The sequence below is a fragment of the Vespa velutina genome, chromosome 2, assembly GCF_912470025.1.
Source record: "Vespa velutina chromosome 2, iVesVel2.1, whole genome shotgun sequence".
NCBI classification, from domain to species: Eukaryota; Metazoa; Arthropoda; class Insecta; order Hymenoptera; family Vespidae; genus Vespa; species Vespa velutina.
The window spans coordinates 9,056,776-9,345,133 of record NC_062189.1 but is presented as its reverse complement, the minus strand read 5'-3'; the positions used below and the strand labels follow the sequence as shown (position 1 = coordinate 9,345,133).

Sequence of the window (288,358 nt, the reverse complement as noted above, 5' to 3'; positions counted from 1 at the left end):
AGATCAAACGCGCATCGACTCGATATATGTACATTTCAAATGTTTCGATTCGAAAATATATCGATCCATCGAACCATTTAATAGAAATTTGCAAAATACGAACGAACGATATTATTCCTACATTATAAAACTCTCATATTCGAAAGAGAGAATTCTTTTTATAGAGGGAGGGAAAGAGAGGAGATAGTGTATTCAGAAACGTATGTGGCATGATTTCGAGAGGATGCAGCTTTAAGAAGAATAAAAGAAAAACAATCCATCTTCAATCAAACCGTTTTGTTTTCCTACAATCGCATTCCATCGATTCCTTCTAGTTGCTCATTCGTCTCGTAATGATCGATTTTCTCATAACGAAATCTCGGATTATGTGTCCGTTTTTTCGAAGGAGAAAAGAAATAAAAAAAAATAGAAGATAAAACGAGCAAGATCACGGACAATCGGTATCTTCGTCGGCTACGGCTTCTTCCTCGCTCAAATCATTGGCTTAATGTTGATATCGTTCAAAAATTCTTTCAGGTGGCGGTTTTTTCGAAAAATCAACATTTTTAACTATTATAAAGTTGTTTGTTCATTACGATCAAGTGTACTAAACAATTAGAAGAACAGTTCATCTTTATTTATTTACCGAATTCATTTAGATTTTTCGAGAATATCAGTCAGAACTGCCAATTCTGTTTTAAATTAATGACGATCGATTGATCGATCGATCGATCGAATTTCGCGAAAGTTTGATACAATACGAACCGTATACCTACTAACCTATTTCGAAAATGCTTGAACAATCAGAATAAAAGAGATACAATATTGCGATACGAAGCTGTCTCTCATCGTGAATCTCTCATTATCCCTTAGACCTTCCATTTCTTTCGGACCTTCGCTTGAGAACGTCAAAGGAAGGCGAAACGATCGCGATCGGATATTTCGCTTTAAAAGTGAATATATTTTCTCATACAGAAAATCCTTCTTTTCGAGAACTTCATGATCGAACTTTCCCTTTTTCCTTTCTTAAATTTTTTTTTGGTTTCACATATCGTTTACGTGGAATAAAATCAAGATTTCTTTCTTTCGTTTGATATGTTCTCGACATATTCAAATTGAATATTCAATTCGAATTAATTGTACATGTCATTTCTTTTTTAATTTCTTTTGCATCAGCTCTTCTTTAACTCTGAAAAATTTTCTTTTCTCACTCTTTCTCTTGTTTCATTTTCATTAAAACCAATTTATTCTTCATCGAATAACAATCTTTAAAACGCGCGAAATTTATTTCATTTGGGGAAATTTAATCTGTCAAAAGTCTTCCACTCTTTCCCTAACTGTCCGTGCCGTTTACAGAAGAGGAAAAATTAAAAATGAAAGAATGAAATGGATGAAAGAAGAAAAGTTTTCAGTCGATAATTCGTGGACGCATAGACGTAATTATGTGAAACCGAAGAATGAGGATAAAGGAAAATAAAAAGAGTAGAACATTGAATCTTGAACGTCAATCTGCCAACGGTATAATGCATTTTGACGGCTAAAGAAGAGTCGAATAAAAAATAATCGTTTCTGCAAAAATTTTCATGAATTCACAATAAAAAAATGATAACTATTACTAACTATTCTTCCTTGATCGAAAGACGTATTATATGTCCGATTTATTATGAGACGACACGAATTTTATTAGAAAAGGCTCGAGTTGCAGGAAATATCGTTGGCAATGATAACGTTCGAAATTACATGTATATGGTGTCGATAAGGGAAGCTATGAGAACGATCGATATTTCGTACGCATATCTCACGTCGGCTTGTACATAACACACACGTATGTATATACACACATCACACACATACAATATATACACGTGTATATATATATGAAACAGATACTTCGTCGAGCGAATATGAAACTCGTTTCTACCGATAATTGGGCGAAAAGATAACGAAATAATATGTGATTAGTGATAATGAGAAAGAAAGAGGTAGAAAGTCTGGATGCGAGCGTGTGTATGCGTGCGTGTGCGGCTGAGCGAAAAAGTAACAAAGAGCCAATTCTTTTTGGAATAAAAAATGGTATAGACAGCTCTTACCCATTTTAGTTTTGTTTCTTAAATCTTTCTAAAAACTGCCGGTTACTACGGTGAGATATCTTTGTGTCGCGTAATCAATCGACCTCGATCGAACGTGGATTGAAGCGAGAACCGATCGAGATCGAAGGATCCTCGATCGCACATATTTGACGATCTACATTACGAAGGTCAAATTACGAATAACTACAATGTATACTGACATTCGATGAATTATCAATAACGTATTACGAACTTTGTTTTATAAAAGAAAGGGGAAAAGGAAAAAAAAAGATACGTCTCGTGTTCTGTCTGTTACTGTTCATTCACCCTCATCGATCCGATCAATTCCTTCTTCCCCTCGTAAGCATAAGATAACAAAATCTTATTCTTTTCTTTGTTGATCTATTTTTAAAAAGGCAAACAAACCGCTTGAATTAATTTTTACTTTACAAATAAAAGAAAAATAATAAGAAAAGAGATACAAGAGAGAAAGGGAGGATAGAAAGAAGAAAAGAAGAGATACAAAAGAAAAAGAGAGAAAGAGAGAAAGATAGAAAGATGAGAGAGAGGATAAACAGAGGAAAGGAAAAGATATGAGAGAGAGAGAGAGAGAGAGAGAGAGAGAGAGAGCTTGGTGCCTTTAATCTAAATCCTTATAGCGAAGAATAAAGACCAAATATATGGATTCAAACATTTGAACGAACGAGTACGATTATACATAGACATTAAGCGATCGATTTTCCTTTTTACATTGAAAAGCATCGGAAATATTAAAAAAGAGTTTATAGATCGGACTGTTGTACATTTACCTACCTAAAAATCTTTTATCTTTGGCACCTAAAAGTTATCTATAGACATCTACACAAGGATATAAGATATAAAAAAAAACCTCTCTTAAAAAAAGAGAAGAGGGAGAGACAAAGAAAGAGAGAGAGAAAGAGGGAGAAAGAGAGAAAGAGAGAAAGAGAGAGAGAGAGAGAGAGCCAATCAACCGAATAGACTTTATTGTAATGAATTCCAGAATTGCAAAAATGAACGGATGAACGCAATCTTCATAAAAGTGGCGTAGAACGTAGACTGAGAGAAGGCACTTTGCTCCGTGTTAACCTACTCTGAATTGTAAATTAAAATTGGCCATTTCCATTTGGAATCCTTATCATATCGATATATTGGATTAATTAATAATCAAATCCTCCGAGATTTTTTTTGTTTTCTTAAAGATTTCTGTTTAATGAAGGGTATTTGTCAACGACAGACTTTTCGTTCTATATCTGAACGAGCGTAGCACTATAATTTTTGTATCGTTATAAATGTTAAAACTGAAAGTCTTAATTTATAACATTCATTCGGCAAATCAGATGTCTTTATCAGAGGTTCGAAATTTTAAATCATTATTTAAAATTCTGAATTAAAAAACAAAAAAACGGCGAAAAATTTAAGTCTCTTGCAGAACAATAAATTGTTAGAATGCAATATTGACAGAAACTGAATGATATATATAACACTGAAAATCTTTTATAAAACCATTTAGTGATCAAAAAGGCAGAGAGAACATCTCGCCAAGCTATTGTTTATATTTTTGTCAATACCTGACTCACCTACAAATACAAACTTTTTCTTCTAAGAACCTTCGAAAATAGTCTTTACTGATCAGATAATTAGTATATTTTAAAAATCTTAATTTCATCTTTGCTATCCTTAGAGGAGATACTGCTTCCCGAGATGTCGATATGGCCTTTGAAGATCAATCTGTATATAGTATTTCATTAGTTCTTTTAAAATTCTTTGCATACAGGACTCAAGACTCGAAGTGTATATTCATAATTTTGCAACTCAGAATTCAAAACTCAGAACTTAGTACAAAATTATTACTTTTCGGAACTTTACGTATTTGTAATTTGTATAATTTATTGTTCACCGAGACCTTACGTCTCTCGATAATAAATTGTTAGTTAACGAAAAGAATTTGAATTTTTTTTGATAAAATTGTGCTTAGATCCCGTGTCCGTGAACATTTTGTCGGATATGAAACAGTAACAGTATCTCTTTACACGGCACAGTTGCGATTCTTTTCGAGTATATATGAAGGATTCCGTACCTCGAGGTTCTAATGTTAAAGCAGAATAGAGCAGAAAGACGTTTATGTAAAGACACGAGGATCAAAGGTATGTAAGTAGAGCTTCTAGTAATCTAATTCTTTGAAAGCGCTTATTACTGTGAGTAATCGCGGTTGTTCATCAACGAAAGTTCGACCGTCATTAACGAGAGATGTTGAGGCCGACTGCAACGGTAAATTTTCGTGACAGAGTATTTTTTTTCTTTAATGCATCTATACCACAGATATAGAAGTAAGTATATGATTAGCATTAACTCTCATGCGTTCCTTCCTTCTTCCTCCTTCCGTTTCTTTTCTTCTTTCATGTCCGATATATTCAATTAGAGGAAGCGAGAGAAAGAGAGAGAAAAAATAGCTTTCCTGGAGTGTACCTTAAAAGCACGTAAACTCATTATTCTCAATAAACGATGCATTCAAGAATTCCACCAAAGCACCTCATTCGAGTTTTGATAATGCCACCGTTCCTGTAATTTCACGAAATGCCCATTAAATGGGATCATCAAGTGCTTCCACTTTCAATACTTATCTTTTTAATATTTATATTACATCGGAATATCTTAGCCTATCGCATTTACGAAATCTATTCGTTTAATAATCGCCATGAACCTTAAAAAGAGCGAAACGAATTTACACGGATAATCAACTTGGAAATTCAGATATCAAAGGTTCGTTCTAATAAAGCGAACTTCCGATCTCTTGGAAGTCCGAAGAATACTGTGAAGTAACGAAATTGCCTCTTAAAGCGAAGAGAGTCCTTTAAGAAGATGCTCCGGTCTAAGTAAATTCAAAGCGACGATTTATCTCCCTCACGTTCATCCCTGCAATCTACCATTGGAACTGTGGTAACTGAAGACATTAACCATTTGTTCGCTTTATGAGACTCAATTAGAAGATAAACGAGAAAGAGTATATATGTATGTGCATGGAAGACAAAGAAAGGGTGGTTTTTCAGGTCATCTAATGGCAAGACTGTCGAGAATGGAATCCAATTTGATTTTGAAAAAATTTGATTTTATTTTGGAACTTCTAGAAAAACAAAGAGATATCCAAATCTAGATTTATTTGATTTTTTAATATGATAGTAATATATTTTTAATATGATAGTAATATATTTTTAATATGATAGTAAAATATAGTAATATATAACGAAAAAATCTATATTTTTTTCTAATTTTTCCTTAATCAAGAATAAACTTTCTCTAGCTATACGCGCACGCCTTTTTTCAACGTAATTTCCCGTAGAGAACTCGTTTATCCGTGCTCTGAGTATTAAAGTATCGATGAAAAAACAAGTGAGAGAATAAAAAGAAAAAAGAGAGAAAAAGAAAGACGAAAAAGAAGAAGAAAGAAAAATAGAACGAAAAAAAAGCGAGAATAACATTGGCAATTTTCGATTCACAAGTTTCCTTCTCTTTGTTGGTTTTCCATTTTGTCCAGTTGACATCTTGAAAGACGGTAAAAATCGTTCGTTCGACTGGCAGAAATGGACGTGAAATGAGACGTGATAGGATGCAAGGGAACAAGAGAATAGTGGATATGGAAAGTTTTCAAAGTAAATTTGGCCGAGCAAGGACAAAGAAGAATTTCATTTCGACTTTTAATCCAATCTTAGTCGTCGTCGAGAAAGAGTCCACGAGGTTTCTTCCTTGTTGACACCATATATTTGTTGCGTCTTACTTTCGGTTATTCAAAATCTTTCTCTCGCTCTCTTCCTTTTAACTCTCGTGCTTCTCTATCTGTAATTTTTTCTTCCAATATTCTTATTTCGACCATACCACTAGCTACTTTTATCCAAAACGTCGCTTTTTCCCAGACTCCAGTAATTCTCTTTTTTCGTTTTCTGTCAGTTTCTTCCTCTCTCTCTCTCTCTCCCTCTCTCTCTCCCTCTCTCTCTCTCTCTCTCTCTCTCTCTCTCTCTCTCTCTCTCTTTTCACCCAATATGACTGTGGACTTTCTTTCCGTGGTTTTTCTAGATTAAGAAAGACAAAAAGGCAGCAGAGAAGTTTTCCACCGGATACTGCCAACACATACGTTTCCTTTCCACTCTAACTACTACGTATAGCAAATTTCTGTTAAACGAACAAAGAAAGCGTTAAATTGAAATCGCTTCGAAGTTTTCTCACTGCTCTCTGACGTTCTCTGATTTTCTCGAAAACATGTTTGCTACGCTTCTATTATTCTAGTAAAAAGGATCGTTGGTAGTTTCATTAAAATAATTGATGTCCACGCTAAAAAGAAAGGAAGGACATGGAATCAACCTTCGATTGGACACGCGATTTGCTGGAGCGAATTCTAATGAGACTAAATGAGAGTACTAGAGGAGGAGGAGAAGGAAAAGGAGGAGGATATGATGGTGGAAAAGAGGGAGGAGGTGAGTCCGGCTTGTTTCGAAAGGCGAAAGCTGTTTACGGGCGATTCGATAATGGAACGGAATTATTCATGACCCCACTAGGCATTATTTCCAAGAACTATCCTCGTTAAATCGACATACCAGTTATCGGCACGGACTCAACTCTACTTTGCGACAAGACGAAATATTTCAGACTCTCTTTCTCGTTCACTCTCTCTTGCTATCACGCCTTCGAACTAGTTATAATGATAGAAAAGCAAGAAATCGTTGAAGAATATACGTTCCGACGGAATATTATATAAATTAAAAAATAACGAATACAAATGATTTTTAATATAGCATTAAGAGAATATATAATGAGAGTATGTTATAGGATAATTACGAGAGATTGACTAGAGTATCTTTTTACTTAAACTTAATCGAAGTTTGTGTATCATGATTATGGACTATTATACTATAATCATATAATTTAATAAGTTATCACGTATTATGAGGAAAATCGTAATTGAAATTTGAATTATTTGTCGATTTGGAAGGAGGTGCAAGGATCCTTATGGTATTTTATATAGCCGATAAAATGAAAGTTTCGTTTTGAACTATGACTGTAGCTACTTGCATGTTATGAGTTTTGACATAATTGAATAAAACGAGTACTTAGGACTACATTCACATCGACGGCTCCCATTGCACACCCTTCCGCTATCACTACTACCTTCGCCAACCATCTCTCTCTTTCTCTCTCTCTCTCTCTCTCTCTCTCTCTCTCTTTCCTTTCATGATCATTTCATGATTCTTTCATAACCCTTTATCGAACAAGTTATCATATGGTTACGATATTTAATCAGTGTCGTTCCTCTACAACGTCTCCGAATATTTCCCTCGATAGTGATTACTATCAGGGCGAACAGCATTAATTTCCTCTATCATCGAATTATGATGTGTCCATTGATAATAATGAGGATATTATCAACCCAACGATATTCGCAACAATCAAGATAAAGCGATGATTTTTAGCTCCCGAAAGTCCGATAATAATGGAAATTATTCATTGTCATTAATTTTTCGACCCATCTTTTTGTGTTATTTCTTAGGAAATAAAAATTCGAAAATTATCCGAACGTAGAATATTATAATAGTTTAATCATTTTAATATAATTTCAAAGTTTTGAACATAATTTAATTCTAGGAAATAGTTTTGATAACCACAGGTTTTAATATTGTATATCTTTTTGTACAGTTCGTATTTGAATTTTCTACAACTATTGAACGTTCTACTATTGAATTTTTGTACATGTTATATGACATGTAATTTTCTTATTACCCATTTCCAAATATGACAACATGTTTGTCAATTCCTAATTAAAACACGATGCAAACTCGATTACGAGTATAATAAAGCTTAAAAGGTCGCTTGGAATGCCTGTGGTATCAAGAAACTTACTTGAGCCCAGAATAAGGCTGACATATGTATATACGAAGTCTCCGTTAACCCAAAATATATCATGCTTACAGTTCATTAATATTAGACGGTACGTCTTCTCTGAAACAATAAATTCTTCTTTGCAACAAATCGAAACGGACCAATGGAAATGAAAATGAAATCGGATCTGAAGATAATTATCCTATACGAATAAAGTACAATTATACAACATTTGCTAATTGATAATATTATGAAATATCACAGTATATATTTTGTTCTGTCTGTGAAAGGATGAAATTCGGAGAGTCAAAGCCAGATTATTTTTTGCTAACTATTATACTCCCTCTTTCCCTCTCTCCCTCTCTTTCTCTCTCTCTCTCTCTCTCTCTCTCTCTCTCTCTCTCTCTTTCCTTCACTGCTTCCGTTTTTAATTGCTAAAAATATACTGTTTCAGGATAAGTTTTACTTAATAGTATGCTCCGTTCATGACTTTTAATAACTTTTCACATGTTTACAATTTATTGCACGTTTCCTCAAATATGATGACTATCATTGGCTTATTTACGATCGCTCATAATTAACGATTATATCTTTGTTATTTGCAGCCACGTTCATAAGTTACGAATTTCTTTTTTATACTTATTTTGCAGATTTAATTGCATAAAAAATTCTGCTATTTCCTAAAATAAGTATAAAATTTGGATACAGAAAATAGAAAAAATCTCGAAGATTGACGTGAGATGCTAAAAGTATAATGACCAAGGAGATAGTAAATGGAGAATGTATGATAACGCTGTTCGTAAAATACGTAACGACGACGTCGAAGCAATTATCATTTTTGCGCTCTTTCCTGAATTATCAAGAACAAAAGAGAACTGTTTGGAACGAACTATGGATAAGGTTTCTTTCATGGTCCCTACCGTCGATTATTATCGTCTAATTGCACCATTTTATCACTCTGCCCTATACGCCTTCTCCATATACATACAAAAGCATACTTATATACAAGTGTTCATGGGACATATGCGATATGGCTTTTTTCTGACCAAGAAAATCACTTGGAAAATTATGTTCCTAATTGCAGCGTTTTATCACCACCTAAGTGAGTTTGCGTACGTTTTCTGGATGTCTTTAGCTTTTTTGTTTCCCATTTCAAAAAATGGAAGAAAAGGGATCGACTTCATTGTCGTTCTTTTATTTCAGATAACTATGAATTAATACAATATCAAATCAATATAGAAAACTCGTCGTTCTCATTTAACTTCTTCTATTCGTTCCTATCACGAACAGAAATAAATATTATCAATCATTATCAACAAATTGCAATTCTATAAGATCGAAAGCTAATTAAAGTGTTTTCAGCTTTAAATGAGAGGGTATGTTTTATCACATTATATTTTTTGAATTAACTGCTTTTTTCTATTCTCTCTCTCTTTTTTTTCTCATTCATTTTTACTCATTAACTCTATAGTAAATGAGAATAAAGGAATGGAAGTTTGTAATAAGTGGCAAAGCTTTGTTCTGAAAAAACTATGATTACCAAAAGAACAGGATGTTCAATATTTTGATATGATAATAAAAAGAAAAAACATGGGACATGTATACATTTATCACATGATAACATTTGAAAAAAGAGATATAAAAAACTTTGGTCTAATTCATTCAAGATTTATTTTAATCAGAATGCGAACCTTATTTAGTCTCCAAAGAGAATATGATTCGTATAATTGAATGAGTGAGTAAAGATTTAGAAGTAATAGAACTTTTTTATACTTTTTGATAATTAGTTTTAGTTTTTAATTGAACTCATTTGAATTTTGGAGACTGTATGAGAAAAAATTTCTGTAGAAAACTATAGAAAAGGAGAAGACTTTTATCTATTTTTTAGCGAAACTAGAAAGAAAACATCTGTTTGATTTTGGTGGTATGTATATATATATATATATATATATATATATATATATATATATATATATATATATATGTATTTCGTTGGAATAATAATAGAAATAGATACAACAAATATAACAGTAATGATATTTATATACTAATTGTTACGTTCTGCATATAATTTTCTTCATTTTTCTTGCTAAAGTTTAAGAATGAGTAACCTTGGGACCCACTTAAAATAGGAAATAAACACATGCCTTTTACCATTCTCAAAACAAACTTTCGGTATCGTTTCGCGGCATTGTCAATTATCCCTACTTCTTAGATCCTTAGGCCACTCATGCACTTACTACCAGCTCCGGAGACATAAACAGTTTAGATTTTCAATTGTTTTTCTTCTAAACATGCACTTCTAGGAATTTCTCGAATTATGATGCCGTCTAGACCTTGCCTCTTGATGAAATAGACCTTTTGTTAAAATATGGACCAATCAGAATTCTAGTGATAAAATTATCATCCAATAGAAAACAAACATTTATCCTGGGCAAGTTTCGTAGATGGTCAGTTAAAATCTGTATTTTGTATTCAGTGAAGTTGACAATTAAGTAATAAATAAGTATATAGACTTATAAAATGTAAAGTTAGTAATCGAGTAATAATATTGTATTTTGTATTTTGTAAAATCGATAACCAAATATTAAGTCCGTATTTGACTTTTCGTAAAACCAATAATAAGTCCATATTTCGAATTTGATCAAGAATCTAATAAATTTATAAGACTTCATTCAAAAATTGGTGAGACTTGAATCAGCTGTATTTTTTTACAATGTATGTTCCTACTGAAAGTGTTCGACTTTATGGTTTCATCTGCGATTCATCTGTTTATCTCTCTTATACGCATTATTTCAAGAATCCCAAAAATTCTACGCTTCTGGTAATTAGTCCTTGTGGACTTGGAACGACTAGTACTCGTTAATCTCGTGAGTTAAGAAGGTGAGGAGGTGTATGGATGAAAGGAAAATACTCCTCTCGCTTGCGCCAAAGGAAGCTCCAGGGTGATACGTGCGGTTACTACGCGAATACCGCTCGGATACCGCACGGATGCTGTATTCGAGGTTTACTGCCGCGGGCGTTATAACGCCAACCGCAGCACCGACTACCGCTATGCCGCTTCCACAAAGTTTTGTTGTGCCAGAATGCGTGAAACAACTTCTTTTAATGGGAACAAAAAAAGACATTTTTCGATCGGTAAAAAAAAGTTCGACAGAGTTTCAGGATAACCTAAATGTAACAAATATTATCTTATTAATAACTAATTCATACACAAATAAAAATGTTGCTAATAAAAATGTTCCACTCTACCACTCATACTATTATTATTATTATATTATTATTTTATTATTATTATTCATTTTTTAATCTCAGTATTTATGATTAGATTACTGTACAAATCTTATCGAAGTATCAGTTAATCTTTGTAACATTTTCTATTGTAGTTATGTAATGTTTGTATTCAATAACTTCTTCCTAACTAATGTACGTTGTCTATTATGTATTGATTACCATGGCTTTCTGCAGCTTTAAATAGATATATTATAGTAGTTATAATATTTTCAAATTGTTATGACCCCAGTTTTAGGTACGACATTCGGCTTATTATGTGATATCATTTTGCCGATGATGATGGTCTTATTCCAATATATCTTTATATGTCGTTTTGTCCAGTATGGAAGCTGATGTGTGATTATAATATAGTTCGAACTATATTTACTAGTATTATATGTTTGATGGTCAATTGTTTATGTACAATTTGAGCGACCTGCTCATTATTATTGTATCTAACCGTTTGCATACCAGAAAGTTTTGACAAAACATGATCGAAAAATGCCAAGGAGCGCGATCGCGCTTCTTCGATTACACATCGAAAAAAGCCGAAGAACGCGATAGCGCTTGTCATGTTCAATGCTGTAAACAACAGGGTCGCGCTTTTCGTGTTTGTTTCTTTTATATCAAATTCAGTTATGCATGAAAAAAAATATATATATATTCTATTAATTTAGAATAGGTAACAACAAAATACAAATTGGTTTACTGATAGCGATGCAACGTACATGCGTCTGAAAGGCTGAGCGCGTTTTGACAAATTTCGGGTGGACCGTTAGTTGTCTGTTTCGGCCAAATGCCCTGAGTTTTTTCGACACAAAATCTGAAGAGCGCGAAAGTGGCTCGTGTTACGCAAACGGTTAATATATGTGATTATTTTATAGTCAGAAATAATATGTTGAATTGTTTCTTTTTCTAAATTATATCTACGAAGATCATTTTCTAATGAGTTGTTTTTTAAAATATGCTTTTGATAATTGCGTGTAACTTGATTTTGTATCGCAATCACATATCCTTCTGTTTCCACAAAAATTCAGCCATAGGAGAATCAGAAGTTCAACGCTTTTTTATCAAGATCTGGATTCTCTAGTTCATGGTAATGGGTTCCATGTATTTCCTTCTGGAAATAACTATATAATACCTCTGTACTTTCTTTGCAGTGACTTTTTTACAGACATTTTTTGTATTGTATTTTTTTTTGATCATATTTGTGTCCAGAAGTGTTATCTGTTCTTTTGTAGGTGTTAAGATGTCTGCGTTTCTTTGTATGCATTTTTTGATAAATTAGCGTTTGATTGTTCTTATATAGAAAATTTCGTTTTTACCTTTGTTGCGTTTCTTTATATTCTTTTGAGTTGTGCATATATAGGTATTTACAACTAATTTCTATTTGTATGTATCAAAAATTTGTTGTGTAGTTTCATTATTATTGATGTTATTTATATTGATTTTAACAATTTTTATTATGTATTTTGATTTTTTTCTATTAATATCCATATGATTTTCTAGTAATTTGTTGTTTATGGTATCGATTATTTGTTATACCCTTTTATGTATATTAGTTTCGATAGCAGATTTCTTTTAGTTCTATCAGTTTCTTTCCATAGAATTATGTTCGTTTCTAATTTAAGTATGATATCCTATATGATTGTTTTGTATTTCTTTATTGTTTTTACGTGTAGCGATGTGTTTTATGATGTTTTTTGGATTGTCTCTGTTTCGTGTTGTGCGTTTAGCCCTGATGTCGTATGCGTCTCTTACATGTTTGGTTCCGGTGTTATTTGGTTCGATGTATGATTTATAAAGTCATAAATTACATGCTGCATCTGTCAAGATTTCTTCGTTCCTTTTGGCTCATCCTTTTGGCTGTTATGTTAATCGTGTTCGGGATTCTGTAGTCGTTTTATTCTTTTACTATAGCTTCTTTTATTATTTGTAATTCTTTTGGTGATAGTCTTTTACTGTTTATAATTATACATTTCTGATTCATTAATCTTTGTCTAGTAATGTGTTCTATTAAGTGTGAATAAAATGTCATGAATAATCTATATAACTCCGGTCTGTATTCCGATATTATCGTCTCCATTTTTATTTGACATAGTAATAGTACATAATTTCTTTATTAATTTTATCTGTCCACATAATCGTCGCATTTTCTTTATTTCCTTGCTCTGGTGGTTATGGGTTGCTCCCACAAAACATCTAAGGTAAGATTTGTCTTGTTGGTATATATTATGTGTTCTGTTATGTCGGCTATTGCGTTTTCGGATGACCCGGCAATGTCCTGCCTGTTCATTGCCACCAATGTTTTGTCTGCTGTACTGCTCAACATTGATCTCAGACACACCTTGGCGATCCCCAGTCTGCGGCCTTTTCCGTTTTATCTCCATTTTATTTATGGGTTTGCCATTTGTTCACCTCTTACAACAAGCAGGGATTACTATAAGAAGAATTTTGACATACTTGTTACACGGGTTTATTATTATTATTATCATTGTTATCATTCTTATTATTATCATTATTATTATTATTATTATTATTATCATTACCATCACCAATATTTTTATCATTGTCATGATTATTATAATTATAAGAGAGACTATATAAATATATATATGTACACTTATATAAGGACACTCTTTCTTAAAACTGTTCACTATCCCTGGCTTTACAATGGTTTATGCCGATAAAGAATTTAAACGTAATTCTTGACCGATTCTGATGAATAAGATCTCATTTTGAAAGTAAAGGTTTAAAGGAGGAATTCTTTGTTTCAAATATCGACAAGATATGACGACAAATACGAAGTACTTCTTTCGATTTCATTTATTACTGTATTTTCTTGTCTTTCTGCTTTATAATTGTTTCAACAGTTTTAATATACGTATTTATTTTTATTTTGTTTTTATTTATATCGGCTTTGTTTTGATTCTTATTGATTTTCTTATTAATTTTGTGAAACTCTTCATTTGTATGAAATCGATATGAAGAAAAATGAGGATTCACTAATTATTCATTTATGCCAACATTATTGTTGTTGAAACAAATAAATGTAAAAAAAATTATTTGTTCCCAAGTGATTCCTAAAGATCGATCCACTTATTTTATTTTAAATATACAATTTGAAAAATCCAAAGACGAACAAAAGGATCTTAGTAAATAACTATTATTCAAATGCGTACTAACTTTCCAAAAGTAAAAGAAGGTCCAAATAAAACATTCTACACTTTTTATCCATACAAGAAAACAATTGCGTATAAGATTCTTATGACCGTCAATCCTAGCTTTCTAAATATTTACATGCCACCATTAATTTTACTATTATAATGTGGTATGTATATAACGTGCATGATACTTATTATTATTATAATTCATGTGAATTATTGTGATGACTTTATTATTATAATTACATTTTATATTATATTATTATATTACATATTATTATAGTAGCAGTAATAATAATAATAGTAATGTAAACTGGACTAGTCTTGCAGGAGAAACTACATACATAAAAATAATAGCACTGAGAGTTCTATCTCATATATAGTGTGGAAACGAATTTACATGTTTTTATCCTAAAATCTTGTGTTTGTCTTAAATTTATATCCTAGTTATTATACGTATTAATTATATTTTTTATTCTCTATGAATTTATCGTAAAATAAATGTGAACCAGAGCTATTTCTTAACACAGATTATTGCAAAATACTACAAAAGGATATAAAGAATATAAATACAAGAGTCTGAAAAGTATGAATTCTCAATATACTAACTAATATTTTAACCGACATTAAGTCGATTCTTAGATTATGCAGAGAGCGTATATCTACATAAGCTTATACACCGATATAGTGGGGACACTGTTTCCCTATTGCGGTTATAGTTCATATTTTGTCCATATCTGTCTCTCAAGTCACGCACACTTCAAATGAAAAGTGGTGAACAACTTCAGTCCTTCTAAAGTCTTAAGCATCATTATTCCCACTACTCCCTCTACTCCCACTACTTTCACTCTTGTAATAGAACCTTCAATAATGAATAAGAAAATATTTCACTTTCACTTCCTATATTTACAATATCTCAACACATACCCTCATACATTTAAATAAAAGTATTCATCTCTCGAAATCAAAATTCACATGTTCCATTTCAAAACATTTCTAATTTCCCTACTGAAATACTTGTTATGTTTGTAAGACATAATACTAATGATAAGCACGAATAAATGCATAAGCACTATCGTACCTTAAGCTGTGTAAATAGGTCACATAGCCATGTTGCGAAAAATGTTGTGGCAGCTCGCTTTGAAATACTGAAGAGTGAAATCTTTCAAAATTTAGTTATAGCTACTCTTTCAAGTATCTTCGGTACTATTCGTACCATCTACATATAGATAACTGTGTAATCATATTCTTTTTCTTATTTTTGTATTTATTTATTTATTTTTAATCATATTTTTTGGAAGCTGTAATCATTTGAAGTCTTTCAACAATCATAAAGAACATTTATGATTTGCAGTTTGTTAAACTTCAAAGCTCGATAACTCGATGAAATAACAATAAAAAGATGCATTGTAGGTACTATTGGATTCTTATTGATATTCTCTATAACTTTTGTTAGATTTAAAATATCAATTTTCATTTAAAACGATTATTACAGCAACTTTTATCAGAAAATAAAACCAATAAGATCGAAGACGTTTTGCCATATCGTTTAAAATGAAACACATTGTATAATTTCTATTTCTTTCTTCTTTAATGAAGAACAAATAGACAGTATATTTTGGGGAAGCGAACATTAATTAAATTTGATGAGCAATAAAAACTGAGTCATTCATGATTGTGCGAAATAATTTTCTGCAAGAATATGGAATTGCGAAGCAGATGTTGTTTGACTGAAATCGAACTATACACATATCGGAAGAAACCGGACGTCAAGCAGTTACCTTATTCGTGGTTACTTTGCATAGATTTGAAACAACGTTTATTTTACCCTACCGAATCAATCTTCGTAACACTGGACGTACGACAAATGTTTTATTCGACCTGTTATTCCAGCGTATCTGGCTTCGTAATGAAGGATAATTTAAATGCATTTAACTTCCTATGCAGAATTCTATTAAAACCCTCAACTCGGTCATTCTTGTTGCATCAATATATGCCTATCTTAAAAAGAAAAAGAGCTATTAACCTCTTTGAATTTTTTCCTTAAAATTTTTTTACATTTCCTCACAAGAAACTTTAAGACTACGGTAAAGTCAGAGAGAGTAGAAAAATCGATATTACTCGACTTAACGTAACGCGTATTGCAATACAACGTAAGTACCGTTCACGAAGTAAGCTAATAGACAAAGAACGTTTTGTCTCTCTTGAAAGTTTTTTGAACTTCTTATTTAAAACGAAATGCAATAACCAACAAGTCATTATGTGTTTCTTACTTGGAGTTCTATTAATTTCATGTCACGAAAGTTATAGATAAAGACGAGAAAAAGTTTTTCATTTGTAGTCAACTTGGTCGTTCGTTTATTTATTTTCGGTTACTTTGGCTAGACGATTGAAACTTTGTTATTAACATTTTAGGTATGGTTGAATTTTGCGCGGAGTTGTTTCTCTGTATAGCAGAGTTTGACGCGAATTACGCATAAACGATATAGCACTGCAATGTGTGACGGATAATGCTGTTCTCTACGCAAGCACATTGGAATGAAATTTTTTATAATTAAATTATAATTTTTCTTAAAGATATGGATGCATATAATTTAACTGTAATAATTTACTTTAATAATTAATAATATAATTGAGTGCAATATATTTTTAAGCAAGGTACGACATATAGACCAAGGTCACAATTTTCACACTCATAGCGGGATCTTTGTCTTACATCGTTCTTTGAACATATGATACAATTTCGTAACGCTTTTTTAAATTTTGTGGACTTACAGTATGATGGAAAATATTTTTCGATTAGTATGAAAAAGTGATCAAGAATAGATTTGTTACAACTAACTTTATTTTTCATATTACTAAATTTTTCAAAAATTTCTTTAAGTAATCTAAAGTGAAACGTTCGCATTGTTACTTTTTCTTCTTTTTGAAGCTTATATAAATAATACACGTTCCAGATTGTAACGTCAAGATGGAAAAAATATTTTTTATACCATTCGACACTTTTTTGGATTGATTGTACACTCGATATTACTTTGTTCTTATTGTCGATTGCATCCATATTGGCAGTGAAATCAACAATACAAGACGGTTTTTAAATAATCTCTCCGGTCCGATAGTTTATTTTTTTAGTATTTATATAATCCGCGGAGTGGCAAGTTTACAACATATATACCACTGGTTTCTCTTGCTACTTGAGAGCGAGCATATTGGGCGATGATCGGAAGCATATTTCACCCTTGTCTAGTTTTTCTTTTATTATAGGCATTTCTCTTCTTCGCGATTTTACAATGCTGCACGCGTTAGTTTGATTATCATGTAAATAACTGAATAGGGTCGGACTGATATACCAAACAATGTCAACAAACAATGTGTGCCCTTTTTCTATATATAAAAAATAGGCAAATAAAATAAACAAATGAAAAAGATCATTTAGTTCAAACGGTGAGTGTTGAACTAAATGATCTTGTAAATGAGTCAGTAGAATGAGTCACTATAGTGACACGTTGTAATGTAAGATGAAATCCACGAAAGCTACTATAGTGACGCATCGTACCTAAGAAGTTAACCAGAAGCGTAAATGCGCTTTGTCAATAATCCTTTTTATCCTTTTAACAGTGGAATTTTATTTGAAGGTGTGTATTTACTTGCGTAATTAAAATCAAGCGATGACGAATATACATGTCAAACAAAAAATAAATATATATACTGTAAATTTATATTGATTATAACATGAGAAATTCTACGAGTCAGATTATTTAAAGAAATAGTAATTTTATTTTTTAAAACTTCATTAATATAAAAAATATTATTAATACGGGTTTAAGAATATAATAATTTAAATTAAAAATATAATTTAAATAAAACAGGAAAAATTCACATATATGGGAAACGAGGAATAAATAGTAACGAAGAATAATAAGAAGTTTACTCAGTCCTTAGAGTATAATATTTTTGAAAACATGGTGCAACAGAAACGGATACATATATACTAATTAGACTGAAAGAGCACGACAATTTTCATAAAAAATGGTTTTAATTTTGTGCAATATTAATTCATTTGCATCGAATATAACAATATTTTCATACAAAATCAAAAAATTATTACCCATTTGATTTCTTCATTCTAATAAAAGAAATAAATTTTCTATTTTTACAAAAATATAAATTTTTATAGCAAAAGATTTCTTTTTCACATGACGATTACAATTATTATTACAAAAGTGATCCTCATGACGAGTATACTCGTCAAACACTGTTAAGGAGTTGAATAGCTCACCATACCATAATTTAATGGTGACACATTTAGGCGCCCTATAATCGTTCCTTAAAATAATATATGATAATCAAACGACGCAGAAGAGACAGTCAATCAAAGTCTTCTTATTCAAAGTCATCCCTATTTTTTAAAACCACCTACAGATTATTTATATTTAGAATTAATCAGTTTAAAATTGTATTATTAGTTTTCTCTAACGCAAAGTATGTTTTATCGATTGCTCTATTTTACTGCGTCATAGAGGTACTTTGTATATATATTTCATAGCAGCTCATATAAATTCCCAAAGTTTAATCAAAGAAATGTCGAAATTCGAGAGCAAACTCATGATGGATGCACTCTCTCACATTTAAATCTGTCATCTTTTTAAAGAACGGTATGTACGTATCTGGGTCGTAGTTTACAATCAGATTGTTAACAGAAGATCATCGTCCAGAACGACGAGGAGTATGCGTTTGTATCTATTCGATTGCTTTAACCACATAAACCTATTTGCGAACCTTCTCGAATTCTCGAATCCTCTCACAGGCTATACCTTCATTTTCGTGGCTTTTCGATTATTTGGGAAAATTAATTGGGTTATCTTTTATCAAACAAAGGACAAAGTAAAAAAAAGATGAACCTATATGTTCTTTCGAACATACTAATTTCTAGATTCTACACTCTATTTTACTATACCAAACTTTACTATTACTTTACTATTACTTTATCATTGCTTTATATTATTTAATATCAATCTACTTATTATTAAAAGTATGTTAAAAATTACGTTTTAGTATCTCTCAATATAGAAAAAATTAATTTTCCATTAATGTACTATTGCAAAGTAATATCGCCTATTTCTGCATCAAATCGACAGCAGCGATTATTAAGTTCTATTAAACTTCGGAATATCTTAAAGCTGTTCTCAAATTTTCAAGACTCAAATGAAGTTTTAAAGAGGTATTAAGACAACTTGGATTTTCATACAACACAACAATCTGCTGTACGAAATTTCTAGTTCCCTTTCCTTCTCTCGCAAACACGCATATATTTACACACATTCTTTCTTTCTCTCTCTCTCTCTCTCTCTCTCTCTCTTTCTCTCTCTCTTTCTCTCTTTCACTCCCTTCAATACTGAAATAACGCAAGAAATGTCTGATCAAGGTAAAAGAGAGAGTGAGAGTGTGGGTAAGTGTATAAAAGATATAGATTTTAGTTAAGAGCTGCGCATAGACTGCGAGGAAAGTTTCGAGCTTTAAATTAGTACGATATAAATCTATGGTTAAAGCGTCTCACCAGCATGTATTGTATAAAATGTTTTCAGCTTCGTTAAAGGCACATATTAAAACTCGCATGCTAATGAAGCGACCTTATTTTTTGCATTCCATAGTAAATCCTCTCATTTGTGATTTCTTTTTTATTTTACTCGTTACTCCAACTTCTCAAGTTTATTCATTTTCCTCTCGTCAGATTTAATTTTATTTTTCTAACTCATATTTACCCGATTCCGTGAAAGCATTTCTTTAAAGAAAGATAAAAAGAAAGAGAAAGACAAGAAAAGAGACGGATAAGCATACGACATAAATTCTGAATTTATAATAATTTAACTCACAGTACATCGTAATTCGTTCGTGTGTTAATAATAAATGTGATATAATTTTGATCCGTGTAAGACTTAGATACATACGTAAAACTTATCACCGCTCATTTGCTCTTTACCAGAACACTTGACTATCTATTAAAGCAGATAAAGCATGAAATAAACGTGAAATAAACGTAGAATAAACATGGAAAGGAGAAAACGGTAAAATTGCAAAGCGATACGAATTCCATTGACAACGAACAAAATATTGAAATATTGGGTAAAAAAGAATAGCTTAAGCGATGACATACTGGATGAAAATAAGCGATACTATCGGTGTTCTTTCTTTACGATTAAATACATCGATAATTTTTATTTCCATAGAAAAAAGCGTTAGTAACTCGGCTTCGTCGTTTCCTCGAATCCTTATCAAATTTTCAATAGCGCGACTAATGGGTTTTAGGATCTTTGAGAAAGGTTCTTTAAAAAGAAAAAAATAGGAAGACACTTTGAATTTCTCGTTGGTTACTACTCGAATGTAATTAGCGAAGTAAAGAAAAATGCAGCATTTCCTTTCATTGTGATAGTTCTTCGAATTTTTGAACAAAAAAAAAATAGAAATTGAACATCGATAGGTTCAATTTGTTTCGAATATATTTCAACCAAAACATCTATAATTATTTATGCACTTGATGATTTTGAAATATGGAAGATACTTTAAATTTTGGTCGTTCAAAATGGGAAGAATTAAACCAATTATTGCACGATAACTGTACCTTCACCATACATTTTGTCAATAAAATTGAATACTCTTTGTAAAAGTAAATGCTCCAGCTAATCGTTTATCTCAAGGTTCTCATTTCGAACGAAACTTACTTTTGTCAAGCACTGTACATATGTTGTACATCGTCCTCATGCTCATGTATATATACATACATACGAACATACGTGTATATACGAACATACGTACATACAAGATCCGGAGTCTGGACTATATTCGAAACCACTCTGCGATTCCAACGTACCACCGTACCGCCCGAACTAGTTTCGTATGCATGAATCGTTGACTCTCGAATAAATTGATTAAACTTAAAGTAAACGTACCTACACGTACAGGATGTGCCCGAACGTCCCGTGTTAACGGGTCACCGAGCGTTTATTTTTTGAGACTCAAACGGACGACAAGTACGGAATCGCTTGTTATCCTTTTCCTCTCTTCCTTTTCTTTTCATTTTTTTTATTCATTTCTTTCTTTACTCTTCAAGCGATTACCAAAACGAATGACAGTCTGGAAAATCAATAAACACATTTTCGTTATCGCGCAGGCGAATTATTGACAGAGAAAGAGAGGGACAGAGAGGGGCAGAGAGAAAGAGAGGAAGAGAGAGAGAGAGAGAGAAAGAGAAAGAGAAAGAGAGAGAGAGAGAGAGAGAGAGAGAAAGAGAGAAAGAGATAGTAAGAAGCATAGGAAAAAAAGGAGATTATTGATCAAACGTTAATCGGCTCTTCATCGGATAGCTTCTCATCTTTCATTCGTCTTTCTTTCAACATTTTACCATTTAATAACCACGTTGTCTGATTTATCACAGAGTAGATCGAAAAAGTAGGAAAATTCAGTAAGAGATGAAAAATATAAAAGAATCTATTGAATATAAGCAGCGTTTCCAGCGAGAAGTTGACGGAAGAAATGTGATAAGGAGAATTGATCGATAATTTCCATTTTTTCATTTTTTATCATTTATATGATGAAACACTACCTTGAGAAAAAGTTTATTTTCCAATAATATATTTTGAACATTGAATTAATTTTTTTATTATAATTAATGAAGAAAGATTAAGGATTAATTTTGCTCCCGATCAATGTATTAATCATTATCATTAATTCTAGAAAAGCTTTGATTCTCACAAAATCAATAAAAGTACGATTTTGAATGAGTCATTAATAGTATTGCTATTAATGTGATCTTTGTTTTCCTTGCTCGCGAGATCTTGGTCAGTTGAGCCGAGTATATGTAACCTGCTTTCTCCCACTGTATCTAATTGCCAATCACCTTCGCATAATGGTCCGAGAGCCAAAGCCACGGTGGTCTATCGATTACCATCGGTTTACGGTCACCATTAGAGTCGATTAACACGATTCTAGAGAGAGGTAGAGTGAACCAGGGAGATAAAGATAGAGAGAGATAAAGTTCTTTCCTAAAGTGTCCGATACTTTCCTTTTATTTACTTTTCTGCTTTACCTAAAATCGAAATTTATCATCCATTAGAAAAATAAATAAATAAATAAAATAAATAAACTCAAGGGCATAACGGAATATTTTATTTTTTACTATAAATTTAAATTAAAGAAATTAAATACAAGAAAAAAAATTAAACTTGATTAATAAAAAATATTTGGGAAAAATCCTTTTCGCGTGTTACAGGCATTACTGGATTAACGAGAGCCGGATTACGTGGTATTCCTTTTAGATCTCGTACTTAAATCTTAAAGGAAAGGTTCAATATAAAGCTCAGACTCGTTTCTACTCGTGCAAAAGTAAAGGTGGTGTTGGTAGTCGTAGTATCAGACGAACATAGGAGAAAGAGCGAAAATACAGCTCTACCAAGAAGCGATTCGCATTTGTTGTAAAATGTTTTGAAACAAGACTTAAATGTAAGTTTAGTCTTGTCCGGCGGTCTCACAAAACTGTATGCGTCCAAACTAAATTGAATTGCGTTGAGACTTGGGAGTATAAGTTACAAGCATGCATCCAACCAAAAGAAAAAAGAGAAATGAAAAAAGCATGTGGGGAGATATGGGGTAAGAGTAAAGTTTTACAATAAGACTAAATAATAGAATCCGTCATGTAAAGAAATAACGCATAAATCTTCCTTGTAGGAAAATATACGGCACCGTTCTCATGCATTAAAAATTTATAGTTTAATCGTATATGCGAGTGTAATCTACAAAATGTAAAAGAAAATGTTTTTAGCAGTGTTTGTGAAACGAAATCCTTCGCGAGATGTCACAAAAGAAAAAAAGAGTTGTCAATCTAACTCAAATAGTAATCGCGGAGCTCCAAATCCATTTCAATGAAAAGTAATCTACATTTTTATTTTTAATAAGAGGATAATGGAGAGAAAGAGAGAGAGAGAGAGAGAGAGAGGGGGATCTTTGGAATTCTTCGCAAATTATGATTCTCACGAAAAGTCAACATCGAGTTAAGTAGTTAACGCGTAAAAGGTGAATTTAGTTGGTTCAACAAGTTACATACTCCCTGGGCAAAGTGTTAAGATAGAACACAGTGATCTGTCTATATCAATTTTCACTTAACGTTATGTCATACAACACCCTGATGAGAGAGGGCCGTACGTACTTCTTTGGACATCGACATCAACAATAGAGAGACGAGTGCCACGTGTTGAACTTCCTGTTCTCTACTCATAACGAGCTATGAGAACATCTCGCAATATCTCTTCCTACCTTTTACATATATATATATACATAAGAAAAATATTTTAGATTAAGTAAATATTCGCTCTTTATTATGTTTTGAAATTTTCTACATGTATAATAAGTATTTCAAAGAACAATAAAAAAAAAGAAATTATAAAAAGAACATCAAGAATTCTCTTCTTTCTTTCCAGGGAATTCATAAAAGGTAGCAACATTTTCTTCTTAGTCTCTACTCGGCAGAGACTTGAACACTCGAAAACGTTATTTGCCTATCGGCCGTACCGTTCCTATCGAACACTTTTCACGCGGTCCATTCGCTACAGAACCCCTTCGGGACTCGTCTAACCCGACAAGAACCACAATGGTTACAGTTTCGCTCGTATAGTATCTATAGGATCCAAAAATAGAGAGAGAGAATTGCTTCGTTCGAAACGATCGATCCTCCAATAGAGGGAAAACGAAAACGAGAGATAGTGTCGGCAAGGTAACTCGATTCAGAATGCTCCCTCTTTTTCAGCTATCTTCTTGCAACTTTTATATATTTATCAGAAATAAAACGTTCATACAAGTAATTTCTTTAACATCTTAATCAAATTAATGTGAATTAGTTAAAATAACGAACGAAATAGGAAATCAAAAGCAGAATTGTTATCGAACAAAAGTTATTATTATAAAAGTTCGTAGCAAACCTCATACATATGGTAACAAACAAGCAATACATGAAATATGTAAATACATAATGGGAAAGTGGACAAGAATGAATTGTTAAAGTGTTCCTACTCGGTACAAGAATATTATTTTTAATATCTATTACTGACTATTGTCTATCAACAAAACCCGTTCATTTCCTTTTCGTTCGTCTGATTCATTCATTCATGCATGAAATAGAATAATCCCTCTTTATTCCGGGATCCATTATTCCCAATGCTTGCTCTCTTACACATGCATTTCCATATAAGCTTTTAGAACTCTAGCCGGCCAAAAGATTAGCGAAAGAAAAGACATGAAAATCTCCAAGTTTCGACAGGAATATCTTTTAAGTTTCAAGAGAAGAAACTTTCCATACCATCTTTCACTTTTTGTTATTTTTCTTTGTTTCTCGTTAGATTCTTCTCTTTTTTTCGTAACAAAACAAATTTTATTTAATATCTGTGCAATTAGTTACAAACTATTATATTTTATACATGAATAATTTAAATGGCAAAAGTTTAACCGGTACAAAATATAAAATCAATGTAGATTTGATTGAACAAAACAAGAAACGAGAAGGAAAAAAAAAATAAACGTCCGGCAGAAGAAGACAAATGATAAAAGGAATAGAAACGAATACTTTGAGTAATGTCCCACAGCGGCAGATTTTCTACGTTTTCCCTTCGTGTACGATGCGATATATCGAGAACATAAAGCACGTGCGATATATCACTTCCGCGCCGATAGAAACAACCTAGACGCATAGAACAGTACAAAGTTTCAGAACGTTAGGAAACATCAATCACCTCGAGAGAAACAAGGCGGACGCCCAGTGCTTTTGAGAAAAGTCCTCGAGTTTGCTCCTGTTGATGACGATGTGCTTCATGGATGAATGAGTTGTACAAATGATACGATTCAATGCATGTTGTTTCGTTGAACGTCAAAATCGTTGATTATACTACTTGTACCTTCAAAACTTTTATTGTACTCAACAGATTCTCTTGGAATTATTAATTCCAAGGTATATTATTCCATTGATATATTATTAATTCGTTTATAGAGTAAACTCTAGTTAATATTTTGAGATCATTTACGAACTATTAAATCCTATTACTTACACATCGATCCCTTTTCAGGTATAACCGTATCATGCCTAGATAGATAGGAGTAGGAAAGTCAGGAGAAATGAAAGAGAGAGAGAGAGAGAGAGAGAGAGAGAGAGAGAGAAAGAGAAAGACGCAGTCACGTAGCCGGCAGGTACATTATAGGTACCTTCGGGCGGTTTGGTGCGTGCTCGAATTAATTGCTTGGATCTCGATTAGCGTTCGGTTGGCTCGCCAAGATTAGCTGTACATGACTCACGAACCTTGATGCTTACCCAACGCATCGATATCTACGAGTAAATGATTCTTCCTCACGACACTCTTCCTTTCTTTCACGATATAGTTATAATATTTCGAAGAAACGATGATTTTTTCCAATCAGAAAAGAAAATAAGCAAAAGTTATCATAATAACTAAGTAATACGATTCAAGGCGTAACTCTGTATTGTCGAAATATAATCATTTGAAGCCTCGTAAAGGGACAATCGTATTTATATTATACATGGAAGAAAATAAAGAAAATATAAAGTTTTATGTTTATATTGCGCACCTGTGTTATTTCATCATTGCATCTAAGAATTATTACCCATTGAGAATGATAAAGAAAGAAAGATAAAAAGAAAAGGAAAATTCTCAATATTCGCATATCCAGCATCTCAGAAACAACATGGAATTACCTTAGGTATAGGCGAAAGTGGAGTTTACGAGCCAGAGAACTAGCGGGGATAGATCACACAAAGAAAAATAAACAAACGCGGTTATATCTCCTTGCGGCATCGTGTAACGTGCTTCGGCTGAGAGTGATCCAATGCATTTTTCACGAAATACTTGCTTCAAGGCAGTAGCCAATCTTTCGACGGTGAAATTTATCTCGAGAATCTATTCGCGTGAAACGAAATACCACCTTCCTTAAAGGATTACCGCGTAAAACTTCAGTAAGCTTTCTTTCCTCTTTCTCTTTTCCTCTCCTTCGTTCTATCGAGTTACTCGCTGTTGTTGTTCTATGGGATTAAAAAGTATTATCATATATCGTAATAACCGAATAACGATCTCGTCGTTATCTTCGATTATTCTGCAAAGTTACTGCCAAATTATGTTTGAGTTCACAGACATAGTTTTCCCGATATGACTCGTAATACTCGCTAAATGTTTACTTTTATTATCAGTTCGAGAAAAGAAAACAGAAAGAGAACAATTGATTATGGGACAACGCGAAAATTTTACCACCGAAAAACTACCAAAAGGTAACCTCCAATTTACAATTCTTATTAACGCATTCAATGCTGTAATTTATTCTCGATTTTGTCAATGGTTAAAAAAATACCGTTAATTATGTACTTATCACGTCAAGATTTAATTGAGCTTATCATTCATACGATAAAAAGCGAGAGTTGTCAATAAATTTTTATTTTCGATATCGTACTATTCAATTTTAATTTTTGTCTTTTTCTATTTTGAGTTTTAGATCGAAGATCAATACCTGAACGCATTAAGTGATATTCATCTATTCATCCAGTTTATATATTTATATGAATATTTTCTCGATAGAATAATCCAAAATTAAAAGGTAGCTCATATTTATTTTTATTCGAACAAACAATAAAATATTCAAGTTAAAATTCAATGCCATTCTCTTATAAAGCCGTAGCCCAAATATCATGTTCAATGGATAAAATAATTCAATAAATGGAACAACCCAGTGAGATAGCACGCTTAATATCATGATTTTAAAATAAAAATGTTATTTGTGTTTATTTATATATATTGTGACCATTCTATATATTGAAAAAGAGAAAGTTATTTATGTATATAACAAAAAAATATATTTTCAATAAATAAAACGATCATTTTTGTTGAAAACAAAACATCATTGTAACAATATTTTCAACATTTTTATATTAATTGATAACTATTGTATTAAAGTATAGCAGACTCAATTAATTTTATTTCAAAAGATGATATATTTGAAAGGATAATTATGTTTTAGTTATTATCCAATCCTATAGATCGTATGCAATAAGCACTACTCCTGCTTACAATCTAATTTTTTAAACCTATCATTATCGCAACATTATTTTCATTCATGTAGAAATAAAGTTCTGTAAATGTCGTTCTATCTATATTGACCCTACCAGTTCTTCGACGTAACACAAACAGCATTTATGTACCATTTTGATGAGCATCAATATTAAACGTTTAAGTATGCGGGACGATATTAAAGTTGGTTATCGTTGTCGATAACGATGCTATACATTAAAGAGAGAAAAGAAGAGAAAATACAAATTACCAAATAATATGATCAAAAACAATTAATAGGAAATTTCCCTATTGGATCAATCCATTAATAATATTAAAATGGAAGAAGCATTAAAAGCGGGATATTGTGATGGTTCTTCGAAAAATTCACAGATAATCGACTCTATCCTGCGATTTTATTTTTTATTTTACTAACCTTGCAGCAAATCATTAACGATAATCGCTCTTTCCATTGTCCCCTATATCCTCGAGGCTGCTCGTTGCAGCAGTAGCAGCAGCAGCAGGAGCTGCAAAGGCATTATAGATTTCAGCATATATTACGAAAGGAATGGTTGCTGATACACGAGAAGGAAGATAAAATAATTGGCTCGTAGCCAAAAGAGATTAAAGAATGCGTTGCGTCTTTTTTCCCCTCTTTTATTTTCCTTCCTTTCTTTCTTCACAATGTCTGGAGGCAGGTTTTTTATTTTAAAACAAGTTAACTCCTCCAGCCTTTTCTTTGAGCCAGGAACCATAAAAAAACTGCGATTTGTTAACGATGCACATGAAAAAGAATTCGAACTTCGCCATTCTTTTATATTTTTTCTTATCCTTCTGAAGTTTGAAGGAATTCTCTAGAATTTAAGTTTTTCAAGACAACCCTTTAACCTCATATTTCCTAAAAACTAAAGAAGATTGTAAAAGAAAGTGAAACAGATTCTTGATTTGCGTGATCAATAGAGTTGTCCGAAAAAGAAATTCTGCGGTTAAAAAAAGGCAAATAATACAGCGAGCATCTTGTATTTATCGTTGAAATGAGACTTCACACTGCCGGTACGTTCCGGAAAATTACTCACCGAAATAGAGGTATTAATATATAATCCTACTCTCGGATGGAAATTACTAAGTATATCTAGAAGTTATCCACGTGAGGAGAGCCTCGGATTCACCTGTGGTCTCAACGAATGAATTTTTGAAACACGTTGGTCATTTTTATTCTTTCCTTAGGTGAATTTTGGAGTTTTAGCGCATTTCGAACTCAACAAAATGTTCTCTTTTCTTTTTAACATCTATATTAATGTAGTTTCGTTATATTATTTTTCACCTTTCTTAGTTTTCTTACTTCGTATATGTAGTTCCTATATTTTTGTACCGATACTTCCATTGTTTTATGTCATTATAGTTCATCACGTCAGAGATACCAGAGACGCACGAAATTCAGTAATCGACTAATACGTTTAACGAGAAGAAAGAGAACAGAATTGGATGAAGTAAGCACGACAAATGTAATTCACATCACACGCGAGCTTTTATTCGAAGGTGTTCTTCAAAGAGAAAGCCTTGAAATAGGATAACAGCCAATGGAATGCCTTCTCCATTTCTTTCCTCAAGGAAAAATAACCACTCCCCGATCTTAACTGAGATCACGTACAGTTTATCCAGAGATTCTTGAAATACTTTACAAATATACTTAGTCAGTAGCAAAAAAGATATAGCAGCTATGATAGAACGTATCAAATATTACCTTTCTTCTTTCCTTTCTTCCTTTGATTCGCTTTTCTCATCTATGTTATGTTGTCGGACATATGATTTATGCGACGACGAAAGAGTATCGTTTTGTTCTTCAAAATATTCTCCAAAAAGTTAATTTCTTTTGATTTTTTTCCGAAGTATCAGAAATAGTTGCGAAACAAACGCGTATACAAAATGTATAGCATCTCGTTAATAAGAGGTGGAGATAACGAAATATTGAGATAAGTAGAAAGCATGAGAGAAAGAGAGAGAGAGAGAGAAGAAAGAAGGGAGAAAGAATTCAAAGCCAAAGGAAATTGGATGAAGCATGAAGCAATTACGATCTTGAAATCACAAAAATCTTGGAATAGATAATTTAATGGCAAAGTTATTATATTAAATATAAGATAATTTTATTTTATACGTTTCCCTTTTGGCACAAACATATTGATTTTGGTAAAAAATCTAGGAAGAAAGTATATCATGAAACAGACAGTATTTTTACGAAAGTTCTACACTTCGAGCCAAGGTTACGGATATCTTTGATTCTTCTCCAAACGTATCTCCTGATATGCTTTTATGTCATCGCCGGGTGACTTTTGTTTACGGAAGAAACAAGGTTTGAATAGTCGAAAGAAATTGAATTGAAGCCCTTTATAGGATCCCTGAACGATTTTGATCACCAATAGAAACATCTTTCTACTTGCTTTCTACACTGAAAATATTCATATATTGTTTGTTAAATCTTTTTCACGTATAGTAAATTTAACCCATTCCTTTAAAATTAAAAAGATTTTATAAAAGAAAAATGAATCACGATTGGTAGATATTTTCATAGAGTCGAAAAAATTGATTATGAATCAGAAATGTACGTAAAGAAAGAAAGAAAAAAGAACAGAAGAGATAGAAACCTGATAAAAATCTAAATATGTCTTTAGTTCTCATAGATTAGGGTCACTTGTGAATCGTACATTCTATCTCTCTTTTTTTTGCAGTCTCGCATGTGCAGACGAAGAGATGAAATGAAGTAAAACGGTAAGCACAAAAGGGTAAGGAGACTTCCAACGTTATGAATCTCTCTCTAATCCGGCATACATATATACGGTTTACGTAGAAGCAGACTGATTGCAATTTCGAAGTTCGAGCCGTGACTAGCACGAATCTTGCCTCTCTCATCCTACAGTTCGCGTGCACTTGTTTGAGCATTTGATCGCCACGCATACGTGCGTGCATACGAAACATCGAATGCGTGAGATAACTATGATAAGAATAAAAATGCAAGAAAACTGGTCTACTGGACGACATGGTTTTTTCTTAATAGGAACATTAGAAACACGGTCAACTCTGTTTTCTTTCTTTTCGAGTTTCATTATGTCCTGGAATACCAATTTTACTCTTTAGAATGAAACCTATAAGTCTGTAAATCGCAAATTATTTTACATATTTTTTGTACATTCATATTTCTACTTAAAAAGAAGTTTGCATAAGAATAATAAATGACATTCTCTTTCTGTCTCTTGCTCATTCTCTTGGTTGAACGGTAGCTAGAATCAACTCTGATTGCTACTACAAACCAGAATTACGAATACTCTCGAGAATTTCGCCTGACTCTCGCTTTGTTTCCCTCTATGTCTTTCTTTCTATCTCTCACTGCACTCATAGTAACGAATCTGTTGGACTCTATCGCACACATTAAAGAATTACATTTATTTAGAAAAGAAGATCGAAATTTGGAATTTTTTTCTCAAGAACGATATATCAAAATGAAACGAATATTTTTTTACTCAAAGGTACATGTATTGAGAACTTAAAAAAATCATCCAAAAATATCGAAAAATAAGAAAAATATGACTGCCGGTAAACAATAAATTTTTGTTCGAAACGTTTGGCGATGAATACTTTTCATATGTAACTATTTATTGAAAATCAAAAAACTAAACGGATTATTCAAGTTAACAACAAATACGATTAGTTGATAATCGTCGATTTTTAAAATTAAATTTGTTGTTACAATATGACGACGAATTGAAATTCAAGCATAAAAAATCATGAAAAAAGTTGTCATTTTCATGTAATTATCAAAAAATGAGGATCAATTTAAAAAGAAAAGTAAAATCTCTAAATTTTTCTCAACATATTTTATATAAATTTGAAAACAATCTATCGAACGATTTTCCAGATACGATGTCCATCGGCTTTGAAAATAGTGTTCTGAGAAAAACGTGTTTAAAATATCAAGTATGATTCTATTATTGCTAAGTGAAGAATTCTTAAGTTTATCTGTAATCTAGTACTTTTTCCTAATTATTTGCTTCGTTTCTCTTTACTTATTCAAAAGATAATAGTATTTTTCAAATAGCATTCGATGCACTTAATAAGATATTCACTATCAGATTACAAGTGATCTGAATTTTATAACTTCATAGATGAAATTTACAGATTTTAGCAAATGCAAAAAAAAAGATGAAAATAAAAAAATTTGTAGATAGATGCGGCTCCTTAACAGTTTTTAGTGTCTGATCTGCTTCCTTTTCTTCCTTCATGACTATCCGAAATACTCCCTACCTCTTATTTTCTTTATCGCATAATTGGATGGAATATCCCTTGGATTCAGGGTTAACCCCTTCTTGGATAAGACGGCAGTAGTCCAGCGATTTCGACGATAAGAACAAATGCTAGCTATGCATCTTTGCTTATCCCGCAGGAAAAGCACGTGCCAGGTGACCTTACGACCCCAAGGATAATTACACGAGCAAGAGGAAGCAAAAGAGTACATTGCTTGCTATTTCTTCCTCTTTCTATTTCTTCTTCTTACCCGTTCGTATTTCTTTGCACATAGTCAGTTCTCGTTTTTTCACTATTTTCACCAGCCAGTACGGAAATTGCATCGTCCTTTAACCGTGCACGCCAGACGAGATAACAATCGTTCCGACCGTAAGATCGTTGAGCAAGGATGGAAAAAGAAAAAGTATATATACCAAAGGCCGAAAATCGGCCGATGGTATTTAATACTTTCTCGATGATAGAGATACTTGTAAGTTTGTCATTATCGCAGTGAGTTCGAAAAATTAGCCTCTTCCACCATTTTTTATTTTTTTTCTTTTTCATTTTCTTCTTCCTCTTTATAACTTCCATGTCAGTGAAACAAAGTCAATTGTATCTCTCTTATCCACACCAGCCTGTCTTAAGCACATTCTGGATTAATTACATAGAGTTTAGTATATCACAAACTTTCGAGTAAAATAATTTCGCAACTCCATATTACACTTTCTATTATATAACGAAAGATCATTAAGGAAAGGGAGCGAAGGCACGCAAGACTCCTTTCGGGGCTAAAGAATATAGTCGAGCCGCGGGTTGTAAAGTCGGGTTTATATTACTTTCTCGCAGCTTGCCCGATATTCGAGAGCGTTCACGCGGAAGTTGTACACTTTATCGGCCCTCCATCCGAGACGAGTTCAAGCGTTTAAAGCGCAAACGTCGATGAAATAATGATGAACGTTCAATTTACCTACCAACCCATCTACCCTACTATTCTCCCTAGATCCGAGATTATTTTTTGCCTTTTTTGTTTCTTACAGATAATCCTTTCTTCTTATAGCTTACGAGCGACGAAAAAAAATATTGTTACCTATAAACAAAGTCAATTATTCTGGAGAATATAATAATACAGTTATAAAATCGATGATTTTTAAATTTTAATTTTTTCCAAACTCATATAGATACTCAACGTACGCGAGCATATTGTTAAAAAGACATTATTGTAATTAACCTTATTCTCATGGCATCCTCGATAACGTTTAATTAATATATAGTTGATCTATAATCGAAGCATCATGATTAGATGGATCTGTTTGATGGTAGTCGATGTAGCTCCAGAATACTGGAAATAATATAAGCCTCTGTGCTATAATTCACTCTCTCTCTCTCTCTCTCTCTCTCTCTCTCTCTCTCTTTCTCTCTCATCTTTCCTCTCATACACTCTCACTTTGTCGATGTATATCAAGAAGGACTAACGATCCTATATAGTCAGGTAAGTCAATTGCATGTTCAAATAAATTGAATCAAAGAAAAATGTACAAGAAGAATGAATACATCTACATACTTCTTTTATACCATTTGCAACCAGCGGTAAGGATAACTGAAATAACTCTCATTTTATCATATATATAAAAATTGCACGTCGAACGATTAATATTTCTCGATGTATGAGGAAAAGAAGGAGAGAAAATAAAAACAATAAGTTGCGAGATCCTTATGGGATCCTCTTCCGAGATTGTAAAGCATGCCTCTTACGTAAGCATTATTTATGTATCTCAAAGGCATCGCTGTGTTTCACAACGAAAACTCAGAGAATTACGAAGAGGAGTCAACGAAATGTGCTGGTAGAGAAGTAGCTACCGGTGCTATAGAAAAGCGAATGCTATAGCGGTGAAAACTCTTTTATGCAGAGTGGTTGGAGAACTCACCGGGAAAGCATCTACCACTCGTCCTTGGACGACAAAGATCTCCATCACTACTTTTCGTGATTTTCAAGAAAAAGAAAATGAGAGAGAGAGAGAGAGAGAGAAAGAGAGAGAGAGAGAGAGAGAAATAGAGAGAGAGAGAGAGAGAGAGAGAGAGAGAGAGAGAGAGAGAGAAAGAGAAAAAGAGAGAAACTTTTTGTTTCATAGGACATGGGTGCATGAAATTTACTGAACTAGAGAGGATAAGCCTTCGTTCTGAAGGATCAAACACGCTCCTGGTATTCCAGACGTTCCTTTTCCCGAATCTACCCAACTCGACGAAAGCGACCGATGTAAGCGTGCATTTCAAGCATGTAGTAACATCGTAAACTACATCATATTTTCTTTCTCCTTCTCCCCTTCTTTCTTTATCTAGTATCCTTCATGTTTGAATTTTATAAAAGAGTTAAGTACGCAAATACACACAAAAAATATTTGATACTTAACATTATATTTATTATACTATATATATGTAAATATATATATATATATATATATATATACTTAATGTCAAATATATACAAATATATGCTAATATACATATACTTAAGTGCCAAATGTTTATAAAAGTAAAAAAATCAGTAGAAAGATATATTTTTATTTCGCAAATTCACGATATAACTCGTTCGAATATTTGTGCCGACAAAACTTATTACATCTAGTATCGATTTTTGAGCACACTTTTTACTTGTCAAACGAACTAACACACCATTTCATAGAATACATATGGATATGCACATACAAACACATCGAAGATGTCGATCATCACCACGTTATTTCGCCTCGTGCTTTATCGGAAAAGTTTTAATTCGGTTATTCACCGCCGATAACAACATTCAATATTCGATCGGTATTGCCAATATTCATACTCGTAGTCATTGCGCTCCTTGCTTTTCACCGAGCAATATTCCTCCTCGAAGAAATCTGCTTTAAAGATTCTGCCTCTCGTTCGTCGAGATATAACCCACTAAACGCGATATATTCAATAAAAACGAAATAGCAGTCTCAAAAAATCATTCTCGACGTTTCACCATACTGAAAGAGAATGAAAAAATCCTTGGAGCTTTCGATGCTCTCGAAATTTTTATGATGTTGGTACATTCGATAATTATTCATAGCTTCCGATCACCTATAATATCGACATTCTGTTAAGTCACTTAGAATTATGTTAGTGGAACAAGAAAAGTGTTAAACTAAGAGAAGCGGCAGACTTTGAAATCTCCTTACAACTATATATAAAGTTTTTATCGATAAACCAACATTAATGGTGTCGTCATAACATATAGTATAAAATCAGAAAAAGATCATAAAAAGATATTAACGCATTTCATCTAGTTTATAACAATGACGTAGACAGGCATTATATATCTTTTAAAATAAATGTGTAGAACGAAAAGATGAATTTCGGTCGATCTACGTAGACATGTCAGGCGTTATCGGTGATTGTTGCCGTCGACTCTATCCACCTTTATCACCGATGGGTGAACTTAGAGAAATCGCTCGCTCTGGGGTATGTTCTACTTCAACTGTCAGAGAAATAAGAGAAGATGGAGATGGTCGAAAGGGCGAGAGACAAGACACCTCGACAACATCGAGCCATCTTATGTCGTTTATATAGAAGAGCCTTGAGTATTTACGTAAGCAAACGAAGGAAACATGGAAACGAGATAGAAGTTTGAAGAGAAAAAGTTTGAAAAGGAAATTGCTTCTTGTTCATAATATTTACATGATTTTGAAGATTCTCGTTGTTCGTTCAAATTGATATTTGTATTGAAAAAATGTTTTAATAAAAGTTGTATTCTCTTTGATGATTCTTTTTACACTTATGAGTTGAGTATTAAATTTCATAGTTCTTGAAAAATATTTTTCGATAAACACCTGGAATCCTTCTCTTGCATTATAAGGCAAACATTACTACAGAATTCACTTCTATTTAATTTTTTGTCAAGTAACTGATGCAAAATAAACATTCAATATTTTACCAAGAATTTTTTTAGGGAAACCAAGGTCGTGAGAAATGTAAGAATTGCTTACGTCACGTTTATTCACAATATATCAATATTCCGCATATTTCTTATCGAGTTCATAAAATATATCTTGAGTATGCTTATAAAAATAGATCTCTTGGCACGAACGTTTCTCGTGAAAAATAGACATGTAAACGACGGTACTCCGTGCCAATGAACTTTAACATTATCGGATCTTTATCTACTCAATTTAAAGGATCTTTTAAATGGAATAAAAATGCAAATTAAAATATTAAAAAGTTTCTTTCATTTTTTAGCGTATTCATTTAAGAAACAAGAGCAGATAACAAATGTTGAATAATAATTCAAGCCAGGTTTTCGAAAGCTATCGGAAAAAACCAGTATAATTCTCTAGGATGCATATAAAACTTTTATGAAGAAGACCAGCGACGAAAAATCTGAGCCAACTGATATTATCGATAAAGATTACAAGGAATAGAAAAAAGAACGGAGCAATATCTGTCGATAATGGAAGCTAGCAGCAATCAGTGTCCAATTTGTATCGGTAGTTTCTGAAAGCTATAAACAGTCTTGTATCTCAGTTCTGAGCATAAGAACGTGAGCAATGGTCTTTCGTTGGACAACTCAAGATCAACCATTAAAGAGATTTTCTTTCTATACATTTATAAGGATTTACGTCATTGATTCTCAAGACTACAATTTTTGTTCTATTTTGGGCATTATGAGCTCATTTGAAAGTTAAAAACGATCTATACATACAGATTATCATTTTCAATTTTAGGAAAATATTATTTTTTCTGTAAAAATCATGTTTAAGAATAGTTAATTTTCAAAAGTAATTTTTATGCAAATAAAAGCCTTTTTTGAAATTTTGAACTGATAATCTCATGTGAGAAATCTTTATTTTTGAATGAACCCTTGATCACCAAAATCGTACAAACAGGCCTTACGTCATTAATTCTCATGGTCACAATGTTCGTCCTATTTTGATAATGAAAAACTCATTCGAAAGATAAACATTTTTTACATAAGATTATCGCTTCATATTTTTAAATAAAATTCTACTTGTGTGTAAATTACTCTTGAAAATTACCTATTTATAGACATAATTTTTGCAAAGAAAAATCGGAAATATAATCTCATATAAAAAGCCTTTATCTTCTGAATAAGCTCTTGTGTACCAAAATCGGACAAAAATTTTGACCATGAAAATTCATGGCGTAAATCCTTGCAAAAGCATAAGAAGAGGATCCCCTTAAAAAGAAAATTATAAGAGGCTAATTGCAGAAGAAGGAATAGAAATACACTTGCTGGCTAGATTAATATCAATAAATTATATACGATTGTGATTCCAACTTCGATCTTTTTCATAGAAAGTACATTTCATGACTTCTGATCTTTCCTTTTCTTTCTTTAAAATTTTCTCTCTATTTTCTTCTCGTGCTCATTGCCTTACAAGAGTTCGAAGTTCGCGTGGAAAAGGCATTTCATAAGATTACTAGGGACAGTCTCTATATCGGACCTTTCTATTCGTATCATCCTTCTCATCGACTCGTTTTCCTCTCCTTCACTATCTATAATTTTCTTTCTCGTTCGCTCGAGTAAAGGACTGTGGTGATTCGATCGACGACGATGCGTTTGGATCGATGCTTGGATGCATTATTCATATATGCCGCTCTTCTTTTTTACTCTTTTTTCCTTCGTTTCACCGAAGCCCCTTTTCTTTACGGATCATTCGTTTAACCATCTCGATGTATTCTAACGAATGACTCCTTTTTTAGGTAACGAAACTCAGCTATAGACGAACAGTATCAGTTTTACATGATTCTTATGATGGTTTTATTATCAAAGTGAAAGAGAGATACAGAAAAGATATACGGATATTTTAAAGAAGAGATAAATTAGAAGATATTTCAGGTACGTAAGAAGAGTAATCAGTTTTCATTATATAAAACCAAAGGTAAAATCTATTCTTAATATTAAATTTTTGTTCATCGCGCTTTTGTAAGGAATCTGAATAAATAAATTAAATAATAAAAAGTAAATTTTATTTTGTCAATATATATGTTCGAGTTAATCACTTGCTTAAGACTGTTCTCGACACTTCTCTTCTTACAAAAATAAAAAAAAAAGGAAAAGTATTATTTAATCACGATGGGTGCCGAAATCGGCTGAATAAAGAATACAAAGCACCTGCAGTACATGCGTCATTGCTATATCGTTAAAAACTTGTTTGGCTCAAATATCCCGGTCGCGTTGAAAGTTCCTCTTTTCAATATATGTATTGTAGCTGTACGACAGAGTAAATGCACATTTATTCAAACTCATATGATTATATGTTTACATGATTAATCTTTGATAGGTAACACATATACTTTATTTATCATACGTCTGATGATACTATTTCGCGTCTAAACTGATATCAGATAAACTAGACTATCAGTATCCAGATGCATCTCAGTCATGCGATCTATTCGCTATTGTATCGGTAAGTACATTGTGCTCTAGGATTACAAGTGCGTTTGGTAATAACAAATAATCATATTGATCAGTACTCCACTTCACGGATTGCCGTAATTGTATCAAATATTTTTAATTCTAACGTTTCCAAAGACATTATAAGTGTATAATATATTGATATATGAAAAGTCAATTGCACAATGTCTGAAGTGTCTGATTAAAAAATGTCCTGTCATGAGAGAAGGCAAATCCATTGGTAATGATAATAAAAATTAAGAATTGACGCAAGTTTTTTTTGCGATTAGTGTAAACGCAGTCCATAGCTCCTCACATGTAATAGCGTATTACTGATAATTTCATATAAATGAGTTTTTACAGACTTCACATTCGCTTCTGAAATACCGTATTACTAAATATATAGAGTGGGCCAAAATAAAATGCCATTTGATGTCTTGCTCGGTAAGGTAGGATTCTGTACGGTTTCGATATAATCTATTACTTAAGGCTGTTCACATAATATCGCTTAAGACGTATATGATTTCAGCGACAGGTGTGGACAAAAAATGAACTAAAAGCGCGTTAGAAAAACCTATCCTTTCTCTCAATTCATTGTATCGGGTGTGTGTCTGTATAAATAAATACATTGTAGCTCTCACGGTTTTATCGTGCATGAATTGAAAAAGTGAGTTAACAATGAAACATCAGACAATGTATGATCGTCAATTTTTACAGAATGGCTAGTACAAAGTCAATACCGTAAGAGAAACGGAACGTACGATTTCTAGATAAACGTTGATGCTCTTTGCGTACTCTAATTACTTTTTTATACCTGTCTACAACGATTCGTCATAATAATAAACTAGTAATGATATTATTTATAAGAAACTAATAGATATATTTACGTCAAAAAGTATTATAATTCGCGCTTCGTTTATCTTGCTATATTGCTTAGTCTCGAGTATTCCTTTTAAATCTTTTTAGAAATTAACAAAGAAAGAAACTCGAGAAAATAGCTCGAGCGTTGCTTTTCGCTGCGCAACAACAAAGTTCCGATGAACCAAAGACAAAAATAAATTCGTGACATCCTGCATTACATAGGCTATTGATAATATTTATGGATCAATGGAGAGATAACATTATACATAGTAACGTAAAAAATGAAAATCATTTCTCCCATAGTATTTGTTATACATATAATCATAGTATAGAAAATATATGGAAAATATATATAAATATAATAATAATAGAAAATATATATAGAAAAATATATATAAAATGTAAATATATGTGAAAAAAAAATAATATGAAAAGGACAAACTCTTAAAGAAAAAGTTATTGCTTTGGTTTGGTCTAGGTAATTGTAGAATCCTTGACCTTTTTCGGAAGATTCAAAAACCATTAAGAGAGATAAACCATTAAGAGGGAAAATCAGATTAAGAGGCTGATTGTAAAACTTCCTTTACGAAGTTTTTCAAGGCGGATAAAATAATTAGAATCTTTTTTAATTTTGGTATTATTTTATCAATATTTTGAACTACACTTCGAAATTTTTTTAATGTGTTTCCGATGGAAATATCTAAGTTATAAGCTGCCGTCCGAAAGTTGTTATCGGAGTTGATTATCTGCATACAATGTGGAGGTCACAATTTCGACCTGAAAGCAAAATGGTATATTTCCTACATTACTAATATGTTTTCTAAAAATATAAACTACACTGCAACTGAAAATATTAAAAATTGAATGTTCTAAGAGTATTTTAAAAATGTTTCAATTTTCATCATTTTTTTGCAATTATTTTGCAATAAAAACACTTTAAATTATGATATCATCTTGAAAGCTTGTTCATGTCCTTCGTAATTAAATAAAGAAAAATCTCTTCTTTTTTATAACGATTGGTCAATAACTTTTTAACTTAAAGTGCACGCAAGTCGAAAAAAAGTCGTTTCAAGAAAAACGCGTTTGAAAAAAAAATTACCAAAAACTATTAATTTGAAATAGTAATCAATTACATAAAGTGTTTACCGGTTAGTTAGCAATGCCAGCACCATACAACAATCCTTCTTCTTCATAATTATTATTTAGAACTTGCACTTCCTCTTTTTTTTCTTTCCGAACTTTTTTAGTCTCCAAAGCGCTGCGTTTATTATGTCGGTTCACACGCTGCTCATACATTGTTGTGCGTAATTGAAGTTCCACGGGCCAACTATAATCTTCAACTCATTCATGACCATAGAAGTGCTGAATTTCCTTGTTGAATAAACCAACAGCTAAAAATGATTCTACTTCGATTATATTCAGTTCAGAATGCAAATGTTTTGGAGCCAAACGCCAAACTGTTAAGTTAAAACTTTTGTTTGCATTCAAACTTCGTTGAAACAATAGCAAAGCAAGGGATTTATAGTCGCATTTTCACTGGTAGCTTTATCAAGTTTTTTTACACTAGCATTTTCATTTTTGTCGACACTTTCTTTGTTGGTATATCGATTTCCATGGAATAAATAATCTCTTATATGGTCTACTGCATTGATCACTGATTTCATGGTTACCTTTTGGATAGCAAGACATTTACCTCTTGTAATTTTCAACACACGCGTATAAGATCAAAGCTAAACCGATGCTCCTACTACAATACAATCGAAATAATACCGACACTTGTGGTTTCTTCTACACAAATCCTCTATAGTGAGCATTTGTAAAAAAAAAACATCAGGTGTGATTTCCTTCCCCTCATAATATCTCATAGTACAGTGCTATTGAACCAGATAAGTAAATAAAAAACCATTTTGTGTGATCGCTTTGAAACTTTGAAAACATAATCTCCAATAGTTATACTAATAATTTATGCAATAAAAAAAATTCGATTTTTTGAATCATCTAATGTGGTTTTTTTCCTTAAGCGGAGCCTTAATCGTAATATGATTACGATTATATTTTCGTCATACATCAAAACAGCTTCTAAACTTATGACTAATATCATTTTGTAAGTTTGATTAAGATATAATTTATGTTTTGTTCATACCTGTTGCTGAAGTCACGCATGTTTTCAAGAAAATGTGATAAACAATTTTAAGGCTGTTTATCCAATATCGCTCAAGATGTGTTTAACTTCAGCAACGGGTGCCGGAAACAAATGAACTAAAACGCCTTACGAGAACCATGTATCTTCTCTCAATTCATCATATCGATGTATATTGCCGTATAAAATAAAACGTTTAAACGAATTTAGGAAGGAATTTGTGGATAAATCGCTAACTACCTCAGGATGCACAATTTTCATAAAAAAATATATGTATGGTTTTTCATCTTATATCGCGAAATTTTAATAGAAAAAGAATAAGCGTAGTCTATGCTGTATTTAAAAATTCGCGACTCTGTGTTTCAGCATGTAACGCTTTATAATATTTGTTCCGCACGATAGACTATGTGAAAACAAATGTTTAGCCGATAATATAATGGTATGTCATTGATAAAGTGTCGTGTTTGCTAATTGCGCCTATTCTCTTATAGGACTAATCCATTCTATACTACTTCGTCTATTGCTACTACTACTACTACTACTACTACTATTATTACTACTACTCTGATAATAATAATAATAATATTATAATATAATATAATATAATATAATATAATATAATATAATAATAATAATAAAAATGTACAATACTTAAATATTATTTATATATATCTAGAAATTATTGAATACATTTTATATTATAATAGAAAGACAATTAGCTTTGACCGATCATGAGATATGGAAACAATTGTATAACAACCATAAGGTAGTAAGACAAAGAGAAACGATAGCGGACGAAAATAAAAGAAATGTTTCATACTTTTTTTTTATATTTCGCGTTTATATTAGCTTTATTTAGCTTTTTTTATCTAACGATAGGCGATCATGTGTCTAATTATCAAGGATATGATTTGTTGAGAGTTTGCACGTCAATTCACCACATAAAATGATATATTTTTCCTTCTTTTATTGTCATAAATTACCGTGATCATATGTGTCATGATGTATATAATATAAGTATATTTTTTTGTTTTTTCTTATAACTGTTCTTATGATTATATTATTATATTGCATATTATTATTATAGTAACAGTAGTAGTATTAGTAATAATATGAAGTGAAATCCTACAAAGGAAACCATAATAAAATAGTACTGGGAAAAAAAATTTATGCTCCTGCATATAGTTTATCAGAAATTGCAATGATATATTTTCTTCTTCTATTCAGTTTCCGTTTAAATACTATCAAATTACAAGCAGCGTTTGCACTTCTGCGTAACGAAATTTCAGTATTCCTAACTCGTTCAAAACTGAGTTGTTGAATCGAGTTCATTTTTCTTTTATTGTGCCTTGAGTTCTCAACAACGTCAAGGCGTTCATTTTTCCGAATGAAGTTTCTGACGTTTACGAGAAACTGCGTTTGAGTATCAATATCACCGTTAATTAATGTAACAACGTAATCAACTCGCTTTAATTACGTATAACATTGTCGAGTCTATTTTGAGAAATCAAAAGTCTATTCATTATTTTTCGCTCGAAGTATGCGTGACTTTAGCGATAGGTATGGACAAAATATAAACTACAAATACAAGCGGGGAACGCTGTCCACATCATGCATCGATGTAGAAGCTTGTTTGGTTATTTCCCTCTCATGCGTATATAACAATTGGTTTCATGTGGGTAGAGTAAGTAATGTTAGTAGTTATGAACTCACACTTTTCAGTCTTTCATATGTTTTCTTGATGGCAGCATGCGTCTCGCAAAGATCCATGCTAGATATGATGTCGGTTATGAAACAAATGTATAAAAAATAATAAATATAATTGACACATATAATAAATATTATATAAATTTGCTATAAAAGATAAAATTTTTTCTTACAAGATTTTGTAAAAAATAATTAGTGAGTACTTATTATATTTATATATATATATATATATATATATATATATAATAAGTATATAATTATATTATATATATAAGTATATAATTATAATATATATATAATATATATTATTATATTATATATATAAGTATATAATTATATTATATATATAATATATATATTATTATAATAATAGTATTAATAATAATAATAATATAAAATGGTTCACTCCTACAGAAAAAACCATAACAAAATAGCTCTGGGAGAAAAATCTTGTAAATAATAGAAAATGAACTCATGTTTTGATCTTTATTAAAAATAATATATAACATATATATTCACTAATTATTAATATCGAAAAAATAATCGACAAATGTATATACTTTATATGTATTTACATTAACAAAATTATACTGCTGTTGTGTCCTATCTAGTACAGATCACCGCGAAATTCACTTTAGTTATCAATGAAGGAAATAAATATAAGAGATTGGATAGTAACACCTTACTAAATTATCAACAATACAGAATAAAGAGAAAATTAGTTCATTATTTTCGTTTACATCGATGCAATAAAATAAAACCACGGTAATATCATTTTAGCTTCGAACCTATAATTCCTTAATTACGAATCCAGACGCAATGAGCCATTGTATATATTGTTTATAGAAGCTTTATCTTTTTAGTCTATAAAATCTACAAGAAACTACAAATTTTCCCAAAATTTAATAGTATTTTAGAAACTCAAATCCATTGACATAAATGATTGGACAAGTATTTCCTTATTTTTACCATAGAATCATTTGGCCAAAACTCATTAGAATGATCCAGTGAGTTTTCGTAACTTTTCCATGCGAGCATCGTGAAACCTATTTCTTTGCGTTTGAAAATGTTCAAAAAATCTAAGCATCGGTTATTTACTCATATAACCAATCGGTACTTCACGGATATAAAACATACATCATTCAAGCGTGATATGAAAATCACGTGGGGATACGAACTTCTTTTTTGCCTCAAATTTCGAAGTGCAAGGCTTTTTCTTTGCGATAAATATTGAAAATATTTACGCCATTAACCCTTTCACGGGTGCCGTCTATATACGGCAGTCACTTGTTGGTTTACAGAGGCTGTCGCCAACAATATACAGCGCAGACTTTATTGTTGGATGGATAAAAAGGAGATTTTTATGTTATCCATTATGCACTCAGATGAATTCGTAAGTGTACCAAAACGTTCTATAAAAGAAGAAATAGTACGAAAACCAGCTTGTATACGTGATTATAATAATTTCATGGGAACAGTTGATAATACCGATATGATACTAAGCACAATCGCTTCAACACATAAAAGTACAAAATAGTATAAAAAATATTTCATGCACATGATAGATATGTAACGGGTGATAAGATGAAGTCCCTGTTTTAAAATAATTTATCATACTATAAAAGATTATTAAAAAATAATATGAAGTAAATACTATTAAAACAGAAATAATTCTCGATCAATTTTAATGAACGAGGTCTCATTTTAAAGACGAGGATTTAATTTACGGCGCGTTTTTGACGGAGTTTTGAAAAAGTTTTTTATTTCTGCATAAACTATTATTGAAGAAATACCATTTTTTAACACGATTTTGTTTAAAGAAAATAAAGCTTTTTCAAAAATTGGTAAAATATATGTCCTAGATTAAAAATGAAATCATATTCATCAAAATCTTTCAAAAATTATGTCTGTTCTCATTGATGCCCATTTCATAGTAAACCTTTATAAAAGCATTTATGAAAGCAGGGTTTTACCATTATAAAAGCAGGGTTAATGAATAGCCTTAATCTTTATTTACTGCATTTATGTAAGGAGTCCGAATGAATAAATCAAATAACGAAAATTAAATCTTTATTTCATTAATATATATGTTTGTGTTGATTGCTTACTTAAGACTCTCACCACTTCAACTCTTAAAAAAAAAAAGGAGAGAGAAAGAAAATATGTTGTTTGATCACGACGAACAATGAAATCGACCGAATAGGCGACGCGAAATATCGATTCGCACGTGCATTGCTTCTATATCGTTAAAAACTTGACCTTCTTGAGCATTCTAAAGAAGTTTTCTAGATGCATTACCTAGAAGCGTTTTGCCTAGTTTGCCTTGTCTTATATTCTCAAGTAGAAACTTCGACATTGTGTATTGGAAGAATTATACCTAAGACTTATCTTCGGAATAAGACGATGGAACATCTCTTGAGAATAAGAAAGTTTGAGAATTGACTGTGAATCTACTTGAAACATACATAAGAGAGACAGAGACGAGAGCTAATTTTACATTCATCTTCGTAGCAAATTATTCGCGCGAGAAATTCCTAACGAACGAGGGAGAAGGTTGTTCGATAACCAAAAACATTGTTGACGCACACGTGCGCGTCTCTTCGCGGCACTTCATCTTAAGGGTTATGTATCACCATTGGAAATATTTATCCGGAACATATTGGATGTTAACTAACAAAGCACATAGATAAAAACACATGGCTACTCTTATCTGGGCCTAGGGATTTTTAGTAAAGTATCTCGGTTTTGATAATATGTCAATTCGGCCAATAACGAAAGTAGACGCCTAAGCTTGATAAGCTAAGGATTATCTGGCTTCTAGCTTTGTAATATCCATTGTCATACTCTAATCACACGATCATTAGAACAAAGGAGGCACACACGGAATGTTTAAATATTCCAACGAACTATCCCCGACCAATGGGCATTTATTCTTTCCATTTCCATATTTCAAACTCCGCCCTTTACCAATCTCATTTTAGTCTGCGTGGATAGTTCTAAAGAGGTCAAAAGAACAGTCAAACCACATCTTTCAAACCCACATCTAAGCTCTCAAGCCTCCTTCAGAAGAAAAAAAAAAAGAGAAACGAACTCAACTGTTCATACAGTTTACTATCGAACGATACCGAAAATCGCATTAAATGTTCGATCGAAAGAAAGATAAACGCTTTTTTAATAGGTAGAACAAAAATAAAAGGTACAATAAATAAACTTATCGGATTGCGAATTTTGTTTGTTTTTAGAATTTTCTTATTCAAATATTTGTGACTAGAAAAGAAGTCAAATAGTGAAAATAAGAAGTAAAAGACACTACTCGCAGCTTCTTCGAATGCACTCTCGATCAGCAGATAAAAGCTTCTATTCGTCCTAGTTTTCTCTCCCTCCTCTCTTTATCTCTTTTTCTTTATTTTTCTTTTTGTTGCGAATTCGAACATTTAGTCTGAACTAAATAATCGGAACTAACTCAGAGTTTAGAGTTGAAGCTGGATTTCGAATTTGAAGTTCAAGCTTCTTGAAAATGGAAATGGAACTTCGACTAGTTTGATTCTTTATTCGAAATAAGACATATTAGGAAAAGCGATTTCGTTAGTTTCGATTTTATTGATTCAACGTGTTACGTCGAATTTGTGATTAGAACTAGAGAGGATTAATTATTAGATATATCGGAAAGTTCTGTCTGTTCTGATTACAAGTTTCAACAAATATACGCATATTCATTTGACGCATATTTGGCTCTCTCTTTTTATCACAGAATGTATACATACTAACCTAGCGAATGAACTATAACGAAGATGGTTCATGTTAGTATTAAATAAGACGTAATCGTGTACCCATGGCTATTGATAAAATTCATTTACGCCACTGTATTTTGTACGAATTCCAATAAGGAAGAAATGCTATAGAAACGTGTAGAAATTTATTGAAAGTGTTTGGTGAAGGTACAGTTTCTAATAAAATATGCAGAAGATGGTTCGAAAAATTTGAAATACGTGATTTCGACCTTTCTGATAAGCCACGCTCTGGACGACCATCTTTGATCGACGACGATATTGTCAAGATCATGTTAGAGTAAAATTGCGGAAAGGCTTGATTCATATCAACAAACCATTTCAGACCATATTCGGAAATTAGGATTGGTATGGAAATATTCGAGATGGATGCCACATGAGTTAAGTGAGAAGAATTTGAATGATCGAATCATCATATGCACATCTCTGCTTGCACGGAACAAAATCGAACCCTTCTTGGACCAGATGATAACTGGGGATGAAAAGTGAATTACCTACGAAAATATTGTAAGGAAAAAGGCATATTGTGAATCCGGAAAACCTGCCTTCTCCACCTCTAAACCGAAGTTGAGCCTGAATAAGAGAATGTTGTGTATATAGTGGGACATTCTAGGACCAATAGATTTTGAGTTGTTGAAGTCGAACGGAAAGCTAAAGTCGAAGAGGTACTGTCAGCAATTGGATAATTTAAAAACAGCACTCCAAGAAAAGAGGTCGGCGATATTCAATAGGAAGGACATCATATTGCTTCATGATAATGCCAAGGCACATACTGCTTTGGAGATTCGTCAGAAGCTCGCAGAGCTAGGCTGGCAAATTCTGTCGCATCCACCATACTCCTCGGACCTAATACCCTTCGATTATCACTTGTTTCTGTCTTTACAAAATTTTTTACAGGGCAAAAAATTCAAAAACGAAGAAGATATCAGACAAACACTGGTTCAATTTTTCGCCTCTAGGGATAAGGCATTTTTAAAAAATGGCCAAATTGTCATCACGTTAGCAAGAAATCATAAATAATGATGGCATTATATTATTCAATTATATTATTAAATAAAGTTTATTTAAGATATGAAAAATGTATTATTTTATTTTATTCTAAAAACTGAAAGAACTTTCCGATAGACCTAATATTTTATAAAATTTGTTACTGTTTGTTGAATGTAGTTATGATTAGGTAACTCGGTATACTTCTACGCGCATTATCAAAAATTCAAATAGTTATTAAAATAGTTATTCTGAAGAGCTAGCAAGAAGTCCCCCGGGATGACGCAAGGGCAAAAGGGGTACTCTGGAAGTCCATCCCATACGTACCTTTGACATTCTCATGATCCCTACTATTTGATCTTTACTCTTACGACACACTCTGTCATAATAATACGATTATCGTATATAGAGTTTATACTGAAAACAAAAATTTGTTTTCAATATATCTTACTCATTGTCTATGTCATTATTGTTATCTAATTAGTATATGTGACTTTCTTCGCAAATAGCATGATAGAACCAAAAATACGTGTGAGAGGAGACGTCTCCTTCCATTCTGACCAATTAGCATTTCTTGCTTAGAACTTTTTTCAAACTCTGCACAGTACTAGAAAATTTAGGATTAAAAAAGGACTTTGCACTGAGCAAAACCATTAATACTTGTTGCAATTCTGTAAATTATACATATATTCTCCACTTACAATATTTACATCTTGTAACATTAAACGTGACTCTAATACATTAGTAAAAACAAGTAAAAAAAAGATATTTTCAATTTTGAAGACAGTTCTCGTAGATACATACGTTAAATGGAGCAAACTTCGAACGAGTTGTCTACTGTAAACGTACAACTCCGGATACGAGCGATGTATAACTCTCGGCTTTATGGAAAAAGTTGTCCCGTAAGATTTTGAAGACGAAGAAAGTTGAGCGTTCCACAGATGCACCGTGACATTTACGTACAACTTAAGAAGATTTAAGAATCGAATCCACATGCAAGAAAACGTAAATAGGGTAAGAGTTTCGGATTTGAAGAAAGTTTGCTTGGAAAACGATAAGAGATAGAAGAGGAAATATATACGATAAAAAGAGGGAGAGGAAGAGAGAAGAGTGAAAAGTTGATGAGAAATCTAACGAATGAATATGAATTGATTTGTCACGTATCGGCTAATATTTTGAATCCTTACCTTCGATATATCGTTATATCCACGCGATAATTTATAGCGATGATTTGACAAGAACGCGTCTAAACGCACAAAGCGTTCCTCGTCAAGTTTCGCGATTAATTCGTAATTACGGTGTACCGACTGGCGTACGGATAAATGGAAAGCACATTATGTATATCGATTGACGTGCTTGCTTCGCCATTAATATTTAAAGGCTTTTGCATGGAGGTAAAATTCCTGAATGAAGATACGAGAGAGCATGATCGAACGACACGATGATAATCCAGAAGCTCTGCTTGTCACTGCAGATATCACCGAAGTTAGTATATAATCGAAGATGACTAGAACGTCGATAACCGGTAAACAACATTGTGGAAACATTGGTATTGGACGACAACGTAGTTGCGATAAGTGTTCTTCGGACAATCGATGAATGATCTGTTGTAAAATCGATCTCGACCAGAATAAATTTGAGATTGTTAAAGGATTTTTATAAAAAATGATAAAATTTCATATTTCGTTTCGCTAGAAAAATAATTTTTTATATTTTACTTTTAATTAATATTTCGTTCTGATTATTATCAACACATACGAGCAAAATATTTTTTTATTATTTCATCGTTTTTACATCGTAATAGTATCGATTAGAATAAGTATCGATTAAATAGAAAGGGACGACCGACAACTGAGGAATGGCTAAGAGAGTTATCACTAGTAGGATTTTATCATCGTGGAGACCGAGCAACATGGTACATGGCCGAGCGATAGGCGGCTGTCGATAATTGCAATAAGCTAATAGCAGTATACGTATATATGGGTTGCAATATAACATCGTTGAGTTTACAGCAAACAACATGTTGAGAAGTATTTCGATTTGTTCGTGGTGATCGTTGAAAACATTTCCGACAATAAAATTTTGAAAGACCTTATTTCTCGCATAATGTAATTTCAAAGATTATTGTTCTGCGATAATATATAAGAAATATCTTATTGAAATCATGTGCTCGTGTGCAAACAATTGCATTTCGATTGCGTATATGTATGTATTGGGTTGTCCGGAAATTTCGTGCCGATTTTTAGTACTTGATGTAATGACAAAAGAATAGTAGGAGTACGATCGAATTCGTGAGAATCTTGAGCGGCAGAAAGCTTTCTCTTATTTAAATTAAATAAACAAGAACGATGAATCGAGAACCTTCACTAGAATTCTCATTCTTCGAATAAAACGCACGTTTTCGTAAAATCTCGAGACTTATCTAGAAAAGACGACAGTAAATCCTGGACTCGATAACTTTCATTTTGAGAAAATGATATATCCTCGAAAAAAATTAATTTTATTGTGAAATTAAAACCCGATAAACCGAGATATCACTGAAAGGTGCTAATTGCAAAACGAATCTAATCAAGATCTTGGTATATATTTATTTATATTGTAAAAGATGAGAAATTGATGGTTAATATACTTGCGTAATGTTGCGTCGTGAAGGATGCAATTACGAAAGGACGCAAGTACTGTTAACTGAAGAACGCATGTGTGCGTCAACATGTAATATCTAAGAAATATATATATTTAATAAGACACACTTTATAATTCTACATGTTACCATTTGTAACGCTACATACCTCTATACGACACTGTACAAAATTATTATTTATTTTGTATAGTACATTTCAACATGTATAAGTACTTATTACAATATGTATACGTATATATTATTATATTATAAAGGTAAGCAGGTGAATTTAACTTGGGATAAGACTCTATAATAAGAACATAATTTCGACTTACTACGTAGTAGTTCCTCTCGTGAGGTTAAAACATCTAAAACCTGTCGTAAAGCAGTAGTATCGTTAATCAGATCAAAGATCAAAACAGAGCCAAAGGGAAAACAACGTAACGCCAATAGGCAAAGGGAAAGGACAGCGTATAGTCCGGCAAGCTCTGAAAGCACTTAAGAGTTAAGACTAATATAACGTGTTTCATGAGGGTCGCAAGAAACTTTCTCGATACGGGAAACGAGTTCTGGCTGGGATCTTCCGCTTGAAATCATCGAAATCTGGTTAGTAGTTGAATGCGGCAAGAAGCGATAGGAACTTAGAAACAAAACACATTTAAGTTTCCTTTCAAGTTTCTCGCAGATACGACCTACGCACAATGCTCTGCGGTCGGCCGCTCAGCACACAGAAACGTTACAATTATAGCGAAAATGTAAATAGAAATCGAAAGACAATTTGTAAAAAACCGCAAAGATCTTCTCAAAAAGAGAAATTTCAAAAATTTCCAAATCAAAAACATTACTCACTGTGATATTTAAAAAAGAACAATATAGCTTAAATTTAAATAAATCTGGAATAGTAGTAAAATAAGAAAAAATCTTTTGTTTCGTATTTCCTAAAAATATACGATCTTGAATGACAAGTGAAAAAATAAAAAAGACCTTCCAGGACAATGATAATAATGATATAAGTTTATGTCGAGCTATCCATGGTCAAGATGAAAAGGACGAACAATAATCTTAGAAAGGAGGGTATTATGACGGTGTCATCCTTTTATAACCCTCTAAGCTCCCAACGACAGTTCTATGATCTCTCGATGACGTCATATACTTATATAGATACAGTAGAATATAAAGCTCGAAAGAAACGATTATCGTTCGGTTTATCTTTCTTCAGGATATATGTATCTCACATCTTTATTTTGCGTCTTTTTCCGAAATTTTATGTCGAATTATATTCTATTTCGGATAATATACAATATATATAATGCATGTATAACTGCATGTAGGAATTGGCATGTATAACTGGTGTAGGAATAAAGAACATTTAAAAATGAAGTGTATATGTGAGGATAATGAGATGGCCCTAGTATTATCGTGAGAATGTTTTGTTTAAGGAGAAAAAAATAAAAATATGCATCTGATGGACAATCTTTATTCAACCAATAAACCAACGTAATTATATAACAATCAATAAACAAACAATCAATAAATTCTTACGGTGATATTATGTCATGAAGCATTTAGAAACGATACTATTTATTTTTTGGTTATGTCTTTATCTTTTAATAAAATTATATAAATAATTCTGTAATTAGTTCAGTAAAAAGAAAATTAGATAAAATTAATGACAATAATTTAAAAACATAATTAACATCGAATAGAAGTTATACATATGGGTTGCATCTGTCGATAAAACGCTTCAAGTGAACTTTCAAATATATCAAACGTTATTAGAAGTAAGTCTGCATAAGCAAAATGAGGTCAGTGATAAGAATGATATGAATCTGTGGTTTTCTCCCTTCCTGTTCGTAGGACATAGAGAAGGAAACGAGTTCGAAGTTCGTAATTATTCTACCGCGACCATTAACATTCTATGCAACTAATTAGAGTAATTACAAACTGACCGTATCGAGAAAGCGTATGGAATTGTAAACAGAAGTTAAAGTATAGTTTGGTGTGCCTCACCTCGTTGTTACAAATCATGTCATAAAATCCTTCGTTCTTATGACACACCCTGCACGTAAATTATAACGAGAATTATGTCCAACTAGAAAAAGTATTTTTTTCCCTTTTTCTTCTTGTCTATGTGATATGATGTCTGCAAATATGAAACTGCAAATTTCAAAATGTTTTCAATGCATGCACAGACATTCTGAAATAGTTCTGCAGACTTTTCTCTACAATTTTATTTTTCATATATCTAAATGATTTTTATTTGAAATAGTTCAATGAACATGTACGATAGCATCGGCTTCTTGCCTTCCACATTGTCGAATTACGATAAAAATTAATCCTGTATAACTGTGGCAATGAGAAAGCATATCGAGTATGTATGTATGTATGTATGTATGTATGTATGTATGTATGTATGTGTGTGTGTATGTGTACGTATGTTAGTTTGTGTCGAAAGTCATTGATAAAGCAAACGATGTGCACTTGTGCATCGTAATACACGTAATAAAGGTTATAGATAAGACGAAATAAAGGTGATAGACAGGCAAGTTTCCACTTTTCTGTTTTATATTTCTTTATTATATTAATTTAAAAAAAAAATTAATATTCATTATCAACTTATACTCCTCCAGGATAGTGCATCGAATATCGAATAATTAAAAAATAATGTAGAAGTTTTTAATTATTCGATAGAATATCCTGGAGGATAGCTAAAAATTAACGAATAATTAAAAAATAACGTTTAAGGCTGCTTATTATTTTTCGTTCAAAACGTGTAACTTCAGAGACAAGTATAGACAAAATATGAACTACAAGCGCAAGTTTTATTTTTATGCATAAACTATTCCCGATAAAATATTTTTAACACGATTTTCTTCAAAAAAAATAAATTTTCTTAAAAATTCGAGAAAGAAAAGTCCTAGCTTAAATTTTCGTCTTTAAAATGTGATTTTGTTTATCAAAATTGGTCAAGAATTATATGTGTTCTCATTGTTGTCATAAACCATTATAAAATTGGGAATGATGAACAGCTTTAATGCATTACATGTGCATAACTGTGAATATATAATGGTATCCGAAAGTACAGTGACTATCATGATGAATAAAAATAGGATAAAAACGATAATGGCGATGTTATTATCAAACGTCACTGCGTGAACTTTATGAAACTGGAAGAATTAAAAGAATAAAAGTTGAAAAATCGAAAACTACGAACAAAGGAAAACAATAAAGCTAAACTAGCCGTACATTTCAAGGCCACCTTGTAGATAGTAGATGACGACAACGACGAGGACGATAACAACGACGACGACAACGACAACGGCAATGATAGTACAAATATGACAATCCAGAATAAAGCAATAAATGATGACAACGACAATGACAACGATAACAATGATTCTTATGGAGAAGATGACGATCATATTTATGATGCGTGGCAAAATCACAAAGGAAAACGAAATCGATTTTTAAATATATAAAAGAGTCTATTAAGATATTTAGTGTTGACGAAACGACTGGTAACGGAAAGTCGCACGTTGGTAAGTCAAATTTGAAGAAATAATTAATTTATAGTAAGTGGATTGACGTTAAAAAAATTATTTACATTAAGTGATTATTGAAAGGGTTGGCTAAAATTTTGAGTTAATTACAAAAAAATCTAGTAAGATTTGGAAACAGTTGAAGAAGATATTAAAAACAAAATCTACATGCAAATCATAAAGTACATAAAGAGTTAAGTCGAAGAAAGAAAAGAACGGACGAAAGGTATATCTATAGAATAATCGAGATAATCTCACAAGCAAATATAGAAAAAAGTAAGGTAATCCGATATATCATCGATGATATTAACAATAATGAAATAAATAAAACTGTGTTATATAGTATGCTAGTACTACACGTGAATTGAAAACAAAATTTGACATCTATAAATTGATGAAATTCAAAGAAGATAGCGTCATAGTGATACGTCAAAGTAGTCGGCAGTTTCAAAAATAGAAGCGATTTCAAAGTGCTTCAATGATGAAAAGAAGGACGATATAATTCATCCAGGAGTAAAGAAGTCAAGTGTTTCCGCTGTAATGATTTTGATCACATATCTGCTAAGTATTAGAAAAATAAAACGTTGCCTACTGTTGATTCCTTTGATCAAAACAGACAGTGATTTAAGTTTGATAAAATTAGAATGTTGGATTTAGATAGATTACATTAAGATGGGTGGATCTTAAAGAGAATAGTACGATACAATTTTATGATACAGATTGTAATAATATTATGATGATAGGATAGAACGTTGAAATAGACAGAAACTCATTTAACATTCTTGCTCATATAGTCGCTGATAATTTAATACATCATTTAATTAACTCAGATGTTCTAAAAACTGTAAATGTTCTTATGAAGTAAGGAAGTGTTAGAATTTCAAAAGTAAATAATATAAATATTTCGAACGTTTTTAAAATAGATGTTACTTCTGATAAAAATGCATTAAATTTATCTCATATCAAAAAAATTGAATATAAAATTAAAATAGAAGAGATAGTAGCGAATTATCGGTGAAATTTAAAGATATAAATTTGACAATGCATTTTATTTTAACAGATAAGATAATTATCACTATAGCGATCGAAGAAATAGAATGTTGATATGTTTATTAAAGCGTGATTAAAAGAAGAGTATAACCGTATTATTTCCAAGAAATATAATATGGAAGTTATATATAGAAAACTTTTATAAAATTTAAATCGTTTGTCGTTCTTATCTAACTTTCGGAAAATAGGTACGGTTATCTTAATATAACAGAGAAAATAATTATTTCAATTGAACGTTAAGAATAGATTCCGAACTTTTAGATGGATACGACATAATCGTATAAAATCGCATTGGACAAATAGTTGATAACGATAAACGAAATAAGTATATTCTGTCAAATTCAATAATTCGATGTATATTTTACAAGACGAATACTCTATAGGATTATTCTATTCACTGATGAATGAATAGTTAATTATCACAGAATAATGACTATTCTATAATACTCTTGATACTGATAATTTTTTCATAGAAATCTCAAATTATCTTAGGGTCTTTTTGCTTATGTTCGTTTTATCATTAATGGATCATATAGACTAATCGCCACATTGATGTTATATTATAGACTGACCATGTTCTTTTTGAATTCTCGTGTTGAATCGATAAAATCGCATAAACACAAATACACTTAGAAAGAAAAGCGTAACGAGTCGATCTTCGTTGTAACACATTTGCACTTAGCCGGATCTTTGGATGAAATGCATCAATGAGACATACATAATGACTTAATTCATTCATGACACATAAGAGAAGGGCACTTTTATTAAGCGATCTGACTTCTATGTGTAATTAGATGATCTCGTCTATGCTACATCTGATTGCCGAATTAGGGTTGCGAGTAGTTCTCTCAACTCATGATAATATGAAAAAATAACGGCATATATATATATAGCATTGGATAAGAAAATATGAGGATCATGGATCAGACTAAACGAAACGCGACATCACAACGGTGTCATAACAATTATATATGTGTATAATAAGAATTCAAATGAGAAAAAAAGTATAATAATGAATTTAATTTAAAATGACAGATGTTTTTGTTGATTGACTACTTAGGTGATAATCCTGATATGTATTAAATTGTTAAAAAATCGCGATCGATCTGTGCCACGGATCGATTTGAACAAATACTAACCACGATCCACGATATGACTATTGACACCAAATCGATTTTTGTTTTCTCGTTATACGTTGTCTTTCGTTACCGTATTCTTGCAGATCATACGTATCTATCGATCGCGATCTATTGAAGCAGTGCTCTTTCAACAGCTCGCATCGACTTAGATCGATCGCTAAGCTTAGATCGATCAATGCGCATTCGTGAATAATTAAAGGGACGCGATATATGGATATAGTTGGACTGTCGTCGATGCGATAGTGTTGGCTATACATACCTATGTAATCGAAATATGGTTACAGGGGATAATTAAGCCTTCGATATCTGTCTTCACGCGTCGTATAATACAATATTAGTCAAGAAAGAGATGATATTACACGCATATGCATAAACTATTGTAAATTAAACAAAGGATAATAAAGGACAGATACCTGTTGCCGCTTATGAGAAGTCACTTGGATAATGAATGGACACTATAAATTTTCACGCGTTCCATTTAAATTATGTACTTCTTCATCGATTTTTCAAAAGTTTATTAATCACATTTTTAGAAATTTGATTGCATTAAATGTCATAAGTATACATAAACAATTTAATTATTCCTTAAAACAATTATACGGAAGGACTGGAGAATTAAAAGATAATATTGTGTCTGGCAATATTATCTTTTGTATCTGTTTAAATATTAATTAAAAGAAATGTACATTTTTATGAAGCAGTGTAGATCATCTAGATTATGTAGTTGAAAATGGGCATATACAACCATCCAATAAGAAAATTATGATAATGCAAGAATGTCGGAAATCTATGTAAAGGAAGATCTTGCTGATTTATTCCTAATGCTTAACTGTTATTTTAGAATATTTGGATGCTTATATGCTTAAATAATAGCAATATTGGATGTTATTCGAATAAAATTATATCTGAATAAGAAAAATGAATAAATAATTAATAGTTCAGTTATCCATTATTTGAATTAATCGTTATTCCGGATATTCATTATAAGTTTGGAGAACCTTTATTTATTATTTATTATTCATCATTTCTTATTTGAATTTACACCTCAATAAATACGATCGACAACAAAGTCATTTACATTCCTTGCTTTGATATCTTTGTGTTTCACTCTTATTTGTAAGTAAACAGTGTTTGTGATTATCTATCGAATAACTTTCTTAACCCATAAGTAATCTTATGCCTCTCATGGGTCATTCGAAATCTAATGATTTGGGATCCATCAGTGTGTGTTCTAATCAGGGTAGTCTTACAGTATTAATGACTTATCTTGTAACAATAGAGACATTGCATGTGTAAATATATCTAATATTTGCAATTTAACAACACTAAACAGTCACTTTTCGGAAATTGTAAATAAAAACATATCTATTGAGAAGAAAAAAATTACTGCATCACTTAAAAGATATGAACCAAAAAAAATTTATATTAAAGGTTATCGAAATTCCGGTTCTAATTTTATATCTCATCCCAAGAGATGTCATGGATTAAATGCTATTAAGGAAGACAAAAATTATAAAATGAGAATAGTACAATCAGAAAATTCTTTTTTATTAATAAAAAAATACATATCAAAAATCATATATGTAGTATCGGTGATTTTAATAAAATAAAAGATTTATTGAAGAAAATTAACAAAAACTATACAAAAAAATGAGGAGTGTCTTAAGTCGCGTCTTAATTTCTTCGTATTTTTTTTTGGATCGTCTTTCGATCGTCATGTTCGTCCTCCTTCTTGTTCTTTTCTTTGAGAATCCAAAAGTCATTCTCGCATACGCACATACATATTCATCCACATTGAAATAAAGCCGTGGAAAATTCCTAAATGGATGGACCGATATGAGGGACGATATACTTATTCATGCTGACTGACTCACATTTCACGCACAAAGCATCGAGTAAAATTCTCAATACCACATGTATTCCAAGAAGTGTTTAATAAATGTATTTTTGCTTTCGTCATACACTCAATAGTACTATTAAGAATTGTTGACGATCCATATTTCTTAGAAATATTTGAAAATTTAATACAAAAGAAATTAAATACAAAAAATTCGTTAAAAAACTGTAAAATTAATTATATATCGGAACATTTAATCCACATAGAATCAGTAGCACATACATTATACTGTAAGGATGAACGCAAATTTTTTATGGAATTTTGATGGCATTAAAAAAGAAACTAAAAATTTTAGAGCATGATCACTAGATTTATTATAAACCACCGTCTGAATCACTATTGGATAGTTGGTTAAAACCAGATTTTGAAATTTCTTTCCTTGTACTAATCTTAAATCACAAATCAAAACTGTAATCACTGCACTGTTTTATAAATAGCTTAAAAATAAATGGTTCCCTTGTATAAAGTCCTGTATATGGTCCCTATAGAATCACGATTGTTAAATATTTCTAAATTAGTTCCTACATATATATTATCTTCGATGTCAGAGACATGATCTGTATTAAAAATTCATCCTATTCAAAAGAAACTAATTTTTTTGTATGAGAAAGATATTTGGCAACACCTATACTATATGAGTGGTATGACTATACCGGAAAAATCAAAGTATTCTAGCTATGAGCTGAAAGTTTTAGAAGTTGTAAAAGAATTGAAATTGAATGTAGGTATTATTAGTTTCAAAATATTATAGTAACAGATTGAAGAATGCTTACATGTACGATAAAGAAAAAAGATTTAAGTATTTGGACAGTGGAATGGGTTTTACTTTATGAAGAGTGTTCCTATATGGTTGAACACCGATCTGGTTGGTGCATTGAATATATATACACTACTTTCTATACTGTTAGTACAAGAAGATTTCGATAGCGTGTTGATAAAGCTTAAATTAGTTCAAAGGAAAGACGATTAGATAAAAAGCTTAGTTGAAATAGTAGAGCAAGGAAGCCACGAACATGATAAAGAACAACTTGTATAAGCAGAAAGATGGTGAGGTGCTTATCGTAGTTTCTACGCTAATGCAAAAAGGTATAATTCGGCAAACTCACGAGAAAGGTCATTTTTCGGCCGATAAAACCAAAAAGATTATTCAGGATAATTATTAGTTTCCTAAAATAAACAGTAAGGTTGAAACGATAGTGCGCAATTGCATTCATTGTATTTTAACCAAAAGAAAACAAGATAAGAAAGGATATCTTCATTCTATTGAAAAGAATAATACCGCTTAAAGTTTTCCATGTCGATTATATCGAAAATTTTCCTTTAACTTCAAAACGTTATTCGTATATATTTCTGATTGTACGTACTTTTAGTAAATTTGTGTGGTTATATCCAGTAAAGTTGACTGATACGCATAAGATTCTAAACCGATTATAGAAACAATCAAATATATCTATAAATCCGCCTAAGATCGTATTTGCACATACAATGAAAGGATATTACAACAATGAAGACATTGAATACGTAACTATTATTACAGATATGCTCGAAAATAAAGGACATGTCAAAAAAATAAATTGTATATTAATACCGATTCTTTCAAAATTAGCAGTACTGAAGTTAGAGAACTGGTATAAATATGTTGATTTTGTACAAAAGAATACTTTCATATAGTAATCATATATATATACTTTCATATATGATATAATCATAATAATACTTTCATAAGAATACTTTCATAACAATCGGACTTTCAGTAGTCTCAATCGGAATGTAAAATGTTCACCGTACTTCATATTGTGAAAAGTATTTCGTTTAGTACCTGTATGAGATTGATTGGCACGATTGAGAGATATCATAGAATAAAAAGCTATAGCAATTTTTCAAGAACACTGAAATCTTTTATGAGAGGAGACCAAAGAATCAATCTTCAGATTTCATAAGGAAAATAAAAGGAACTTTGATAAAAAAAAAAAAAAAATTATTCGTTACAAAGTGTACACGTTTTATGGAGGACACGTTATAAAATGTCCTGCACAAAATTCTGTGAAAAGTATATTGGTATAGTGAGTCTAGAAAGTATTTGTACACCAATCAATTTGAAATAAGTCTTCGTAAAATTGCAGTTTATTAACTAATTTTTTATAAACAATGAATTAGTACATATTTTCACTAATTTTTAAAAGGAATATAGTTAAAAATTTAATTGTTTGTATAATTTACAAAAGTAACAAGAAAAAACAAAAATCGGTAGAAATATGAAAGCAATAAGTATTCGTACAGTTGCTGAATTTTTAAAAATTCATCAAAAAAGCGTAACGAACTAATCTGACAATAAAAAAATTAAAGTAAGCGAGTAATAAATACTTCGTAGGATTTCTTTCTAATTTTAAAATTGTAGCAATTCTTTTAGGCAACGAATTAATTAAATTCGATGTAACACTGGATGGGATCTTATTCCTAAGAAGAATTGAATGAGCGCATTTTTAGATTTTCTTTACAAGAAATTTTATATTTTCTAATTTTACGTTCCAAGTAATCTCGTAAGTGTTCTATTGGATTGAGATCTAGAGTCTGGGGAGGAGTTTTTATATATCCTAGTGTGTTATGTAATATCCACTTTCTCGTATTATACGCAGTATACTTTGGATCATTATCTTACATAAAAATAAAATTATCCTTTATGCCCATTTTTTCTACATTAGAAATAAGAGAGCGTTTTAAAATGTCAATATAAATCCTGTAGTTCATTAGTTCATCAATAAATATTAATGTAATGTGCCAAACCACCAACACTCATATAGCAACAAACTAGTTCAGAACTTCCACCATGTTTCATTCTAGATCGTAAATTTTCTACTTTTAGTTTTCATTCTTTTTTCCTCCAAATAGTACTGGGTCCATTAGACCCGAAAATATTAAATTTACTCTCGTCTGTAAAAATCACTTTATTACAGTAGTCCATTGGTGTGCTAATATTATCATTTGCGAATTGCTATCTTTTTTCCTACTCGATTCATTTATAAAATATTTTTTACGGGCCACTCGACTGTGATAATCTTGACTTCATATAAAGTTGCGCACAATACAATTTTTAAGATGTTCAATTATTTTTATAGCACTTATTTTTGGATTTTGCTTTATCATTCTAATAACAATTCGTCCATTATACTGATTGATTTTCGGCGGACGTTCGATTCTCGAATTATTTTGCAGCTTTTTTCTTAATCCGTATCTTTCAATTACATTTTGTATGGTATTTCGAAATCTGTTTATAATCCATAAAATTTGTGATAAACTTTTACACTGCTTGTGCAAGTTAATAATAATTTTTCATTCTACTATAATACAAAGTTTTGAACACTGCTGATGTTAATAATGTTTCAAAATACACTGACAAGGTCAATCATAAATAGGAAACAATAATGTAATGCATTTACGTTATAAACTCTCTTGTAAACAGCTCGATATAAGAATTATTGCTTTCATATTTCGGCCGATTTTTTGTTTTTTCTTGTTAATTTTGTAAATTATACAAACAAATAATTTTTTTAGACTATATCTATTTTAAAGATTTACGAAAATATAATATATATCATAGTTTATAAAAACATTAATTAATAAACTACAATTTCACGAAGTCTTATTTCAAAGTAATCAGTATACGAATACTTTCTATACTCACAGTAGGTTCATATCGTGTATCAAAAGTATTAGAAAATAATATACAATATTTAGTTGTGAATATCGGTAAACATATTGGATCCTACAATATTTTCATCTTTTCAAAATACCTGAAGCCGGTGTAGCGTATTGTCTGATGATGAAAGTGGTCAAACATCTGAATGTCGATGTTCAATTGTAGCATGACCAAATATAGTAATAAGATAGAAAGTATGCCGAATATGTACTTATGTATATATGCAAGCATATGTGTATGTATGTCAAAAACCATTAAAAAAGCAAGCGATACAAAAGATCATTTTGTTGAAAAACGAAAATGATAGGTAGTTAAGATGTGGTTATGATTGAAAATAGATCTGTTCGGTAGTCTTTTCACTTTTCCTTTTTATATTTCTAAATAATATTAACTTTTATGTATCGTGATATATAAATGTTTTTAAAAATTACTTCATTATTCATTATCAATTTACATAATCCCATGTAAATTTACAGTTACACAATTTAAAATTACATACATTTATATTTTTTAAATCTTATTTTATTTTTTCACTACAATCTAACGTAGCATCTTGTTATAATACCATTCCTTTCAATAATCAAAGAATTTATTTTTACTTGCAGTTACATTTTCAAATTAATATGTTCAATGTACCTACATATATAGATACAGAATATTTTTAATAGGGTTTGAATTTCTTGATCATAAAGAACTTTTTAATATTATTCATTTTATATTCGTATAAATATTATTGATGATGATACTGAATTTATAAATAAATTCTTATCAATGGAAAAAAATAAAAGAAATTCTTGGAAAACTGTAACATATAAAAAGCTCTTTTACTATTCCATAAAAAGGTACTTTCCGTTATAACCATAAAACATTCCCCATTGTAAGAAATCATTTAATTTAAAATAGCCAGTTTTATAAACAGTTCTGTAAACTTCAAATGGCCATTACTGTCAAATATAAATTATACTTCAATACATAAAGTTATATTCCAATCATACAAATATCGTATTCCATTATAATTTTAAAATTACACAAATCATCAGAAATAAAAGACCGTTGTTATAAATAAAGTATTTAATAACTATAAATTAATTGCTAGTTTCTATCCGAAGATTAATATTTGTTACTTTGAAAATATATGAGTTTCAATTTATACAAAAAAAAAATTGGGTTATAATAAGTTAGAAAGAAAAAAGAAACATGGAAGAGAAAATAGAGAAATAGTGGACTAAAAAACAATCATCCGTTGGTAGGTTTCGATTCTATCTAGCGGCATTGCCTGCGTATATGCCCGACGGAAAGAGTCCTTGGACAATGACACTCTCGTGTTTCGATACATCGTTCCCCCAGGAGTATCATCCGTAAATCGAATAACCGACGTGAGGTATCTCGAGTTGAGAATACGCGTTACCCCAATTAAATCTCAATGCGATCACAATTTTACTAACGAGTTATCGATCTCACCGTTTTCCATTTCGATTTCATTTTAACGTTATGCACTGTACGAAACGAACAACAAAACTTGTAATTTTACTATTGACACTTATACGTAGACCTACGCTTTATTTTTTTTTTTAATCGTTTTATGTTTAATACGTTTATGTATAACGGCTTTTTTTCAGAATAAAATAAATAAAATACATATGCTAGCATAAACGAAAGTTCGCAATATTAAAATTACTTCATAGCTATATTAAAATTTGCAAAATTCATACATTTCTAACAATAAGTCTAACAGATTGTAAAAGTGGCAATTATGCAAACGATGTACAGTATTTCGCTTAAAGGTCAAAAATCAATAATTCTAAGTATAAGATTTAAAAAATCGTTTCAAAATATTAGTAAAGAAATGTAGTTTGTAATATTACAATTTTAACTCAATATATCGATTTATTGTTATAAAATTGAAGCGTGAAACTTAATGCAAAAAGAAGTGGATATTTTGTAACATATATCATAAGCGGAATATTTGTTTCTTTAGTTTGATTTCAATAAATTAAATTTAATATTAGTAGTATCTTTAAAATTGTTGAGTAATTATAATAGGACAGTAACAAATTTTTTTAATTTTTTATATATGATTTCTATAAATTTCAAAGCGACTTTTCAAAAACGGATCAGAAAACACCTCCATGATTTTTTGTATACTATAATAATTCTAAACACATATTGAACTTTACATTAATACCAAATTTGCTCAAAATAAGATCAATAAACAAAATCGTTATTGACACGTTCATTCTCCTAAGTCTCTAATGGGCCCAAATATGACACAGTGGGCAAATGGAGGGTTTAAGTAACATTTAAAAAAAATATGAATTTTTCCATATTCTAGTAAATTACATATTGCTTTTAAAATGTCTATGGATCTCAAAAATGAAAAAATTAATAAAATGAAATAAATACAAATTCTAGTTGTAATAAACATTTAAAATTTGATTTTAGATTGTATTTGACACCAACAAAATATGCTTCTTTTTTTCGCGATGTTCTAACAGCCTTGTTTAATATTTTTCTTTCGTTCTTTTTTCTACAATAAAAAGAATTCGTTTTCCTTTAAGAGGCAATAGTTCCAAGTAAAATTAGTGTACTTAATGTATTAAAAATATAATGTTTAATGAAATGCAAACAGTTTTCAAAGTTCTTTATTATTAACAAGAAATATTTTTTGAGTCCCAAATAGTTTTGCATTCGAGATGTTTTCAAAACATGTATATAATTATGTAAAAATCACTACTTTACTTACTTTAGAAATTATTACTGTTTCAAGCTATCAGCATCACATCGTTTTAAATATGAACGTTCCGATCTATTATCGGAACTTCTCGAGATACTAAGAAACATGAAAAGATTATATTAAGGTGTAAATAAGCCTTTATTATCTTTAAGTCCTGTATTTTCTCTTTGCAATCAGTTTAAATATTACCATCAGAAATTCATATTAGAGAATCATATCAAAACGTTCGAAGCTTTTTTACATAATATCTGCATTCTAGTTTTTATTCAAATGTTTTATTAAAGTTTTATTTTGTGTATAGCTTATATTTAATGTGTATTATGCAGAATCATTAAGTTTACTATCTTTTGTTTAAAGCATGTGTGACTTCAGTGACAGTAGGACATGACAAAGTATACTACAAATACAAGCGGGGAAGGCTGTCCTACCATATATCTATCGTATCAGTGTATAAGCTTGTTTGGTTATTCACCTCTCACGAGAATATAATAATTGGTTACGTGTGTTTACAGTAAGTAATTTAACAGATGTGAACGCACACTTTTCAGTCTCTCATATATATATCTATCTTTGGCGATACATGCGTTTATAGTGATCCGCACTAAATACGACGTTAGTACGCATTTGTTTCACAATAAATCCATACAAAATAATGAATATAATTAAATATATAAGAATCAGGATATAGATCTGCGACAAAAAATAAAACTTTGTCGAATATTTCTTTAAAAATAATTAGTGAATACTTATATATTATATTATTTTGATATAAATTAAACCATGAGTTCATTTTCATACTTAAAGTAGAACTACTAGCACTTTTTTTACGTGTTTCTCCTGTAGGACTAGTTCACTGAAAGATTTTTTGAATATTTCCAAACGCAAAGAAATAGGTTTCACGATGCTCGCACGGAGAAGCTATGGAAACTCACTCGATCATTTTAATGAGCTTTGCTCAAATGTTTCTATGGCAAAAATAAAGAAATACTTGTCCAATCGTTTATGTCAATAGATTTGAGTTTTTAAAATACTGTTAAATTTCGGAAAAATTTGTAGTTTCTTTTAGATTTTATAGACTAAAAAGATAAAGATTCTACAAACAATATATACAATAGCTCATTGGCAAGCGTTTAGATTCGTAATTGAGGAATTGTAGGTTTGGAGCTAAAATGATATTCCCGTGGTTTTATTTTATTGCATCGATGTAAACGAAAATAGTGAACTAATTTTCTCTTTATTCTTTATTTTTGATAATTTAGTAAGGTATTACTATCCAATCTCTTATATTTATTTCCTTCATTGATAACTAAAGTGAATTTCGCGGTGATCTGTGCTAGATAGGATACAACAGCAGTATAATTTTATTAATGTAAATACATATAAAGTATATACATTTGTACAAAACACGAATTCGTTTCCATATTATCTACGAGATTTTTCTGCCAGTACTATTTTGTTATGGTTTCCTCTATAGGAATTCACTTCATATTATTACTATTATTACTACTATTACTATAATAATAATATATAATATAATAATATAGTAATGTGAAGAGTAATAAGAAGAAAAAACAGAAGAATATACTTATATTATTGATATACATCATGACACTTATGATCACGATAATTTACGATAATTAAAAAAGGAAAACTATATCAATCTACGTGGTGGTTTGACGCGCGAAATCGTGTCCTTGATAATTTCGAAATATGACTGCCCATCGATAGATACGTCTAATACAAACGCAAAATATGAAGAAAAGTACGAAATGTTTCTTTTATTTTCGTCCGCTATCATTTCTCCTTGCTTATTACTTTATGATCGTTATGTATTTGTTTCCACACTATTTCTTATGATCAATCGGAGTTATTATTTGTCTTTACTATTATAATATAAAATGTTTTAAATAATATCTAGATATATATATATAAATAATATTCAAATACATTTTTATTATTATTATTACATTATATCATATATAATATTATTATTATTATCAGTAATAGTAGTAATAATAATAGTAATAGTATAGAGTAGACTAGTCCTACAGGAGAAACATGTAAAAAAAGCGTTAGTAGTTCTACTTCATAGATAGTATGAAAATGAACTCATGGTTTAATTTATATCAAAATAATATAATATATAAGTATTCACTAATTATTTTTAAAGAAATATTCGACAAAGTTTTATTTTTTGTCGCAGATCTATATCCTGATTCTTATATATTTAATTATATTCATTATTTTGTATGGATTTATTGTGAAACAAATGCGTACTAACGTCGTATTTAGTGCGGATCACTATAAACGCATGTATCGCCAAAGATAGATATATATATGAGAGACTGAAAAGTGTGCGTTCACATCTGTTAAATTACTTACTGTAAACACACGTAACCAATTGTTATATTCTCGTGAGAGGTGAATAACCAAACAAGCTTATATACTGATACGATAGACATATGGTGAGGACAGCGTTTCCCGCTTGTATTCGTAGTTCATATTTTGCCTATACCTAACACCGAAATCACACACGCTTTGAACAAAAGGTAGTAAACAGCTTTAAATATAAATACAGATATATGTTCTGAATCCGATTCAGACTTAATATAACAAGTAAATATAATTTTTATCATGTTTTGTGAACCACGGAATATGTAATTAATTATAAAAATAAATAAATAAAAAATTTCTATTAATATAAAGTTATAATTTTGTTCCCAACATTTATATTCGTGAAACACTGTACGGCGTTGTAAAAAGCACGAAAGTAGCACGCATTATAGAGTCCATATCAATCATATTAAGGCGTTGTTGGAACAAGCACATTTTAAAATATTCTTATTAATTCCCGCTGATGATTAAAGTTGTTCTCTTAACGACTTTTCGACCTGTTGCTGAAGGTTCGGCATGCAAGAATTGCCATTACGAGGCTTACTCAAAAGATATTTATACGATCACAAAAATTTTGTTTATGAATCATAATATTCATTAAGGGCTTAAAAAACTGAAAGTCTAAATTATTCAAATATTCTATCTATTTTACACCTTTTATATAATTACATTATCGATGAAGAACAAATTTTTTAATTTTAATATAATGGCTTTTCACATAGTAATATGAAAATGAAATATATAGAATGTAAATTCACTCAAATGACATGAAAAATTTCGTTTCATGATATTGAGACGGGTAGATATACATATAGATAGAAACGGAGAGGTTGTCTGTTATCCTCTTATTGCCGCTGGCACGATTTTCTTTCATTTTCCTTTCCTTTTCGCCTAGAAAAAGAACGAAAAAAAAGCAGAAGCGACGATGCTGTTTGATGAAGTTTTAAAAGCGAATACATTAAAAAAGAACTTTATAAGCAGCTCGTATATTAGAGTAAATTTGTTCTTAATGCGGTTAAAAGCAAACTTTTAAAGGGAATTGTCGAAGAAAAGTATCAAAGAGAATCTATAAACGATATTCCTGAGAAGAAAACTTTGAAAAAGTTTACTTAAACGAATGTATCATATATAAAAAATGATATTAGGACATGGTTGTATACAAAATGAATGAGTAATGAGATTATCTCTGTCAGATACCTATTCATCATGTATGTATCTACATTATTTGAACAGCGATTTTGATTTCTAAGACACGATGCGAAAAGAGGGGAGATTTTATAATTTAGCGGACATTGGTGATGGCCATTGCAGCAGCAGGATGTCTATTATCGTAACGCCACTGGTATACGTCGCTTGATACATATACTATATTTTCATAAGCCGACGTGTAGCCCGTGAGATTCGCATGTTCTAGCCGAAACACGGACGGAAGCGTATGTGCCATGACGATTCGTATGGCTTGACATTTGCGGGTCATTTGATATATCGCAAACGGATTCTAGAGAGTAGGAATACATACTCCGCAACGCTGAACTTTTATTCATGAAAACATTTTAAATTCCTACAGGAAAATTGCTCTCAGTCTATATACACGTTCGAAGTACAGAGAATCCAGTTTAACAGGATCATCAGAAACGTATCTACTTCTTTCGATCGTACTGAGAAACACCTGAAAGAAATGCATTCATGCAAAAAGCATCGTGCATTGGAATAATTGTTTTCTGGAAATAAAGCGTTTCTTTCTTCAGATATCTTAAACGATCGAACTAAACGGGATATCCAGTAAACGTACTTTGTTCTTTTTGTATCTCTTCAGTCTCAAATACGATTACTTTGTCCCTTTATTCCATTTTAATCTCTATATCATTTCTTCTTTTCCCTTTAAAAGATTCATTCGTATCTAATCTTCTATTTATATTCGAAAGGAGACATTGTTTCTCGGAAACGATTCTTTTCTCTCTCCCATTTATATTTACGCCTCGACGGCACTGAAAACATACACTTGAATTGTTCTAGATCGACTTGGTTCTAGTCCATGCATATCTAATCATTAACGAGATGCGCAAACCGTTCGTCTCCAAAACGATTCGACAAGAAAGCGATTGACCTGCGATTAAATTTTCATCTTTGACTTATGATTTCAACAACTAATGGAAAATAGGATCGTTTCAATATCTCGTTTTTCTCTATTGTTTTCTTCCGCTCTAACTTATAGTTTCTCGCTTTCAGATCGAATCGAAAAACGCTCCTTAGTAGCTGCCACCGAGAGAGAAACGCCAGTAAATATAATATTTCCATACGCAGTGAACCTAACAAAGCTAATAATTACTTATTAAAGGCAATTTCCCCTAATCGCCTGAGATTCAAGAACCGATCGATCATCGAATGGTTCGCGATAGCGAACCGGATACAATGGGCTTAATAATGCGAACGTGCGCGTGACTAATGTCATTAGTTTATACGAGCTATGCGTTCATTAGCGAGCATCAAAAAGGACAATGGAATACAAAATAAAACGAGATTGGCACGAAAATGGAAAAACAAAAAATATCTTCTCTCTATCTCGTTCCTTTTTTCTTTTCGTATATTATAAAAATATATGATAACATTGTGTATATTACTATCGTTATATAATAGTTATTATTATTACAGATAGTAGGATATTTCAAAATAAGACGAATTTATAAATGAAGAACGCAAATTTTGGGTATTTTTGTTCTTCCGCATTCGAAGGAAAAAATCTTGAACAGTAAACTTTTACTTCAGATAACACGAATTGTAGAAGAAAGAAAGAGAGAGAGAGGGAGAGAGAGGGAGAGAGAGAGAGAGAGAGAGAGAAAGAAGAAAAAATTTTAGCATTTTACCTGTTTAAATTTGTAATAAAAATACGATACGCAAGACTAAATTCAATGACATTAAGTATAAACACTTTCCAGCTTCATCATGTTCCGGCAAGCGTGCAGGACGAACCAAGACAAATAAATTTTAAAGTAGTAATTCCTGTTTTTTCTTTTTTTTGTTCTTTATTCCTTCTATGTTCTTTCCGTTCACTAAAGAAAATAACTACGTAAAAGACGTGACCCGCGAATGACTTGAATCGCTGGTTAATTAGTCGACCCACTTTTCTTGCACTCGGAGTAACAAGTAGAACAAATTTTTAACATCGATTACCTTTTCTTCGTTTCCTCTTTGGGCTCTTGTCTACCCATAAGAATGTCGTTGCAAAAAGAAGAGAGATGGTGGATTGTGAAAAAGGAAGAACGGTGAAAACACCGGAAGGAATTACAAGCGACGAGAAGATGATTAAATTGGCTTATCTTTGTGCGCGATTAAAGCTCTCTCCATTTCTTTTTCTTTCAATATTAGGTATATATAGTAATTCAGATACTTAGTTGTATTGTGTAAAGGTTCACAAAGCTTTGTGGAAAGAACTCGTGTGCTTCCTACCTTTATTATCTCATCGTACTCATTAATTAATTATGCTTGTTCCTCTCACTCTTTCTTTTTCGTATTTCTCGACATTCGTTATCTTCATTTATTCCTCATAGAATTTAATCACTATCTTACTTTTACCTCTTTAATTTCCACTATAGTTTCCCTCCTTATAAAGACCTAAGATATTTCATTTATTTTCCTGAGGAGTACCGACCGTAAAAAAGGTTCCCCGTAGTTATAAAGTTAATGCAATACAACCTTGGGAATGCAAGCCTTTCCTTTTTAATGCCACTTCAGAGGGCAAAGTTTATCTACTCAGAGATGGATAATCGATCGACCATCTGGACGTCAGGAAAATGTAGAAAATGTAAACATGGTTCTCATGTATATATATATATATATATATATATATATATATATATATATATAAATCTCTACACATATGTACATACAATATATACGTATCTATATACATTTTGTATAACATAGATAATGGTCCGTTCGTCTCTTTATTAATATGATTATAAAAAATGAATATCCATCGTCGTTTATTACAACGAATGCTAACGTCCTGTGAAAATGTTGTTCGTTCTCTTTTTGTATGGCTCAATGAAGCCAGATCGTTCCAATTATACGGCCATTAGTGATGACCATAAAAGGATTTACAGAGAGCCTTACTTATCCTTATTCTCGATGAATAAATGTTTCATTCCATTGTTAACCTATGTAGACTTCTTCGAAAAGTGTAGCTGTTAAAAGCATTGTTAACAGATTCGTTTTTCGTTCAAAGAGGTTTTGTTTTAGTTTGTAAAATAATTAACCTCGAAGGATAACAAATAAAAGTTCGGAGCAAACCGATTAACGTTTTAAATGGATTCATCGATTAATTTACATATGTGTGCAATGTGTAGCATGTAAAAGAGAGTCAATAGGTCCATGTAGGAAAGAACCTCACTGACTACAAGCCAGTTGGCCGAAGTCCAAGGATACAATATAAAAGTGGAGAAATGTTTTCGCAACACGGTGTGGCGAACACGTGAGGAAGCGTTAACTTACATTTTCTCCAGTTATAGCTTTGGCAATGTGCTGCTGGTTCTAGTGTATAAATTACACCCGCTTTTAGTCTCTCTCTCTCTCCCTCTTCTTCCTTCTAATATGGCTCTCGTAGAGTGTGAAATGTACGAGAGACGACGGCTTATGCGTGAATTATGCCTACCACCTGACATTCTCAGACATCCTACAATTAATGGGACACAGAGAATAGATATATTTATGTTTCGCGATCGGACATTCTATGCGTTATACGCTTCTCGATTCATAAACAAGAAATTAAGTTTTAAGTAAGTGAATAAGAAATTAAGTATGTGTTTATACCGTAAAATGAAAAACAATAAACATCGTGTTAGTAAATTAATTACAAAATTACCACGTACGAAACTGTATGTCCGATATTTTCAAGCCATGTAAAATACATATATACATTTGATATAGGCACAAGGCTTACCAATGGACATTCATTTTTACAAGGTAAAATTCATAAAGTTTAATTAAAAACTTTTTTCATATCATTCGTGTGCACCAGTTTACCGTATGAATAAATGGATCCTTTTCTCTTCTCTCGACGTCAATCTCGTCCATTTTCCCCAACCAATTTTTATACACATTTTCGACTTTTATGCAAAAGTAAATATTGTGCAAAATAAAATAGAATGAACACGTGATTTTTTATAAATGTAAATATGTACACATATTTACATTCATTAAAATAAAAGCTTTATTTTCTTAATGTTTATGATAATTTAATTCAATTTGATTATTTATGAGCATTGCTAATTTTTTAATATTCTTTATCGTCGCATGCAACATCGTTTCAGGAATAGGATATTTAATGAAAGGAATAACTTAACAAAATTGATCTTTTATTATGAGTATTACAATGTAGGCACGTTTTCTTTGTACAAAAATGTCTGATTATAAACAACATTATATTAGAATGTATATGAAGCATAAACTTTTTGTCCTGCATGAAATAGAACTTCCAACAAATATATGCTTGCTTTACTCTTAAAATAATTAACAATGATCAAAAATAATGTACTTATAAATAAATTTTCAGACAAGACTATTGATAGAAATTGTTAAAGTTTGATAAATCAAGGATGCATTATCACGTTTTGATCGGCCTTTTTTTGGCATGTGTTTTTGAATATCTAAATTACCATTATTAAATATACCAAATTAGTATATTTGTTATCAGATCTAGATATATTGGGTAACATATTTAACAGTAGTCGCATAGTAAAAATATCTTATTATAAATGTTACAGTGTATTAATTATAAAAAAGAATTCTTAAATTTCTTTTATAAAAAGAAAATTAAATATAATAAAATATAATACAAAGAAGTCATTGGACTACTGTTAAGTGCACATCTTTTATCGCTTTAAAAACTTAAGATATTAACGCGATTCACAATTCATAATGAAATAGATATTTCCTATCTTAAATTTCGATTTTTCGATAAATAATTTCATAATTACATAAAACAAATAAATTATATCACTTTAACAGACTCGCGACAAACGATTGCGCTGTTCATCCAATAAAATCGATGCCTCACACATCATTTTCGCGCTGGTGCGAACTAAAAATAGCAGTTGATATTCGTCGGTTATCGTCAAAGGTGCTCGCGTTCTTACTAAAGCATGGAGAATAGTTGCTCTCTCAAGATCGAGCCATCTTTGAAGAGCCACTTCCCTTTCTCGTGGTCCACCAAGAGTGACATCGGCTGGACCCCAAAGAGTGAACTCGAGTAAAGATTTTATCTGCCCAATTAATATTATTGACAACGATAGTATAAAAAAAGGTTGATTGTTCGTTTAAATTTAGATATATATATATTAGAATTAACTTATACAATGAATTACATGTTGGTAAAATAATGTCGAATCGTATTAAATGCATTCAAGAAGCATATTATAGTAATGGAAATTACAAGGCAGAAAATTTATCTTATGTACCTGAGAAAGAGTAACTGCTTTTTCACGTAACAATAATTCTTGCACGAGAGGAAGTTTCTTCGTCAAGTGTAGTTGTTGAAGAGCCACCAAAGCACACTGACACAAGGAAATTTTTTCTTCTCGTTTAACATCGCACGTGTCCACATTTAATCTGCGGGACAAGAAGTCGTTTAACAATAGCTATCATCGTTTTACAACAAGTAAATATTTTTTACAAGGGCACATAGAAAAAAAGAGATTTACCGACCCTTGCAACAGATAAAGTCGATAGCAGACGTCTTTTTCCTCTCGACAAAGTATCACATTGCTCAGACTTTTTGAGGATTCTTCGATTCCTCGTGCTTGAAGACTTTTCAGTGCGTTAACGAATTGAAGTAAGACGAACGAGGACTCTCTTGTTATACCTTCGTCTTGGGAATCCTTCGTGGCTAATCCAAAGCCTTGAATCGTACTCACTTGTAATCGTGGGAAAACCGAGATCGCCGCTGTAAAAAAAATCGATTACATTGTCCATCAATATATCTTTACTTCAAATATTATTTTCTAAGATCTAATACAAATGATAGTTTATTCAAATGTTTTTAATTATGAAAATCTTAAGTATGAATCGATATTATCTTCTACTCGTTAATTTTCGTAAAGATCAAAAAATAATTTTTCTTTCTTAATATCACAAATTTCTTTCGACGAATATTCTTTCCAGAAAATAGAGAATAAATCACCTTCCATGTCCTTGCCGGCGGATAAACTGACTCGTTCGGAGATCTCTTTCGGCACGGTCTCTATGAACTCAATTATTGGCGCCAGGTAGAATTCCTTTCGCGACACGTGCATCGCTTGATCGAATGCGATGCACAGGCTGACGTTTTGCTCATTCCAACTAGCCGAACAGAATATTCGCCTACCAATGAAAACGGACGTGTTTGTGTCAATGGTGAAATTGCAGAGACGAGGATTCAAATTTTTCAAGGCACGAAGACTTACAGGTACTTGGGCAACTTGGTTCACCTGCAACTAATTTATATTCTTTCGTTACCCTATTTCTTATGAATTGAAAAAGAAAAGAAAAGCTTCCGTAATTTTTTTTTTAGAAAATTTACTTGTTCGACAAATTGTGCGAGTGCCTCATGATTCGCCACAATGACAGCGCCATAGTTATCTTCTAGACTTCGATGAACAATGCTACGTCCTCTTCGTTGTCTCAATTGATTCAACCTCAGCTCGTCATCTTTGCTCTTCCAATCCTGATCCTCTTCTGCACCCTGCACATTTAAGCAATTTATTTTAGAAATGACACTATATACTTCCCCGTCATATAATATTTTAAACATTCAAAAAGAATAATTTTATTAATTTCATCCTAGTAAATCTTTCTATTTCCTCTTCCATTATTCTATAAGCATTATTAAATCTATTATTGCTTTTATCTCTTCTCTTTTTTTGGGATTAATTTACAAAAAGAATTCTATTTTGTGCCTTATTTTTCTATACACATTCTATACCCTTCATATAAATAAAAGTTTATTGTGTCCAAATTCGATAGAAAAAAAAATGAAACGAGATCGAGAAAAAGGTGAAACAAAAATGTACCTCATCACCAGTGTAAAAAGTATACGGTGCATAAAGTTCGCTTTCGGTTTCGCTACCGCAATAGGGTAACGATGTTGATCTGAGGAAGGGTTGATGATGATGATGATGGTGATGGTGGTGGTGATTGAATTTGAATTCTACACCTGGATCCATAACACTACTGTCGGATTTCCGCTTGCAACTGGGATGATGGGATCCGTTGCCATGACGTAGCTCTAGATTCGAATCGCATTCCGGTGAGCTGGACAAACACTCATAGACGTGGCTATCGTTCAACGTCTGAAACGAGTTCAAACCTAATGCCTTGTTGTCTACGTCGAGAAAAAGGTGTTGATATCCCGAAAACATTTCATTGGACTTGAACTTTTACAAAAAGCGTACAAAACAATTGAAGCATATGATTTAAAAAAAAAAAGAATAAATAAATAACGATATCTGAAAAAAATAATTCAGAAAATTAATGAATACTTCTTAGCTGATTTTCATTACCAGCGAATCGGAAGTTGGTAGCGTAATAGTTGCGGCTGTCTCGTAATCGTTTTGGTTCAAATTTTGGGACGAAGAGCCATGCTTCTTTATCAAAGGCTGGGATGTTGTTTGGTCTCTCATACTGGCGGTTCTTTGAGGTTTCGAGGGTGCCAGGGCACTGCGCACCTCACCTGTAACATCCTCCGCTGCTGCAGGCACGTCCGCCATCGTCAAGCGCCACGGGTTAGTACCACAAGACACAAGGCATTGTCACAAAACAGGCTAGCTACTACAAGTAACTAGCGTATTAGCCGCATAACAATCGTACATTCAATACTAATCTATGTATCTCATGTATATATCTATATATGTATGTATTACATACTCTATACTGCGGAGTAGAATTCAACCCTATTTGGTCGTCAGCAAGAATTAAATGACAAGGCACAGGCACAATAATCGTGAAATTTTTTTACGATATACAAAAATTTTCTTCAAGTGTCTATTTTTTTATTATTTTTTTTCACAAGTGCATGTGTATGACATGAACAGAGAAATAATGAATTAGTCGTTACATTGACATCGCTAAGGCAAATTTGTGATTATCGAAGATGCAAGAGTATTTACAATATATTATCGCATTATTGATATTAATAAAAAACAAAGTTTCAGTTTTTTAAGGTTTCGGCAGACATAAGTACCGGTTTGATCGGGATAGCGCTATGATTGAGAAGATTCGGGAGATGTTGAAATTAGCAGACATTCCTTGTACCTAAATACCTAATTCCAGTGAACACGATGCTGATGTATTTAATCAATGCATGCGGCGTTAATTGCACCCAGCGTCAGTTAGAAGAGCTCTGCGCAACACAAACGCTGTTGTTAAAAGATGGCTCAAAGGCAAAACCGATGATAATTTTTGCAGTTTTTTATTTTTTTTAAACATCATTATCTTGCAAGCTTTAAGCACTTTTAGAAAGATGCTCCAGTCATCTATTCATCGAAGATATAATCTTATTATCGGATGATTTATATAGGACAATACTTAAAAAATATGATTTTTGTAAAAGGAATAAAATTATTTTGTATGATACAAATGATATAAAATAATTATATAGACCAAAGCTAAGATCCTAGATAATCGATATCAAAAACTTGGCTCCATTTTCATTGGCGTTCGGACATCGCGCATGGCGCACCATTTTTCTCTCCCGCTCAATTAATAAAATGCCGAACTATTTTCGCGAAACGAAATGCCACGCGCAGAAATGTAAGGACCAAGCGAAACACCTATTATAAAAAGGATATAAGAAAGGTGACACGAACGCAACAAAGAAGAACGTCTTGGTTGATTTGACTAAGAAAAACAAGACTCTCCGATGTCTTTTTCAGGCAAAAATATTTTTATTAAAAAAAAAAACACAAAACGTCAAATAATATTACAGGCTTCTTCGTTATTTTTCTATTTTTATTTTTTACTTTCTTTTCTATTCTTTTTTTTTTATCTTTGACGTGTTTACGTATGTACAAGATTCTATGTCGATTACAATACCACAGAAGAACATTATTGCATAAAAAAGAAAATTGATACGCTAGTCTATCTAATAAAAGCCAGCCATTCTCAAACTCTTCTTCGTGGCAAACATCGTCACCATAGTGAGAAAAAACAGATAGCATACGTATACTTTTGATCGTGCTAATCATCGACTTTCGACTTTTAGTTTCATAAAAGCACGATATACGACGCATATACATATGTACGTATATATAGATATATGTATGCATGTAGATATAATATATGTATTTATGTATGTTTATATATATATATATGTGTGTGTATATATCTATCACAGAATATTATGAACTATTTTATGTATGAGACATAGTCATTTATCGTTGTGAATTACTAGTAATGGCTTCTTAAGAATAAAAGCGAAGTTTAACTCATCTCACGACATATAAAAGAGAACATGGTCGAGTACCGAGAAGAAGAGTATAGTTTGAAGAATAATTTTGTTATGCTCTCATTTAACTTACATTAAGTAAAATAAAAAAAAGAACCACAATATCGTCGAAACAAAGAATCTAGCAATAATAAAAGCGTTTTTTGCATCACTCTTTCGTACGTTTAAGCGGCTAACGCGAGGGATCGTATGAGTATGGCTGTTAACATTCACAGGATTCGCGTGAAAAGAACACGATGAGTCACATTAGTTACATTGTATAGGTCTGAACTTACCCAGATTCGCGTAAATCAAGTCTGAGCTGGCCGAGGATGAATTCGACGGCTGCCAAGAGGACGGTGCAGTCGTCGTCATTGTCGTCGTCGTCGTCGTCGTCATCTTGCCTACTGATTTTTCGTTTCTATCCAAGAATTGTTGCGTCGTTTCGACACGCGGTGGCGGTGGTCTAATAGGTTTGCTCGACTGATCTACTCGAGACCAATTCTCCAAAGATTGATTCCTTGGTGGAGGTGGTGGCTTTCCTGGTCTAACTGTGAACAGACATCTAAGATCTTTACCGAAATTCGCGCCATCCTCATTTTTAAAAGGACAAAGTATTTGAATGAAAAAAAAATGAGTATACGAAAAGCTTTTAACGCATATCAGAATGAATTGAGCTCTATCTTTACTATTTTATTTGCAATGAAATTAAAATTCAATCTTTTTACGGGAAAAAGTATTAATTAGATAAATAAATTTAAAAGAGAGGACGTTACGATTGAGAAAGCTTACCAGTCGAAGAATACTGTTGAGAACCATTAGGAGAACGTGTCGTCTTTGTGGCTTCACTTCTCGAACCGCAGAAATCCGTCTGATCCTCGCCGATCCTGGTGATTCTATCGTTTCCCACGACTTCAACTGCAGCACCATCGAGCTCGAGAGGATGAATGATTTCTAAGCGCAGTTTCGGTTGCGGTGTCGAAGGTATTTCATCGAGTCGTGAATTTGAAGTGTGGCCGCTGGTCATGTCGACGTCCTTTCTCGAACCCATTCTGAGAAATCTCTTTAGTGAGAATCTCGATCTACCTCGTTTCTTTCCCTCTCTTGTTTCTGATCCGTTCGTCAAACTATCCTGCGACAAGGATATAGTCCTTTTCGAAGATGAGGAAGAAGGCTCATCATTTGAATGAGATGAACCAGTTGGATCCGGTGCTTCGCAAACAGCTTTCCTAAACTTTGGGCTACAAGACGAGGCTCTCTCCCTCTTCTCTTTTTCACGTACAACCGGCGAATCTGATTTCAGATTCGCACTAGGATTTCTCGCAAACAAGCTCGAACTTGTTGGAAGATCCTCCGTAACTTCTGGTGGTCTTGGCGCCATTCTTCTTTTATTGTTTACCAATCGAGTTGGTTCCAAACCATCTTCTTCTGCATCTGTACTTTCGCCAATATCGCGACCATTCGTTGAAATCGCTTTCTTTTCTTTGACCGATTCGTAAGTAGACACGCTTGTTCTGTGATTAATTTGATCGTTTCGTTCCATTTTATCCTTCGTTACTTTATTCGTTGTAACGGATCGTCCAATGATATTTAAAGAAGAATTCTCTACTTCGGTTTTGGTCACGTATCTCGTTGAATTTGGAATCTGTGACACAACTGTACCTAACATACGTGAAAGAAATCGTCAAAATAATAGCTTATTAATCTATAGAAAATAAACTAATAAATAACTCTTACCAACCTGTACTCGGAAGTGTCCTGTTAGTAACATTTTGTACCGACGGTGGTGGTAAAACGTAATTAGCGTTGATCCTTTTCATATTGGCACTACTAATATCACATGTGGGCTCACTCTCCGGTAGAACAGACTTTGTCCCAACGAATGTCGACGGCTTTTGAGGTACCACGGGTTTCGATTTTGCGTCCATACTGACAGAACCATGAAGAAAAGACGGCCTCGGTTCCGTAGCGATTAGAGAGACTTTATCCGTTTCACCTTGAATCGATGACCTGGATTCCATAGGTGGTGGACTCCTTGGTAAAGCCGGTGGTTCTATAATTTCCTCTTCATCGGCTTTGCCATCAGGTTCACCGGCCAATTCACGACTCTCTTTGAAATTAAACTTTTCTACGATAGCCTCAGACGAGTCTGTTTTTTCAGTTTTTTTATCATCTACACCCACAGCAGTAATTTTGTTAATCTTTTTATCACGAAGAATTAACGGTCTATCGCTTTCAGCAGCCTCCTCGTTTTTTTTCAAAGATGTCAAGTTCACTTTGATTTCATTCTCTTTCATCGGACATTCTTTCTCGATGTTCTTTGAAAATTCATAGTTCGAACAATTACTATTATTATTACTTTGTATCAATTGAATCGCGATCTTTGGTTTTTCATTGTCTGTTTTTTTGATAGCTGGGCTACGCGAAATACTCGCTAATTTTTTCTCACATTTTACACCAAACTCTGCACTATTCGTAGCATTCTCGAGATTCTTATCAGTGATACTAACAACAGTATTGTCGATTTCCGTCGATTCGTTCCTCTGTATTACGGATATCAAATTTGTCGAAGTAATCAGCGGCATGTCCACAATCTTCTCCAATTTCGAAGAATCGCTACTCTGCTCGCGTTTATCGTCTTTCCTATCAACTGTGATCTTCTTCAATGTCTTCAAGGTAATCTGTGAAAGTTGTATCGTTGATTTAATCAAAAATTTTCTTTTAGTATACTCTTGCCTTAACAAATACACGTAACAATGAGTAACGATGACTATTGATATATCCTATTGATTTCATAAACGAAGATATGGCGTAATTGAACATTTTACGTAAGACCTTTTAACTCATAACAATGAAAAATAATCGAGCCAAAATAGTATAAAGTTAAAACATTACTTGCATTTTCCAGTGCAACAAAACAACAAATATCTCAACCTGTTCCAACAACAACCTCTTCTAATGTGCAAAGATCAATCGAGCAATATTTCATCAACCCAGTGAAAAGCAGTATAAATTCGAAGTAATATCTTACTGTATCAACTTCACTTGGCAAGGATATAATAAAAATGATTGATTATATTTCTAAACACGTTTATATTTTTTAAATAAAATTGACATATAAAATTTCATAGTTATGAACATCTTTACATTCGACTCACCTCGTTTTTCGACTCCATCGAGTTATTAAGAGTGGCGGACTTAGTGACATTCGAAAAACCATTCACAGTGATCTTCCGATCACTTGGCCTTTTAGCGGTCGGCAAAGATTCATCTCCACCAAAAGGAGTGACGGATACTAAGAGCGTCGTTTTTCTTCCATCGGCGTCCTTTTGAATCCTACCGAGCATCAATGAAGCGAACGTTCTTGTCGATGCTGCAGCAGTCGTTGAAGATTTGTTCATTTCGTTTGTAGGAATGATTTCGCTAAGATTCGCCGTAACGGTATTGAAATTTGTATTGGCGCGGGTTAGGTTGCTCAAAGTACGTTCCTCCTCACTATCAGGTATTGCATCTTCTTCCGCGTTCAGAGAGTCCACAAGCACTTGCTCGATGTCCTCCTCATCGTCGGATAGAAAGTCATCGCCGCCGTAACCTATCACCTCCGTTAGGAATTCCGGAAAGGCCACGTTCTTCTTCTTTTGATCCTTTTGCACCGACTCTTTTACTCTCAGGATACTCTGGAGATTACGTGAAAATAAGAAAAGGATCATTAAAATTTACTACGATGTCACAAAATTATGATAGATCTTATTCCTTTTCTTGAACAATATAAGAAAACTGTTCGAGGAAGAAGTTAGATAATATGAATCCATACAAAGATAGATAAAATGAGAAATGAAATATAAATTTTCCCATACTTCTTTGATTATATTTTAATCGTATTTCAAGCGTAACCGTATTGATACTGTCGATTTAGTAGTAACACATTTTCATGTAGAAAACTGGATAATACTTTGAAATCTCATTAGAGAAATCGCGAATCATCGAACTTTATTGTAGTGTACGGGCAAAGTGCCCATACGCTTTTCCCACGATATGTGATTTATTTAATAACTTATCTCGACATTTTATGAGACTCAATAAAAAGCTAACAATGACATACGACTGAAAATTCTTGCTGAACTCGGGTCAGTTTCAGTCTCTAAATTTATTTTCGTCGTTAGCAACGTAGACTTTATGGCTGATTAGAGTCGAAAGAAAATCTTATTGGAAAGTGGGATAAAACTTTGCCATACGATATACATAATACGTTCATTCGCCTTATCGCAGGAAATGAAAGTTTATTTCGACTAAAAATCCATGGCGTGACCACCGATGATATCTGCCAAAAGAGATTCGTTAAAGTTTTCTCCTTTAGAAACCCAATAAAATTTGATTTTGATCAAAAGACACCATCTATCTCTCCTTTTTTACGTTTATCAGTACCATTTCGATCGTAAAAATCATGAAAGGACACTTGATCGAGCTTTATTTGCAATTCCATTTATGAATCAAATGGTATTTTCCATGAAATATACTAGAACTTCGTAATTTCTCTATAATTGTATAGCATTTGAGAGGTAAATTGAGGGTAAATCTCGCATTAATGTCGATTTTAATTCCATGACGGTTTCGAGCGTACGAAGAACGCTTTCACGATGGCCATAACACTAACAACTACGTAGCTATGTAGATACCTACGGTCAGAGTAGTATATGAAAAAAAGATGGGAACTTGTTCGGCCTGTTGCTCTTTTAAAATTTTCTAACGCATACGCACGCCAACTACAACAACCTGATGTATATGTATGAGATACTGATTTTAAACGAGACTCTTCACTTGGACGACCCACTTCCAGTGAGTTTACACTCGCAACACATAGACCTTGCTACTAGCAATAGCCTCGGTTAATGAACAGAGGGTTTATTTCGAGATGAGATTCGGTTTTACAATTCTTTCTGTTATGAGTTTTATCGACTATTTAATTACATCGCCGCAATTATTTTAACTCATCAATCGTCATGTTTTAACGTTTTTTATGTAAACTTTCCAATTCAATTTCCGTTTTATCAATCCACGTAATTATTGCGATAATCTTCGATACGTTTTGTCTAATAACGGGCATTTATTTATTAGCGAGTTATGCCGATTCCGCTATTAGCAAGTACTTGTCTTTCCCCGTGAATCATTACCAATCCCGTTTACTCGAGTGCTCGTTCCAACGATGGCCGGACGCGACAGATGCCAGGAATACGCCAAGTTTTTCCGGTTATTCGTCCAAGCATTTATGAATTGCGAGCAATCCAGTTTCCAGTTGGCACGATCGTTAATCTTCTCGACCTTGTACTGGTCGATCGAACGGTATACACAGCCTGATACATCGAGGCTGTCGAATTAAAACAAGCATCTCTCTCACTCTCGAAAATAAAAAACAACGCTCACGATTTAGCTACCTGGAGCCTGAAACTGTCGGCCTTTAGATTGGAAGAAGCCTTTTCGATATTGAACCTTAGCGCGTCCTCGTTCGATGTGTGTTCCTCTCTCGGCTTGAAGCAATTCGAACAGAACTCCTTCTTCCAAGCGTTCTGCACGAAGCGATTGCATTGTGCGGACATCGTTGCTTCACTGCAGCGACAGCGAAAGTCCCGTTACATCATCGTCCCTGAAAGGAAAGAGGCGAATTAGCGATCGTTCGGCTCTCGATACGCAGTCCATACTCTTTACCATTCTCGAAAACAACTCTGTTGCATGCTTCATTTAGTTCTGGTGCACGTACAGATTGCATCTGCAATTTTGTGAAGCTCTACGTGTTTAGGCTACTTTAAACTTCAGTGAATAAATAATAATGGACGAATAACGAATAGGAATGTAAGGATATTTCGTATAAAATAAGACCGACAAGATGATCGTAAAATCCGAGATTCACGAGAAATGAACCAATGAATCCTTCTTGCTATAAATAAAATAGAATCAATTCTCTTTGGATTCATGCGAAGTGGGAATATAGTTTTAACGCGAAAGAATAACATTATAGGAATATCTCCGCAAATACATATTTATTGAAGAGAAAGAGAAAAGGAAGAAAAAGGATAGAAAGAAAATTAAGATGCACTACTGCTTCTCTGGTTCACGATGCGGATTATTTTATTATCAATTTATCTGTGCTCCTATTTTGGCGGTCTCATATATTTTGATCGAGACGATGCCTCTACTGTCTACTCGTTTCTTTCGAAATCATCTCTCTCTCTCTCTCTCTCTCTCTCTTTGACTCATTAACATCTTTATTGTAGTAAACCAAATCGTTTTGATAGTCAAAACATTATTATATACTGGTATCGATCGAAGCGTTTCTCGGTTAAGTGCCCGAATGCTGACCTCGGAAATATTTCCTTTCGTTAGAAAAAGTGATGTGACACTTTTTAAGCGTAATATATAAGCAACACAATTTCGTTGAACTTCAATCCGTCTATGCCTCGCCACTTTTGCGTTCGATATTTTTGTAAAAAATTTATTGTACTATTAAAAAATAACCTAATTATTTGTTTATTCTTAGCTCTATTCTTAGCTCTATTCTTAGCTCATAAATATCACGGTCAAGTAGTTTTTATCACGAGACTAGATGAAGATTTCTCTTCGTTTATCGTACTTATACATGAGATACCTATGAATGGGAAAAAGAGAAAGACGGGAGTAGTAAGGTAGAGAAAGGGAAATATAAAAGACACGATAGTTGACGATTCGTTTCATAGGCTTCAAACCAAACGACTTGTCTACATTTCCCTGTCGACAGCAGCTACCGTGAATGCAATCAGGACAATTGACCTGAGCTGCTCGCTCGACTGAGTAATTGCCTCACTTCCGGTTCTCGCTTTTATTCCTCCGACCTGCTTGCCGGATCGAATCCCGCCATTGACGAACGATACATGAGTACCGATTCTCTTTTGAGAAACGAACGAGCTTGCAAAGATATCTTCAAAGACCGCAAAGAAGAAAGATTTGTTTTAATGTACTGACTTTTAAACTAATTTAACGTGAATTCACATATTCACCTAATGTATTTTATAATCTCTTGAAAAAGAAATATAGAGGAAAATTTATTATTGAGTTAAAATTAGTGACTAGTGGATTAAGTATTGGAAAGTAACATAAAATTGAAGATAAATTGTTATTTCCTTCATAGGCTGCTTTCCTTGAAAATTAAGTGTCAAAAATGATCGAGTCGAAGGAAGGTTTTTATTCATTGTGTGCGTGAATATGTTACACCAATCAAATTAATTACTATTTTGCCAATTCCCCCTTGACGATTCGTACGTTACGAGCCATGACGTAGAATCAATAAACGGAGCAAAAGAGAGAGAGAGAGAGAGAGAGAGAGATGCGAAGGTCGGTTTCTATGACTACTAGAATTATGTCACGTTCCGCTATATATCCGGAAATACAAGTCATGCGAAATCCAACGGAGCGAGTTCTCGGAATTCATGAAGAATTTCTTGTTACCGATACGCATGCCAATTTTGATAAAAATTTACTCGAGAACGGAAAATCGTATTCGTGAACACATTCTCTTCTTCTCTTCTTATTTATTTTGTATTCTTATATTCCTTTCCTTTTTTAATCAAATAGCAGTACTTTTTTTACTACTATTTTATATAATAACTTATTCAATCATACTGAATTATTCAAATACAATAAATTTCTTTCCGTCTGTATTTATTTATTTATTTTTTCACTTGGTATCTCCTTTTTAGCAGTTCGTCAAGGACAGAAAATCGGTTAGTAATGTCGCATTATCATGCACGAGCTGCAAGTACTCTGGCTAAGAATAAAGTACCGTTCGCAATCTCGATGATCCGTTACATCCCCCACGTCTCATCGAATACGAAGAGGTTTCGCATTAAGAGCGAAATTATTACCACGTTAAAAAAATTACGATTACTGTTTCATCAATTAAATTTTATACTTGGAATTTGATTATTTTACTTTTTATTTGTTATCATTATAACTCGTTTAAAAGTATAAAAATTTTGAAACATTTCACCAATATCACAGGAACGTGATCTATTACTAGCATATATCTCCCCTGATGTTGCATGCGCAACATATGTACATTAAAATGAATATATCTACCTACCTATTTATTTTGAACTGGAACGGATTTGAATCAAACAGGACGAATGAGAAAAGAAGGCTGAGGCCAACGATCTCATCGGACCATCTTTCTTGGAACCTATTAACGCAAGCAACGTGTCGCAATATTTTGACAGTCACGTTGTTAACGAGTTACAAATACACTTCCGAGATTAACAGTACTTGAGGAATGGCCTCACTGGAGACGATCTTTATCTATTTTATTTTACGATCTTGGTAGATACGATAAGGAACAATAACGAGCAATATTTTTAAGAAAAATTATATCTAGAATACGTAAAGTAAGTAGGTATATGAGAAAAGAGAAACTATAAAATATGGTTACGGTTATCAACACATAAGTTATAATTGCTTTTCACTGTATATCTACGTATACATTAAGCGAAGCGTTCTCGACAAACGAACACATACACATGTTTAACCGAGCGTTTACGAACAGACCGTGAGATCTCGATTCTCTTTGCATCGCTCATAATTGTCATCTCGATCGGAGCAGACGCGTGCACTTTATCGTTCAACGTTATCGTCTGAACCGAGGATTACGACGAGCATACGCTTGAAATTAGTTATGGTGTATTTCTGGTAAGAATAGCCGTGAAAAGCAACTTCGTTTAACTTGCTCATCAAGAAAAAGAGAGAGAGAGAGAGAGAGAGAGAGAGAGAGAGAGAGAGAGAGAGAGAGAGAGAGAGAGAGAGAGAGAATTTCTCTCTGAATTTCGCACGCTTCAAGAGATCAAAGCTAGCCGCTTCCACGTATTTGGTTTAAAAGTATGGAAAAGGTACTTAACCACCAACAATTCTTACCTTCTAAAATGAACTCTTGAAACTTTAATACATTCGATATACCAGAGAATCGTTCTATTCTTCATTTATTTTACTATGTTTAGATTGTCGAATAATTTATTTCCTTCCTGACTTTTTTCTCTTAAAGTAGTAATTTTCAGGAAAACATATTCACATAAACATTTAATAACGAGATACATTTGAATAGGAAAAAAAATATTTATCGAAAACGAATGATTCCTTTGACGCGTCCTATATCCGCCATGCAAAGACTTTCTTCCCTCCAGCTTCTTTGCTTTCCGTCTCGCGCATCGTCTCGTTTTCTTGGCCTCAACGACCGGAAAGGCGGACCTTCTCGACGCATTCCAGAAAGATGACGTGGCCGAAGTACTTGAGAAAACGTGCTTGATCGTACGTTTCTCTAAATGTGAGTCCTTCCCTTTTCCCTCTCACTCTCTCTTTCATCAAGTGATTAGATATAATTGTATTATTGAATTATCACCGACGAATAAGATCTATTGGTTTGACTATAAAGTATAACGCATGAGAAAAAGAGAGAGAAATAAATATTTTAAATGTACAGTTGGAAACGTCTACGGAATTTACGCTTTTATAGACCGTTTTCATTTCCCACGATACAATGAAACACGACGGATAAACGAGAAGCGGACGAACGAATTACTGACTCGTACTGTAAACTTGATTCCGGACATACGTACGAGAAAAGAACGGTAGTAGGGAAAAGAGAAGGAAAAAAGAAGGCTCAATATATAACAGGCGGTAAAAACAAACGAAGAGATAGAAGGAAAGAAAAAAGAAACAAAAAAAGAAAGAGAAAAAGAGAAAGAGAGAGAGAGAGAGAGAGAGAAAGATAGAAACGGAAAGAACAAAGCAGAGAAAATTCATATACGATTCCGCTATTGTGTGGATCGCTTCTCCTCGTTCCCTTGTCGTAATTACTGTTAGCCTTCCATTCAATTGCGAGCATTAAAGCTAGTCATGCCTAACAGTACGGCGTCTGGGAATCTCGTGTGATGCGTGTCAAAAGATAGAAAAGAGAGAGAGAGAGAGAGAGAATATTGGAACAAATACCAGAAGTTTTTTTGCGAACGAATTTGCACCGCTGATAGTTGTCGAACATTAACTGCTTACTACATGCGACGCGTCACTTATACCGATAAAAGATACAGAGAACCGTTTTTTCAAAAAATAATAAAAAAAAAAAAAAAAAAAAAAAAAAGAAAATGGTAAGATAGCGTGTAGTATGACGTACCACTTCCAGATTTAGACTCTTTCTATTGTACGATGTTCAAAGAAAGGTTGCGAGTAAGTCAGAAGATCGTCGACACTTTTATTGCAAGCAGTATCCACGATCTCAAAAGAAAAATATTTATTTATTCTTGTCGTCGATGACTGTGCTCGTTGGTTTCTTCGTATTAAATAATAATCATGATTAATAAGTACATAATATTAATTTTGTGTCTGCATGATCGTAGAATAAATGGTGTGATCGTGGTAACACAAAGAAAGTCTAAAGTTCTAATTCCAAAGTCACAACTTTATTCTAATCGCGTCCGTATTGAGCGAATGAATAAACAAAGTGAAACGTAAGTAGCATTGGACCACGAAACGATTTCGTGTATATTTTATTTGGGTATACCATTCGTAAAACGAATTTCCTTCGAATAAAGCTCCCGACACTCCAGAGATTCATAGTCGCACATTTACAAGAGAGAGCTCGTCGTTGATCGAACGACGCGATCGTGTGTAACTGTAGCCGATGGAGAGTATACATCGCATTCGACTCCAATTGCAAGAGAAGCAAGGTGTAACCTTCCTTCCACCAACCACTAAAATTCCATCCCAAGGTGACGTTTTTTGCATACCTTTTGCTCTACCCGACGAATCGTACTTACGATGAAAATTATCCGTGAGTACTGCGACGCCAGTTAAACCTGACGCAACGATATTTCTACTTTCTCCTGGGAGACTAGCAAATAGCAAGAGGCGAAGCATTCGACGTGAAAATAACTAGAGATTTTTCTTTTTCTCGTGAAATTTATTATGAACTAACATTTAGAAAAAAATTATCTCGATTTACATTTTATGTGCTTTCATCATGATAATTTTTTTTATACGAATATCGATAAATTTTTGAAATATTGTTCTCTAAAATTTCAGTTGTTGAAGTTTTTAGAATAATATAATTATCTTGAGAAATTTCCTAAGAACTTCCTTTTCTTCAATGGTGTAGTCTATAATAAAAGACTAGCAGAATATCGCCAAGTATCGTAAAACTTTATTAAGCGGATAGAAAGTACAAGTGCTCTACGCATACTAACTTATTCACTTTTCTTGCTCTACTCTCTTTTTTTTTTTTATAGGAACAAAAAAAAAGAAAATAGAAGTTGAAACAATGACGTTAGCCAGGAAGCATACAAGGTTCTGCACTTCGAACGAATGGATTGACATTTTTAAAATTATACTAAAGGAACGTGCCCAATTGTTAAGCGATCCTTTATGGCGTCGAATATGACGTTAAAATACGTGGTAACGTACTAGTTTGAAAATAATTTCTCGAAAAAGAAATAAACTGGATGAAAGGATCATTTATAGATCTCCACTAGTTCCTCAATTATTTTTTTTAGTATCTAGCAACGTATCGACCGGAGAATTAAAATCCAATTGCGAATAATCGATTCAAACAAAGCTTTTTCTGAGATCTTAAAAACGAAGGGACAAGTTTCACACGTCGTTAATGACCAATATAAATCGCAGGTAGGTACGCTATAGCGAGTGGAAAATTCAAGCGTCGCAAAAGCGACGCTTGCATTTCAAACCGGTTTGAAATAACATACCGAAACCACAATATTTTTGAGCATACCACATGAGAACAGAGAACTCGCGTTAAAAGCAAGAACATAAACCGGATCCATGCTACAATATTCAATTTTTGTGACTAGAAAATGCAAATGATAAAAAGGCAAAACGTTGCCTGTTAGACTCTCTATCTAGCTGAATGATCTACAATTAATAATCTATGCCGAATAATGAAAGGATAAATAATGATCGACGAATATAATATAAATTGCATGCGTTCATTCACTATCTCTCAATCGTCGAAACGTTAACGAAGCGATTTCAAAAATTAATTACATGATGAATCCACACGAGGAATATATAAAAAGAGAAAACAAGAAAAGAAAGTATATGTTCTCTCAAATCTTATATAGGAATAAATACGCATTTTTATTAAAATACTAGAATTTATTGGAGTGAGAGCGAGTGAGAATAATAAAGAAAATGACAAAAATAAGTATCAAGGAAGCTTTTGATTCTTTCTCTTTATATATTCATAAAAGTGAAATACGTTTTGTAAATTTGATTCCCGTAATGCAGCCCATTACCAGAGCCCATTTATACTCGTTCCTTCGGCCAGTTCTCCTCCGAGATGCGAGCATGTGTTCGCGTTATGCCTCTACTGGTCCTAAACGAGGTCGACCAGCTTCGACCATAACCACACCTCCTTTTACTAGACTACTACTCGCGCTGCCCCGTGTATTTTATCCTGCGATCCCAGAATACGTGGCGGGCTTTCGAACGGCATGAGATATACGCCTCGACAAAGGATCTCACCGCTGTTCCTTGGAATTTTATATACCTATCTACCTACCTTTACCTACCTACCTATCTCTATCTCGCTTCTTTCTAGCCTTCTTTCTTTCCTTCCTTCTTTCTTTCTTTCTTTCTTTCTTTCTTTCTTTCTTTCTTTCTTTCTTTCTTTCTTTCTTTCTTTCTTTCTTTTTTACTCTCGACGAGGATCTTTCTCATCCGTCTCTCCAAGAACAAAAGGTAAGAGTCGATTTGAATAATGTAAAATCGTACTTTCGAAGTGACGGCTAACGAATATTTTAACTTACATGAGCTATCGACAAATTTACTATCTTTTTTACGAACGTAACGCTTCCTTTTCATCGTACTCTTTGTCCTCAAGTTCAAATTTTTTGGATCTTTTTGTTTTCTTTTTCTTCAAAACGAAAAAAGGGGAACGTCATTCGTTGGATAAAAATAAATTTTAAAATTCAACATTTGTCACAAGATATATGAACATCCGTATTATCGTATAATACTCAGCTGTATTTCGTTTCCATCGCCCAAATAATCGATGCCGACCCGATTGGATATCTCACGTAGCAGCCGATGGTATTCGTTGAACACTTTCGCTTCAGCTACATAAATACGGGCTCGACCTTTCTCTTGAAGGAACGAGTCTACTTCGTCGTTCTCGATGACTCGTAGGGCATCGGTAGATAAGATAAGAAAAAAGAGGAAAAGAGAGAGAGAGAGGAAGAGAGAGAGAGAGAGAGAGAGAGAGAGAGAGAGAGAGGAAAAGAGAGAGAGGAAGAGAGAGAAAGGAAGAGAGAGAGAATACAGAGTGTGTAATCATTAAAACAAAACCGATTCCGTGATCCAAGGAGACTCTTACTTCAAGATTTCTTAGTCACGAGCAAAGCTTATGTAACTTCGGTTTGTCTAATTTTTCAATAGTTTCATGTTTCAATAGGTTCTCTTTTTATTTTTTTTTTTAACTAGAGTATAAAATCTCTCAATTTATTATTTCACTTTAAGTGGGTCAGTCATTCCAATGTATCTTTGAGATGTTTTAAATATCGTCATACAATATGAACGAAACTTCTCCTACCAATCATAAAAAATAAAATTTCTGCCACCAATTGTGAAAAATAAAATATCATAGACACAGAAACTGCAAGCAAATATTATTCGTGTTACGTGACTTATCGAATTCACTCCTTTGCAGTGAATTGCCATGTCTAATGGATAGGTAGACCTCGCAAGGAAACTTTCTCCGATAGGGATACAGCTCGTGATCGGTCACTCGGCCATTGTCGTTTGACGCATGGGACTTTGATGCAGCCGTTCAATATCGTCACGTGGACTTTCTACAAGTTATCTCATTCAAGTCCGAGCACGAATTTTCACAAAGCACAAATCTGTACTGAAATATTTTCTTAGTTTCGTATATCTATAGACAAATATACGTATCGTCGATCTGTCTTTCACTTTGAGAGCCAGAATGCGCGAAGGCATCATCATCACGCGTGGCTGATGGTATGCCGCGCGAGAATGGACTTTCCTTTCTAACCTTACGATCTTACTTCCACGCAAAGCAAGAAAATCGAGTCTTCTTTTCTCTTTTTCAACCATCTTTTACTCACCCACGAACATACGTGATCATCTCGATGCGCTACCTAAAAGGCGACAGACGTTGGAAAATGTGTTAATTATCTCGCATGCGACTATCTTTTCTTTGCTGTGCTATTCGAAATTACAAAGGAAGAGAATTATTTTTATTTTCCTTCGAGTGTAACCTCAATCTTTTTATCAAGATAAGATGCGGAATAAAAAATTTCTTAATTATTATTTTATTTTGATTAATTGAGTTCAATCAAAGATATTTGAAACGGAATTTCAATAATAAAAATTATAAACATTTCGTTACGTTTCTACTGTCTATAAAATTTTGTGATTGAATAAATTAAAACGAATAAGGAATAAAGATCAATTATTAAATGAACAATACAAACTAAAAATGAAAGAATTCTAATGATAGGAAGAATTTTTTGATTGGCCTTCCTGTTTTTTTCTTTTTTCTTTCTTTTTTCTCTTGATTTCACCTACATTCATACGTATATGTATATACTTTGAAAAAACTTCGACGAACAACGTCAGAAAGTTGGTCTCTCTTATAACGAAAGTTTTTCGGTAGCGTGACGTTTTTCCTGAACCACGGAAACTTTGCAATCGAGTGAAGGTGAACAAGGGGAAAGGTGAAAATAGGGAATGCCACGTGAAAAATAGTTTTGGCGTAGGAGCTTTGTACAAAGAGTAAAAATCGCGTCGAAGAAGAATCTTCACTTTTTTACCAGTCGCCTACGAAAAATTTTATTTACAAACCACGTGGTTTAAAGTTTTATCGAGCTTCCTTGTACTTCTGAGAGTCAAACGAGTTAAGCTTAGACATCGCTTCTTCTATTAACAAATTAACGATTAAGTTTTATTTCAAAAATTTTAACGTCCGAAATAATCCCAAAGAAAGAAAAAATGAAAGACGGAACAATTTACGTTTGATGAACACATTTTATTTTTTTCCCAAAATCTTATGCGATGAAAAATCGAAGTTAAATAGAGGATTCAATTTAGTGTTCAATTCAAATTTCAATAAGGAAAAAGGCATTCTTGAATCTAACAGGATATTCACAAATGTCAAATGAAAATACTAATGTTAATTCATTCGGAAAGAACTTAATTATTCCGTTTTTTTTCTAAGAAGATTTATTTCTGTTCACTTTTAAACTCTTAACAATGACATGTTACAAAAATAAAGCTCGTGAGTTATACTACCTATGCGAAAAAACTATTTTTATCTTAACAATACCATATATTCTCCACTTTATACGTAGTCTCCTCCCCCCTTTGATATACGTCGACCTTGACATTTTCCGTATAAGCACACGTCGTGTAAGCGAAATTGAAACATCCACGAAAGATCGACTTAGATCGATACCCGCCTATTTTTCAAATCATCCCATCGATCTTCGAAAACGAATATGTTCGTAGTTCTATCCAGATAAGAATTAAAACGATCTAAATCAGATTTCATTTGGAATAAGATATATATATATATATATATATATAACATAAAAGAAATTTTAGTTTTAAATAGCTTTCGTTATTGAAATGTCTCAATTTTAAGAGAAAAACTTTTATAGTAGAATAGTATTCTCATTGAAGAACGACTACGCTGTCGTTTCTGTCGAATGCTTCTAGCATTGTGTAACGGAGTATTGTAAGAGTAAACTCGAAGAAAGTAGTTCGTGGAATGAGTACATTTTCCTTGAGCTCTTCTTTATGAGCCTTACCACGCATGCAATTGCTCTTTACAAATTTCATTAACGCATTAGATTTTAACGTTGGCACGAACCCACGTACCGATCAACGTTTTCCTCAGTCGTATTTCTACTTTTTATTTCTCCGAAAGCGTACCTAATTATATAATATAGATGCCTAACTTCTTTCGTGATCTTTCTCTTCTTTCTCTTACTCATTTTCTTTCACAATTCGATTTCTATCTTACAAATGACAATCCGCGTGGATATATCACTCAATAATTCTCGCATTTGCTATGACCGGCGAAATGCTTTCATTTACTAATCATAAACATCAAAAAAATGCAAATTTTCGAATGTTTACACTCGCATTTTTCTTCCTTTTACTGATTTTTCTTATATATGAAATAATTATCATTCCAATTATTTCGTTCGTGTGAAATAATTGGAAATGGCATGTGTAAAATTTCATTCTCCTTATTTCCTGACTTTTTTTAACGATAAGAATTAAACTAATGCATGGTTATACGAATAATTTAGTTAATTTCTGAGATTCGACTCTCGTTATTCTGATAGGTAAACCCATTATGTTTATATCGTATTATAAAACGTCGAATTTCTATATATTTAGTTTCTTAATTAGAATTTCAATTATTTTTGTGAAAAGTTCTACCATCTGATCAGGATTAGAAATTCTTTTCGTATGCTGTATATTTTAAAATTGCGATGCAGAATATACTCACGATATTTTATTTGTGATATTCATGAAGGATCTCGTTGAATTTTAATGTTAGTACTGGGGATAGCTTTTTATTTATCGATTAATGCAGAATGGTCGCTTTGAACGCTCGAGCTCACTCTTATCGGTGAAACGATTAATGGAGTATTGCTCCATTACCAAAATGAGGTAATATTATTATTTTAGATACAACATTACTATTGTTTGGGCTATTTAATGTGATAGAAAAAAAAATACAAATTTCAGAAAATTCAACATAGACATCAATACTTTGCATATCATATTATTACATTGGATATATGATATAAAATCTTTATAATGTTTAATTGAATAAAATTCAGTTATTTGTTATTATTTTAAATCTAATCATTTTGATATTTAAACATGATTTTATAATGGATCGAAAATGTTGGTTGTATTTTACATTGCATTATAACGTTTGATAGTGATCAAATTATATCAGCATCAACTTATATAAAGACTTGTTTTTAGCGAAAAGTGTTAATGACACGATACTCGTTAGTAGAAAAAACAGAGACCATCATTTTCGAATCCACAAAAAAGAACAAAAGGCGAAAAAGAAGATTCTTCAAGATTCCCATTCCTGGAACGCTGATGATTTCTAATTGATTGTAAAAGGCGAAGCTCTGCGATCGTGTCCTCGATATTTCATGAGCACGAAGAAAAAAGAAACGTACTCGTCGACTACGCACGAGAATCTCGTACGTACATACATCCTTCTTTCTCTCTCTCTCTCTCTCTCTCTCTCTCTCTCTCTCTCTCTCTCTCTCTCCTTTTTATCTCTTGAGGCATTTAACGTCACAAGTGAAACGATGTTTCATAGTATCAAAGAAACGATGTTATTGGGCTGAGGAAAGATTTAACAACAAGGTTGTACATATTTCTGATTTCTCGATGAACAAAAACTATATCTTTGTCTTCCTTGTGTCTTAACCGAAAGTATTCCGAATAGCTTGAAGTAGCTTAATCAATTGCATTAATACTTATTAGGTCGTACCAGATCAAGGACGAGGTTTCTCAGTGTCTCAATACGTCGAGAAACCCGGTTCGGAGGCCTCGTACAACTTAAATTCGGGCACTTCCTAAACTGGAAATCAGGAAACGCGAATCGTTCTCTCTCGTTCTCCACCAATTCGACGAAGGAGAGAAGAAAAAAGAGGAAAAGTGAGTTGTGCAGGTGCCGATCGAAAGGTCGTGTCTCCGTGGATAAAAGGAATGCTTGAAAGTGGGAGGAAAAGGTCGAACATCAATCCTAAAGTGGAACGAAACGATAGAAGAGAAGGAAGGTCGTAATCTATCTTTCTCTTCCTCTCTCTCTCTCTCTCCTCTCCCTCTCCTTCTTTCTTTCGTACACGTCTACAAACGCACAATAACACATTCTGGCACTAATAAATTTATAAAATTAGCAATCCACGCTATCGGGTGGGAATAGCACAAGCGTAAGAATCGAACCTCATTAGGCAGGCTCGTTTCTTCTAGCCGGTAATTAAATCCGACAAAAGGAAAGGAAAAATGCTGGATAAGGTACATCGTTCGCGAAGTAGGCCTCCCGCATTTAATTGTATCGCACCTCGTTAGGTTGTCCCACAACAGGTCGACCTTTTGGTTCTGTGTGTATGTGTATTTATTTCAGGGTTCGCAGGAAAGGAAGAGACACTGCGTATTACGATAGGTCGAGGTGATGAAAAAAAAAAAGAAAGAACTAGGAAGAAAAGAAAAAAAAGAAATCGGGTGCAAAGACCAGCTTGCTGCTAGGCAGACATGATTATGGAAACGACAGAGAGAGAGAGAGAGAGAGAGAGAGAAAGAGATGGTGAAAGAGTGAAAGAGTCCCAAGTCTTGTGGAAAGAGTAGAATTGCGGTCCAGCCTAGTTTTTTAAAAAATGTAGGTAAAGAGAACTCGTGATCAAGAAAAGAATCAATCTCGTTCTTCTTTTCTTTTTTTTTTAAAGAAACGAGCCAGTGGTCTAGTTTATTGAACGGATACGACAGCTTCTTCCTCTTGAAAAGATTTTGATTTCATCGGCAAGTTCATGGAAAAGACGGAAAGGAAAGAATATCAGGAGACAAAAATAGACGCCACAATTCGGTAAGTAGTTATTGCTTAAGTTTCACGAAAAGTCGTACCATTGCAGAATCAAAAGTTATAATGTAGAGAGTTCTGATGATCTTAGAAAGGCTCGTAAATATAGTAACAAATTACATCCCGTTTCTTGCTGATGTAGTCTTTAAACGAAGCAGCCGTCTTCTTCCTTTGGGACCATACTGAAATTCGAAACTTATTTCGAAGACGAATGAAAAGTCCGAAAGCATTTCTACGGCATAAGCGTAGAATTGAAAGGGTTCATTCTATCTAGGTCCATCTTATCCACAAGTAATAACGTGCCATATATACACCTATTGGTATATACAGATCGGATAGAAAGTTGTAAAATAGAACTTGATAAAAGCAAAACAAAATCGAGTACTCATACGAGCAAAATAGAGAAGAAATGAAACTATCGATTTTATAATAAAAGAAATAATTCATTTCATTTTCTGAAAAATATTTAGGATATTGGTGTCTTCCTTCTCGTCGTTTCTTTCTCGTTTTATTTTCTCTCATATGTTTACGCAAAATGATCATAGTACTAATTTTTATTCTTGAGTACTTGCGGTACGTTTTTTTCTTTCTGTCTCTTTATTTGAACGCTTAGCTGAGTCTCAAAGGCCAGCACCTATTGCCAACGATTGTTCCTTTGTGCAACGCACATCTCTGAATTGCCTTGAAAGTTCGAACGGGAAATGTTACACGCCGCTATTCTGCGCGCTAAGAAGCAGGATTTGATTAAACGTTGCAGCAGTAAATGAAAATTATTATCTAGCGTTCGCTATCCTCTTTTCTATTCAATAAATAGTAGCGAAAAAAACGAAGCAAATTCTATATCACAGAATAGAAAAAGAAAAAAAAATTCTTTTGAATCCAGAACTACGTCAAAAATTTAATTACATCTTATCAATTTTAAAAAATTAAATTCGGTCAAGTGATTGATTGAATCAACGGTCAGCCGATTCGAATCCGCCTCAAACGTAACACCGTTTACCGTTTTCCGTTCCACAAACCGTTTGACGTAATATTCACCTCGCTGCTTCCTGTGATATCCTGAACGATCATACTTTAATCGATAGCTATATGAAACTCGATTCATTCTTTCGTCATTTATTTGTAATATATAAACTCGAGAATTATTCTCGAATGAAGTAACTTCTTATTTGTTGTATTTAAGATGCAATCATACGAACGAACCAATTTATTAAATTATTTTAATAAATTACAAATACGTTAAATGCACTTTAATGAAGTGTTTTGTAGAAAAGAAGTTTTCGTAAAATCAACAAAGAAAAAGTTTATATAGACGAAGATGACGACCATTTTCACTCAGTATAATATCCGAATAATGGAGCGATAAAAACGCTGAGAAACGAAAAGACGAAGAAACTAATTCGCGGAAGATTACGTAGATTCTTTTAAAGATGCCGATTGTTAATCTTGAAAAAGGGAATAGTTATTCTTGTCTCTCTTTCGTTGGCAATTTATCTCGAGTTTCCTAGAAAAGTAAGACCCACATTTAAAACATTGGTACATAGGTACATAGGTATTTATGTACTTACATATATATGTACATAAAGAAATAAGTATGTAAGTGTATGTATGCGAGATCGAGTAGCGAATTCCAAAGCAGCGTTTCGAAATCGCAACGAGGTTTGCGAGCGAAAAGAAATTACATGCGGGCGTGTATCGCATAATATCTGGGAAAACATTGAAAACTCTGTGGCCTCGCGCTCGAGCGCATACTCACACTCAACCGTTAACGGTTTAACGAGCATTTCGTTAGTTTTTCTTTTAGAATTCGTTTAACGGCAACGATTCGTTTCTCGCTCGCGTTCTTCTATCGTCATGACGCGATTATACCCTTCTATACGTTTGCGCGTACGTACATCTCCGTGTACGTACATATGTGTGTGTTGTCTCTTGCGAGTTGCGTGCACAGCCTGCCAAGGAGGTCAATGCCTCTTTTTTCTCCATCTCATTCGGTTCCTTGGCAGGTCAGCAATCGAGCATATAAATCCTATCGTTGTAATTCAATAAAAAAATGTTTCGTTTGATCTAGGAACGAACTTTATTTCATTTTTATTTCTTTTATTTTTCTTTTTTTACATCATGATATATAATTATATATTAAAGTTTTAGGAAAAACATATTGCTTCAGTAATCGTCGAAATAAGAAATCGTCAAGTAGCGTAAAAAGAAATTGATACGAAAAAGCATGCGGAACGTAAAGAGCAGATAGGAATATAAATATAAGTTTCCTTTTATACATACGTACGAAGGATTAAATATCAACTGACGTTCGCGCTGTATCAACTTCCTGGACTGATATATCAACATTAATTAGCCGAAATTTATAATTGTCGCTTCTAACAATATTTTTATCATCAATATATTCTCACTTTTCGGTATAATGTTTTTCGCTCTTTCAACTTTACGATCCTATCGATTATACCAACATAATTTATTTTAATAAACAAAGATATAATTTTGAAGATTTTAATCGTTTTGTTATATATATAATTCTGATCCTTTACCAGATTCAAGGAAAGAAAAAAATGGAAAGATAATAAAATCTGTCAAAAAGAGTATTCGTTGATCAATCCGAAGAAAAAGATGTTGAATCGGAAAAGACACGTCAGCGATCTTATCGATGACAACGGCGAAAATACATTTCGATGATGCAGGATGCATAGTATGGTTCGTTCACATCGTACAAACTTTTACAGTCTGGTATAAGCGAAAAGAAAACTAAGGGAAAGGAAAAAGTATAAAAAGAAGGAGCAACAGAAAAAGATAAAGATAGAATTGAATGCGGCGTATCGCTCTCATATATATATATATATATATATATATATATATATATATATATATATATATTGTACGTGTACACACATCGAACTTACATAGGCATTCAGAGAAGGATTCCGTGTGCGAGGTCCAACTTACGGGGCAAAGTTCCGCTACGTGCCAGCACGTTTGCTACCAACGAACGCTGTAGAAACGCATAGCTCCTTAAGAAGAAGAAGAAGAAGGAAAAGGAAAAGAAAAAGGACGCACATGAAGTATGGAGAACCCACTGGTACACGATTCCCTTTGTAAGAGAACATCGATGATATTATCGAGACGATACATATTTTAAGAATTTATGATTAGAGGAAGAAACAATCGATCGTGCCAGAATTTCTCGTTTTTAAGTAAAAATACAAATAAATAGACAATCAAGTATTAAAGAGTAATTTATCATCTCTCAATATGATTAAAAAACATTACTTTTGCATGGCTCATAATTCAACATACGATTGATTTTCAACAAAAGCTATCAATGATTTATCTCTCGATCAAAATTATCTAATATGTAATCATAGAACGTTCGTTATTTATAAAATCATGTCGGATGTAAAGCTGATAGAGAAAAACTTATGCGATTCGTAAACAGGCTCCCTTTCTTCACCCGAATCATAAATTACCATTTTCAAAAGGCATTTCTACGAGTTTATCTTTCTGGAGAATTGTATCTCGCACGTGAAATCTACAGAATCTACTGAAGAAGAGAATCTTACACGACAAAAGTTTTTCTGTTACCTCATGAAATCCGGAAAGTCCATTCTGCAAAACATAAACCGTTAATGGGTAGCATTTCGAAGATTCGCCGCACGGATTCACTAAATGGAAATTTAACAAAGGGCGGTTATTGGTAGGGGGAGAGAGACAGTAGCGACGGAAAATAAATTTTCGACTCAAGTACTCGGTGAAAATTTTTCTAACTCTCATGGACTTTAAAATTTGTAGTTTGAAAATCTTAACGTGATTGTCCTAATTTTATATTTTTTTACTTGCGATGTTGGAATGTATTACATTGCTATGTACATTAAGTATGTATGTATATAAATAAAATACATATGTAAATATAAAAATCAATACCTTCGCAGATATATCGAAATAATATGAGGAAAAAAAAGTTTCATGATGTAATAAGACTCGTAAATGAGCATAGAAATATAAAAAGGTTCAAGAGTAATTACTCTAAGCGATTTCTTTCGCCTTGACTCGCGCAAAACGATGTTCGTTCGTACGTTAAAAACTAGCACGGAAAGGCAACACGTTCTTTGCGGACCGAACGAATCGCCGTGTAATAAGTGAAAGCCCACATGTTTGTTTCTTCTTCATCTTCTTTCGCAATATATTCAAGGCGAACTCCCATTTTCATAGTCGTCGCGTCATGACATTGACAGTGATTCACCATCAAAAAAGAAGAAAAGGAATAAGTTTACAAAACGGAAAAAACGGTACAAGCATTTCTCTTCGATAAACAATGTTTTATCTATCAAATATCATCCATTCGTTATCGTGCCAACTAACCTCCTACACGAGATCCACTCAAGAAAAACTGCTTTTACCTACTTTCCCGTTTATTTCTCTCTTTAATGTTTTCACTAGTTCGCTTCTTTTCTCGCTTCTCGTTTCTTTAATTTTTGCTTCTTTTCTTCGTGTTTGACTAGTCATATAAACAATATCTGACAAATTTTTACAATAAATTGATTCATGGTGACGTAAATTGAACACGTGACATAAGATAAATAAAAAACAACATGATACAGAAGAAGAAAATATTGGAATCGAATGAATATCGGGAAATTGTTAAAATATCACTTTCGAATAAAATTGTAAAAGCAAATACATAGATCTATCAATGAATAACGAAACAATGATGAAAAACAAACCAGAGTTGTTTACATTTTGTGAATATATATACATATCTTTGACGACGATGACGATAATCTTGTTTAACTGTTCCTACAAAGAGCGTTACTTTACAAAGAGACCGTTGTAAATACAACATTAAACAAAAGCCTATTATTGGTTTACGGTTTTTATGCTGATTATCTGATTTGTTTTGTTTTCAAATAATAATTAAAAAATCAGTTTAATTGTTAACCTTTGATGCAAGAATATTGACTTCGCTCGACGATTTGTCGATCAAATATAACGAGGATATGGTGCAAAAAATATGTAAAATTACCACTGAAGATGGTAATTTTAGCAAAACACCGATTGGTATCTTCTCATTATGTGACAAAATACCTAAACCGAATCGAAATTATAAAATAACATCGCAATTATAAAGTAATTGGTATCGTTGAGTTGAATTCATTGCTATTATTATTATATTTGTCATTACTAATCAAACAACATAGTCATTATAAATGAGAAAGAATGGTTCTTACGAAAAAATAAAATCATTAAAAAGAAAAAGAAAAAGAAAATTAAGTTTTCGTCTAACACTCTTTCTGCTACACAATGAGAAATAGTGAAAAATGTCTCCCACAGTTTCGAACGATCACAGAATCCGCATCATTGGAGAAACTCGAGCCCTAAGAGAATCTCCTGTAGTCTGGAAGCTTTCAGCAGGGAACACGCCATTCCTCTGCGAGGGAATTTGGGACGAATTAACAGTTAGGTCTTCCTCTTCCTCTTGGCCCGACCTCCATCGATGTTAAGGAATGCAATGGCATTCACTTATAAACGCTTAGAGTTATAGAAAACATAAAATGCGAATTTTAGCAATCAACATGTCTATTCGAAAATATTCTTTCTCACTTTCTCTGAAATATTTCATATAAAATCGAAATCTACATTTTTGCGAGACTGATTCACGTTTTTTTCGAGAGAAAAAAGAGAATAGAATGGTATTTATGAAATCGAAGAATATTCTTTCAAAAAAAAGAACATAGAATTGTCTATAATAAATAGACAATGCTTCGAGTGAAATGTCGGTCGAACGGTATTGACCTTTGCTGGCATTTCGACCCTAGAAAACATGCTGGAGAAAAACTATTGTTCGATCGATCGATACTTGGTTTCTTTGCGAACGTTCGAAGGTTTACAAAATAATATGAAAAGTTATAGAAGTAAGATAAATCTGTCAAATTAAGAAAAACGTGCGACACTCATTCGCATTAAGGACGCTCTAAATCTCTTTTCGTTAATCTCGTTTGTCGAGCGAGTTATTTTCAGTTCTCATAGAAATCAAGACACACTCTTGTCGTTAGTTCAGAAGATCCAGAAAACGACTGTGAACGTAGCTGGAAATGATTCTCCTTTTTTCCTCGTTGCATCTCGTATTCCCTCGAAAGTATCTCGTAAAGGTCTCAACGAGTCTGAGAGAAAACGTATTTTTGGATGTAGCTGCGAATAAATGAAAACAAAGGGCAGATATAGCGTCCTAAGAGCTTACAGAAGAGACATTCGAGATTAACGAGCACCGACTTGTTTTATTTGTGGTCCTAAGAAAAGTTCGAAGAAGGATTTCCTCGCTCTTGAAAGTAATTTCATAGCAACCTTTAAAAAGTAATTTTTGTGAAAACTTTGCAACAACATTCATCTTTTTCGTACTTATAGTATTCTCATGGGATTTCATAAGAAATAAGCGAGATAAAATAGGCCGGAATCGTTTACGGTGTCGGTTGATTACGCGATCGAGTCCACGAAATCCATGTACCGTTACGATCTCGACTCTACCAAACGTAAGCGCGCAAAAAGTTCTTCATGATTGTAGAAGCGCGAGTATGCGAAAGTCACGTGATGCGTCGTTTCACGGTAGATCGACACTGAACTGTAAATCATTCTTGGGAAGTGCTTCGTCCGTGTATTAAACGACTCCTTTTTCGAATATGGATATTATTAAACTAATAATCTCTGTTTTCATCGACAAGAAAAAGTAAAACGAATAAGCGAGCTTTTTAACGACTCAACTAAAGAACCAATCAAAGATATTTAACATTTTCAGACTGCCTTAACTTAAACTCATCACGAATCCAACTCGACTCATTGAATTTTTTTCATTTTTGAAGTCTATAGATATTTAAGAAACAATACAGATTTAATAGATATTTATATGGGAAAGTTCATCTTTTACTAAAATGTTACTAAAATTCTCAATTTGGCCCATAATACAGTGGCTTTAATTTAAGCCCATCAAAAACTTCGAGAGTTAACGTTTCAATAAAACAAAAAAGGATTTCGATAATTGTTCTTATCCTTGGCAAATTTGTACAAACAAATCTGACATCAATGTATAGTTCAATATCTTCAAAATTAAAAAAAAATCATAGGCTTTGATAATTTTTTTAAAAATTACCGAAATTTATATAAATTCTATATAAAAAAATTAAGAAAAATTGTTATTATTTTATTAAAATTACTTATTAATATTAAAAATATTACAGTACTCAACTTATAAAAATCAAATTAAAAAAACAAATATTCCGTTTACAGCACATGTATGAAAACTCCATTGATTTTTGTATTAACTTGACAATTCAATTTCATAATAATAAATTAACGTATACAGTAAAAATTATAGGTAATATTACAAACTACATTTTTTAATTAATATTTCCCGATCTAAGATTTTTTTAGATCTTACATTTAGAATTTATTATTTTTGTCTATTAAGCGAAACGTAGTGCAATCTAGCGATTCCATTATGATTTCAACGCACGCTTTTACCACGCATAAATAATAAACAACGACGTAGTATCAAAAGATAAGCTTATTAATAAAAGAAAAGCCTTTCACGAAATTATCGACAGCGAGATCAAACAGAAGGAACTTTTACGTTTACGTCTGCTTCGTCTAAACCCTCTTAGAACTCCCTTTTTCTCTTCTTAAACGAGTCGTAAAGTTTTACGAGCCTTCGACGACCCATTCTCAGACGATGCACTTTTAGAAAGGCGCGCGCGCGCGTACCGGCATCGTAGCTTGAAATAGCCCGCGATCGTGGAAAATAAATACATAGGACTGTTTCTATCTCTCTCTCTTTCATTTTTTCTTCACCGGCAGACGGACGTTTCCTTCTTCGCAAACCATTCTTCGGACCGGATGTCATGTCGTTCCACCATTCATTCGTGTGATAGCAACGGTAGCGTAACCGCTTATTGCCCGCCCATCGACGAATATGCATATGCATACGCACGCGTCTCTTGCATTATGATGGATTCTCACTTATGCCAGTAACGTACGACGTTCTTAAACACGTAGAGGAATTCTTTGAAAGTTGCCAATAATTTTGGGAAAAGAAAGACGATGCAACATTTTTTTATGATACATAATTATAAATTAATTATATTTAGACATCAAACAATTAATCGAGTATTCTTAAATTATAATTACAAACGTATAAGAAAAACTATTGTGAACGTAGAATATAGTGATCTTAGATATTATCATTAAAGAAAATTGAAATAAAGAAAAAAATAAAAATCGTGAAGAAGAAATGAAAGAAGAGCAATTGAGGGACAACACCGATCGATGACATCATTTCCTCCACTCTCCTTGTTTCCTTCAGGATCGCGAGAAAAAATCTAAAGAGGCGATCGTGCGTTTTCCTCTCTCCAAACTTCCGGCTAAAACTCGTCGCGCTGAATCGAGGCTTCTCTTCCGGCGCACGATCACGCTTTTCACTTCTTAATTAGCAGATCTATCTAGCAGATTAAATAATATTCCGTGTATGGAATAGACAGGAGACTACGAGTCTCGTTTGAGTTCTGTCTTGTAGCTAGAAAAGCATGAAATCTATTCCCGCGAAACGACCAAGAGGAGGAAGAAGAGGAAGAAAAGGAAGAAGGCTTTTGTGTCACTCCCTATAACGGACTCTCTCGTCTAAGACTTTAGAAATTACGAAAGGCGAGAAAATAAAATGTCTCTTTTATCCCACCGCCTTTTCTACGTAGCACGAAACATCTTAATTAGCCATGACTATAAATCGTCTCTTTTCCGCACGTGTCCGTTCTTAAACGTCAAACCGGATTCCACAAATTGGAAAACTCAATTTAACACTTTATCGCTTATATATTAACAACTTGGATTTTTTAAATTCTTCTTTCAAATATTCTCGATGGACATATTTAAAATAGAGGATGTACCCATATACGAAGAGAGATGGGAAATTAAATTAATTAAATTGATTAAATTCTTTAAAGAATGTAATTTTTCCTAAAAATATTTTAAATACGAATGATACTCCTTTCACGTATTTCAAGAGACACACGTGTGACCACGAAATAACCATGTTCTCGCGTATAACAATCTAATTTCCGCAGATATCCCCATGTCGAGTGAAACAGGCACGGCATCCATGTCTATAGGTATTTCTCTATCCTGCTCTCTCTCTCTCTCTCTCTCTCTCCCTCTCCCTCTCTTTCTGTCTCTCTTCCTATTCTCTCTATTTCTCTTTCTCCCTCCATCAACTTCCGAGAGCAAATATAGGACAAACCACTAACGTATGAAACCCGCCTGTCAAAGGAGATTACCGATCACGTCTATATAGTTATCCGTCCGGTAAGTAGGTACTGTCGCCCTGTTGTCAGGCTCATCGTTACCATCTTCTCTCTCTCTCTCTCTCTCTCTCTCTCTCTCTCTCTCTCTCTCTCTCTCTTCCATCTCTCTTTTTTCTCACATATAGAGACATATGGTTTTATAAGAACGAAAAAACCCGAGAAAATCCTTCATCTTATACCGTTTTCGTAACGCAATACGAAGTTATTAGTTAAAAAGTACTCATGAGAGATTAAATCAATCAACAAGAAGATCACAAGAGAAAATACTTTCTTTTCGATCATGTTATCGCTTGTATCAAAATTATTTTTTTTTTTGTGTGAACGATTACGAAATGAATAGTTTAACTATTTTTTTCACGACTTCGAAAAACTTACTACACTGAAATCTATAGGTCCATAAAAGAAACATCTAGACTTAAACTTTAACGTAATCGACTTATCGGGAGAACGCGATTATCTCCTTATAAGACCATACGCAAAATGTTGTTCTTGTAGGCCAAGCATAAACCTATTGATAGAAGTCACGCTTTGCTTTCTCCAATTTAACTCAAACCATTAATTATACCCGTCCGCTTTTGCCTCTTTGAGAATGGCTTGCGTACGGCGATCTCACACTCGAATATCCCGTCTGTGTAATTAGAAGCATCAAGTGGGCACGTGCTATTTTTTTATGCACGAAACGATCCCCTCAAAAAGTAGGCCTACTTTCTCTCTCTCTCTCTCTCTCTCTCTCTCTCTCTCTCTCTCTCTCTCTCTCTCTCTCTCTCTCTCTCTCTTTCTCCCCAGCTTTTTTTTCATACGCATAATCATACTTTCGATATTTTGCGTGTTCTCTGAAAGGCTGCGGGCTTTATCGTACTCGAACTTCCGACAATAATCACACTTTTGCAATGCATCATTCTCGTTCTTTTTTCCTAATGGTTGCGTTCGCAAGCAAGGACAACGATAAAGCGTTTTTCTTTTTTTTTTCTTCTCTTCTGTGGGTATTTTCACTTATCTCAATTACGCATTAAAGATTGCACATGTACGTCTGTACATTCGTTTGTGTCTACGAGGATTCACATAGGGAAACAGAATAGTCAAACTCGATCTCATTTCAGCGATTTAGAAATCGTTTTTTCTATCTTCTATGCGAACTCCTTATGTATATTACGAAGATGATGGCCTATCAATCTTGCTTATGATTCTGTATACGATCTTGAATACTGTTATTACATTTTCAATATTGAATAAACCGTAAACAATTCGAGGAAAATCGTGTTTCTACCTTTACATGATCCTTTCAAAAAATAATAGAAGAAAAGAACAAGAAACGATAGTTGTAATATTTTATCTAAATACATCAATAGTGAAATGAAAAAACAATAAAAATAATAAGTAATAGAAATAATGAAATGGATAAGAAACAAATCAACTCTGAAATAATGAAAAATAAGCTGATAAACCAATTGAATGGAATTAATAAAGCTATATAAAATAAACTTCGAAGATTATTGTAGAGAAAATAAACAGATAATTTATCGTATGACAGGCTATATAAACGAATGTAATTAATTGCATAGACAAAAAAAAATATGAGAAGAAAAGAAAAAGCTAACAAAAGAAATACAAAAACGGAAAGAGAAAACTCGCGTGGCCGTTTCGTTTTTGCTCTTAAAAATTTATCGGACGCGATGCAAGGGTAATTATCTTAGTTAATTCTCCGCTCGTTTGCCTAATTGAACATTTTTTGTAAAGATTATCGATGCTACGACAACCGGAATCTTTTTCAAACTTTTGATAATAGAATGTATTCTAACTTCGTTTTTATCATTAAACTTAAGCACTTCTTTTTTATTATTCTAAGTTGACAAGGGTATCATGACATGTCGATACGAACATTCTTCGAAAACAAAATCTAAATGCAAATCTGTTAGTGATAATGAAATTGTCGAGGTATCTGCGTTTTATAATTGTTTTTTTCCATTTTTAGAATACTCCAACTATATTTACATTTTACAATAACATTTTAAGTATTTGACTTTAAATATATATGTATCAAACCATACGTTTCTGTTGCGATTTTGCAAAACTTTACAAAGTTGCCATTTTCTTAGTTAATGAACATCATTCTCGTTCAATACGAGAAAAATATTTGTTTATATAATACGGCTCATAAAAAAAATATTGCCTATGAGATTTTCTAAAAAAAATATATATGAGAGAGAGAGAGAGAGAGAGAGAGAAAAATTTCAACGACAAGGACGAATCGTGCGCAGATGATTTAATGCGAATCGACTGCTACAATGGTCGACGCATTGGGAGTATGTACATCAATAAAAATACCATGTTTTAAAGTCACTTTTACGCACTTGTTTTATAGCGCTTTCATTTGATCTATTCAGTTCGTTTGGCAATTTTAGAAACAAATGTTAAATAAAGCACTTTCCGTGTTTGTTTTCTTACTCCTTTAATTGCACTTTACAATAACCGAAAAGGTAATCTTTGAAGTTTTTTGAAAGAGGATATGTTGACGAAATCGTGCATTGTTAATCATAAAAGAAATAATACAAAAAATTTTGAAACTATCCGTGAAAAGGAGTGACGTCGTTTGGTGCTCGTATCTGAGAGCTTCAGATTTCGTAGTTAGAAATTCAAGAATCTATTTACTCTCACGTAACAAGAGACTTCACATCCTGTTTTTGGTTGGACATGTTAGCCATGTGTTATTGTGACTCGATATTTTACAATACACTCAAAAGAAGTAAAAAATAAGAAGTAAAATTTACTTGAATGGAATACTACTATCGACTAATAATAAGAATAGTGTTTCGAGATTTTGCGACTAGTTCGTGAATAGAAAATCGCCTTGAATATGGACATACTCGTTTTGCCTCTTCAAATTACGATGACTACTCATCGAAATTTTGAAAATGAATAAGATAAGAAAGTCGCGGAACTATGATTCTCTTCCACCTAATTTCAATTGCTTGTCGCTTATACTATATAACAACATGAAGCAATCTTACCTCACCATCCTCCAAGAGATAAATATTTTTTCCACGTTTTCTTATCATGTTTATTATGTTTAGATTTCTTTTAAATTGATTTATTTGAGTCAAAAAAGTATAGCATTTTATTATGGGAGCACATTCATTTCATACAAGTAGACATTCGTAAAAAAATTGTCTAAAGAGTTTAAGCAGGTTAATGATTAGCAGCAGTAACCCAGAATGCGGAAAACTCGCATTCGATATCTGGTCCAGGTTACCCAACGGCCCAACTTTTTTCACAAATCCTATATTAATAATAACATTTTTCACTTTTTTTTCTTATATTGTTTTAATTTATACATGCGCCCAATACAGACCGTCATCAGAATCTAAAACGACGATAACATACGAGAAGAATATCAATCTTCTTATTTATTCGTTTTTCGAAATAATGTGTCATTCGCAAGATGATTCGTAAAATGATTCACTATCACTATTATATTTATGTACATGATACGTAGAATATAAAGTTACGTTTTAAAACATAAAGTTAATTGTATACTTTTAACATGTACAAGAAACGAGAGGATCACAAGAAGCTATAGAGAAAAGCATAACATTTTTAAAGTAAAAAAAGAAGAAAGAAAAAAGAAAGAAGAAAAATGGAATAGAAAAGGGTAATATTTGTTCAAAAGATGAGAATTACGAGAAAATGATATCGATCATTGTTTTTCCTTTTTTCAGGTTTCAACCTTTTGAGTTCCTTTCTAAATTAAATTTTTTTCCCTACATTCTATTCTAGTCTATCTCACATGCGAGATGGAAGTAAAGAAGGCGTGGCATATGTGGAAACACGTAGTAAAGTGGAGAATAATTCGATGTGTTTCCAATTGAAACAAAGCGATCGTATACCATCCAAGAGCACTCGAAAAGGAGCTTGCGAGCTTAATTACCAGAGCGGCTCTTTAAAGCGTCATGCCAAGTGGAATCATCGTTTTTTTCCTCTTTTTTTTCTTCCGTTTCATTCTTTATACGTCACATTGAGGCCAGGCTAAGGGCGCTAAGGCCACTATACGTAATTGTGTGTGCTCTTAACTGCTAGCGTTTACCTACTTGGATGCGTCCACTCAAATGTATTCCCGTTAACTCTACGGTTTTGCGAAAAGCCAACGATGCGAATATAGCACTCTCTCCCTCCCTTTCTCTCCCTCTCTCTTTCCCTCTCCCTCTCTCCCTCTCTCTCTCTCTCTCTCCCTTTCCCTCCCTCTCTCCTTCTCTTTCTCTCTCTGAAAATTATTATTTATATTATCGAAAATAGAGTTTTGAATGAGAGAACATCAATGACTGCAACGAGCCATTGACTTTAAAAGAGAAAACGACAAAAAAGGAATTCTTTGGAAGACCTCGATAGAAACGTGCAAAACAGAGAGATGAGTCACAATTGTAATTAACACGATCTCGCTAATGCATCCGAGAAACTTATCAGAGGAATGAATGCGTAATGCGAAACACTATGTCAAAGTTATCGATCATACATGCGCATAATATACATATTTATGTTATTATAACAGAAAAATAAAGCAATTCTTTAGAGATAGAAATAAAATATACTCAAAATTCGAACGACTATTCGATTTTAAAGTCTCGCCTATACGAGACCGCTGCACGCCAGATGTAAATAGGTTCAGCAAAGAGACGACCTCACGAATGATTTGTTCTCATATTACGAAAGAAAAATATACTCGTTAACACATCATTTATTGCTCATCGATGGAAATCATCATATTCTCGCATTTCACCCAGTGACACAACAAAATGGTTGAGATTATTTATCTTGTAAAATCGATAAGGTTTTACATCGGTGAACATGGATATATGAAATTTATTTCGATTAACAATAAAATGGTACATATGAAGATAGAAATCTTTGAATAAACTAATGTATCGTAAGAAGAAAATTCGAGAAGTATAAGACTTTTTCAATAGAAATGAGAAATAAATGATTCATTTCTTTTATTAGAAAAAAAGTTAAATCATCAAAACGAATTAATTTGTCTTTTCCGATTAACAGATTAAAATATCCAAGGTAAGTCAATCATGTGTAAATTAAAAAATAAGCCTCCGCATTTTAATTGGGACCAATCGATTCGTTACTCATGAATTAGATTAATTATCCGATTCTATAACTCTTCCATAGCGTTCACGGAACGTTAGTCTCGTTTTTCACGCCGAACATGTTTAAACATTTTATTCTTGGCATGCGCTTTTTTAAAAATTATCTGTTAATAGAAAATGTTACGATAGGATGCGTCTGCCTTTAATGATTAAACTTGTTATACTATAATAGTACTATTAAATAAATGGTCATTGATATGCCTTTGAAAAACTTTTACCAAAAAATACCGATAAAGTTATCGTAAAAATAAATCGTAGCAACGTTCAATAACTTCGTAGGAATTGCAAAACAGAAATATGTACTACACGAAATATTTTTCTTTCAATTAATAAATACATATATGCAGGTCACGTTGTAATATGCATTTCTTACACATACTTCCTGTATCGTTAAAGATCTAACAGACTTATCATACAACGTGACTGCTAACGACTGTCCTACGTCTACTTGAAAGAATCTCGATTTTCAAGCGGACCGACAAAGCAAAAGACCGCGAGGATCGTTCTTTATATATTTATATATATATACACAAGAAGAGCGACGCACTCGAGAAAACGAGTCGAGACTCGGTGTTGGATCTCGTAAGTAGCCTTGGCCAATTAAGAGGGTCATTTCTACTTTTCTCCACTATATGGAAAGGGGAAAATCTTTAACAAAACTATTATTGTAAGCAATTGCGAATTAATATCTAAATGACATCAATGAGACAATAAAGATATTCTGTCTCTGATAATTTCATTTTTATAATGATTCTTTCTCTCTCTCTCTCACACACACACATACACATTCTCTTTCTCTCTTTCTTTCTTTCGTCCATGCATATTAAGCATTTTTCTCGCGATACATTTTTCCCCTTTATATTCAATTTCTTCTGTGTAAATCTACAAAAAAAATGACAGCCATTAAACAATTGATACACACCATAAGTCTTTTTAATCCAAATGATATTTCGCAATTCTAACGAATATAATAATTGCCTAAGAAGTATTTTACATCATAAGAAGATTAAAAAATCGTTCGGTATTTAAAGAAATGTCATATTCAAGGGACAAAGCAGTTACATTTAAGTAAATGCCTTCTTTAAAGGGAAAATTTTTTGTTTTGGATAACGTTACATTTTTCATTTTTTCTTGAATTTAAATGACAATTGATTATTGAAATTTGAGAATTCCCGATTGGCTGTTACTAGCTTACCAAATTCGATTTCTGTGTATGAATGAGAAAGAAAAGAATGACGATCTTTCGACGATGTGCAACGAAGAGAAACGAGTCTTTCTATCGCTCACATTTATTATGCACGCTTGAGGAAACTAGAGAAGAAAAGGAAGATAAAACGGACGAGTATTGATTGGGCCCTGAGTTCCTTGACCGATAAGCCGAGACATCGAAGAGACTCCAAACGTTTTTCTTCCTCACATTCCTTTTCTTTCTAGTCTTCTTATTGCTTCTTGTTTAATCGCGATAATTTTCTATCTCATCGAAACCTTTTTGTGTGTCACATAACCGCCCACTTCGCGGTATATACAAAGATTTATCAGTAAAATCCTGGCGGGATTTCAACGAACGAACAACGAATCGTTTCTTATCTTTCTATCTTTGTTTACCACGGAATCGCGTTCGAATTTCATGACGGAAACGGAAAAGGATGCGACTTGTGGTATTTCAAGAGACGCTATTTAAACATTCCTTCTTTTTCTATGAAATAATATTTTCAACAATACATCCAAGAACTAAAAATGATTTCTTTCAAAATCATTCCTTTCGTATGATTCCTTGCTCCATCCACACATTATTTATTAATTAAGCAAACCGCTTGTTAACAGTTCACGTCATTTCGAAAAATTAGCGTTTCATCCTACATTGATATAACGCTCAATGTAGCTGACTCATTAACTTCATACACTGGCGAAACAATTTTTTTCATAGACAACAATTTTTTCTCAAAATTAATAACGTTTTAATTTCAATCGAGTTTCTGCCTCTTTTTTCTTCGTTCTTTCTTTCTCTTTCTTCGAATTGCTTCGACGTCAAACTTAACGACGTTTCTGTTATATACGTCGGACGGTCATCGATTCGTCGATCATTGACGCCTAACGGCATCCGAAATCGTTATCGAACACACGAGCATGCGCGATAGTCACAATTCGAAATGACTGAACGATCTCCTTGCGTACCATTCGAACCGGAAGCATAAGATCATTTAGGGTTTTGAAATTGAGGATACGAAGATTCGTACTCCTGTTACATATATCGTTCTTTCGTTGCATCGAAAATCGCGCGAGTAAGGTAATCTCTTACGAGATTAGAATCCTTTACAAACTTACCGAGTGTGTGCTACTTCGCAAAACTAATTTAACGAAGGATTACACACGTAAAGCTAAACTTTTGATCAGCTTTAGCTATTTCATCAACATCACGAAGTACATTTTATTTATCTGTCTTATTATCCTACGATCCTATTTCAGTCTAAAATGTAATTTTGTTACAATGAAATACTTTGTTTCCAATAAACTCTTTGCTAAGACGTTGACAGTCAAATTATTCTAGCATAAATTAATCTAATACTTTTGTAGATAAAATATATAAAATTAATTATTTTTTTTTTTTACATTACACTTTACTCTTTCTTAATCTTACAAATGTTACAAGAAAAATCTTTTTAATATTTTAAATAAAGCCTTGATTAATATTGAATTATTGGCACCTTCAAAGTATTTTTTTTCGACCTATTAAATAAGATTTGTTAATTTGTATATTATTTGTAATGCTTAATAATGTTCTAATGGTCAAAAAAGTCTTACTAGGAATCTTTTTTAGGCTAAATAAAAATATTGAGATAATACAAAAAGATTACTGTGCCGCAAAACAATACGTTTATCCTTGAAAAATAATAAATATATTTTACCTTCGACGAATCCAAAGAAACCACAGTAGGTACTAAAGTTCCCAAACTCTCGATAAATTCCTTTGCAAGGTCACTCTCGATAAATTCAATAAAAAGCAAAAAAGAATGAGATTACACTCAATGAGATAAATGGCGCCAAGAAAAACGAAGATAAAGGGTACAAAAGACGATGCAAATAAAAAAATATATGCTACGTGGTAGAAATGAAAAGAAAATAAAGCAAATAAGAAGAAAATCCGCGTATATATTCTACTGATGGTGCATCGCGGCCGGTGCCGAGCCGACTGACTGACTGACTGACTGACTCCGCAAGTTAGCACCGGTCGTACAATCACCGCACTTGCATCAACAGACGCACACACGTATAAGCGCACAGAGAGCTCACGGTCCCGCTTGAGACCCTCCTCTGACTTCTCTAGTCCCTCATTGGTCCCAGCGTTTGCCTCTCCTTTCTAGCAAGAACGAAGGCTCCGTTCCAGCTTCCATTCGAGCCTCGCCTTCTTCGTTTTCTTCTCTCCTCTCTTTTTCCATCGTTGCTGCATCCCAACGATACAACTTGCATGTATGCGTTTATGTTGGTACGACTATCTTGATACTATGTGTTTCATAGTAGCAATGGGTCCAATCTAATACGTATCCTTCTCTTAATTTTGAAGGTTATTCTTTGTTCTGTCGCCTTTGAAAATTAAGATCTTATCCTAAGCATATATACTATAATAAATATTACGATTATGTTATTCGATTCAAGGAACTGAAAAGAAAGATCGAGTCTGTATATATTCTGAGTATATCTATCGGTATCGAAGGTACGTAAATATTCAATAGTATTGCGAATAAATGGAATACCATTTATAATCCTTTGATAATTCTTTCATGAATTTCTATGCAAAAATTTGAAGAAAATATATAATGAGGTGAAAGTATAGATACATATCTTGCTCGTTATCCCATTTAGCCTATCGCCTTGATATCAATGATGAAAAAAAAGTATACTGAGATTTTGTTTGGTATATGCTCGAAGCCATTGCTACGTTCACCGTTTCTCTCGAATTCTTAAAATCTTTTTGTGACACATCAAGTTTCGTAGAAGCAAAATTTCGAAAGACTGAAAATACTCGAATAACGTCTTCGACCTTCTTTCAACTTGAACAAAACAATCCGATGATATTCATCTTAATTGGCTCAATCTCATGAAAACTCTTTCTAAAATATTACTTTAAAGAAAAAACTTGAATCGCGTAAGTATGTAGAAAGCGATGCATTTAAAATGTATAAGAAATTATACGCATTTTAAAAAGTATAAAATACGTCTAATTTAAGTATCTAGAAATATAATAAAAAAGTACAAATCCAATAAATTTTTTGATAAAATCGAAACCCATAGTAATTTTTTACTTAACTTGACAAAAATCGTAGAGACATTAAATTATATCGAAATATTACACATTTCTATTCTTATTAAAGACTTTAAAAGAGTTTTAAGAGATTTCAAAGCATGACTTCCAAATATATTATTTAATCCGACTATCCAAAGATATTACGTGGCTACATTTCTTTTAGCTGACAAATGTTAAAGTGGGAAAACTTTATAGATTTTCGTCACTATGAATTTATTATCGATATATTATATAAAAAATAACTTCAAGTAATCCCACGTCTACTGTTACAGTTGTAAACTTCATTTATCAAATCCAACATCCTCTTTTTCATATTTGAGTTGAATCGGGACATGTCCTAGATGTTCATCGCCTCAAGGTTACATAGATACAGTTCGCTACTGAACTGTTTTATCTTATGAATACTTCTCTATCCTGAGAATTACTAGAATTAAATAGATGCAAATTTAATATTAGTTTCTCTGATTTTCAATATACGAGGATTTTCTAAGATTGTTACTTTATTTAATTGACGCTAAACTCTTGAGCAGAACTCCAATGTTCTCTGTTAAGAGACCATTTTTCTGAATTATTTTCGATATGTCAATTATTTTCTCCGATCTTCCTCGCAATTCTTCAAACATATTCCGTGCAATTATTATCTCGACGAGAACGTTCCAAAAGAATTGCTATCAAGAAAGATACATATTAATATACCATAAAAGCGATATACCTTGCAAGATATCATACTTGATCGCTTACCTCGGCATTAGCATAATTAGATATGCCTATACAACTTACGAGTCCATTACCATGAGCATAATATCCTAGCTTCCGCCTACGGAGACCAAAGCAAAAAACTGTCTCATGCGTTTTGCAATTTTCCAATAATTTGTCAATTTCTTCGTTCAAACCACCTGGAATAATAAAATATTCGGTAATTATAACTCGATGATCAATAATCCAATCGTTATATTTTACCTGCAGATAAAATCTTTTCAATATCCGGTGCTATCACAACAAATTGCACTTTTTTTAATAGAACGTGTTTTTGAACCTCTTTTAAGCCCGAGTAATAACGACGTTTATACTTGCCCTTATTTTGATCTCTATTGTAAAGTTTTGTTTGAAGCCTTCGAATTTCAGACAAAAATTTTTCCAAGGATTCGTTAAGAGAGAAAGTTACTAAATTATTACAATATCTGTAATGTAATTGAACTGTCAGAATATATATCAATTTAATTTATTCTATAACATATAACAGTATATTGTCATTATAATACTACGCATGATTAATTACAAATAATATAATCTAAACGAGTTTCACACAAGGCATATATTATTTATAGAATATAATATTTTATGCAAACAATATACGTTTCATTGTCTATATTAGGAATACACATTTGTAATACACACATTAATATATACATATATGCATGATCTATACAGAGATTGACAAGAATAAATTAAATTTCACAATATCTTTAATCATTTCATCCTTTTTTCTTGGAAATTTTCAAACGTTACAAGTATTCATACCACGAGAAAGAGTAATAGTACTTACTCTCTAAAATTTTTGGAATATTTTACATCTAATAAATTATTAATATTTGGTTTAATATCTACATTATCCTCGTCGGTAAGAGACAAATTACGTTGCAAAACGTTTAAATCATTAGTATTGTTAAACGCATTTTTATAAGGAGCAGTGGAAATATTCTTATCTTTCACATCCGAAATCTTTAACTCATCTAATTTCTGAGTTAAGTCCGGCCGAAATTGTACAGAATCTTCAGAAATGTTTTCCACTATAGTGTTTCTGTAATCTCTATCATAAACTGTCAATGTTGACATAAGTTTTACATAATCTACATCCACTTCCGGATCTGATTTAATCTTTAAGGTATTCAAATTAATACTATTCACATTTATAACGTTTTCTTTTATCTTTCTGGTGTTGATCTCATCTTGATATTTCATTTTCATATTATTCCAGCGTTCTAGTATAATCGTTCTCTTTAATCTTGATGGTTTTTTAAATTTTATATTGTACAATTTATTTTTTCTTATTTGGAAACCCTTTTCATTTGATTTATTTGTGTTAGTTCCACTTGAATTTATTTTGTAAACGTCGAACTTTAGTTTTCTAGATTTTTTTCTATTCCTATTTATGAAACATTCTGCATTCTAAACATTAAATTTAATAAAGAATTATTATTTTTGATATACAATAATATCAATCAAATATTTATTATTTAAATATTTATTACTTACTTCCAAAGCTTTACTTAAGTCAAGAAATAACTTCTCCGATCTTCTATGCTTATGTAATCCTAACAATTTTTGATGTTTTGCTTTTTTTGTAACATAGGGTATCACAGTTTCTGTGATAACAGATTCATGATGAGAAACAAAAAGATCTGGCAAACTCTTAATCTTTACATTTTTCTGACCAAGTTCAGGATATTCTGACTCATTTAAACTTACTTGAGTAAATATCTCTGTTGATATACTCGCATCACTACGATATCTGCAATGTTGTTCATTTTTCTGTGCAGTATGTTTCATTTGATTTTCAAAGCTAAGCTGAGGCCACGTCAAATCTCTTTGCGATTTATTCTCTGTTTGCGATCTATATTAATGCATGAAATATAAGTACAATTATTTTATAATGATGTGGAAAATAAATAAATCTGATAAACATCATCTTTAACATTGCATTATAAATTATTAAATCAAAAATTAATCTTTATAATTATATTTTATAAACTAATCAACATGTACATATATATCTTGACGTTATTGAACTTACCGACATAACCAAGAAGAGTACGCATTGTAGGATTGGTCCATATTGTTTAATATCTTTTACCAAACCAAAATTATCTTCATAATGTATTCACACAGTACTTCTTTTATTGAAGTTTAATATTTATATTGCATTGTTAGATATTCGAAAAAATTATTAATTTGTACAAAGCTTATTTCATCCTACCTTCGAAGCTTATGTTTATACTTATAAAGACCAACACGTATTAATAAAGGCACGAATAGAATACATCATAGATATCAAACAAACTGAATATATTTTGTCACAGTGTTTGTTATCAACTGAACGTTAAAGTTTCTTTCTACAATTTTCGTGTCGGAATCTGCATTATCGATGTAGCATCGAAGAAAGATAGTAACGCTATTAACGTCATAAATTGGAACTAATACTTGTCGCGCTTGTTATCACGTGATCTTATACTTTTTATGAAACGTAATTAAAATCACTATTAAATTTAATTACAAATTCTGATATTATACGATCTTGATCAACAGCAGTTCTAATTCCTAATTATAAGCTATTTTAATTCTATATTAAATTGTGCAAAACAATTAAAACAATACGATTCTAAACAATTATATACGCATATGAGAAAATATAATATTGACGTGTTGAAATATACTAAAATGGTATAATAATATACGCTTCGTTATTATTTATATTTTGTTTACATTCATGGTTAGAAACAATATAGCAGATAAAAACAAATTATATAATGCTAATCATCAAATGTTTGCAATAAATCACAATTGTAATTAAATTCGCAAGAATACGTCCTTTCTCAAAGGAACAATTAATCTCCTTAAACGTCTTTCTTTTTGCTTTCTTGAAATATTAAAGTACTACGATACCATAACAAATTAAAACTAAACTAAGAAAACTGATCGATCATATAAAAGAAAAAACTAATCTTTCCGAATTCTATAGATTCATAAAAAATAAATCATAGTGGTTCTTCTCCTAATGTCCATTAATACCAAAACATATATATGTGTACTTTCTTTTCTTATGTTACCAAAGCAGTATATTCCGTTAAAAGGCACCATTTACCGTAATACACGGCCGCTGGTACATATTTTTGCCGTTAAGCTCGCCTTTACGACAGTCATAGAGACACTCGTGTTGCCATACGTACTGCCATTCGTACAGTGGCGGCCATTAATACTGTGAAGAAGGATTACCTACTATTTTTCTTTTGAAGATTTCTCTTTAACCTGATTTATAGTTATTAGCCATATAAATTCATATTAATATTGCTAATGTACTCATTTGTGTGATAACGTTAGACGTTTCACACTTTTGATAAATATGAGAATAGTCGGTGCGCAATGTGACAATTTTATCTATATATGTAAGATATAGGATGAATATCATAAGAAGAAAATAGAGAAAAAAGCTTTTTTGATTTAAAGCGAGATCCCTCCGTATGTTTTTCACGATTAGCACTATACATTACAAGTCTTGCTCGTGCGCCGTATTGAAAGGACCTGCGCACGTGGTACCGAGCAGGTACTGAAAGAGGAAAATCAATAATTTCCAGGGTATAAAAGATCCTGCCTCCCGTAACGCGAGTTACCTTCTCTTTTATTCCAGTGAACGGTGTGCAGTGTAGCCGAGAGAGAGCTCGTCGCGTCCGTGAATTTAACCATTAAGCTACATTTCGGCCTATAATACAAAGTAAGCTCGGTTCTTTCTCGATTGGTTCGTGTCGTTTTTTAAAAAGCTCTCAAATTTTTTCTTTATCATCGCAGAGGTAAACACAATCATTCATGTCTACCGTAAGATTCGTAGTATAAGTAATAATAATTTATTTCGAAATTTAAATCGAAATTCGATTAACGCGGCCGATCTCGATGTGAATCCGATCGCATATCTTCTAACACGAAAGAACCTATATTTTTACCGTGACAAACTCGCTTATTGATCAAACATTCACGTGCAAACAAACTTATAGCACATCGATATCGTCCGCACGCTAACGAAGGAATTTAATCAGAAAGATGAACTTCTTACGAGATTTTATAGACTCCTTGCATATGTTGACGATCTGTATACTATCCGTATATGCAGACATGTATACATACGTAATTTTAATTTATAAATATTTCTTGTATTCCAAATTATCTACATATATATACTTATCAAAATTATTAAATACAAACATGTGTATATATATATGAAATACGTGCCTTAAAAGTTCGAGAATAAAAAAATAAAGTGCTCTATATATACGGATATGAAAAACACTTCTGTTTTCGCATCACTCCACCTCTATATTTTCTTTTTCGTTTATGGTTCTCCACACGAGACCGTTAATATCACGTACTCCGTGGTGTGGCACGTGTGGCATGGTGTAGGCCTCCTGGGGATCCCGCCATGTAAAAGAATGGGGACGCGTTCGGGCACAGTACCCCTTGGGTGACGAGGAAAGCTGTGCTAATCTCTTACTTTACTTCTCTCCCCTTCCTTACTTGTTATCATATATATTTTCTCTTTAACCATCGAAGTTGATTAAAACTTGCTGGGCCATACCTGCTGTCGAAAGTTTACAACCGCAGTCTCGTATTTAATTACTGCATATAAACGACTTTTTATTCGCATCCTCTCGTTTGCTTTTTATTTTCAATATCTTCTCTTTTTTCCTTGATCGCATTCCGAAAGTTTCCTACCGATGATTACGAACTTTATCAATTATCTTGGTATAAACGTATAAAATTTCACTTTAATGGGTGAAATTCGTACATACATATATGTATATATACGTTGAAATAAGTCCCGGCAGCTTTCGCCCTGCTTCTTCTCGGAATAAAAGTGCCAACGTGGCTGATAGATAACGATCGGGTTCTATGGAAAGTCTCCTCTACGAGAATTAAGTGGAAACTTTTTTGTTGAGTGATTCATTTTTCGAGGAAGATTATCCAACGGGTATATGTACCTAATTAGAATAAATAGGTATTAGTCTTAATTACTTTCCACTTATTTTTTCGATTACTTTCCTTAATCCTACTGACTATAGAATTTTTACAAATTTCCTTTTATATTTTGCAATCTACTTAAAATCTTTATTTCAAGTTATTCGAAAGCACTTGATAACATCTCTTAATGATGAAGGAAGATAAAGAAAAGAAAAGAACATCTATGTGTGTGGGTATAATTACCTAATTACTTGCTTGCAATTATCACAATTACATTGCGACGAGTCGGTCGCAAATCGTACTTTGATGCTCTTTGCCCCAAGCGTAAAATTGAAAATACATATACTCATTGTCGCTCGCATTCGCGTCGTTCGTCTAATTGAACATTACTTTTTTTTTCCACTAATTGAACATTACTTTTTTTTCAGTGGTCTTCTTGAAAATACCGGAATTCGTTATGGAAAATAAAAATTATCATAATACAATAATCAATATCTCTTTTATCATTTTTTCTTATTCTCACGAAAATAGTTGTTTACAAAAAACTGATCGGTTGTAAATCGCAAATATCACAATATTTTTTTCTCAATGATTACAATGGAATATAAATATTCTTTCGAATGTTTTCTTACGTAATTTGAACGCAGATAAAAACAGACACTATAAATATATATTTCGAAGGGAAAATCTGCGATAGATAAGATGGATGGAGAGATGTCGTAAACGAAATGAGATCGTTTTATATGCACGAGGCGATTTACGTGTCAAGATATATCGCTTAAAAGCATATTAGTAAATCGAGTGTTTGCTATTCCGAGCGCATAGCCTCTTTCTCTTTCTTTTTCTTTCTGTCTTTTCTTTCAATCTCTTCGTGATGCAACGACCCTCTTTATGCACACGAACGATATATCTCGCAAAATTGATTTTGTCGGTATGGACAGTCCTTCATTTTTATTTCCCACCTTTTGTCGAGTATCCATTGTAGTTTGCTAAATTAATATGGACAAGTTGAGTCGTCATTTTTTCTATTAACACATGGACGTGTGTAAACGTCCAGATGAAAGATTTGATAATAGAGAAACGATAATATGCTGTGAAAAAAGAACAGGCAAAAGAAAAAGAGGAAAGGGAGGATACATATAAAAGGCTAAAAAATTAGCAATTATAAGTTTTGTACATTAGCATACAAGAAGGCATTCGCTCTCACAAAGCCGTTGAGTTTAATAGCTTCTGCATGAAAGCAGGAATTTATGAAAGATCGATGTTAAATTTTATCCCTAAGGCTCCTTTGGGAGAAAAGAGAATAAGAAATGATGAAAATTACTTTCGGGAACAAAATAAAAGGAAGAAACAGTAAAGCCGGTATAATATGAAATACACATAAGAGGAAAAATAAAATAAAACGACAGATGCAACGTAGATAATTTTGTTATTATTAATTACTCTTTCCTCAGGTTAAAGATTTAACACATGATATATATTTTCTTTAGAAATGCAGAAATCGGTGAATACGGATCGAACTTCTAAGGACGAAATAACAATGAGGAGTAACGATCAAAAGTAATCCATTTTAATTCGGTCGCAATATTATTCGTATGTACGAATTACGATGTTACTCAACACAACCGTATTTTCTTGGAAGAAAAAAAGGAAGAGGAGAAGGAGGAGAATCACATTGCATTCGATTTAATGATACTCTCCAGAATTCGGGTCTCCGCCCTTTCACTCGCTCGCTCGCTCGTCTTCTTTAAAGATGGAGCGAATCGATGTCGAACGAATCTTCCTCTATTTCCCTCTCTCCTTCGGATCGGACCGCACTCGATATCTGTGATTTACGTAAAATCCTGCGATTTCCGGCGACATCTGGCAGAGCAAGCGAAAGATACCATTTGACATAATCAACCATTTGAATTAGTATCTACACTCTTCTCCCGAATCGATATGAGGGGAGGAACGTAAATGAAGGATGAGGAAGGAGAAGTAGTACGGTAAATTGATATGCGTCGGAGGACGAACGAAAAATTTAAGATCGTCTTGGTTATGATTTACGATAATGCCGATAGCCCATTCTTCCGACACTTATAACATATATATCTATGTACATATGTACATATATACATAGGTAGGGGTGTGCGTGCACATATAAGTTACGTACAGAGTATATAACAGAACGAAGATCGTAATGTCATTTGCACCATGCACCGAGGACCGTTATCTTTATCACGCGTATTCTCTACAATGTTTTAAAGCAGTGTTGTTATGTAACTCCTGTAACTGTACATACAAGACACGAATACCGGTACAGGTGGTAAACTTTATTCTTCTCTTTTTTATTTTATTTTCTTCCGCTCAAACGAAACAATCCGTTGTCTGTGCTGCTCTACGTGCCGCAATAAAATTCTTACTCTTTTTCGAGTCGTTATGTTCTGCGGACGAAGGAAAAGGAATGAAATATTAAAGATTAGATAACTGATCGTCTTGTTTCTTCCTATGCGAATAAACGTATTAGAAATTAGATAACCACAAGAGACAAGACCGGTTTGCACGTTTACGATCGATGATTTCTCTTCCTACTAACTCTTCGTCCTACGCAATTTTCTTAATTTCATTTGTCAATGCGATTGAGTGTCACACTAAACATCGTTTTCTATATAATCTTATATTTTAATTCGACCTAGAAATTATGACGTAACGAAGAAAACATCGAATGAATGCTCCTCCTCATCGATTCGAGCAATCAATCAACTAGAAAGTCATCTGATAAAGTCGCTGCATTAGAAAGTATGTATACTTTAAAGTGGCAAGGGTTAACTTAAGGATATAATTTCAGGTCAAACGAGCATGGTCATAAAGTCATCACCTTCGACTGCCGCTCGTTGACGCGTAAGATCGTAAGCAGACAAGAAACGAGTAGATCTCACTGAATGTCACCTCGATATACGGAAAAGAGATAGAAAAAGAGACAGAAGAGAAGCACTTTGCCCGCTATATACGAATACTCATTCAATTACACACATACAAGGTGTTACTTCCATGCGCATACTTTATCAAAGCCGACGGAGTCGCTTAGGACGTAAAAGAGTTGTGTAAAGAGAACACGTAATTGTTGAAGATATTTAGTTCATAAACAATTTTGACTCGTATTTTGATACGTACGATTATCGATCAGAAATTGTTAAATATTTTACATATTGTATGAGACTACAAATTTTTAATAATATATATATATATATATATATATATATATATATATGTGTGTGTGTGTACTTATAAAAATAAAATAGAATTATATTTTTCATATTTATGTGTACTTTTTTTCGATATATTATGTCAACTAAATGTAATATAGGCTATGGGCGTAACGAGAAAAGCCTTTCTTTGAAAAACACTTCGTTCTTGAAAAATCCCACGGGAAGTAAGATAGAAAGAGGGGAAAGAGAATTAAAATTCGCACGATGCATTTAGCAAGTACGAGGATCGTGACATTAATACGGCTTGGCGTATGCGAGGAAAACTTTCACCACTGTGCATTGTGCGTTCCCTTCTTCTTCACCGTATCATTAATGCCGTCTCACGTTCGCCGTTTTACAGACACGTCCGATTCGCGTTCAATTTTCTTTTACCATTGCGGTTTCTCTTTTCTTTCTTCGTAAAACGATTCGGAAAAAGTATCGTTGGTCTACACTAGAAGTTATAATTTAAATAAAAAGGCAAAAAAAAATTACAACTCAGAACAATTTTTTCCGCCTTCAAAGAGTTAATTTAGCATTAAGATTGAGTATCCTGTCAAGAAGATTTCAACGAATGTTCATGCTCACTCGAAATTCGTAAACAATGGATCCTTGCTTCCTCTTGCCAACAATGCGACGAGATATTATTAAGATTTCCAACCGCGCATGTACCTACATTATGAAATCGTTTAAATGCGAGAACACTCTCATTTTTTCTTTTCCTCCCTCTCGTTTTTTACTACACTTCTTTAGCTTCGTCCTTTCTTCCGACAGTTTCCTTCGAATTCATTGCTCGGAACGTCGCTTTTGCATAATTGGACGGAAAAGTAAAACATTCAAGAAAAAGAGCATTAAAGGTTTTAAATATTCGAAAATTGTCATATAGAAAAAAATATTATATGTATTTACATTATTAGATTGATTGAACTTTTACGAAATATCGCAACATACTTATATACATATGTAGCGTACCACCCAATAATTAGCATCCCGTTAAACTTTATCCTTTACTTAAAGATTTCAAATCATATATTTTCTCAAGGTCGAGGTTAATTACTCGCGACAGACGCTCGTAATATCTCGACGACCGTATCATTACTTACCACCGTATTTTCCTAAAAACCTTCACTTATAATTACGAGATACGATCGCTTAGGAGAAAAGCATCATATATCGCGAATATAAGCCAGATCGTGTGGCGATAATTCGAAGGTTCGATAATTGGAGAACCACCGAATTAAAAAGTATTCTCCAGTGAGGGCCCAAAAAGAGATAGAGAAAAACAGAGAAAGAGAGAGGTACCTCATGGAGATTTCGCGGACACCTTCAAGAGGGAGTTCGCTGGTCGGTTTTACAGAACGGAACGGGCAGTTTCTCGTTTCCTACTTCTTAATTGGCTGCGCGATGATAAATCCGTATAGCTTTAATTGAGAGCCCGGGAGCACGTGAGCTGCCTCAGCAGGCAGCCGCAACAAAGATAGCAAACGAAAGAAACACAAGACAAAGCGATCTTCACGAAAGACTCTCTGTGCCTACTTCAAAGTTGTCTTTATGTTTCTTTCTTTTTCTCAACAGGAAGAGCGCGAAGAAGCTCCTTCCAGCTCTGGTAGAAAATGCGTATTGTGACCCAGTGACACGAGTAGGCCGATCCTAAGCCGACCGTTATCTCCGCTTGTCTCCTCTCCTCCTAGCTGTCACGGCATACGTCTTTTTGCCTGTGGTATTTTAGCATTTCAGGAATCCTCATCGAGTCTGTGGTTGTGTTTTTAGTAACCAGGATTTCCGACTTCTGGATATTGAACGAAAAATCGAAGTAGAAATATCAGACAGAGAAGAAACAATACAAATGATCTCCAACAACTGTCGAGAGAAAGACGGAAAGAGCTATTTGGAGCAACGATGACTCGTCGAAAAATATTGAATCTCGAGAAAAGAACGGCAAGGCGAAGATGCAGCAGAAAAGTTTGCCTATCTTGTTTGCACGTGTCACAAGTAATAAAATACGAAAGAGAGGTTTCGGTTCGAGGAAATTTTGCTATGCGTCGTTGCCCACATTCTCGACAACTTGACATTTGCGACATATTGACAATGAGTAAAAGAGTTGAAACGTAGATACTTAACTTCTGAAATTTATTTAATCACAATTTATTCATCGCACTCGTCGTCCTTTTTATCGTCAGCCACCCTCTTAACTTGCTTACCATCATACGATGTCAATCGTATGACGTCATCTTTGAGCATAATCGTATTTTAATTACGAGACGCGCGGAGTCAAAGCAACGAGGTCGCTAATTTAGCTTGCTATACGAAGTTTAATCAAAATTTATTGCTACGATACGTATTAAGCGCGCACCATTTACCTTTTCGACCTTAATAGACCCACTACAAGTAGTTTAACATTGTCATCACTACAAAAGGATAGTCATAAAAAATCCTTTTAAAAATCTTTTCAATCATGGACCACGTTTGTACGGTTTATCCGAAAAGAGAAAAGTTTCTATCGATTCTTAAGAATTTTCTACCACAATAGATGTTTCTTATATGGTTCAAGACGTGCAATCTTTTTCTATTCGAACGAAACGTAAAGATATCCTTCAAAATAGTTGAAGAAGAGTAAAGAGCTCTTTTAAAAAGAAACACAGAGAGAAGAAGATTTGTGCAAAGAGAACAGTAATTAAAAAGAGAGAGTCCAGATTCAATCCAAATGCCTCCGTACGCTCGATTTTCTGTTATAAATGAATTCAATTCGTTAGCCGTGGAAGTTTGTGGTGTGTGAGCAATATAAAAGTGACCCACTTATGATTAAAACAAAGACGAAGAGAAAAAGACAGAAGGAGAAGGATAATACAGAAGAAGAAGAGGAAGTGGCTGCTCTTGAATATAAAACAGAGGGTTATTATCGTTCTCGATATAAACTCTTTAAGGGAGGAAAATATTATTGTTTAAATTGGAAATATTATTGTCAAAGTCGGAATCGATTTCAGCTTATGTTACGCTTCTCTTCAAAGTTCTATGATTCCAACGATTCTTTAAACTTTGATGTCAAATTTTAAGAGCTTACTTTGGATAACTTTAGCTTCGAGAAAATGTATAAAACATTTCGATTTGTTCAAGCGTATAAAAGGGAATAGCCCGTTAAATTCATCTCTTCCATAAATCCTCCATAAGACTTGAAGTGAAGTTCGAATATAATACATGCCAGATAACGACTTACGGAGGACGAAAGAGCCGATAGAAACTTCCCTTAATCGTCCATAAAGCTGCCACCGTAGTCGTGGCACGTTACCACGTCAATTAGGAACGTAATAACACGACGAAAATTCGACACGGGGGCGCGCCAGAATTATGACATGTGCCTGTTTCAATGGTCTTTTCGCGAGATACCTTCTGAGATTTACGACGAGACCACCGTCGAAATGTCCTCTTCCTTTGGACCAGACGAAATTTTACGACGTCATTCTTTCTCTCCGGAAGTATCTTCTCGTTCCTCTTTCTAACGAGTCATACTTATTATAGATCTTACCAAGTAACCAGGACAAAATGATCAATATTTTGTTTTATAGTTTTATTTTTTTATAATACATCTTCGTCAAATCAAACAATATTTGCGATATTAAATAAACTCACCCTCTCCAGTTTTCACCCTCTCCATATGAATACAAGTCGTCGAATACGTGCGTTCGTAGTGAAATTCTAGATAAAAAAGAGAAAAGAACTTTCTTGCTTTTATCCTCCGCGCGCTACCCTCATAACGGGCCGCAATTAACGAGCCCGATACACCAGTCTAACCAGTAATCACGAACATTCGTCCATGAAAAGTAGAAGGGAGCGATTTCTAAGTCTGTCCATTGGCGTAATGAGTTTAAAAAAACATTTTAATTTTGAATTTTCAAAGTATTTTCAATTTATCCGCCCTGCTACATGAGATATGGTTTAATATCATTTTTATAAGTTGTAAATCTCACTTCTGGCAATGAACGAATAAATAAAATAAGTTAAGTAAATAAAAGATTCTTCTCCCACAATATTTGAAAATTTTTGAGATTGGGAATATAGTCTTCGATCGATCAAAGATTGATTAATTGATTAAAGAGTTTAAAGTCACTGGTCCTGATGAATCATATTGACTAATCTCATTCGTTTTAAGACGATTGGCTTAAGCGGTACTTAGGCCCGTGATTAACCGATAAAATATTGCAGCATCATTCGTACACACGTGGCTATATTCTCAAGATGAGACTCGAAATCCTTGCTGTTCGATCGCGTGAGTTCCGAGAGTTCGAGGGGATCTTACAAACCCTCTTTCTGTCTCTCTCTTTCTCTCTCTCTCTCTCTCTCTCTCTCTCTCTCTCTCTCTCTCTCTCTCTCTCTCTCATCCCCCCTGCCGTGAAAAAAGAAAGTGAACGCTGTTGCAGAATGCATCCATTTTAAATTAGTTTCGTTAGCTCGCAAATGATTATCGTGCAAACGATCTCGCCTGACTTCTTCGACAAGAGGATACAATACATGCTCCTGGGAAGAAATTATTGAACGAAGGGACTTTGAAAACGAAACTCGGAATCTTAATACGTATGAACTATGTAGTTGAATTCTATTTTCTTTAATTTGTAATTCCACGTAATATTATATTATAACATAAAATCATAATTCGATTCACATTTGCTTACAACTTTACCTACTTCGCTAGCTTCATAAGGTAGAGAGAAGAAGAGAGAGAGAGAGAAAGAGAGAGAAAGAGAGGTGAAAATGTACGTAAGAAGAGAAATTTTCATTTGTAAAGATCTCTTGAGATAATTAGATACATGGCGTGAAAGCATGATTGTTTCAAACAAATAGAGGCTAATTAGATGAGGTTAAACGACGAATTTTGTATTCTTAGGAGAGAAATGCGGAGGTTGGTCTGTCGATTGTAAAAAGGGAAATCAATTCCCCCTCTAAATGGAAGCCAAGTAACGAAGAAAAACATGTTAATTGATGGTAACGGGGTAGAGCATGCCGTTAACGGCTCATGATCCAATAACCCATTTACCTTCTCCCGTGAAACAAAAAAGTCTCAGTTTCATCAGACGTTTATATGCATTTCCACTCTGAATCGCCGACGATCTGCTTATGCGAGTCGGCTGACACGAACCACACGCGCGAACACATGCAATATTTCTATAATATTATACTTATCTCTATCTAGCGCAACTTCGAACGGCCTTTCCCACCTCACGCATCTACAATTAGTCGGCGCATTTGATACAAATACCTTGGGGCATAATTAATAGCGTGTACTTCTACGTACGTGCATTGTAAGTAACGAATCCTATGAATGTAAATAATTTTACAAAGGTAGCTATCCTTTTTCGAATCGAACGATTCTTTCTCTATTCTTTCTCTATTCTCTCTCTCTCTCTCTATCTATCTATCTATCTATCTATTTATCTATTTATCTATCTCTATCTATCTATCTTTATCTATCTATCTACGTATCTATCTATCTCTTTTATTTTCCAATATGTTATTATTTGGAATAATTACAAAGAAGTGACCCATGAAAATGAATGAAATAAATTAGAAACTCTTCAAATATTTCAGTTCAAGGACCCTTGGGTTAAAAGGACAAATACATCTGCGTTAATTTTTCCTTTGTATTGAAATGCTTATCTCGTTAATAGCTCAGAGTTACGTTTGGGAATTATTGAAGTAATTATTTACTGCTATATTCCGCGTACTTATTTTTATATCATGTTTAAGTTCTATGGAGTTCGAGCCTGCGTTATAACATTTTCGTTAGCTTATACCTCTTCATTGTCATCTTGTATTAAAATGCTTTCTACCTTTACGCGCATATTTATTTCAAAAAACAAAAAGATAAGCAAACTTGAAAAGAATTCGACATTCCGTTATCTTCTGAACGACGAAATCTAATCATCTTGCAAATTTGTCATCCGCCCTTCTTTAAACCGTACACGAATAGATACGTATATCATATATTCTATCTATGTATATATTCATAGATTCTATCTATGTATATATCATAGATTTTGTATATGCATTTATAAAATATAGAACGTTTAAAACGTACGTGTATAATTTGAGATAATAAACAGTTAAATTTACAGGGAATTACTTATATTATATATTATATATCATGTTTATACTTACGATTATGGATAATATCTATAATTATAGTAACATATAACTTCATATGTATAATATATTGATGAAGAGAACGAAAAAAATGTAAAGATCAACTCGGTCACATACGTCCTTGCGGTTTTTAGAATAGTATCGAAGGATGAGTTCGACCGCAATACTTCTTTTCCGATTCTTTCCTAGTGTCTCCCGTTTGAGGTCTCCCTGCGAGAAGTAAGTCATTAGAATATGAGTGTTCAACGTGATCTCTACGACCGCTTGGCGCGTACCGATGAAAGGGAATTCGATCGCGATTGCGTACACGATACGAAGTTACGTAATTTTACTCGTTTAAAAATAAAACTACATTTGAAGAACCAGAAACGAACAAACTCATTCAGAATTCATTGTCAAGTGAACAAGAAACATAAATATATCGTTTTAACTTTTACACGAACCGTTTCGATCATTTTTGATTGTCTTTATCATAAAATACAATATTCTTCCTATCAATTCGCAAAATTTAATTCCAATCTTCGGATTCTTCTACTTTGCAATTCCGTACGATTATAAAAGAGGTGACCAGAAGCGAAATACAAATGGCACCCTAGTTACTCGACCGGCACTAAATCTTGGCTTGATCTGTTATACCACAAGTTCAGAGTGAAGTCCGTGGGCGTTCCTATGTCTTTATATGCACGGAACAGTAAACTCCCGAGCGTCTACTTCATACTTTCCTCGTCCTGGTTACTCTCCGCGAACTTGGCACGTAAACGTTTGCCGTTGTGTTCCAGCATCAAATAGTTATCGTTGAATGCTCCGAACATAATAGAAATTTGAAGAATTTGAAAGAGTGTTTTTCGTTCAATCTCGCGGTTTCTTTGCCTTTCAAAGAAAACCTATCTTCACAAATTCTGGACATTCTTGATAAAACGAAGCATGAAAATTTCAATAGTGTACGAGCAAATTTGACACCTCATAAAAATGGAACTCCCAGAAACATCTATCTGATACAACTAGGTCTAATTCATTGTTTATCTAACGTTATAATGAACGGTAAGCTTTCAGAGAATAACTGGTGTTGTAAAAAAGAAATATTGTAAAAAAGAATGCTCAAAAAATTTCAGAACCAATAAATACAGTTACGTACGTATATATAAACTGATTGTTTATGAAGATCTTTTACATTCTTTGTCCACATTAACGAAATAACGGTATCCGGCTGATATGAAAATATACAATTAGTACCCCAGATCGGTAAAGGAGATTGGAATTTTCGTGGACGGTTTCGTGGCATCCTCGTGATGCGACTAAGAAAAATAAAGCAAGGGAGGAGACGCAGGCCTAGACGGCGGTAACAGCGGCAGGTAGACGGCAGCGAAAGATGAGGCCGACGGCCTCGCACTGTTCTCCAAGAGGTCGACCCACTTCGTTCGAAGACGAGAGGGACCGTACTGGTAGGCAGTTGGGTACATACGTACGATGTACACCGTACATACGTAAATATATAGACCTTCCCCTCTTTCTCGTCATATCTCCTTCTCTTTTTATTTTTATTTTTATTGGATCATACTCGTAGAATCATGAGTTCTACTTGCTTCTTCAAACTTTTTTATCATTTTTCAAAATAACAATATGACGAATCTAAATATAAAATTAGTATTTTCAAATATTTGTTAAAGAAGCAGAAAGTAAGAAAAAGAAAGAAAGAGAGAGAGAGAGAGAGAGAGAGAGTCGCTATCCAAAAAATTCTTTTCATTAAGACCAAAAATGAGGTAGAGGTGGAGAAATATCGGCGGGAGACGACACGTGGTTTCTGCAATAGCACGACTGGCACGAGACTCCCTACTACAGCTCTCCTTTGAAGCGCGGTTTCCTTGTCTCCACACTGGACGCAATGAGGCGATCCTCAAAGCGCGACCGGTAGTCGAGCCGCGTGCACGTGCTTTCCGGAGATGGTCTTTCGATCGACGAAAATCTACACGCTGTTGTCACCGGTTCTTTCTTCCGTCTTTACCTGTTTTATCATTCATTCTCACTCTTCAATCTTATCGAGATATCGAGTTCAACGAAAATCGATCTGATCAGATATTATCTGATCTTTGTCTCTGAAACAGTCTATATATGTGTTTTAATGAATTTTTCGTGTCTTTTATGAACTTGTTCACGTGTCATTAAAGTTTTGTTGAATCGAAAAAAGAAAATATAAGTGTCTCGGAAACAGAAAGGAGCCTCGGTTTCTAAAATTCCTTGAGAATAGAAAGCAAGTTTAAGCCTGTCCGTAAACTTGGGAACGGATCCAATGTCCCCGAAATAAATTATCGAATATGACTAGAGACTGAATGTGCAAGCGCAAAGCCGACAGTCCTCCTGAGGAAGAATCGGCATCTTATCGGTGAGTCCATCGTCTTTTAAACACAACTATGACATGCAAGGTCGACAACGTACGCGTTTTTTAAAGTATCTCGCCGGAGTAGGTTACCGGTTATCAACGTTGCCGCTCGAAAGTTTCGAACGGTATGATAAAAAACTGAAAAAATTGGAGAGAAGATGGAAACGTCAATGGATCTATAATCCGATGATAAATTCTTCGTCGTTTAGCGGATTAATTCGTCTCTTTGAAAAAAATATTCAAATTACACAATTTAAAAAAATAAATAAATACTTATATTTTTTTTCGTCAAATGCAAACCGGTCCTTTCTCTCCCCCCTCCTCTCTCTCTCTCTCTCTCTCTCTCTCTCTCTCATTGATTTTTCATTAAAATCTATCCGAATACAAATAATATCAAAGCGAGGAACAAAAAAATGTTTTTACGATAATGAGTGAAACTATGTGAATTAATGGCAACCGAAAGTACTTCGTTCAAAGAACGTGCACTCGTTCGTGATACTCGATGAATTATCAAGCATCGTTACGTGTAGAAAACGCTATAAATAATTATATGTTTTAGTTGAACTATGCGTATGATTACTCTTTAATTAACAGAGTTAAAAGATTAAAGGTTCGACGGTACAATTTCGAGATACAATACCTTCAACATCGCTAGACTTTCGCCGGGACTTCAAACGTTCTCAAGTAATAGTCGGACAATCTTCTCGTTAATAAAACAAATAAGAAAGATATAATAAATCTGTTATGAAGCATTTGTCTTTTTCTTTCTTTTTGAACTTTCTCTTAAAATATAATTATCAAAAGTTCTGAATGATAGAGAAGTGACAGCAAAGCGACACAACGATCGATTCGAATCACACGTTTCACGTTAGCTTCTTAACTCTCGTAATTGGAATCGACTACGATCGGTCCGAATAGTACTTGTATAGTAATAGAGAAGAGAAGAGAAGAAGAAGAATTATTGCTATTAGTCCGAAGGCGAGATGTAGGCAAGCGGCTAGAGACAAAAGGAGCGTAACCCACTTTACGTTAGATGGTTCGTAATGGAGAATTGTAGACGACGTCGGCGACGTTTATTTAGCTAGCGGTCACTGGAGCGATTGAACTGAGCGGAGATTTCCACTCTTTATTCTGAGCGAATCGAAGATATCTCTCTTCGTGTGATTAATCGTCTCAGTTTACGATACCTGTAACGAAATGAGCGTGTAAACTAGGTCGACTGTCCCTCGATTCCTTTTCGAAATGAGCGAATCCGTTTACGATGCTATCGTGCACTTTCACTGATTAGTTGCGCGACTAGTCACATCGTATTCCCTGGCTTCTAAACGACGATTGAAAACGATTTACAGTAAAACTGTAGACATCTATTTCTAACGTATTCCCCTCAAGATAGGATTTATTGAACATACGAATCTTGTAATCATTTTCGATAATAAAGTAATGGAGATTGAAATCGATAAATAACAATTGTTATTTATTATAAAGAGACTATGCTCGTCGTTAGATCGTTGAAAGAAAGGAAAGAAAAGAAGGAATGAGTTCGAAGATGAGTAAGAGTTTCGAGCATCGCTATTCCGCTCCAGATTTCGTAACGCGGACGTGCCGATTCGGAACAAATTAGAGATGCTTTTGTTCACGATGGATTTGGGTCTCTCTCGCGAAATCCGTTAGACCGTCTCACCGTCACGGTCCCTGGGCCATAAAAGATTTGTCCTCTATAACGTGAACTATTACGATGAGGACAACGAAGGGGACTCTCTTCTTCTTTCGACCCAAAAACCAACCGATCGAAATAAATTTAAGAAGTTTAACAAGTTCATCCGATTGGATGATGTTAATTTTTATCTCCCTTTTTCTTGCTCCGAGCGATAGTATAACCGTTAATAAAACTGAACCGTTTGATCATTAATTCTGGATGGATTAATTCTCTCTCTCCCTCTCTCTCTCTCTCTTTTTCTTTTTCTTTTTCTTTCATAATGAAGCAACATACGATTTGCAAAAACGTAAAATTTACAAACATATAATCTGTTGTTAAAAATTATCGTTACCAAGAAGAAAAAAAAATGACTTTGTGTGAAAGTAAATAATAGATCGAAAAGTGACATAGTTTGATTTAGATCTGATAGAGAGTTAGTGAAAATTCTAAACGCGTTTGATAAGCAAACGGTGCAATCGGTTCGTTCCTTCGAGCCAAAAAACGATATCTCTTTCTTTTCACTTGGTAGACCATAGTTGAATGAAGCATTAATTATTTACAATGATCGCAAAGTCGTCAACCTCACCACACTTTTATTTTCTTTGAGCTCATAATATTCACGTAAGCATTGTAATGGGGGAATTGTAATCGAAGATGTGAAAAATTCAAGGAAAAGAGCTGTCGAATAAAAATAATCATTGTTTCCGGGATCAATGTCATCTAGAGAAATTTCCACGACGACAAACAAGCGGTTCTTTTCTACTATCTTGAGCTTGTCTACGACGATCTCTCTTCTCTGACACGACGAGTCGGAAGTCCTCTTTTCTCTGGAAAGGAAAACATTTTTAGACAGCGTTCTTGAGAGAGAATGCAAGTTCAAATTCGCTTAACCATCTTTCTTATTGACATTCAACATTTGTTGCAACGAATTCATATATTCAGTATAAATTTCTGTCCTTTCAAGAATCCGAATCTTTCTATTTTTCTTTCTTTCTCTGATTTTACGATTGATCATTAAGTTGTTCAATATCTTGGCGTTATTGTGACCACACGTGGCTTTTAAATTCAGCGAAGCATCAGATGATTTGGCGTGACTCCTGTAATCATGTCATCAGCTAATTCTCTCTTTCTCTTTCACGATTCATTTCAGTACTAACAGCTATAATAAAATAACAACTGTTGTTTGCTAAGTTTGCATAATTTATTATGTGATAATGAAAGAAGATCATTAACATATAAAAAATACTCAATTAGTTTCTTCTAATCTCTTTCTAGTTTCTTTTTAATCTCTTTTAAAGAATTTTACTATAAAATTCGAAAAATTCCGCAATCTGAAACATGTGTTACGCAAACCATGTATATATATATATATGTATATATATATATATATATATATATATATATATATATATATATATATCAATCAATGATTATTAAAACACAAAACAATGTTATTTTCTTGGTAACTTCAACCCGCAAGTATATACGATACAAGAGACCTTTAGTTAAAATCATAAAAGAGAAAGGAGTTAAGAAAGTACTTCCCACGATCTCGATTGTCGCGATACCGTGATTAATATGAGAGTCGTGACGGATCATACACGGTGTTTCATTTAACTTCAATGTAACATATAACGACATGAAAATAATCAATTAAAATATATAATAAAATAATATCAAATGTCTGTATAAAATATAAAAGTAATAGAAACTTAAGTAATAGTTTTTTAATTTTAATTAATTATGTGCTTTAATTAAATTTTTTCATCGCGACTTGCTTTTTTCCAAGTGTTCTATCGTTTCCTCAATTTCGAACGTTACATAAAGGAAAATTAAACGGACGTATTCACGGAGTAAGTAGGCTTATAGACTTGTAAAGAGAAGATGAGGAAGATTCGCTCGGCGAGAAAATGTGCGTGTATCGGTGACCGGGCGCTTTTAAAACAGGCTCTCTCGGCGCCATTAAAATGCGTCGTTCGTCGTGGAAACACCCTTTCCAGTCTGTCACATTGCAGCGCCGCCATAAATTTCATCGGGTCCAACAGGCTGCTCTAAATGGCGAATGCCAAGATTTCTACAGGAACAAAACGGTCACGAGTTAGAATCCAACCTTGCCAATCACCGATTCAAATCTTAAATATCTCTCTACTCCCCCAATCCAAGATAGACACAGAAAGAGAAAAAGAGAAGAGGGAGACTTCTTCCTTTTCCTCTCTCGTTTTTTTCTCTCTCTACTCGTATCTTCTTTTTATCGTTTCATCGCCCACGGCATTCACTCATCGACCTTCTTACGAGAGATCCGACTTTTCCGTATGTCGTCCTCGATCTTTGTAGCGATACGTACATGTAAGAACCAATAATAGCGTGTTATTTATCGAGGTTTCCCTCACATTTTTTGAAACTTCCTCTTTGTATGATGGAAATGAAAAATAAAAAAAAAGCTAATATTGGACACAAACCAGAATCATTACATCTGGGTTAAATTTTCGAAAAGCGACTTTGGTAGATGCCCTAAGAAAGAGAGAGAGAGAGAGAGAGAGAGAGAGGAAGGATAGGTCAAGGTAGATGGCACGTGCCCGATAAAGTTTTCGCTTTAAACGCGAGACATCGCGTGAGCGTCTCGTCGCACGAATGTCAAAGTCTTCGCGCAAAGAAAGCATACACCATATGATTCAAAGAGAAAGAGAGAAAGAAATATTCTTTATTGCTCCTTCTTCAAGCTTTCACTTTGATGTTGCAAATATTCTAGTAATTCAAAAGGAAATGAAGCAGAGGGGATATAGTTCAAATCAAATATTAAGAAACAAAGTCTTTGACACTTGTTTTAATCAATGATCATTTTTTTTCGTTTAAATCTGTCCTGATAAAACACTTTTTATTCATATGATTTTAAATTATGGCATATAATTTTTAAAGGATATATACAAAATCAATGAATCTCTATATTATCTTTATTATAAATACAATATATGTACTTAATTATTTAATTGCAATAAATATAAAAAAATGAACTCAAAATTCAGTTCTGAGAGACAGTAGAAGAAAAGAGGAAAAAAATCAAAAAGGTTTCGTCATATTGAAGGGTTTAAATACAAACGGGTTTAGATATTTAATTGATTATTTTTATACATTAAAAAAATAAATTGAAAACGCTCTAAATTAAAATAATATTATCATAATAAAGATGTGGAAAAGACTAAAAAAAAGTCGTTAGAACATTAATTATCAAAAACAACAAACATAAAATTATTGATTATGAAATTTAGAAATTTAACGATAGTTTCCCATAAAAGAGAGTGTTGTTCTAAAATGTATAGCTTTCTGAATTATTTTCCTGATGCTATACGGAAAATAATAACTATAAGATCATACAATTATACCTTGGGTAGTGTTATAATTTATTTCTTAAGGTTTATTCACTAAAGTAAAATTAAATTATACAACAAGAAGTAACACAAATTTTTCAAAGTATATTTCCTAAAATCTGAATGCAGTAAATCGAAATAGCATTTTGAAATTGAATACATAAATTAAATAATGATTAATAAGAAATAAATTTTTTAAATACACTGCAGCTAATTAACTCAGCAGTATTTGTGTTGTTATTAAATATATTAAAATAGTAACTATATCGAAACTAGCAGTCTTTAAGTACAATCGCTTATTTAATTAATAAACACTTGTTAAATTAATAAAATTTGTATTTTTTTCGTGAATGAGGTATACTTTTTGCTATACATATTAGTTCACTGCGTGGAAAGCATTTATGAAGTCGTATTGCTCGTATACAATTTTTTTTTGTGCTGTCATGTAGATTATACATACATAAAAAAGGAAAACTTCGTGACATAAGTTTAATGTCCGTATCTTAATTAATTAATAAGTAACACATATTAGAGTCAGTGAATTACAGTAAATAATTAAGAAAGCAGTACACTTTAAAATCACACACTTTCTTGCGAGGAACTTTAAATTAATAAATTTGTTAATTTCATAGTCAATAATTTTACAATTTTTTTATAATTAATATAATAACGATTTTGTTTTAGCCTTTTTCAAATCATTGCAATCGTGTCATACTAATCTACAGCGATTTTAATCTGTTTTGATGTTGATTTACTTCAATTTAATCAATTGAAATCTTCATTAGGAATAATTATATCAGAACCATCATAGAATTTTCCAAGTAGTAAGTGAAAATATAACATTTTTGTCAGAAATAATCTGTTATACTTTTCACTATCTCAAATGGAATTCTCTATGATTATTTCTAAAAAAAGAACTTTTCGACCGGCACGCGAAGTTTTCACGAGTCAACGAAAGAATTCTCACGCGAGGCGAAATCTCGTTACGGTGTAAAATATCTTTCGTGGAAGAGAAATCGACCGAGTGCGCCGATATCCCTAAACACTTTTCTAATTCGACGTCAAATCAAAACCTTCTCATGAATTGCAGAGGTACTTATTATCGAAATATGTATATATCTTTCCCTTGTGTTCTCATAACGTCTTCAACTCGATAATTTTCTGCATGTACATACGATTATTTCCTTCTTATGAGAAACGATTTTAGAATAGAAAGTTTCTTAGAATATAAAGATCAAGTATGAGTATTAAAAATTGAAGTATATTAATAGCTGCGATTAGAGATATTGAATGTGACATTTATCTCCAGATATTTAAGATATTTCTCAATTATTGTTGAAATATCTCAAAGAGAATCTTTAATGAGAAATGGTGAATCACTCGTGTGTCATGGAGAACACGCCGAGTTCACGCTAACTCTCTCTCTTTCTCACGTTCGACAGATAACTTTCACTGACTGAGCGGTCTCCTCTTCACAAGATATCGATCGCGGAATCAAGAAGCAAAAGCGGACAATCGACTGAAAATTTTGTGTAATTAAAACTGATCATGAAGAAGGATGTCGACGCGTGCTTGGAAACTCTGTTGCGTCTATTTGTTACTGCGTTCAAGTATTCAACGAATATACTTACATATGTATGTATGCGGATGCACACACGCAACTGATTTAATGCTAATTTTACCTATTATCAGTATGATTATCGACAACTCGACCACGATTCGTAACGTACTCGGAAGCTGGTATTTAGCTTGATTTATTGACTCAAGATTCTTTGCATTCAAGCAATAAGCTGTTTTATTTTTCAAATTATCTTCTATAAAATATTAATCTTGCTCCATCTTAGTTCTCTTTTATTAGAAAGAGACAGTCTGCATCATAAAATTTATTAAATGTACTTATTTTTAAACTTAAACTAATTTGAATAACCTGTTTTCTAAGAAAAGAGAATTTATATTTGAAATAAGAACAAATAAAAAATTAGGAATGTATCATCGAAATAAATTGGTACGCTTATCAACGAACGAAATACAGTAATGATACAAATATGTCGTATGTCTACTTTCCCCTATCTTTTTTTACTTTCACGATCGAAGTCGTCCGAGTATATAATAGTACATACTTAATAGCATCATTTGTTCTTATTTGAATGATAGAAAAAGATTTCGATGTTTCCAAATATCTCTAAACTTTCATACACCTTGTGCTGTCGAGTGTACATCTATGTATAGATTGTTGTAGAAAGAGAGAATACTGAATCGGCTCAGCCTCTGCTCCGTATCCGTATCTCGGCGATTTCATTAATCAACGTCGCACAATAGAGGCGGCTTTAATTGCACCTGCCCGACGACTAATTAAAGAAAATCAGCATCGTACGCGATAAGATCATCTAAACGGAACTAACGAGCCACATACCGTAGCTCGATTCTAATGGGAGCGAGCGAAGCCGAGCGTCTCTCTTCTTCTTCTGTGAGATGGAATCTCGATGGCGGATCGTCGAGCACGTACAACGACACGACGAGTGTCCATTCAACGCCGATAATGACGACTGCTCTTTCTCTTTCTCTCTCTCTCTTTCTCTCTCTCTCTCTCTCTCTCTCTCTCTCTCTCTCCCTCTCTCTCTTTTTCTTTCTCTCATCCCCGTACTCTCGTACTTTCGTACTTTCTCCAAATTAGCCCCGCGTAGATACGACACGCTCGCTCACATTAGATAGGGTTGCCTCCCGCGAGCTCTCCTTTTACTTTCAAAACTATTGTAGAATGCGAAAACGGCATGTTTCTTGAAAAACTCCTGAGAAAATTTTCCGTCGTTCGCATTAAAGCCAACGTCCCCGTGTTCTAAAGTAATTAGTTTTTATTGGAAAAAAAATTACCGGAAGTAGAACGCCGAGATACAAATTTTCTCTCTCTTTCTAATAAAGTTCGTTCATTACGTTAGTTGAGTTCTACGTGTAAAAATCGTGCTAAGATCGTGCACGTAGAATCTCTTACGTTCTGCAAGACTATTCATTAAAAACAAAAAAGAATAATGTATAATATATATACATAACTATGTACATGTATCGTAGACTTAGTAATTTTTTTCGAATTTTCAACTTGATTTTACATATCAATAAATCAATGATACACGTACTTATGTATTTTCTCGTTACTAGAACTCGAAGCGACGAGAAAAAAGAAAATCGAGAGCTTGAAACACTAGGTGGATATGCATGATACTCGAACGCCTTGCGTGTCTCATCTTTAGGTGGTTAGAAACGAGACCATTTCGAAAGTGATCTCCGTGCTCTATCTCCCGTACGTTGACTCTCATCTCCATTGACAGTGACGAATAAGAGTCCGGTAGATGCCTTTAACTTTGGGAATCTTCTCAAATTTCTGATTACAGCACGTCATTCCTATTAGTCTTTATCAAAAAATTCTGTCGAATGAGATCATCAACTTAAGAGATCCCTTTTGGTGTGTGAGTAAGGAGAGACGAAAATAGAAAAGGTTAAGGGACCATGAGATTTTAAATCATACTTCGTAAAATTTAAATTGATCGTAGAACGTGTTTCTTTTTTAAGAAATTTCGATGATGAAGAAGTTTCATACTTTTGAACGTTCTCCTTCCGCATTATGAGATTATCCTTCTTTTATAGCCGGATTCAGAAAAGAAGAAAAAGAAAAAGAAGCAGAAGGTGGTAGCTATGGACGCGATATTCTGATAAATATTGACCAGTCTGGTTGAGCACGCTCCAGCCTACATGCGATATCCATGGTCACGATTCTCGATGCACCCAACGTGTTCTTCTATTGTCATTCTTAAAGCACAATGCTAACGACGGGAGGTTGCTACACTGTTTCTCGACCTTTAAAACGGTCCGAGAAACACTCGAGGGAATAACGGACGATTTCGAGAATATTTTCAGCCATTGAAACGATCCCAAATACGAACCTGTTTTCTTTGGAAGTAAGATGAAAATACATAAGCTATTGTAAGAAGATTGCAAAAATACGATGCTTTTAAATGAGATTTCGAAAGGAGTTCCGTAGACCCTTCTTGATAATTTGTAAAGTTTGATCGATTTTAAAAAAGGTGACAGAAATATTATCGATCTTACGGAATTTTTGAAAAAAAGGAAAAGAATTACGTCGTTCTCGGAGAACTTACTTGGAAGCAATTAGTGTTGCCAAGTCGAAAGTCTCTATCTCTCTCTTTCTCTCTCTCTCTCTCTCTCTCTCTCTCTCTCTCTCTTCCTTCCTCTCTTTTGCTCTTTCTACTTAGCTCTTAAAACGTGAGTTATTAACTCGATGGCATAGGATGTACGCGAGTCGGTAATTGCTCGCCCGGTGGAGCGTTTATCTCGAGTGGAGAGCCAGTCTACTCTCTTTATCTCTCTCTTTCCCTCTCCTACTTCGCAGTCGTAGCCTCATAGACTTTCATTGAGTAAGATTGGTAAGAGTAAAACATAATGCTCGGAGACATCGATTAACGGTAACTGTAAACGACTTTACTCTCCTGGTCATTTGTATTAACCTGTGTACAGTACAGAAGAACCTACGTTATCTGAAGTACTGCAAGACATATGAAATAAGTTCCAATCTTGAAAATCGTATACACTTATCATGAAAAAAAGTAAAATAAAATTAATATAATACTTAATTTAGATTCCTGTTTAGAATACAGAAATAAGATATTCCTGTTTATTCGTCGACGTTGTCGTTTTATATCTATCTTTAGGAGAAATCTTTCTTGAGCATTGACCCTTTGCGCAATGCGATGTTCTCTTTGGGCTCAATCCAAATAAGAATACTTGTACGATAAACGATTTTGTTGTTTTCATATTCTTCCAAACACACATCTCCATCATAGAAGAAGTATGTTCGTAAACTGTACTAAAATACATATTAGTCATTCTTATGAATCATCGAGGATTTTCCATCGCCGTTCCGTTTTTCAAGTTAACATGAGTGAGAGAAAGAAAAAGAGAGGGGGAGGGAGGGAAAGAGAGAGGGAGAGAGAAAGAGAGAGAGAGTAGATACTCGAAGACTTTCACTTGATTAGACGAACATGCTCTTAAAAATTCGTCGATAAAAGAGCCACGTACGACGAGGAGGAGAAAAAACAAGCCAGTCGAAGGACGACGACGGTGGGTCCTCTTTTCTTTTTTACGGACTACCCAAACGAGAGTAAGATTTAATTCACGATAGGGCACAGTCGAAGGAGAGACTATATCGAGGCTCGTAATCACTCGGACACGTTGATGTATCGTGCCCTGGAGCACAGCTCGTGTACTCGCCGCGTTAATTACGGGGTCTGCGTCTCCGGGAAGTCCTCCTTTGAGTGCTCATTGAAATTTGGCCGGGAATACACGCTAGGTTTATCGGTCCCTTTTAGAAAGTGAAATCACGATGTTACTTATATTCGATCGAGTGGAGAGAACGCTTTATTCTCTTTTTTTTTTTTAATCTCGACATTCAAGATACATCGAGGGAGACACTTAATTAGTCCTTACGAGGGACTCACGTAAAGAAAAGATTATCTCGTGTAGAACGAGTTCGCATTCCTTTGTTAGAAGATACCGAGAGAACGAGAGAATATGATTTGTATAAGAGAATTTCGCGTTTATGGGACGAGTGTATACGGTACACTCACTCGTTGTAATACTAAATACGTAAGCTCGGTCACGATACGACTTGGCTCGATTATTATCGGTATGAACGGTCAATGACGAGAACACTATTGCGATATGATTATGATCTTTGATTAAATGCGAACGAGAATCGAAAGGGGCGGCGTGAGTCGAATTACATGATACGTAGAATTGTTAAAACGGTATTAGAAGTTGAACATTTATTGTTAAATTCGATTTTGAGGTCGAAACCTCGTCGATTAATATGATCGTTATGAAATTTCCGAAGAAGGACAAAAATGTCTTCCACAATTTAATTCGTTCGCATTATGACGTATTTCTTAGAATCTTAAAAGAAATTTAATGCAAATTAATGTGAAACTCGAAAGTTTGTTCCATACTCATTTTTAATATTTTCAAAAACTATAACTTTCGAGATAGTCGCATTGATCTCTCAAAGATTTAATGTTTTATAAATTTCTTCCAAAAATAATCTTTCCGCATTGTTTCATTAAGATCTCGCTTTTTCTAAGCGCTTTTTTTTTTTTTTTTTTTTTTAAGTAAAAATAAATCTTTCGGAAGTCCAAAGCAATCTTCGTACTAGATTGAGAATAAAACGAGTATCATCGGAAGGTCTATGATTTAGTAGTGATGAGAGAAGGCGGAAAGAAAGAGAAAGATAGACACTACTGGATCATTACAGTACTCTACGAGATACGTGCCGTTCTTTCAAACTAGGGATCCGCTAACATTCCTATATACATTGATAGATCAATGATCATATCGTTCTATCTCCCTTGTCTCTTTTCTTTCTTCGATGTTACTGCAAACCTCTTTCGATGTAGGTACTTATTTTACCTCTTTACGAACACTATTACATTTGTTTCAAAATGGGAATCATGAATATAGTCAAACAAAGATATAACGACTATTGAAATAAATTTGTTACCATCTGTTTTCGTTTAAAAAACTAGCTCGAACATTATATGACTTCACTTTCCTCTTTCTAACCCTCCAAAGAACAGTAATATATCTATTAATAGAAAAGAAAAAAGAAAACAAGTAGAACTTAAGTTGAAAAAAAATCAAGCTCGAGGTAGCACTTTAACCAGCATGGTTTCGAGAGTGTCCGTTCAATGAACGATCCTTCTCCGACGAACTCTTCCATCCGTAGCCTCATACTCAACTGCAAAGTCAATACCGATGTTTACTCGGTAAATATCATGTGAAAAATACTCTTACTCTCTTTTTCCCTCTATAATCGGAAAATCATTATATATAAAGACGAGGTTTATAGTAGAAATCCAATTAATTTAATTTCGTTCGATCATCTATCGAATTAATTTGAAATCGAAGCTCGTAATAAATAACCGTGATTGTACCGTTCGTTTAAATCAATTGATTTCTATTTATTATAATCGTTTGCTTATTAAAATCAATTATATCTGTTTAGTAATTATTTGAAGAGGAAGATATAAATTGTCATTGTTAATAAGATAACAAACAACGCATATACAAATTAATCGGTCGAACTAAAACAGTTGCATTCGCCATCTACCATTGTAATTATCGCAATCGTAGCTATACTTACAATCTCTCTGCGTTTCCATCTTCGTGAATTGTTCGTTTACTGGTATAAAAGCAGTCCCATCTTCAAGTTGTACTTCCGTTAATTGCAGCAAATTAGAACTAAAAAAGAGCACGTGCCAGGATCGTTTCTGAAACATGGCCTTTCCGCTTAATCAACATACTATTCTACGCTAAACTAGAACTAATTTGATTTTAAATAGATAGATGATAAACATTTTTAAATATATCAAATAATCACAATCCAATTATCCAATGAAATTAATTTTGATAATGTGATAGTACATGGACAACTTTTTCACTGTGAGTCATCATTGATCAATCCATTTCCTCACTGCTTAAGTTTATTAGCCACCACTCCATCTTTAAAAACATAAGCCATGCAACTTATGAGGTACGATATCAAATAGTAGATATCGTTTTCTCTCACCTTATCGGAACAGGCTAGTAGAAGCAGGAGTCGCATGTGGTTCGCTGACCGTCAGTTGCTCGCCGTTGATGTAATAGTTATATTCTTAACGTAATAATCGTCTTAAATTATTAATCGGCTAAACAATTTTATGATACTTATATTATAATTTTACAATTTTGAAATACGATTTAAAGAGAGAAGACGATATTTTTATCTATCTTTCTCTCATTTCTCCCATTTCTTTCTCTCTTCGTCTCTCTCTCTCTCTCTCTCTCTCTCTCTCTCTCTCTCTCTGCCTCTCGCTCTCATTCTTTGATCTCTAATATCGATAGCGAAGATTTAAAAGGATTAATCTATGGTTCTTAATCTATAGAACTTGAGATTTTTAAAGAATCCGACGTGGTAATCCTTCATGAACACTCAGCGACCCGAATACCGAGAAACTGGAATGTATATGTTATACTCGGGAATAACGTTTCCGCGATTCTGACTCATAATCCGATTTTGCTCGAATCTCGAAAGTGCTTACATTGAATATAAACTGTGATTTGATTTTATGATACGTTAACAGAGTTGATAAGAAAAAATTGCATAGTAGTAAAGAAAGAACAAAATGAAAAACTGAGATAAAGCGTAGGCGAGATACGAATTTAAAATTTTCATGGAGTCGCAAGCTGGAGAATACATTTCAATGTTTGTTACATCGAAACATAGCGTTCCCCTGCTTCCGAGACGATAATTCGTGTTAATTTTACAGTTATTTTCCACCTTCCTTTTTTCTAGCGCCACAACCGCCGCGTTAGGAAAGACTCGACTCCTGGCGTAGACTTGGTTAATTAAAACAAATGAATAAACATTAGCTAAAGACCGTTGCTCGTGCGTATTGCAGCACGTATCTTTGCTCGTTCTATCTCGGTTTCTCTCTAGTCGTTACTGTATTAAGGAATCGTAAGTCGTTGATATTGTCGACAGCGACGGCGTCGACAACGATGTCGACGACGAAAAGGATGCAGCGTACTATTTTGCATCGACCATTAATCGATGATCTCTCTAGTGTCAAATTTACGAGGGACACGCGAGATTGCATTCTAAACGGTATTTTATCTCCTCGGATCGATCTTTTCTTCGACTTCCCGAATTCTCTTCTCTTCTCTTCTCTCTTCTTTTCAAGATCCGGCTTCTTACCAAGTTTTTCGTATCCCTCTTACAAAGATCTCTAGAGTTCGCTACAGGCCGTTAATCGGTTGCATTTATCGCTCAGACCCCGAAGTATCCTCCTCGTTTACCGTACGTGTCATTACGTACGAGGCATGCCATAAGAAATTCTTTGGAATAGCGTGCGATCGACTTCATATGCAAAAAATTAGAAATATGGAACTTTGTCTTTCGAGTATTAGAGAGTATTAATTACCTGATATAATTAATGCTCGATCGTAGGAAGGAACAAAGCAAAAAAAAAAAGACAAAAATACGTTTATCAGGACGATTGAATATACAAAAAAAAAAAAAAGCAAAGTTCACCGGTATTTGACAAAGAGAGAAGATCGCGATCCTATCCTCCCAGTTAAAGCCCCGATGAAAAAAGAAAAAGCACAGACCTAGAGGAGAGAGAAACGGCTCACGGCAATGCTGCTCTCGCAACGGTTCGTAATTAGTGGAAATAATTTCGTCATTAATCGCGTCATGGGCCGACGGTCGTTCGTTTTCTCTTTCCTCTCCTCTACAGCCGCCTCCTGCGGCTCGGCCATCGTTTTCTTTTACCTCCTTCCTCGTTCCTCTTCGTCGTCCATCGTGCCAACATTCTTACTTCTTGCGCGGCTCGATGCACAACGACGTAGGACTTAAAGATAAACAAGGAAAAGCGATACTTTGCGTTAAACGTCTCTTGTCTCTTTCTTTCAAATTCGAGTAGGGATCACGATAATGAAATGAATCGCAAATTGATTAAATCTCGAGCGCCTGGTATTTTGCGATTAAATTAATTATATGTGTTGAGCATCGAACGTCCCTCTTGTTTTTATCGGAAAATTTTTAGAGAACGTAGAAAGCTAAATATAATTCTAAGACGGTACACTAGTGATAAAATCGATCAGAAATTAACTTAAGAGTGATAACATAGCACTTGTTTGAATCGCTGTAACGAATTTTGTAAGTTCTTCTTCCGGTGGCTTTGAATAAAAGATACTGGAGAGCATAGGATGCGTCCTGGAAGAAGGACGAGCAACAAGATAGCAGTTAGCAGTGTAGAAGAGAACGCGTCGAGTGAGCAGGGAGAAAGGAGAGAAAAAGAGAGAGATCAAGAGGGAGAGAGCCACGATGGCTGCGATGGTGATGGTCAATGGTTGTATACCGGTTAAGCCGTTCAGTGCTAGCCCGGCGTTCGTCACGGCTAAACCTTAAACCACTCGACTTATTGAATATCCGCGACACGATCGTCTCTTCGGCATTCTTATTTTGCCTTCCGCAAAACAACATCCAAACTATAGCCTTATGCTTTTTTTCTCTTTCCAAGGGATGTTCCAATTTTGATCATCTTCTTTTAATTTGATATATTGAAAACTAAAATGATTTTTCGTTAAAAAAAAAAAAAAGAAGAAAAAAAAAGTAAATTTCAAAGTCGATCGTGTAACTTCGTCGTCGTTCTTAATTTTATTCTTTTGAAAGATGAGAGAGTTGAATGTCAAAGATCTATAACAGCTTGCGAAATTCTTGAAAAAGCGACATCACAATGGAGATATCACCGTACGTTAACGTTGTTGTTACTGGCATCGTCAAAAGGACGCGCTTGGAGATTAAAACGTCGAGCGAGCAGCCTACCAGGATTCGAGGTGATCGCGGATGAAGTGATCACGCGAAACGGACCAATCGCGGATCAGGACCGATCCCAGAGGTTTATCCAGGTATTCCGTACTTCACGAAAAATCTCTTTTCCGTTTTCTTTTTTTCGTCGTCCATTTTTTTCATCGCAAGATTAGATGACTACAACAATGACCATTGTCGTCTCTCTTTCAAATGAATGCACGTGACTCTTCTCGTTAAGAGAGGAAAGTCAGGGATGAGTCGAACGATGAACTCGTCGATCTCTTTCTCCCTCCCTCTCTTTCTCTCTTTCTTTTTATCCGAACGACCGATCTCAGCTTCTGGGCGGCTTCTTGAAGAAGCTCAGCTATCTCTCTCGCTCGCTCTCTCTCTCTCTGTCTCTCTCTCTCTCTCTCTCTTCTCTTTGTCATACTATGATTTCCACTTGATTCGTGAGCTGCTCGTGAATACCGTAACGACGTTGTCGAACGTGACTTCGTTCGTACAACCGCCAACAACTATCAGGTTTGTCTCGCTCTTTCTTACGCGCCACTGTTGATCTGCGTCGTTTCCAGTTATCCATTACCGTTTTCGTACTTCCGTAATACTTCTCCCTACCATTTATTAATAACACGGTAGAACTCATTCATGACAGCCACGAGCGACGATACATCGGTAAAGTTTCTGTGAATCTCTGTATTTCTATTTGTTATCCTTATTTATCTGTTTGTCTTGTTCTTTCTTTCCATCCGACTTTTTCTGTTTCTTAAACAATATTATATTGTATTATATTGTATTATAAGATTTACTGTATTACTCTTATATTTAATTGTAAATTGTACTTTTTTCGATTTCTATAATAAAATATCTTCGTTATTTCCTATACGCTACATTTAATTATATTTTTATTTTGTTATTGAAATTACGTAATAATTAATATGACGGACAATGAGCCTTGGTACAATAAGTTAATCTTCTATTTCTATCCTTTTCTTTCCCTCGTTATCTCCCTTACTTTCGCACGATTTACTCTACCAAGTCCGCGATATATAATCTTATCTTCTCGATCTCTTCTCATTCTTTCGTGGATTCATGATGGTCCAGCTTCCGCGCTTACGCGAGAGCCTTCCTTGGTTGTGCCGCTTCTAATTTCGAATTACATTCGCTATGCACGTCTTCGTTTCTCCGCGAAAACCGTTAGACGCCGTGAGATTCTAAGACCTCTTCATATTCTGCTTCTTCTAAGTTACGAACTTGAGTTCGATGAGATTTATGGACGATCAATGATCTCGATGTAATGAAATGATCGATTTTGATAGAACTCATTTATGTCACTTACGGATAAACGTTAAGTTAAACACTTTATATTTAAGATGAATTTATTGTTAACATTTCGGTAAATCACCGACGTGATTCGTTCGTTAATTACTACATGAATGTACACGAGCATTAAGTTAATAATATCGAACTCACGTGGAGCCGTGTTACAAGCAGAAACGAAGGTACGATGCCTGATTGCCGGCACTATATCGATCTAAACTCGCTTCTTCCTAGCACGTACCTATTCCGAGCGGGTCAAGAAGAGTTCCTCTTCTTCTTTTACTTATTTTTTTTAGACTCGTGCAACGGGATACCGGTACGGTGGCTCGATTTCGCGCTTATCGCAACAAAAAGGACTTCTCTTGCTTTTTGCATTCTTGTTCATCCACATAACATTCAACGTATTCGTTCTCATACAACGAAGAATATAGAATCAAACAAAATATAATCAAATTAATAATTACCGAGTAATCAAATTAGCGATTAATTCCTATAATTGATAAAAAATATAAATAATCAATATTCTTAATTAAATTGTTAATCTTTATAAATTATTAATCAGATCACAATTATATAATTTTGATCTTGATCGATTTAAATTATCTGGATGGAAAATTCCTTTATTAATCTATTATTTAGTCCTTCTCTGAAAGAAAATCCTTTCACCTCCTCTTTTTATTCATTCTCTCTATCGGTTAATCTTTTTTTTCGAAATATCATCTCAGAATTCCTTAGCGGTCCTTCGCTTTCATACAAATTCACTCAAGCATTCAACGAACATAAAACGAAGAGAGAGAGAAAGAAAAAAGCATCGAAATACGTCGTTCATTTCTTCCATGAATATTTATACCGCACGATAACTCGTAAACTCTACTCGCAGATAAGAATAAATTTTCCATTATCTAAAAAGTTGTGCACTTTCCTGTGATTTATGAGATTGATGGATCGATCGATCAGCGTTTTAATCGTCAAGAGAAAGAGAGCTGATAGAAAGTAGAGGAAAAAAGATTGATGAGGCCTGTTTGATTGCGTTTCTACAAGATCATGCGAAGAAGAGAGAGTTCTATTTGCTATCGCGAACAAATCACGTTCGCCCACTCATCACGACTACGGAGGTGCGCCTCGTAATTCACGAAAAACGCATGGAATAGTTCGGGAAAATTATTCACTCACGTATACGCCTTAATTTCATATATATTTGACTAAGGGAAAATATAAGAAGAAATTCTACAAGCAACTAAATAATACCGAGCTATGAAATGAAATCGCTCGAGCATGAATCTTCATTTACCGAAATTAATTCAACTGATCGAGAATACATTCCTTCTTAGAGGATTTTTATTATTGCACGCCCTATACAGACTTTTTCTTCTCACGTTCATCTAGACGAGAACCGTGTGTTTCAAGATATGCTTTCTCTTCTTTTCCATCAAGTCTCGAATCATCGAATTAGCAACGAACGTTCGATCAGGTTTCTCGAAACTTTTCAAGAGATTCGATCGATCTTTAAATATTGTCCGATATAAAAAATTTATTAAATACATCAAAATTTGACTCGATCATCATTCTGATAATTTAGATTTCTTTTCAATAACGTAACTTTTACTACAATCACGTGCGAAATTACTTGCTTCCGAGTTTACGAATACACTTCCTAAGTCGTTTAAACACTTGTACTTAGCCCTAAGGTAATTTAATTTATGTCCTTCCTGGTACGTCGACTGGCAATGCATCTTGCTCCGTTTAATAATCGAGCGTAACAAAGTCCGCAGGAAACGAACAAATGATTAAAAGGAATAGTAGTATATATAAGCAAGAAGAGAAAGAAAGAAAGAGAGAAAAAGAGAATATAAAATCTCGAAGTCTTCGCCTGAGGAATTCGATTTCTAGCATCCACTCAAAAATGCTTCGAAATTTTCGTGATAGCTTCTCTCTGATATCTTTTATTCATAGCTTGAAAAAATTTCGACTTATCCATGAACGCAAAATAAATTACGTTGTTCGTTAGACGGATCAATTTTTTCAAAACCTGATCTTAGACAACTCCAAATAAGAGGCAAAACATATATATAAAGATATTTATTAAGTAATACCAACATTATACTCAATGAATTCTCAATGAATTATTTTACGAGATACCTAACTATGTAAAATATTAATTTTGCCGATAACGGTAAAGACTCTATCGTTCAATAAAACTAAAATCGTTTTACTCTATAGTGCAATAAAATTTTCTTAATTCGGGCAATGGTCGTTATTTCGGAAAGTTCGCTTCAGGATTAAATTAAAAAATAATAAAAATCAAATTTCAAATCATAAAAATATCAACGGTGAATTTACACAGAATTTTCCAAACTTTTGTTCGAGAATGTATTCATCTAATTTAATCGAATCAAAGTCAGAACTTAACGGAGAAAAACAACGATTCATTCCACTGAGATTAATTAATTTGACGCGCCACGTCGAACATCCTTAATTACAATAGATCGCAGATTATTGAGATTGTATAATAGGTGAACGAACGTAGGCGCCAGGCCGTTCGTGTCGTGTCTTGTCTCAGATGCAATTTGTTCTCTCGAGGACAAGTTGGCCGATTCATTAACCGGCACCTTAGAACCGATGACCTCGTAGCACCGGCTTCGAAGCTCTGATGCACAATGGAGAAGGCGTTTAACCTTTTGCGGCATCCTGCGTCACGTCCAGAGCGTATTCTATTCTACAGATCGTACCTTTTCTCTCATTAGTATTTACCTACGATGATGACCATCAGAAGAAGCCGTTTCAAGAGTGAACAACTTTTTCTGCTTTTCCACGACGACTATCTCATTTCATGGTTCTTTCATTATTCTCCATAAGGAGTTTTTCAAAAATGTATTTCTTCTATAGATTTTCGTTTCGATTGAAAAAAAAACATTGTATCTATATTAAATTAATATTTTGATCACCAATCACAAAAGCGATCCTCCATTCGCCGATGGAGATAATTGAGAACGCGTTACACAACTCTTTTATGCCATCATTGTTCTCTCTTATCATTTTTCATCGCAAATGATTCCGTCATAAACGATGCGGTCGTATAACGGTCATGGAATTGCCTTGCAACGCTAATCGCCAAGAAGACGACTCGAGATCGGCCATAGGTAGCAGACCACCTATTCGCTTGTAAGAAAATTTCACAAAATCTTACAAATATTTGTGTTGATAAAAAAAAAAATGATTTTTCATCGTTCCATCTGTAATCATTTTTTTTACATGTTAAAAATTATTAATTTATATATGTAATTAAACATAAATTTATCTATTTGTCCATCTAAATGTCATATCTAAATCATAGTGCAAAGTAAAGATAAGAAAGCCAAGACGTTCGCGGATCAACGTCCTTGCGTGTTCGCTCTTGAGATGCCTCACGATTCGATCGGAAATTTTCTCACGCGCGTCAACGACACGTGTTCGGAAAGACTGAAGAAAGGTAATACAATAAAAAAAAAAAAGAGAAAAAAGAAAGAAAAGGACTAAAAGAACGCTAGAAGGCGTAATAAAACTCTTTCTCCAATCGACGTCGATCTCGAAAACATTCGGTCTCTTCTCAAGCGTGAAAAATATCATAAAAATATTGAGGATTCTCTTGATTCTTGAAGAAGCATTCGAAAAGATAGTCATTGGAAGGTCCTCATGTTTTCTTGGAACAATGACAAGAATGGATGTATAGACATAGATAATAAAATCCGCGATCAGTAGGTCATCCAAAAGTATCTTTTTGTACTCTAGCCAGCTGATGTTGCGGCGAATAAGCAAGAGAGCAGGCGGTGACAGTTTTATACTCTTTGCTTCTTGACCTTGCCCCAGAGAGAGGCCTCTGATCGGAACACTATTCGAAGCATGTAGAGTGGAGCCATTTCTTCAGCTTCTTCTTAGCACACTGGACTTAACGGTCCACGGTCCAGCCGATCTCGAATGACTTTGGTATCGGTGGAATATCTTGACGGGCTGCGCACACCATGCGAGAAGAGGAATAGATAGATAGATGTATAAGTTAGAAAGAAAGAGAAAGAAAAAGAAAGAGAGAGAAAAAAAAGAGAGAAAGAGTGAGGTTGAGGATCGATTCGCGCTGGCAGCACAATTCTATTTGGTCTTCATGCTAGACCGAGCAGAGGACGTCATTAGAGAAATATCGAATCGAAGTTGCTGTTGTGTTGTTTATCTTTTTCCTTCCTTCCTTCCATTTTATCGCTTCCAACGAAATCGTTCCTTCCCTTCATTCCTTCCTTTTGATCCTCATTCTTGTCCTGAAATGCGTGTCACTTTTTGTCGAGAGAGACCATGTGGGAGACACGTATGTTATCGAGTAACACGAGATCACGGCCCAGTTCTTCGTCGACCGCGAGGCACACGCGTACCGTTCTTTCCTTCTTCTTTTTATCCATCATTTTATTTTTATTCTCCGCTTCTCTGTACCTCTGTTCTTCCACGCCTTTACTATACGTTGTTATGTACATCGAAATGGCATACATATATATATATACATATATATATATATATATATATATATATATATGCGCTCGATCTTATACTTAGAATCATGTTTGGTTTTATTTTAGCAAAAGAGTCGACGAAAACAAAATGGACCATCGTGTGAAAAGAAGTGAGAAATAAAACAAAGATAGTTGTTTCTTCGCAAAATATGACTATACATGACGATAACGTTCAAACGAATGCTTTTTCTCTGCTTTTTTCTTAGTTTTCTATGCTTCATCAATCTTTCTTTTATAGAAAACCATTTCTACTCGCTCACAAAACTCCGATTTCCTTTTTCTCCATCGTGGACGCATCTATATCGAAGATGGAAGTTTTCAGATACGATTCTAACTCGTCTTACCATACGATATAACTTTCACGAAGCGTATAAAAATGAATATCAAGATATGTATCATTTTCTCGAAATAAGTCTGAGCTTTGCACTAACTAGAAAATGTTAGACTGTGTCGAGTCATATTTAATCAAAAAGTGCAACAGTGAAAAAATGATATAAAAATAAGTACATTTTCATATTTTAAATGTATTGAAAAAAAAAATATGTACAAATCGGTAATCGAACAATTTAAATTCGATCGATCGATTTACTCTCCTGTATTATTTCGACCAAATTCGTATCATCTTAAGGGATGTTCTTTCTTAAAATAAATAGAAAGGCTTTCACAAGTTATGCTCAACACTTGACCTCTCGGTGATTACCGCTCGAAGTCATTTCGATAAAACATCGAGATACGTGAAAATTTAACAATTTCTTTCCTTCATGGAGTTATTTGTGGACCACCCACATGCAATGATTCACGCTATCCATGTGTTGAGGATAGGCGATTTAGCAGAAAAAGCCTCGTAAATTTTAATCGTGATCGATCCCAGATGCCTAGCCTGCAATTACTTAGGTTAGAATTTTGATCGATGAAATCGTTCAATTTTCAAACGTCATATAAATTACTTTCCTGTCGTCATATCGACACACGCACATTCGTAAATAGTCGAAGATGTAACGGACATCGATTCCATCGTCTTTTTTGATTGTCTTTTTGACGTCTTTTTTACAACAGTTTACCGCGAATATCTTGACGTCGAAGTAATACAACACTTGATTCCTTTTTTCTCTAGTTCAGCCTCAAAATGAAGAAACAGCTCGCAAAGTCTATCTCTTGCATTTTTTTTCTTCTCTTTAATTTTTTTGTTCAAACGAAGACAAGGCAGTAGCAAGAGGATGGCACGCTAAAATCCTGGAGGGAAGATGAAAAAGCGAAGGGGGAATGGGTTTCAAGATGAGTAGAGACGCGCGTTTGGGCCTACCTCCGAAGAGAATCGGTGCCAGCACGACAAATTATTGAAAAAACGAGGAACGCGAGAGAAAGAAGGCATCTCTCGTCGAGATGAACTCTCGAAGGGGGACTCGATCGAGCAAGCACGACTCGAAGACGTCGATGACCCGGTATGCGAAACCAGAATTCAGTGACAACGGGGAGAGCCCGATCTACCCTCCTGCTTTTTTTTTCTTATCTCCGCGCCACATTCCTTCAGAATCCACGAATGTATCCGTCTTCTAGGTATCTACATAAACTGATTTGAAGAAGACTTCTCTGAAAAAGATATACTTCGATGAGAGCTAAGATGAGAACCGAAATAGCTATGTTGCTGAGAAATGAATGAAAAATGTATATTTTGTACTGTTAATAATTATACCATCAGTAAAATTCGAGATCCTAAATCCTGTTGATTTCCGACATTCAATAATACCGATCACGAACGTCTCGCAAGTCGATACCACTTACGTCAATCGGCCTCACACTAATCTCACCAAACTGGTTGGCAAAGCATCTCGTTTCTTGGTGGTGTACAAGCTACTATATTCCGTACGGGAACGAGTAGGTGTTTCTACCATGAGATTATCAACGAGAACATAATTCCAATACCGCTCGCACGAATGTTATGCGGTCCAATATCATCGAATACAGATCAATAAGAACGACGTAGACGACGTTTTATTTCTATCTCATTTCTTATTCGTAACTAGTGATGGAAATGATAGTCTTGTAAAATCGAAGTGTCGATTCTTTACAAGTTGACACGCGAGTTGGAAATTGCAATCAATTATACTTATATCCAATATATTACGATAGCATACATTTTTTAATAATTATTATACCGTAATCATATTATTTTTTACTAATACATAAACATGTTATACAAACAAATAATCAAATGATTCTTATTACCAACAATAACAATATGTTCCAATACAACGCATCGAAAGACGAGAAAAAACAAGTAGTTATCACATTAAACGAATTCTACTCTTTGCAAGAGAATGGTTCGATCTGAAAACATTGTGTTCGGCTTTCGATTCGCCGTGGTACGGTACTCGGAAACGTCAACGCGTTTCACGCCACATAAATCAAGCTACATTAAATCCCGTGGTGGTACGCGCTTTCGAAGAATGGCTGCGCATGTGGGTCGATTCCACCTGATTTATGCAACCGTTTGACTCTGATCCGCTGTAGAACGTTAGGCGAAAACTTATAAAGCTTATATGGCTATTTATGAACTCTTTTAACGGAGTTCTTTGAACCTCGTGTATTTCATATTTTCCTTCTCTCTCTCTTTTTCTTCATATCTGATTTAGCAATAAACAAAATCATCGAAGAAAAGATTTTAATCAATGAAATAATAATCGTCAAGACTGGCTCACCTCGTTGGCCTACTAACTGTGCTGTAGAAATTAATTAATAAATTAAATATATCACTCGTCCTAACTTGTTGCCATTATGAAAATTTTACGTTTTATCGGTTACTGCTTTACTTACGTGAATCGTAGGACTTCGTTCGTGATTCATCGCGAGGTACATAGAAAATAGTAGAAGAGGAGGAGAAAGACACGGCTGAACGGTCCAGCGTGATCGCACGTGTTTCATTAAACCGTTACGGTATGACGATTTCTTTTCTCGAGCTCGATAAACACGTGATGATATTCGACGATGCGAGTATAAAACCGTTCCAACGTGATATATATATATATATATATATATATATATATATATATATATATATATAACAATTCGATAATTTCTTAATACGTTCAACCATTTTTTTGGACCGTAGCAGATTCCCTTTAAGGCAAAGGATTCGCAAGCACAAAAGAATTCGGATACTTTGAAATATCTCGATCAAGTATCTTAATTCTAAAACGAGAGATCATTGATCGATCGGTCTCAGTCAAGTTATGTGACTTGAAAGCGAAACTATGTATTATGTACTCGTTATTACGTATTTTCCTTTATCTTTGAATATATACACTTAAAACAAAATATAGTTTTGTTGGACACCGATTAATCACACTCTTACGATTTCGAAAATGCTATGTGAGAGAGATTATGCAATTTTCAAGACTGGAAACAATGCCGCGCGACTGACTGGCCTCGAAAAAAAAATAATCCGCTTAACGCCCACGGCCGAGGTAGCGGTATAATAACTCGAGAAAGTAAAAGTAGTATGAATTGTTAACGGTAATAATCTTAGATGGTCAAAGCTAAACTATGTCCGTGCATGGTCTAATTCCAGACGCTCAAGGAACGAGAAAACGCAACGATCTTTTCTTGTAATCAAAGTGTCTTGTAATCAAATCAAAGTGTAATCAGCATCCAGCCAGCATCCAGCATCTCTCATTCAGTTTCAGGCGTGTTTATTTTGACGATCTGTAGGGAATGCAATGTGGTAATCCCAAAGTAGGTCGTAACACACCGAGATCGGCTTATAAAGAGGCTTCGACAACGCGATAAGTCAGGTGCATTCAGGTCTCGTCTCTTCTGTCTCGCAACGGACTACTTTACATCCGTCTTCTTCGTTCAACGTCTTCGTTCAACGTTGACCGACGACCGGACCGTTGTCAAGGACAATCTGTGAAAAGGAAGAGAAACAAGCTGCTAAATCCGACGCGAACAATGACGATGACTCGTTAGAAAATCCATTGGCTCCGAATACGATTACAAGATTTTCTATCCTTTTTATCGAGATATCTCCGATCTAATTACATAAATTTTCAAATTAAAACATTTTCAAATGATACAGTTTTCTAATATTAAGGTTATTAACCTGAATTCTTCTTTTTTGAGGATATCAATTATAGTGAATTCTCATTAAAAAAACCAATTCAATGATAGAAGATTCATTTCATGATCTTTGAAAACATAATAATTGATTTCGCTGCAATTAACGAGAATCTCGTCCAATTAATTGCGAAGACGCTTTAACAATTCGATTACTTGTTCTCACTTCTACGAAGATTGAATTCAAATAAAGATCTGTATATTAACTCATAGCAGAGAGTTTGTGTACATAAGAACGTTTAAAACCATAGTCAATTCTACATCTTCGTTCGCGTTTATTCTTCGAACGCGCCTCCTCTTCGTTTGCCGATTCTAATCGCGTAGAAATCACTTGGCAAATCCATCGCCTCAACGCATTATAATTCCGTCTGTCGAGAGCGAAAACGCGACATTGAGCTCGTACTTTGGCATGCCTCTGAGACATGTGAAAAGAACGTATCGCATTAGCTATGCTTATTAAGAGACATAAGAAATGCTCTTCTATATTTATGAAGAAGAATATTATAAGAAAATTAAATACAAAGAAAATAATTAAAGTTATCTCTTTTAAAGGTACTCTCTATATATAATAACATTAGTTATATCTAATTAAAAACTTTTGCTTCTTTTTTGTCCTCTTTTCTCTATCTTTTGTTCTTTCGAAAATAGATATGATATTAAATGACAATAAATCTCAAAGGAAGTCTCTTCGACGAAGCTCGGCTAAAATGGATAACATTGATGTTTTCAGGGATCAGGATGCGGTGGATCGGTTACGTGGCCACAATTCTCTGGTGGTCGGGCATCGCCAGGTCCCTCAGCACGGTGAATCGAGGTCACAGTCAGTAATACTCCTTTTGATGTTTTAACGTACACACGGTTTCGGTGTTCCCTCCTCGGCGGTAGCCGTTTGTGTGACTTTCGAGCGGGATCATCGAAGCCATTAGCCGGTATAAGAGTTTACACGGAATTCGACTCGTGTCACGAGCGAAGAATTTTGGGTGATATACTCAAAAAGATTCGTGTCTTTTACTTTTTCTCTCTCTTCTCTTTTCTCTTTCTCTAATTTTCTCTGTCTATACTCACCTTCAATTATCTCAAACTCCATCTTATCCAAGAGATTCCTTCTCTTAAATGTATAACGCCTAATTGAAAGGAGAAGTCGGTCAAGGTGCAGTGGGCCGTGCGCGAGCGTGAGAAAAGAAAAGCGAAAGAAGGAAAAGAGAGACAACATTGCAACGACTTTCTGTCGATTCGAGGAAAGATACGTGGAATAGAAACGATTCGAAAAATGATTTGATAAACGATTGGTAATGGTTAAATCTTATCCCTAAAAGAGCAAAATTTAATGTTCGTCTCGTAGCCTCTTTTATGAGGTGTTCGTTTAATTATGAAATCTTACCTTAACTTTCCACTAGTTCCACCTTCCAGATGAATATCTCGAATGTAGATAAATGAAAATTACGTCCAAGTTTTGTAGAAAACGCTCGTAAAACGTTCGTAACAAGGTGAAATCATTTTTTAGTCGTAACACGTTCAATATCAGTTTACTAATATGTATATTTGTAGACAAAACATTTATTAGAAAAGATTTTTGTCGTATAACAAAAAAATATAAAATTATTACAAATAATGATAATTATAATTTATATATACATGTATATGAATAGCAAACATACTTTTGACGAGGAGGAAAGCGAGTGGTATCGTCAAAATGAGCTCGTAATTTACGTTTCCGTCGTCCTGCGTACGACTCGAAGAGACGACACGGTTAACGACCTGGCCCAGGTCTACGTACCCATCTTCTTTTCCGCAATTAAACCTCGACGTTTTTTCTTTCTCTTCTCTTTTTCCTTTTTTTTTTTTCTTTTTGTTATTCAACCTTGCTGGCGCGCGTGCTCATCGACAAGTGGTACACTTTCACCAAGCGGCGCGACGAAGACGCGACATCGACGACGGAGCTCATCCACGATGCACTAACGACGTTTCCGACAACAGGTTTGCTTCGGGAGTGGGATAAAACTCATCGAGCTCACGTAATTGAAAAAATGCTTACCATTCGTTCGATTCTGATGAAAATTTATCAATCAAGACATCAATTTATTCTAAATTCTATTTCGAGGACTATGAAAATGTATGCGGTTAAATATAAAAGTTTAATCAATGTTATTTGGCTCTATTATAAAAAAATACTTTATTCCTAGAAATTTATTTCGCGCTTGTTAAAGAAAAAGAAAAAAAACGGCGATACTACCGTGCACGAGCGACCAATCGAATCGAGGATTAACGCAAAGAAACATGCTGCAAGTTTAAAACCGTTAAATCTTTTCTCCTTCTTTTGCAAGAGAATCAGACTGAGAGGTATAACTCGCATGTATCTCGATTCTCCAGAAAAGTATCGAAAGCTGGTGTAAATGTGTCTTTTTCTCGAAATAATAATTCCGTCTGTTCGAGCGAACAAATACCGAGCGACTAATGGCTAAATTCAATTAAGGAAACCGCTAGAAGTAGAAACGCTACAGCGGATACGATTGTTACGCATCGATTTGCTTCCACGATACACATAGATGTACACTTGTATAGACTTGTCGTGCGCCAAACATATAACTCCTGTTAGATTATCGCAAGAGCGAAGTAACCGTTCATTAGACACCCGATATAATCTCCACGGTCGTTAGATTTTATCGTGACCCTACGCGCACCATGTCCGTTCGACGATCGTATTACATGCATTACTTGCACTTACCGTTGCTCCTCGTTCTGCTACTTGTACATACGTACGCTCGTATCAACGTACGGTTCTGCACCATGACCGAGCTAGAAGAAGAGTAATCGACATTTCGATTCTCCGTCAAACGAGATAGCGATCGTAGTTCTTGCTTGATCCTAGGCTACAAGATCAGTCCGAAGCCTTGCAAAGTGCCCGGTCCAGGTGACCACGAAGGTACTTGCATGTTCGTCTGGGAGTGCATCAAATCGGAAGGCACGCACGTTGGTGTGTGCGTGGACACCTTCATGTTCGGTAGCTGCTGCGTTCACAATTCAACAGTGAACTCGATAGCTTCGCTAGGACATCAGTCAAATCAGCAGGAACAAGATCATCGTCACAAGGAGCAAGGAAATCCGCAACATCACCATCATCATAATCACCATGAGTCGAATACTCTCAGGCCAACACTGGCGGAAGTTCTGGGAAGCGAGACGACAAAGTTTACCTTGACTTCTCTTTCGAATTTCCCGATCTCGAGTACTTCAAAACCAAGCGTCGTTCATCAGCAATTATCTTCTCACATTGGATTCATCGCTTCACCGAGACCCTTCAAAACACCTTCCAGTAACGTTGCTCGACCTTTACAAAAAAGACCACACGCGAAGCCAACGTCCGAACATACTGATAGATTTCAAACTTCCGTGCTCCCAGTTGGATCTTCACCTTATTGGGGTAACAGCTCTCAAGGTACAAAAAGACCAAACTTCCATGAGTCACAGTTGCCTCAACAAAAGATCAGACCAAATACCAACGTGGACGATAAGGTAGACCTACAGCTCCAAGGACACGGAAACTATCAAGGCTTTAAGGATAAAATAGGAAGTTCGCCTAATACGCTCGTGATACGCTTGCCTGGAAAGGAACATGCGTCGAACGATGGGCAGTCGAAGAGGCCTAACTGGCCGAACAACCAAAGACCCTCGGAGTCGAGGCCAGATGATGAAAAAGCGGAGGATGCTGACCTCAACGTACAGGAAACAATACATCGACCGTATGTCAATTCTGTTAATGAAAATGTAAGAAAATTATATTATTTATTTGTATTTTACATACATAAATTACATATATATTATTTTCTTCTGAAAATTGACAAAAATTAATTTTATATGTTTTATTAGGAACCCCTGAAAAATCAGCATTCCAATATAAACCTCATATACACTGAACGACCACAATGGGCCACAAAACCAGCTACCCCCAAACCATTGACAGATTTCTCAAAGCCGTACTTCTCGATCAAGACGACAACATTTCGACCGATCTCCTTGAGTAGTCAAACCGATGCGAGACCGACCTTCGTCCTGAAACCTAATATCTCGGACGTATCTTTGAAAACGGCTACATCGGCAAAACCTACGTATTTCAATAGTCAACCGACTAGGTATTCGACTACGTGGTCGAGTAATCAAATGTGCGAATATGCTAATTAAAAAAGGGAAAGATATGGAGGGAAACTTAGGAAAAAGAAATGAAAATCTTTGATTAATCTTATCGTCATGGTATTTTGTTTCTAATTATATGCTGCGTTGCGTTCTATATCTCTCCTTTATTTATTATCGATTATGCGTAGCAAGTATAAAATAAAAGTGCTGGGAGTGGAGATGAAAGTTTCTTAGCCAGCGCTTAAAACTTTTCTTTCATTCTAGCGCAGCCGGATCCGTACCACAAACCTCTCACTGGCAAGTTACCACAGAGCCGGCGTTTGTAACAAAGCAGAGACCCTCGTCATCGTCTTCGTCCACCTCGTTGTTGTCCTCCTCTTCGACTTCCTCTTCATCAGCAAAGCCGATAACCGTGTTTGAAACCACTAAACCCTTCGGCACTAGCTCTTATTTTTGGTCGGAAAACAACTGGACGCCACCCAGACCGTCCTTGAAACCACATTGGACCGACAATCCTAGTTTTATGCAAAATGGGCCGGAAAGCTTTCCTCATCAATCGAGTTTAAAGCCTACTGAGTCACAAGAAGTACGTTATTTAATGCTATCCCTTATATTGAGTCATTATGGATAATTCTGATGCTCTTACTCTTATATCGATTGATGTATATATAAAAAAATTGTTGTCTAAAACATGGTTACCTTTATCTCACCGTACTCTGTTTACGGAAACGACATTAACCTTCTTACTTATATATTCACCTTTTTCGTCTTAGAAGACCGAATACCACAAACCCGTGGGTTCGGCGCACTACATAACGACGTCCCACTTTGAGACCTCGACGAGAACGAGACCGATGAAGAAGACCACAACGTCAACCACGAGTACGACAACAACGACTACTACTAGCAGCACTACTACCAGCACAATTACAACCACTACGGAAAAGCCATCTACAACGACTACAACGACTACAACAAGAAAGTCTACGGAATCTATGTTAAAATCAACAACACCAGAGACTTTAACGAAGACAGGCACAATGATGACGGTATCGGCAGTAGCTGAGAACAAAGGCACCCAATGCGGTGTCCCTCCTCTCTTTCCACTTCCAGAAACCAGAATAGTCGGTGGCAAGGATGCTCCGTTCGGTCGATGGCCTTGGCAGGTATCGGTTAGACGTACGTCCTTCTTCGGTTTCTCGAGTACCCATCGTTGCGGTGGTGCAGTCCTCAATGAAAATTGGATCGCAACGGCGGGCCATTGTGTCGATGAGTGAGTACGGACAACGAACTGACGATTTAATCAAATTATTTTCAATGAGATCAAATCTTCATCTATTTTTTTTTTCTTCCTTTCTTTCCTTTGCCAGTAACTTGTCTCAGCATCTAATAAATTCCAAAAACACATATAACGATCCTTCACGTCGAATAATTGATCGATCAATTTGTTTGCTTCGAATCACATAATAGATTTGACAGAAAAAAATCGCTGTAAATAAACACTCTTTCGAAGGTGTAAAACAAATTTTCTACGAAAAAAATATTACTATAATTACGTTCGAACGAAAGAAAAAAATCTATCTTGACTTTTGGTCTTTTTTTAATGTTTAGCTTGCTGACATCTCAAATTCGAATACGCGTCGGGGAATATGATTTCTCGTCGGTCCAGGAACGTCTACCCTATGTCGAGCGTGGAGTTGCCAAGAAAGTCGTCCATCCGAAATATAATTTCTTTACTTACGAATACGATCTGGCATTGGTTAGGCTGGAAAGTCCATTGACCTTCGCACCACACATATCGCCTATATGCCTGCCAGCTACCGACGATCTTCTTATAGGAGAAAACGCGACGGTCACCGGATGGGGAAGATTGAGTGAAGGAGGAACCTTACCTTCTGTGCTTCAAGAGGTTGTCGTTTTTCCTACGTTCCTTTCATTCTTTTCAACTATATACGCATCTAACCTCTGCGTCTGTTCGTCAACGTGATTTCTGTGATTCCAGGTTTCTGTGCCGATCGTTAGCAACGACAGGTGTAAGTCGATGTTCCTCAGGGCGGGCAGACACGAATTTATACCGGATATCTTTCTGTGTGCCGGTTACGAGACAGGAGGACAGGATTCTTGTCAGGTAATTTTATAAATCTTATACAACTATTACGGAGAACACGCACAGGCGCACGCGTTCGCTTGATGTTACTAATTTTACCTCAAATGTTTGATAGACATCAGATTTATACAAAATTTACTCAACGATCAATGATTTTATCAATTATAAATAAAAGAAGGAAGTATTTAATGATTCTAAATGGTTTTATTAAACAAGATTCTATTTCAGGGCGACTCAGGTGGTCCTCTTCAGGTACGCGGAAAGGATGGTCGATATTTTCTCGCCGGTATAATCTCTTGGGGTATCGGATGTGCCGAAGCCAATTTACCGGGTGTCTGTACGAGAATTTCAAAATTCGTCTCTTGGATCTTGAAAAACGTCACATGACGTCTCGGTGTATTAGATGGACGTCGACTTTTTTCTCAAAGAAAGATCTTCGTCAACGATTCCTAATCGCCCATGCGTCCGAAAACGATGCGAGGCTTGAAAAATCAATTTACACGTTATCGTTTCACTCATGAGAAGATTTCGCTATCATTGACAGAAAAACGTTGATTTTGCCTTGAAATAATTCTTTTCGTATACGAAAAACGAATAGATAACGAAGTATCAAGATAAATACATCGTCGTATATCATCGAGTATATCGTTGATCGTCTTATTATATCGTCCTTAAAAAAATAACGAGGAAAACGAGCTACCAGTTCGGAGTCATCGAAAGGACATCTCGCGCTTTATCGCGCTCGTGATAGAACTGTATTTATATGAGTAAGATGATAATATATTTATTAGTTAATAAAAGATTAATTAATCGATCCCGTCCACTAATCATCGGACAAGTGAAAAACCTATACAATAATACTCTTGTATTTTCTTATACCTATATACGAACCAACGAAGAAAGATTTTGTTTACGAAAAACTGTGAATCGAGAAATCCCGATAATATTTTTTATGTAATTTTTCGTTATTTATGTATACTTGTTGTCTCTACGATATCTGGAGGATGATTTGATCTTTTTTTTTTGAACAACGAAACGCTGAGCTCTTGCCCTTCCTCTTGACATTCTCACGCGATAATAATGATTATTATCGTTCGATATTTGATTCGTCCTCGTTCTTCTTCTTCTTCTTTTTTTTTTTTTTTTTTTTTTTTTTTAACAAGTAAATCTGTACAGTGCACAATAAAAGTTGTATACTGGAAGGTATGTGTGCGGAATAGAGAAAAAAAAACTTCAGTAAATAAATATATATGTATACTTGTTTATAAGTTTGTAGTTATTTATAAGAGTCGTCAAATAAATATACGTTTATTATTACTTTGGAGTTTTTCGTTTTTTCTTTACCTGATACTTCGTAATTTCCAATGATCTCGTATCAATTCATGTTGGAAAAATACTCAACGATATCTAAATGATTCTTGAATTAAGAGGATCGTCCACTCGACCGGTAATCAACGTTACCGAGGTTTCAGTATCGATGATAAAATAAAGAAACGGATGTACGATTGTAAACGGCACTGGTCCAGCTCGTTCGAATAAACCATTTCCTATAAATCATTGATGTTATTATATTTAAGTATTAATAAATACCATACTATAAACTTTAGAAATTCTAAGTGTGCACGTGCTGCAAGGATAAGATAATTAATAAGACAAATGCATATTAAAATATAGTATAGCAAGAAATTGAAAAAGTTTCGGAACCTCGCAGCGAAGAAAAAACGGCAATATCTTTGTAAAAGTACAAAATTACGAAAAGATTTTGCGCAAGGTCTTTTCGTTCGTTTCCTTCTCTGACTCACACAGGATATCAGCTATTAAATTAAACGAACTTTATAACAATACTGAGAATATTCTCGATAGTAAATGATACTCTCTTCCATCTCCCAATCTGCGCAACGCTCGACACAATTGCAATAAATGCGCAATAAAATGCTTTTTTTAAATTTTAAGATGGTAAGCAATGATTTTTTTGTCTAATATATCTCGATAAAAACAAAATTGATTTTTTCGACGATCGATAGTATGCAAACTCAAGCCTTTTTTCTTTTGAAATGGAGTTAACACATATCTCGAGAATTTCATTTTAACGACGTTAACGTCCAACTTTGTGGTATTTACTTTCAAAAAGAACAAGGACTATACCATGTAATTTCAAAGGAACATATTGTGCCTTTCGGCAGTGTGATTTAACAAATTTTTACCATCGTTAACGACGGTAATAATACCTATTTTTCTTCGGAGGGTGAACAAAGAAAACAAAGATAAAAGGAGAAGAGAAAGACGAAGATGCAAAAAGCATGTAAAGAAAAAAAACAAACGAGCAACGCGCTAGTAGTAATAGCTGGCCATTGTCGAACGTATATGTTGGAAGGAGGGAGCGTCGGTTTGCATTTGCAAATTGTCCGCACGATGTTTGTGATACGACCAAGCAAAGGCGAAACAAATTGCAATTTTACTCTCTAGCTGCGATAAATTGCGACAACGTAATTTTTTCAATGTTTTCTTAAGAATTGTCGCCAACATGAAAATTTGTTTCTCGCGCTGCGTAAAACATTTCTTTTCTTTTCTTAGCGAGTAACATCGTTTGACTTCATTGAAAGGGTTCTCTGTTAAAATTAGCGGACTAATTTCAAATGAAAAAGTTAATTCATGATAAATGAAATCGATTTACGTTTGAAGATAGAAAGTCAAAGGAAGCGTTAAAATGATGAGTAGAAAATAAGGATGATAGTGCAATAGTATGTACAAAGCGTAGAATAAAACCTGAATGAAGAAGAAAACGGTAAGAATTTCGACGAGATGGTACGATGGGAATCGGTGATTCGATATTAGTTGACTCACGAGAGTGGGTTCTATCCGGCTTCATGTAATTCCTTATATTCACTCCTATGCTTTGTTGGATGTCTCTAGCATAAACTCCTAAATCCGAAGTCATCGGTGACAAGTCGGCCACTCTTGGCTCGAAGACATCGGTTATTCCAAGCTATCAGATAAAATATAAATCTCTTGAGGATGTTCGTTCTAACGAATAATTAATGAAATGTCAAATAAAATGAACTTAAAAAAATGGAATTAAGTACGTTGCATGACGCGTAAGCGAGCAGAATTCCGGAGAAACTATCTTCTTTTTTCGTAGAAGGTACAATTAAGACCTCGACTAACGCGATTAAGTAATTAAAAGCTTAATGTCCGAGACTAATGGTGCAATATCGAACGACGTAACCCGGAAGACATAAATAATAATCGGCTTTGAAAGTTTTCGTTGTCACGCTATAATGGCTACCGAGGTTTAAACAATTTTGAATAAAAATTTCCGAAGGGACTTGAAGAAAAAACTTAACTCACTCTTTGAAGAAAAGACGTGAGGGTGACAAAACCGCGTAGCATGAAAGAGGGTATGGTAGCTCTGACCCAAGCTGGTTGCAACTGCTTCCGTAACCATCTCAATGACTTCCTGCCGAGATCTCTCGCCAGACGATGCGTATCTGTTCTATCCGTCGGCATAAGAAGAAGAATATTATATCTCGGATCCTTCAACAAAAAGAAGAGACATATTTTATCGTATCCACAAGGCAAGTTCCTAGTCCTTAACTAAAGGCAAACACAATATATCAAGTTATTCAATGAATACTAACGCATACGTTTTCATTTGACAAAAAAAAGAAAAAGTTATAAAAAAAAGAGACCTTCAGCGAAGCGTGTAAACTCGGCCACAAAACTGTTCTGGATAATCGGTTTCATGCATTCGAAACTACAATCCAATAGCCACGAATGAAAAACGTGTTAAAGTAATTTTGCGGCTTACGTCCAAAGGAAACTCAACGGCAACAGCTTGCAGCGATGGAAAGTACGCAAAGGGTAGAACCGCAACATATCTACTAGCCATTACCGAGGACACGTCGCAACCATTCACTAGAAAAGATATTTCTGTAGAATCCCTGACGGAAGCCTCGTTGTTGATGGTCGGATAGGCTTTCCAAATGCCAAGATCCTGCATCCAGATACCTTCGTCTGAAATGGCGAAAAAACACTAATGATCTGATCGTTCATCATCGTCGATAAGACTTACCTGGATAACTAGAGAAGTAGCCTCGGGAATTTCTCGTACTTCGCTTTCGAAGTTGATTCCTCGAGACATTTTCTATCGAAGCTGGCACTGTGGTCATTCCTTGTCCTCCTTCGTTTATCGAATTCGTAGATCCAAGATCCACAATTCCGAGCATAGTGTTCGGTCCACTTGTCGGCTGATTCGTCAGAACGGTACTTTCTTCAGCGGGAGGTCCGATCTCGAGATTATTCCCCGCGCTTGCCGTTACGGAAACTGGAGTCGTCGTTGTTATATTCGTTTCAACCGATGACGTATCTGTAGGCAAGTTCATTGCCTCGATCTGATCGGTCGAGTCTATTGAACTTGTTTGCATATTCGAAGGTGTTACAGATGTAATTATCGTAGTGAGAGATAATGTACTCGTTGGAATCATTGTATTTTCTGCATCTTGCAAACTTGAAATAGCAGTATTAACCGTTGTTTGAGAATCGCTCATCATCACGTTGGTCGTATCGGGAATGTTCGGTATAATTGTGCTTGTCTCTCCGATAGTTTGACCAACCGTAATTTGCATTGTCTCAAATGGCATTGTAACAGCTGGTAATTGCATAGAATACGTAGAATTTTGAGGCATAGTACTCAAATTTCCGTCAGTCACGATTGTAGTAAAGGTATTAGAATCGCTTGTACTGGAAATCGTGGTGCTAATATTAGATACTTGCGTTAGCCTGTCCGATACCATCCCCTCGTTGATTGTAGTTCCAAGTGTTTCGGTCATAGGAGATATGGAAATAGAAGTTACGGGTAGCTCCATAGATTCTGAGATGATTGAAGAACCTGAGGAAAGAGTAGTGTCAATTATAGTTGTCGATGGTTTAGTAGAATCCTCTGATTCAGTGGTCGGTGCATTTGTAACTTCGGTAACTTCTGCGGACATTGTTGTTGTATCATTGGATTCTTTCTCATCTATATCCGACAAATTAAAGCCATAAAATCGTAAAATGTCCTCGTATTCTGGTCGGAGTTTGGTGTTTTCTCTGTTTAACGTCAAGCCACCCAAAAAACCATCGGCGTTCAGGTAAGTCTTAAAAAAGAAATTCATCACCGTTCGTTAAAGCAGTCCGAGTTGACGACTTCTTTCGAAGAAATCGTGATATCGGTGATAGATCCTTCGCTTTCGAAAACTTTGAATTAACAATTTCTAAAGGAAAACTAATGTCGCGAAACGAGCCATGATCGACCGATACTTACGCAATGCTACGAATTATAGGAGTCTTACTCTGAGTCGACGATGAATATCACGAAAACCAATCCTGGTGATGTCTCGGTTGTGTGGCAAAGCCAAAACTTCTGCTATCTGATGACTTCCTCCGCCAGCTGACCCTTCGTAAAGCGCAGCCAGAACGAAAGCAACTCCGATTGGTGAAAAGGCAACATTTCCAAGATTGCTGTATTGCTGTAGAATTCTCACCCCAAGATCGTTAACAATGTCGGTAACAACGTCGACCGGTCGACGTGCCACTGGTTGATACCAACCATCGAAATCGGCTTCTTGGTACGAATGTGCGATACCGAACAAGACTGAGAAAAAACACAAATATTATGTCATATTATTGTGTAACATGTATTATATATTACTATAATTAAGATTATTATATAAATAGAGATGAAAATGATCTCTGTCAAAGTTTGAAACATTTCATACATTCAATTCTATTTCTGTTTAATTAATTATATCATAAATTGACGAGGATATATAAATTAAAAAATAGAAAGAAAAAACTAAAGAATAAAAAATATTAATATATCAAACTGCTCAAAAATTTCAATCAATTATGCAAAAGGAAAAGAAAAATATCCGAAATAGGAAAAAGCATCGTACGTACGTTGCAAGAGTAAAATCCAGATCAACGATATCCTCATTTCTTTTTCTTCCTCGTTTCTCTCACGTAAGTACTCGGATCTGGTTCTCTATATTCCTTAGACTTGGTTACCTCATGGGTATCGACGAACGACTCAATTTCTCGATTCACTGAAAGAGCGGGCAAGTTGCGTTGAGCTCGTGCGCTCGTTTATTCGACCTCGGCAACGACTCCGGCTCGGCGTTTATTAGGATTAGTCCTAGTCTCGCGCGCTCTACAACAGAACTGGCTCGCAGATGGCTCACGCCGCCAGTTCCGAGCTCGCTGCCGACTACTCCACGATTTTTTCAACGGCAAGGTCATCAGGTGGACAACCCCGCGTCTGCCGTTTCTCCTCGTATCGCCTTCGCACCTACTAAGATTTGACCTTCTCCCTAGCTTCGATAGAAACCCTAACTAAAAAAAACTCCCATTACAAGCTTCGTGTTCTTTTTTCTTTCTTTTTACTGTTTTAATATATTCTTTGCTCATTCTCTTTCGTTCAAAAACTCGAATAGAATACACATGAAGATTGCTTTCACGAAAGGAAACAATATTTCGAGAATTTATAAAAGTTATGAAAAATCGTAAAAGCATCTCGTTCGTTCATTTACACGTTTATGTTTTTCCTTTTACTTTGAAATCTCGCTTGTACTTTATAAACGAATAAGTTTTGCCAGTGAACTTCGATTATCGCTCCTTTGCTATTATATAGGCATTTTTACCAATCAAACATGTCGCATAACTTAGAAACGAAATACTACGATGTTTGAGCTTTTTTATTTACAAATTATTTTTAAATATTGCAAAAGTGCAATATCCTGTTTTGGTGATACCTGACGAATTATAGTTATAAATTTCGTTGATTGCGCATTTAACGTAAGCGGTAGAAAAAACACACCATGCGAAAACCCGGTTTTCGAGAAAGACAGTTAGAAGAGGATATCCACAGCGAATGCATTATGTAATTTCATGACTTTTACCTTGCGCGCACGGCACCACCAAGAATCGTTGCTAAATACATTGAGGATCGACAATGAGGGCCTCTGCGATAATTAACTCGAACTTGCAATGCCCATCACAATATTACGCGCGTACAGGACCTTTTCCGTTTGCCGACCATTTCCGCCGATCCATCCTTGAAATCTTAGGATAATCAACTTAGACTTAAGCAACCTTACTCAAGCCTGGTTTCCGTTTGCCCTTAAAACCATAAAAACCGACAATCCGATATTTCTAAAACTTAATTTCTTAACATTGTTGCAAGTATAATGCTAGTTTATTCTTCGACATTATTATAGTAAAAATGTAAAGATATAACAATTATAACGATCGTGCATAAATGTTCTTCTAAGAAAAATTTAGAATACAAATGGTTGGATAAATTTGCGTTGTTTCGATACTTTTCGTCTGTGCCAATAGAACTCCCAGCAGAGAAAGATGATCGCTAAAACAATTCCTGTAGAAAATAAATTGGTTCTCATTTTGTTATATATTTTTTCATTTAATAATATTGTTAGTGATAGTGATATTACCCATGAAAAGTACAAAAAAGATTCCTTGCATATCAGCAACATTAACCTTACGCTTGTCCACAATTTCATTAGAGTTTGCACCTACCCAGCATTTATCCCTCGTTGGCATCTTTTCGGAAATCCACTTATTTATTAAACCAGATTCATACATACGATACAACCTTAATAGTAAAATAAATTATTTCTATTACAATAAATATTATCGAGATGTTGTTTCTTTAAGAAATCTAACAATCTTACTCGCTATTTATGATCGGCAAGTATGGACTATTGTTGGGAACGATCATCGCAATGGGTTCGTCCATGAACTCTTCTGTACTAAGAGAAAAGTGACAAATTCCACTGGATAACAGATCCTTCCTCATCAAAAACCTATCATTCGAAAATAACTAAATATTAGAATAAAAAAATGTTCATGAATGACCTCAAATATATACCGCAAAGAGCTTCTCCAATCAATGAAGACATGTTTGCCATCTTTCACTCGTCTAATGATATCCGTCTCTTCTGTGTCGTTATGTCTTTCCGAACGAGAAAGGAGCAAACGATATTGTTCATTTTCAGAACTTTGTAAATATTCCTCTAGAAAGCTACCATTCGGAAAACCCCAAGTTAACTTATCCTTATGAGCGAGAAGATTGTCCACTGTTAAAATCGGGTCATCTATTTTCGGAAAGGTCAGGAATGCGATTAAACTTCCAGAGTAAGTTGCTACTAGAACTGTTACGATTAACCACCAGGTACCAACTAGTATGCGAGCACTATCAGATTTAGGCAAGTACATTCCTCCTAAAATCGAAATTGTATGCGTTACTAATTCTTCAAGTTTGCTTTCCGTTGCATTAAAATATGTTTCAAAAATTCATTACAATATCAGAAATTATTACTAATTTATAGTATTAATTATTCCATAAAAATATTAAATAATTATATTCTTAATTACAATGAAAAACATATCGCCGATATAATATAATATGATATGATATGTACTTTTTTCCGATTATAGGAAAATACAAAATTCTTTTTTAAAATGGAAAAAAATAAAAAAAGTATAAAATACCTTGCTGAAGAAGTGCACCATAGACATACCAGACACACTGCCAAGACGAATTCAAACCGGACATCTTCGTACTAGATGGACTGTACTTGTGAACCAGGTATAAGATTGGACCCATTATAATAATGGCTGCGGCCAGACAGGCCCACGTCTAAAAGCGAAGCCATTCAACGTAACATATAACTTACGTACATGCATAAGATACATGTTAAACTTTGCGAATGTAAGTTCAAAGTTTTGTCAGTCAGAAATTCTGACGTTTCAACATTAAGTTTAACTATGTAGCATAATAAAAGCAAATTGGATCGAAGTTAGTTAATGATGAACATATGATCGCATACCTCTTTAGTAAATGGTGAAGTAAAGAGCAAAGCTCTCGACAGTTGCGTTGGTCTTGATGTTAAAAAGCTGTATGTCTGAACGAAGATAGGTATGGTGAAATTAATAGCACTCTTCTCAAAATCACTGACTGTATAGGCGCAAGCAGCAAGTAAAACTTTCTTCGTACGAACCAATTTCAACACTTCTTCCGGCAATTTTCTCGTGGTCGATGTCAGAGTTCCGTGTGGCCTCTACAAATTTTTCTCATAATTTTTATTTCCTATACATTTCATTATAATTTTATAATTCAATTTCAAGTATCGCGGCTAGATTTTACTATACATAGTCAATAATGATACTTACGAATGCCATCTATCAGTAAGAAATTCTTATAGAGCCCCTTATATAGGCAACCCATCTATAAGTACTAAAAAATTTTTCTTGTCTATTATCAGGGGCTTTAAAAAAGTTTCCTGCTGATAGGAATAATATCCACAGACAAATACGATATTCAATATTTGAATGTTTAAATACAAAAAACAACGAATTTATCGCAAATTATCAATACGAAAGAAACGAACCTCTCCAACTTTTAACGCCCTAGTAGAGCCACGTAGGGCTTTCGTGTTATTTGCAATTTTAGGAACAAAAACCACGTATGTGAAATTTAATTTTTTACCCAAATACTTAAGCACGTCAAAGACCAATCCACCATAACTCACTTCACCATTCTTCATCACATTTACCATTTGCCAGGGTGGATTCTAAAAAAATGATTCTTCTTTACGATATTAATGAAGATACATAGATATCTTATAATAAATTCTACTCACATGAAATGTCACTATCGGCAGACTTATACCCCTAAAGCCATATGCAATATGAGGGAATATTACATCGGATAGATTAATACCTTGTCTTGGCCTCCAAGTGCTTGTTTCTATCAAATTAGCGCCTTTCCTCCCGTAAAAAAAATAATTTCCCCAAGTAATAGCTGAAGAAATTTTCCAAAACAAACAGTTCCCGTATTTTTTATTAGATAAATTTGACTTCTCTGAAAATTTCGTCTAAACAATATAAAAGAATATTTCTGTTAATTATAAGATTCATTAACAAACAATTTAGCAATAATAATCGCTCACATTAATACTCTTGAGAATGTGTGAATTTATTTGAGACTTGGTTAATCTAAACATTTCATGTTCCGTATTAGTTATATTCTCGTATAACTCATTGTTGATTTGAGATGAATTTTTCACAGCACTCCCAAAATATCGAACAAAATCATTAACATAATAAAGAAGATCGATCTAAAAAATAAAAATCCTTGTGTTAGTCGAAACTGAATGATCGAAATTATTTTGTTTTTTTTTTAATAATATCTAATTAATCAATTACATTGCAGGTACCATCGGATGTAGTAATATTGTAAATAAGAGCCACGTTTCCACCTTCTGGCAGTAAATCTGCAAGGTATGTTACATTCGTCGAATTCCGATTTCCAGCATCTGTGAGGACGTACAACCATTGACTACCGGGATGAACCATCTTTAATGATTTAGCCTTTTAAAATAGATACGTACATACATATATGTATACACACATACACATAATAGAATAAGCAACAGAATAATAAAAATTAAAAACTCGGATAATCGAAAAAAAAAATACAAAAGAGTAAGGAGGGGAATCTATGTTCATTATATATATACACGTATGAAATAAAGGTACATAATGAAATAAAATTGTTTAAGTAAAATCCACGTGTTGATCTTACAACTTCCATGACGTCTGTGATTGTATCGACAGTGACGATAACAAGGAAACAATTGCCGAGTTGTTGAATGTGAAAACTATTAAGTATATCTTTTATATGTTGTCTCCTGACCCATTCAGAAGCAAAGCGTTTAAAGGAAAAGATCGACCTCGATGCAATGTTCATATTCGATATATCACTCGTTACGGCTTGAACGATGTTATTGATTTTTTCTTTTTCTAAAAAAAGGAACAAAGAAGTCGCTACCTTTTCATATCGTTGACTGGATTGAAAAGCTAAAATTGCATGCTACGACGGATCGAAAATTTCGTTGATCACCAAAAGAGTCATCGTGCAAAATCACAACATTCTTCCAAGATAAAGCGTTTGCAGTACGAAGATCCAAAAACATTTGTGGCAATTCTTCGCCTGGGTTAATCAATGGGATGCTTATACCCTCAAAAATTGAAATACGTGGGCAGCTACGATCTGAAATAATAATTAAATTCAGTTGTTTTTCTATTTTAAAAAAAGAATGATTCAACGTAATTTTTATCGCAACTATTATTATCTCTAAGGATTTATCTATCGTTATTTTTAAAAATCTACATTTACCTGTTATCGCTAGATGTATAACTCCAGACTGCCGTGCTGATTCATGTAAATGCCATGTTTTATTGCATGTTGCAATCGACAAGAGTACCGTGTAATCTGCGAAATCGTAAGAATCAATAAGTGAAAAAACATTTATTAAATTCATATAAAATGTTACCTTCGCGAAAATCAACATTCGTGTCTTGTAATGCGCGTATATCTATATAACCTACGCGTATCTCCTTCTTCACGATTTCATGGATCGAATCTAAGATAATCGTGCGAGCTTTTCGATAATCTTCATCTTTCCCAGAGAAGAATCCTTTGTCAATGACGACAGCTACTTTGAATGATACTGTAATTATCTGTTGTACTTTTTTTATTTTATTATATCTTATATGAAGATAAAATAAGAGAAAAATTAAGATAGATAAAAGATGATTTATATTTAAAAATAATTATAATCAATTATACATGAATAACTATAATATACAATTTAAGTTCAGTGTCAAAAAAAGAGACAGACAGACAGACGTACCCATAGTGGCATTCCTAAGTCTAGAGAAAGGCAGAATGTCTGAGCCATCAGTGTATAACGCACTGGTGATGCTCCACAAAAAGAAGAAAAGGAAGGAAGTCATTACTATCGATGAACCTGATATGCGATCTCGTCGATATATATACGCCTTCGACATATATATACATACTCGTGGATATTAGTGAATAATATAAAAGTCTATTACTTTCTTTGAGTCATTATATCACGATGGCTTTGTCAAAACGTAATCACAATTGGCTTGTATAGCCCCTCCTTCGTGGGCAACGGTCTACTACGAGTCGACGAAAAGGTCGATCATTTAATAAATTATTAAGAAACGATTGAATCTTTCACGGAAATTGGAATGAAATGCATCGTTGACCTAGTTACTGTTAGTGCACCCTACTAAGAGACGCATAGACTTCTAACTTATTCCATAAACGTGTGAAATTGAATAACCGCCTCGATATCGTAATTGCATAGATAAAATTTATAGGCTGTCTTTCGTCCTTCAAAAAGAAACTTTCTTGTTATACAAGGTGTCTCTAAACAAATTCATAAGAATTGCATTATATATATATACGCATACACGCACGTGTGTGTGTTACATCCATAAGAAATAAATAAAAGGTTTAAAATACTTGGTAAACAAAATCAACATAAGAAAGACAAGAAGCTCGAAAGGCAGAATATCTTTTTTCGATGCGTGTACGGTACGACGGTGCACCACTTCCGCACGATGAAGCCGCCCGATAAGAAAGACCACTTCCGTCGACTACATTCTTTACTACTTTCGAACATGCTTCAGAATACCGCCAGAGAGATATATCAAAAAAAAAAAAAAAAAAGTAGTTAGAAAGAAAAAACTATGATACAAGGAAAGCAGAAATGTGTGTAAATAAAAGAAACTGACAAAGTTAACATTTTTGTTCCTCCTTTAACGGTTTCGCATTCGTAATAATTCGATCGTCATCGTTAGTGCACCGAGAACGTGCACAAAGCAGAGAGATAGAGACAGAAAGATAGAAGGAGAGAGAGAGAAAGAGAGAGAGAGAGAGAGAGAAAGAGAAAGAGAGAGAGAGAGAGAGAGAGAGTCTGCTCGACGCTTGGACAACGTTGATTTGGAATGCGATGTGGAGAGATCATGCATGACCCTATATTGCTTGTACACACATACGTTACCGTCATACATCTCATGAAAACGTCGATTGTAGTAGTGTTTCGTTCTTTCCTCTCTCTCTTCTTTCTCTCCCTCTTCCAGTCTTTCCATCCACTCTCCTTATCTCTTTCTCTCTATCTATCTATCTCTCTCTCTCTCTCTCTCTCTCTCTCTCTCTCTCTCTCTCTCTCTCTCTCTCTCTCTCTCTCACTCTCGTGTTGGACGACAGCGAATAAACGCGCGCGCGCTCTCGGGTACGCGGAAAAGCGCTTTCGGATCGCAAATACGGACGTCGGAGTGCGATATCGAAGAAACGAGATCGAAACGTTCTCTCGTGAGATGTCAAGCACCACGCGTCGTTATGATGGGTTGAGTGTCATCCTCAATAGCGAGAGCCTTTACGAGACTGTCAGATTTAGCGAGACAACGACGTGTCTTCGCACGAGGGGCCATCTCCTCACAGTGAGAGGAAAAGAAAAAGCGTGCTGTGCATCGAGTGAAAGTAAGAAAAGCACTCTTTTCCTTCGTGAAAAGCGACACAAAGAACAAAGGATCGCAACGTGGACATACCGTTTTTCCATAATCGATCAAGCCAAGCCACGAGATCGTCAATCGATGTTCAATCGCGAGCAATGGAGCCCGAGATACCTTTGATACAGGGGATTCTTCTTCTACCGCCTCAAGGAGTGCTAGGACAACTCAAGGTTGGTTACTTCTTAGCAATTCTCTGCACGAAGAATTCTTCACCTCGTTCGATGAACTCTTGGATTTATCATCCAATTTGTTGATATATAATAACCTTATATCTGGATATGTATCATTGGAAAAACTATATGCTAGCATTTGTAATTATTTTTTTAAATATTTTTTATAATTAACACTACTTATGTTTTAATAATTAATTTTTCTTATTTCTTCTTGTATGTCATTTATGATATTTTCTTCCTAACGGTATTATTCTACTTCAAAGTAGATAGACAAATAGATGATTTTTAAAGGTAACTCTTGTTACTTTGTAGAAATCGTGGCACAAAAGATTTTGTCAACTCTTCAAGGCAAGTAATTATGGAATTGAACGTCTAGAGATATATGATAATCATGAAGAAGCAATATTGCAATTACATTCTCCTCGTATTGTTACTTTGGAAGCTTGTGTTAAAATTGCACCAAGTAACCATTCGCACGTATTTACTGTAAGTATCGACTTTTAAAAATATACCATCTTTTATTTCTTTTTTACTTTCATATAGTAATGACATTTTCTTATCTTCAGGTGGTTACAAAGTCAGGCGTACATTACTTTGGATGTTGTTCGGTAGCAGATATGTGCCGGTGGATCAGTGCATTCCAATTAGTTGCATTTAAGGATAAGTTATCAAAACAAACAATAGAAGAAAATACAGACTTATACTGTACAAGTGGTGAAGGAGTATTTTCTGTTAAGGTAGTAGAGACAGACGCATCTAAGCGTTGTGGTTTAGAAACAAGAACTTATACCTTGGTAGTTGCTGCTGTTGATATTAAATTGATGGATGGGGATGTAGTCTTATTCACATGGCCTTACAGATATATTAGAAGATATGGATATAGAGATGGAAAGTTCACCTTTGAAGCTGGAAGAAAATGTGAATCTGGAGAAGGCTCTTTTTGTTTGGAGCATGGTAGCCAGCAAGAAATCTTTCGTTGCATGTATTCAAAGATGAAATCTATGAAAAAATTATTAAATGGAGACAATAGCCCGAACATAGAGTGCAATGACACTCAATATCATGCTGCTTTATCTATGGAAGCTGGCTCCAGATCGCCATTGCCTCCTTCTCCAAATAGCTCTGCAAATTTAATAGATATAGATTTTTCTGCTATAACTCCAAATTCTCAAAAACAGTTAAATTCATCTTCTAGTTCAGATTCAACTCCTGTGTCAAGACCTTCTCCACCAATCATCAAACCAAAGCCCGCAAAACCACCACGCAAGAATATATTTACAGGTTTACTAGACAAAAAAAATATCGATGTGGAAACACTTGATTTCTCTAGTTCCAGTGAACAAAAACACTTCAGTAGTACTAATTCACCAGAATCATCACAAAAAAGTGTGAATAGTTCTATACTAGAAGAAGAAAAACATTCCTATGATTTAGTAGAAGTTCGAAATGATGCTTGGAAGACTCATGGTACAGACAACATACATCACACGGAAAGATATAATCCTTCTTTAATTAGGAATAATAAAGATAAAGAAAATAATGAGGATAGCCAATACGAGATGATGATGCCTGTTAACACATCTCAGAATTCATCCAAAAATAAAAGCAATACTAGTGAAGTAATTAGTATTTCTTCATCTATATTTCATACATCTTGTAAAATGTCTGAGACATCTGATTATGATGAACTACAAAATTTTGGCTCAGCATCTAAACTTATTCCAATATCCACGCAAAAAATTTCAACTGTATCTTCAACAACTCAAAATACACATAGTACAACTCAAATTACAGTATCAAATTCTACCGCCGATCCGAATGCGACGTGGTCTAATTATGATATCGTTGAAGATATTTCTACTGTTAGATTAGCAGATGACAGTCATCTTGGATACGCTGTTATTAGAAAAAAAACTCCCTCTGAATCAACTTCCATTAATACGAATATGGGACCAAAGCCTAAAGTTTACAATGATGGTGAATACGCGATTGTATCGAAACCAAAAAGGGTATGAAGCCTCCAAAAATTTTATTCATCCTAATATAAAACATATGAAATAAGTGAATGAATTATTTTAAAGTTGTCACGATTTACATTTTTTAAATATATGAAATAAGAGAAGACATATTATAGTTTGTACAATCATTAAGAAAGCATTCCTTTTTTTAAAAAGAAAACTAAGACGAATATCGAACACAAATTTTTTATATTAATTCATCATTAATATGTCAAGTTAAAATAATTTGTTTACACGAACTATTAATACTGATATTACAGAATTCCTATGATGATTATTAATACGCTAGTCTTCCTGACCATTGTCAACATGTAGGAATTACTTTGAAAGTAAGAATAGATTATTTTAAATATTTGTGTAAGTTGACATATAATGGGTTTCTTTTATTTGTGTAAAGCATGACTGATTCAGACATGGTGCCTTCGATAATGCTATAAAAGAAATAATTATATTTGAAATATATTATAGTACACTCATTCCAATTCTTATGAATTTATATATTAAAATGAGATAACTTTTGGACATGTGCCTTAGTATATTTAGGTTTTAAACTGTCTTTATTACATTTATCACATATAATATTGTACATCCATCTTCAAAAATGTTATTTATGAAACAAAAGGCATTAACTTATTTTTATATGCCTATGTTAAAAAAGATAATCCTCTTCAAAGATCCATAGTTTATATGTATTATCTATATTAAATAAAAATATATTAACGTAGGACAATTTCAATAAACAAAAGATTTAATCGATTTAAGTCTGTGAAGTATGTATACATGAACAAATTTCTCATGTGCCAAGTAAAAATCTGCCATGCTTTGAAATATTTATAAATTTTAGATATAGATTTTAAAAAGATAATACTAAAAATTATTGCAAATAATAATTTGTTAATGTATACACAATCTTAATATAATTATATAAAGGATGATGTTGAGAAGCTGAAAGCATTCTTTAGATCATTATTTCTAAAATATCTTAAGAAGAATATAAATGGATAATATTGTAATATTAATAAAAATTTAGAACATACTTTAAATATATATAAAAAAGTTAGAAATTTATCATGCAACAGAAAATGTACATATAAAATAAATTTATAGTAAAGTCTTAAATTGTTTATATTTTTATTTATATCTATATTTATATTTTTACCTATATCTTTTCTTAAAATTGTCAACTTCCATGTATCCTTATTATTTTGAATCTATTTCATTTTTAGATTCATCAAAGTTTTCTCTTTCTTGTTGAGTGTTTAATTCTTCTTTTGGAAAAGCAAGAAATCCTTCGGAATTATATTGTATCTTACGTACTGTTTCACCTTTTGCTGCTAATATTTTTTCAATATTTGTATGTTTACTTAACTCACTAAACCATCCTAAATTATCAGCTATAAGATGATTATTTTTACAACCATCACAGCGTATTATTACCACACCTTTTTGGTATGCTAACTTCGAAATTATTTTATTATTTTGTGTATTGCATTTCTTACAATTGAAGATTAATTGAAGCTTCGGTTCTATTTTTGCGAGCACTTTCTTATTCTCTTCCTTGCCATTTTCATTGGTTGATTTATTAATATCATCTTCTAAATGATCACATTTCTGGTGCTCCGTATTTATGGAACATGCTTTTAGGGACGCTGGTGCATGATGAAATTTGACAGAACCTTGTACACTAATACATCTTACTAATTGTACCGCTCGTCGTATTGCGAACATGACTTTATTAATTGATATTGTTTTATTAAAAATTATTCATATGCGTATTTAACTTGATATAACAAAAAAATAATGAATAGGTTAATATGATCTCTATCAATCTCCAACATAATCAAATCAAATTATCTCAATTCTTCTGTATGATTTCTGAAGAAATAATCGTCAAATGTAGCAATGATCAAAACATTAGAGTCGAATCTGATTAATATCGATTGCTGTTTCATATCGATTATCGCAATAATCGTTTGTGATATTCACCGCCATCTTGTGGCTTTTAGCAAAGATTTAGAGCAAATGTAAACAACAATTTCAGTTTTAAAGTAACCGAACTATTCTTGTACTCTACATAATTTTTAGAAGTGACGCTAACAGCGACTGTTAATTCTATGATGTATAAAAGATAGAATAAATTTGTTCTGTAAGCTTTCCTAGTTTTAAAAAGTTAATCGTTGTATGATAATGTTTAATAGATATTAAGGAAAAGATAAATAACTTCTCTTAACTGGTAGATAAAAAGAAAATCATTTTGTAAAGGCTTATTTAATCGCAATCGTATGGCTTAGAACATATTGCTCAAATGTATGTGAATTTTGTACAAAGAAGGAATCATTTACTATTTATGTATGATATTACATAGGAACTTTATTAAAAATGTGAATGGTTGTATTTTGTATGAATATGGAATATGATTCTGAATCTAGTTGTGAAGGTCATTTGAGAGATTTAGAAGCAACAGAGGATCCTCTAGAATTGAAAGAACATCAAAAAGGTGATAGAGCATTGCATTTCTCTACAGCCTTGCCCCATCACTCTCTTAAAGATATACCAAAGCAGCCAAATCTGTCACTACATGCAGCCAAGAAGAGTCTTTCTACACAAGTAATGGAATATTACGAAAAATATTCCCATAGTTCTAATTTGGATCAATACTTTTCATTACCCACATCCAATATACCTGCTGAATCTGTTAAGTATTATTACAATGTTTATGAATTAAATTCTAAATTAAATAATAGTAGGCAAGATTGCATTGGAGAAGAATATAATTTACAAGCTTATGTTCCTAGAGAACGACGTAGATGGATAAGACCACCATTAATCGGTCAATCTTCAAGCACAGAAAGTTCTACCCTATATATCCAGCCATTGACAAATTCACAATTTCCATCACCAGATTTAAAACACACCACACCAGAAAGAATTTCTGAAACAAAGAACGAAAGTCAAGAAGTACTAGAAAGTACCGAAAGGAAGATATCTTCACCTACTTCCAGTGTCGCATCTCATAAGCCTTTGGAATGGGATAGTGGTGCGGATGTAGGATATTTCAATTCTTTACCTCATAATAAACATAACAACAAGAAATTAAGCACTATAGAACGTATGGCATTAGCTAGAGGATGTTCTGCAGCTTTGAGATTAGACCCAGAAGGTACTACTGAATCTGGAGTAATTGGAAAAGGCACAACAATGCAGCACAATTCAAAATCATTAAAAGCTCCAAAAGCAAGTTCTACTTTAATAACAGAAAATATCTCAGAATCAGAAAGTGAAATTGAAATCACTCCTATAATGAAAAATATGTTACCAGGCATAATTACAGGTAATGATATAAAATCAAAAGAAAAATGTTCTCCAAAACATTCTAAATTAAAAAGCCTTACAACTCAAAGTCCAAAAGAGAAATATCCAAATATAACTCTATCAAAATCTTCATTTACTTTTAAAATACCTTCTGTAAAGTATTCAACAGAAGGAAAGAATATTATAAATAAAGACAATATACATAATGAACCTTTTTATCCAACTTCTACCTCTCTTTTAAAGAAGAGTACCTCCATGAATACAATAGCTGCACCAACTTCTGAAGATATTTTAAAAAGAAGTCAAAGTGAATTAAATCTGTATGCAAAAGATAAAAACAAGGTAACTTTACCTTTAATTTTTAATTCAACATCTTCTATATCTACAGTTGTAAATAAACCTACTACCTGTGATAAAGTCATACAAACAAGTTTAAATACATTTTCTCAAGAATCAGTTGGTATACAAGTATCTGTTCAAGAAGAAGAAAAGCCACCTTTACCTAGAAGAGGAACTAGTTTGCAAAAATCATTACAGTCCATTTTAAAAAATCCAAAGAATACATACAAAATCCAGAATTCCAGAACAAATACCAATGATCATAAAGATGATCATAAGAATGTTGCTTGTGCTAGAAAAGAAATAAAAAATAAGGCATATTACAGTAGCTCAGATATTTCGCAAAATGAATCAACTCCTTTAACCCCTCAACTTGATGACACAGAAAATATTACTGGAAGAGTTAATAGTTTTGAATATTTTCCTGGTCATATATATGAAAATGTTCTAAATGGAAGTGGCAGTCATGTTTCTTCTGTTGATACAGGAGAATCTAATTCAACTTTTCCTAACACTAGTTCTAGTTTAAGTGAAAAATTGTGGGGTGATTCTGACAGTTTAGTACGAGATTTAGAAAGAAGTGTTAATATACTAAAATCTTTAGTTGATGCCAATAAATGTGACAAACAGGTTAAGAAGCGATTGATACATCATGTCATTAAAAGACTTGTAACAGCCAGGTATGCTGATGATAAAATTGAACATAATTTAGAAGATAATGTACCATGGAATCCAGATGATGCTAGGCAAAAAGTCTATCAAACTGAAATTTTACACGCTTTAACAAAAAAGCATAGTACTACTGATTCATCTGATAATTGGAAAACAAGTACAAAAAATTGTTCTATACCAAAGTCTATGAAAAATGGTCAAGAGATAATAACGCGGGAAACTTTAGCAACTAGTAACAGTGATAAATTTGATGGAAATACAGACAGAACAGAAATGGATGGAAGAAAAGCAAGAATTGGTTTAAGAACTGATAACTGTCAGCAAAGTAGTAATATTCCAACAGAAGCAGATAGGAGTGAAAGTTCTGAATGTTTTGTTCCACAACAAAACCAGAAAGGCAATAAGATAAAGAATACATTTTGCTTGAAAGAGAAATGTAAAATATTGCAACGGAATGAAACAACTTCTACACATAGTACTCCATCTGATCACAATAGAATGTTGTTAAATGCTGTTATAAGTAGAAAAACTTCGACTATATCTAGTAAAAGTACTGAAAATAACACAAATTGGAGATTCCCAACTACATTATCTGAACGACAATTTGAATTAAAACGATGTCGAAATTCCAATACAGGAGATTTAAGATTAGTCAGTTATGCTGAAATGGAAAAAAGAAATCAAATTGTCTGGATAACAAATGAAATTAATCATCTTTGTAATTTAAAAAAGTATGTTTTTTAATATTTTATACTTATTAAGAGTTATATGTATAGATAATTAATCATGAGACAGTAAAAGAAAGTACAAATTAAAGATACTAAGAAAAATATTGGAATGTTTTAGATTATTGGAACAACCACGAAGACTGGAAAGATCAAAAAGTTCGCCAAGAAAATCAAAATCTGCATCATCTAAAACGAAACCAGTACATATAATGACGCATATGGAAGAAAAATCTGTTGATACTGATTCTGTATATAGGTAAGTAAAGGAGCTATAAATTAACATATAAACATATAATATTATATTAAAATACATTTATATATTTTAAGGAATGCATCAAATTCAAGAGAAAATTCTATTGAAGAGCAATGGTCTTCTCATTGTAATTTAGCAACTTGTCACTCTACTGACACTGATTATAGTAATAATATACAACGCACAAAAAAACGAAATAGTTCATCACAAACAGCTACCGAAGCAATTGATGCCCATTCCAAAACAGGAGGAGAAATTATAACTACATCAAAAGCACGAAATACAATTAAGTTAGTTAATATAGGTGTGCAGACACTCCACGAGGAAGTATCCACGATTACTTCTTGCATACAAAATGGAACCACACATTTTACTAAATGTTTCATCCATAAAAATTTAATACACTCACCAAATAAATGCAAGTATGTTAATCAAGATGAGAAAGATATTTCACAAGCTATGTCAAATGCGTGTTCATGTTCACAAGGCCAGTCTCAAAATTCATCAATAAAAAATAAATGCCGTCAGATTTCTACAAATTCTGATTTTACAAAAGAAAATAGTGAGACAGATGCAGAATCGACAAGATTGTCTTACACAAATAGTAATAGGATAACTTCTTCCCAACAAATCCACTGTTATATGGATAAGAGCAAGAATCAATTAAAACAAAAAGAAACTAAAAATCAAATAAATGCTTCTAAATCAAAGTATACGTGTAATTGTCAGTCTACATTTAAGGCTTATTGTAACAATAGTAAATGTGGCATAAATAACATAAATAAGAAGACAGTATATCAGAATACATTACCTGAAACATGTCGAATACACGCAAAACAAATACCTACAATGGAAATTATTGGTACTGCTCCTTTTTGTGAGTTATGTCATGAAAGGACTTATAGTGCATATAGAAATTCTTGCATTTGTCAAAAACAAGAAAAAACCAGTGAAGGTACTTCCGCAAAAATAAATGGATGTACATGTACAAACGAAGTAATTGATGAAATACAAACTAATATATTTACAATAAGATCTGATCGAAGCTGTCTTCAAGATAGACTCGTTGACTGTAATAACCAACAGATAGCTGATTGTAATAACCAACAGAAAATTGTAAATTTATGTGGATGCTCGAATGATTATTCTTGCGAGAATAAGCAAGAAAGTGAGATTTATATGCCAAATGCATCACACGAAACTTGCTCAAATTTAAAGGCTGAATATAACAGAAGATATCATTCTGAGAACTGCTCAAAAGCAGAGCGGCATCAAATACATACTCGACCTTATTGTCTAGTTAATACAGAAGAAAATGAAACTTCTCTGCAACCAAAAGTACAAACTAGAATAAAATGCAACTGCAGTAAGAATTGTTCTTGTCCTAATAAAGTTAAAGAAGGTGACAACAACAATCATAGAACGAAGTATAATACAGAATCAAATGATATAAATAGATCTAATGCCAATGATTCCAATAAAAATTGTAAATGCTGTCGTACATGCGGCAAGGTATATGAAAACATCAGAAAATGTAATTGCCGTCAAACATATCCAAAGTCAGTGGCATATGAAATTTCATTTACCAAGGAGAATAGTCAAAAAAATATTAGCACGATAAAAAAGATGCCATTATCTAATACGATCAATGATGCAGTAAAATCGGATAAGTGTACCTGTACCAGTAAAAAGCAAAAAGAAAATGATCAAAATGATAAGAAGGCGACTCTTCAGGTGTATTTTTCGACTTTTGAATTTTTGTCTATAATTAATTCAATATTTAAACTACATTTTATTCTTTTAGGATTATTTATCAAAGAACAAACCAGAGTTTATAAATAATGCTGAAACGCGTAGACAGTACGTGTCCGAGATTGCGCACCTTCGACAGCTAAGAAAAGAAAAACGTATCCAATTGCTTGCTATGGCCAGTACATCGAATTCGATTTTATTGTCCAAATCATTTAAACCAACAGGTAATTTTTTAAATATTATTTTCAATGACAATATTTTATGATTTGCTAATAGATGGTTATTTTATATTCAGTAAATGTACAAAAAAGGATTACCGACGAAGAAATAAAAGAACGATTACGTAAACGTTACCGTAGACTGAACGAGGTACGAGTTAAGCGGCGACAGCAAGAAAAGCAAGAAGAAACGCGCCGCAATAAACTCATGGCCAAAATTTTTTGTAAAAAATTACAGCAGAAAGTTTTGAGGGGCCAAGTGGATCTATCTCAAAGTGTCAGTGTAATATCCAATTTATAACATTAAGATCTCACCGACGTTACTCTTTTTGATTAAATAATTCTTAGATAAATAATATTTATAGTTTTATGTCGAATGAAAAAGAGCACAGTATTTAAAATTTTTCTTCGAAATATATTTAATGATATTGCTTATATCTTTTGACCGTATAATATTCGATTTTTTTAAATAATTAATTCAATACATTTATACCCAATATTATTTTTAATTTTTCATCAATATTATTTTATAATTTATTTATTAGATTGAACAATTTATGAATATCATATTAGAGCGATTTATGAATTAATATCATAATATCATAATTAATAACTTACAGATATATATTTTATGAATGTTTCACCTCAATCACTCGCACTTACGCGTACATACTTTGCGTCTTTCGCGTAAATGGTAAAATTTTACGAAAGATTTATTAATTTATGACATTCTAATTGTATGGATACAATATAAATGTTAAAATGTTGTAGAAAGAAGTATTGGTTAAGTATTTATACGAGATTAAATTGTTCTTGTCTTGCCAAGATATTTTCGTACATACACCAAGTATGGTTAGTATATTTCATTGAATAGATGGACCTGCTTAATTTAGTCATTTAACAATCAAATTTTTTGATCGCGTTAGAAAAAAAAAACATGATTCTGGTCACAATGAATCGTCGACCATAAAAATTTGAAACGCTTATGACGATAGAAATAGTTAGTACCTGAAATGAAGTACAGAAAAAATTTATTAGATGTAAGTTATAAGGAAATTTATTTGCAGTTCTAGACTGCATTTTAATGTCTTGTCTTTTTGTACGATTTTTAATGTACCTATGTCTAAAGAATAAAGAAAAAAAACACATTATCTTATTTAAATTATTTTCATTTTAATTATGATCTTTTCATGATTAAAAATCTATTTCAGGAACTGCTTCTCTCTTTATAGAAAAAATTGGCTTTTCCTATTAAACTTTCTATCGTAGTAGCTTTCTAAATGAATTTTTTTATAAATTTTTTGAAAAAGGGAAGGCCAGTCAAGTGACATGAATAATGTAACTATTTAGCGAGAAAAACTACTAAAAATTATCCGTAACAACCTTGTACAAACGTATGACTATCTAAATAAAAAATTGCCGCCAATTACTCGGTGCTCTTACCCTGATTTTACTAGAATTATCTCTCTGTCTCATATATAAACGAGCTGTTTAACTTTCGAACCAGCCAGTAAAGTTTCACTTCTCGACATCGAAGATAGTCTTTAATCATTAATATATATAATAATTTTTTTTTAACATTTTATCGTAAGCTCGTATAAATATACTTTGCTTCTAATGTACCAATTTTATTATCTTGTTCTGGAGAAATCCGTATTATCATCCCTTATCAACGACCATTATAGATAAAATAAAAAATAAGAATTTCTTGATTATTTCGGTTAAAATAAAATCCAGTATACACAGTATTATATTATATATTCCATATTTGCATCCGTGCGATCGAATATTTAATAGAAATCGTTAAATAAGAGTGAAAGGATGGCTCCGCAAATAGATAACACTAACGTAATATTAGATCGAATATTGAAGGAAAAATTTACCTCGGAGTTTCGTAGTGGTTACATTACTGTGGAGGGTGTTTGTTTACCTGAACGTTATCAACATTTTGCAGAACAAATTGAAAATTTTGAGGTCAAAGATGATGATGTTTGGGTCTGCACCTTTCCAAAAACCGGTGAGAATTGAATAATGCAACCTCTTAGTCTTTGAATTCTTTACTTTTTTTATTAAATGAGTCTTTTATAAAACAAACAAATAATAGGTACCACATGGACGCAGGAAATGGTTTGGTGTATTGGTAACGATTTAGATTTCCAAGGCGCAAAACAATTATTGTTTGAAAGATTTCCATTCTTAGAGTAAGTTTGAAAATTGGAATGTATTAATTTTCAACTGCTTAGCGTTAAAATAAATAAAGAAAAATTGATTACGGTAGGGTCTCAATTATCTACGACTTCGAAAAGTTCTTGTTGGATATACCAAATTCATTGAATTCCGAGGTAATGCAAAATAGCGTGAACTTCATAAAAAACCAACTCAGTCCAAGATATATCAAAACCCATCTGCCATTTCATCTCCTTCCGCGACAATTAAGAATGGGTGAAAAGAAAGCGCGCATTATCAATGTCATCAGGAATCCAAAGGACACATGTATCTCCTATTTTCATCATGGCAAGTTGGTTGAAGGCTATCGAGGTGATTTCAATGAATTTTGCCAGCTTTTTCTAGGAGGAAAACGTAAGTTTTTCATTTTAATAGCAACAATTATTTCGTATAATTTGAAATAACATACCTTAACATCGTACATTATACTGTTAATCTTTTTTGCCAGTTGCCTACGCTCCGTATTGGGAGCATGTCCTTGGTTATTGGAACAAAAAAAATGACATGAATATTTTATTCTTAAAGTACGAAGATATGAAGTCTGTAAGTATGTAACGCAATATTTACGAACGAGTTATTTTCTTAATGTTTTACAATCGTTTTACGTCGACTCTTAAAACGTTACGTTAAATGAAAGAAAAAGAAGGTGAAACAGATCGTTTTGCTTGTTACCAATTTCTCAAACATTATAAAGTGCTCCTATTAAAAAAAGATTTTGCTTGCAGGATCTTCCATCTATAATCAAGAAAGTAGCCACTTTTCTGAACAAAAGGATTACAGATGACGAAGTGCAAACTTTAGCCACGCATCTTAGCTTTGAGAATATGAAGAAGAATCCTTCGGTGAACTATAAAGAGACAATTGAAAGTTATAAAAAAATAAAATTAACCATCACCGATGGTACATTCATTCGAAGCGGAGAGGTCAATCAATGGAAAGGAAAATTATCTCCTGACATGGTCGAGAAATTTGACGAGATGACTAGGAAAATATTTGATCCTGTTGGTCTTCATTTTTTTTAACAGGTTTATCGACTTTTGACGTTATTTTTTTTTATAAATGTGAACAAGTTCACGTTTTCCAAACAATAGTTATTTAAACTAATCAAAGTCTAAAAAAAAAGTTTAAGCTGGAAGTATGGAAACTTCTTTGTATTCATTTTTGCATTTATTATAATCTATGAAATACAATTACTTATACTTGTATGATATTGAAATGCAAATAATATTTACCAAAATAAAAAAACTAATTTTATCATTTTTCACATTCAATTTTGATCCTCGCAATCGAGAGCATCTTCTTCGTATTGAATAGATGGTAACAGTTTTGGCAATGTAATTTCGGACAATTTTCGAAGCGAGATCTTGGTCAGCGGTGTGGGCAGGCTAATGTCGCTTCCTCTTTTAATCAAAAGAATAGCAGCATCTCTTTTTTTTCGCAAGATCGCAAGGTGTAAGGCCGTGAAGCCTGTTTGATCTCTAGCTGTAATATCGGCGCCACGATTCAAGAGCAGCAAAAGAATGTCCACATTCGAAAAAAGAACTAACAAATACATGCTCGAATTATATCGTTAAATTATATTTATTTTTTAATGATAAATACTTTTATATTTATTATAACTGCGATACTTACCGGCTATCATTAGCGGTATTCGATTATTGTAATCTCGAACATTGATATCCAAACCGAAATCCAAAAGAATTTCCACATTTCTTAGACATTCTCCAACTATGGCATATTGAAGACAAGTCCAACCACGACTGTAAATATATATATCTACGCGTTACTAAAATATAAATGATTAAGAAGTTGCATATTTTTGCCTTGAGTGCTCACTTATCGAGCTTTTTGATGTTAGCGCCTTTTTTTAAAAGCAATTGTAATATTTCCGGATTTTTGGTAGTGTATGCAGCACTCATAAGAATAGTTTTACCATAAGGTTGTGTTGTCGTATCGTCCAAACAGACTGGGATCTTTTCGATAAGTAATGCCAAAATATGAACATCGCCACGACGAATAACTTCTAGAAGGGGTGTTTTTAAGTCGAACGTGGGATAATGTAAGTTTATTGAATGGCTAGAACTGGGAAAATATGTACATCTTATTAATTTACATTGGACCTTGAAGGATAATTAACATATCTACTTACATCTTAGAAATGAAATCTCTAATTTTCTTAAAACTCGCAAATCTAATAAGTCTTATGAATTCCTCTTCTATAGTATAACCAGGTACCAAGATATCTGTGACTAAACAATGAGACTGACCATCGTAAAAGGACAATATCGAATCATTTAAATTGGAAATCATTGACATCGTAGATTTGTTACAACAAACAATAGAATCATATCGTATCGACAAACGTTCTACGCATGGCTATTTAAATCGATCAAACACGTCCAGTTACAATCATCATAATAATACGAGAGAGAAAAATCTTATTTTAAATTAAATAACGGTAAATAATTTCATTCCATACAAACAAAAAATACGCAAGATTTCGTTGATTCGCTGAAATTCTAAAAAGAAAAGAAGGAAAAAGGATGAGGCATAAAAAATGGAGTTCCAGTTCAGAAGTTGAAAAGTAATTTTACGTAAAAATTCCATTAGATTTATTAGATGATTATCGACGGCTATTGAGTCTTAGTCAGCGTTTGGTACCGGAAGAACGTTGATAGATTCGACGAGTTCGTAAAGAATTGAAATAAAACACGCGACTCGACTCAATGAAGGTACGTGCAGGCAGTCAATGCAGCGCATATACTTTCTCTTCTGAAAAGAAGGTTGAAATCACTTAGGCAAAGCCACTTGGAGGTGCGTTGCCTCGCGTACTAACCATTCGGAGAGCTAGAGTCTACTTTCTACTGAGATACTTCGTTTCAAGGAGCGAATCACCAACCGGTCGAACGCTCGATCTGCTATCGCGTCATTTCTTTCATTTTGTATCATTTCTTATCTCCAACGTGCGTGTGTGACATCTTAACATCAAAGAGACGCTATTTTGTTCTATTTATCTTCTATGTACATACGTTTCTTACCGTATATACGCTCCATTTATCTGATCAACGCATAATATTTTCCTGGATTTCGTGTGAAAGCTCGATAAGATGAAGCAATGGCAAACGCCATAAAAACGTGGAGAGCGAGCGCTCTTGTGGCGTGTCTGTTTCTCTCTTATAACGGTACGTGTCATTGATGTCTCCTTCTATTGAGCTGGCGCGATCCTCCGAATCAATGGACCTTTCAATGGAGAACTTATAGAGCTCATTTTCATTTTTATTATTCTTCCTTCTTTTGGCTCTTGTTTGTATTTTCGAAAGTCAATTGATTGAATTCCACTAAATTATTTGACTGTTGATTGATTTCGTAACTTCGAAATTATCTTTCGATTTCCGTTATGAATCACTTTAATGGAATGAATATAAAGACGATATAGATCGTTATTATCTAGAAGAGCTTTAAATATACATTTTCTTTTTAAAATTGTTCTGTTTAAGAAAATTTTTTAAACAAAAAAATAAAAAAAGAATATCCTTTCTATAAACTTCACTTTTATTCTTTCCTTATATTTTTTGAAAGTTTGACAAAAATAGATTCAAATGAATGGATAGAACGAGTATGTTCGTCGACGGACACATAATACTCATGAAACAATTTTACGAAATATGTAATTCGATCGACAGGTTTAGCGGAGGAGAATGACGAGGAATACAGAGGAAAATATATTGGAAGGTTGAACGCGTATCATCATCAGGTATCTGGTGAGTTATATGCAGTCGATGAGTACACGTTGCTTGTAACTTCCTTCAGTTACGATGGTAACGGAGCAGATACGTTCTTTTGGTCTGGTGCATCTAATCGGCCAGGTCCTCAAGGTTTCATCGTACCTGACGAGTGGGGCAAGTAAGCGACCTTGAATAATTCACTTAACTTTCATGCTTTTCAACTTTTTCACTGATTTTCAGGACCAACGTACTTGGTCGGTATCTCAATCGAGATTTTACGCTGACCTTGCCGGACAACAAAAAGATAACGGATATTAAATGGTTCGCCGTGTACGATTTGGCTAGTCAGGTTGTTTTTTGCAAAATTTACTCATAATTTTTCATTTTCGTGTATCAGTTTTAATGATTATTTTCGATTTTGTAGAACACGTTTGGTGATGTCTATATTCCTGAAGAATTTGATCCACCAGCTCCTCAGAAGATTTCTCAGCTATCCAAGAGATCCCATGACGTATCGTCTGAATCGATAGTGATCTTGGATTCGAAGACAATCAGTATACCACAATTTACGTATGATGGGACAGGAAATGATACGTATTTCTGGGTCGGTTTAGGTCCTCAACCTTCGAGCAAAGGAACCAAAGTTCCAGATGAGTATGGATAGTAAGTAGAATCAATTTTTATGATAAGTTTTTTTGAGGCATGTCTTCATTATTTATTCGCCTCTTTCATCAGCCTGGATCCACTGCGTGCTTATAAAAAAGAGGATATAATAATCCAATTGCCAGGAGAAATGACTGTCTTTAACGTCGATTGGTTGAGCGTATTTGACGTAAAAACTAAATCGAATTATGGCTCGATTATTATACCAGTCGGTCTTAACGTACCACCATCTTTAGTTAAAGTAAAATAATGCTTTCTCATGATTAAAAATCGATCATTTTATTGTTCTAAACGCATTTATTTAACATGTTCTCGATTGACAGATTGTCAAGCATACGCAATCTTTGCCAAATTGTGTTCAGCTCCATAAACGTTATCAAGTTAGTTGGGAAATCTTTGGTCCACAGATCACGATACAATTAGCTGGTCAAGTTGGTTAGTAATTTTATTATCTCATAAAATAATTAAGATTCTTTGAGTCTTTAAGGCTTAACTTTGATTCTTATAGCCGAAGATGAATACATGGCTTTCGGCTTATCCGGTTCTGATAGCTCCAGCCAAATGGAAGGTGCAGATGTTACCGTTGCTTATATGGATGGTACCCGGGGCTATGCCACTGATTATAACATAACGACAAAAGCACCGGTACGTATATTTCTAATTTCTATTGATAAAATATAGAAATAATTACCAATGATTAACAATTTGTAAAAAAGTGTGGAAAAGTTCTTGGACAGTACAAGGGTGTTTGCAAGGATGAGCTTTTAGGTGGATTAGACAGTAATCAATTGTATACCGCGGTAAGGGAAAACGGCATCAATATCATCACCTATAGGCGAACGCTTAATTCGTGTAAGTACAAAAACATAGTTCTGATAAACCCAATCTACAAGCAATTTGTAATATTTAGCTGATCCAGGAGACAAAACATATCCTACAGACAGGATGGTCTATATAATTTGGGCATTAGGAAGATTAGATGAGAATATGGAACCTAATTTTCATGATCTCTATCCTAAAAGTGACTTACGATTAGAATTGAGTCGTCAGGAACCGGAAAACACCTGTATGGATTTCACGGAAGATAATGAAAAGCTCATGTGAGGATTATAGTTCACTATTGATAGTAATATACTGCAATTCGAATCCATTTGCATCAAACTTTTTAGGATACCTTGGGAAAAGGCAGAAATATTCGATAGAAGTATTAGAACTTTTAAAGCAACTATTGGACCATCTGGAGGAAAAAAAGGCTACCAAGGAATAACAGGTTTGTAAACACGTTTAGTCACTCTCTGTAATTTAATTATGTCTCCAGTATGATCGGAATTTATGGTAATAGGACAAACATCAATGGGTTACGCGTGGTACATTGAAGGTCAATTAATACCGGAATTGTACTTACGTCGAGGATTAACATACAACTTCGTTGTCTATGGAGGTAATAATCCTCATAGTTCTAATTTGTATCATCCTTTAATTATCACGGACGAGCCTCACGGAGGCTACGATAGACTCAGCGATATTGCACAAAACAAAGTAAGAGTGTTAGCTGGTGTTGAGTTTACTAGAAGAGGCCGACCAAGGCCAACAGCAGGTACCTTAAATAATAGAATTATTATTTAAAAGAATTAACTTTAAAAATTGATCAATATAAAAGCATATTTATTTGCAGTGGGCCCTCTTTGTTTGAGCAAGCATGATGGCAGAGACAGAAGACTAGACGATGACTTTTTATCTTTCAAAAAATTTAATAGAAGTCTTATATCTATTTGCGAACCTGGTAAATTCTGATCGATATATTTTTTACAAAGAAATTATACGATTTCGATATTAATCATTTTACTATATATTCGTGTCTTCATAGGTGAAGGAGGTATTTTAGAAGTGACACCTAACTCATCGTGGCCGGATATTGTTTATTATAATTCCTTTACTCACGCAAATATGGGTTGGAAAATATACGTCGTTGATGCTTATTCTCGAAGCGAAGCAATTTTACATAATTTATCACTAACTGTTGGAATAGCGGCTGTGTTTTTTCGTCTCTTATAAATTTAGATACATGCTAAAAAAATTGATTGTCCCTTTTTATTATCTAAGAATGAAATAATTTTCACAAATGATTTTCACAAGCAATCTTCGTGAACATATTTATCAAACTTGGCAATAAGACAATTAGATCTTTATTTACGATTAACGTTAAGACAATGTTTTCTATTTATGATCGAATGACTGATGTTTATCATATGAGAATCACATCATCATTGACATTTTATATTTTTTCTTTTTTATATTTCATTTATGTGTTGTTCCTTGCTTATTATTATAGTGCCAAAGGAAACTTATAGTTGTCAAAAGCAGCACATACTATATATCCTTCATATGTTGTACACTTTGATCGAAAATTAAAATAGATAAGACGATTGATTTTATATATTTTTTCACGTCTTTGCTTTATTTCTTTTAATAATATTAAATATAATACTCATATGAATATCAATGTATGTATATTAAGTTTCATAAACATTATGTATTTAGTGCTGCATATATTTATTATATTACAAAATAATTTTTATATAAGATGTAAGATATAAATAATCGTATTAAGTACTGTATTCGTTATATATTCTTGTATTATATATTTACAAAATCTCATTTTTAATATTCATTTATTTATAATCTGGATTTTTGAGTAATTTTTGCAAACTTAATATACTTGTACTGTAGCATGCATCTAGATATAATTTCTTATTATTATGTACGTATATTTATGTCATATCACCTTTTATAGGCTTTTTTGTTTAATAATCTCAATTTTTTTAATATATTTGCAACGGGCAGAGAAATTTAAGACAATATAATTACACAAATATAAAGTTCGAAAATAAATGTCATACCTACAAACGTAAAACATCTTTAGTACTGAAAGTAAATATTTTAATACTGTGTTACCATGCGATCTAGTTTTGCACTGAAAAGTGCCAATACTTAAAAAATAGTTTTGAATTATATACATAAATAAAATGTATAAAAGTGTTTTAAAACTCATAAGTGAAAACCAAATTTTATTTTAAATTTTACTTCTAAGCGATTATTATGTATCCAATGAACAATTTCATAAAAACTATTTAAGCATAGTCTTTTCAAAATGAATATTTTATTAGCCTCTACCTACAACTGAAAAAAAATGTATTTACTAAATTAAAAAGAAATATTACTTTTTTGTAATAATATAATAAAAAAGGAGAAAGTAGGATGATAAGCTATTGGTTGCTAAGCGATATCGTGTGTGGTTATAATAATAATAATATATTTAATCTTAAATATATTAAAAATTCGATACGGACAATACAACACTGGCTACTCTAACGATACTGACAACTCTGCACCGACGATTCTAAAGCTTTATTCCCACTAAAGCAAAAATGAGGAATTTTTTGTTGATGTTCCATATATCTTGAAAAAGTCTCTTGCTATCGAATGTTTCTCCATATTTCTGTTTCGAAATTTCACCGCTTCTTGGCTATTTCCATTCGAAGCAGTAAATATTAAAGAAAAATATGAAACATGCGGCCACATGTGGAAACAGAAATAAATGCTCGTCCAATGTGTAATGCAAATAGTTTTGAAAAAAAAGAAACCGAAACAAAACACAAATATCTCTCAGATTATGTTGCTTCAGTGTGGAAAAATGTTTTATAAATTGTTGTTCAAAATGTTTTAAAACATGCAGCAACAAGAGGCGTTATCACTTCGGTGAAGAGAAGGCTTAAAAATTCTGACTAATTTTTAAACAAAGCTTTGTTTAAAAATTAACATGTATCTTGCACTATATCATCAGCAGTGCAAAGGTAAAAATAACCTAATACTTATCTCAACTTGATGTAGTTTAAAAATGTATGCATCGATCCATTCATCACACGCATAACGTACACACACCTATTTGTTTTCTTAAAGAAAACTTTCAAATTGTTCACATCTTACAATATTATTTTTGTATAAACACACATGCACGTTTTTGTTTTTTTAAATTTGTCGAATGTCATGTATCATTACTTTCATACTATTGTAAAAATATATGTTTATTCTCTGTGAAATTCTAAAAACTCTTGCAATGCAGATGGCAATTCTATGCACTTAATACCATATTTACACATTGCATGTGCTGCGTGACATTGTAAACTAATATATTTAACAAGATTCACATTATTCTCAGGATAGGAAGATATTAAATCTGCTGGTGTATTTCCAGCTTTGTTTGGAGTATCTAAATGAGCCCCATAATCCAACAATAATTTTATGAGCTGCGTTTAAAAAATATATAAAAAAAAGAATTATAAAATTGTTTTATCCCACATACTGATAAAGAGATGTAACATACTTACTGGAACATCAAACTTTTTAACTTTGCTTGCTATGTGCAAAGGAGTTGATCGTGATTCATTTCGTGCATTGACTTTTGCTCCACATTCTAAAAGTAACTTAACAACTTCCAAACGTGGAAAAATTACCTAAAATTTTATTAGTATTAGTTTTAGTGATATTATATAATATACTAGTGATATATGTTTACATAATCAGCAAATCTAGACTAACCTGAGTTGCATTAGCAGTAGTAAAATAACTTGTGTTGATAGTATTCAAACTAGATACACATAGATGCAAAAGAGTATCTTCTGCATGTGCAGATCTAGGATTTTGTTTAACTAATTCATGTACTAGTTGTTTTGTTAATGTTTTCTCCTCATTAGTTTCTCCTGTTTCTATCAATAAATATATTAAATGTGTCACACATTTTAGGATCCGTTCATAACTTTCTTGTTGTCTTTTGTGTACTGGTTTTATCTATAATGATTTCATATTAAATCATAGTAAAAAATAAATATAATTGTATAATTCTAGGAAAATACCTCTAATAATTTTCTAGCATCTATTAATTGACTTGAGAGTAACTTAAAGATAGCTACTACATCACAGAATCTAGGTTCCTTTTTATTTCCATTACGATTCATGACCTCCAAAGTTTTTTCATTTAAATCAATCATAAGCTTCAGTAAAGCTTGTGCTGTTAGACATGTGTCAGCATACAAAATCTGCAATGTCATAAATATTATTTATTAAATACTTTTTTATTTTAATGTGCTATATATGTACAATGCATACTTACGGAATCTTTTTCGACACGAATTTCTAATGCCCTACGCCACAAATCTATGCAACGTTGATATCTATAACAAAAAATTATATAACAAATTTTATAAAATAATATTATATCAAAACAAAGTATATCAAAATATATACCTTAATGTATCAGCATATGAAGCTCCCCTAAACATTAACCTTAATAATGTATCTTTATGATGTGGTCCTAATATTCGTTCACATATTAATAAACTTTGTATTCGCATTGCATCTATATCAAGTGCAATTACATTTAATTCCTCTAGAGTAGTAAATTCCATTGCATATCGGTAAGTATCTCGTTTGGGTAACACAGGTTTTTTTTGTAATGGTTTACCATCTACCATGTGAGAGTTTCTAATTTCCATAGCTGTTCTCCAATACTTTAAAGCCATTTGTGTATCATTATGATCATAAAAAAATGTGGAACCCATTAACTCATTAGCATCTGCTAATCTTTCTGGAGAATAAGACACGTTTTCCACTAAAATAATATGTATTAATAAATAAAATCTATATAAATGTATTATATAAATTTTTATTGTAACATTAAATGTAATGAATCTTTTACCTAAATATTCAAATATTGGAATGGTCCCTCTTAAACAAGCAATTTGAAGTGCATCATCATTACACCGAGATCTAATATGAGGATCTGCATTATGTTCAAGAAAAAGTTTTGTAGTTTTAAATTTATTCTCTTGAATAGCATAATATAAAGCAGTTTTATTATGAATATCCCTAGCATTTATATCAGCGCCATGCTGCAGAAGGAAAATGCATAATTCTACACTCTGTATTGAATTTATTAAGCATGTTCCACCATTATAATTTGGTTTTGATATGTCAGCACCATTTTCAACCAGATAGGATACAATATCTAAAATATAAAATATATATCAATAAAAAATAATATAAAAAAAGAATCTTTCTGGCCGTATATCAAATATTCCATTTCTTGCTTTATGCAATACTATATCAATATAGCACAATTAGTAATGACACAATAAGTTTTGATCTTGGCAATAAAGCATAGATCTAAATCTATGTATAATTATATCTCTGGTTCAATACTATTTGCTTATATATATTAAATTATAAAAACTTTGATAATAAATAATATAAAAATATATATGTCTATAATTATTAAGAAAGACATTGTATTACCCATACGTGTCACGAAGCATGTTGATCTTACTGTAGTAGAACCAGAATCTGAGACAGCATTAATATCTGCACCATGAGCTATCAAACATTTTACTACAGGAAGTTTTTCAGATACTGCAGCACACCATAGTGGTGTAACATAATGTATTGATCTATCATCAGGCGCTGCATAGTTTCCTCTCTGTTCAATGTCTGCACCACATACTGTTATAAGATATTCTACAATGTCTACATGACCTCTTTTGCAGGCAATAAATAATGGTGCACATCCATCTATTTTATAAGACACAATTTCTCTCCGAGTTTCAATTTTACATTTTTCTATACGGCTTCGTAAAGCATATGATAGGTGTGCATCCAATCCAGTATATTTACATTCATCCATAAGATCATCAATAATTTCATCCGTGGAATACATTGTTTGATATTTACTAGATTGCATATTCTTTTTCCCAAATATTATATATTAGGTCCTTCTAATTTAAATCTCTAAAATGTATAAAATAAATATTATATCAAAAATAGTATAATTTTTTAAATCTGAAGACTAAAGAACTTAAGAATTAAAAACTATGTAAAATTAGATATATAGAAAGACTTGTATATATACTTCTTAGTGAATTAAAAACTTTTACATGTCTCATAACAATACACAAAAAAACAGATGTTTCATATTAGAAACAAAGCAATAAAGACGGGACAAAGAAAACTAACCTGAAAAAACTAAACTATGTATATACAAACTTATGAAACAGAATTTGCTTTAATAATATTTAAGAAAATCTCTAATCAACAGAAAATACAATATAAAATACAATCAAATTTGAGAAACAGTATTTGCTTAATTTATGGAGATTAAAATGTAGATTAAAATATAGATATTTGTGAAGTTATACTTGACTTTCAAAATAAACTTACTTAACTTTCAAAATAAATTTAATTACATATATTTGCATTTTCACACACTACATACAATAAATACCACACATATGCACGTTATGTTAACATATAATAAATAATTATTAACCTACTCGTAATAATCAACAACCCATTCCATCATATAAACGGTAGAAATATTACTAGTTTTCTTTGTTTGTAAATGACAGATGCTAGTTATAAATTACATGATTAAAATTACCGGCCGTGCATCGTACCCGAATTGATTACCATAGTTTTATATGTAACAGTTTATACATCATCCGTGATCTAAACCGATATTTTCCCTGTTTCTTGGTCTGACCACGGAAACATATAGGCATAACACGGAATTGTATAAATATGATGACGCTATTAATTTTTAAGAGCGTATTTACAATTTTCAAATAATGTAATACGGTCTCCGGTCATATATAAATGTTTGAACAAAGAATGGTTACAGCTAAATCGTATATAAATGAATCTTACTTTTGATAAATACAAATATCGTATTATGAAATGAATAAACAAATATTTCTTTATATGTAACAAGGCTATACATCTTATTCATCCTGCTTTTCCGTTAGATTATCTTTTTATTATTTTCCTATTATATTTTTATTACTATCTATCATTATCTATTTTTATATTATTTTTTATTTTAAAATAAAATAATTAATTTATCTATCTTTATATTATTTTTTTATTTTAAAATAAAATAAATAAAATCTAGAATTATTTATTAACATGAACATATAAATAAATATATTAGTGATTAATTACTGTATCATTCCATAAAAATGTAAAAAAGTAGAACGATTGATACTTTCAAATAAAAAAAAAAATTACGGAGATAGTAGAATGAAAATGCTTCGAAAGTGGTTTGACATACTTGCACATTTCCTTCACACAGCCTTTTTTAAATCAGTATATCTCTTAACTGTATATAAGTGTACAGCTTATGCAAAATCTAAACGTTTGTAAAATATTTTGAACAAGTAAGTATAAACAAATTTTATTTTTTGCTTATATCGTATAGCGTAACTATCATTGACCAAAATAAAATGATTATAGTGAATAAAAAATCTATTATATTTTCAACCATGGAAGGCAATTTTGCTGATAAGTTGGATTATATGTTTGGAGTAAAATCCAGTTTTTTCAAAGTAGAACCAGGATACTGTTTATTACCTCCTAATTACGCGTTCTTTGCTAAAAAAATAAGAGATATGAAAATATACGAAGATGACATATGGGTAGTTTCTTATCCTCGAACTGGTAATTTTGATTTTTCAATTGTTTTTCAGATAAATTATAAATCATACAATTGTAATATAATAAAATTAAGTAATATTTAGTATATTTAGTAATATTTACATTATAGGTAGTCATTGGGTACAAGAAATGGTATGGTGTATTGGAAATAATTTTGATTATAAAACCACGAAAACTCTTCTGGTGATACGTAGTCCGTTACTAGAGTAAGGATATTAATACAATGTAAATAATTCAATTACAAAAAGGCATAACAGCTGATATGTTTTAGAGCATCCGCCCTCATGGTTACAGGAAATTACGTAGATTGGTTTTCAAAATTAGGTGACTCAGTAGAAAATGTTGTAAATGCATCACGACCTCGATATATTAAATCACATTTACCTTGGGATTTATTACCTACAGATATTCACTTGAAAAAACCAAAAGTATAAACATACATTTAATTATGTTTATGAACTAAAGTAACGCTTATAAAAATTTATTATCTTTCAGATTATATATATATGCCGAAATCCTAAAGATACATGTGTGAGTTTTTACCATTACTGTAAAGTATTCCATAATATGAAAGGCAGCTTCGAAGATTTCGCGGAATTATTTGTGAACGACAATGGTATTAATTACACAAAAGTTATACATTATTATAGAATATATACAGAATGTCCTTACTTTTTTCTAACTAATAATACCAACGTATTTTACAAATAAAAATGAGAAGAAAATATATAAACATAGTCTCAAAAATGCTACATTAAAAAGTTATAACAGAAATATGAGATAACAACAGATTGTTTTTCGTTCGATATAGTACATATAAGAACAGATTAGCAGTAATTATCTAATATGTTTACACAAGCTATTTGCTACTTGAAATCATTGTAGTAATATGGTTCTCCAAAATAAAAGGAAATCGACAAAGAAATTTTAAATATAATTAATTCAATTTTTGATAGATGTCAGTTCTGTATTTATAAGAACTTCGAAATGGAACTAAAATAGATAAATATCATAAATTTATTCATTTACTATATCAAACAAAAACCAGTCTATTGTTATTTCGTAGTTTTGTTATAACTTTTTAACATAGCATTTTTGAATCTATGTTTACGACATTATGTTTAAGACATTTTTTTATTTTTACTCGTAGAATATGCTGACATGTGGAAAAAAGTGTGTATATTCTCTCTCTCTCTCTCTCTGTATATATATATATATATATATATATATATATATATATATATATAATATTATATATATATATATAAAAATTAATGATAATGCTTTTGATAATTTGTATTCAAGTTCCAATGGGACCATTCTGGAATCATGTACTTCCTTTCTGGAATGCTAGAAAACAAGATAATATTTTGTTTTTAACATATGAAGATATGAAGAAGGTTACATATGAGAATACTTATTATAACAATATTATATGTGTTTCTAAAATGTGTTAATTACAATTGCATTTTTTAGGATCAAGCTGAAATAATTAAAAAAACAGCAAAATTTCTTAACAAAACAATAACAAATGAACAAATTATTGAACTTACCGAACACTTAAAATTCTCTAAAATGACGACAAATCCTGCTGTAAATTTAGAACATATATTAAAAGAAAAGGATTTTGATGAAAATAATCCTAATGTAAAATTTATAAGGAAAGGCAAAATTGGTGATTGGAAAAATTACATGTCAGAAGATCTAAGTCAAAAATTTGATATTTGGATGGAGAAACATTTAAAAAATACTGATTTAAAACTGGATACAGAAAGTTCCATATGTGAATAGCAATGAAAATTACCTATATATTATTTACTTTATCTAAGCAATGATAAAGTTACATAAAAAATTGCTGCATATAAAAATCCAGAGAATAATTTTTGTATGCTATAATATACTTTCTTCTAGACTTTTATATGACAGACATTAATACAAAATTAGAGATAGAAAAATCTATATATTATATGTCATAATTAATTAAATGATCATACATATATGTTTAACAGAATAAATTTTCTACTGATAAATTAAATATCAGTTGAAAACTAAATAATTTTATATTACGTAAATGGAGCTAATTAGTTCGGTAGTACTTAAATTGTATTGTATTTTATATCTAAATAAAAATCACTTTTTATTCAGTGTTTTTCTTATTTAAAATGTTAACATTACTTATTGGTAAACCCAATATAAAGAAATTATTACATTGAATAAGGATGGTCCAGATCTGACCATATGAAAGTACTGCTTACAAAGATATCTATCAACAAATATGAAATATATAGAAAATTCTGAAAGAGAACGAATTCCAGAAAATTGGTAACTTACTTGGTTGACTACGACATTTACGAGATGAAGTACTACGACATAATGAAAGAATGTCGAGTGAAATTCGAATATTGAATTGTTTATATTAAGTTTGTGACTAATTCTAATTTAAAATACGAACATATTTAACAAATATTTGCCATTATAATATTACTATTTTATTAAAATTATTGAATTAATAATTTAATTGACGCGTTTCTATTACGTGTAGAAATATAAAATTATGGAATCAGTGATGCTCATCGTGTTTTGTAATCTTATTCAATCTATTCTCACACTTTTACATAATATTTTGCATTAATTTAAAGATGGTTAAAATATATACAAACACCATATGTACAATATCTAATTAGTAAACGTGTAATTAAAGCTCGGCTCATTTTTTGTATTTTACAATACAATATAAATTCATAGAATACATTCATTTATACTATATATTTTCACATACATATATGTGTCATTGTGTGATATTGAAATGTAACTTAGCATACTCTCCTGTTCACTCGTCGACTTTAGTCGATCGACGAAAGAATTTTACAATGCAATGGGGAAACATGCACTGTTTTCATCCAAGATTTTTCATTGCATATAAAGGAACATATATAGTCTTTCGTCCTCCTATTGACTTTATACTACCCTAATAATAACGTTAAAGACTTTCTCTGCATCTCTTACATTCTTTGAGAACTCATTTCACTCGATAAAGACATTGATCGATAAATGCTTTAAAAGTTTGAAATTTTTCTCTAACATATCTTGTAGTTTTACTCTCAGTTATTTAAATAGAAAATTAAACTTGACCAGTTCATGAAAAATTTTATTAATGAATGGAAAATTTTTAATAATTACTTTGACTAATCTAGTTACAGATTAAAATAAAATGTTCATTTCTGTTTAATCCATTATATCTCGTAGTGTTTCTATTTTTGAATTAGTAAAGTGAGAGAGAAAGATATAAAGAACTATGTATGCACCATCTGTGTGAAAGAAAAGAAACTTCTTGCAGTAGGTTGTACTTGTGCGCGACCTCGAGCCCGGATTTGTGTGTTCTAGAAGAAATAGATAGAGATTTTTTATAATGTACGCCATAAAAGGTATTGTTTTTTAACCCTTTACAAATTAAATCACTCCATTTACCGCAGTTGTTTAATTAGTGAAGATTCATTTAGCAGCTTTTCAAAGTAATTTATTATACAGACGATCCTAAAGCAAATGCGACTGTCATCAAATATTTTTGCTTCTGTAATTTATAATTTTTGATAATCCATACCATAAACTATTTTCTATTTTATTATATTCATTTTAAAGAATATTTCATGTATAAGAGCAGTTTTGTAAAGTCTAAATAAAAATTTATTTTATATTTGCATGTTGGAGTATATATTATCAATATAATTTTATATATATGTGCTATATCACTGATTACGGTAATTGATTTAAATATATTTTTCTTAATGTCCAGAGAAAAGTACGAGTAAATTAATCAACAAGATTTGTGACTTATAAATTTGAAGAAAACTGCCTTTATAGAGTGACGGTCATAACAAGTATATAGTTAATATGCCGTCCACTTGTGGAGATACTATAGATGTACCAGGTATTAAAAAATATATTTTATAATAATGTTTCATGAAAATTATATTACACATTATTTAAAGATATAACGTATGTATGATAAATATTATTTTTGTATAGTTGGAATAGTAGATGGTATATCCAGTACAGATAGTATTGGAACACAGAGCGATGTTTCTGGACATACTACAGTATCAGGAAGGCCTAGAATGGATGTAGCATGTGTATTAGATCTACAACAACCAGAGCATCTTGCACAACGAAAAAGAGCTTTAGAAGAAGTAAAACAAGCATGTCATTTAGTGAATGCAAACATGCATCATATACAGGTACGTCAAGTAATATAAGCATATTTGTTATGTTATATAATTTAAAACCTGTTTTCATTGCAGTTTGAAAAGCTTGATTTTGGGGAAACAAATGTTTTGGATACATTTTATAATGCAGATGTAGCTGTGGTTGATTTAAGCATTCAGTTACAACAATCTGCACTATTTTATCATCTGGGTGTCAGGGAAAGCTTTGGTATGAAAGAAAATATCTTGCTTCATAACGATGTAGATACTGAAGCTACAATTAGACTTAAGGTATGTATGCTTTAATAACAATTACAAAATATATGATATTATAAAGTCCAATATATAAAGATTATACACTAGATCAATATGCGTTCAATAAACATTTTTTTTGTAACTATTAATAAATATAAAATGAAAAAACAAATAACAAATTCTATTAAGAAATATTTAGAATACTTAAAAGTTTTAAACTCTCTTAACATAGAGGTATAGGTGTCAATAGGAAATTTAATGATTAATTAATAACCTTGTCCATTTATTAGAACTATAATAGACACACTGAAGCAATGATCTTAATTAAAGATCTTATAAATAGCCATGTTCTATGAAACGAACCTACTATATCTTGATTAAATACTTATTACACATTACGAAATTTAGTTAATTATATTTTTTAATAAATTATATTCTCTTTCAAAGTACTTTTAGTTTTATATAAATTAATTAAAATTTTGAATGATTATTTTTTTTTATTAAATTTCTTAGGCGAAGTTATTAAGTATGAATTATAAATATCATTTATGTCATTTTATCTACTAATGGCAATAGTACAAGTGTTAGACAAATATATATTATGATAAAACCTATTTGAGATCATGATGATTCGCGCGCATGCGGCACATGCGGTAAATGCGATATGTCTTATTATCTTCATAAGTCTCATACTTCGTCATTCTCGTATCTACATTTTAACGGATTATTTTCAAGTTCATTATTCTCGTGTTGAATTATTAATAATTAAATAATTAATAAATATTATTATCATTTTGTCATTTAATAATTGTCAGTTACTATCACCGATATTCAAATATCTTTCATAGGATTTATTGTACCATATAAGAAATTTCAATATCATAAAAGTTTATTTAAAATATTCGAATTAAATTAACAAATAGATGAGTAATATTCGTTTCGATAGTATCAATGTATGAATAATCTTATCATATACTATATATGTAGTTTTACTATATATGGAGTTGAAAAATATGAGTTCATGCTTTTAATATAGCAGTTACCATGGTGCTTACTGACAGTGCACGCTAATAAAAATTGCTCTATATTTTTCGTTCTATAATGCAATTTATATTTATATTTGTAGTAAAATAATTATTAAAATTCAAAAGTTATATTTGTAGTATAATAGGAAATTATATCTTACCAAGTATATCATATCCTATCAAATTAAATTGTGACAGTGACAGGCTGCATTAAAGAAACATGCATACATCCAAAGTAATGCTTTAATATATTTTATTATAATATATAAGACAACTAATATAAATGAAATAATTTTTACAGTTATCATGTGGTAGTTACACATTTGTGTCATATCGTGTAATAGAGTGTGGTTCTTGTGTTGCTACTTGCCCAGCAACTAGTAGAATTACAGGCGAAGAATCCGTAGATCCAAAACAACACCTTACACTAAAATTAAAGAAATTATTTCAAGATGTTGAAGTACAATCCAAGTAAGTTTTACAGTAATATGTAAAAATAAAATATTTATAAAATAAAACATTTATAAAACTTTGTATAAATTGTTGCCATCTGTAATACAAAAGCTAATATGCATTCATAAGTAATTACATCACAGACAAAAAGAATTTTGTTGTCATTCTTATCTTATCTTTTTCTCACAATCTTTATTAAAGTATATATCACGTTAAACTGAATAATCTTTGTATTACTTGAAGTATTAAATTGTTTTTTAATTTAAATATGGTTCTTTATGCAATCAAATATAATAGCACATCTTTAACACAAATGAATAATAATTGTACTTTTTATTAATATTATTATCATCATGTTTGATGTTTTTAGAGCTCATATGAAAGAAAAATTCTTAGCAGATTTACGTAAAGCACGTGAAACCTATTCAGGAGAAGAACTCTCTAGAGCATTGAACAACATGCGTAAGCGCTTGGATGATCCCAATGTTCTTTCTGGAGAAGTAGTGCTTAATGTACTCATTTCATTTCGAGAGATACAGGTAATTTGTACATGTAGTGTAATATGATAAAAAATGATAATATATTTAAGCTTATAATATATTTGTTTTAGGGTTATGATGCAATGGTACAATTAGTAGATGATTTAAAAACTATTCCTACACATAAAAATTATATAAATACCCCTGCTATTCGTTACTTATATGCTTTTGCACTAAACAGACGAAATAAAGAAGGAGATAGGGAAAGAGCTTTGAAAGTTATTGAAAAGGCATTAGAAAAGAAAGAAAATCATGTACCAGACATGCTGTGCTTGTGTGGAAGGATATATAAGGATAAATTTGTTGAAAGTAGACATACGGATCAAGAAAGTTTAAGAAATGCTATTCATTGGTATAGAAAAGGTTTTGAGGTAATATTTATATATATATCTATACATATGGTATTCTTCAGCCAATGCATTGCTTTGAAATGATGAATTTATAAGATTAAAATGATAAAAATGTTAAAAATATTACAAGAAATTGATAATTCCTGAGGTACATATAAGTGGCCAAGAAATAATTAGACTCTACATTAACTTTTGTATATGGAAATCTATACTGTGAAGAAATATAACAATGCTAACTTTTTGTAGGAGTCAAGCCAATATAAAATAATGTGATTATGATGAACTTGTACTATATGATTAGATATGTGAATTACCATATTATAAGCTCTTAATATTTAGAAATATTGATTATATTTTTGACAAACAAACATGAGTTAAGGTGGGTGGAATTCAAATAATTCAAAATAATAATGATATATACAAGTATTATATAGAAGTATTAAAATGTATTTGAACATATTTATTATTCTGTAAGCTTTTTCTTTATTTTATACTCATACTTATGTTTGTATATGATATAAGTTTATTGTCATTTATTTTTTCCTTTATATTACTATTATTGATTATGAAAATTCTTTTATATCTGTATTGTCTGCACCCTTATTATTTATACATAGAAAAATTAATTATCAATTTCTTAGCTTATGGTATCAATATTTTCGTTTGTTGTTTTGATTTCAAATCTATTTTTCCAAGTTGATTCAATGGCTGTTGAACATTATATATACAACAATATGCATGTAACAACATAAGTAATTATAAATTACATTGAGCATCATAATATTCAGCATGATTATAATTTTTGATCATTAGGTTCAACCAAACGAATATGCTGGTATAAATCTTGCTACACTGTTAGTTATAGCAGGAAATGAATTTTCAAAAAGTGAAGAATTACAACATATAGGAATGGTATTAAATAACTTAATTGGAAAAAAGGGCAGCCTGTCAAGTTTAAAAGATTATTGGGATGTTGCAACTTTTTTTGAGATTAGTGTGTTAGCAGAAGATTACTCAAAGGCTATTCAAGCTGCTGAATGTATGTTCAAACTGAAGCCACCCAACTGGTATGTATAACAAATACTTTAATATTTTTTAATACTTTTTTTTTTAATACTTTAATACATTTTTTTACATTAATATATTTAATATATTTTTTTTACTTTAATGGATATTTTAATACATTTTTATACAAAAATTATGAATTTTCTACATGAAAGCAATTTTGTTATAGGTACCTGAAGTCAACTATAGGCAACATATCCTTGATAGATAGATTTCGCAAAAAAAATGAAGAGGCTGAAGTTTCACCTGAGGAGCAAATATTTAGTTTCTGGATGGACTACTTTGTGGAAGCCACAAAACCGGAAGTTGGAGATAGTATACGGTTTCCAGTAAGTTGATAAATGGAATCGTTCTACAAAGGATCCAGTTTTCAATTTGGAAGACTATGGCTTATAGTATTGCATTACGAAACCAGCTTGCTTCTGTACATTTTTGGTCAAAGTAAGAATAATATAAAATGCTTTTCTGTGCAGGTCCTTAGATTAATTTTTATTAATAAATTTTTTATTTTAAACTATTTATTGAAAATGTATTGTTTTATATATTTTTTGTTTTAGCTTCTAGTGTTAGAGCCAACAAAAATTTTAATGCCAAGTTATGTGAATGTCAATCTTGGTGCGGAAGAAAAATCGATCCAAATATGGAATTTATGTTTGGATAACATGAAAAATAACTGTAAACAAGTACATGATTGGTTGTTTACTGCAAATATGATTCGAAGTGTGAGTTTATATAAGAGAGATGAGAGATGTCTCTTTCTATACGTTCATCAAAATTCTGACGATTTCCAAATGTATTTGCCATCTGTACAATGTAGGCAAAGATTTTATGATTTGGTCTTAGAAATGACTAGAGATCAAGAAGGTATGGTTACAGATTTGGATGCTTACATGACCGATGATCGTATGAAGGTCAGTAAATTTATAGTAAATAGAAATAATATCAGTCAATTAAAAATCCATTATATATAATCTAAGATATATATATATATATATATATATATATATATATATATACATATATATATATATACATATATATATATACATATATATATATATATATATATATATATATATATATATATATATATATATATATATATCTTATATTATATACATATGTATATATATATATATATATATATCTTATATTTTATATATATATATATATATATATATCTTATATTATATGTATATATATATATATGTGTGTGTGTGTGTATTTATATTTTTAGTTTGAATATGAACTAGATGATCAAAATAAAAGAATAGTACTTGGAAAAGGAACATATGGTGTTGTGTACGCAGCTCGTGATTTGAATACCCAAGTGCGAATTGCAGTAAAAGAAATCCGGGAACGGAATTTGGGAGATGTTCAGCCTTTACACGAAGAAATTAAATTACATAGTCAGTTAAGACATAGAAATATCGTTCAGTATTTAGGATCGGTAAGTGAGGATGGATACTTCAAAATTTTTATGGAACAGGTCCCAGGAGGTGAGTATTAGAAATTTTTATATAAAAAGATATATGTCTCTTACACTCATGCATGCATATATATATATATATATATATATATATATATTTTTTTTTTTTTTTTTTTTTTTACAATTATCTTTTTTTTATTTAGGAAGTCTATCTGCTTTACTACGCTCTAAATGGGGTCCATTAAAAGAAAATGAGTCAACAATATCATATTACACTAAACAGATTTTAGAAGGACTTAAATATTTACATGATCAAAAAATAGTTCACAGAGATATTAAAGGTATATAGTCAATCAAATATATATGATCTTTCATAAAATATTTAATACTTATTCATACATCAATACATATTCCTGGTTTTCATTTTTAGGTGATAACGTGTTAGTTAATACTTACAGTGGAGTAGTTAAGATTTCAGACTTTGGTATGTCTAAACGTTTGGCTGGTCTTTGTCCAAGTACTGAAACATTCACTGGAACTTTACAATACATGGCACCAGAAGTTATTGATAAAGGTCAACGTGGTTACGGTGCACCTGTAAGTATAAATATATTTCTATATAGTATAATATATATTACAATTTTTTAACATAAATTGTGACATTAGGCTGATATTTGGTCTCTGGGCTGTACTATAGTTGAAATGGCAACAGGAAAGCCACCATTTATCGAATTGGGTTCTCCTCAAGCAGCTGTATTCAAAGTAAGTAAAAGATATATCTTATAAAAATTTAATAATAATCAAATATTTTCATTACTCTTATAGGTTGGATATTATAAAATACATCCTGAAATACCGTCTGAATTATCCGAGAGAGCCAAAAGTTTTATATTAAGATGTTTTGAACCAAATCCTGATGTGAGAGCAACTGCTGCCGAATTGTTGGAAGATCCATTTTTAAATGAGTGCGACATTTTATATTTATTGAATAATTATTTAACAATATACTAAAATATTAATATTACACACAATACTCACTTTATATTTAATATTTACAGGAAAAAGAAAACTAGTAGATTAGCAGCACCACCAGATTTTAGTAGAAGTATATCTGTTCCTGCGGATAGAATCGATCGTTTAGGGAAGTGTGATAAAACAAACAACAATCATATTGTAACTGCAGTTCCAATGCACACATCACAATCAGATGACAGGTACTGTTGATATTTATAATTATCAAATATTATTTTTTTGGGAGCTTGAGAGTAATTTATATTTGAGTCATTACATTTTACAATCATTCAATGCTTGAAATTGATATATATGAAGCTTTGAAGCCAACATTTTCATTGTGATATTGTCGATAGTTGATAGCTGCTTTTAAATATTATATGTAGTCCCAAAAGCTTAGATATTCATATCTTAGAGATATAATTATCTATTTATGATAGAACACAAGAATACATACATTGTATACAATCTTGTAATATTATAAAATATATAAATATCTTGTAGATACATAAATACATATGTACATATATAGAAAAAGCATTTATAAAATTTAATTTGTTTATTTAATATTTATATTTTTTTTTATAAAGTAATGGTATAATTAACATTACTAAAATGATCTACTTTATATAACAATAATAGATATCAATAATAAATAAACAATAAAGATATCAGGTTTATTGGATCAAATTATAATTGGTATATAATTAACAAAATATTATTATATATAATATTTAATAATTAAGAATTGCATGTAGTGGAGGGCTAACCAAGTCAAGCCCATTGAGAGAGCGCAGTCCAGCTCACCTTCTGTCTCCCATCAGCATGCCATCTGCAACTCTTTCTTTTAACAGGTATGATACCTTTATTGAAAATTATTGATGTAATGTGAATATACACATTATAAAATTTATTGATTCTTTATATTATGATAAAAACGTTTACACATTATTTACAACAGTATGAAAAACTTTAAGACAATTATGTTCTTAAATTTTTCATTTCCTTGTATCACATTATTATAGATAATAATGTTCTCCTAAACAATTCCTGCAGAAATTCATGTGATGCTTTTTATTGCTGAACTTACATGTGGTGAATGATATTGCTTTATCAAACATTTACATATAAAATATTTAAGCAGGGGTGTGTGGTACAAATAAATTATAGTAATTGTTTCCATAATGTTAATTTTATCTATGTGATTAAATAAGTAGAAATTATATATGAATAGAATATATATGTATGTTGAAATAAATATTTTAATAGATAGTTGTATACAATATATACTTGTGTATTCTATAGGGAATAATATATAAATATAATAGTTTACTTGTTTCTATCTTTAGCACAATAGGTAATACACCATCAATAGAAACAAGTGAAAGTGATGTGACTGGAGTTTCCATAACTAGAAGAAGTTCTTCTGGTGGATTATTATCACCGGAAGTTGAATTAGGAGGTAAGTACATGCATGCACATATATAAAATTTTAAATTTGTTAATAAAATAGCTGAATAAATGTTCGATTCATTGCAGGACAATCAGGACATAAATCTGGTGAAGAACAAGAAGGTTTTTATCTATTAAAAAAAGATAGTCAGAGAAGAATGACACTGACAAGGGTTCTTAGTCAAGATGAAACAAAAATTTGTGAAGTTTGGATGAGAGGTATACATCAGGATGTAGGCCAAACTGTTTTACGCATGGTAATTTTACAATATATATTTCTAGATTATGATAAATATAGATTATAACAAATACTAGTATCAAATTATTTTTAGAATCATTTGATATTATTGATGCGTGGATTAAAGGATTATATTTCTGAACAAAATCAAGAAGTGATCATAACAGCTATACGCACATTGAAAGAAGAATTAGATTTTGATTCAACTGCGATTAACCATCTTCAATTGGCTATTTACTTGTTTCAAACAGCAGTGAATGAAGTTTTAAGAATGCATAGCATTAAACCACATTGGATGTTTGCATTGGATAACTTAGTAAGAAATGCCGTTCAAGCAGCTATTACAGTATTGTCGCCTGGTGAGTTTTTCTTCTTTACTTTCACACATACATGTACATTTGCGGTCGTGTATATGAGTTTAGATCATAAAATTGAATATGTAAAATCGAATCTTAGTATATTAATGAAAATTCTAAAAATATCTTATAGAAAAATAATTGGTAATAGCAAGAATCTTGGGAATAGTACTACGAGTTCTTCTTATCAAGAAGAACTAACAAATATATTAATTTTAAACGAACTTTTTTGAATTTGATTTTATAGAACTTGGAGCAAATTTATTGGGGCAAGAGCGCGTACAACCTGGTGGTCAAGGTCCTGAAGAAGGTTCTACATCTGGTGTTTCAACAGTTAATTCTATAAAGTCTCAGAAGATAGCAGATTCTGTTGATAACAAGTATTGGAAAGAATATCATGATCAAATGGGCACTTTAAAAATGGAAAACATGAAATTATTGCAAGAATTGTTAGATTGTCAGAAATCATACCAAGTATTATTGCAGCAAGCTTTAGAAGAACAAAGAGCACAAATGAATACATTGACTCATCTTTGCGAAAATATTAATAGAAAAACTTTAAGACAAGAATCAGGGTAAGCATTTTTAGATGTAGTTTGCCTTTTTTAATAAAATTATTATAATAATTTTTATAGAAAGAGAACGAAAATTTATGTTATAATTTTTGTGCAGTTATAATTCTACTATATCTGGTTGTAAAAACGGGACTAATCAATCAGACTTATTACAAATAGAAAATACAAATCCTACAAATCCTACAAATCCTTCATACAAAGATGGAGCACTTATAAATTGGTTACAAGATCTTCAAATAGATGAAGTTTCGATCGATAGGGTAAATATTGTTTATATCTTTCATATTAAAAAATTAATTGATTATAATCTATTTGTAATTATTACTATATATATTACAGTTTATGTATGAGGAATACACTTTGGAAGACGTTTTAAATTATCTTACGAGGGATGATATTCGAAGACTCAATTTAAGGTAATTCTATTATATTTTTAAATATATAAAATCTATTTATAAAAAAGTTTAATATAGTTCTATATTATACATATAGGGGCGGCGTCGAACTAAGGATATGGCAAGCTATATTAAAATATAGAAGGGATCAAGAAAATACAAATTAAAAAAAAGATAATTTCTATATTTTACGAAGAGTCAATCGTTCTTTTATTATCTGTATAAAAGTTTTCGAGCAGGGTAACGTACTTTCGTCAAGTCTGAATGCTATGAAATAATATTACATCAAAGGATATATTTTGTTTGATGTATCGCCTAACGTAATTGGACTTCCACTTGAGATCATGAGTGATACGATGATATTAGTAATATATCACGTAGTTCCTAATTATCGATTATTTGCAGATCGCTATTGTAAATACCAATAATTAATTAATAATGCAATAATTTGTTTTCTTCTTTGTGCGACCACTTGTTAAATTTATGTAATTTAATATTTTTTGTCAAACATATGCATCATGATGTATACATCTTAATGATACAGAATTCGTAGTTTTTTAGTCGTTGTATCACATTCGATTAAATCATCTTATTTTCGTCTAAAGCAGGAAATATTCTGTTTATTTCTATTCGTCTTCAATTAAATCATTTGTCATTCATTACATACTCAATAATTAACAATACATTTTTCATAGATTTCGATGGAATATCAATTGCATTCTTATAGAAAAGAAATTATACTCACGATTGGTATCGTTAATGTATCGTATACATTGCAACTGTACTACTATCACATAAATACAAATAACGCATACATCTGTGGTACAAAATTAAATAATTACGCAAATTTTTAACATTTTATTAAAAACGCGAAAATCAATTAAATTATTATCAAAAACATTTATATGACAATACTAACGCAGCTTAGAAATGTTATATTTTTAACGTAATATTACATTATTATATAATAGGAAACGTTTCTATATGGTCTAATGCTTCCTCACATGTAAAATTGTTTTCAGTGCCTGTAATACTGGTTATAACTGGTTATAACTGATTACAACTATGGTTAGAGTACAAGAAGTAATATTTATTGTTTCTCGTCTTACATGTTATCCAAATCTGTGTATCATATTATCTTTACATTTTTAAACAACAAAACATGAAATAAAGAGACAATACAGTTTTCACTCTTAAGAAATGATATGCGTGAAATGGTAATCAAGTAAATTATTTTTGGTTGTAAGAATTTTCTTTTAATGATACGATCGAAAAAACTACTTGATATTGCTTTAAACATCGATCGATTCGTTATGATACAAGTGCCTACTCTGTTAATGAATACTTCGAATTTTTCATGTATTCTGCGATATATTATATATATATGATAATGAATAGATCAATTGTTAAAATTACTTTTTGTCATGTCAGACTATCGAAGGTGGAGAACTATCATCGTGACGAAATAGTTGCTCTCGGGTTTTATATATATAAGCGAGAGTAGATAAGTCGTTACACTGTTAAAATATTGTTATTTCTGTCGCATAATAAAATTATCGTCGTTGATCTTAACATTTACAATAAAGAATTGAATGAATGTTATATTGAATTTTTAACTCTCATTACGAGTTCGTTTTAAACCTTATCAGAGGCTACAATAAAATATTTCGCTGGTACGATTTATATATTTACTGCATTGTGTAGTAAAAAAAATCGAAAGATTAAATAAAATGGAAAAAAATATATTCGTTTAGCGAAGTACTTCGAGATAACAGTAGACAATTATTATGAAAATTTTACAAATTGGGCTCATTGTGTGAGAGTGTGAGGTGTAGAAGAGTCAACGCCGATTGCATTTATTTATTTAAAACATAAAAGTTTTCGTCAACGAATACGTGTAAATGGCATCATTTTTTTTTTATTCTTTTTTACCATCAAAATACTTTTTATTGCTCTCTCTCTCTCTCTCTCACTCTCTCCCTCTTTCTCTTTCTCTCTCACTTTCTCCCTCTCTCTCTCTCTCTCTCTCTCTCTCTCTCTCTCTCTTTCCATACGAGTGTGTTATTGCGGAGCACTAAAAGCAGTGGTATAAAATATTCAAAGTATTCCGAATATTAATCGAATAGTTTCAATCTTTAATTCTTTTGTGATTTACAAGAGTGTATATATGCCCCGCCAAATCATTGCATCTAATAATTATTAATCTAATTGAACGCGAAGATAAGACATAACATCTAAATAGTCTTAATTAACACCGTTATATTAGAAATTCTCTCGATCGTTTTCACCTCTCGCATTCTTAGAATTCGAAAGATCATTTTCACGTTTAATAACTTCGTTACGATGTGGTTTTGTTTATCTGTAATATTCTTTTTTTTCATTATTTTTACATAATACAAAATATGGGTATTTTTTATACGTATTTTTTCCCTGTATTATTTCAAACTTTTAAAATTCTGGATGAAAGTATCGGACAATTCTAATCGAGAATCAAATTTTCATAGAGATTAATGTTATTGAAAGGAAATTATATTTTAAAATATAATTTTTACGAGTACAATGTATAGAGTGGAAGAAGGAGAATAAGGAGAAGTCGGTTCTTTTATAAGTGCCTTTATGATCTCGTTGTTTTCCTTAAGAATCGATACCGTTCCTGAGACACGCAGAGCTCTTATCGTCGTAACGCAGTTATCGAAGAATATTTTTCCACACCTATCTATCGAATTGGCAGGGAGCAGCTGTTATTGCAACGATTCTGGCGGCCCTTGTCGTCATTAGCAATTCCATAACGAAAGTCTGGCCGTTTCAAGGGCGGGATTTCTCTTTCTCTCTTTCTCTCTCCCTCTTTCTCTCTTTCTCTCTCTCTTCCTTTCTCTCTTTTCCTTCATCGAATGCTCGCGTTTTTGCAAATATAAATGTAAATGCTTACATTCCGAAGGGTTTGGTTGTTGCTTCTTTTCCTTCTTCTTCTTTCTCTCCCTCTGTTTCTTTTTTTCTTGATCTTCGTAGTATTCGCCAAATATGAAATCGCGAATAAGGGAGTGGAAGAAGAGGTGGATGGAAGCGAATCTCAGAGAGAGCTTTACCGTCAAGCCGTTCGATCGTGCTTCTCCTCGATGGGGTAGTCCGTTGCTCATCCTAGCGTATTATTAAATCAGTTTTCCTCGCTTCGCCTTCTCTTCAAATACGCTACTTCCCTATCCACACTTTTCAACGGCAATACGTCAAAAAACTTCTTTACGAATCGTCGCACATTTTCTTCTCAGCCTCCGTCGCTAGAGATTATTTTTTAATATCCGTGATATCCCTTTTTCAGATGGATTAGCATGAAAAGATTTAAGATACCTTTCCTTAACCTGTTAACTTGAAAATACTTAATTACGAGTCAATTTTATATCACTATCGAGGTCTTTTACAAAACCTTCAATTCTAGCTCGTTCAGTCTCTATGTAAATCCAAGCCTAAAATTGTGTACGCAGGAGCGTCCTTTACTTTGGGCTCTTTGAAATCGCAAATAAAGCGGTGCAAACGAGCGCCGAATCAGAAGCCATTCCGAATGATTCCAGTCGAACGTGAAAGGGAGATTTTACTCTGATCGAGCTACAAATCCTGGTTACCAGTCCTCTTTCTCACTCTCGTTTTCTCTCTTTTTTGGAGTGCTCTTCTCCGGGCCGCTTTTACCTTTTAATTAACTAACTACGCCTGTGAGGTACGTAACTAAAAAGGATTTGCATTCAAGGATAAAAGATTTCCAACGTCGCCCAAATAATCCATTTTCTTTAGAAAAGATAAAGTGGAATTAAGAGAAAATAATTTTTGTTGTCATACGTAGAATATAACGAATCACGAAGTAATTTGTCGATACACTGTGAATCATTGATGAATTATTTTAGCGTATAATTATTTCTATCTTACTTTTAGTTTTAATTAATTTTTAAATGAAGTAATAACGAAAATATTTAGAAATAAATATTAAATTCACGAAGATGAAAATATCAACTGTTAATTGTTTCTTTCATTTTTCAATTTTCTTTTCTTGCAACTGTTTACAGTTCCAACTGTTAACTGTTATTATTATTTTAGCTAATAATTAAATAAATAATTTAATCGTCTCGTATGATTAGCATCGATAATTAAAAAAATTTAATCATTAATTTAAAAGAGAAAAGAATCGTCGAGCGATCTCGGATTATTATACAGAAGAGAACAATGAGCCTTGATTTTCTCTCAATCTCTTCGTCTTCCAACATTGTGACACCTCGTCGTTCGTTGGAATTAATTACTTTCAGCTTAAAATCCTTAATTTGTTACTGAAGGGACAAGGCTGTGATGACCGAGAAGAATCGATGCAGCCAGCCAATAAAATCTCTTTTCAATAGTTTCTTTCTTTGTTCTTTGCGCTGCTTTGGTCAGCATCAATGTTGGCGACGACAGAATTCTAGAACTTAATAACAGAAAAAGATATTGCTGAAAAGATAAAAAGATAATATTTTTTTCGGCTCGTCGACTGGCTTCAAATTAGTCTTTGGTTGTTAAGTTCTAGCACGTTTTGCCGAAAGGAGTCTGCGACCGATATTACACCGTTCTCGCCACACCCTTTCTCCTCTCATAACGCCCCAAAGGGCTACAAGGCAACAGATGTATCCGATACATATTCATATCTTCCACGTCTCTCTTCCCATTATTGTTACTGTTATTATTGTCAGGGGTTGGTAAAGTTACGTCGGTATAACTATTAGAAGAAATACGTACGAATTTTAGTAGAGTCAATTTGAAAGAAAATGGAAAAATAAGAGAAAGAAATGTACTCGTAATCGTCAATCGTAACTATAAACGTTATCTCTTCCATGATCGCGGAGGAATTAATGAATATCGTGATCGAACGAAATTTAAGATGACTTGAATGGATTTTAAGCTTTGAACGACACGTCCTGATATTAAGTTAGTTAGCCGTTGAAAAGTTTGACATGTAAACGGATGCTTGTTTTGCCGAGGGGAAAAAAAGAAGGCTTTTAATCGTCCGTACTTAATACTTCGTACCGTGGGAGTTGGAGAAAGCTGGCATCTCGAGAATCCTTTAATCTCCATGATCTATTATCTCCTCGAGAGAACAGTGGGTGAGAATTAGCCTTCCCTCGTAGGACCGGCATGGCTGTAGTTGAATTATTGCCAGGCGTATCTGAAGGCGGCGGCGGTGGCAGCACCATAAAGTCGACCCCGAAATGTTTCGCTGATAATGCGATTCCATGTACGAAATTACTCGGCTTAACGGCGTATATCGAGAGCTGAAGAGGGTGTGTAAGAAGGATAGAGGAAGAGGTTGGCCGTGATTCGTCGCAGCGGCGACGTTCTTTCCGCAAAAGGAATGAAAAGAGGAAAGAAAGAAAATTGAGAAATGAGAGAAATAAGAGGAAATCGAGAAATTCTCGGTGCACAATCTCGAGCGTGTCGCGTCATGCTATGCTCGAAAAACTCTCTTCCTTTCTCTTTCTTCCGCTCTTTCAAAAGATATTCTTCCTAACAAAGTAATGAATTATGCATAGACGCTCCCTATGATATTTTGTGTTGTATACGTACCTACTTGAAGTTGTTGCGCCACGAGTTTTTCTCCTAAATGATATTTCTTTAATTACATTCCTTTAAATCGTTTATAACAAAGATCTGCTTGCTCTACTTATGAATTTTCTGTTTGATGAGAAATTTCATCGATGTACTTGTTGGAACTATAGTAAGTGGCGCCACAACGTTTTTCACATTTGTGACAAACCTCACAGGGTGCAAAGACCAACACGAATAGTTGCACGATAACGAGCACACCTTCATTATAGGGTAATATTAAAATTTTTGAAGAAAAGAAAACGAGAGACATGGTAAGTACAAATCCTTCGAACAAAATTTAAAATACATACGAATTTCGAGAACATTAACGATTTTTCACGAGTCGTTTATATTGTCTATACGAACGAGTCAAAATCTATACGATTTCACGCATGCTTTTTCCAACTTTTGAACTCAATATTTGTATTAACAAAAATTTTCTCGAATTGTTTTCGCTCAAGGAAACAAAGTTTGGAACATGTCCAGGTAGATTTGGTCACGAAGCAACACGACCGTTGCTAGGAAGTGTTTGCCTTCGACCACACCCGTAGAATCCATAAACTTTTGTATCATCGACGACTCGTTATCTTTTATACATTATCCAAGAAAAAAGCGAGTTGGATAGGAAAATAGGATGGGATACTCTCAGAGCTGACTCGCTCGAGAGAGTCCTTACTTTATTTTTTCTTAAGAATTTATGGATCTTCTCTTCTCCTCTTTTTCTCTTTTTTTACCTTTTCTGCCAACCGACATTCTTGCCACCTAGTAGATCGGATATTTCTGTTCTTTCTCTCTCTTCCTCTTTCTCTCTCCCTCTCTCTCTCTTCTACCCTCGTCAAAATTCGAACGAGCTTCGAGTATTCCCCTCTTTTCGGCACTCTAACGTCGCGATATGACGAAAATCCATCCTGCCATCGCAGTAAGAGGACTTGGAGACAAAGCGAGCTTAGGGAGAAGAGGAGAAAGTAAAGGAGAAACGAAAGAAAGAGAGGAGAGAGAGAGAGAGAGAGTGAGAAAGAGAATAATAGACGATATGTCGACGTCAGCGAGATCGAAAATCTTCTTGCATATCGAGAAAGAAAGAGAAATCGGAGAAAGAAAAAAGAATGCCGTGCACAGCTCTAGGATAATATCCGAATATCAAGGAACTTTCAATGCGAGGACTGCCACGCTCGTAAAGTAAGCTGATATGAATGCGTATGGTTCCATTTTACGTGTCTACACTTTAGAGAAGTTTCTCCTTTCTTTCTTCTCTCATTCTTTACATAACTTTATAGACGAACGTGTCTTTGTATCTACGTCGTACGTCATTCTCTGTCTCTCTTTATTCTCCTTCTCTTCCCTCGCAATAAGTGAGAATATTGCACAAGGTCTCAGGTGGCAGAAAATCGGCTAGATGGAAGAGCGTTTGGCATTATCTTCGAGGAGGTGTTCTTTCATTTATACATATGTATGCGTGTGTATATGTATATATATACAGAAATGTTTGATTAAAGTATACACCCGCAATTATGTAATTTTATGTAATATTAAAAAAAATCAAGTCTCGGTAGAAATCTCTGAGTAATAAATAAACAAAATCTAAGCCTATGTTATTCAATGATTTTACTATTTTTCTTGATAAGTGATTCTTTGAAAGTAATGTTAAAACAAATCAATGTAAACCTTAAATCTCACAATTTTCCTATTCCTTTCTTTTCCTTTTAGGATTCAAGAGACGCCTAGTTGTCGAATTTTCAAGATCCTTCGCGAGAAACAAGCTGTAGAAGCAAGAATGTCGGATTCCGAGGGTATCGGAAGCGTTCTCGATTCGGCGAAGTTTGAGGCTGAGAAGTCTGAGGAGGGCAGCGAGTCAGTGCCAACTTGGCAGAATCATCCATGTGACGAGAAAAAGGGGGAATTGGAGAAGCTCTTACAATCAATGATGGATTCTTGCGAGTCGTCGCAAGAGGAAATCGAAAAGGAAGAGAACGAGGCTGACGAAAAAAACACGATAGGTAAGTGTTTTATTAGGAAGTTCAATTCAAATGAATTATTTTTCTGACATACAAAACGAATCGATTTATATTTGTCACAATTGACGAAAAAGAAAAAGTAATGGAAGTAGTTAAACACTTTCGCGGAAAACGCTAAAAAACCAATCTCCGAATGTTAGACGGGGAAAAAGAAGGGTGCTATGAATCCACGAGAGTCATTTACTGTCCATTCTCCGCTTTATTCGTAACAAGCAAACGTCGTGTTAAAGAGAGAGAGAGAGAGAGAGAGAGAGAGAGAGAGAGAGAGAGAGAGAGAGAGAGAGAGAGGAAGAGAGAGAGAGAGTGAGAGAGAGAGAGAGAGGAAAAGATAACGAAAAGTTTGCTTTGGGGGAAGAAAGAAATAAAGAATAGACTTTCGAGAAAGGAGAAGAGAACCCAGGTAACCTGTTGAGAGCTTCTGGAGAGGGCGAAAATGGAGAGCTTGCTGCAGCTTAACTTGGACAATTTCCCAGACACACGCCAAGGGCATTACAAGAGAAAGTGGTTGAAGTCAGCTTGCGTGTGCGCGCGCACGTCAAGAGAAAAGGAAATTTCTTTAGCCTCGGGTAGAATTTCCTTGCGTTGAATTTTCCTTCTCTATTTTCTTCTCATATCTCTTCTATTCTTAGGAATAAGAGACGCTAGCAGATGTCTCTATTTTCTTTTTATTCTTCTTTTTTTCTTAAGGTACAAGAGACGCTGATTTTTTTCGAATACGAAAAAGAAGAGAAAAAGGACTTTCCTAAAACTTATTTCTCATGCCGATAGTGTTTTTTCTGGGAAAATTAGCGACGAGTCAGAACGTGGATTTGTCGATTTTGACAAAATTCTTTCCTTTAGGGAGGATCAGAGAGAGATAGATAAATAGATAGATAGATAGATAGATAGACAAAAAGAGAGAGAGAGAGAGAGAGAGAGAGAAAAAGAGGGATCGTGTCCGGAGATTAACTCTATTAGAAGGATAAGAATTACTGTGCGGAAGAAACCCTCCGGTGGTCTTTACGTTCGTGGAATAACGAACGATCGGGTCTTGATCGAAATATTAATTGGAATTGATGGTACACCTAGGTTTAGCTATGGTAGCGTTAATTAATAAATAAAAAAGATCTGTAAAGTCGAATGAATGAGTCGAACACTAGTAAAACTAATTAATAGAGAGGACTATATTTAGAGTCAAAAGAATGAATGTATGGCCATTAAAATTTAAAAGGCACTGAATACGAGACACGTACAGCATTTGTACATATACCAGTCACCATAAACTTGGATGTCACGAACTAAGAAAATTAAGCTCATAAAACAGGAAGCCGCAGAAATGCTATGGCGACCGTTTAATAGCATCGAGGACCAAGGTATCGTCACGCAATTTAGTAATGTCTTCTCCGACAAAAGTCTAACTCATTCTTTGTCTACAAAGACGAAGGGAATACCTTGAAAATGCTAGCATAATTAAAATAATAAATTCTGTTGCCGGAACGCGACGCCCTTAGCGCCTAAATTAGTAACACAGAATGGTACGTATCGTGAATTCTCTCTTGCGTTTCTCTAGCCGCAAAAGGCGTGTCTTGAATTATAAATGCTAAAGCGCCTCATATGTCCTCTCTCTTTCTCTAACTATTTTGTTCGTCCTTATTTTCTTTCTCTTTTTTATACAGATTCCTAATCCTGATGATCGTAAGGAACCTTAACGCGTCGAGGTCGCTCCAGATAGGGTTCTGATTTTATTAGGGAAATGTTCGTTAGGAAGCGTACCTGGCGACGAGCCAATTCGATCTCACGCTTCGTCGAATTTATTCTTTGAAATTGCGGACTCCGAAGTGCCCGGTGGATCTGTGCTCTGCCTCTTCTTTTTTCTTATCTATCTTTGAGTAGAACTGGACGATTTGGAAGACGTAGCGAAATTTAAGAATTCTAGTATATTCCAACTGTGTACGACTCTCACTAAGGAATTTTTTCGAAACGGAGAAATGTTGGGAGAGCCAACATACATCTGGAGATTATCATAATGTCGTTTGTCAGCCTGAAGCGTGTATAAGCGTGACGAGTATGTATTCACGAAGTAACAGTTTTTCCCTTCCCCTCTTAAACCTTCCTGAAAAGTTTCGGTGCGTTGTATTCGGCAGATGTATTTCTCTCTCTCTCTCTCTCTCTCTCTCTCTATCTCTCTCTCTCTATCTATCTATCTATCTCTTTTTATTTTCTGAGTGCTTCAATATTTTCATTCGACTGGAGTGTCGAATTTATAGACGACGCCGCCTGGCGTCGATTTTTATTTGCTTTTGGTTTATTTCTGTCAATCAAGATTTTCCGATTGGACGCGATCTAACGAGCTTACGAGCACTTCCAAGGAATTTTGAATCATTCACGAGTTGAATACCAAAAACAAAGATTCAGATAATGTTTGTGAGTGTGTAAGTTCGTACTATTGATTTATTCTATCAAATTAACGGACAGTATCTTTAAAAACAATAGAGAAACTTCGGTATAAGAAACTTCTCAGACCCCTTTTTTAGGCAATAAAGATACTTTGTTATGTGCAAGTATATTGCGGGAATAAAAGAGTTTAACAAAATTTCTTACAGATAGATGACAAATAATATTATTGAGAAACTATGAAGTGATGTTTATCTTTAAGACTAATCTTCATGCATAACTAATTAGATAATTAATAATGATCCTAAACCAATAAATTAATTTATTCAAATGAACGTTCTTTTACGTCGAGTTTGGGTTCTTTGCGACTACGAAGAAGCCGGATATTTTTTCTTCTCGCGAAAAAGAAAAAGGGAGGAAGAGGAAGACGTTTCAAAGGCGTCGGTGGTATCGCGACGTCGGATCGACGAAGGCGTCCGTGAAAAATGACGTTGGGCTGAAAAGCTCCCTAAATAAGAAATCACTTTGGAGGTTGCACGGAGGGCACATTATTCAGTTGCTAGGAAAAGTCGAAAGTAAAATGGTCGTGAAACCGCGCGAGATTCTCTGTCATCAATTTTCACGTCGCGTTGCGACAAAAAAGGGCGCGAAAAGCGTTTTGCTATAGAAAAGGAAGGGAATCGGGAATCGAGGAGAATGTAGAATTATCAGTTTTGCATACAGCACTGGTAATCCATAAGCTTGTTTTGTCATTATAAAAAATGGAAGAACAATCAGAACAATGAAACGCAAGGGAAAGAGATACGCGATAAAAGATTGGAACGTTGGCTGGACATGTTTTTTCATCGAATCATAGAGGATATTATTTCATGATAATTAATCAAATGTCTGTAATTAAATAAAATAAATTAAAGTAATTGATAAAGATATCGTCCATATCTATCCTGAACTTTTTTTTTTCGACATTACAAAAAAGAGAGGTGTTCCAACTTTTTCTATCTTTTGATTATTGTTCTTTATTCGTATCTTTGATGATGAATTCTGCTTCACACAAAGGAACACAAGATATGCAGAGATTTGTGAATAAAAAATAATTCTATATGAAAAAACCAAGGATGGAAATGCATTTGCTTGATTTTTTTTTTATATGACTAAAGATTAAAATATGCGAAATGAAAAGTATCCATTCTATCATGCTTACTTTATATTCATGTAAATGTAATAAATATACAAATATTTTATATATTAAAAATTTTGCATATTAGAAAGTTTACGTTTGAAAAAAATAATTATAATATGAAATATCGAGTAGTTACAGAAGTATTATTATTTCTTTTCAATAAATAGCGATTTTTTCCCCATATAATAAGATGAAAAGGATTGACCTTTTAGGTCATTCCTTCTTTCCACTTTTGGGAATTTATAAAGGCTAGTTGATATTTAAGCTCGATTAAGTTTTTTTTATAGTCAGTTACTTATTACACTGAAAGAGGGCATTAATTTAAAACATTTATAAAAAAACATCTATCAGCATTTTTAGGAAATTATATAGATTAATCAGTCAAAACGCTTAGCTATATTAATTCTTGGAATTATTCGATCGTCGATATTGAACGTTTTACGAATTCCTTTTCTGTACGAATTTGAAACAAAATGAAAATCATAAAATACTTTCAAAAAAGTACCTTTTGTTATCGCCGATGATAATTTTAATAATTGATTAATAAATTTTGTAAAGTACACTTACTACTTCCGATTCCCCAATTTCGTATAATTAATTCAGCGGAACCTTCGTCAAAATTCTCTAGAGAAGTTTTCTCATCTCGAGGTTCCGTAACGACTACGTAGGCTTCTTCACGAGTAGAAATAAGGAAAGGGTAAAGAGGACGGATCGCGTGCAATGTCAGCCGCGTTTCAGGACATATCGTGCGTTCCGTGACAATAGGCTCGCCAATAAGCGAGCGAGCCTTCTTCAAAGACACGATCGTTGCCAATAGTAGTGGCAACCGTACCAGGTTCAGTCCGTACCTGGTTTCCTGACCTGCTTGCAAAGCTTTAACGGAATATTATTGGAATTTATGAAAATTCGACCCTAACAAGTTATGAATATTAATTATTAAAAGAGAAACTTTATTCATTTTGATAGAAGAAATGGCTACACCGGACACACCAACGGATTTTCGTCTCGAGTATATCGGTAAATTTGTACAAAAATCTCTTAAATTAAAACCGGAAAAATGGGGAAAATTATTATTGACCAAAGAATACAGGACCGCTGTGTTCGATTTTCTGAACAATCCATTACCAATGGCTCTCTTTGTTGTATTGACACCAAATGTTCAGCTGGTAGCATCCACTTCTTTTCCAATACCGTGTCAAAGAATGAAAGGTGAGAGAGACGGTAAAAGTAAGAACACACGATATAGGATTTCATGGACTTTTAGATTGAGTGAACTCTCAATCGTAGGTCTTTATATCGTGAAAACGATTAAAGCACCATTACCAAAAGAAGAAGGTGCCTACTCATCGATATTAATAATTGGTGATCTCTCTCATCGTGTGGTTGATCAATTGGCTACTTTGATCGATAACGTCTTCGCGCCACTTCTGAGTAATCCAAAGAATCATAAGGATCTACCGGATATAGCGATACAGGATATCTCTAGGCACGTACACTCTCTTAGAGGCACTTTGTATCAGGTAAGCTTTCACATTGCACTTCTAAATGTATAATGAAAATTTTCATTTGATATGATATGCGATAAATCTCGCGGGCATGATTAAAATGATTTCCTTGAGATGATCAGGTGAAAGGTCAAGTGAATGGCAGGACAGTTCTACCAATGCCAGCCGGCTTAGAGAAGGTGACAGAAGTTGAGAGATTGGTCTCGACGGTAGGACCACAGGCGGTCGATTTGTATCTGAAGAGCGCCATCGAGGGTGTAGTGATAAAGTGGGCTTATTTGGTGAATGACGTTGTCACTCACGAATCGAGCGCCGCTTTTGAGAACGGTCAACAACCAACGCCGAATGCTGAACTAGAATATTGGTCCGTCAAACTGGCGAATTTAAGGTGGAAGAGAAGTGGAGATCAAAAAAGGAAAGGAAAAATCATCAAAATTACGATAGCATATTATTTTTCTAGGTATATTTACGATCAGCTTCAGGAGGATAGAGTAAGGAAGATGGCGACGATTTTAGAGAAAACCGAGAGTGCTTATTTTCCATGCTTTCGAACGCTCTCGGAAAATGTTGTGGCTTCCTTGGAAGAAGCAAAAGATATATCTTTGTATCTAATGCCATTGGAGAAGTGTTTCAAGGCTATAGAAGAGACGGATTTCTCCGAGACGAAACCCTTAATGGCGGTTCTGATCCATTCCTTGGGATTAACGTGGGCACATTCGAAATATTATCAGAGTTCCTCGAAACTAATCATCATGTTACGGCAAATATGTAATTTATTGATACAAGAGGCTCAAAAATTTCTCGATCCTACGTCAATTTTTCAGAGTGACGTGGACGAGGCACTTCAACGCGTACAGATATCGCGAGGTATGGTTCAACAAGATATTTAAAGCCAATACGATATATATCTTGTCCTTTCAGATATTCTGGAAGAATTTAAACGTCAGTTCGAGGCAAGAAGAAACATACCCGGTATGAAGCCTGAAGCACTACCTTGGTCTTTCACTTCTGGCGTCGTTTTCATACGTCTCGACGCATTTCTCAAACGTTTGGCGGATATAGAGTGGCTTTTCGATACCGTCTTAGAATTTTCCAAGCTCGAGAAAATCGAGATCGGTGGTATTCTCGGTCGATCGCTTAGTACTAGAATCATCGGTATTTTCAAGGAATTTCAACAGCTCTTTGTTTCCTTTACGGTACGAGCTAATGATGTTCTCGAGCCGGACGATGAAACTTTTGCCCTAGACTGTGCGAAATTTAATCTATCCATTACCGATTTGGATAATAAACTGGCTGCCATATTGTGTCAATCTTTCGATGACTGTGGTAATCTCGAAAGCGTGTTTAAAGTACGGAATCATTTTATTGTAATAGTTTAATAGTTGAAGCATTTATAAATTGATATTTAAAAAATGATTTTAGCTGATCAATATCGCAGGATCGGTGTTAGATAGGCCGATGATACATAAACAATTTAGCGATCGATATTCAAGAATTCTGGAACTTCTTAATATCGAGTTGAACGTCGTTGAGGCTTTATTCAATCGTGGCACCAAAGGAGCTCTAACTGATCTTCCTCCTTTAACAGCTGCTTTAACGTTCACCAGTATGCTTAGACAACGAATCGAACTTCCTATTCAAAATTTCAAGGCCATGTTAAATCCGTATGTAGAATCGAGTTTAATCGTTAAATTTAGCTTTGCATAAAATAATAATTTTACTTTTAGTATTATTAATACGGAAGAGGGAATCGCTATAATCGAACGTTATGAAAGACTTATGAATATTTTTTCTGAAAAAGAAGAAAATCTCTTCGTGGAATGGGCGGAAGCCGTTCCAAGGACAGTAGATGCTGGTTTAGATTGTAACTTAATGATTAGGGATCGACATTCTGTTTTACGATTGAATTTCGACCCCGATATTTTAGCTATTTTGAAGGAAGTAAACTACTTAAAACATATGTCTCGTTCTGATATTCCTCAGGAAGCTTTAGAGGTAGATGTTTGTTTATCGTAATCAATAAGCATGTTAAAATTTATACATTGTAATATATATCTATTTAATAAATAACGTATCAGGTGTCCGAAAAAGCGGAGACCTTTAGAAAATTCCGTACATTACTTACCGCGACCATCGACTCTTACAATGACACTCGTAGATCGACAAGAAGCGTCGAACACGATTTGATCGAATCAGAATTGGCGGAAATCAATTCTATGATATTCCGAGGTGAGTTCGAGCTCTGTTGGCGATCGGATGGACTTTCAGAATACATTGTGAAATTGGAAGAGCTTGTAAACGAACTTTGGAAACGTGTGAGAGCTTCTCAAACGAATGTTGACAAGATTAAGTTAATTTTGGAGCCTTGGACAAAAATGCCTCTTTTCGAGAGAAAAGATTGTCGCAAGGATACGTTGCTTTGTTTAGACGAGAGACAGGAAAGAGTCTCGAAACGTTATACTGACGTGAAGAAAGCTGCTGAGCAAATACATTCGTTGTTAGAAGAAAATAAGAAGCTGTTTCAAATTACCGATGTTGAGAAGGAAAACGCTTGGAAGGAGTACGTAAAATATGTCGACGACATTGTGATAGAGTCACTTCGCAAAACCATTGGCTGTAGTCTTGGTTACCTGGCAGATAATATGGACTCAAGCGTTCAAAACGAACCACTTCTAGAAGCTAAATTGGAACTAAGAGAACCCGATCTTTATTATGTGCCTTCGTTGGAGCCCGACGATCCTGATGGTCTCGAGCAACTTACTGCTGGATTATTGAACGACATCATTGGTATGGCCACGCTGATTCCACGATTGAAGGCTGACTATATCGGGTATGCCGAGGAATTGGAAAACGATTCCGATGTTAAAGGAATGAAGAATGAAATTTTAGAAAGTTTAGCTACCGCAATAGATGAGGCAACCGATTTTTGTGGAACTTTTGAAGGTATCGTGATTAGAACTTGGAGAAATAATTATCAAACGATAATCATTAATTCTACTGAAAATAAATTTTCATCGTTTGAGATTAGGATACGCTTATCTTTGGCTCGAAGATAGGGATGTGGTGATGCAACAGTTTCTCGAATATAGTCGACAGTTAACGATAGAGGAAATGGAGATGATAGCCGCTCAGGATCCCAAGGGTCCGGTGCGGTCTGCGCCGAAGAAGGAGCAATTCCGCGAACAAATCGATCTCTACGAGGGTCTTTATCTCGAGATCGAGGAAATGGATCTGTCGAGAGTATTTTGCGGTTGGTTCAGGGTAGACCTACGACCCTTCAGACAGTCAGTCCTAAACATTGTTTGTAAATGGTCAAGTATGTTCAAAACACATATGGTTGATCATGTTACTAGTAGTCTATCGGATCTCGGAGCGTTTATAAGGTATTAAAAAAGTAACATGATGTACGTCCTCATTATTAAAATATGAATTTAATGAGAAGTACTTAATATCTGTCTAGACGAGCGGACGAAGGATTATTGCAGCAAGTACAGCCTGGAGATTATCTGGGACTTGTCAGTATTATGGGATATTTGATGCAAGTTAAAGAGAGACAACCTACGACGGATGAAATGTTCCAACCCCTGGAAGAGACCGTCGAGTTACTCAAGTTTTACGATCAAGACATTCCCGAGGAAGTGAATGTATTACTTCAAGAACTCCCAGAACAATGGGCCAACACGAAAAAATTGGCCCTTATGGTGAAACAACAGGTTGCCCCTTTGCAAGCGAGTTCGTAAAACTTTCACTAACTTTCTTAAATCTTTCTTTTTCGGATTGCAAACGTTTTTTAAGCGAAATGTCGTCCATAGGCGAGGTTTCCAGAATTCGTGGTCGCATTTCTGCATTTGACACAACGATAATACTTTATCGCGAGGCATTCAGGCGTTATGATTTTTTCAAATTTGAATGTCAAAATCCGTACGAATTGTTGGACGATGCTCATAAAGAAATACACATGTTGGAATGTCAAATGAAAGACATACAGGAGTCAGCCTCGTTGTTCGAGGTGAGTGTGCCGGAATTCAAGCAATTGAAACAATGTAGAAAGGAATTGAAGATGCTTAAGCAATTGTGGGATTACGTAAATATCGTATTGAGTAGTATAGACGGATGGAAAACTACTCCTTGGAGGAAAATCGATGTAGAGAATATGGACATCGAGTGTAAAAAATTTGCCAAAGAAATTCGAGGTTAATAGTTAATAATTAATACTTGGAATCTATTTATTGTTTTTTATTAAAAATTAAAATGAAATTAATAATATTTTTTACTTAATTAGCTTTAGATAAAGAAATGCGTCAATGGGATACTTACACATTGCTCGAAGGAACCGTAAAAAATATGTTAACATCATTACGAGCAGTTGGAGAACTTCAAAATCCAGCGATTCGGGAAAGACATTGGAATCAATTGATGAACAGTACGAAGGTATTGCCGTTACATATCTGATAAAAATTTCATTCCTGGGATAAGTAAAATTAAGAGATCGTTATTAAGAAATTGTCTACATTTTGAGAAATTTATGATATTTTTTTATACCGATACTCGCAAACTTTTAATCGCGAACGTTGCATTAATGTATATTAGAATTAGTCGCACTGCTGTATATACGCTGTCGATGTTACAGAAATTGGGCTACATGACTCCAGAGATGACCGTAAGTTCACTGTATATAAAGTGCACCATACAATATATTTTTTAATTATTATATGAAATCTCTTTTCAATATGTGCTTTAACACCATAATATCAGACATATCATCATTTTTGCAAACTATTTTAAGGCACTTTAATGGCTTAATTAATTTGTAATATATATCTTTATAAATTGTTGCATCTCTCTAAATAAATTCAACATCATACTCATAACAATCATTGTAAAGTATCATTGTACATTTTCTGAATAAATTCATTATACTTTTTCATGTGACTCTATTCATAATACACATTATTATGATTTCACTGCTCTTGAAATGCACTTGATTAGTCTTGATCCTTTCTTTCCTGAAATGGAGATATAAAAGATAGATTTTATTCCGAACTGACGTTAGACAAGATTCCACTGTGTAGGTACGTTTTGTAATGGATGAATCAACAAAGTTGGCCGATTTACTCGAATTGAATCTTCATGAATGCGAGGAAGAAGTGAAGAATATCGTCGATAAAGCAGTAAAAGAAATGTCGATGGAGAAGTATATGCGAGAATTGAATGTCACATGGTCGAAAATGGAATTTGAGAAAGAGATTCACGTTAGAACGGGTGCAACCTTGATCAGAGCGAGCGAAGAATTGATCGAAACTTTAGAAGAAAACCAGGCAGGTGTTACTTAACTTTGGTTTAAGAACATCAGCTTTAAAGAGACTTTATCGAGTTTTGAGAAATTCTTTTCAGGTTCAATTACAAAATCTAATCACATCCAAGTTCATTGCGCATTTCTTGGAAGAGGTTTCAGCTTGGCAAAACAAGTTAAGCATCGCGGATCAAGTAACCACAGTTTGGTTCGAAGTTCAACGAACTTGGATGCATTTAGAAAGTATCTTCATGTCTTCCGAGGATATTCGTCGTCAATTGCCCATAGATGCTGAAAGATTTAACAAAATAGATAAGAAATTCAAAGAGATGACGACAGAAATGGCGAAGACACCGAACGTGATCGAAGCAACAAATAAAGATGGTTTGGTAGCTGCTTTGGATTTACTCCAAAAGGAGCTTGTCCTATGTGAGAAAGCTTTGGCCGAGTATTTGGAAGCGAAACGTTTAGCCTTTCCTCGATTTTACTTTGTATCCTCGAGTGATTTATTGGACATATTGTCCAATGGAAGTCAGCCGGAAATTGTAGCGAGACATTTGACGAAGTTGTTTGATTCGATGGCTCGATTGAAATTCGACAATTCAAATGAGCAAATGACTAAGCGTGTTTTAGGTGAATCTAGAGAATATGATTTTCAATGAAATATATAATTCAATTTAAGTAAGAGATAAATCTGTTTTTCAAGGAATATTTGCGAAGGACGGAGAATATGTGAAATTTTGTAATTACAAGATGATTTGCGATGGACCGGTCGAGGTTTGGCTGAATCGACTTCAACTTTCCATGAGGGTTTCCATTCGGTATTATTTCAGTGAAGCCGTTATTGCTTACGAGGAAAAACCGCGAGAGCAATGGCTTTTTGATTACCCAGCTCAAGTTTCTCTCTGTGGTACACAGATCTGGTGGACAACCGAAGTTAATTTAGCTTTCGCTCGATTGGAAGAAGGTTACGATAACGCAATAAAGGATTACTTAAAGAAGCAAATCTCTCAGTTAAGTACTCTAATAACGTTATTAATTGGAGAACTTACGAAACAAGAGAGACAAAAAGTTATGACGATCTGTACAATAGACGTGCACTCCAGAGATGTTGTAACAAAGTTGGTTCAGTCGAAGGTAGAAACCGCTCAAGCTTTTCAGTGGCAAAGTCAATTGCGGCATCGTTGGGATGAAAAAGAGAAGGATTGCTTTGCCAATATTTGCGATGCTCAGTTTAAATATTCTCACGAGTATCTAGGAAATACTCCTCGGTAAGATGCAAGATAAGATACATCGAAAAAACTTTTTCAAAATCTTCGATTATTATGAAATTATTTTTTTATCGATCATTTAGGTTAGTCATCACACCACTGACCGATAGGTGCTATATAACTTTAACGCAATCGTTACACTTGATCATGGGCGGTGGACCAGCCGGTCCAGCTGGTACGGGTAAAACAGAAACGACGAAGGATCTTGGTAGAGCCCTTGGAATTATGGTCTATGTCTTCAATTGTTCTGAACAAATGGATTACAAATCCTGTGGAAACATATATAAAGGACTGGCGCAAACGGGTGCTTGGGGCTGCTTCGACGAGTTCAATCGAATTACAGTCGAGGTACTGTCGGTCGTTGCTGTGCAAGTGAAATCGATCCAAGATGCCATCAAGAATAAAAAGGAAAAGTTCAATTTCATGGGTGAGATAATAGGATTGGAACCGACTGTGGGAATATTCATAACAATGAATCCTGGTTACGCTGGTCGTACAGAATTACCGGAGAATTTAAAGGCACTTTTTCGACCTTGCGCCATGGTCGTGCCCGATTTTGAACTAATTTGCGAAATTATGCTGGTAGCAGAGGGATTTCAGGAGGCAAGAGTACTCGCGAGGAAATTTATTACACTCTATACTTTGTGTAAGGAATTGTTATCGAAACAAGATCATTACGATTGGGGACTGAGAGCGATAAAATCCGTTCTCGTAGTGGCAGGAAGCTTAAAAAGAGGAGATCCTGGTAGACCCGAAGAAGAAGTTCTCATGAGAGCGCTGAGAGACTTTAATATTCCTAAGGTAGTCTCAGATGATCTACCTGTCTTCATGGGCTTGATAGCAGATCTTTTTCCGGCCTTGGACGTACCCAGAAAGCGAGACGTTGAGTTTGAAAAGATGGTTAAACAGGCTGCTACCGATGTTTCATTGCAACCAGAGGACGGTTTTATTCTGAAGGTTGTACAGTTAGAGGAATTGCTCGAAGTAAGACATTCCGTATTTATAGTAGGCTCTGCTGGATCTGGGAAAACTCAAGTATGGAAGACCTTGTTTAGAACATATCAGAATATTAAGAGAAAGCCAATTTATAATGACTTGAATCCAAAAGCTGTGACCAACGACGAATTATTCGGTATTATCAATCCGGCGACTCGCGAATGGAAAGATGGTCTCTTTTCTGTGATCATGCGAGAACAAGCTAATTTGGGAGGCGATAATCCTAAGTGGATTCTGCTGGATGGTGATATCGATCCAATGTGGATCGAATCTTTGAACACTGTTATGGACGATAATAAAATTCTTACATTGGCAAGCAACGAAAGAATAGCGTTGACGCCAGCTATGAGACTGCTCTTCGAAATATCGAATCTTAGAACGGCTACTCCTGCCACTGTATCACGAGCTGGAATCTTATATATAAATCCGCAAGATTTAGGTTGGAATCCATATGTTACTAGCTGGGTCGAGAAGAGAAGCAATCCCGTTGAAAAATCTAATTTGGTAATGCTCTTTGACAAATACATTCCTACGTGTTTGGAAACTTTACGGAGCAGATTTAAAAAGATTACACCTATAGCTGATATGGCCCACGTAGAAATGTTATGCCATTTACTCAACTGTCTTCTAAAGCCAGAATTAACGGCAACTGATTTTCTGAAAGATCATTACGAGCTTTACTTTGTATTCGCAGCTGTTTGGGCATTTGGTTCGGCCATGTTTCAAGACCAGACTATCGATTATCGTATAGAATTCACCAAATGGTGGGTGAATGAATTCAAACAGATCAGATTCCCTTCACAAGGCACTGTCTTCGATTACTACATCGATTCAGAGACAAAAGACTTCGTTTTGTGGACCGAACGTCTTCCGAAGTTCGAACTAGATTCAGAGATGCCTTTACAAGCCGTTTTGGTTTATACGTCTGAATCTATAAGAATAAAATATTTTCTGGATTTACTAATGCCTGAAAAACATCCCGTAATGCTAGTTGGTTCTGCAGGTTGTGGAAAAACCGTTTTGGTTTCCGAGAAACTTTTACAGCTGCCGGAAAATTTTGCGATTTCGAACGTACCATTCAATTTTTATACGACATCAGAAATGTTACAAAAAATTCTGGAAAAGTCCTTGGAGAAAAAGGCAGGTAGGAATTACGGTCCACCAGGAAACAAAAACTTGGTCTACTTCATCGATGATATGAATATGCCGGAAGTTGATACTTACGGTACTGTCCAACCTCACACATTGATTCGTCAACATTTAGATTATGGTCATTGGTATGACAGAACGAAACTAACATTGAAAGACATACATAATTGTCAATATGTGAGTTGCATGAATCCTACGGCGGGATCTTTCACGATCAATCCGAGATTGCAAAGACACTTCGTTGTTTTCGCCATTAGTTTTCCTAATACCGAATCTTTGACAACGATTTATGCCTCGATATTATCACAGCATCTTGCTAACGTGGAACATAGGTGACTGATAAGAAAATATTTTTTATGTAAATCCGTATAAATGCAGTATTTTGTTTTTATCTGTCATTATTTTTAGATTTCCACTTTGCGTTACCGAACTCTGTTCTAATATCGTTCAAGCCTCGATTCAACTGCATCATCGTTGTGCACAGATGTTCTTACCAACAGCCATCAAGTTTCATTATATTTTCAATCTCCGCGATATTTCCAACTGTTTCCAGGGTTTGTTGTTTAGTGGTAACGAGTGTTTGCAATCGTCGATAGATTTAATAAGGCTCTGGATGCATGAGACTCACCGAGTTTACGGAGACAAATTGATAGATGAAAAAGATATAGAAACTTTCTCGAAATTGCAATTGGATATTTTGAAAAAGAATGTAGAGGAAGTTGACGAGGGTTCGATTCTGGAGAAGCCAAATATTTATTGTCATTTCGCAGGTTTTCTTTGTTACTAAAGTAACTAGGAATAATCCGAATAATTTTGATTCTGAAATGAAATATACTTTAGGAGGAGTTGGTGAACCAAAATATATGCCAATAAAAGACTGGGCCACGTTGCATCGATTACTATCCGAAGCTATGATCAGTTACAACGATCTTGTAGCTGCTATGAATTTAGTACTATTCGAGGACGCCATGATGAATGTTTGTCGCATAAACAGGATATTGGAATCGCCAAGAGGAAGTGCACTGCTGGTTGGCGTCGGTGGTTCTGGCAAACAAAGCCTTTCCCGTTTGGCTGCCTTCATAAGTTCACTGGAAGTCTTCCAGATTCAATTGAAGAAGGGTTACGTTATCGTCGATCTTAAGTTGGAACTCGCATCGCTATATTTGAAATCGGGATTAAAAAATCTCGGTATGGTCTTTCTCATGACTGATGCTCAAGTACCAAACGAGCAATTTCTTGTATTGATTAACGATATGCTCGCATCTGGTGAAGTTCCCGATCTTTTCGCAGAAGATGAAATAGAAAATATAATAGCAGGTATATGTTTACATTGATAAATTGCAATAGACAAAATTGATGCTTAGAGCATTCGATTTTGTTAAATCATCATAGGCGTACGAAATGAAGTCAAGGGAGCCGGCATGCTCGACACTCGCGAGAATTGTTGGAAATTCTTTATCGATCGTGTACGACGTCAATTAAGAATTGTTTTATGTTTCTCACCTGTTGGATCCACACTCAGAGTCAGATCTCGAAAATTTCCGGCTATAGTAAACTGTACAGCGATCAACTGGTTTCAGGAATGGCCTCAAGAAGCTTTGATGTCAGTGTCAAAGAGATTTCTGCAAGAACTTAATGAACTTTCAGAAAGTTACAGGTTTATTGTTTTTTACTAAATAACAAAGTTGTCACTGTATTTTTGTACATATAAAATTACATTTTATATAGGGAATCGGTTGCAAAATTCATGGCCCACGCTCACACAAGTGTCAATATAGCTAGTCGACATTATTTAGCTAGTGAACGCCGTTATAATTACACGACTCCTAAATCTTTCTTGGAACAGATCAGTATTTATACGAGACTTTTGAAAACCAAATCTAGCGAGCTTCGTGCGCGCGTCATGAGATTAGAAAATGGATTGGATAAGCTCAGATCGACGGCAGTGCAAGTGGATAGCTTGAAAGAAAAGTTGGCCATGCAGGAAATGGAGTTACAACAAAAAAACGAAGCTGCTGATGCTCTGATTGCCATTGTCGGAGTTGAAACGGAAAAAGTTCAAACAGAAAAAGCGCTAGGTGATTATTTTAACTAAATGGAAACAGAACACATAAAAATCTCAATAAATTTTACAGCCGACGAAGAAGAATCTAAAGTAGCTATAATAGCCGAGGAAGTATCGAAAAAGCAAAAGGATTGCGAGGTGGATTTAATGAAAGCCGAGCCGGCCTTATTGGCAGCCCAAGAAGCTTTGAATACATTAAATAAAGCGAATCTCACCGAATTGAAGTCGTTCGGTTCGCCACCTGGTGCCGTGACAAACGTGACAGCGGCTGTAATGGTTTTGCTTGCACCAAATGGAAAAGTTCCGAAAGATAGAAGCTGGAAAGCAGCGAAGGTATCGCGCTATAAAATTATTTGAACATTTTTCGATATTAACTTTCTTGTACGTTCCTAGATCGTCATGGCGAAAGTCGACTCTTTTCTCGATGCTTTAATTAATTATGAAAAGGAAAACATCCATCCAGAAGTTATAAAAGCGATACAACCATATCTGAAGGACTCGGAATTCGAGCCAGAATTCGTGAGATCGAAATCTGCTGCTGCTGCTGGCTTGTGCGCTTGGGTGATCAATATCATCAAGTTTTATGAAGTTTTTTGTGATGTTGAACCTAAGAGGAAAGCACTCGCCCAAGCGAACGCTGAGTTGGCTGCTGCACAAGACAAATTGTCAGTCATTAAACGAAAAGTTGCTGTGAGTGGTCTGATTATCAAACAAAATGACTTTGATTTTTCGAGAATCTCATTTTTTCTGTTCTAATAGTCTTTGGAAGAACAGTTAGCCAAATTAACTGCAGACTTTGAACAAGCGACGTCAGAAAAATTAAAATGTCAACAGGAAGCAGATGCAACTAATGCAACGATTGCACTTGCAAATAGACTAGTAGGTGGCTTAGCATCTGAGAATGTTCGTTGGGCTGAGTCTGTAGCAAGGTAAAAAAACTAATAAACATCAGACGTAAATAAAATAAGACGTTAAAAATTATAAGCGTTAAAAAATATTAGTTTCATGCAGCAAGCATCCACCCTACCAGGAGATGTTCTTTTGGTAACAGCATTTATATCATATGTTGGTTGCTTTACAAAACAATTCCGTCAAGATTTGTTGAATAAGCAATGGTTACCATTTTTACGAAATCTGGAACCTTCCGTACCAATTACCGAAGGACTGGATCCTCTATCATTATTGACAGACGACACGCAAATCGCAAAGTGGAATAACGAGGGCTTACCAAACGATAGAATGTCAACAGAAAATGCTACCATTCTAATTAGCTCGGATCGTTGGCCACTAATGATAGATCCACAGGTAATCCAATAATTATCCATCGAACTAACGAGTAATAATTAATATGCTTGTCATTAACGCAGCTTCAAGGGATCAAATGGATTAAAGAAAAATACGGCGACGAGTTACGAGTCATTAGATCAGGCCAACGAGGTTATCTCGAAGTGATCGAGAATTCTTTGGTCGCTGGCTCCACGGTACTCCTCGAAAACATTGGTGAAAGTGTTGATCCTGTGTTGGACACGTTGTTAGGACGAAATCTGATAAAAAAAGGTCGGGCCATTAAGATAGGCGATAAAGAAGTGGAATATAATTCTAACTTCCGACTGATACTTCATACGAAGCTGGCGAATCCTCACTATAAACCAGAAATGCAAGCTCAGACGACATTAATCAACTTCACTGTGACGAGAGATGGCCTTGAAGATCAGCTGCTTGCAGAAGTCGTGAAAGCTGAAAGACCCGATCTAGAGGAACTTAAAGCGGAGCTGACAAGACAGCAAAATGATTTTAAAATTACACTGAATAGTTTGGAAGATTCTCTTCTCTCAAGGTAGTTTATGCTTACAACGTAAACTTTCATAATTTTTTATCCGTTGATTTGGCTACAATCGCACTTTATTATCGTAGATTGTCGTCGGCTGGTAGCAATGTCCTGGAGGACACGTCACTGGTTGAGAATTTAGAGACCACGAAGAGGACAGCCGCAGAAATAGAGTCTAGGGTTACCGAAGCTCGTGGAACTAGTCGAGAAATCGATGCTGCTCGTGAACTTTATCGACCAGCCGCAGCCAGAGCTTCCTTGCTGTATTTCATTTTAAATGATTTGAACACCATAAATCCAATCTACCAGTTCTCGTTGAAGGCTTTCAGCGTAGTATTTCAAAATGCTATTTCAAAAGCCGAGCCTGCAGCCAACGTTAATGGTAGAGTTCAAAATCTCATAGACTGTATAACTTACTCGGTTTTCATGTACACCACAAGAGGACTCTTCGAATGCGACAAATTGATCTTTACTTGTCAAATGGCTTTTCAAATTCTCTTGGCTCGTGATGAAGTTACTCCCGGCGAGCTCGACTTCCTTTTAAGATTTCCCATAACTCCTCACGTTACATCTCCCGTTGATTTTCTCACCAATACCAGTTGGGGTGGAATTAGAAGCCTCGCTACTAGAGAAGAATTTCGGTGAGTGAAGAAATAGAATTAGATATGGGAATAGAATAACATATTTTTAATAATACCTCGTTACAGTAACTTGGATAGAGACATAGAGGGTTCAATGAAGCGTTGGAAAAAATTCGTTGAGTGTGATTATCCAGAACGAGAGAAATTTCCTCAGGAGTGGAAAAATAAAACAGCGATACAAAGGCTATGCATGTTGAGAGCTCTTCGGCCCGATCGAATGACTTACGCTATTACCGCTTTTATCGAGGAGAAACTCGGTCCAAGATACACTGAAGGGAGGACAGTGGAGTTTGTGAAATCTTTCGAAGAAGCTAGTCCTAGTACTCCTATATTTTTTATTCTCTCACCGGGCGTCAATCCTCTCAAGGTAAAGTAACTTTTTCAATATGTTCCCAAGTAACTGTCTACCAATCTTATTTATACCCTCCTGTATTATTTCAGGATGTGGAAGATCTCGGTCAACGATTAAAATTCACATCGGATAATCAAAATTTCCACAACGTTTCTCTTGGTCAAGGTCAGGAGACTGTAGCCGAACAAGCCATGGATATAGCGGCTAAGAATGGTCATTGGGTGATACTACAGAATATACATCTCGTTAAGAAATGGCTACCCTTGTTAGAAAAGAAATTAGAAACAACCGCTGATGGCTCTCACGAAGATTATAGAGTTTTTATGAGCGCCGAACCAGCAGGTTCGCCTTCCGGTCATATAATTCCTCAGGGTATCCTAGAATCGTCTATCAAAATCACGAACGAACCACCGACTGGCATGCAGGCAAATTTACACAAAGCCTTGGATAATTTTACTCAAGAGACTCTAGAGATGTGCACCAAGGAAGCAGAATTCAAAGCTATTTTGTTCTCTCTCTGTTACTTTCACGCTGTAGTAGCTGAACGACGAAAGTTTGGTCCTCAAGGATGGAACAAGATCTACCCTTTCAATGTTGGCGACTTGAATATTAGTGTTAGCGTACTCTATAATTACTTGGAAGCAAGTCCAAAGGTACCTTGGGAGGATCTAAGGTTGGTACTTTATGAAAACAACTCTCGAAATAAAGTTCCGTCGAAGAAAAGTCAATTTCATTAAGAATTCATTTGATACTTAAAGGTATCTTTTTGGTGAAATCATGTATGGTGGACACATAACGGATGATTGGGATAGAAGACTTTGCGTTTCTTATCTCGAAGAATTTCTACAACCAGATCTAGTCGATGGAGAATTACATTTAGCACCAGGTAAAACGTTTTTTATTTTGTTATACGAAATCTACTGCTTTCAATTCAATCAACTCATTTCTTTTAAAGGTTTTCCAGCACCACCCAACATGGATTTGGCTGGTTATCACGCTTACATAGACGAAGTTATACCTCCAGAATCTCCATACTTGTATGGATTACACCCAAATGCTGAGATAGGTTTTCTAACGATGACGGCTGAAAATTTATTTAAAACTGTATTTGAAATGCAGCCTAGAGATGCCGGCAGTTCTGGAGGACAAACAGTAACTAGAGAAGATAAGGTACATCGATAATACTGTTTATTTAAATATTCTAACTAATCAAATGATGTTTTAACAGGTGAAACAAATGTTAGACGAAATAATAGAGAAATTACCAGAAGAATTCAACATGTCTGAAATAATGGGGAAGGTTGAAGAGCGTACACCTTACGTGATAGTCGCCTTCCAAGAGTGCGAGAGGATGAATTATTTGACGAGCGAGATCAAACGGTCGCTACGTGAGCTGGATTTAGGATTGAAGGGTGAACTGACGATTACATCAGACATGGAGGATCTGGAGAACGCTTTGTTTCTCGATCAAGTTCCACCCGTTTGGACGATAAGAGCCTATCCTTCTTTGTTGGGTCTTACGAGTTGGTTCGTCGACTTATTGTTGAGGTTGAGGGAATTGGAAAGCTGGTCTACCGACTTTATCGTAAGAGAAAATATAACGTGCTTTTTCCTTTGAATATTATCGCGTAATACTTTCGAGCAATTTATAAAAAAAACCTTGTAATTCTTGTTTAGTTACCAGCCTCGGTTTGGCTCGCAGGCTTCTTCAATCCCCAATCATTATTGACAGCGATCATGCAATCGACGGCCAGGAGACAAGAGTTACCGTTAGACAAAATGTGCCTTCATTGTGATGTGACAAAGAAGAACAAAGAGGAATTTACGTCAGCTCCGAGAGATGGCGCATACGTCCATGGAATTTTTATGGAAGGGGCCAGGTGGGATATTCAGAGTGGGATCATAATTGATTCCAAGTCGAAAGAATTGTTTCCTATAATGCCGGTTATAAATGTACGAGCGATTACACAGGACAAGCAAGATTTGAGAAATATGTACGAGTGTCCAGTTTACAAAACTCGTACACGTGGGCCTACTTATGTTTGGACTTTTAATCTTAAGACCAAGGATAAGCCTGCTAAATGGACTTTAGCTGGCGTTGCACTCTTGCTTCAAACTTAAATTCTTTGTTCACTTGTAAAATAACGATTGTACCTGGACAAGTATAATAAAATTATGTGCCTGTAAAATATATCCGTAGGAAATATATACTCATTCACAAAAGAAATGAGTACATGAAAGCTTTTGTGTTTCGAAGAATACTCCCGAGTAAAGAGACGGAGACTTTAATCTCGTCTCGTCACTTAGCCTAATCGAAGTCGTTGCTCAGCCGCGATTACTCGACGTAAATAGGACGTGGATCGTCCGACGGTAGTCTCGGAAGACCGGATGGAAAGACAGGCCACACGAAAATACCAGAACATCGACTAATCGAGCGAAGGTTAATAAAACGAAAGACGGAGAAAACTAACTCGAAGTCTCGGAGGAGGCTTCCTCCCTTCTCGAACGAAAAGGCCGATTTTTTTACGATGGGGAAAAAAGAAATTATCTGTCATTCGTAGAAACTGCTTTCTTGAAGAAGAAAGAACAAAAGAGAAAAAGAAAGGAGATCAATAGTGAGTGGAAGGAGTAATAAATAAAAGCTAAAATTTAACCGGCTACAAAGTACCGGTCAATTTAATTTACGAGTCTCGAAACACGAATTGAGAGAGAGAAAGAGCGAGAGAGAGAGCGAGTGAGAAATGGCTCTAAGACGAGCTGTAAGGAACAGAAGAGATACAAGATTTATCCACCTTGGAGACATAAAAGCTTTCAGATTGCGGCGCTGGATCAAAATTGTATCGTGTTAGCGAAAGAAATTAGATTTCCCTTCCAGCAGTCATCGTCCAGGGGTAAGAAAACCGTGCAACTTTCGTCGTAGTCGTCATTGTCGTCGTTGTCGACGAGAAACGATTTTCCAAAATAGAATGGAACCCTCCATCAAATATGCAGAGGTTATTAGCTCGGGAAGGAGCGAAGAAAAATGTTTGCTCTTCTCCCTTTCCTTACTTTGATACAGCCCTTAGCGCCGAAGGGAACGGCCGTATTCTCAATAAACTCAAGAAGCTTCGTAGGTAGACCAAATTCGAGCGCTCTCAAAGTACCACTTTCGAGAGATCCCAGGTGAGAAAATTTCTCTAACTCTATCGTCGTTAGAGAAAAGAAAAGAATAACTTCTCCTTTAGATGAGAGAGAAAATGGGATATTAAAACTGGTTCATGAATCCCATCAGATGTAAAGTCGAAAAGAGGGGAGAAGAAATTATCGGCTCTTTAATGAAGCTTAGTGATTGGTTCGAAAACACTCTCAACACTGCGATTTCGTGTTCGATCGTAGTTCTTTCTCGTTCTTTCTTATTTTCTTTTTCTCTTTGGTTCTCTCTCTCTCTCTCTCTCTCTCTCTCTCTCTCTCTCTCTCTCTTTTCTTGCCTACCAAACTTCAATCACGCTTTTCATTAAGCCATGCCCGAGGATGAAGGGTATAGGCTCGGATCGAATAACCGGATGTGTTTCGTACATCAAACGGGATTTAGCTATTATATTGAAGCTGCTTTCTTTCGCTCTTCCGTTATACACTGACAATAATTGGAGAAACTTTAATGGCTAATTGGCTGTCGACCATTCATTAAATAATATCCTGAAAAGTAGACGAGACATTGTCGAGACAATGCAGATAAAATTTTCTTTCCAAATAAATATAGGCGAGTTTGAGTCATTTTGAGTAAATCCTTTTTGGAATTTATCATGGGTATTTGATTAATTAAAATTCTATTCTAATGAATTTTCAATGTAGTCTTCACTTTCGAGAGAATAAATTAAGAATCGTATGCTGCATACGATTGTAGTCCGTAACTATGAATTTGGTCTGGATATTAATGGAACGTCGTTAGTGTGACAAATCACTTGTCAGAACGATGTGTCATTCGGTTCGAAATCTGTTACGGGATCTTCGATAGTATATCGAAGATATGCATAGTATCGATCCAAATGATTGATATGTTCTTCCCGAAGGGGAATTCGTTCGGATTTGCCTGGTAAATAATATATCAATATCGATCCATTGTATCCAACGAGGTAGGTATTTTAATTCGGCATTTCAGTAATCCTGCTTTGTCTCAATTGCCATGACTTAATGTATATATTCAGAGATAGAAATGCATATCGATGACATTTTTTTTTTGAATAATAATAAATATATCAATATTTTGTATATCAGTGCAAGTCTCTTTTTTATAAATTTTCTATAGCAATCAACTTATATTGTTCTCAAAAAAAAAATAAAATGATCGCATCGAATCCTTCCGGTTTATTTCGTGCAATAACACAAGGAGAAGTTAATGGTTTCCTTTGTCTTCCTTTGTTCCAAGTGAAGACGACGTTGAGGAAGTCATTTTTCATCGAACACCATCGGAAGATGCCGGAATCGCTCATTTCGTCAGGTTAATCATTTTTAAAGGACCGACCGCAGGTGACAGCGGTCTCGTCATATTCCTCACGGTCTTTTATTAATGCCGTCGGAGGCATGTGAGCGACGACTCACTTTGAAAATTAAATTTTCTACAGTTGGCCAGAAGAAGAAAAAGATAGAAAGAGAGAGAGAGAGAAAGAAAGCGAGAGAGAGAAAGAAAGAGAAAGCTCTCGTAATAGCAGAAGGATAATGAAACGGCGCAAAGGCTGTGCACAATTTGTTTTGCATACAATTCACATTTTTCATTTCTTTCTTCGTCTCTTTGCTCTCTCTCTCTTTATTTCGTCAAATATATCTACTATTTGATGTCGCATCGTTTCAAACTCAGAGTATAAACGAACATCGCATAAGCGTAGATTTGATAAGTAAATACGTTGTAATAATTAACACGTTGGTAGCAAGATATGAAACATACCTACATCTTGTCTTTTCTGAATAAACAAATGCTTAATTTCCGAATAAGTATTTTCTTTCAAAGAAGTCATTTGATTTTTTTCTTTGTGATAAAGCTTGCAGAATATTTATATGAATTGTAAAAAATAAATGGGAAATAGATATTCTTGTAAAGACAAGACAGGTATCTAACGTGTCCGAGTAACGGCACGTGTTCGCAATAATTCTCTATTCCTACCCTCTCTGAATTCTCTCGGCTAATGCTGTGCCAACAGCATGAGCTTCCTTTTTTGTCGGCTTATGCCGACAAATTCGACCCCACCTTCTGGCCGCTTTGTCTTCGACCACCCTCGTAGAATGAAAGAAAGAAAGACAGGAGAAAGCAACTCGCGCGTGTTGCCTTTAATACCGTACCGGTGGATTTGGGACTCTAAAACTTTGATTCGATTTACACGTATCTTATTTTTCTCTCTCAAGAATATCAACTAAGTATATATACTAAGTGATCCGTGTTAATCTCTAAATAAATTTATTTTCGAACGTACGAACGATCGATAGAATTGAAAATGAACGTTACTTTTAATATGTTCTAATCTCACTTTACCTTTTTATTCAATCCAATATATTTTTCGAAATCCATTCATTTATAGATTAAAACAATTGTTTCTTCTTCATCGATAATAAAGGTGAAGCATTTTTGATTAAAATAAATTCAAGAGACAGTAGTTACCGACTCGTCCTATATATTTATGTTTTTTACGTATGTCACCATCACAATCGTTCGAGTGTGAACTCTGATATTCAAGGCAGTAATGAAGTTCGAAATCGTAACGGATGCGTAGGTTCTTCAAAGTGAGGCAGAGATGTTGAGAGAATTAATTAAACAGTCACAGTGCGGAAAGGGCGGAAGCGAAGTAGGAAGATAGGGTGACTCGGAAACTGGAAGAGAAAGAGAAAGAGAGAGAGAGAGAGAGAGAGAGAGAGAGAGACCTTTGAGCGGCAAGTCTGTAAACCAATCAGTGACGCCTCGCTGATAGTGGGACTAAGGTCGAGCTAGCTAGATCGCTCGACTGAACTGCTTACTTGATTACGATATAACTTGGACCGTTCTATCGATTCTCCTTACGTAGCTCCGTATTTTTTGCTTGCTCTTGCAAGATATCTCGGAAAACTTGACGGCTTACGCAGCTCATTGATTCAGCAAAAAAAAACTTCCTTCGATTATTTTAAACGTCTTTTATAACCGCTGGTGTCGAACAATCATTAAAACGAATTACGGATAATTTTCGAAAATTTAAGATATTCAGACTTTTCGAATTTTTTGTAAATGTTATGAAACACATGCGACTTATCAAGTCACACGGAGAGTTTAAAACAAATATCATTTTATTATAACAAGACGGCTATATATGGATTTACATTTTGATTTTCAAAATTGCAACGTAGAAAGAAGCATGTGTATCACCGACATTAACGTAACGCAGAGACAGAGGAAGAATAGTTTTTCGAGATTTCTAGAAGTAATAAACGTATACAACTATACATATAATTATATACTATACAAATAGTTACATACATTCATATTTATTGTTAAATGCTTACACACAAAATAATACAAGCTATGATTCGTTTGATTATATATTCATCCTATTTCTTCATCTGGCATAGTATTTAATCATTATCAATTAATATCGCACAAAAAAATAACATGGCCTGTATAAAAAAAAGATGAAAAAGATAGTCTTGGTAACAAGATGAAAATATAAGGAGAGTACGAATGGTATTCAGCAGGACCCTTATAGAGCCATTCGTTGGAAAATGCAAGAAAAAGTCGGGAAAGACAACGAGGTATCTGTCTGAACACACGGTATACGTGAGTCGACATCAGATATCCTTCTCCCTAGGCGAGTATTCTCGCGGGACACGACAGAGAACAGATATTCGATAGGCATGAGCTTCGCCAAACAGCGCTCTGAGTCGATTGTATACCTTTCTCTCACTTTTCTTTTCTGCAGACTCATCGCTTTATCTCTCTCTCTCTCTCTCTCTCTCTCTCTCTCTCTCTCTCTCTCTCTCTCTCTCTCTCTTTCTTTCTCTTTCCCACTAATTTAGCGAGTATCAACGGCCGAACTCCAGTTGTCCTAATTAATGTGTTTTTCTCGACGATAAGAGAGACAACGTTTTTGCCTCTCGTACTCGACGTTGCGTATTGTTTGAACATCAGCCTCCGAATGCCGTGAATTCGACGCTATCGTTTGCTGTATCAACCGAGTCACGACAATAAAGAGAATAACTTGCGTGTTTGTCGACACCTAATTATTTTACGTTCTCGCGTCTGCGTTGCCAATGGATTTGTGGCTTCACTCGTTTTACAAAGATACTTTTTGAAAGGGCTATTACATAGGGACGATTCTTCTTAAAATCTTGCGTTCTCTTTTTGAATTTAATTTGCGTATTAACAAAAAAAAAAAAAAAAACAAATCGATTACAAAAACAATACATTTACATTGATGTAATTAAATTGAATTGAATTGAATTAATCTGATATTCAATGCTCTTCAAAACAATCGAAATGGATTTCGAAGATCTAAAAAAGATGATGAGACAAAGAGAAATTCACTTTACGAAAGTCTCGTGCGTGTTTATCGTCTTAACAGATGCTGTCGAGGCTCTCTTATCAGCACTCCTTTCACTATATATTCTCCAGCTCGAGGGTAAACTTGAGAACTTCCGAGAGAGAGAGAGAGAGAGAGAGAGAGAGAGAGAGAGAGAGAGAGAAAGAGACGGTTCGGCGCGGTCCTAACATTTAGAGAGAAAATATTCTAAGATAATATTTGTCCTAATATTTCTCTCTCTCTCTATCGTTCATTCACTTTAGCAACTTTCATGCCACTGACTACCGTATTAATGCGATTAAATCGATACGTGATTTGAATCAGTAGATTTAACGAAATATTATGATAATATTTATTTTTATTTATGTCTCTTAAATATAATTTATCTATTTTCATGGTATCTATATGAACAAAATAATAAGTATTCAGTTTACCTCAAAGTTATAAAAAAAAAAAAAAATCTTTCCGCTTGAAGAGAAAGTTTCCATTGAACATTGCTTCTAATTGGAGAGAAAGTCGAAGAATGAATTGAAAAGATACACTCGTGCTTGATAAAACTTTAAATCTATTTTGTAGGACAACAATCACGAACAATTTGCGGACACAATAGCAGCGGAGCAACATGATGTTCTCGGCTGGCTGGTCGTCAACAACCTTGAACAATTTTACATTATTTTGAAGTGTATAACTCGTAAAGGTTACGGTCGCGATTTGTATGCTTAGCGAGCCGATGGTAATTAGAAAATTGTTATCACTTATTTTTCAACTTTCAAACATTGTTGTTCTTTTAATTTGCAAACACTCCTTAAATTTCTGTTAAATGTGTCTCAATAAGAAAAAAAGAATAACAAAGAAAATAAAGATATTGCAGATTGCAGTTACTTCTCATAGACTTTTTATGGGAATAATTGCATACGCATCGAGACGTCAAAATATTTCTTTTTTATATCGTGCAATGTTTACTCGCTCTCTCTTTATCTCTTTCGCATACTTTTTAATCTTCGATGTTTCGAGCTTACACGCTTCGAATAGTACGGCTTTATCGCCGACGTCGAGACAAAGCTGACTCCGATTAAAAATTTCACCGATAGTCCATTGAAAAGCATCCCCGATCGGCAACCCTTCCTGCTACAAAAGCGTTATCGCGTTCCTGACAGAGAAAGCGTCACATCATGGAGTCCCATGGATTATACGTTCTCAGCTGCGGTACGCTCGTTTCCGTCGACGAGACCGAAAGCGAAACAATACGTGGATTACAGTTGGCATGATGTGCCTCGATTTCTCTCCTTTCTCGTTCCTTTTCGATCCTATCCATCTCTGCTTTTTCTTCTTTCCTTCCTCCGCGAAACACAACTATACAATGTTGTCTTTTCTTTTTTTTTTCTTTCTTTTTGTTAACCTTTTAATTTTCCATTTTTTTTTATCGTAGATACAAAACAATCGGAGAGAGCGGAGGCTAGACAGAATGATCTCTTCAGAAAGAAAAACATCTTAATTCTTTTTTCGTTAATATAGAACTCGCTTTTATATTTCAATTTATTCTCATTAGCGATATTATTTTAACAAACACTATAAATATCAGAACTCAAAGAAAACCGTCGAGTGCAAAAAAAAAATTTTAATCTCAAACAAAACTCATAAGAACGGAATAATTCTTGCAAATAATTCTTATCTGGAGACGTGCATCCTATTGAAAATATTCACTCGGTACATATGTATGTATTATAAATTAATTTCGTTTAAACAAACAGAGTTTATCGGTTATGCAAATGAACAAATGCGGATGTTAGGAGGAAAAAAAATCTTCGCCGACGAATAAGATTAGCTGTCAATCGTGTTTTCGCAGAAGTAAGTGCTAAATGATGCGCATACGTAGAACCATATACTTTTTTTTACAATCTTTAAGAAAGAAATCATTGCTTCGTTGGCATCGTAACCTTTCTGCAATAAAAATATATTTTTCATTTTTCGTGAACTTCAAAAATTGTTTTACGTGTTAGTCGAACAATTTGGACAAATATGAATATATATGTGTGTATATATATATATATATATATATATATATATATATATATAAATATAATAAAAATTACTTGTTTTATCATAATCTTTCGTTCGAATGATAGTATTATAACTATTACACGTTATTAATGTCGATAATAGAGAACAGTGTAAATGACAATCGTCTATATATCTCGATCGTACGACAAGAAACGCAATTTAAATGATGCATCGAACACTGGGAGAATGGGAGAGTAGGAGAGAGAGAGAGAGAGAGAGAGAGAGAGAGAGAGAGAAAGAGAGAGAGAGAGAGAGAGAGAGAGAGAGAGAGAAAGGGTTGTTAACATCGTTTGCATGAAATCGCAGGTCTGTCGTTGTTCTCCCTTCGTATACCTGCAATGTATACACACTCCTTGTATCCTACCTGCAGGTCTTTGACGTATTTATATCAAACGGACGTAGAACGTGCCGCCCCGCAATTGCCAGCTGACTGGCCAGCTGAGTCATTAGGGGTTGTATTGTACGATCACAAGGAGATATAACCGATCACTAACCGTTATATTCTACTGATCCTACAGTAACAGGTATGCGATAGTAAACGTTTTTTCCAAATGCAAATCCGTTCACGTAAATATTTGATCATTATTTCTATTAATTATGGTATTTAAATGGCATCTATCCATTAATGGCATTTAAAAATTTAATGATAATATTTTGTATCATACATTACAACTTACTATAACTGTATCGTATTGTACATTATATTTATTTAGAAACCATTTTGGAGGAGGGAAGCAAAAAAGTGAATCACAGGATTTTGATCTTGATTCCAGTCAATCTAGCTCGTTGGATAGAATCATATTATAAAATCTAATCCTTTACAAAGTTTGTACATATCGAAATTCAATGTCAGCTGACGGTTTATCTAATGATCTCATTGAATATAAATTGAATGATACGATAACAGTACCTTTAAACAGATCTGTTCATCTCATATTCTATTTCTAAGATTCTCGAATGGTCGAGCTTTCTGTTTTCTCGGTAGAGAATATACGAGCTGTCCAGTCAGTTTTCCAATCGATTTGTTGAAAGGAGTTTATCTTTTTCCTTTCTTTCTCGTCTCAAGGTTGGCTGATAACGAGCCGCTTATGAAACGAAAGAAAATTCTCTTCTGCTTCTCCAGTCCGTACTCCAATTCTTGTTTCTCTCTTTTTGAGACATTTTATCGATCCGTAACGAAAACATTGCCAATTTGTTCTTGTCAATTGTTCAACGTAGCAGGTGAAATAACGAGAATACAGCGAGTCACTCGATAAAGCCGATTTCTCTTTCCGAGTAAGAAAGTCTTGTTTATTTAGATTGATCGTTGTGCTTATCTCTCGAGTATGACAAAGAATCCGTGGAAGAATCAAGCAAACAAGATAGAAGAGAAAATTCGACGAAATATAACTCGCTGGTTTTTTCAAAAGTCCGCATGAGCTTCGAAAATGAGATTAATCGTTTTTCATTGTCAATGCGTTATTCTCTTCTTTTTACAAGAAGAAAGAGAGAGAGAGAGAGAGAGAGAGAGAGAGAGAGAGAGAGAGAGAGAGAGGGAGACAAGAAAGAAGAAAAAAGGCAAATTATTATCGAGGATAAGATTGGAGTGTGACCAAACGAAAGACGGTTCACTAGTTATGTATTACGCAACGCATATATTATCATTTAAGTAACTTTCAAATGTGAAAATATACGCTCGCCGATTGAATATTCAATTTTTGAAACGTGGATACATATTTACATTTTAATAAATTATCATAAATTCGTCTCTCTGTATTTAAAAGTATTTTCTGTAGTATCTTTTTATGATTTTTTAGACATACCTAAGTACGTTTCATCGGCTTGATATGTATGTACAGTATGATAAAAATATGAGATAAGAACATAAAGAATAACATACATATATGATAAGCAAGGAAGAGAATAAAAAGGAATCGAAAGTTTTGAGAAACGTAACGTTGACGATGATCATGCAGATGGAAGAGTCGATCTCGACAAGGGTGCTTCGCCGGCCATGTCGGTTCTCAATTAAACAAATGCCTGGTAGGGGCAGAACAACCCTCCGGCATCATTTTCTATCCTCTCTCTCTCTCTCTCTCTCTCTCTTTCTCTTTTCCTCTCTCTTCGACCTTAAATCGCCCTATCTCTTTTTCGCTTGCAGGAAACGGGGGAAACGCACGTGTCGAGCAGCATGTGAAAGCCGAGCTAAACGCATTGTAGACCTTTTGCGTGTGTTTGCGCATATGTACGCAGCCCGTTTCATCTATCGTGTTTTCAAGGCCATTCTGCTATACCATATTCGTGTTCGTAAACTTCACCAAATTATGTATGCATTTACGAGCAAGAAGTCATGCATATACGCGTGTACGCGCTCATGGAATATATAATTAGATCCTCGAGCCTAGTTGTAATCAAACTAGCGATCCTATGGCAACTTCGACATTCTCTTGATCATGTCTTTCTGTCATTTTTATTCTTTATTATCGTTATTAAAATGACTTTTCTCTGTCTCTCTCTCTCTCTCTCTCTTTCTCTCTGTCCTTCTCTCTAAATATATATATATATACTTAAAAAATATATATCCTGGTGAAAAGATCATCGAAGCGTTCTCTTTTTCGCGGTTTTTGCATTCGTATGCTTGAAATTCTATTAACTACGAGAATCAAAAACGAAGAGAAGTGGTAAAAGGAAACGGTCGGCAAGTTGGAGGATGTTCCACGAAGCACTTTCGACTTCTTGCTGGATTACATTATGGAGCCAAATATTGAAACACCCCTTGAAGGCTGTGGTCAAGCCTCTTTGACTTTTCGTCGGCAGACGACTTCGTCAGCAATCGGCTAGCCGGTGAAAGCTCTTATTAATCCTCGAAAATAGTTCACAGCATATGCGAATACGTACATTTTGTTTTACTTCTTCCGTGAATTTCATTTTGAAAAATCGTAATCGTTGATTTGGCAACACATATAAATTGTAAAATTATTATTTTGCTGCTTGCACGATTACTATTTCTTTAAAAAAATATAAAATATATAAATAACCGTTATTTAGTTTGAATATATTTAACCATTTGTAATATTAGATATGATTCCATTGTTGTACATAACACGTTGCATAATTATTAATTATTAATTATTCTTAGGAGGACATTCAGAGATAGGTATACAGTTTCCTTCATCGTTTCTAGCATAATTTTCTATACAATAACAGGCATCGTTACATCTCTGAAATAAAAAGAAAGAATGACAAAGATAATAAATATCATCCTTGATCGATTTTCATGTTTAATTCAAAATCCTCGCAAAATAGTAGCCAATAAAATATGAACCGTTAATATACTTACGATATTAACTATAGGACAAGGCTCTCCAAGAGATTCGCAGTTCGTCTGACAAGCTGAACCGCATTCATATACTTCGTTGGGTCGATCACAGACGATATCATTACATGTAATATTCACTACAGCTATAAACAATTAAATTTAATATTTAATATCTATTATTAATTGACTATATAATAGGTTGATAAATTCAGTTACAAGTATAAACGTGTTTTCATTCTAACAATAAGTGAATATAACCGAACTTATTTATATTACGATCCAATACTATATTGACCAAACAAAATTCACGTTATCATTTATCGAGAGATTACATATTTTTTTTTTAATTTATAATTCTTTTTCAAATGAATAAGTACAAAAAAAAAATGTTAATAAAATTCCGGTAATTTCCAAAATACTCGCAATCATGCGTCCTCGTATTGTATAAATTTACTCACTAAGTAGAGATATTGTCAAAATAGCGAATGAAATTGATAAAATGGACGACATTTTCTCTTAGCTGATTGTTTCCTTCTAGTACATTGGCAACTAATTGTAATCTAAAGGTGCAATGAATTTATATAGTAAAGCAACCGATAAGCTTCCTCTTTTGACAAGAAACCATACGTGATGATGCAAAATTTGTTGACATTGAGAATATAATATTGATAAGAAATCGACATAATTACTGCTTATCTAAACTATATTTTTTGTGTATTTTAACATATGTATATTCTTTGTTTTGTTCTATAAACATTTTTTATTTTTTTTTATATTTATGCATACATATATAAATACGATAACTATATTGATGCTATTATTATTAAATATGTTATTAGCATAAAATACAAAAGATGTTATTCCCCGGTAAAACGAGTATAGGTATATGCATTTTAATACGGGATTTCCCTGTGATCGTTCACTCTTTTGTTTGGCCTTCAAATTTTAACTCAGTCTAATAAAGGAGTCTCTTTCTCTTTCTGTCTTGCTAATTTCTAAGATAGCATGTTGTGCTAAGTATCCATGTGACGTCAAAAGAGTGATTCAGAATACAAATTTTCTCACGTAATTCCGATCTCTGTTAATTGCCAACATGATTAGAGTGATAGAAAGAAAAGATCAAGATTTTTAGAAATGGATTCGGATTGCTCGAAAGGACTAATAATAAACGGATCACTAGGGCAGATTTACTCTTTCTCATCTCTTCTTCTTTCTGTCTTTGGAATAAAAGAAAGAAAAAAATGCGAAGTTTCAAGGACGAAAATATCCCATATCAAATTTTATATACTGGACATGCTAAAAAATTTTTTTGTGCATTCCATGTTAAATTATATAATAATTTTTATTACTGTCAATAATGTATAAAAATAAAAATTTTTTAAATTACTTATAAAAATTCTATTTTTCATTTTAGGTAAACTTTCACTTTGGAGAGAATATGAAAATTAAATGAAACGAGATACTTGATTTATAATTAAATATTTCATAAGAATTGAAGTATCAAGAAGATGTAATTGCGCTCATCGCATTTACGATAATATTTATTAAAGATATTCATGACTTTGCAGAAAAAACAAAATTATTATCTAACTACAAATAAACGAACGTATATATTGCTGACGAATACTTTGTTTTCGTGTACTTATTCCAGGAAGCATTGATAAAATAATTTATAATGTAGACATAATGTGGAAAATTTTAACGCACATGAGGAATTAATATTCATACATATGAGGAATTAACTTTAGAAGTAGATTAATAAAATATTTGAGAATTTCGGGTGATTCAAAAGATAAGGGGAAAAAATATAACTCTCATAAGTTTCGTAGTTTACGTTGTTGTTTTTGTTGTCAAATGTGTATCAGTGGCCTAATTTATACCTCAGCAATTATTTGCCATGAATATAAACGGCATATAATATAAAACATATAAAATAAATAGGCAATGATAGATTTGAATAAAAAATTGATAGATGAAATCTGATTTTATGCATGTTATAAACATTTTAAAATATATAATTTTTTATCTTATTTTCAATTCAATTTGAAACTTTTAAGTTTAAAATATATGTAAACTATTTTTTGTATTTTTTTATTTCCGACTACTCTTTTAATATTTTCAAAATGGTATTTTTTTGATTATAAACGATTTTGTTAAAAATTAACGAAATGGTCAAACTGGTTTAATCAAAATTGTATCGATAATTTCTCTTAAGCATAGAGAAGTATTGTTTATAATTTCAAACGAATTGTTTGATTAGTTTCAATATAAAGCATCCATTTTAGTATAAACATTTTAATGTTAAAATATAGTATAATAGTTTTCGTATCCAATACGTATAAGCAAAACGAGGAAAAATAATGTAGTTATTATTTACATAATTGCTTAACTGCATAGATCGAGAAGTCTGGAACAGCTGTGTATAATAATTTTATAATAATAATTTCACGTATTAGTTCGCTGTAAATGAAATTGGACACGTTGGTCACCTGTGTCCAGAAAAAAAGAAATAGCTAATACAAGTGATTAAATCAGACCTTTTATTATTTATTATAAGATAATTTATAATAAATTAATTTATTCTTGTAAATAGTGTACATATAATACTAATCTACAAATATCAAGCTACAATTTCCAATATAAATTTATGTAAAAATTTATAAGAAATAAAAAATATAAAATAACATTTTAAATGATACAGTTCTTAGGCAATTCTTTTTCAATTATTGACGGATAATATATCCTCTTTTGAGAGTAAAAGTTAATCCTATTAACTTTTTTATTGTTTCAAAATTTACTGTCTTTTCTTTTTCAGATAAAAACCTGATATTTAAGTAATCATGTTTAAAAAATCCAACTGCTATCATGACAATATTTCGTTACTATTTTTATCTAATTTATTATATCATCATGTTATTATACTTATATCTCATTTGAACTTAACGCAATCTACAAGCATAACCATTTCAAAATTCAATGACACTATTTATCTTATCCGACGTATACGATTTACTAGCAACGAGATTTAAATTTCTTTATCGCTGATCGTCTTGCGAGAATTTAATATTGAAATACTATTTAATCTTGAATTTGATTCTTCCAAACATTTAGAAAATAACGAATCAATTAAATGAAGTCGAGTTAGTAATTATCATATTAATGAAATTTAATTTGTTCATAGAATTCACAGACAACGTATGAAATTTAACGAACGATATAAATAAAGATACGAAAAAGACATTACTATATGCTTATTAGCGTTTAAAAGATAAAATTACATATATGTTTATATCAGTAATAACTTTTATATGTTTCACTAATCAATTTACGTTATATTTAAGAAAAGTATAGTGCTATATATTATAAACAATATTGCAAATAAATAATATTCCACGACTTTTTAGAATTATATATTTTTCGAATACGTTAATATTCATGTAACATGTAATGATGAACATGTAAAAAGAAAAAAAGATTCAGTTCCTTATATAAAAATCAAAATCTAGTCAGTGATTTATTTCTTAAACTAAACTGACAGGTAGATATATATTTCGGTGAAATCTATTAGGCTCAAGGACTGGTTATTGTACAAGTATGTATGTATATAGGAGTATGCTTTTAGTCATTGTATGATATGCTGAAGAATATGTGTAAACATGATGCGTGTATACATGTGTGTGTGTGTGTGTATGATATGTACGCGCGCGCGTGAATGTTTGTGTGCGCGCGAGAGAGAGAGAGAGAGCGATCGAGCGATAGAAGAAGAGAGAAAAAAAGAGGAAAAGAACAAATTAAAGAAGAAAAACAAACTTGGCGTGAGTCGGAATGTGGAGAGGAATCTACGAAAGATGAACGATGTCGAGAGTATATAAGCTGGTGGAGATTGAATACTGCATATCAGTCTTGTTTTGATAGAATATAAAGAAAGCAATCATGTCTCGCGTCATTATCGCTCTTCTTGTCCTTGTGGCGATCGCTTCTGCCTGTAAGTTGTTCCTTAAGACTAAATCTCTTTGAAATCTAGTCATCTTTCGATGAAAAATAGATCTATCGTCTCTTATAATATTTTCCTATTTTTTTTTTTTTTTATTTCATTTAACAATTATGAGCGATACAAGAAACAGATTTGAGAAATCTAGATTATTATTCGTATTTCGGTCAAAAAATCGTTAAAAACAAGACAAGTGAAAGTGATACACATAAAAATCTTTCTAATATTTAATTAATGAGAACAATCTTTCTTCATAGTCCCATCTCAGTCAACCAATTGTGGGGAGAACGAAGAATTTAATAGCTGTGGTTCAGCTTGTGAACCTTCTTGTGGAGTTAAATCAAATATTTGTACTTTGGTAAGTATTTCTTGAAACATTTTATTAAATCTTTTAGTTTTTACTTTTCCTTGAGCAACATGTAATATCGCGAATAATGTGTTCTAAACTTAAATATGATTATGATATAATCTAATCGCTCGTTTCCTATGAACTCATCTTAGACAATAAAATCCTTAATTAAAATCTTTCATTATATAACTAGTAATAAGATATCTAATCTACTCAAGTACACACCAACTTTCTAAATAAAGATTTTAATAATTTTGGAACAGTCTTTCTAATCATGTATTTCATCCTATTTCAGCAATGCATAATAGGGTGCCAATGTAAGCAAGGATATCTTAGAGCTGGTAATGGCGCATGCGTTTCTCCTAATAACTGTTAAAGAGAATTAAAAGATTCTATTTAATTAGGAGAAGTACTATATATTAAATATCACTTAATGTTATACTCAAACGTTTACCGTTCCTACAACATTTTATATACTTAAAATTTTATTCATTTCTTCGATCTTATACATGTAGCTGTTACATTACTATAAATAAAAGACGTTATTTTATCGTGTAATTATTCTTTTTTCTACAACGATCCATTTGTAATATCTCATAAAGGTATTGCGTAATAAGGAAAATTTGGAATAGATGCAAAATTGATGCATCTTTTGATTCCAACAAATTTTCAATCTTTTCGATGTTTATTTTAATCAATTTCCGTGATAGATGTCGACAAACAATAATAACTCATTTATATATAGAAATACAATTTTATCGATTGAAAGTGTATAACTTATCTTAGTAAAACTCAAATACATTTATTAATATACTAACAAATACTATAAATAATAAAATAATAAACGAATGTAAGAAAGTACGGATTCATCGATTATAAAAAGTGACAGCAATAATTGATTATCCTAAAGTTTTTATATAAGGTTGTTTCAATCGTTTCAAACAGATCATTTAATTCTCTGACAAGCTTTCTTACCTAATTTCAAATTGTCACTCAAAATGCTGGCTCTTTTTTTAGTTCTTGGTGATTTTGTCTTGAGTAGGAGTTATCAGAGTGTAATATAGTTTCGAATTCCTTTATCCATTTATATAATTTGCCACATCAATTCTTTTAATGTCAAATGATGAAATAAAATTTAGAAATGCACCAACTATTGTATTGAAAAATAAAGCAAAAATAAAAAAAATAAGATGAAACAAATCCTACATATAAATAGCTGTTTCGGATGGATTGCTAAAATTGGATTTCAATTGATCTTATTGCAGCGATTCTAATTCCAACGAACATTCATTACAATTTTAAATAATTTATTTAGCTTTAGATAATGCCATAAGTAATAAACTGTTTTAAATGTACATCATAACAATGCTCTGCCTCCAATGGCTTTTTTCAAATTTATTATTCTTACTAAATCATTTTATATTTACTAAAGAAAGTTACCTCTCTTAATTTTCTAATCTTTTAATCTTTTCATCATATGAAGAAGATCTTCGCAGATAATGTGAACATAAAAACAAACATGATAAGTAATATACATAGATAAAAACTATTTGCGTATAGAAAAAGTAATATATAAATAACGTCTTATCAATCCTACTTTTAAATGTTGAGTCGTTTTAAATTTGCCATGTTTCGCGTTACTACAATTCTTTTTGTTCTTCTTCTACATCGCAAAAAAGTTCTAATACATATCGATTAACAATAAACATTGATAATTATACAACTAATAATTCTTGCAGACCAAATGAAATTTTTTTCAGGTGTGCAAGCAGTTATCCGATAACTTGTAAAAAATACCATAATATATCTACATTCTTATACCTACATACTTATCTATATGTCTACATACTTAATTAGATTTTTTTGAATTGAAAATTGACTTATTTGAGACGAATTAAATTATTTATTTTAATTAACTTATTTATTTGATTATTTTTATCATGTTTATTTACAATGATGTAAATAAATAAATGGAGATATATTAAGCGACAAAGAAAAACGAATTTTACTCAATGAATATTAATGTCCTATGATTGTAAAAAATAGACACAAAAAGTTTCGTAGAAAAGTTTAATTCAACCGTGTTGAAAAACCTGTACATGTGGTTAAAAAGAAATATAATTATACTATATTTCTTAAATCGTTTCTTTCTCGCACTTGAAGTTAACATGTTTATTATAATATTTATAGTTTATTCACTAGATAATCCTTTGTCTAAGTAATCAATTATTTTAATTGGTCATCATAACAATGTCCTATCTCCAATGACCCTTGATTCACATTTTTTTTATATAATTTCTTATTTTATATTATATTTATTAAAGTGAGTTGTATATATTTTAATTTTATAATCTCTTAATCTGTTTGTTATATAAAGTGAATGATTTACAAAGGTCGTAGCAAAGAAAGTACGAAGAACCGTTTTATAAATTGGGAGCTACTTTTCAGAAATATATCGCGTTATAAAAATTGCATCATGCAAAGTTTATATTATATACTAGTAAATAGTAGGATACATACCGAAAATGATTTTTTAAAGATAATAATTTATTTATTTAGTTAAAAAAATATATATATTTTTATTTATATCTTTCATTTGCATGCACCAAAATGTGTTTTATAAAATAATAGTATTATGTAATAAAATTACAAATTGCACATAAGTCTGTATGAAAACTATTAATCAATCACAATCGGCTGATTCTATACGAAGCTTTATTTTTATACATAAAATGTTCTCAAAGAAACATATTTTGACAAGATTCTTTTCAAAGAAAATACAACATTTTCAAAAATTCAGAAAAATCATTTCCTTGTTTAAATCTTCATCTTTAAAACGAAATCTTATTCATCAAAATTGACCAAAAATTATGTTTGAATTTATTGTTGGTGTACACCATTGTGAAATCAGTGGTGACGAATAATCTTAATAGAAATATTAGGGGGACCGGAAAGTAATGTCGTTTCTGCGCATGTCAATATTTGATTATGATTAAAAATAAAAACTTGTGAAAAATTTATTCGTTTGAATTTAATTTAAGAAAGCGACATTATTTTCCGGTCCCCCTAATATTTGAAGTAAGATGGACGTGTGTAGGCATTGTTTCCTGAAAATAAGACGATTCGAATAAATTCAAAATAATTCTAAAGCTTTTTAATCTATCATTAATATTATTAAAGATTACTACGGATTATTATAACATTATATTAACAGATTATAATACATATACTATTATTAAGGATATTATCTTTTTATTAATATCAATAAAACATATGCCATATTAGAAATATATTTTTGACAAAAAAAAATTCCTAATTAATTATGTATGATATTTATCAGGAAATAAAGTTGTGATTACTCAAGATAAATACACACTTATGATTTAATTGACTCATCTACTTCATACATATTATCTGTTTAAATGTTAGTTTCAAGAACGCAATTATTATAAATAGTTGAAGCAAACAAAAAATCTTAAAGGGGAAATCCCAGTACATAATATTCGCTAATAACATTCGCACAACAGCGTGTATGTACATAGAAAAGATATGTTTATACTTAATGCGGTACAAGAAGAAACATAACTAAAGATTAACAAAAAATTCTATCTTGCAAGTAGCGTGGAGATAGATGGTCTAATAATGAAAAAAGTTATGACACATTAAAAATATTCTAGAAAGTATGTGTACAACACATTTCTATTCTTGGATACAGTCAGACAAAAAACTGACAGTTTATATTTATGTGAGTATATATGAATACTCCGCGTTATGTAAAACCGTAGAGTGCGTTATGTAAATGCTAGGTACAATTTATGAGACTCGTTATATCGAAACCGCATTTATAAGTATTGCGTTATATAAAGATTATCTGTAAAATAAACATCATAAGTCATTTGCAGAAACAAAAATAGTTCGCGAATATAAATTGTACCGCATGAACAATATCGAATTTTATTGTCTAAATTGTTCTAATCGACATGTCTCGCGTTACGACGATTATTTTTATATTAGCTCTTTGCATCTCATGTAAGTTTTACAGTATATTGATTTAACCATAAATAATAAACCAATAACATTATACAATGAAAATTATACAATAATTTGTATGATATAGCCATCGTCTACATATCCGCTTGCGGACCAAATGCGATTTGTACCGATTGTGCAAGTACCTGTCCGCTAACTTGTGAAAACTATAATAATCCACCTAAAATCTGTTCTAGGGTAAGTAAATTTTTTTTTTTTAATTCATCCGCCGATGTTTTTAAAACGAATTAATTTATGTTTAATAATTAACTTATTTCTTTGATTATTTTCATTGTAGTTATGTAAAAAAGGATGTGAATGCATAAACGGATATATATTTAACAGCAAAGGTGAATGCGTTTTACCTAGTGAATGTTAATATTTCGTAGATATGTCTAATTCAATTGAATTAAAGGAAATGTATATGTGCTTCACATAAATACAATAATAAAATATGATTATAGTATATTTCTTGAATTGTTTCTTTCTCGCGCGTGGTCAATGCGAATTTACTATTTTACAGTATGTATACATTTTATATCTTTATAAATGATTTAAAACTAGTCATTATCAAAAAAATCGCACTTACATCCCAATTAGTTTAACGTGAACATAAAGCTTACATTTGACGTGACATTAATTATAAATACATTTAGTATAATACATGAGTCAGTAATAAGGCTTTTTACGAATACCAGATCTTCAAAAATAACAATGATTACAGTTGAGGATAAAAATAAATTGAAAATAATGAGTAGAGTAAAACCTGAACAATTGATTGTTTAGGTTGTAAAATTTCTTTGTTAGTAAGCTATGTTTAATGAAGCTACGTTTATCCCTTTATATTTGTCATTTGTTCTAAATGTGCTATAAATCTAGAACCTTCGCGTGAATTTGAAATCTAACGATAAGTTAACATATTGCACACCGGTTAAATATCAGTCACTGAAAGCCTGAATACTGACTTCACTTGCTTGTCTCTACAAAATGAATAGCTAAAAGAAATTAAAATAAAATATCGGTGCGCAATGTGTTAAGCTTTAATCTTATTCCTTTTAATTTATTTTATTTTGATTAAAAGCAGGAAAACTCTGGACTAGTCCATATTGAAAAATCCAATAATTCAAATCAATTCCTGACTGGAAGTTATATATTTGTAATCATTCTAAGTCGTTGTGTTCTGTGTCAAAATGATCCTTTCTATCCTAACTTTTTATATCACATATAAATTTTAAAAGACAGTGATTGAACGATATACAATAATAATTACATAATAATTCATACGATACAGCCATTGTTCGAACATTTCTGTGTAGACCAAATCCAATCATTTTCTGTGTTCATTCACTAATTTGTGAAAATTATAATGATTCATCTAAAAATTGTCAAATAAAGTAAAATTTCTTAAATGTATTCGAAATGTATTCCACTTTTAAAACGAATTAAATTATTTTTCGTAAATAATTGCTATATTTTATTGTTTTTATTGAAGGCCTGGACAGGAAGATGGGAATGTGTTAAATAATAAAGGAATATATGTTTTATAAAGTAATTGTTGATGTCTCACGATATGCAGATTAAAAGATTTTCACACATATGTACTTTAATTATAAAGTATGTATATAATATATTTCTTCGTCTCTTTCTTTTATCTACTATATTGTAGAAGAGACTGGTTATTGTTAAATTTAGTTAAATTTATTATAATATATATAAGTTATTGTTAAATTTATTATATTTTAGGATTTTAAGTTTATATTTTATAATAGGTTTTCAAAGTCATTTATTTATGACTGGTGGAATTTTTATCTCTTTTTGGAGCAAGTTGTTATCACATTGGGGCAAATTTTTATTGCAAGATATAAGAGATATCTTTTAATAAAATATTTCATTTTTTAATGAAATAAAATACTATTGTATCAATAATGTTTATTCATTAAGATTCAGATTAACAAAAATATATTATTTTTAAACGAAAACCAAAACAATATAATAGTCATAAATATTATCTATAATATAAAAACGGTAATTTACGAATCTGATTGTTTGACTGTTATCGTATTTATATTTTTTATACATTTGGAATAAGCCCAGTTCTTGCAAAGTATACAATTGGTTCCTTTTTTTTGGATCGTGATTCGAAATATGCCTCGCGATAAATAATGCAATAATACTCCAAGTTGTCTTTTTCATCATTATTTTCATTTTTTTCTTGTAAAATCTTCCATATAGATTGATTTTTAGCCTTCCTTTTACCATTTTCTTTTCTTTCGCTTTAAGTCTTTCTATTAATATCTTTTTTCTTCTTCTTTTATTTGGTTACTCTTTAGCTAATGCGTTTTTTTTAGAATATCAATCAAGACAGCTGACTTTTTAATGCGATGATGCATGAATTTCGCTTGTCCCAATTTCGCCTTTATTAAAAGCCGAACTATTTCAGATCAAATTTGTATTCTTGGAGAGATCAAGAATAGGATCTTCAATGACGTCAGTAAGAATCGATTATCTTACGTTATAAAAGTTAGAAAGCCCTAATTGAAGTTCATTTTCCTTTTCGACGTTCTGATGAATTATGAACTGAACAGAATACTTGTTTATGTTTCGCTATGAAACAAAAGGGACAAGTTAGTTATAGTAATAATTATCCTTCATCGACATATATGCCTATCAATGAATATATTCTGCTTATTTATTTAAATAGTTTAATTAACATTTACAATATGGTCCTGAATGTCATTTGATCCATAAGGATGAAATAATTAATGATATCGAGGTTAAATAATCGAAATAAACCAAAAAAATATTTATTTGATTGGCACATTACTAGATTCTTATTTCGATCTTGTGAACCACAGATTCGATGTTGTGAATGCTATTAAAACAGACGTGATCGATTCATGCAGAAAACAATAAAAAGAATAACACTACTTAACTAACTGTCTTTTCATTCTGAAGCGTCGAAAGAACTTAATCCCGGAAATTTTAACCATTAAACAGATTATTTGTGGGCAACGGAAAATTACAGGAATATATATGTAAGATGATCATATAATTACCTAATAAAATTCTGCATAAATTAAAAAGACTCTATGTGAAAGTAATGTATCTCAATATCTTCACTGCAATCAACGATTTTTATTTTGACGTATATTCAATTATAGTTAATTCTATAAATTGAATATACCTAATTTAAAAAAGAAACTAATAATTTTCATAATATGACAAAGTGTCAGGTATTACTATGTCATTATCTTATCATTTCTTATTGACAGTTTATTCTCAATGTTAATAGATAATAATAAAAATTACAATATTTCATAGCATGACATGCTAAAGAATACCTGCGAATATGACGGGTTGCGTCTGAATTGCGCATACGTTTCTTTCAGTAACTGTTAAAGAGAATTAAAAGGTCTATTGAATTACTATGTAATTATTTTTTTTGTCTACAACGATTCATTTTTAAAATATCATATAAGATGCGAAATGATGGCATCTTTCGATTCTAACGAATCTATAATCTTTTCTATGTTTATTTGAATCAAATGACATGAAAGACACTGATAGACAATAATAACATAACTTATGAATAGAAATACAAAGTTTTATCAATTGAAAATGAACAACTTATTTTAGTGTTGATGCACATATGAGATTCATAGGACTTTCTTTCAAGGACCATATATCACTATACAGCATATTTGCTCTTGAGAATTTGTTGAACGCTCGTCAAGGACAAACAATAAGATAAAGAACACATTGTCACCACTGTTTAAGTCTTAAGCTTTTTTAGTTAAAAACTCTTAGTTTTCAAAAATTCGCTAAATCAAACAATCAATATAAGGTTCGTAGACCAAATACGCTACGTATTTCTTAGGAGCGTATCCTTAAAAATAGCTATTTTTTACTTATACAGTTGCACGAATTACTTATACATTCACTTCGAATATGGGACTGCAGATGCAATAGTTTAAACATTCTATTCAGGCACTAGTTAGAACTATTCAAACACGGTTACAACTAATAAGCGATTATCCTTTCCCTTTTTACATACTTTACACGGAAATTCCAAAAATAACGCGAGAAGTATCTCCCAAGGAAATCATGAATAATTTAATGAAGAAATGCAAAAAATCGAGACGGAAAGGTATTGAGAAAATTAAAATTAAAAACGTAAAAACTAAAAACTTCATAAAAGAAACATCCAGGAAATTCAATGATATACAATTGACATTATTTAATTCCTTGTCGCAGACTCGTATTTAGCTGAAAAATTCAATATTGAGGATGAGTACTTGTAAATACTTGTACTGTCAGTTGCGCAAGATTTAATAACTGAAGCTAAAAACCTTCAATTTGTAACTCGCGTATAATCAAAGACGGAATCAGTAACGCTCCGTCGAATCAAATCTAAGATTTGACAATGCATTTGTCGCGAATCGCCAAATTTGTGGTCGAAGACCGTCTTGATTTTGAGGAATAGCAATATATTAGGTTGGTGCGAATGAAATGTCGGATTCTTAAGTGAATATATTAAACTGCATATCTTTTTCCAAAAGCTGTTTATTTAATCAAAATATGCTCCATTTGCTTCAATACACTTTTGCCAACGAGATTTTAATGCATAGATGCCTGTCTTGAAGAAATTCTGATCTTTAGAATCAATGAACTCTGATATGACATTTTTCAGACTGTCTTCATTTTCGTACTGTTTAGCCCGTAAAAATAGTTCTAAATGTTTAAATAAATGAAAGTCGGTTGGCGAAAGATCCGGTGAATAGGCTGGGTGCTGCAAAATTTCATATTTTAATTCATTTAATTTCGCAATTGTTTTGTATGATATATGCGGCCAAGCGTTGTCGTGGAGTATTGGGCCATGCCGATTAACAAGTGATGGGCGTATAATTTTCAATTTTTCATGCATTTCTCCAATGTACTGGCAATACTTTTCAGCTGTAATTGTCATTCCAGTTCGAAGAAATGAGTAGTGTATTACTCCAGTCACATTCCACCAAACTGTGATTAAAATTTTCCGTGGATGAAGTGATGGCTCTGGAGTATGAGTACAAGCCTAATCCCTATCAAGCCACCGAGCATACCTTTTCTTATTGTCGTAAAGAACCTATTTTTCATCACAAGTAATGATTCGATTGAATAATGGATCTCGATTAAATCGGGTTAGCAATGATGAGCATACGTTCAAGCGATCCAGCTTATTTCGCTCGGTTAGTTCGTGCGATATCTACTTATCCATTTTTTTTCACCTTGCCAATTTCAGAAAGATGTCGCAATATTGTTGTATGGTCAACTTCCATTCTGGCAGCAAGTTTCCTTGAAGAAACAGTTGGATTCGTTTCCACCAATGTTTTCAGAGTATCATTTTTCACAGATGTTTCGGATCTTCCACGCGGTTCATTTTGCAGGGAAAAATCACCAAACCGAAATTTTTCAAACCAACGCTGCACTTTTCGATCGTTCACAGTATTCTCCCCAAACGCCTAGGTTATATTGCGTGCAGATTTTGCAGCATTATTACCAAGTTTATACTCATATAAGAAAATTACACGAATATCGGTTGAATTCATATGGGTGCAAAATTCAAAGCAAATAACAAAAGGGAACACTTTTGAAAAAATCTTCTTTGCTAAAATGTGACTCTGGCAATGGATAGTACGACTATAAACTAGGTTATGTCAAAAACAAAAGCATAACAAGAACAGGGAGACAAACGTTCACATTTAAAAAAAATCCGACATTTCATACGCACCAGCCTAATAAATTGCCAATTTATAATGAGCTCTTTTTAGACAACTGTAAGCGCTTGAAATTCTTAAGATTCTGCCTATAGGGCAAAGCCGTGTTAAAACCGCATACTTGGCAAACTGCCTGTTTAATTATACAGTCGATCTTGAACGATTCTAGAAAACCATTATAATTACTCTGATAGAGGGATACTATTTGAACACAATATTTAATATTCAAAAGATACAAATGGCATAATATATACAGAGATCATTTTATTCTTAAAGCTTGCAGAATCTCATTCGAAATTACTCGACGCAATGAATCAATCGTCACATGATACACTCTTCATTTACATATCAACCTCCCTTTATAGTGATATTCAAATTAAATGAAAAGAGGATCCTCAGTCATGAGGATACCCACCCGTGAAGATTTTTTCAAATTTCTCGATGAGAAATGACATGTTCTCGTGCATATGTATTCGAACTTATCAATATTCAAAGTCGATAATGCGATCATGAAAGTAATCACACACGTAATTCGCGAGCAGTCCATTCGTAACCTCGATATATTCAAATGAGCTATCAAAACATTTTAAACGAGAGCGATCAGCGTATCCTGTAAGTGCATTTCTTGTAATCATGCACATATGCTGCGACGCAGTCGAACAGCGTTATTAGATTGTTAAAAAGACAAAACTTTGTCTAAATTGCCTTCGCGCTAACCATAGCTCAGATATATACTAAATTGAATGTTCTAAATGGTGAAAAATGAAACATCACACTTTATTTATCAAAGAAACGCATCTTTTGACTCCCAAGCAATCGGACATCATTTCAATGTTATTATAACTTTTTACTTATGACTATAATTCGATTGTGAAACGGTGAACACACGTATCATTGTCAGCACCAATAAGCGATAATACAACCGCAATCATAATTTGTAGTAGATAAAATCGCGCAAACTAAAACTCTCGTCAACGTTTTGATATTCCAGTCAATGAATCATATATTTATAATAAAATAATAAAGCATTGTATGCAGGTCTGTTTAGAGTCCTTGAAAATTGCTGATTGTTTAATTTTGCCAAAATTGCAACAAATATTATCTTTTCGGCTCACAAACCGCGAAAAGTTCAAGATTCCTCTGAGAAATCAATTGGCAGATCCGCTGTCTTATAAACAAGCTTTAATAGATGCTATTATTGGCACCTATTTATACCACAAACTGATACTCTCGAATAAAATATCTTCCTATACTTTGAAATTCTATTGCCGTTTTAAAAATCAAGCTCAAATGGTAATCAGGGAAATATGTGACTTCTGCTTTCTTTTTTCTGAAAAGATTCTCTTATTGGAAAAGAGCGCCTGCGAAAAGAACTTTAAGGAAAACACGACACGCGAAACAAGTAAATATAATACATCGTCCGATTCTTGTTTAAGGACGATGAAACGTATATGGAATCATTCAATCATTTTCGTTTTTTAAAAAGAATCCTCCGTAAAAATTTGAACTTAAAGGCGCAGTATACGATATTCATGCGAGAATACGGAAATCCGGAGCTCATGAATACGAAGGCAGGAATCATGCTACATCAACTATAGTTGAGTTGGACCTATCGATAGCTCCTGAGATTTACTCGTCTTAGAAAACATCTCCCGGTTTTAAATAGACTATGCATACCTCAAAAAACGATGCTTACTATTTACACCTTCTTACAATTTTTTGGATTTTACGATGCAAGTAAGCGCACTTACGAATGCGTGTCTTTATTTACGATTTATAATGATGATTGATCTCTTCTTTCTTAAGTATAAGTAGTACTGATTAAATAATACAAACATAAGATATTATCGATAGAATATTATTGAAATATTATCAAAGATAGGAATTGTACGTCGCAATACTATTCACGAAACTATATAACGCAAGGTACGCAAAGCTTTATAAGACGTAATAATCGCTAAACCAGACTTAACGATTTGTTTAGGTTGGATTGGCAATTCAGCCACACCTACTTACAACTTTCGTAGTTAACTAACGTAGTTATCGTGGCAATCCAGGCATAATAGTGACTCATCAATAGCAACACGTTGAATCACGGAATAATATATCTGTGTTAATGATCCTACTGATCGTTACTGACTGATATCGTTTATAACGTATTATGGTATAATGTATCAATATGAACGAACAACCTACGGCATGGATCAAGGTTGAAGACATTTCTGAAAATTGTCCTTTTGCTGCGTTCCCCTAACGATTACCGAAAAATCGACCATCATAAATAGATTCTTATCCATCGTGAAATTGGAGTAGGTCGCGTATTGTTTACGGTTTGTACGAAACATCAAAAATAAAAATGACAAATCTAAATTAAGCTTTCTAAAAATTTTCTAGATATTAGAAAACACGATATATACTCAAAATTGTCCAAGAGGAGACATTTGCTTACTTAATAACTTGAAAAATTATCATAATTCGTCAAAAATTTATATTCTATAAATTAATTTTCTTTAATGTCCTCGTCAATGCTTTTTAAATTGATTTAATTATTTTTCGTAATTAACTTATTAATTTGATTATTATCATTTGCTAGCAAAATAAAACTATTTACCGAAGACCCAAAGATCAAAATCAAAGACCCACTATTTAATATGTATTCATTTGAATGGCTTGATACACGTCAACGGTAGAATATCGTGATCCAATTTGACATAAATCAAAACTATCGAGATATCGAGCGAGAAACTGCGAAATTAGTCTTATCTCGCAGTCATTTTGTAACATTATTATCTTAACGTTTTTCATATGATGTTACAGACCACTCTGACACACTTAAGAGAACGCTATTTGTCGATCAATGAAAAAGAGAAGAGAAAGACGTAATGGAAATGTAAAGATCGTAATATACAAATGCATCACGTGTCGCCGTGCGAAATAGTCTAAACCAAATTCGATCATAGGAGATTTTTCGTTAGATCAAGTCACTAGCATATCGAATATCATATCTTAAGAAATTTCTAACAAATATTTTTTCTTCTTTATTTTGAATGGAATCATCTAAAGGAGGCGATATGTTGACGCACACGTGCGTCTCTTGGCAGTTCATAGAACTTTTTCTAAAAGGCTATATATCACTATACGAAATATTTGGCCTTGAGAACTCTTTGAACATTCACTAAGGATAGGCAGTAACATAAAAAATACATTATTATTATTATCCAAGTCTTAAGCGTTTTTAGTTAAGTTTATAGTCTTCGGGAAAGTGCTAAGCAATAAAGACAAAAGGTGGGCTCGTAAAACCATACATTTGTTTAAATCTATCCAAAAACCTATTTCTCACTCATGAAGTAGCACGATCACTTCGCTCAAAAGACTGCATGTGCTATTGTTTAAACATTCCAAATGAATTATCCAAACATGCCTACAACCAATAAACGATCAATCCTTTCTTTTCTATATATGTAATTCACATGAAAACTTTTTCTTTTTCTTCTCTTTTCCCACATTCTACAATCGTTTTCCCGAATAATTCGTCAAAAAGCTTTCAAATATTTGATCAAAGACATTTGGTTAAAAGTATTCGGTCAAAAACATTCAGTACAATACATATAATACTGAATATATCTCTTAGGATTCAATCCTGCAGCACCTAACGTGAAACACTTCTAAATCACGTGATATCATAACGTATTACAAGCGACACATCATCGCGAACACTTGACGAAATTCAAATACATTTGTTAGTATGCGCAAAATTAATAAAGAAACGAAAAAAATACGAATTTTTCGAATCGACAAAAAGCGATTAGAAAAAGTATAAGTACACTAATAACTATAAAAATCACTTGATATTACACTTCTATGATTGTCGCTCTTATAACATTTTGTATTCTTAAAATTTTATTCTTTTCATAGATTTTATATGACTGTTACACTATTACAAATAAAATATATTATTTTATTGTGTAATTTCTTTTTTTCTACAACGATTCATTTTTAAGACATCATATAAGTATTGTATAATAAAAAATATTTTAAAAAGATGCGAAATCGGACATTTTGCCGATAATCAGTAATAACTCATATAAGAACAAAAATACAGTTTTATCGATTGAAAGTATACAATTTATTTTGTTTTATACTGACAAAATACATTTGTCAGTATAAAACTAATAAATGAATGACTCGATAGCAACGTGAAGTTTACATTGAAAATTATTTGTATCTTTTGAAAAGATCGTTTAATTCTCTAACAAACTTTTTTATATAATTTTAAAATGTCATGCAAGTGTTGGCTCTTCTCTTGATCCTTGGGGTTTTTGCTCTTAGTATATATCAGTTTACAATATAGTTTCATAATATCGAATTTCTTTATTCTACTTATAAACAGCTGTTTCGCATAAATTACCAAAACCGGATTTTACTGAATCGAATAGTAATGATTCTTATTCCAACAATGACTGCTACTCCAAAATCGAACAAATTCAATTAAAATAAGAATTACACAGTATTTTCTCCTTCAAAACATCAATTACCTATTCAAGTGTATCCGTCTAATGAATAATGAAATAATTGTTCATCAAATTGCGAAGAAACATGCAAAAAAACCAAATCTACATTCTTGTATTTAAATAAGTATGTAACATTTTTAAAATCATTCGATTAACGTTGATTGATATGTTAACTTCTATCTTATTTTAATTAATCTATCCTGTTTCACAAGTGATTACGAAATACGAATGTAAGTGACTTCTTAAAAATAAAGTAGATAAATGTATTGTACCTTAGAATTGTTGAAACAATTTTCCAAAATGTCTTCGAACATTCACTACAATCTGTTTATTTATCTGTAGATAATGTCATTTATTTAAGTAATAAATTGTTTTAAACATAAATCGTAGCAATCATCTGCCTCTAATGATCTGTTCTCACATTTATTATGCTTATTAAATTACATTATCTTTACAAAAAAATATTCCCTCTCTTGATTTTCTAATTTTTTAATCTTTTTAGTAGATAAAATATGAGATTTGCAAAGTTTATAAAAAATGTAAAAAAACAAACATGATAAGTTTTTATCTATATATATAGATAATATATAATATACATATAAATAAAATTATTAAATAATTAAATATTTTTATCTATCTATCTATCTATCTATCTATATATATATATATAGATAAAAATTATTTGCTAATATAAAGATTAGCACATAAGTAACATTCTAATTAATCTCACTTTAAAATTTTGAGTACTTCTAAATTGCCATGCCTCATGTTACAACGATTCTTTTTGTCCTAGCTCTTTACGTCGCAAGTAAGTTTTAAAATATATGAATGAATAATAAACATTGATAATTACACAATAATCCTTATAATACAGCTGTCGTCTGCACATCTATTTTTGGATCAAATGCGATTTTGTTCAGGTGTGCGAGTGTTCGGCTTTAAATTTGTAAAAATTATCATAATCTATCAAAATATTGTGCTGCTGTAAGTCAATTTTACTGAATATATCTTCGTCGACATTTTTGAAATTGATTTAATTATTTTTCGTAACTAACTTATTAATTTGATTATTTTCATTTTAGGTCTGTGTAAAACGGTGTAGATGCATAAACGGACATATATTCAACAATAAAAGAGAATATATCTTACCTAGTGAATGTTAATTTCTCGTGATGGTGAAAAATATATACATAAAGTTCTGTAAAAATTTCTAATTTAACCGGATCGGAAAACCCGCATATATGCTTCAATGATAAAATATGATAATATTATATTTTATGAGTTGTTTCTTTCTTCTACCTGACATTAACTTTAAGATTTGTTACAATATTAATACTTTATCGACTAATCCAATTTGTCTTATTTGTCTAATATATATCGGAACGAAAGAAAAAGATAGAGAAAGCTGCTTTTGGAGGAGAACTTGAAATAATGAGAAAGAGAGAGAGAAAGCGGAAAAGGAGGGAAGGAAGGAGAAGAACAAAAAAGAGAAGAAGAAAAAGAGACAACTTCTTTACTTTTAAAAAGTCATCGTCGTAGACGAAGTGGACGGCCATTCATCGTCGAACTGCTACGAGAACTCCTCCAATCTTCTTTCTTCGCGACTTCCTTACCCACCAGCACCATATATATATTATATATTGTCTAAATAATCCAATTTCATTACATGTTCTTTCTTTCTTTTCGATCATTACCGTCAAGACTGTCTGATTTAGATGAAAAAACTATTTAAAGTTTCTGTCAAAAATACCTGCGAAACGGGGTCCGCCCTTGAGAATTCAATGATAGAGGAAAAAGGACGACACATGTATCCTCATAGGGTAATTAATTCCAGGTTAGACCATGTAACCAAGGTTAGCATTCGCTGGTGACTATTTCAGAGTGAGCGAAATATCCTTAAGATGAAACTCAGTTAGTGGTCATGAGATAAATGAAATTGAATAAATTTTATATAAATAATATAGTAATTCAAATAGGGGAAATGAAGAGCTAATTTCTGCTGAATATTCTCTGCTGAATATTCTTTTAGAACAATAAGATCAGCTATTCATTGAAAGGAGGTCAGGGACACCTGTGTGAAGAACTAAGAATGAATAAAGCAAAGGAAATTTCAAAAATCAAGATTCCAGGTGTTAAACTGATTTCCCGAAAGATTATGGTTTCTTTCAGTATCGCTAATTCCTCATAGATTTTTAAACCACAATTTTTCCATAATTTTTTTAAAGCTCTGTACGATCCACTTTGAGTAAATAATTGATCCAGTAATTAGTTAGAGAATAGTGCATGAATGATCTAATCAAAAGTACTCACCAGAACTAAACGTGAAGGATAAAATCCAATTAAAAAAATAAGAGGAGAATTATAGAAATTTTTAGAGGAGAGAGTAATGTTACGAAATTTAGCATCATTTAATACATTAATTGAAGAAACAAAGGAAGCAGCATTTAGAAATAGAAAAGCATAATATCTATGTATTTGAAAAGAAAAACAGAGTCTCTGACGAATTATCGGATGACCTTAGATATGTGACCATTAACCTCAAACTAAATCGTTAGTTTTATTAAAATCTTTAAGTTCTGATTATGCGATTGAATATCTGCTTTCATGAGCGCGTTGCTCGCAACGATATATTGAATAATAGGAAAGAATATATTTTACTGAGCAATTGTCAATGTCTTATAATAGTGAAAAACGTATACAAAGGGTTTTATAGAAATATCTGATCCACTCAGATTAAAGGATCTGCAAATTTGTTTTAATAATATAAATTATATTTATAGTATATTTCTTGACTCGTTTCTATCTCATATCTAATATTATATATCGTAAAACAATAAACTATAAATTATAAAAAAACTATAAACAAATTATTCTCAAGTAACTGAAGATAACGTTTTTAAATAATCTATATCAAATACTTACTATTTTAGTTCAGATACTTCGTTATTACATCTATTTTTATTTTGTATCTCTCAATAAAGAATATATGTTTGTTTGTGTATTCTGCCATATTTCGCTACATAAAGGAAATTGTTTTGAACGATATCATTTACTATTGTATTATTAGTTAAAAAATATTGTATATATAGGAAATATTATAAATATAAATTATTAATTTTTTCGTTTGTAATATTAAAATATGTTATTATGCGATGATACTAATAAATTCATACTGCTGATAGTATGATTTCATAGTGATGACATTGAATTCCGACAACTTTAAATGTTATTGACAATGAATTTTAGTGATGTAAAGTGTACTGCGTGAAATTATTTAAATTATCTTATAACAAGAGGAATATAAGATAAAAATTAAACGATCTTATATATCCATCATTCAAAGAATTTTATTTATATTTAATAATTCAATGAAAATATAAAAATCTCATTCGATGCAAAATTAAACTTTTCGGCACGTCGTAACAGATCATTCGCACGTTTCGATTTTTTAAACGCATCATTAATTTTTCCGAATCGACATCAACACTATATGTCCCGATAAAAAACCAATTCGGCGAAATTATCGGACAGTCAAAACACCCACAACATGTGAACGATACATAAAATCAATAATAACGCTTATTACAATTGTCACGTATTTAAACAAAAAAATGATTAAAGCCAAAGATAAAAAAGAAATCGAAAAAGTGATGTTTTTTCATGTAAATCCCGCATTATAATGCAAACATTTTGAGACGAAGAATCATAACAATTTGTATAATCATATTTTTAATTTTTAACTCGACATTAGATAAAAAATACATAACACATTCTAGGAAATATTTTCTGGGTTATTTGTCCAACTGATTTTATTTTTTTACGTAACGTCATTTTACCAAAGAACTCGCTCGTCGTATTAACAATCCGATGTTAAAGTGCATGGCCTAAACATCGTATCGCTAATTAGTTGGTGAACCCACTGTATAAAGTAGAGCGTAGCGACATGAGATAACAAAATTATCTCGTGTTGACTTTGAGGAACTTTGGATTATAAAGACGTTTCTTCTTTGATGCTTGCTTCTTCGTAGATGAGAAAGATAAAGTTGATAAATAAAGCGGATTAATCTTCCTCAATATCAAATAACCGTTCGATTTATAATAATAATTTCTTTTTTACAAAAGTATGCGAAAGATTGTCGGATATCGATTAAAATTATCGATATTAAAAAAGACAGACGACATATTTGAAAAGATCATATTTTTTGTTTGAACAGTTACATGATAAAAACTATAGGTAATTATAATAGGTAATCAAAAATATTACATAAATAATACAAAATATTAAAATAATAGGTGAATCTTATAATTTTTATATGTTTCTCAAATAAAAATTTCAAATATTATAAATTAATATTTTTCCATTTGCAAATCTTAGTAACTGTAAAAATATAGTAAGCTTATATATGCTTCTTCTCAAAATTTCTTTAATTTTCTTGAAATTTCAAATTAAGTACGTCTCATAATGTACGCAGCGAGCAAGCAAAAACTACTCAATAAATCAAAAATCTTCCAGTCTAAATGTTCTTCTGTAAACAAGAATAACGAAGATAAATATGACGGATTCTACGAGTTTTACTACATCTATTTGCTTCATTACTATCGCTATAAATCTATTACAAGATAGTCAATTAATTATCTATTTGTAAAATCGCAAAATTTATGTTATGACTAATCGAAATAAAATAATGTATATTTATTATGTATATCTGATCACACCTGAAGATACATTTACGACACATTTTTAGATAAAGAAACGATTCGTATTCTACATATAAAACTAGAATTAATTCAATTATATGATTCACTAATGTGAATCAAGCACGTATTTATAATAAAAGAGAATATGTTTTATATTTAAGATATTTTCTTTTATTAAATAAAAATGGCTTAATCTAGACTTCCATGAATGATGTAATATACAATAAACTTTGTAATTTATTTAGAGGATATCATTAAAAAATAAATACAGAGATCCCTCATTAAGTCTTTAAGAAAATATCTTCACATCTTTTTTAAAGTTATAATAAAATTTTTCCATTTCAGTTCTAACTACAATCTTTGGTCAAAACACAATTTCCGTCATTATTTTCAACGAATCCTTCTTTGCATCGGCATCCGACAATACATTTCTGTGGAAAAAAGAATAGAAATAAAAAATTAGCTTCGAAAAAAGTCAAAGACAAATTAGAATCTTATGAATGAATCAACAGCAATGAAACGTAAAGTTTCTCCTTCAAACTTTTCCTATAAATTTGAAGATACAAAAAAAGTCGATCTAATAATAATTATTTAGTATTAAAAGAAAAATACGAGAAGAATAAGTAAGATCCAAAACTGTAATACACAGATGAACTTGTTTTATTGTTACCTGCATAAATATATTCCAAAGGAATACTAATCTTAATAATTTCAAAAAAAGGAACGACAATGACCTTGATAATTTTAAAAATAATGGCTTTAAAAGAAAAGATATTATTTTTAGAATACCTGCATTGTTGAATCTTCAAATTCAAAAGAGATGAAAGGATACATTCGTATTCTGTTTCTCGTATCTCGTTCTTTACACAACGTGTTTAAAATAAACGAGGAAGAAAAGCAACACTCACCAAAACGCAGACATCTGGAGAAGGATTTTTGCAGCTTGGCTGGCAGACGGATCCGCAGGTGTCAAATATTTGGTTAGGACCGCACGCGGATCCCTGGGGAAAAGCGGCTAAACAGAACAACAGAAGTGACAGGTCGTTTCGCGAGTCCTCTCGTTAAAATATACATACAGCGGTATATCTTTGGACACGCTTCGTCTCTATTTTTCACTCAATTATATTAAAAACACTGACTAAATCAATAGAAAAACTTACAAGTGCAGTAGATTATAGCGATAAAAAGAGCCAAAATGATCAGTTTCTGCGACATTTTGAAAATTAAACGGAGCGTCTTCTTTTTTCACTTGTCACTGAATGGTTACCGATATTTTCTGATACTGATAACGCTCGAACGGGCTGCTTATATAGTAATAATTCATCGGCATATCGCGATTCCTTCTTTTTTTGCTATAGTTTTCTATCATTAAAATCACATCATTATCTATACTGAATCTTGAAAAATATATTTGTTTTTCTTTTTTTCATTGGAAAGCACTTTTTCCGAAATCCCTTTTTTACGTCGATTGTCTCAAATAATATTTAAAAAAATTACTAAATGTATAACAATCACTTAAATCGTAACATCAGTTTTTTTTTTATTATTACTGAATATAAATAATATCTAATAATAAATATATAAAATAACTGATAAGAGTATGATAGATAAATTAAAAATATATAAGTTTCATTTGATTTCATGCATGTTATAAATATTTTTAAAAAACCCAATCAGATTAATGTAATGTTAATAGCAAAGCATATTCTCAAAATAATATAGATACGAGAATTAATAATAGAACTGAAGAAAATAATTGTCTCTATTATATGGAATAGCCTGTGGATAACCAACGTGTCACGTTCGAACCCTTTTGAAATCCCGTTCGATTAAGGCATCGAAGCCAAAACCGGATTAAACGCATGGCCAAACATCTTTATTAATTAAGGATACGGTTAATAACTCGGCGGAATCATACCCTCGTTATGACGACGATCCCCATTCGCAAAAGAGGGACTTCAAAAAACGGAACCCTATTTTAAAGCGATTTGTCACCGACAGAATTTAACAGGACATTAAAAGACTCGCCGTACATGAGCCCATCAAAAATAAATTTAATACGATTAGCGATGATAATTAGTAATCTAAGGAAAATAACTAATGAGATCAACTAAATAATCGTAACAAAGACTTTATCGATAACAATGAATTTTTCGATAATAATAAATAGACGATCATTACAACGTACAATATTTTACGAGATAAATAGATTTAAAAAATCGACTGAATAAGAATAAATTATCTTGTAAATGTTATTATATGGATATTAAATTTCTATTTTTCCTTATTCTCAATAAATCGTTCTTTCAAAGGAAGCAACCTATCACTCCTACCCTCTTTCCAAGTTGGAATAATTTTTACATAAATAAGGTACTTTCGAATGATTCGTTCTTGTTTCTGAGATTGCAGAAACGTTGAACCGCATAAAAGAATATCGCATAAAAGAATGAAAAAAAGAAAAAGAAAAGGCTCGAGCTTTTATATTCGATTCGAAGAAAATAACTTGAGGGAAGGTAGAATATCATCCAAATAAACAGACATAGCAATGATACGAGCGAATATATCGAGATGTCGACCCTATCGACAAGCTGTTGCATCGCTATTTTCCAGAATTCGCAAGTATTATAGTTTGCAATAAGACAGAGAAAAAAAGGGAAACAGATAAAATATAAAGAGCAAATAAAAATTAAAACGCGAAAAAGATAGTTAACACATTCCTTTTAATGGTAAAAAGTACACGAAATAATCTAATTTAATGAGAGACATCGTTTTGAAAATGCAGAATGCAACTCATGCGAAAGAAAAGTACTTCTCCTTAATGGAATTCATGAATCTTCGCAAATTAGAAAAAACTTATCGACCACGAATCGATGATTAAATCTCAATCGTCTATTTCAATAAGAAAACAAAATATTACTAATAGTCTCTCAAAAGATTAAGATCGATTGAGATCATTAAAAAATATGTTATTTAATCGAATAAAAACAAAATAAGTAGCGAAATTTTTTTTGTAGAGGTCTACCGCTTTTGAGAACCCGTTTTAAAGTATGCGGAACGAGTGAAGGAAATGAGAATAATTATACGTTTCTAACAACTATGTTAGATTATTTGGATGAGACTCACACGATAAGAACTTCAGGAGAGTGAAGTTATTATGCACGCGGAGAGAGAAGAACGTTATATCCTCCCGGTTTAATTACTCGATGCTTCCGTTTTAATCGTCCGTCGTTTGGACGCGTAAAGCGTAGGAAATAATTATAACAGCCCCTTCAAAGACGCAACCCATCGAGCGTACTCGCGAAACATTCGAGCAGTCTGCAGGTGCAGATCTGAAAACGCCTCAAGGACGCGACACAATGTCGATTCCTCTCTTCGTTCTCTCATGCATTTTCCTAAATTTTCATCTTCTTCTTCAACGGAGACAGAGAAAGTACTTACCAAACCTACGGAATTCGCATTTACTTTGCTAATGATAAATTCTCTCAATTTAATTTCTAATTAATATAGGTGTAATTCGACAATATGATTCATTCCAGATCTTTCAACGAGAAATTCTTAAGAAAGATTAAGGAAATAAAGAAAATTGATTTCGAATGTTCTTTAATTCTCAGCTAATGAAATTATCTCAAGGAACTATCACATTAAAATATGATCATATCGCATATATTATTCATATTTGATATATCTTCGCTATATATCAACGAAAGTAATAAGATAAACATAATTTCTTTTTAATTTTAATGAGACAATGCTTTTCGTTTCCTTGAAACATAATTATTCGAGAATCCTATTGCGTTGAACTCTAAGAAAACCTCGATGGTCGAGCGATATTCCGATTTATCGTCCAAAACGTTTTCAGAAACTTACGACACTTACGAGAGTTTCCTTTTTCCATTAGGTAGATTGAAAAACTCTACACAAGAACTTTCGAGGTGTCGAACACCGACAATAAAACGTTTTAGTATTATTTCATGGAAAATCATGAAGTAAATAAAATGTAGAGGATTAAAACAAACTCTTCTGCTTAATGAGAGATTTAAAAAGAAGAAAAATAAAAATAAAAGGAAGAAGAAGACAAAGAGTTATTCCAAGCATTATCTGTCGTTTCGCTCAAGAGAAGAAAAAGGGTTGAAGATCCCGAGTCGCATACATCCTCGTGAATCGTAAAAAGGGCTGTACTGCTCGACAAAGTCCACCTGCGATACGATGAACACGGTGATAAAATTTCAGGGAGCGGCTGTTTACGGTTACCAAGGAAACCTGCCAACCGGTAGCCATATGCGCGCGTGCGACGCGTTACGAGGGCGTTCGACCGACTACAACGATTCTTCTCTTTACCTCGCAACCCTTTACGATAGGGGATGATCAACGTATCAACTTATATAAGCAGTTAAATATATTTTGGTGATAAGATAAAATGAAATTTAAAAAATTCAAATATATCAATGTTCGAAATTACATGACGTTACAAAGAATTAAATGAGCAAAATAATCTGAATATGTGAATAAATTAAAAAAAAAAAAAAAAAAATCGATGAAATGAATGAAATTTTTGTTTAACAAACAATTTCTAAAATAGTATGATGCTTTTTCGAGTTACTATAATCTTCGCAGCAATCTTGAACAATCCATTTGTTACGTACACTCGTATACGAACGTACTGCCACGTATGTATCCTTGAACTGATTCGAGGTTCGCGAACCTGCTGTTTTCTCACGACTACGTCCACGCAAATCGAACCTAAGCAAGATTAACCGACGACATTTTCCACGGAGAATCGACTTAAACAAAGCTGTTTCTATCGTGATCTATCGACTTTGAATATAAAGATCGAATGAGATACATTTAATAAAAATAAAGATAAATGAGATACATACAATTATCTTAATCTTATCAATTTTTTTTTCGTAAATGTATATAACATTGAATATAATAAAATTAATTCTAATTTAAATATAGTTATCTAATATGTTGCATACCTTTTATTTCACAAAGTTATAACTTTTAAAAATCATATTATTTACAATTCATATGACGTACATAGATAAATAATAAGCTCGACGAGAATTAACTTGTTAACCGGTAAAAATAAATTAACTCATCACAATGACTTAATTGTTATAAAAAAATAAATAAATTATTACATTCTCATAGCTATTAAAAATGCTATCTATACTTCCTGATTCTTCTTTTTACGATTGATAATTAAGCTTCTTATCTTCATTAAAGTATTATTTTATTTTTAATTTAATAAAATAAATTTCATACAACTATCAAAAATCTTCTTAACTAAGAGATTAAGAACAATAGCCCGTAGGTAGACTTTATCATCGGAAAAGAGTTCCATGCTAAAGAAGGAAGTCAAAGATGGATCTTGGTGGACTCGATTCGCTTCGCAGCACCATTATCGCAGCCTTTCACTGAAATCGTTCAAAGCAGTAAGAGGATCGTCGAAAGAACACGACGACCGTCTCTCCGTCATCCAGAATGGAGTCCAAGGACTCTACTTCGATGCCCGATTGTGCAACAGCTATCTTTTTACCGAGTCGGTCAACGATCCGTCCATCGCACTTTGTCCCATTGCAACTCGAACTCGCATCAGAAATAGAAGAACGAACTCGATCTTCTCGAATTCGCGTTGTACACCTTTCTACCGTTGCACGATTTGCAGCTGCTGTGGTTTCCGGGCACGAAGCGACCAGTTGGCCCAAGCGTTGCCAAATTGTTCCTTTCCTTTGTTCTTTCTCCGACTATACGTATTACGAATGTTCTATTTTTCTTTTTCACAAAAAACAAACGTTGAATAACGATGAACAAGAGAAAACAACACAAGAGTGTCATTATTATGATAGAATTCATTCGAATTTGTAAACGATCGACTTACCTTTGCTCGCCCCGTTGGAAAATGCGCTTCCTCTTTTTTCTTTTTTTTTTCTTGTCCACATAGACTGGACTCCCCTCCAGCGAAGAACTGGTGTATGCCGGTGAGTCTCTGTCACTCGATAAAACGACGAATCCGCGAAGGTTAGAGGCAAAATCATCCCTCGTTAATGCCAGGGTAATGACTGGGGTGGTAACGTTTTTGAGAACCCTCGATGAGCCACGTTTTATGCTCCCCCTTCCACTTTCCTTTCCTCCCGCCTTTTTGCATGTTTCGCGACCCTCGATCACGGCCAGCGGGGATGCTCCGATTCATCGTTCCGGTTCTCTCCCTAACGGAGAAGGGCCGGAAAATAAAATCACCCGCCAAAATTCGGCGCAATTTGCATGCGTACTTTTTGGTGAAAACTTTTTTTTCAATCTCATCCGGAACACTCGGTATCGGTTGGTTCGCACGATCTCCATAAAATGGGGTCTCGAGCTTACGAGCTAAAATACGTTCACTTTGATACAAAATTTCATCTAATACATGTAAAATTGTGTGATAAGACATTATAGTTTGTTCTAAAATGTTTTAAGGGAACAGGAAGCTAATCGTAAATAAGAATATTACCAGATCCTATTGAGCCGAATACGAGGGAGAGAAGAAGAAAAGATTCTGTTCACATTAGATACGTCTAAGTCCCTCACAGGCTCGAATATTTCGTTCAAAAGAATAAGGATACACGAAGCAGGTGCCACGAAATGAGTTCCGTCGACGTATCGCGTTTGATTGACGTCCTCCGGACGGAGGTATTAATCGTGAAAAAAATCGGCTAATAGATTGTGCCCAACGACGAGGGAGGATCTGTCCTTCGCAGCGAAAGAGCTTCGCGAAAGAAACTTTGAGGAAGGGTAGATGCTAGTCAACGATAAGACGATACGGGTAGTCATTTACGAGTTCTAAAAAAATGACGCTGTCGAGAAACTAAATGGAAAAGTTTGTATTTATTTACAAATGTAGCTACATATTTACATATATATTTATAATAATAAGTCGGAACATTTTTAAAAGTCGGTCAAATAGAACATTGCAATTGTGTAAGCATCGTATTAATCATTTCACTTCAACAATAAATCATATTCGATATTTCACTCTCTTGTAATTGTCCGTAAGTGTAATAGATGGTTTCGAGGAATCGCTTTTCACGAAAATATACGAATCGAGCGAGTCAAGAAGAAAGAAGGAAATGAGACTCATGTCGAGCGGCAGTCAGGGGGCGTAATAAAAATTCGTCGGCACGCAAAAAGCCTGTAATTACGGAGAGTCAGGCGTACCGATAATGACGCCTCGCGGAACCAACAAAATCCCGTCGTCGCAAAGTGGTAATACGAAAATAAGAAGGGTGCTTTCACGAAGGGTTCCACATCAAATCCTCGTCCAAAGAAACGGGACTAGGACAGCTGTCGACTGGGTTGCTAAAACAAAGCCTAGATATTATTATCATTGTTATAAATACCAAGAAACTAATATTATAATAATTTTTTTCGATTTTTGTGAAATAATATACAAAGAAAACATATCTTATCTAGATGACAGTAAGTGTCACAGAGCTATCGCGAAAGTAGTCTCGATTTTTCTCCTTGACAATTTTAAATCCACCCACCTGACATCAATCTCGAGGGCGCAGAAAGCCAAAGTCGAGGACTTTACGCCGACATCGTCATCGGCTTTTTAACGTCTTCCTCTTAAATCTTCCGCGCAAGAAACGTTTCCACCTTACGGCTTTCCATCAGGGAATTTAAAGAAAGACTCGTAACTCACCTGTACATACGCATACTATTTCAGCGTGTGTGTACATACTTGTTTACATTACTTATTCCATGCTTCAAGTCATAACATCGAAATATCGTTATACGGAGATACCTATGGTAACTTCATGAAAAAGAGAGAGAGAGAGAGAGAGAGATTTTGACAATAAACTCAGTACACTACAGTAGATTATCAAACTTTGTGAATTCTATTTTTTATGTGTCAAGAAACATAAATATCGTAATACATCGTACACGATTATATAAAAATACGTAAAATTGTAACAATTTGAGGTCAAAGTAAAAGCGAACCAGGGAACCATGCGTACTTTTCTTCGAGAAATATAAAATCATGTGTGAATTAAAGAGTACGAATCTTTAACTAAGAGTAAATATGGTCTTATCGCGTGCTGACCGATAAGAGGAACTCCTCCTTGTAGGATATAAAAATAGAAGGATAAAGGCATCTTGGCACGGTAGTATAAAAGTGCAAGAACATCGGAAAACCGACATGACTGGTATCGCCAAACGTATAATTTCGACCAATAATTCCTATCTACGGACGATTTGAGATGAATCGACGCGTGCTTCCGATTGGCCGAAACCCTCGATTCCATTATAGTACGGTAGATAACACATACGATTTGATGCTCTCTCTCTCTCTCTCTCTCTCTCTCTCTCTCTCTCTCTCTCTCTCTCTCTCTCTCTCTCTCTCTTTCTTTTTCTTCCTTCCTTATAACACACACATGTTTAAGATCTTTATGTGGAAACGCTGTTAGAAAGAGAATATCCATAAGATCGAATAGATAAAATAAATCATCAGAAGAAATGGACTCGAATAGCTTCGCTATTTTGATTTGTCGAAATGTGATTCAACAAGAAAGAGTACTCGTAAGCTCGTTATTTTTAAAATGATCGATCCGTTGAAGTCAAGTCTATCTTTCGAATTAAATTGAATACTGTAATACGTATGTACTACGTAATATGTAATACGTATGTAATACGTATGTACGTAGATTTTCAATTTTAAAGATATAAAAGAAAGAGAAAATAAGGTGGATGGAACGGAAAATAATCGTCACAAAAAAATTATCAATAAGATCGTGCACATTTTTTTCTAAAAAACTGTCACGATTGGTAAACTGAAAATAAAGAGGAACCGAAATCGCAGACTTTATCATAATTACATTTTCTCGAAGCACACGTAGGCGCGACTCGTCTTACTTCGTAGAGAAAAAAGGATCGACTCGCAGAAAGCCGAAGCTCGCTTCACATTTCCAGACAGCGAAATAGCTTTTCAATCTCGACGAAGGAGCTTTTTTACGTGGCGCACAGCGCGATGAAAAATCGTGGGCGCAATGATGATCGATGCGTTCTTGGATAAAGCGAGAATCGGTAGGGGTGAACATGTATTCTCGATACGCTATCGAATCGACAGACGGACGAATCTACATCAAGGTAATCACGACGATACGTCATATGGAAAAAGGTTATACATCCATCGACAAGTCTCTCTCTCTCTTTTCCTTCTTTCTCACGTGCAGCTCACGCGTTTCACCCTCCGGCGAAGCGTTAGGGCGCGAGCAAAAATCACGGCTGGTAAATTAGGCATCCTCCTACGCGTGACGGACCCTCGCATTTGTCAGAAGAAAAACGAAGAATATGCGAGAAAAGGATAAAGAGATACATACGTACCTACTGCGTATTCCATCTCTCTCCCTCCCTTCCTCCCTCCCTCTCTTTCTCTCTCTCTCTCTCTCTCTTTCTCGTTTTCTCTCTCCCTTTCGTTCTCTCATGGAGAGCGAGTATAGACTATGCACAACGTGGATTTTTACGAATTGGATACCAGTGAGAAAAAGGCGTCCCATCGAATGCTACCCTGGAGACTTACGGCAAGCTTTTGCTATGAAATTTTCGATCGTCCCGCCGGAAAATCAAGAAAAATGATCTCGTTTTAATAACGGAGTACCCGGGAAATGAAATCGGTCCGTACGAGGAGAGATGGGAAAACGTACTTGCAATTTTTCACAAACTTCCGAGATATACTATCTTACCTGACGTGCTGCTAAACCTAAAAGAGAAAGAGAACAAAATTTTTCCTTCCGGAATCAAGAATATCGACTATCGTCGTATTCATCTTTTTTGAAGGAAACATTAAACCGTCTCAATTACGTTAAAAGAAAAGAAAAAAAGAAAGAAAAAGCGAAACAGAAAATATTTAATCGTAAAACAAAGGTAAAATATAGCTTCTATCGACTACCAAAAACAAATTGAATATGGGAATATGCTCATAAAGAGATTCACCGACAAAGAAAAAAGGACCGAGGAAGAAAAAAGAAACAGAAAGAGAGAGGAGAGAGAGAAAAAAAAGAATAAAAGAAAGAAAGAGAGAGAGAGAGAGAGAGAGAGAGAGAGAGAGAGAGAGAGAGAGAGCAAGGTTATGGCTGTGGGAAGAAGAAATGTCATCGTTGAAGCACGATATTTAACTTCTTTATGGTCTTTGCAAAAATAAAAAGAGGTCGAACACGTGCTGGTGCCATTGCTGCTACGCCATCAAATTCTTTGGCGCTACCTATTGCGTTTCTTCTATTCCGAGAGTACCAAAAATAGAGAAGAAGGTGAAGAAAAAAAAAAAAAGAAAACAGGACGTACTACTCGTTCGTCTTCTTCGTCCTCCACGCGCTTGAAAGAGCTGCGTAGTTTGACCCATATACTATACGTTCTATCACACACGCATATTTTCGCGCACGTGTTGTTCGAATTTGCGTGAAGGTCGAACCGGGGACCGTCCTCCCTTCTTCATCCAACAGGATCTCTTATATAAATGCTACTATTGATGTGTGTGTGTTCGCTCGTGTATTCGCATGGTCACGTAATAGGGGCCCTTGGGAGAAAGACCTTGGGCCCCGTATGCCTGCTCGACCGCTTTTGCCTGCCTTCCAGCTGCCTCTCGCGCACACACAACAGTCTCCCGTATTTTTTCCTCCTATATATATCCCCTCTTTTGCGAATTATCGGGACCTTGAATTCCATCCAC

The 288,358-nt window shown here is 33.2% G+C and overlaps 17 protein-coding genes and 4 long non-coding RNA genes across 54 annotated transcripts; 10 read left to right on the top strand and 11 right to left on the bottom strand.

The window, feature by feature from the left end:
• Positions 1–39,656: 39,656 nt before the first annotated feature.
• LOC124957774 lies at positions 39,657–49,098 on the bottom strand. 2 transcript variants are annotated; one of them, XR_007103733.1, is made up of 5 exons: positions 48,829–49,098; positions 48,446–48,606; positions 42,873–42,930; positions 40,166–40,346; positions 39,657–39,796 (listed from the first exon to the last, which is right to left on the bottom strand). It is a non-coding gene; the product is annotated as an uncharacterized LOC124957774 (long non-coding RNA). The 2 variants fall into 2 exon arrangements; XR_007103732.1 differs by lacking the exon at positions 48,446–48,606.
• Positions 49,099–72,048: 22,950 nt separating this feature from the next.
• LOC124957596 lies at positions 72,049–113,363 on the bottom strand. Of its 4 annotated transcripts, none has more exons than XM_047514610.1 (13): positions 113,229–113,363; positions 82,600–82,808; positions 80,326–80,844; positions 78,909–79,848; positions 77,960–78,829; positions 77,464–77,739; positions 75,246–75,433; positions 74,757–75,035; positions 74,267–74,428; positions 73,889–74,180; positions 73,414–73,651; positions 73,167–73,317; positions 72,049–72,971 (listed from the first exon to the last, which is right to left on the bottom strand). In XM_047514610.1, exons 2-13 carry the CDS (start codon positions 82,759–82,761, stop codon positions 72,711–72,713), a joined length of 4,338 nt encoding a protein of 1,445 aa, XP_047370566.1. In that variant the 5' UTR covers positions 82,762–82,808; positions 113,229–113,363; the 3' UTR covers positions 72,049–72,710. The 4 variants fall into 4 exon arrangements, with proteins under 4 accessions (XP_047370566.1, XP_047370567.1, XP_047370568.1 ...); XM_047514611.1 differs by having other exon boundaries at positions 75,246–75,415; XM_047514612.1 differs by having other exon boundaries at positions 77,464–77,718.
• LOC124957599 lies at positions 86,142–89,398 on the top strand. The gene is made up of 4 exons (XR_007103672.1): positions 86,142–87,684; positions 87,769–88,007; positions 88,462–88,627; positions 88,726–89,398. It is a non-coding gene; the product is annotated as an uncharacterized LOC124957599 (long non-coding RNA).
• Positions 94,234–98,647, top strand: LOC124957600. 2 transcript variants are annotated; one of them, XR_007103673.1, is made up of 4 exons: positions 94,234–94,446; positions 94,736–95,630; positions 95,698–95,834; positions 98,375–98,647. It is a non-coding gene; the product is annotated as an uncharacterized LOC124957600 (long non-coding RNA). The 2 variants fall into 2 exon arrangements; XR_007103674.1 differs by lacking the exon at positions 98,375–98,647 and adding an exon at positions 95,971–95,984.
• Positions 105,893–117,705, bottom strand: LOC124957598 (selenocysteine insertion sequence-binding protein 2-like). Of its 4 annotated transcripts, none has more exons than XM_047514618.1 (7): positions 117,603–117,705; positions 116,882–117,239; positions 116,172–116,794; positions 115,586–115,806; positions 115,367–115,521; positions 115,125–115,293; positions 105,893–115,049 (listed from the first exon to the last, which is right to left on the bottom strand). In XM_047514618.1, exons 2-6 carry the CDS (start codon positions 117,173–117,175, stop codon positions 115,126–115,128), a joined length of 1,461 nt encoding a protein of 486 aa, XP_047370574.1. In that variant the 5' UTR covers positions 117,176–117,239; positions 117,603–117,705; the 3' UTR covers positions 105,893–115,049; position 115,125. The 4 variants fall into 4 exon arrangements, with proteins under 4 accessions (XP_047370574.1, XP_047370570.1, XP_047370571.1 ...); XM_047514614.1 differs by having other exon boundaries at positions 117,420–117,664; XM_047514615.1 differs by having other exon boundaries at positions 105,893–115,039; positions 117,420–117,664.
• Positions 117,706–131,606: 13,901 nt separating this feature from the next.
• LOC124946728 (serine proteinase stubble-like) lies at positions 131,607–165,086 on the top strand. Of its 10 annotated transcripts, none has more exons than XM_047487872.1 (10): positions 132,080–132,097; positions 147,486–147,667; positions 158,262–158,351; positions 160,401–161,296; positions 161,399–161,691; positions 161,927–162,248; positions 162,436–162,935; positions 163,274–163,571; positions 163,665–163,790; positions 163,998–165,086. In XM_047487872.1, exons 3-10 carry the CDS (start codon positions 158,270–158,272, stop codon positions 164,154–164,156), a joined length of 2,676 nt encoding a protein of 891 aa, XP_047343828.1. In that variant the 5' UTR covers positions 132,080–132,097; positions 147,486–147,667; positions 158,262–158,269; the 3' UTR covers positions 164,157–165,086. The 10 variants fall into 10 exon arrangements, with proteins under 10 accessions (XP_047343832.1, XP_047343829.1, XP_047343828.1 ...); XM_047487879.1 differs by lacking the exon at positions 132,080–132,097 and having other exon boundaries at positions 145,280–147,667; positions 160,401–160,844; positions 160,932–161,296; XM_047487876.1 differs by lacking the exon at positions 147,486–147,667 and having other exon boundaries at positions 131,607–132,097; positions 158,262–158,345.
• On the bottom strand, positions 163,343–169,846 carry LOC124946730. Of its 2 annotated transcripts, none has more exons than XM_047487886.1 (7): positions 169,707–169,846; positions 169,100–169,401; positions 167,842–168,904; positions 167,578–167,783; positions 167,118–167,303; positions 166,536–166,755; positions 163,343–165,316 (listed from the first exon to the last, which is right to left on the bottom strand). In XM_047487886.1, exons 1-7 carry the CDS (start codon positions 169,741–169,743, stop codon positions 165,177–165,179), a joined length of 2,154 nt encoding a protein of 717 aa, XP_047343842.1. In that variant the 5' UTR covers positions 169,744–169,846; the 3' UTR covers positions 163,343–165,176. The 2 variants fall into 2 exon arrangements, with proteins under 2 accessions (XP_047343842.1, XP_047343843.1); XM_047487887.1 differs by having other exon boundaries at positions 166,614–166,755.
• Positions 169,847–169,877: 31 nt separating this feature from the next.
• LOC124946729 (ionotropic receptor 93a-like) lies at positions 169,878–176,350 on the bottom strand. 5 transcript variants are annotated; one of them, XR_007100167.1, is made up of 16 exons: positions 175,523–176,349; positions 175,163–175,339; positions 175,006–175,101; positions 174,730–174,879; positions 174,412–174,629; positions 174,033–174,197; positions 173,777–173,944; positions 173,468–173,701; positions 173,216–173,398; positions 172,655–172,885; positions 172,317–172,464; positions 171,694–172,045; positions 171,497–171,628; positions 171,257–171,417; positions 170,705–171,180; positions 169,878–170,138 (listed from the first exon to the last, which is right to left on the bottom strand). XR_007100167.1 is itself a non-coding variant. In XM_047487884.1 (16 exons), exons 1-16 carry the CDS (start codon positions 175,677–175,679, stop codon positions 171,083–171,085), a joined length of 2,574 nt encoding a protein of 857 aa, XP_047343840.1. In that variant the 5' UTR covers positions 175,680–176,350; the 3' UTR covers positions 169,878–171,082. The 5 variants fall into 5 exon arrangements, 4 of the variants coding, with proteins under 4 accessions (XP_047343840.1, XP_047343841.1, XP_047343838.1 ...); XM_047487884.1 differs by having other exon boundaries at positions 169,878–171,180; positions 172,655–172,729; positions 172,826–172,885; positions 175,523–176,350; XM_047487885.1 differs by having other exon boundaries at positions 169,878–171,180; positions 175,163–175,349.
• A 222-nt stretch (positions 176,351–176,572) lies between these two features.
• On the top strand, positions 176,573–180,499 carry LOC124946734 (docking protein 3). Of its 2 annotated transcripts, none has more exons than XM_047487893.1 (4): positions 176,573–177,385; positions 177,701–177,874; positions 177,955–179,397; positions 179,667–180,499. In XM_047487893.1, exons 1-4 carry the CDS (start codon positions 177,314–177,316, stop codon positions 179,685–179,687), a joined length of 1,710 nt encoding a protein of 569 aa, XP_047343849.1. In that variant the 5' UTR covers positions 176,573–177,313; the 3' UTR covers positions 179,688–180,499. The 2 variants fall into 2 exon arrangements, with proteins under 2 accessions (XP_047343849.1, XP_047343850.1); XM_047487894.1 differs by having other exon boundaries at positions 177,384–177,526.
• A 107-nt stretch (positions 180,500–180,606) lies between these two features.
• On the bottom strand, positions 180,607–181,134 carry LOC124946989 (DNL-type zinc finger protein-like). The gene has a single exon (XM_047488522.1). The coding sequence runs from the start codon at positions 181,132–181,134 to the stop codon at positions 180,607–180,609; it is 528 nt and encodes a 175-aa protein (XP_047344478.1).
• Positions 181,135–181,405: 271 nt separating this feature from the next.
• Positions 181,406–187,115, top strand: LOC124946726. 4 transcript variants are annotated; one of them, XM_047487863.1, is made up of 7 exons: positions 181,413–181,552; positions 181,644–181,755; positions 181,836–184,460; positions 184,576–184,713; positions 184,785–186,444; positions 186,515–186,686; positions 186,758–187,115. In XM_047487863.1, the coding sequence occupies exons 2-7, from the start codon at positions 181,712–181,714 to the stop codon at positions 186,979–186,981; spliced, it is 4,863 nt and encodes a 1,620-aa protein (XP_047343819.1). In that variant the 5' UTR covers positions 181,413–181,552; positions 181,644–181,711; the 3' UTR covers positions 186,982–187,115. The 4 variants fall into 4 exon arrangements, with proteins under 4 accessions (XP_047343820.1, XP_047343818.1, XP_047343819.1 ...); XM_047487865.1 differs by having other exon boundaries at positions 181,414–181,552; positions 181,644–181,713; XM_047487864.1 differs by lacking the exon at positions 181,644–181,755 and having other exon boundaries at positions 181,406–181,552.
• Positions 187,116–187,890: 775 nt separating this feature from the next.
• Positions 187,891–203,979, top strand: LOC124946983. Its single transcript, XM_047488512.1, has 23 exons — positions 187,891–188,697; positions 188,785–188,881; positions 188,959–189,260; positions 189,355–189,449; positions 189,632–189,923; positions 192,590–192,809; positions 192,872–192,980; positions 193,056–193,294; positions 193,367–193,535; positions 193,618–193,729; positions 193,803–193,939; positions 194,011–194,146; positions 194,205–194,394; positions 194,464–194,564; positions 194,637–194,891; positions 194,970–195,077; positions 195,162–195,245; positions 201,635–201,838; positions 201,945–202,041; positions 202,107–202,263; positions 202,331–202,451; positions 203,141–203,235; positions 203,312–203,979. Exons 1-23 carry the CDS (start codon positions 188,502–188,504, stop codon positions 203,624–203,626), a joined length of 3,831 nt encoding a protein of 1,276 aa, XP_047344468.1. The 5' UTR covers positions 187,891–188,501; the 3' UTR covers positions 203,627–203,979.
• Positions 188,722–192,278, bottom strand: LOC124946735 (ankycorbin-like). 3 transcript variants are annotated; one of them, XM_047487897.1, is made up of 7 exons: positions 191,056–192,278; positions 190,743–190,988; positions 190,539–190,666; positions 190,139–190,388; positions 189,579–189,753; positions 189,316–189,383; positions 188,722–189,247 (listed from the first exon to the last, which is right to left on the bottom strand). In XM_047487897.1, exons 1-4 carry the CDS (start codon positions 191,220–191,222, stop codon positions 190,174–190,176), a joined length of 756 nt encoding a protein of 251 aa, XP_047343853.1. In that variant the 5' UTR covers positions 191,223–192,278; the 3' UTR covers positions 188,722–189,247; positions 189,316–189,383; positions 189,579–189,753; positions 190,139–190,173. The 3 variants fall into 3 exon arrangements, with proteins under 3 accessions (XP_047343853.1, XP_047343852.1, XP_047343851.1); XM_047487896.1 differs by having other exon boundaries at positions 189,474–189,753; positions 190,139–190,448; positions 191,056–192,247; XM_047487895.1 differs by having other exon boundaries at positions 190,139–190,448; positions 191,056–192,247.
• On the top strand, positions 191,668–196,434 carry LOC124946732 (protein Skeletor, isoforms B/C). The gene is made up of 13 exons (XM_047487888.1): positions 191,668–192,088; positions 192,590–192,809; positions 192,872–192,980; positions 193,056–193,294; positions 193,367–193,535; positions 193,618–193,729; positions 193,803–193,939; positions 194,011–194,146; positions 194,205–194,394; positions 194,464–194,564; positions 194,637–194,891; positions 194,970–195,077; positions 195,162–196,434. The coding sequence occupies exons 1-13, from the start codon at positions 192,022–192,024 to the stop codon at positions 195,347–195,349; spliced, it is 2,031 nt and encodes a 676-aa protein (XP_047343844.1). The 5' UTR covers positions 191,668–192,021; the 3' UTR covers positions 195,350–196,434.
• Positions 196,586–200,832, bottom strand: LOC124946733 (protein fem-1 homolog C). 2 transcript variants are annotated; one of them, XM_047487892.1, is made up of 9 exons: positions 200,677–200,832; positions 199,652–200,134; positions 199,050–199,358; positions 198,599–198,962; positions 198,465–198,525; positions 198,208–198,390; positions 197,894–198,142; positions 197,683–197,808; positions 196,586–197,601 (listed from the first exon to the last, which is right to left on the bottom strand). In XM_047487892.1, the coding sequence occupies exons 2-9, from the start codon at positions 200,085–200,087 to the stop codon at positions 197,380–197,382; spliced, it is 1,950 nt and encodes a 649-aa protein (XP_047343848.1). In that variant the 5' UTR covers positions 200,088–200,134; positions 200,677–200,832; the 3' UTR covers positions 196,586–197,379. The 2 variants fall into 2 exon arrangements, with proteins under 2 accessions (XP_047343848.1, XP_047343845.1); XM_047487889.1 differs by having other exon boundaries at positions 199,646–200,134; positions 200,677–200,831.
• A 1,123-nt stretch (positions 203,980–205,102) lies between the features above and the next one.
• LOC124946727 (mitogen-activated protein kinase kinase kinase 15) lies at positions 205,103–216,840 on the top strand. Of its 4 annotated transcripts, none has more exons than XM_047487867.1 (24): positions 205,103–205,260; positions 205,629–205,763; positions 205,862–206,070; positions 206,134–206,328; positions 207,619–207,788; positions 208,141–208,309; positions 208,381–208,680; positions 209,473–209,726; positions 209,894–210,053; positions 210,282–210,635; positions 210,962–211,223; positions 211,357–211,494; positions 211,584–211,750; positions 211,820–211,915; positions 211,979–212,118; positions 212,212–212,367; positions 212,911–213,018; positions 213,514–213,626; positions 213,704–213,873; positions 213,949–214,213; positions 214,458–214,785; positions 214,883–215,045; positions 215,125–215,201; positions 215,278–216,840. In XM_047487867.1, the coding sequence occupies exons 2-24, from the start codon at positions 205,727–205,729 to the stop codon at positions 215,345–215,347; spliced, it is 4,101 nt and encodes a 1,366-aa protein (XP_047343823.1). In that variant the 5' UTR covers positions 205,103–205,260; positions 205,629–205,726; the 3' UTR covers positions 215,348–216,840. The 4 variants fall into 4 exon arrangements, with proteins under 4 accessions (XP_047343823.1, XP_047343825.1, XP_047343826.1 ...); XM_047487869.1 differs by having other exon boundaries at positions 212,923–213,018; positions 215,278–216,838; XM_047487868.1 differs by having other exon boundaries at positions 205,227–205,246.
• Positions 216,841–217,777: 937 nt separating this feature from the next.
• Positions 217,778–220,343, bottom strand: LOC124946736. The gene is made up of 2 exons (XR_007100168.1): positions 220,221–220,343; positions 217,778–219,912 (listed from the first exon to the last, which is right to left on the bottom strand). It is a non-coding gene; the product is annotated as an uncharacterized LOC124946736 (long non-coding RNA).
• A 2,416-nt stretch (positions 220,344–222,759) lies between these two features.
• Positions 222,760–243,598, top strand: LOC124947381 (dynein beta chain, ciliary). Its single transcript, XM_047489471.1, has 34 exons — positions 222,760–222,775; positions 227,313–227,555; positions 227,634–227,866; positions 227,974–228,239; positions 228,312–228,718; positions 228,773–229,200; positions 229,274–229,515; positions 229,579–229,846; positions 229,930–230,794; positions 230,880–231,234; positions 231,312–231,583; positions 231,664–232,044; positions 232,134–232,282; positions 232,482–232,511; positions 232,924–233,169; positions 233,246–233,777; positions 233,851–234,415; positions 234,499–236,892; positions 236,969–237,330; positions 237,401–237,877; positions 237,953–238,217; positions 238,289–238,638; positions 238,696–238,958; positions 239,019–239,315; positions 239,385–239,554; positions 239,627–239,930; positions 239,993–240,462; positions 240,540–241,094; positions 241,161–241,461; positions 241,536–242,119; positions 242,205–242,332; positions 242,402–242,616; positions 242,675–243,031; positions 243,124–243,598. The coding sequence occupies exons 2-34, from the start codon at positions 227,318–227,320 to the stop codon at positions 243,565–243,567; spliced, it is 13,413 nt and encodes a 4,470-aa protein (XP_047345427.1). The 5' UTR covers positions 222,760–222,775; positions 227,313–227,317; the 3' UTR covers positions 243,568–243,598.
• Positions 243,599–254,034: 10,436 nt separating this feature from the next.
• LOC124957975 (inducible metalloproteinase inhibitor protein-like) lies at positions 254,035–254,918 on the bottom strand. The gene is made up of 3 exons (XM_047515614.1): positions 254,778–254,918; positions 254,341–254,462; positions 254,035–254,221 (listed from the first exon to the last, which is right to left on the bottom strand). Exons 1-3 carry the CDS (start codon positions 254,827–254,829, stop codon positions 254,126–254,128), a joined length of 270 nt encoding a protein of 89 aa, XP_047371570.1. The 5' UTR covers positions 254,830–254,918; the 3' UTR covers positions 254,035–254,125.
• A 3,224-nt stretch (positions 254,919–258,142) lies between these two features.
• LOC124957976 (chymotrypsin inhibitor-like) lies at positions 258,143–259,217 on the top strand. The gene is made up of 3 exons (XM_047515615.1): positions 258,143–258,304; positions 258,568–258,668; positions 258,955–259,217. Exons 1-3 carry the CDS (start codon positions 258,253–258,255, stop codon positions 259,033–259,035), a joined length of 234 nt encoding a protein of 77 aa, XP_047371571.1. The 5' UTR covers positions 258,143–258,252; the 3' UTR covers positions 259,036–259,217.
• An 18,626-nt stretch (positions 259,218–277,843) lies between these two features.
• LOC124946490 (chymotrypsin inhibitor-like) lies at positions 277,844–283,994 on the bottom strand. 2 transcript variants are annotated; one of them, XR_007100095.1, is made up of 4 exons: positions 283,926–283,994; positions 283,535–283,862; positions 283,193–283,428; positions 278,619–278,665 (listed from the first exon to the last, which is right to left on the bottom strand). XR_007100095.1 is itself a non-coding variant. In XM_047487239.1 (3 exons), exons 1-3 carry the CDS (start codon positions 278,863–278,865, stop codon positions 277,998–278,000), a joined length of 246 nt encoding a protein of 81 aa, XP_047343195.1. In that variant the 5' UTR covers positions 278,866–279,048; the 3' UTR covers positions 277,844–277,997. The 2 variants fall into 2 exon arrangements, 1 of the variants encoding a protein (XP_047343195.1); XM_047487239.1 differs by lacking the exons at positions 283,193–283,428; positions 283,535–283,862; positions 283,926–283,994 and adding exons at positions 277,844–278,081; positions 278,811–279,048 and having other exon boundaries at positions 278,559–278,665.
• Between the last annotated feature and the right edge of the window lie 4,364 nt (positions 283,995–288,358).

Coding starts and splice junctions, on each gene's coding strand:
- LOC124946734 (XM_047487893.1), top strand. CDS start 177,314: ATGGAGCCCGAGATACCTTTGATACAGGGGATTCTTCTTCTACCGCCT. Junction 177,875..177,954: donor ACCATTCGCACGTATTTACT/GTAAGTATCGAC, acceptor TCTTATCTTCAG/GTGGTTACAAAGTCAGGCGT. Junction 179,398..179,666: donor TTGTATCGAAACCAAAAAGG/GTATGAAGCCTC, acceptor CTGATATTACAG/AATTCCTATGATGATTATTA.
- LOC124946727 (XM_047487867.1), top strand. CDS start 205,727: ATGCCGTCCACTTGTGGAGATACTATAGATGTACCAG. Junction 210,054..210,281: donor GAGATAGTATACGGTTTCCA/GTAAGTTGATAA, acceptor TTTTTGTTTTAG/CTTCTAGTGTTAGAGCCAAC. Junction 210,636..210,961: donor TGACCGATGATCGTATGAAG/GTCAGTAAATTT, acceptor TTATATTTTTAG/TTTGAATATGAACTAGATGA.
- LOC124946989 (XM_047488522.1), bottom strand. CDS start 181,134: ATGTTCGCAATACGACGAGCGGTACAATTAGTAAGATGTATTAGTGTA.
- LOC124957975 (XM_047515614.1), bottom strand. CDS start 254,829: ATGTCGTCCATTTTATCAATTTCATTCGCTATTTTGACAATATCTCTA. Junction 254,463..254,777: donor TTTGACAATATCTCTACTTA/GTGAGTAAATTT, acceptor AATTGTTTATAG/CTGTAGTGAATATTACATGT. Junction 254,222..254,340: donor CTTGTCCTATAGTTAATATC/GTAAGTATATTA, acceptor TTTTTATTTCAG/AGATGTAACGATGCCTGTTA.
- LOC124947381 (XM_047489471.1), top strand. CDS start 227,318: ATGGCTACACCGGACACACCAACGGATTTTCGTCTCGAGTATATCGGT. Junction 229,201..229,273: donor ATCTCGAAAGCGTGTTTAAA/GTACGGAATCAT, acceptor AAATGATTTTAG/CTGATCAATATCGCAGGATC. Junction 237,878..237,952: donor AATAGAAAATATAATAGCAG/GTATATGTTTAC, acceptor AAATCATCATAG/GCGTACGAAATGAAGTCAAG.
- LOC124946729 (XM_047487882.1), bottom strand. CDS start 175,679: ATGTCGAAGGCGTATATATATCGACGAGATCGCATATCAGGTTCATCG. Junction 175,340..175,522: donor ACTTAGGAATGCCACTATGG/GTACGTCTGTCT, acceptor AGATAATTACAG/TATCATTCAAAGTAGCTGTC. Junction 175,102..175,162: donor GAATGTTGATTTTCGCGAAG/GTAACATTTTAT, acceptor ACGATTTCGCAG/ATTACACGGTACTCTTGTCG.
- LOC124946726 (XM_047487862.1), top strand. CDS start 181,792: ATGGTTGTATTTTGTATGAATATGGAATATGATTCTGAATCTAGTTGT. Junction 184,461..184,575: donor CATCTTTGTAATTTAAAAAA/GTATGTTTTTTA, acceptor GGAATGTTTTAG/ATTATTGGAACAACCACGAA. Junction 186,687..186,757: donor CAAATCATTTAAACCAACAG/GTAATTTTTTAA, acceptor TTTTATATTCAG/TAAATGTACAAAAAAGGATT.
- LOC124946732 (XM_047487888.1), top strand. CDS start 192,022: ATGGCAAACGCCATAAAAACGTGGAGAGCGAGCGCTCTTGTGGCGTGT. Junction 193,295..193,366: donor GTTCCAGATGAGTATGGATA/GTAAGTAGAATC, acceptor CTCTTTCATCAG/CCTGGATCCACTGCGTGCTT. Junction 193,940..194,010: donor ACATAACGACAAAAGCACCG/GTACGTATATTT, acceptor TTTGTAAAAAAG/TGTGGAAAAGTTCTTGGACA.
- LOC124957976 (XM_047515615.1), top strand. CDS start 258,253: ATGTCTCGCGTCATTATCGCTCTTCTTGTCCTTGTGGCGATCGCTTCT. Junction 258,305..258,567: donor TGTGGCGATCGCTTCTGCCT/GTAAGTTGTTCC, acceptor CTTTCTTCATAG/TCCCATCTCAGTCAACCAAT. Junction 258,669..258,954: donor AATCAAATATTTGTACTTTG/GTAAGTATTTCT, acceptor ATCCTATTTCAG/CAATGCATAATAGGGTGCCA.
- LOC124946728 (XM_047487873.1), top strand. CDS start 158,270: ATGCGGTGGATCGGTTACGTGGCCACAATTCTCTGGTGGTCGGGCATC. Junction 158,352..160,400: donor CACGGTGAATCGAGGTCACA/GTCAGTAATACT, acceptor GCTTGATCCTAG/GCTACAAGATCAGTCCGAAG. Junction 161,297..161,398: donor TCAATTCTGTTAATGAAAAT/GTAAGAAAATTA, acceptor ATGTTTTATTAG/GAACCCCTGAAAAATCAGCA.
- LOC124957596 (XM_047514610.1), bottom strand. CDS start 82,761: ATGTCCGCACAATGCAATCGCTTCGTGCAGAACGCTTGGAAGAAGGAG. Junction 77,740..77,959: donor TCAACAGTATTCTTCGACTG/GTAAGCTTTCTC, acceptor ATTTCGGTAAAG/ATCTTAGATGTCTGTTCACA. Junction 75,036..75,245: donor TACCAACTTCCGATTCGCTG/GTAATGAAAATC, acceptor AACTCGTTTCAG/ACGTTGAACGATAGCCACGT.
- LOC124946733 (XM_047487889.1), bottom strand. CDS start 200,087: ATGCAATCTAGTAAATATCAAACAATGTATTCCACGGATGAAATTATT. Junction 198,963..199,049: donor TCCAATATTTGAATATTTAG/GTAAAAGATTCA, acceptor ATATTATTTTAG/TGGAAAACGTGTCTTATTCT. Junction 198,526..198,598: donor TCATATGCTGATACATTAAG/GTATATATTTTG, acceptor TTTTTGTTATAG/ATATCAACGTTGCATAGATT.
- LOC124946983 (XM_047488512.1), top strand. CDS start 188,502: ATGGCTCCGCAAATAGATAACACTAACGTAATATTAGATCGAATATTG. Junction 189,450..189,631: donor AGTACGAAGATATGAAGTCT/GTAAGTATGTAA, acceptor TTTTGCTTGCAG/GATCTTCCATCTATAATCAA. Junction 202,042..202,106: donor ATACGTAGTCCGTTACTAGA/GTAAGGATATTA, acceptor GATATGTTTTAG/AGCATCCGCCCTCATGGTTA.
- LOC124946490 (XM_047487239.1), bottom strand. CDS start 278,865: ATGTCGCAGAAACTGATCATTTTGGCTCTTTTTATCGCTATAATCTAC. Junction 278,666..278,810: donor CGCTATAATCTACTGCACTT/GTAAGTTTTTCT, acceptor TGTTCTGTTTAG/CCGCTTTTCCCCAGGGATCC. Junction 278,082..278,558: donor CTCCAGATGTCTGCGTTTTG/GTGAGTGTTGCT, acceptor TTTTTTCCACAG/AAATGTATTGTCGGATGCCG.
- LOC124946735 (XM_047487896.1), bottom strand. CDS start 191,222: ATGTCAATGATTTCCAATTTAAATGATTCGATATTGTCCTTTTACGAT. Junction 190,989..191,055: donor AGAGATTTCATTTCTAAGAT/GTAAGTAGATAT, acceptor ATATTTTCCCAG/TTCTAGCCATTCAATAAACT. Junction 190,667..190,742: donor AACATCAAAAAGCTCGATAA/GTGAGCACTCAA, acceptor ATATATTTACAG/TCGTGGTTGGACTTGTCTTC.
- LOC124957598 (XM_047514614.1), bottom strand. CDS start 117,460: ATGGACCAATCCTACAATGCGTACTCTTCTTGGTTATGTCG. Junction 117,240..117,419: donor TACTCTTCTTGGTTATGTCG/GTAAGTTCAATA, acceptor GCATTAATATAG/ATCGCAAACAGAGAATAAAT. Junction 115,807..116,171: donor TATTCCAAAAATTTTAGAGA/GTAAGTACTATT, acceptor ATTACATTACAG/ATATTGTAATAATTTAGTAA.
- LOC124946730 (XM_047487886.1), bottom strand. CDS start 169,743: ATGAGGATATCGTTGATCTGGATTTTACTCTTGCAAC. Junction 169,402..169,706: donor CTGGATTTTACTCTTGCAAC/GTACGTACGATG, acceptor GTTTTTTCTCAG/TCTTGTTCGGTATCGCACAT. Junction 167,304..167,577: donor CCGTTGAGTTTCCTTTGGAC/GTAAGCCGCAAA, acceptor TTTTTGTTGAAG/GATCCGAGATATAATATTCT.